This window comes from Macaca nemestrina, chromosome 11, assembly GCF_043159975.1.
Source record: "Macaca nemestrina isolate mMacNem1 chromosome 11, mMacNem.hap1, whole genome shotgun sequence".
Lineage (NCBI taxonomy): Eukaryota > Metazoa > Chordata > Mammalia > Primates > Cercopithecidae > Macaca > Macaca nemestrina.
The window spans coordinates 117,433,006-117,704,901 of NC_092135.1; the positions used below are offsets into that span (position 1 = coordinate 117,433,006).

A 271,896-nucleotide genomic window follows, 5' to 3' on the forward strand; every position below is an offset into this window, starting at 1 on the left:
TCTCCATCTCAAAACAAAACAAACAACCACAATGAGACACCACTTCACACACACTAAAGTGGCTACAATCAACAGGACAGTTAATAACAAGCATTGGTGAGGATGTGCAGAAATTGGAATGTTTCCTTCCTTCCTTCCTTCCTTCCTTCCTTCCTTCCTTCCTTCCTTCCTTCCTTCCTTCTTTCTTTCCCTCCCTCCCTCCCTCTCCCTCCCTCCCTCCCTCCCCCTCCCTCCCTCCCTCCCTCCCTCCCTCCCTCCCTCCCTTCCTTCCTTCCTTCCTTCCTTCCTTCCTTCCTTCCTTCCTTCCTTCCTTCCTTCCTTCCTTCCTTCCTTCCTTCCTTTCTTTCTTTCTGACGGAGTTTCACTCTTGTTGCCCAGACTGGAGAGTCATGGCGCGATCTCAGCTCACTGCAACCTCTACCTCCTGGGTTCAAGCGATTCTCCTACTCTCCCAAGTAGCTGGGATTACAGGCATGCACCACCATACCCAGCTAATATATATATATATATTTTTTTTAAGCAGAGACGCGGTTTCTCCATCTTGGCCAGGCTGGTCTTGAACTCCTGACCTCAGGTGATCCCCCTGCCTTGGCCTCCCAAAGTGCTGGGATTACAGGCATGAGCTACCGTGCTGGGCCAGAAATTGGAATGTTTCTACACTGCTGCTGGGAATGTAAAGTGGTCCAGATGCTGTGGAAATAGTCTGGCAGTTTCTCAAAATGTTAAACAGGCTGGGCACAGTGGCTCATGCTTGTAGCCCCAGCCCCAACACTTTGGGAGGCTGAGGCGGGTGGATCATCTGAGGTCAGGAGTTCGAGACCAGCCTGGCCAACATGGTGAAGCTGTGTCTCTACTAAAAATACGAAAATTAGCTGGGCGTGGTGGTGCACACCTCTAGTCCTAGCTACTCAGGAGGCTGAGGCAGGAGAATCACTTGAATCTGAGAGGCGGTGGTTGCAGTGAGCTGAGATCGCATGATTGCACTCCAGCCTGAGCAACAGAGCCAGACTCCATCTCAAGAAAAAAAAAAAGTTAAATAATAGAGTGACCATATGACCCAGCAATTTCACTTCTAGATATATGCTTAAGAGAAATGAAAACAGATATCCACACAGAAACCTGTACATGAATTTCATAGCTATATTATTCATAATAGCTACAAAGTGGAAACAACTCATATGTTCATCAATTGATGAATGGAGAAATAAGATACAATGGGAATACTCTTCATCAATTACAGGAAAAGAAGTGCTGATACACGCTACAACATGAAAGAGCCCTGGAAATATTATGCTAAATGCAAGAAGCTAGTCACAAAAGGCCACATGTTGTATGACTCCATTTATAAGAAATGTGCAAAACAGGGAAACCCATAGAGGAAGTACATTGGTGGTTGCCTAGGGCTGAAGAGGGTGGTTGGAGGAGGGAATGGGAAGTGGCTGCTAATGGTCACAGTTTTCTTTTTGGGGTAATGAAAATGTTACAAAATCGATTGTGGTGATGGTCGTGCAACTCTGTGAATATACTAAAAGCCATTTTAAATGGGTGAATTATATGTCAATAACGTTGTTATTTAAAAATCACTAATAACTGGCCGGCCGCAGTGGCTCATGCCTGTAATCCCAGCACTTTGGGAGGCCGAGGGGGGCAGATCACCTAAGGTTGGGAGTTTGAGACAAGCCTGACCAACATGAAGAAACCCCGTCTTTTACTAAAAATACAAAATTAGCCGGGTGTGGTGGTGCATGCCTGTAATCCCAGCTAGTCGGGAAGCTGAGGCAGGAGAATCGCTTGAACCCAGGAAGTGGAGGTTGCAGTGAGCCGAGATGGCGCCATTGTGCTCCAGCCTGGGTAACAAGACCGAAACTCTGTCTCAAACAAACAGACAGACAAACAACAACAACAACAACAAAAAAACACTAATAACTTTAATGAAATGGAAGCACAGCTTTCCCCAAACTTTAGTTATTTGAGAACCACCAATGTGATTTTTGACTTATCTTTGTACCATTGTGCTATTACTGGCTTACTCTTCAAGTTGATGATTCATGCTTTTTATTTAAGTGAAATTATTTTAAATTTATTTATTTATTTAGAGACAGGGTCTTACTCTGTCACCCAGGCTGGAGTGTAGTGGTGCAATCTCGGCTCACTGCAACCTCCGCTTCCCGGGTTCAAGCAACTCTCGTTCCTCAGCCACTCGAGCAACTGGGATTACAGGTGCGCACCACCAAGCCCAACTAATTTTTGTATTTTTAGTAGAGATGGGATTTCACTGTGTTTTGGCCAGGCTGGTCTCGAACTCCTGACCTCAAGTGATCCACCCGCCTTGGCCTCCCAAACTGCTGGGATTACAGCTGTGAGCCACTGTGCCCAACCAAGTGAAATTGTTTTAAAGGGCAACTTTGCTACTGTAAATGGAAAAACCGGTGTTTCTTGGCATAAGTAGAAGGTAATTATAAAAAATAAACTCCAGAGAAAGAGAGAGAAGATAAAAACATATAGAGAGAGGCCCCAGCTCCCTACACGTGGGGAGGGACTTCAGGACTGAGGCAGCAGTCCCAGGACTGACAAGTAAAGGGCGACCTTGGGCGCCGCCCCTACTGTCATCAGCGCTGACACCCTGGGCCGAGGCAGCAGCGGGGTTTGGTTTGGAGGTGGCTCCCAAAGGCGAGGGCGGAGCGGGGGAAGTGAGAGCACCCAGGCATCCTCACAGGCGTGACCCTCTGCCCACCAGGCACCCTGCCCACACACGGCGCCGCAGGAAGCCCTCCGCGTTGGTGGCCAAGCTCAAGCACCAGGTGGAGGAACCCGTGGCCATCGGGTGTGGGGTGTCGGGGGTAGGGGGTGAGGAGAAGCCTAGGATTCCTCCCAATCCTCTGCTGCGTCCTCCCCCAGACGCCTCCCTAGGTAGAGGGGAGGCCCCGGCCCGGGAGTGGGCTCTTCCGTCGGTGGAGACTGGATGTCCGCGGTCCGGGCTCCTTCTGCCGGAGATGCCAATCCCTCCAGCGCTGGGTACCTTGCCCTGACCCCTCGGCGCGTCTCGCATGACCCGGATCTCTGTCCCTTGGGCACTCCCTCCTGCCCAACTCCTAATTGGAGTCCTCCTAGTTCTTCTAGTTTCCACTCCATCTTCCGACGTTTAAGACCCTGCCTCCAAGACGCCCTCTGGCTTTCTCTTCCCATCCCTCACACTTTCCCGGCTTCTGAGCTGTGTGCGCGGCCAATCGCGGGCCGGCTGCGGCAAGGTCCCCAACCCCGGCTCTCCCCTGTCTTGACGTCGGAGTCCTGCTTTTAAGAGTAGGGTGTTGCTTGAATATGGTCGACCTGTATCTAGAATCCCAACCCTCTACCCCGCTACACACACACGCACACCATATTGCCTGCCCCTCACTCCCACTTCTTATCACCAGGGATTAACGATGGGGGTGGGGGTTTGATAAAATCCAGAATTGAATATTGGCCAATGACACTGGGTATCCTTCTTGAGAAGCAGTGTCCCTTACTTGCTAAAATAGTGTGCTGGGACCGGGTGCGGTGGCTCACGCCAGTAATTCCAGTACTTCGGGAGGCTGAGGTGGGAGGATCGATTGAGCCCAGGAGTTTGAGATCAGCCTGGGCAGCATAGCGAGACTCCGTCTCTAAAAAAAAATTTTAAAATTAGCCGGGTATGGTGGCATGCACCTGTGGTCCCAGCTACTTGGGAGGCTCATGTGAGTCCAGGAGGTCAAGGCGTCAGTGAGCTGTGATCCTGTACTTCAGCCTGGGCGACAGAGCAAGACCCTGTCTCACTCTTCCTACCCCTCTCTCCGCAAAAAAGACAGTGTGCTGGAGCCAAATCCAAGTACCTGCAGGCAGTTTTTTGCTTCCTCTGTGCCCCAGTTCCCTCATCTGTAAAATGAGTTTGACAGTAACATCTAGCTTACAGTATTCTTAGAAGGATTAATAAATTTAGCACCTTTGAAGGATTTAGAAATATGATGGGACCGGCACATCATAAACATACATCATAAGCATTCAATTAGTGTTGGCTGTTACTGTTCTTTTTGATGCTCCTTCTCTGTCAGTGGCACCTCCTACGCATTGTTCAGGTTTCTCCCTGCAAAAATTTTCTCCTACAGTTTACATCTTTTCCCAGACCCAATGCCTTTGCCCTTGTTCAAACCACCATCATCTTTCTTTTTTTATTTTTTAAATGTTTATTAGAGACAAGATCGCGCTATGTTGCCTAGGCTGGTTTCAAACTCCTGGGTTCAAGTGAACCTCCTGTCTCAGCCTTACAAAGTGCTGGCATGCGCCACCATGCCCAGTCGGCCATCATCTTTCGCCTGTTACTGAAATTGCATCTCATCAAGTTGCATGGAGTAACTAATGACTTGGGGTATGTTCTAGGAGCCTGGGATTGTGTCTGGTGTTCTGTAGGTGCTCAGTCATTCTTGTTGAATATTTGTTGTTCTACTCTTGCCTCCCTATAATCTCTTAAGCACCGGGAGAAGCTTTCTAAAATATAAATTAAAGCATGTTACTCCCTTGCTTAATACTGTCCAATGGATCACCCCCTTTACACTTTTGAATAAACGCTAAATTCCCAACCACGGCCTATGAGCCCCAGCATGATCTAGCCTTGCCTTCCTCTCCTGTCTCATTTCCTTCTCTCATCTTGCTCTCTCTGTTCCCAGCCTCCTTTCCATTCTTTGAACACCTGAGTCCTTCTCAGAGGCCATTTCTGCTTCTCCCCACCCTCCATTGCTAATCTCTTTGTTTTAGTTTCTGGTCCCTAGGCATGATCGTCACTTCATTACCTTCATGACACTTACCACTGTGCATGACTTCGTGTTTTTTGTTTGTTTGTTTGTTTGTTTTGTTTGTTTTGAGATGGAGTTTTTGCTCTGGTGTCCGTTGGAGCACAGTGGCGATCTCAGCTTACTGCAACCTCTGACTCTTGGGTTCAAGCAATTCTCCTGCCTCAGCCTCCCAAGTAGCTGGGATTATAGGCGCCTGCCACCACATCTGGCTAATTTTTGTATTTTTAGTAGAGAAGAGGTTTCACCATGTTGGCCAGGCTGGTCTTGAACTCTTGACCTCAGGTGATCCGCCTGCCTTGGCCTCCCAAAGTTGTAGGATTACAGGTATGAGCCACCGCGCCCAATGGACTTCTTCCTTTGTTTGCTTGTTTATTTGCATCTCCCCACTGGAATGTAAATTTCAAGAGGACAGAAGACACGTCTGTTTCATTTGCTGTCACACCCTCCGTGTCTGGCTCAGGACCTAGCTCAGCCTGGATGCTCAAAAATGAAACAGACTTTGGGTCCTGAGGCACAGATGAAACACCTCTGCCTCAGTGCTCTTATCAGATGGGCAGCTCATGAGGATGACTGTGAAAATGAAATGAGTTGACGGATATGAAGCAGCCTCGTGTTGCACAAATGCATTGTGAGTCGAATTCTAGTTCCTTTCAGCTTCAGCCTCCCTGGGATTTGTAGATCTTGGCCCATGCCCCAAGGTTTCAAGGTGAAAGACTTTGAAACCTAGAAGGGCAGAGAGGCCTGGTCTGGTAGAGAATCAGGAGCAGAATCCAGGAGACCTGCCTTACAGCTCACCAGGGGGAAGGCGTGAGACAGCCCAGCTGACCCCAGGGAACAAAGGCTGCCCATCTTGATAGGGAGAGGGTGAGGCCTGAGTCAACCTCATCACAACTGGGCTTGGTACTGGAGGCCGCTGAGGAGTTGCCTGTCTGTAGGTCATCTTGGCTGGGAGACAGTGAGGCACAGGCCGCCCGTGCCTGTGCCTCTTCTTGGATAGCCAGTGGGGATGGTGCTATCATCGCGTTGAGGTCTGCAAGAGCCAGGCCACCACCCTTTGTCGGGAAACAAGGTCTTCCCTCAAGGACAGGATCACCTCTGGTGGGAATCTCCTAGAGAAGGGGCAACTCCTCAGGGCGGGCACGGTGGCTCACACCTGTAATCCCAGCACTTTGGGAGGTCGAGGCGGGTAGATCACGAGGTCAGGAGTTTAAGACCAGCCTGGCCAACATGGTGAAACTCTGTCTCTAGTAAAAGTACAAAAATTAGCCAGGCATGGTGGCGTGTGCCTGTAGTCCCAGCTACTGCGGAGGCTGAGGCAGAAGAATTGCTCGAACCCAGGAGGCAGAGGTTGCAGTGAGCTGAGATTGCACTGCTGCATTCCAGTCTGGGTGACAGAGCAAAACTCCATCTCAAAAAAAAAAAAAAAAAAAAGAGAGAGAAGAGGCAGCTCCTCAGAGATGGGTCAGGGGTCAGAGCTCTGTGGGAGCCTCAGGTGGGCATGTAGATGGTGATGAGCCTGAAGACTCTAGAAGTGGGTTCTCAGGACTTGCTCATGTGTACATGTGTTTGTATGTGTGTACATGTAGAAGAAGCCACTCTTTTCCTCTTTCCATTTAGAATATGTGCGTGCATGTGTTTGTATGAATCAATGTGTGCTGTATGCATGTGTGTTTGTGTGTGCGTATGTAGGTTTGTATGTGGTGGAGATGTATTTGTGTATGTAGATGGGATGTGTGTGTCAATGTGTATATGTGTACGTGTAGTGTACTTGTATTCATTATCTATTACTTTTTTTAAAACTCCAGTTTTAGCAAAGAATATCTATGGCTTATTGCTACATGACAAATTACCCCAAAGCTTAGTGGCTTAAACTACAAACATCTCTCTCACAGTTTCTGTGGACTGGGAATGTGAGAGAGGCTTCGCTGGGTACTTTTGGTTTAGGGTCTGTCTTGAAGCTGCAGTGAAGATGTTACGCGGGGTTGGCTGTAGCTTCTGAAGGCTTGCATGGGGCTAGAGGATGTACTTTCAAGATGACTCACTCACCCTCCTGGCAAGACGATGCTGGCTGTTGGCAGGAGGTCTCAGTTCCCTACCACATCAGCCTGTCCATATGGCTGCTTGAGTGCCTCATGACACAGCAGCTGCCTTCCTCTGGAGTGAGTGACCTGAGAGAGAAAGAGTGAACCGGGCAAGAGCCACAGTGTTTTTAAAACCTAGCTTTGGAAGTTTTAAAAACTTCATTTCTGCCATATTATACCGGCCGCAGAGACCAACCCTGATACACTGTGGGAGGGACTACACAAAAGCATGAATTCTAGGAGGTAAGGATCACTGGAGATCATCTTGTAGCATGGCTGTCACGAGCAGTACGTGCCTGTGGGTATGTGGGGTGTGTGCTTGTGGGCGTGTACGTAAAGCTGTGTGTGTTTGTGTGTATATGTGTTTGTATGTTTTTGCATATGTATATATGGGTAAATAAATAGCAATATGTTTGTGTGACATGTATCTATGTATTGTTTGCATATATGTATGCTTGCATTTATGTATATGTGTCTGTGTATTGCACATGTGTGTGTTTTTTGTGCACACGAGTATGCATGCATGTATATATTATGCCTACATGCATGGGTCTGTGTTTGTATGTGTTGTGCATGTGTGCATATGTGTTTGTGTATGCCTTTTTGTACGTATTTGTAGTATGTGAATGAGCATATGTATGTGTGTGTGTGATGGGTTTGTATATGTATCCAGGTGTATATGTGTGTCTATGCCTGTGGCTGTATATGTATGCACATTGTATGTGCCTGTGCACCTGTGTTGTGTGTGTGTATGTATGCTTATGTGTATGTGTTTCCATATAATGTCTATGTGTAAGTCTGCATGTGTGTGTTTATGTGTGTGTAGGTATATATATGTTTATGTTTGTGTGTGAGGTGTATGTGTGTAGGTTTGAGAATATATGTATGCATTACCATGTACATATTGCACTTGTATATATAAATGTGTGCTGGCACATGCATACAAGCTTAGTAGTGTCACCTGCTGTGGGAGGCAAGCCTGGAGTCAGGAGTGGGGAGACCCAGGGAGGAGTCCCTCTTATTCCTGGGGTAGCCCATGCGTGGAAGGCTCTGGAGCCCAGAGAGCAGGCTCTCCCTTGCATTTAGGGTATGTGGATCCATGATCCTCTGCATCTGGCTTTCCTTTGTTGAGGCTTTCTGTTGTTGTTCATTTTTATTTGAACATTTCAGTCTTTCCTAACCTGTCAAATAAAGCAGCAGAGAAAGGGCTGTCTCTATTGCCTGGAAGTTGAGAGTTCAGTGTAGACTAGCGCCCCTTTGGGGCTGGCCTGGGGAAAACAAGTGGATTTCCCTGGAGAGCCCAGCTGGTGGTCTCTCTCATCTCTTCTCTGCTCAAGGCCACTCTGGGAGCTTCTGTGGTTTATTGGGCAAGAAGCGGGGCATTTCTTTACTTCTGATAATCCAGTCGTCTTAGAAGCCACTCTTTTCCTCTTTCCATTTAGAATATTTCTGACACCAACTTTTGTGTTTAGAAGCTTTTATGCTTTTTTCTTTTATAAAAAAGTATTTTTACCTTTTGATTATGAAAGGTAATACACATGAACAGGAGTAGACAGAATGTAAAGATACAGCTCAACAGATTATTAGAGTGAATAGCCATTTATACTATCCAATGACAGGGTTCAGGACACGCCACCTGAAAACATGGCACACTGGCATGTTGAATATTTCAAGCTGGAGGGATCTGAGAAACAGCATGTGCAGGACAATCTCTCTGACCTCCCTGATCCTTCTCCCCTGACGGGGGCCATGTGAAAAGTATCCTTCCTCCAAAGATGGGGACACAGAGAGGAATCTGAACACAAGGGCCTTACTAAGTCTCTTAGGTAAATAAAATTAGTTTTAAGATTGTTGGCAGGCTGGGTGCAGTGGCTCACACCCCTAATCCCGGTGTTTTGGGAGGCTGAGGCAGGAGCATTGCTTGAGCCCAGGAGTTTGAAACCAGCTTGGACAATATACTGAGACTTGGTCTTTACAGAAAGTTAAAAAATTAGGCTGGGCTTAGGGGCTCACGCCTGTAATCCCAGTACTTTGGGAGGCCGAGGTGGGTGGATCACTTGAGGTCAGGAGTTCAAGAGGAGCCTGGCCAACATGGTGAAACTCTGTTTCTATTAAAAATACAAAAAATTAAACCAGCATGGTGGCGGGCGCCTGTAATCCCAGCTACTAGGGAGGCTGAGGTGGGAGAATCACTTGAGCTCAGAAGTTCAAGGCTGCAGTGAGCTGTGTTCACACCACTGCAATCCAGTCTGGACAGCAGAGTGAGACCTTGTTTATATATATATTTTTTAAAAAAATCCAGGCACAGTGGCTCACGCCTGTAATCTTAGCACTTTGGGAGGCTGAGGCAGGTTGATCACAAGGTCAGGAGTTCAAGACCAGCCTGACCAACATGGTGAAACTCCAGCTCTATTAAAAATACAAAAATTAGGTGGGCGTGGTGGTATACGCCTGTAATCCCAGCTACTCAGGAGGCTGAGGCAGGAGAATCGCTTGCACTCAGGAGGCGGAGGTTGCAGTAAGCCGAGATGACTCCATTCCATTGCATTCCAGCCTGGGAGACAGAGCCAGGCTCTGTTAAAAAAAAAAAAAAGATTGTTGATAAAATAAAAACAGAAATGTCTTCGGAGTTGTCAGCATTAGATAGAATGCAGACATACAGTTTTACTCTACCTGGGTTTACAGGTCAAACAGTGTTATATCAGCTAGATGTTTAAGGCTATAAAACTATAAATCCAAACGAAGAATAAAATATACAATAAAAATAAATTGCTTGATGCATATCAAGCACAGCAGTTTATTTTTAAAAAGACAGAGAAGAACCATATATTTAACTTTTTAGGTTTTTTGCTTCTGTGATTTTTTTTTTAAACAGGGTTTAGCTTTGTTATCCAGGCTGGAGTACAATGGTGTGATTATGGCTCATTGCAGCCTCAGCCTCCCAGGCTCGAGCTATCCTTACCACCTCAGTCTCCCAAGTAGCTCAAACTTCAGGAGCATGCCACCATGGCCAGAGAATTTTTGTATAGACAGGGTTTGGCCATGTTGCCTAAGCTGGTCTCGAACTCCTGGACTCAAGGGATGGATCTGTCCACTTCGGCATGTCAAAGTGCTGGGATTACAGGCGTGAGCCACCGTGCCCGGCCATTTTGTACACTTACCTGATTTGTCAACAAATGTGTGTGTGTGTGTGTGTGTGTGTTGTATGTTTTGAGACACAGTCTTGCTCTGTCACTCAGGCTGGCGTGCAGTGGTGCGATCTCAGCTCACTGCAACCTCCACCTCCTGGGTTCAAGCGATTCTCCTGCCTCAGCCTCCCTAGTAGCTGGAATCACAGGCACGTGCCACCACACCCAGCTAATTTTTGTATTTTTAGTAGAGATGGGGTTTCACCATGTTGGCCAGGCTGGTCTCCAACTCCTGACCTCAGGTGATCTGCCCGCCTCGGCCTCCCAAAGTGCTGGGATTACAGGCGGGAGCCACTGTGCCCAGCCAGCTGTGGGTTTTTCATAGATGCCTTTATCAGGTTGAGCAAGCTCTTTTCTACTTCTGAGTGTCGAGTATTTTTATTATGAAAGGGTTTGGGATTGTACTAAATGCTTTTTCTGCATCAATAGAGATAATGTGGGTTTTGTTCTTTATAATATAATGTATTACATTAATTAATTTTCATATGTTGAAGTAAACCTGCATTCTTGGGATGTCCACTTTATCATGGTACACGACCAGCCTGGCCAACATGGCGAAACCCCATCTCTACCAAAAATGCAAAAATTAGCTGGGCGTGGTGGCACGTGCCTGTAGTCCCAGCTACTCAGGAGGCTGAGGCAGGAGAATCACTTGCACCCAGGAGGCGGAGCTTGCAGTGAGCCGAGATTGTGCCACTGCACTCCAGCCCGGGCAATGAGCGAAACTCCATCTCAAAAACAAAAACAAAACAAAACAAAACAAAATTGCCACTTTTGTCATAAATCAAGTATCAAATATTCATTTGTCTCTACTCTGTTCTATTGGTCAGTTTTATTCTTGAACCAAGAATATACTTTCTTAATTACTATAGCTTTCATAATAAGCTTGGACAACTAATAAGGCAGTTGTCTTCTTCGAATCTTAAAAAAATTTTTTTTTAAGATATTGGGTCTCACTATGTTGCTCAGACTGATCTCTAACTCCTGGGATCAAGCAATCATTCCAGCTCAGCCTCCCAAGTAGACAGGACTACAGGCACGCACCACTACACCCAGCTTAAATCTTGGCTATAAAAAAGTATCAGCTTGTCAACTCCCACACAAAAAGAAGAAAAGCAAGGAGGAGGAGAGAAACTGTTGACGTTTTTATTAGAATTGCACTGAATCTATATATCAGTTTGGAGGATAACATATTTTTATAATATTGAGTTTCACATCATGTATAAGAGATATCTTCCAAATCGTTTGGACCTTCTTTCATTAAATTGTCTCTATAGAGGTTGGGTGTGGTGGCTCACACCTGTGATCCCAGCACTTTTGGAGGCTGAGGCGGGCAGATCACCTGAGGTCAGGAGTTCAAGACTAGCCTGACCAACATGGTGAAATCCCATGTGTACTAAAAATACAAAATTAGCCGGGCATGGTGGCACATGCCTGTAATCCCAGCTATTTGGGAGGCTGAGGCGGGAGAATCGCTTGAACCCGGGAGGCGAGGGTTGCAGTGAGCCAAGATCATACCATTGCACTCCAGCCTGGGTGACAGAGCAAGACTCTGTCTCAAAACACACAGCGCGCGCGCGCACACACACACACACACACACACACACACACACACACAGAGATTTTCTCTGTAGAGATCTTGCATAACTTTATATTTATTGACAGGTACTTGATTTTTATGCTTTGTAGAAGTAAACCTTTTAAAAATTTCATTTTCTACCCATTTTTTGTTGGTATGTAGAAATAAAATTGATATTTGTATGTTGATTTTTCAGTCAGCTGTATTGATAAACTCTCTTATTACAACCGGGTACAGTGGCTCACGCCTTTAATCCCAGCACTTTGGGAGGCCGAGGTGGGCCGATCACGAGGTCAGGAGATCAAGACCATCATGGCCAGCATGGTGAAACCCTGTCTCTACTAAAAATACAAAAATTAGCCGGGCATGGTGGCGCATGCCTGTATTCCCAGCTACTTGAGAGACTGAGGCAGGAGAATTGCTTGAACCCTGGCGGCAGAGATTGAAGTGAGCCAAGATCACACCACTGTACTCCAGCCTGGGAGACAGAGTGAGTCTCGGTCTCAATAAATAAATAAATAAATAAATAACTTTCTTATTAATTCAAATAGTGTAACTTCTGGATTTTCTACATAACAAATAATATAAAAAGAAAGGTTTTTTTCTCCCTTTCCACCTTTCTTTTATTCCTTTTCTTGTTTTAGTACATAGTTAAAGACCTGGAGTACAATGCTGAATCGTAATAGAATAGCAGACATCCTTATCCAAAAATCTCAGAAGATTTCTAACTTAGTTTCAGTTATCCCAGAAGCAGACCCTGAAACAAGGATCTGTGTACAAGGAATTTATTGGGAGGTGAAGGAACATGTTGGTTAGGGAGTGGGGAAGTGAGACAAGGAAGGGGAGGTGGCCAATCGAGACATGTGTTATCAGGCTTAACTCTGGAGCGAAATTCTGCTAGGGGGCCTCTGGGAGCCAGTGTAAACTACACGCCTCAGAGTTCTCTCACCCCAGGTGGGAGGGAGCTGCGGTATTCAGACACAAAGTCTTGCCAGTTATTGGTTAGAGCTGCTCTGGGATGGAGCTTGAATTCCCCAGCACTTCCAACTGCCATGGGAGTGGAAAACTGTAGTCAAGCAGCAAAAGAAAGCCCTTGGGAAAGCCCTCGGGCAAGAAGCGCAGATGCTGGCAGCTGAAAACGGTACTGTGTACACTGAAAAGGTAAAAGTGATGGATACAGGTAAGTTGTCAACAATGTCTTCTACAAAACCCTTCAACATTTTACTGCATTAACAAGTAACATTTGCAGTCCCAATAGGATAACGGCAGCTGCATAAGTCCAACCTTTCTAGATACTCTCCTAAAATCATTTTGTCAATAAAGAGAGAAAGAAGGGGAAGAATACACATAATTGCTGGGCATGGTGGCTCACACCTGTAATACCAGGCCAAGGTGGGGGCATTGGTTGAGTCCAGGAGTTCAAGACCAGCCTGGGCAACATAGTGAGGCTGTGTCTCTACTAAAAACTAAAAAAATTAGCTGGGTGTGGGGGTGCATGCCTGTAGTCCCAGCTATTCAGGGGCACTGAGGCGGGAGGATCACTTGAGCCTGGGAAGTTGAGGCTGCGGTGAGCCAAGACTGCACCACTGCACTCCAGCCTGGGCAACAGACCAAGACACTGTCTCAAAACAAACAAACAAACAAACAAACAAACAAAACACACACACAATCCATGCTTACAGCACAATTAGGAGACAGAAAACACCACAAACTATGATGGTAAAGTGCTGCCACCTGGCCACTGTTACTCTGAAGTCCTACTATCACCATTAACACCAGGGAGCTCAGTTCTCTGGTAGCATTCCCTACTGTGAACCCTACTGTGAACTGGCCTACAAAGGACAGCCACCTCTCAGTGAAAGTCTAGTAACTGTCATACTACAGCATGCAGGGTTTACCACCACCACACTTAGCATTAACAAACAAATAAGAATCCTGGTACTTAGAATAGAATAAGAATACACAGAATAGACTAAGTTAAGGAAAAGAGGAGAATGGACAAATACAAGAGAAAGAAGGCGGAGGAGAAAAAAAAAAAGGAGAAAGAGGAAGAGAAGAAAAAAGGGGCTGGGCGTGGTGGCTCATGCCTATAATCCCAGCACTTTGAGAGGCTGAGGCGGGCACATCACCTGAGGTCAGGAGTTTGAGACCAGCCTGGCAAACATGATGAAATCCTGCCTCTACTAAAAAAAAAAATATTAGCCGGGTGCGGTGGCGGGCACCTGTAATCCCCACTACTCAGGAGGCTGAGGCAGGAGAATGGCTTGAACCCGGGAGGCAGAGGTTGCAGTGAGCCGAGATGGTGTCACTGCACTCCAGCCTGGGTGACAGAATGAGACTCCATCTCCAAAAGAAAAAAAAAAAAGAAGAAAATAAAAGAAAATTCTAGAAAAGGTAAACTAATCTATAGCGACAGAAAGGAGATCAATGGTTACTTGGATGTCAGGAGTGGAGAGAGAGATTGATTGATTGCAAAGGGGTACAAGAGGATGATGGAAAGGTTTTATATCTTGATTGTGGTGGTGGTGTCCCAGGTGTATATGGTATATCTGTCAAAATGCATAGAATTTTACACTTTAACTGTATAATTTATTATATTGAAATTATACCCCAATAATTTTTTTTTTTTTTTTGAGATGGAGTTTCGCTCTTGTTGCCCAGGCAGCAGTGCAATGGCGTGATCTCGGCTTACCACAACCTCTGCCTCCCCGGTTCAAGTGATTCTCCTGCCTCAGCCTCCCGAGTAGCTGGGATTACAGGCATGTGCCACCATGCCCGGCTAATTTTGTATTTTTAGTAGAGACAGGGTTCCTCTGTGTTGGTATGGCTGGTCTTGAACTCCAGACCTCAAGTGATCCGCCCACCTTGGCCTCCCAAAGTGCTGGGATTACAGGCGTAAGCCACTGCACCCAGCCTTCATGTATAACTTTTAACTCTCCGTAAACGTAATTACTGTTGACTGGAAGCTTTACTGATAACATAAACAGTAGATTATCACATATGATGTATGTTCTATGTATTATACACTGTATTCTTACAATAAAATAAGCTAGAGAAAAGAAAATGTTATGCCTGTAATCCCAGCACTTTGGGATGCTGAGGCAGGAGGAATGCTTAGGACAGGAGTTCAAGACCATCCTGGGAAATGTAGTGAGAATCCGTTTCTACAAAACATTAAAAAAATAGCTGGGTTCAGGAGGCTGAAGTGGGAGGATCGCTTGAGCCTGGGAGGTGAAGGTTGCACTGAGCCAAGATCTTGCTACTGCACTCCAGCCTGGGCAACAGAGCAAGACACTGTCTTTAAAAAAAAAAAAAAGCGGGGGCGAGAGAATATATTTACTATTCATTAAGTGGAAGTGGAAATGGCTTATCATAAAGTCTTCATCTTCATCATCTTCATGTTGAGTAGGCCAAGGAGGAGGAAAAGAGGGGTTGGTTGGAGTATTAGTGGGAGAAGAGGCGGAAGAGGTAGAATAGGGGGTTGCGGGGGCGGGGGTTCAGAAGAGCCAGGCATATCGGTATAACATTTTTTTTTTTTTTTCGAGATGGAGTCTTGCTCTGTTGCCCAGGCTGGAGTGCGGTGGTGTGATCTCGGCTCACTGCAACTTTCGCCTCCCAGGTTCAAGTGATTCTCCTGCCTCAGCCTCCTGAGTAGCTGGGATTACAGATGCCCACCACCACAACTGGCTAATTTTTGTATTTTTAGTAGCAATGGGGTTTTACCATGTTAGCCAGACTGGTCTGGAACTCCTTTCCTCATGATCCGCCCACCTCAGCTTCCCAAAGTGCTGGGATTACAGGTGTGAGCCACTGCGCCTGACCAGTATAACTTTTATTGGAAAAAATCCACATGTAAGTGGATGGATTTGAATTGCACAGGTCCATTTATATGTTGATTTTCTTCCATCTCTGGGGTAACATTTCTATCACCCTCTTAAAGTTTTCTTGCACCCTTTTGCAACCAAACTCTCTCTTAATCCTTGACATTCAAGCAACCACTGGTCTGCTGTCACTATAGTTCAGTTGGCATTTTCTAGAATTTATCCCATGAGAAAAACTTAGGCAAATGTACAATAATATATGTATATTTATCTCAGTGTTGTTTAGACTTGTCAACTGAAGAAAAAAATTAAATGACCATTATTAAAAGACTGAATAATGACCATCTATACAATAAAATACTGTACACCAATTGTAAGAGTAAATATAGTGCTAAGGTAAAATTTTTTATGTAAGTAATACATGGTACATTCTGTTATACAAAAGGAAACCATTACAAAAAGGGTAAGGCTCTTTTGTCACTCCCAACCCAGAAAATCACTGTAAAAGTTTGATGTGCATTTTTCCAGGCTTTTTCTATGCATGTATACATCTACATGCATATTTATACACACATAAATATATTAATTTTTTTTGAGACAGTCTTGCTCTATTGCCCAGACTGGAGTACAGTGGCACGATCTTGGCTCACTGCAACCTCCGCCTCCCTGGCTCAAGCTATTCTCCTGCCTCAGCCTCTCAAGTAGCTGGGATTACAGGCACCTGCCACCACGCATGGCTAATTTTTTGTATTTTTAGTAGAGACAGGTTTTCACCATGTTGGCCAGGCTGGTTTTGAACTCCTGATCTCAAGTGATCTGCCCACCTCAGCCTCCCAAAGTGCTAGCATTACAGGCATAAGCCACCATGCCCGGCCACATAATAGTATTTTGAAGGTACATGGGTTTTGCACAAATTCCTTATCCTATGTCCAGTTCTGCAACCTGCCTTTTCTACTCAACAATGTCTTTGTAATCTCTTCATGTTAGTACATACAATATACAATTTACCTTTTTCTCAATAGCTACCTATAACAGACATTTCATAGTGTATTTGGCCTTGCCTTTACTGAGAAATCTTTAGATGAATTCTAACTTTTTGCCATTGCTAAATTAAATTTATATGTATTGATATAAAAATATCTCTATATTATATTAAGTTTTTTAGAAAGCTGAAGTGGAATATTTATATAGACATAAACTTTTATATAGATATCAAAAAGATTGGAAGGACACCAGTTTGTACATTATTTTAGTGGAAGGAAGGAGATTGGTTTATAAACAGACTTTGACTTTTTCTTTTCTTTTTTTTTTTTTTGAGACGGAGTCATGCTCTGTCGCCCAGGCTGGAGTGCAGTGGCCGGATCTCAGCTCACTGCAAGCTCCGCCTCCCAGGTTCACGCCATTCTCCTGCCTCAGCCTCCCAAGTAGCTGGGACTACAGGCGCCCGCCACTTCGCCCGGCTAGTTTTTTGTATTTTTTAGTAGAGACGGGGTTTCACCGTGTTAGCCAGGATGGTCTCGATCTCCTGACCTCGTGATCCGCCCGTCTCGGCCTCCCAAAGTGCTGGGATTACAGGCTTGAGCCACCGCGCCCGGCCGACTTTGACTTTTTCTTCTTTTTCTTTTTTTTTTTTTTGAGACAGTTTCACTCTTGTTGCCCAGGTTACAGTGCAATGGCACAATCTTGGCTCACTGCAACCTCCGCCTCCTGGGTTCAAGTGATTCTCCTGCCTCAGCCTCCCAAGTAGCTGATATTACAGCATGTGCGACCACGCCCGGCTAATTTTGTATTTTTAGTAGAGATAGGGTTTCTCCATGTTGGTCAGGCTGGTCTTGAACTCCTGACCTCAGGTGATCCACCCGCCTCAGCCTCCTAAAGTGCTGGGATTACAGGCATGAGCCATCAGTGCCCGGCCTTTTTTCTTTGAGACAGAGTCTTGCTCTGTTGCCCAGGCTGGAGTACAGTGGCACCATCTCAGCTCACTGCAACTTATGCCTCTTGGGTTCAAGCTATCCTCCTGCCTCAGCCTCCCGAGAAGCTGAGATTACAAGTATGCGCCACCATGCCTGGCTAATTTTTTTGTATTTTTTCACCATGTTGGCAAGGCTGGTCTTGAACTCTGACCTCAAGCGATCCACCTGCCTTGGCCTCCCAAAGTGCTGGGAATACAGGTGTGAGTCATGGCACCCAGCCAGACTGACTTTTCCAATTTTTTCAGTGATAATCTTTTTTCCTGATAATATGTTCACAACCAAGTAATACCAGGGACTGCTGAGAAGTGGATGATGAAGGGTGATAAGGTATAGACTGTGCCCTTCTCTTTGCAGCTCCTGAGAGGGGTTGGGGAGGGACTGGGGGAGGTGGGAAACAGCTTTGGCTGCCCAGAGCAGCTCTGAACAGGGCCCGATGCTGAACAGGATATCTGAGGGCAGAGCGGGACACCTATTCTGGGGATGGAAGGAGGAAAGACCGTTGAGGCCACTTCCTAGGAGGAGGACTAGGGGTGGGAGAAGTGATCTTCCGCTTAAGGACCCAGCCCACCCTTCACCCACTTCAGGTATGGACTTGAGACAGAGAAGAGATTTAAAATCAGATTTAAAACCATCATCTCCCAGGAGTGTGGCCTCCTCCACCTGCTCCCCAACTGTTCTGGTTCCAAAGGTTCAAGCCAGGTTCAACTCCCACTCCTCTAGTCTCCAAATAAGCATAGCACGGAGAGTCTGAGTGAAAATCCACTTTAATAATCCAGCTTCAGCTCAGCTAAGAACTTCCCCTCTCAGGTGCAAAGGGATGGCAGGGAAGTCTTTCCAAGAGGGCTCAATCCACTAAGAGATTATGGCTCAGAGAAGGGAACAGCTCAAAGAAGCCCTATAATGGGAGGCAACATGGAATTTGAAATTAGTGAGTGACCAGATGGAGATGTCCTACCACCCACCTCATACCAACATTATGTTCCAGCAGGAGAAGCACCGAGGTTTCATCTGTTCTTGACAGCCACCCCAGTCTTCTCAGCCCTGATACCCTCTTCCCATCCCTTCATTTTCCATTTCTTTGGGTCAGGGCCCCTGAGCCTTTAGAAGAATATGTACCGTTGTTTTATCTCTTTTTTCTCTTTTGTAGAGACATGGTCTTGCCATGTTGCTCAGGCTGATCTCAAACTCCTGGCCTAAGCAATCATCCTACCTTCCAAAGTGTTGACATTACAGCATGAGCCATTGTGGTTGGCCAGGACCCTTGTTTTCCTACATGGCCCCAGTAAGACAACCAGCCCCCACTACTCAGGCCAGTCACTTTGTGATGGCAATGCTGTCCCAGCAACCAATCCAGGCACTAGAGGGGAAGGAGCCCAGCTGCCATTGAGAGGGTCTGGGGTGGGTTACCTTGAAGAGGGTGAGGGTCTGGAGGACTCCTGTAGTACAGGCCATCTCCCGGATAGAGTGCATGGCCAGTTGGGGGCTGCCTAAATCTAGCACCCGCAGCCCCAGCCGAGAAGCCAAGATAGGTCCAATGGTGGTTCCACAAGGGGAGTCATTCCGGACCATGAGATCCTAGGGGGAGAAGGAGACTCATGAGCAATATGCAGTGTGTGCTTATCAGAGCCAAGGAGGACGCCATCTTAGAACTGCAGGGCGGGAAGGGGCTTGGGAGACAGTCCATTCGGAGCAAAAATCAAAGCCAATGCTAAATGGCAGACCCCAAAGGACAATATATTCTGAATTGGTCCCATTCACTCTCCATCACCACCACCCTAGTTCCAATCCATTCTCCACACAGCAGGAAGGGGGATTTTAAAAAGTATCCATCCTTGTCACCCTCTTGCTTAATATCCACACCCAGAGAAAAAGAACACTCAGTGATATTAATGTCTTTAAAAATATTGCTACTGACATTTTGAAATGATTTTCTTTATATTATGGTAAAAGAGTCAATAAGAAAATGAAAATACGATGCTAGATATCAAGGTTTTCAGTGTAAGAGGAAACAGAATTACAAAATCAAATTGGTAATAACTATTTAACTAACCAAGAATAATTTTATGAATAAGAATTACGGTATTAACTCATGATTTTTATTTAAACATTTTTATTTTATTTTATTTATTTTGAGATGTAGTCTCCCTGCGATGCCCAGGCTGGAGTGCAGTGGCACGACCTCAGCTCACTGCAACCTCTGCCTCCTGGGTTCAAGTGATTCTCCTGCCTCAGCCTCCCGAGCAGCTGGGATTACAGGCACCCACCACCACGCCCAGCTAATTATTGTGTTTTTAGTAGAGATGGGGTTTCACCATATCGGCCAGGCTGTTCTCGAACTCCTGACCTCAACTGATCCATCCATCTCGGCCTCTCCAAGTGCTGGGATTACAGGCCTGAGCTACTGCACCTGGCTTCATGATTTTTAAAATATGTACTTTTTTCTTGCTGTGTCCATGGAAATGTTCCCAAAGTACCATCCCCTCCCCAAAGAACAATGAACACTTGCAGTGCCAGACCATGGTCTCTAATACCATTGCTCATCAAAAGCTATTGAGTCTGGGGGGTGAAATGAACAAGACACGCCTGCAATTTTTGTTGTTCCAAAGAGCAAGGAGACTTCCAAGAGTCAAAGGCCACAGGGGTTATGCTGAAGGGGCTCCCATTGGTCAAAGCCATGACAATTCACACATCAAATATAATAATTATAGTGGACACTGAATAAATGAAATTCCATGATCTATGATAGTCAGAAAGGGAAAAGCAGGCCAGGTGTGCTGGCTCACACCTGTAATCCCAGCACTTTGGGAGGCCAAGGCGGGCAGATCACATAATGCCAGGAGTTCGAGACCAGCCTGGCCAACATGGTGAAACCCTGTCTCTATTAAAAATACAAGAAACAGGCCGGGTGCGGTGGCTCACGCCTATAATCCCAGCATTTTGGGAGGCCGAGGTGGGCGGATCACGAGGTCAGGAGATCAACACCATCCTGGCTAACAGGGTGAAACCCCGTCTCTACTAAAAATACAAAAAAATTAGCGGGGCCTGGTGGTGGGCGCCTGTAGTCCCAGCTACTCGGGAGGCTGAGGGCAGGAGAATGGCGTGAACCCAGCAGGTGGAGCTTGAAGTGAGCCGAGATCATGCCACTGCACTTTAGCCTGGGCGACAGAGCAAGATTCCAACTCAAAGAAAAAAGGAAAAAAAAAAAAAATACAAGAAACAGCCAGGCATGGTGGTGCACGCCTGTAATCCCAGCTACTCAGGTGGCTGAGGCATGAGAATCTCTTGAACCTGAGGGGAGGAGGTTGCAGTGAGCAGAGCCTGGGCGACAGAGCGAGACCCTGTCTTAAAAAAAAAAAAGGAAAAAGGAAAAGGAAAAACCCTTCTTTGTCACTATTTGAGATGACATTTCACCTTGAAAAGTGGATAACAGAAAGAATTAGCATTTATCCTGCTTTCCAATAGGAATGATATTCCATGATAACCAAAGAACCCTAGTTGATTGGAGGGAAGAAGTTCCACTTCACAGAAGAATGGAAGACTGAAAGAATTCAGGGGAAGCAGGCATTTTTCGGTAAATTCTAATGAAATTACTGATTTAGGCAAGGATTACTGTGTTAAAACCATTAGGTGTCTGGTTAATAGGGAACTCATCACTTATATGGGTCACTGTCAGGTCAATAGTGGGAAAACCACCATATAATGAAGGGGTAAGAGGCCATCACTGGTCCAGTGGTCAATCTTTGCAAGGCTAAGGGTGGCCCACCCAGATATCATGTGTGTGATGCCATATGAATACACCAGCCATGTCTTCTAGCCAAAAATGTTTAACTTGAGGCTGGGCACAGTGGCTTACGCCTGTAATCCTAGCACTTTCGGAGGCTGAGGTGGATGGATCACTTGAGGTCAGGAGTTCAAGTCCAGTCTGGCCAACATGGTGAAACCCTGTCTCTACTAAAAATACAAAAATTAGCTGGGCATCATGGTGCACACGTGTAATCCCAGCTACTTTGGAGGCTGAGACAGAAGGATCGCTTGAACTGGGGAGGTGGAGGTTGCAATGAGCCGAGATCACGCCATTAGACTCCAGCCTGGGCAACAGAGTAAGACTCTCACTCTGTCAAAAAAAAAAAAAAACTTTAACTTGAATGCATCAAGTCTTTAGAAATTCCAGTTGATAGGAAATACAGGGCTTACAGACAAGCGAAAGACACCATGGGGCAGCAAGGAGACATATCCAGAAGTTTCTTGAATAAGCCAATGTAAAAAGGGGTGGAAGGAACTGTGCTACGTTAGAAGACATTTAAGCAACATATTAGCCAAATATAACGCATGGTCCTGAGTTGGATACTAGGGTGGGTCAAATAACTGTAAAAAAATATTTTGAGGATAACTGGGGAAAATGGAAAGTTATCTGTGCATTAGATGAGGTACAAGTTTACTGAAACAACAATTTCCTGAAATGGGATTGAGACTGGTAGATCATGCCTGTAATCCCAGCAGTTTGGGAGGCCAAGATGGGAGGATTGCTTGAAGCCAGGAGTTCAAGACCAGCCTGGGCAACATAGCAAGAACCCCATTTTAACTAAAAATAGAAAATTAGCCAGCATGGTGGCATGCATCTGTAGTACCAGCTACTTGGGAGGTTGAGGCAGGAAGATCTCCTGAGCTCAGGAGTTTGAGGGTGCAGTGAGCTATGATCATGCCACTGCACTCCATCCTGGGAGACAAAGCAAGACCGTTTCTAATTTTAAAAAAACAATTAAAAAAAAAACTGAAATAGAAAGGTGAAGATGACTGAGTGAAAAGAGGCAACAAAAATATATCCAATATAATATCATTTTTAAAAACTGTATATGAAGTTCATGCATAGAAAAAAATCTGGAAGACTACACCAAATTTCTGCAGATTAGTGTTTTACTTTCTCATCTCTATCTGTATTTTCTAATTTTCTAAAATACATGTGTCCTACTTCTGCCGTAAGTTATTAAAGAAAAATCTCCCAATGTCTTCTCACTGCCTTAGAATAAAATTGAAATGCCCTTCCATGGCCTAGGTATTCCTGCATGATCACTGAGCTGGGCCTCTTCCCTGACCCCCTCCTGCTCTCATCCTGGCTCTACCATCCTGCCTTTCTCTCCTCCTAATAGAGAGCTCATTCCTGGTCCCCTTGGGGCCTTTCTACTTGTGCCCTCTGGCTGGGACCCTCCCATAGCTGCTTGTTTCTCAGTGGTTAGGTCTCAGCTCCAATATCCAATATCAGAGAAGGCTTTCTGGGGGCAGAACAATTCAGCTTTCTGAAAGGAAGAGCTAGCACTGTACAGCAGAAAGAGCCCTGGGCTGGGAGTCAGGATGCTGCGGTTCTACGCCTGACTATGCCAGAACTTGCCTGCTATGATTGTCACTGGACCACCCATGCCCGAGTCCCTGATATAGACAGGTAGATAGATATAGAAATAGACAGTCATGCACTACATAGTGACATTTCAGTCAAGGATAGACTACATGGCAGTGGTCTCATAAGATTATAATGGAGCTGAAAAATTCCTGTCGCCTAGTGACATCACAGCTGTCGCAATGTTGTGGCACAATGCATGACTCACTTGTCTGTGATGACGCCAGTGTAAATAAATCTACTGTGCTGCCAGTCATATAAAAGCATAACACATGCAATTATGTACAGCATGCAATACCTAAGAATGATAATAAATGACTATGTTATGGTTTATGTGTTTACTATATTATGCTTTTTATTGTTATTTATTTATTTTGAGACGGCGTTTCACTCATTGCCCAGGCTGGAGTGCAATGGCACCATCTTGGCTCCCTGCAACCTCTGCCTCCCAGGTTCAAGCGATTCTCCTGTCCCAGACTCCTGAGAAGCTGGGATTACAGGTGTGCACCACCGCACCCAGTTAATTTTTGTATTTTCAGTAGAGACGAGGTTTCACCATGTTGGCCAACTGGTTTTGAACTCCTGACTTCAAGTGATCCGCCCGCCTCGGCCTCCCAAAGTGCTGGGATAACAGGCGTAAGCCACAATGCCCGGTCTATTGTTATTTTAGAATGTACTCCTACTTATTGGGGGGAAAAAAAAGTTAACTGTAAAACAGCCTCAGGCAGGTTCTTTAGGAGCTGTGCCAGAAGGAGCTTTGCCAGAAGAAGGCATTGTTATCATAGCAGATAGCAGCTCCCTGAATGTCAGTATCCCTGAAGACCTTCCAGTGGGACAAGATGTTGAGGTGGAAGACAGGGACATTGATAATCCTGATCCTGTATAGGCCTAGGCTAATGTGTATGTTTCTGTCTTGGTTTTTAACCAAAAAGTTTAAAAATTTTTAAAATAACTAAAAATTTTAAAAATAGAAAAAAGCTTATAGAATAAGGATACAAAAACGAAATTATTTTGAATAGCTGTACTATGTGCTTGCGTTTTAAGCCAAGTGTTATTACAAAGGAGTCAAAAATTTAAAAAATGGAAGTTTATAAAGTAAAAAAGTTGGCCAGGCGCAGTAGCTCACGCCTGTACTCCCAACACTTTGGGAGGCCAAGGCAGGCAGATCACAAGGTCAGGAGTTCGAGACCAGCCCAACCAACAGGGTAAAACCCCATCTCTACTAAAAATACAAAAATTAGCTGGGTATGTGGTGGGTGCCTGTAATCTCAGCTACTCAGGAGGCTGAGGCAGGAGAATCGCTTGAACTAGGGAGATGGAGGTTGCAGTGAGCTGAGATCGCGCCACTGCACTCCAGCCTGGGTGACAAAGCGAGACTCCGTTTCAAAAATAAATAAATAAATAAATAAATAAATAAATAACAGTCAGCTAATTTATTGTTGAAGAAATACAATTTTCAAAATAAAGCCTAAGTGTCCAGCATTGATAAAATCTGCACTAGTGTGCAGTACTGTCCTAGGCCTTCACATTCACTCACCATTCAGGGCAACTTCGAGTGCTGTAAGCTCCATTCATAAGTGCCCTATACAGGTGGACCATTTTTAATCTTTTATAACATATGCTTGCTGTACCTTTTCTCTTTCTTTTTTTTTTTTTTTTTTTTGTTTTGTTTTTTGGAGACAGGGTCTCACTCTGTCACCCAGGCTGGAGTGCAATGGCAAGATCTCAGCTCACTGCAACCTCCACCTCCCGGGCTCAAGAGATCCTTCCCAAGTAGGGAAGGCCTCCCAAGTAGCTGGGACTACAGGCATGCACCACCACGCCTGGCTAATTTTTGTATTTTTTGGTAGGATGGGGTTTCACCATGTTGGTCAGGCTGGTTTTGAACTCCTGACCTCAAGTGATCTGCCTGTCTTGGCCTCCCAAAGTGCTGGGATTACAGGTGTGAGCCAACGTGCCTGGCCTCCTGTACCTTTTCTGTTTAGGTATACTTACCATTTTGTTACAATTACCTACAGTTTTCAGCACAGTAAGAAGCCGTACAGGTTTGCAGCCTAGGAGCAATGGGCTACACCACACAGCCTGGGTGCACAGCAGGCTGTCCGTCTCGGTTTGTGTACATACACTCCATGATGCTCACACAACAACAAAATTGCCTAATGATGCCATTTCCCAGAACGTATCCCTATTGTTAAGCAATGCATGACAGTATATGTGTGTATATATGCGTACGTACAATACTGTGTTACATACATATATGTATACAACATATATATGTACACAAACACACACAAACACACTGAGGAGAAAGGACTAGATGGCTGATTTCTCAGGCAAGAGAGAAAATGAGTAGCTGGGGTTCCATACTCCCCAGCCCTGAACTTTCCCTGTGGAAGCTCCTAGGGTGTGTACAAGACACAGGAAAGTGGGGGTGCTGCAGGGAAAGACAGGCCTACCGTGTGCCAGGAGCACACTGTACCTTCAGTCTTCATAGAAATCCAGCAAAGTAGGCATCACTATCACTATTCTACAGATGTGGAAACTGAGACTTAGAAAGGCTAGGAGACTAGTCCAAGGTCACACAGCTAGCACCGCAGCAGAGCCAGCATGGAATCCAGCTATATTCAAAATCCCTACTTTTCTCACTCTACTGGGACCCCCTCCACTGAAGGCCATCTACCAGGTTCCCTGTTCATGGGGGGCCCATCTGTTTGTGTCCCCACCAAGCTCCCTCCATCACACCTTGCCAGGCAGGGCCCGCCCTCACCTGCAGGGGGACCTTGACTTTGTTGGCCACCTCTCGGATCAGGGCCTCTGACACTGCGTTTGAGGCATAGCGTTGCTTGCTGTTCACCTTGATCACGGGGCCCTGGGGAGAGTCAAGGGTGAGGCAGAGGTAATGACAGGCCCAAAGGGAATGAGAGGGGGCCCAGAACAGCCAGGCCTCCAAGTCCCCAGGGAGAAATGGCACATCTCACCTTGTGGAATAAGGGCCGGTGGTTCTCCTCATGCTTGTCCCTGTAAGAGACAGGTAAGGGCCAGGCATAGCAAACAGGAGGAGGCCTGTCAACACTCACCACCCTCCCATGGCAGACATCACTAATAGATCACCACTCTTTCCCGCCCAGCCCAGTGGGACTTTAGAGTCATTCCATACACAGGGTTCCGGGCAGCCTCTAGTAATAGATGGAAACAAGTTTGTAGACAAAGGCTATTCCACACACCTGGGTTAGGCATTGCATGACTTTGATCGAGTTGGTCTCGGAGTAGTGAAAAGGAAGTGCCCCTGAACCTCCCAGCAGAATGAAGAAGGGAGAAAGGAAGAGGCTGGGGCCAGGGCAGAGCCTTGAGGCAGGCTACGCTTGGGTCCCCAGTTATGTGAAGACTGTGACTGGCACTAGAGACTCACAGGTAGTTGGGATGCACAGCATGGGCCATGTCTGCGCTGATCATGAAGGACTTGGGTATGGCTTCCTCAAAGGCCGTCGGGTGCTGGCACGAGGCTGAGATCCGCCGCAGCACCAGCTCTGTCAGCAGTGACTGTGCTCCCTGTGCACTCTCAGACCCCACCTGGCGACAGCAGAGTCCTGACTCTGGGAATCTGGGCTCAGGGGCCTGATCTTGGAAGCCAGTGAGAGGGGTCCACTGCCCAACTAGCCCAAAACCCCACTGAGTCACTGGGTGTTCTTAGCAACACCCCTAACCTGGGGTCATCACTGAACACTGGACAGTGGGCTGAGGCCAAACTAACTCGCAGTCTTAACAGTACTGATGGGTTTCCTGCACTACTCCCCTTCCTCCTCCTGTGACCCTCACATCACAGGATGACAGGGTCATCCTGTGACCCTCAGCAGAGGTGCCCCACCACACTGGTTAATTTTCTTTTATGCATATGACAGAGACTGCTAACTGTCCATGATATCTTTTATAACAGAACACCCAAGTTGTAGTTGAGCACTTAACTACCTAGCTAGAGATGACATTCCCAGGCTCCCCTGCAGCTAAGTTCTGTGGAATGTAAGCAGTGATGAATGTCATTTCTGGATTACACCCTTAAAGCCAGGGGGTGTCTACTGCCCCTTTTGTATTTTTAGTAGAGACAGGGTTTCACCGTGTTAGCCAGGATGGTCTCGATCTCCTGACCTCGTGATTCGCCTGTCTCAGTCTCCCAAAGTGCTAGGATTACAAGCGTGAGCCGCGCCCAGCCTTCTTTTCTTTTCTTTTCTTTTTTTGCCAAATTCAAATTGCCCTTCCTACTAACTCAGTGCAGACATGATGGCCAGAGCTGGAACGGCCACCCTGAATCCTGAAATGGAAGTCATGTGTTCAGGATGGCAGGGACCCCTACTAAACTGTTAACTCTGACCTGGGTTGTTACATGAGAGAGCACTATCTGTTCCAGCTCTCTTATGCAGCTGAGACTGCAGCCTCACACACACAGGCATCATGAGGACCTACTCTGTGCTGAGCCCTGGGGCTACGAGGAGGGACTGGGTAGAGTCCCTGTCCTAAAGGAAGAAGCTCACCATGTGGCACAAAGAGAGATACAGGAAAGACGGTCACCCTCGAATAAGCAGATGTATGTTGAGTCAGAGGAGACACCAAGTGCTAAGAAGGCCCAGGTGGTATCTCCTCTGTCTTTGGGGCCCCCAGAAGAGCCCTGGCTCATGGTGGATGCCTGGCACAAGTTGGCTGTGGAAGACTCTGCAGAGGGGACCCTCCCCAGAACCCTCCACGTACCTCTTCGTTGTCATACAGTGTGATCATGCGCACATGAGGCTCCGTGGCCAGGGAGCCAGGGCCTGCACAGGAATCTATCAAGGCCTGGTTCAGGGAAGGAAATGAGAGCATCATCTCCAACTTCCTTCTGCTGGAACTCAGCCCACCAGCACTTTGGGTGTGCACACTTCCCCGTCCACCAGCACCTTGGGTGTACACGTTCCCCTGTCTGCCTTCCGTGGCCATGGCTTTTATCAATTAGGGCACTGCCTGGCAGAGGGTGTGGTGGGGACCTTTCTTTTCTTTTTTTTTGTCGAGACAGAGTCTTGCTCTGTCGCCCAGGCTGGAGTGCGATGGTGCGATCTCGGCTCACTGCAAGCCCCGCCTCCAGGGTTCACGCCATTCTCCTGCCTCAGCCTCCCGAGTAGCTGGGACTATATGCGCCCGCCACCACACCAGGCTAATTTTTTTTTTGTATTTTTAGTAGAGATGGGGTTTCACCGTGTTAGCCAGGATGGTCTCGATCTCCTGACCTCATGATCTGCCCGTCTCAGCCTCCCAAAGTGCTGGGATTACAGGCGTGAGCCACCGTGCCCAGCCTTCTTTTCTTTCCTTTTCCTTTTTTTTTTTGCCAAATCAATAGCTACATAGGTAGAAACCTTTAGGGTGTGGTAGGGACCGACTTCCTGCCTTCCTTCTTTCCTTCCTTCCTTCTTCCTTCCTTCCTTCTTTCCTTCCTTCTTCCTTCCTTCCTTCCTTCTTCCTTCCTTCCTTCCTTCCCTCCCTTCCCCCTCACTCCTTCCTTTTCTTCCTTTTGTTGCCAAATCAATAGCTAGGTAGAAACCTTTTCAACTGGGACAGGAGGCACCATCCTTTGGGTGTTCTCTACCTTCCCATGCAAAAGCCAGTAGGAAGATGTGGAGGAAGAAGAGAGGAAGAGCTGAGAGTCCTGGAAAGTCAAAAGGCTACACAGATCACATAAACTGATTGGCCTCAGGGAAAAGACTAACGTTCAAAGAGGTGACAGACTCCATCAAGGTGACATGACTGTCTGGCTGCCTGCAGAAGTGGATGCAGGTCCCAGGTCCGGCTCTGGTCTCAGTTACAGCTCAAAGCCTATCTCCAGCCACAGGATTACAGGGAAGGAAAGGCAGAAAAAGGCAGAGGGAGATCAAGGGCAAGAGCAGAGAAAGAAAGGGAATTGACTAGGGTGGAGAGAAGGTGGGGAATAGCAAGGTGACTAGGAAGACAGGTTACCTGACTGAGATCCCAAGAAACAGGGAGAAGGCTGGGGCTTAAGCCTGAGGGGTGGAGTAGGAAGCAGAAGGAGGTGGATGATACTGCCTTGTGGGATGATAAGGCCTTTCCCTGAGGCAGAGGTTAACTTCAGGAGAAGCAGCAGGAGCAAGGCTAGGATAAGACACCATGGTGCTCTAATCAACTTGTCAGCCTTCCTCTTGCCTCAACCCCCTGACAGTGCAAGGACAGAGTCCAAAGGTAGTGATGCTGAGGCTGCAGCATTTAGGGCCCCCTCCTGGTCCATCCAGCACCAGCAGACTGAGCAGGTAGACAACGGCCCTCTCTCACAACCTGCTGGGGCTTTAGGCAGCTCTTCCGACCCCAAACATGCCATCTCTGCTGGTGGTATGTACTGCCTAGGGTGCCCCAGCTCCTCACCTGCAGGGCACAGAAGCAACTGTGCAGATTGTCCAGCCGAGGAGCAAAGATGAACTCATCATAGGCACCACCCAAGACCTAGAGAGATAAGACAGTCAGCCCGACCTTCAACCCTCCACCCTTACTCACCTTTCTTTTGCTCCCAAGGGCCTCCTTGGTTTCTTGCGCAACCTCTCCCTGACCGCGGGCTTAGTGCACTATTTTCTTTTTTCTTTTTTTTTGAGATGAAGGTTCGCTCTTGTTGCCCAGTCTGAAGTGCAATGGCTTGATCTCAGCTCACTGCAACTTCTGCCTCCTGGGTTCCAAGGATTCTCGTGCCTCAGCCTCCTGAGTAGCTGGGATTACAGGCACGCACCACCAGGCCCAGCTAATTTTTGTATTTTTATTAGAGACGGGGTTTCAACATGTCGATCAGGCTAGTCTTGAACTCCTGACTTTATGTGATTCCTCCCGCCTCGGCCTCCCAAAGTGTTGGGATTCCTTGCTGGGCAGGACTGAGCAGAGACTGGAGAAGGGGGCTGGGCTGGCACTGAGGAACAGAAGGGTGGAGGCCAATAGCTCTTGACCTCTTCCTGTGGGTCAAGAAGAGGAAGGGCTGAATTGTTACCAAAAAGCCCAAAGAAGTGAACAGAGGAAACCAGTCAAAAAACAGAAACTGAAACTCAGTACATGTTCAAGCAGTACAGAGCATCCAAAGATTTAGCAATCTCTGACCATCAGCAACAGCGAGACAGAGAACAGATGGCCACATCCAGACCTCTTTCCCTAAGCAGTTCAGTGTCAGTGTGGGTCAAAGCAGACAGGGCCCACCTATAGAAGAAACTCCTGTGGAATCTGTAAAAAGGGCCAATTCCAAGACAGTCCTAGCAGGCAGGTCTGGGGTGGGGAACTTGTCTTTTTGAGAATCACCACCTAGAAACAGTGAGGGATGTGTCTACTGCGAAGAATGGGGATGAGAGTCACTGAGGGCTTGGTGGAGGTGAAGGGTGCTTCAGCAGGACTGGCTACGGGTGGCTGGGATCCTGGAGGCCCTCCACCCACGGGTTCCTACAGCCAGTCCTCACCGCAGGCTGGGTGTCTGCAAGGCAGAGCTCCATCTCCACTATGTCCTTGGGGCTCAGCCCCAGATGGGCACAGAGCAGAGACATGAGGACCGAATGGTGCCGCTCCTCCTGCAGAGCAGAAAGACGCTGGGAAGAGTCCATTCCTCCTCTCCTCCCCTCTTCTCAGGGGACTCCCCATGATCAGGGGACTCTTACCGCAGCACTGAGAGGCCCTGGCTCAGGAGTCCCCTTCTCCAGCTCCTCCTGGATGGCTGTGGCAAGAATGGGGACTCTGTGGGGAGACGTGGGTTGGGGGGGGATTGTGAGGAGGGCACAGCAGAGTGGGGCATCTGGTAAGTTCAGGTGCCTCCTGATGGGCAACTGCCCCTGCCCTTCAATTCCCAGCCCACTCCCCAAATGGCAAGGCTGTGAGGACCCTTAGAAACTAACTGGGTCCCAAGAGTAAAATGTGACTGTGGCTACCATTAGGTAATAATCACCTGATATCATTCACCACCCCTCCCAGCCACCGCAGCCCCACCCCAGTCTCACAGGTGCATCTCTGTGTTAGGCCCAAAGTTCTCGTTGATGTTTTGCTGCAGATGGATGGCCAGGTGTGGGATGCGAAGAATGGGCCGTTCCACATGCACCAGCCGCTGCTCCAGCCGACCTGAGGTAGGGCACTGTGGCCAGCCAGACCAAGTCAGCCCAGGGTGCCTCCTATCCCAGTGGTCAGTCTTCACTCAGACTAAGCAGGACGGTCCTCTGACCAGACTGCCTCCACCCCTCTTCCCCACGGGTACCCTGAGGAGTGTGGCAGTCAGTCTTCCGAGGAGGCTCTGCCATTCCCAACCTCGGTTCCCACCTTGACAATGACGCGTCCAGCCAGAGTCAGGTCACGGTCAAACCAGGTGCTCCAGATCCCGCCACCATAGGTCTCCACACCGACTTGCTGGAAGCCCACCTGGCTGCGGCGAGACCGACGTTTCACCTGAGTGTAAAGATGGGGAAGAAATCAGAGAAGGCTTCATGACGAGATGTGGAGATGAGACTTCAGCTACACAGACAGCGGATATTAGTGTCACATGAAAGACTCAAAGTGTGGAGGAAGAGGCCAAAAAGTTTACGTTCTCCCTTACTCCAGGGGATAGAGGCTCCAGTTTGTACCTCCTGGTTCTCTTTTGCCCTGTACTCCCCCTGACATCTCCTCCCACCCCAACACCGTCCCATTTCCTTACCCGGAGGCAGGGGCTGTCCGTGTGGGCCCCGATGAGGCTGAAGCCATTGCCAGGAACATAATGGCCCCCTACAGCAAAAGCTATGATGGTAGAGGAGTTCCTAGTCATGAAGTACTGAGGAGAAGGGGAGGAAAGACAGGGGTGTGAGTTGCATTAGCCATCTGGCACACAGGGCTTTGAGACCCAGCCTAGGGACCCGCCTTTCCATCCCCACCCCACCCCCAGTACCTTGCTCTCCGGCTTAATATTCCATTTCTCAGTCTCCTTGAGTTCACTGAAGCCAGCCTGGAGAAGGCGGTTGCGGCATTCAGCCACAGCTGTGGGAAAAGCACCCTCTCACAGAGATGGAAGCTGGTGAGGGACACATCAGCCTCCACTCTTCTCCCTTGCCCTGGCCACCACTTACCGTGGAAAGGAGAGGGACTCCGGTTCACGAACTTGAGGAGTTCCTTGGCCGCAGTCTGCACCGCCTCTTGGCGGGCCTTACCGTTCATGGCCACCTAGGGGAGGGTGCGCTCAGACTTTTACGAGGTCTGGGACCCCTGACCTTTCACCCAGGTTCCGAGGATTCTCCCATCCCCACCCCCAGAAGTGACCACTCCAAGGCACAAACCTCTGCTTATGCCCGTCCCCACCGACAGACCCAAACCCAGGGCTGAAACTCTCCGTTGAAAGCTTCAGCCCGCCGGCCCAGGATCACGACCCGGGCCCGCCCCTTAATCCGAACTTTAGCCCGACTCCCTAAGTCCCACCCCCATGTTCCTGCCCAGCTAGGAAATACTGTTCTGCTCCCAAACTCCGGGATCCCAAGCGGGCCCTATACTCTGAGGCGGCCTGCATCACGTGCGCGTCCCCAGCCCGGAGCCAAAGCCCTGTACTCCAAGGAACACCCTGACTCCTCCTCATCCACCTAGTCTCTCGCAGGACTCCCCCTTCCAGTCCCAGGAACGTCGTCAGGTCACCCTCCGCGAGGCTTTCGGTTTCGCTTTGGGTCGGGCGGCCCCACTGCAGCACCGCGCTAAGCTTGGGCCCGGGAGGGCGCCGGACCCGGTTTGGGATCGAAATTCAAGCGGGGCCGTCGGGAGCCACCTACTTGCATGGCTCCGCGCGTCGGGTCGTGTCCGCTCATCCGGCCTCCGGGCTCGGCCCGCCCCCACCGCGCCGCCTGCCCCGCCCCTCACCAGCCCTGCAAGTCCTCCGCTTGCCCCTTCAGGCCGAGCCGCACGCGCAGGCCGTCATCAGGCTTCCCCGGCCGCCCAGCCCCGCCCCGCCCCAGGCCGGGCCGCCCCGCCCCTCGGCGGGCTTACCCTATGCGCTCCGCCCCTAACTGGGCCCCCACCACCTGCCTTACACCCGCCCTTGCTCCGCCCTTGCTCCGCCCCTAGCTTGGCCGCCCCGTCCGCCCCGCCCCTCGCCAGGCAGCACGGCCCGCCGGGCCCTTAGTCAAGCTTCCTCGTCCGCCCCGCCTCTCGCCAGGCTGCACCGCCCTCCCCGCTTTGCCCCGCCCCTCACCGGGTTTCCCCCCTCCGCTTCGGCCCTCGCTGTACCCCCACCACTCGCCCTGTCCCCGCCCTTGCTCCGCCCCTAGTCTGGCCGCACAGCCCGCCCCGCTCTTCGTCAGGCCTCCCTGCGCTTCCCGCCCCTAGTCAGGCAGTGGCGCCCACTCTGCCCCGCTCCTCCCCAGGCTGCGCCACACGCCCCGCCCCTAGTCACGCTTCTTCGTCCGCCCCGCCCCCTCGCCGTACCATCCGCCCCGCTTCCGCCCCATCCCTCTCCAGGCCGCGCCTCCGCCTTCGCCCCGCCCCCGTCTCCGCCCCTGCGGGGGCTGCCCGCCCCGCACCCCCCTAGCCCCCGCCGAGCGACCCGCAGCTGCCGCCAGGGCCCTCTGCCGCCGCGGAGGTGCTAGGACAGCCGCGGACGGCCCCCTTCCCCGTGCCCTGTGCAGCGAGGGCAATAAAAAACTCGCCCCTTCCAGCTCACCGGGTCCAACGGGTACGGTACAAAGTGCTGTCTCTCGCCACAGCCGCCCTTGTGACAAAGCAATAAGGCTAATGTCCATGGGGAGCTCACGGTGAGCTTTAGCTTTATGATAAAGCTTGGCTTGTTACCTCGTTTCATCTTTACATCTGGCCCATCAACTATGTACTCTTACTGTCCCCAGTTTATGCATGGATAAGGAAAGCTGAGATACGGAGACGAGTGATCCATCGAGTAATAAACGGCACAGGTGGGGTTTGAGCTCCATCAATTTGATTGCAGAGGCTTTGAACAACCCTACAGGCTTCTCTCAGATCTTTTCTGGACCTTTTTCTATACACTTTGGTAAAGTATTATGTTACATGGGAGGTCCACAGACACAGAAGTTGACTTGCCCAAGATCACATAGCTGTTTGGGTGAATCTGTTTGGGTGAATTTGACTCTGATGTCTGTGCCCTTTCCATTTGTTAAAACAACAGAAAAAAAAAATCCATATTATTGGCATTTCCAGTATTCCCATGTCAGGAGTAGTGAGTAGCAGTTTTAAACCCTATGCACCTTCCTAGATGCAGGAACTGATCAGGACTCTTGGTGGCCTCTAGATCCCAAACAGGGCCCAGCTACTAGGGGTCCAATCAAAATTCCAGACATCACAGGTTTATGGAGCAATCTGCCGTCTATATACGTGGGGTCGGGAGTGACAGGGTGGGATAGGGAGAGGCTGGAAAGGTCCTGCAGCCCTCACTTCAAACTAGTAGATATGGCAGGGGAGTTTTCAAGAATTCACGCACTAGATGCTGGCTGAAATTCATGGCATTCCCTAACCGTTTGTTGAAATACCGTTATGGGTCTGGTGCAGTGGCTCACGCCTGTAATCCCAGCACTTTGGGAGGCCGAGGTGGGTAGATCACTTGAGGTCAGGAGTTCGTGACCAGTCTGGCCAGCATGGTGAAACCCTGTCTCTACTAAAAATACAAAAATTAGACGGGCGTGGTGGCGCGTGCCTGTAATCCCAGCGGCTACCCAGGAGGCAGAGGCAAGAGAATCGCTTGAACCCGGGAGGCGGAGGTTGCAGTGAGCCGAGATCGTGCCACTGCACTCCAGCCTGGGCGACAGCGTGAGACTCTGTCTCCACATACATACATACATACATACATACATACATACATACATACATACCATAATGTATAAAGCTCAATGCTGAGCAGGACATGGAGAGAACGTTCTTGTCCTCCACCTCCTGGGGAGGGGACACATTCAAGGAGGACAGTGAAAGGGCTGAAATAAGGCTACAATATATAAGGGAAGGAGACAACCTGAATAAGGAACCACTTTTAATGTTCTTTCTGATCACAGGAAAGAGTACATGCTTGTGTAATAGATTCAAACATCACCAAAATGCATAACTTAGAAAGTGAGCCAGGCGCGGTGGTTCACGCCGATAATCCCAGCACTTTGGGAGGCCACGGCGGGCGGATCACGAGGTCAGGAGATCGAGACCATCCTGGCTAACATGGTGAAACCCCGTTTCTACTAAAGATACAAAAAAAAAAAAAAATTAGCCGGGTGTGGTGGTGGGCACCTACAATCCCAGCTACTCGGGAGGCTGAGGCAGGAGAATGGTGTGAACCCGGAAGGCAGAGCTTGCAGTGAGCAGAGATTGCGCAGTTGCACTGTAGCCTGGGCGACAGAGCAAGACTGTCTCAAAAAAAAAAAGAAAGTGAAAGTAAACATTTGATAAATTGAACCTCCATTCTTGATTAAAAAAAAGAATCCCCTAAGAAACCAGGAAGAGGATAAAGGACATCTACAAGAAATCTAGAGCAAACATTACTGGGGAAATACAGAAGTGTTCCTATTCAAATCAGAAGTGAGACACTGATGAGCTATTACTGCTGCTAGACAATGTGGAGCTGTAGTCAGAGCCAGTACCACAAAACAAAATTAACAATTGTATACGCAGAAAAGTAAAATTGGTCATTATTTATAGATTATATGATTACCTAGAATCCCCAAGAAAATAAACGATCAAGCTATTATTAGAACTGGTAGGAAGGGTAGCCTAATTTAAAAAACACTGACTTTCTTGTACAATAATCACCTAGAAAATATAAAAATAAAAAAGGTTCTTATTGACCATTTTTGGTTTGGGTAAAAAAGAAAAAAAAAGTAAAAAGGATGTATTTACAAGAGCAAGAAATATTGTTAAATTTCTGGTTATGAACATATGAGACACCTAATCTTACTTTAAACAGGAAAATGCAAGTTAAAAATGAGATACTGGCTGGCCGTGGTGGCTTATGCCTGTAATCCCAGCACTTTGGGAGGCAAAGGTGGGGGGATCACGAGGTCAGGAGTTCGAGACTAGCCTGGCCAACATAGTGAAACCCCATTTCTACTAAAAATACAAAAAAATAGCTGGACATGGTAGTGGGCACCTGTAATCCCAGCTACTCAGGAGACTGAAGCAGGAGAATTGCTTGAACCCGGTAGGCGGAGGTTGCAGTGAGCCAACATCATGCCATTGCACTCCAGCCCAGGCGACAAGTGCAAGACTCCATCTCAAAAAATAAATAAATAAAAATGAGATACCTTTCTTTTTATTTAGCAGATTAACAAAAATGGAAAAGATGGGTAATATCAAGTGTTGGAGAAGGCTTGGGGTAATGCAAGCGTTTTCTGGAGGCTAAAGCAACTCCATCTGGGAAGCTAATCTGCCATGTTGACTTTTCAACAACCTCTGTTCCAGGAATGACTCTAAGTTTTCTACTTTACCTACTATTACCATAAATCCTGCCCTTAGGCAGATTCACATAGCATTCATGACTTTGCCTGAGGGGTCAATTTCAATTATTCAACACACTCTTTCCCTATGGAGCCCTGGATTTGCAGGGTAATCTACCATTTCATCTCTGAAAGTATGGCCTCTATTCATAAGTCCCTATGAAATGTTTCTTTCTGAGAGACTGGATATGTCAGCCTCTTTCTTCGACTTTTCAGCTTCCCTGAACTTTGGGGGTAGGTTTGCATAGACCTGCTCACCCCAGAAGACCTTTATACCCAAATTTCTATGGTGTAAATGTTCCCCATGGCCGATTTCAAGCTGTCGAGATGATGTCACTGAATGGAGTTGGGAAGAGCTGTGCAGAAGCATGCCATTATGTAGATTTCCACCATGCAGACACAATAGATAGACGTAACATCAACAGCACAGATTTAAGAAGGCAGTAAAATGTTTGGAAAAGTGATGGATTTTTGGTTTTTGTTATCTGTAATATAACGTATTTAATTGTAAGTGTATATAATTTAGTTTTTTTTTTTTTAATGATTGCTGTGTTTAACAACAAACTCACCAAATTCCTGGAAATTTGACAATCAGTTTTCATGAGCTTGTCCAAGTTGGCCCCAGCACACTACTCCACTCATACCGTACATCTTTGCTACTAAATGTGTGATCTGTTGACCAGCAACATCGATAACATCTGGGAGCTTTTTAGAAATGCAGAACCTCAGGGCTTACCCCAGAGTTATTGAAGCAGCATCTGCATGTTAACAAGATTCCTAGATGATTTGAATGCTTGAGACACAGTATTTTAAAGTGCTGTGTAGCAGTTAATAAAAATTTCAAAAAAGGAGGTCAATCTTTAGGAACTGTTACAGAAAAGAATTCCAAATATACTGTTGAGTGAAAAAAAAAAACAATTTCTAGAATCTAAGGTGAGGACATTTAGATAAAACTCACACAATGAGCTAAATTTATATTTCTAGATGTTATGTAAATACATATGTAAATGGATAGAAACAGGTTTGGAAGGATAATGGTCACCTCTGGGTAAGGAAATGGTAATGGATTTGGAGTTCAGATGGGAAAGTCATGGGATGACTAGAGATCAAGAAAGAAAAAGTTTCTGAGAATCATTCCTGCCCTTGGCCTTCTGAGAAAATCTTCCCCGGCAGATCTTAGCTGATGTTAAGAATGCTACCATTATTCATTCATCTTTTTGGTTTAACACATATTAAAGTGCAAATACTTTTGTGTGAACATAGCAGTCATTACATACACTTCATTGTGAGTTGATAGGATACATATATCTTTTCTTTTCTTTTCTTTTTTTGAGATGGAGACTCACTCTCTCACCCAAGCTAGAGTGCAGTGGCGCCATCTCAGCTCACTGCAATCTCTGCCTCCTGGGTTCAAGTGATTCTCCTGCCTCAGCCTCCCAAGTAGCTGGGATTATAGGCACCTGCCACCACACCCAGTTAATTTTTTTTTTTTTTTTTTTAGATAGGTCTCACTCTGTTGCCCAGGTTGGAGTGCAGTGGCGCCACTTTGGCTTACTGCAACCTCCATCTCCTGGGTTCCAGTGATTCTCTTGCTTCAGCCTCCTGAATAGCTGGGATTACAAGCACGCATCACCATGCCTGGCTAATTTTTTGTATTTTTAGTAGAGACAGGGTTTCACTATGTTGGCCAGGCTGGTCTTGAACTGGCCACGAACAATAGCTAATTGGTCTAATAATAACACTAACAATAACTGATGAGCTGAAAACATTTCAAAAATATCTCATAATGTTTTAAGAAAGTTTATAAATATGCGTTGGGCTGTATTCAAATCTGTCCTGGGCTGCATGCGGTCCATGGGCGGTGGGTTGGACAAGTTTGCCCTTTTTTTAAAAAAATTTTTTTAATTTTTATTTTTTATTTTTTGAGAAAGAGTATCACTCTGTTGCCCAGGCTGGAGTGCAGTGGCATGATCTCAGCTCACTGCAACCTCTGCCTCCTGGGTTCAAGGGATTCTCCTGCCTCAGCATCTCAAGCAGCTCACAAGCATGAGCCACCATGCCAGGCTGATTTCTGTATTTTTAGTAGAGATGGGGTTTCACCATGTTGGCCAGGCTGGTCTTGAACTCCTGACCTCAAGTGATCTATCTGCCTTGGCCTCCCAAAGTGCCGGGATTACAGGAGTGAGCCACTGTACCCAGCCAGACAAGCTTGCTTTAAACTCAACCACTAACCTAAGTGTGTTCTTTGTACTGCCCAGAGGTCCTATTGCATCTCCTGGACCATTTGCTGCTTTGCTCTCCTGGAGGACAGTTTCATCCAGTGTCCTCCTCCATCCCCACTCTCAGCTGAGGACCATTGTTCCCATTTTACTGTGAAAATAGAAGCCTTCAAAAGAGAATTTCCGCAAGTTTTAAGCTGCCACGCCTAGGCTCCTACCAGGATCTGAGCTCCATATTCTGCTGTCCTCATTTCTGTGGGTGAACCATCTGTGCTCCTATCCAAGGCCACCCTCTCCACTTGTGCACAAGATTCCACCCGTCTTGCTTACGTAAGGGCACCATGTCAACAGTTCTTCCCTTTCTCCTGCATTATCAATCTCCACAGTTCTGGTGGGTCAAGCTGATTAACATATACATGTGCTATAATTTCTCCCATGAAAAAATAATCCTCTTTTAACCCCCAGTCTCCCTCCAGCAGTGGCCTCATTTTCCTTCTCCTCTTTATGTAAATCTCTTTTAAAAAGAGCTATCTAGACTGACTTTTTCCCGATTCCTCTTCTCTCTTTCTCTTGTAAACCCTCTAGAATGAGGTTTTACCACCATCCTTCCACCACAACTTTTCTTGTCAAGGTCAAAAACAACCTCCACAATGCTGAACCCAATGGTCAATTTTCAGTCCTCATTGTCCTTGACCCATGGGTCCTATTTGACATAGCTGCTTGCTCTCCTGGGAGCACTCTCTTCACTTCGCCTCCTAGACACTTACTACCCTCACCACCACTCCTTTGGGTCTCTTCTGGCTCCTCCTCATCTCCCATCGTTAATGTTGTTATTATTTTATTATTTTCATGTTTTTAAAATAGAGATGAGGTCTCACTATGTTGGCCAGGCTGGTCTCCAACTCCGACCTCAAGTGATACTCTTATCTGGGGCTCCCAAATTGCTGGGATTACAGGCATGAGCCACCGTGCCTGGCCTCATCTCCCATCTTTAAATGGAAGGCCTCAGGGCTCAGTGCTTAGAATTCTCTCTACCCTCACTCCCTTGCTAATCTCCAATCTCATGACTTTAAATAGCATCTATACCCTGACAATTGTCAAATTTACATATCCCTAGCCCATATATCTCTTCTGAACTATATATATTCTCATATATCCAATTGTTTTTGCACAGTTTCCATGTGTGTGCCCAATAGGAATCTCCAGTGTAATATGTCTTAATCTGAACTCTTTGTACCCCAAACCTATTCCATCCACATTCTTCCCATCTCAGTGTTGTGCTGAAGCCCTGTCCACTCCAATAGGGAAGGCTCCAGGTTCAAGAGGCCAAAGAAGAGACCCAGAGCCAGCAAACAAGACAAGATTTTTTTTTGAGAGGGAGTCTCACTCTGTCGCCCAGGCTGGAGTGCAGTGGTGCGATCTTAGCTCACTGCAACTTCCACCTCCTGGGTTCAAGCGATTCTCCTGCCTCAGCCTCCTCGGGATTACAGACATGCACAACCACGCCCAGCTAATTTTTATATTTTTAGTAGAGACGGGGTTTCACTATGTTGGCCAGGCTGGTCTCGAACTCCTGACCTCAAGCAATCTGCCCACCTTGGCCTCTCAAAGTGCTGGGATCACAGGGGTGAGCCACTGGGCCTGGCTGACGTGGGCTCTATTGAGGAGAACTTACATACGAGATGGTCCAGTGGTGGTGAGCTGGACAGTAGAACCGCTGTCACCTGCAGAAAGCATGCATTTTCACTCAACACCCGCTCCATAACAACCTCCACCTGGCAACCTTCATTTAACCCAAAATAAAGGGCTTCGGTCCCCTGTATGGCCCTTGTTCCACAGGATGGGAAGGGGGCTCAGAGGTTCCTCATAGATGAGGATCTCTAGGCTGCCCACTCCAGGATTTCTCAGCTCAGAACTCCAAACACATATCAAGTATATCTGCCATTCAGGGTCATTTTCAGGATGTGCTTCGGTTATTGCTGTCAGATGTGTCTGCCATACATTCAGTAAATGGCAACTCTGTCCTTCCAATTTCAGGTCATAACTCTTGGTGTTAGCCTTGGTGCATCTCTTTCTCTTGCACCCCACGTCAGATCCATCAGCAAACCCTGCCTCCCGAGCTCCTTCACAAAGCCTTCCCTAGCGTCTCCAGAGGGAAGTGCTCAGGGAGGCCAGTCCTCCCCTCCTAGCACCAGTGTCATCTCCTATCTTAGGATCCACAGGAAGAAGTCTCTGTCAACTGGAAGTAACCTGCTGGCCTGTGACGTGTAACCAATTTTACTTTGCTGCTGCAATCCTCGGTGCCTGGCAGGTAGTGGATATACAATAAACACTTACTGAATTAAAGAAATTTTGAAAAATAATTGTTCTTTGTGAAAAAGGACCCTCATGGGATAATACTCAGCAATAGAAAGGAACAAGTGGTTGCTAAATGCAATACCATGGCTGGATCTCAGGTGCCTTACGCTGAGTGAAAAAAATGACAAAATTATAGAGATGGAGAACAGATTAGTGGTTGCTCAGGGCTGGGGAGGATTCGGGGAGGGATGTGTGTGACTATGAAGGGGTGGCTCAGGAACATCTTAATGGTGATGGATAGTTATATGTCTTGATTATAGTGGTGGTTATGACTCTACCTGTGATAAAATTAGGGTTGCCAAATGAAATACAGAATGCCCAATGTATTTGAACTTAAGAAAAATAAGGGTCAGGCGTGGTGGCTTATGCCTGTAATCCCAGCACTTTGGGAGTCCAAGGCAGGTTGATCACTTGAGGTCAGGAGTTCGAGACCAGCCTGACCAACATATTAAAACCCCATCTCTACTAAAAACACAAAAATTAGCCGGGTATGGTAGTGGGCACCTATGATCCCAGCTACTTGGGAGGCTGAGGCAGGAGAATCACATGAACCTAGGAGGTGGAGGTTGAAATGAGCTGAGATCACGCCACTACACTCTAGCTTGGGCAACAGAGCGAGACTCCATCTCAAAAAAAAAAAAAAAAAAAAAAGGAATAATCTTTTCAGTATAAGTATGTCCCAAATATTGCGTAGGATATGCTTATACTAAAAACAAAATTTAACTGAGTTTCCTGTATTTTCATTTGCTAAATCTGGCAAACCTGGAAAAAAATGGCATCAAACCCTATGCACACGCATTTTACCTATGTCACTTTCCTGAGTGTAATACTGTGCTGTGCTTATCTAAGATGTAACCATCTGGGCAAACTGAGTGGTGGGCACACAGACCTCTGTGTACAATTTCTGCAACCTCTTGGGAAGGTAAAATTATTTCCAAATAAAAAGGTTTTTAGAATGGCCCTCAAAGGAAAACCAACTGCTCCTGTTAGTGATGAAAACAAAGAGGTATAGGAAAGTGCTGGTTACTAACTCTGCGTGCTTTATGGAATACTGTAAAACTGGCACTTCACAAAGGTCTTAAGATGTATCCCCCTTGAATGTCAATGCTCTTGTGTAGTTAGTGACAGTATAACAAAGCGGTTATGAGTGTGGGCTCGGGATCCACACACCTGGCTCACATCCTGGCTCCTACATTTATTAGCTGTGGGTCGTGTTTGCCGTGTTGTGCCAGAGCCAGCCCCCCTCCCCTCCCACCCCCATCTCTTTCCTGTTGCACATTCAGAGACATCAGGCAGGAAGCTTGAGACAGGCCTGCAAGTATTTACACTATTGAGATTGGCAAACACTACAAATCAGGCCATTTTTTTTCTTCCAGAGAGCTAGTTGGTTTTTTCTTTTCTTTTCCTTTTTTTTTTTTTTTTTTTTTTTTGAGACAGAGTTTCGCTCTGTTGCTCAGGCTGGAGTACAGTGGCGTGATCTTGGCTCACTGCAACTTCTGCCTTCTGGGTTCAAGTGATTCTCGTGCCTCAGCCTTCCAAGTAGTCTCCACATGATTAAGAATGTGGGTGGGGCCGGGCGCGGTGGCTCAAGCCTGTAATCCCAGCACTTTGGGAGGCCGAGACGGGTGGATCACAAGGTCAGGAGATCGAGACCATCCTGGCTAACACGGTGAAACCCCATCTCTACTAAAAAATACAAAAAACTAGCCGGGCGAGGTGGCGGGCGCCTGTAGTCCCAGCTACTCGGGAGGCTGAGGCAGGAGAATGGCGTGAACCCGGGAGGCGGAGCTTGCAGTGAGCTGAGATCCGGCCACTGCACTCCAGCCTGGGTGACAGAGCGAGACCCCGTCTCAAAAAAAAAAAAAAAAAAAAAAAGAATGTGGGTGGAATAGGTTTGGGGAACAATGAGTTCAGATTAAGGCATTACACTGGAGATTCTTATTAGGGCCACAGCAAAAACAATTGGATACGTGAGACTATATATAGTTTAGAAGAGATATCTGGGCTGGGGATATGTAAATTTGACAATTGTCAGGGTACAGATGCTATTTAAAGTCATGAGATTGGAGATTAGCAAGGGTTACAGGCATGTGCCACCATGCCTGGCTAATTTTTGTATTTTTAGTAGAGACAAGGTTTTGCCATGTTGGCCAGGCTGGTCTTAAACTCCTGACCTCAAGTGATTCCCCCGCCTTGGCCTCCCAAAGTACTGGGATTACAGGCGTGAGCCACTGTGCCTGGATACTTTTCTTTTTTTTAATTTTTAATTTTAGATGGAGTTTCACCATGTTGCCCACACTGGTGGCAAACACCTGAACTCAAGCAGTCCTCCCATCTTGGCCGCCCAAAGTGTTAGGATTACAGTTGTGAGCCATCACACCTGGCCCAGAGAGCTAGCTGTTAAACATCTACCATCACACCACAGACTTAGAGCCTTAGCGTCCTCATCTGTAAATGAGAGGAAGATAGTCATAACCTCGTAATGTTATGAGGAGTAAATGGGATAATGCATGTAGGGTGCTCATCACTGAGTTCTTCAAATAGTTAAGTGGACAGTACTTGTGAGCCAGTATTATCTCTCATTTTAAACTGTGAGCAACTTAAGCACAGGTCTATGCACCACTTCTTGATATCTTTAGTGCCTGGCCTGACATGTAGTAGGATCTCAATGAATGTTTACTAAATTAGTGAATAAATGGCAAATAATAGTAACTTGGGGCCGGGTGCGGTGGCTCATGCCTGTAATCCCAGCACTCTGGGAGGCCGAGGTGGGAGGATCACCTGAGGTCAGGGGTTCGAGGCCAGTCTGGCCAACATGGTGAAACCCTGTCTCTACTAAAAATACGAAAATGAGCTGGGTGTGGTGGTGCATGGCTGTAATCCTAGCTACTTGGGAGGATGAGGCAGGAGAATCGTTTGAACCCGGGAGGTGGAGGTTGCAGTGAGCCGAGATCGCACCACTGCACTCCAGCCTGGGCGACAGAGCAAGACTCCATCTCAAAAAAAAAAAAAAGTAACTTGGGGTAATATGCCTCTAGAAAACGTGGTCTTTTTCAGAAGACTTTTAGGACACACTTCTTAATCTTTAAACATGAGGGTTTTCAGGCCCTGTAGCAGGATGCCAGGGGGCCTGGGGTGCACTCCTACCACCCGAGGGTAATGTCTGCCCTTGCAGGCCCGGCTCTGAGCCCCCAAGGAATACAGCTTCTGACGCACCCCCTCCAGGTGGCGGGCACAGGCCCTTGCCTTCCTCTGGGAGCCAAGATGGGGCATTTCTGGCTCTCAACCCGACTAGAGGTCATTTAATCCTCGCTGGATTTGTCCTGTTTATTTTAGTGAACAGGGCTGTTTACTTTCAGTTCGTGTTTCTAGGGATGCTTACTCATTTTGCTTCCCGTTTATTTACTCTTTGCAAGCACTTGAGTTTGAGTAAATATGTCTATAAAGTTCCAGGGACTGGGTGATTCTGTGTCTGCTATTTTAATGGCTTTTAAACAGTGTCTGCTCAGGTAGGCATTTTATAGATGGGTTGAAAAGATAGAAAATTCTGTTCTCAGTGGCCTCTGACTCCTTTCCAAACTGACAGCTGGCCACCAGCAGCTTATGAATCATGGCTTTTCATCAGTAATAAAAATATCAAAGGCCAACAACCATCTCAAACAGAAACCGACCCACCCTGGTCCAGCAGACATGGGGCTTGGAAACTGACAGGTGTTTAAACTCTAAGGCAGTGTTTAGGGTGCGAATCCCCTGAGTGCTTTTTAAAATGCAGATTCATGAGCCCCATACCTGAAGATCCTGATTTGGAAGATTTGGGCTGAGGCCCAGGGATCTCCACTTTTAACAGGTGCTGCAAGTAATTCTGCCATCTTTAGATCACCCTGAGAAACACTCATCTAAATTCTCAAAAAACACTTGTGCCGATGGCTGGGTTGCCCTTGAACTCAGTTGTTGGGCAATGTGGAGCCAATAGGGCACGAGACAGGGTTGTTTGGAAAGATTAAATCCTCCCAAGTTAGCCAAGATGATGATGAGTATTATTCTGTTAACCCACTTGCTGGAGGTCTAGTTTGTTAGCAGATTGAGAGCAGGGGACCCTATCTCATTCATCTCTTTATCCCCATAATGCCTAAGCCAGTGCATGGCTCACGGAAGGCCGGTGCCCAGGAACATGTGTCTGCACTGGCTGGGACACTCCTGCTGACCACAGAACTAGACAGGCCCCGGTTACCTTGTGGTAGCCACTGAGCCAGCTGTTGGGGACGAACATGGTAGAGAGGCTCCGAGCCATGGTGACCTATTCGCCTCCTCCCAAGGCCGGAGACTGGGTCTGAGTGGACAGGCCTGAACCAGGTGCCTTTGTTGCCAGATCATCCCCCTGCCTTGGGCCCCAACTTCCAGGGCTCTCCATCATCCCTAGAGCCCATTATGACATCATCAGTGCAATCTGAAGCAGTAACATCCTCAGGGAACCCCAAGCCTCAGGCTGATGTATATGGTGGCCAATGTCTAAATGTTGGCACCTGACCTGGGGGCGGGGTGTCTTATATTCTGGGAGGCTAAGGATAGAGACTTTCTTCTTTCCTTGAAGAACTCTTCCCTCATTCTCCATTTTGGCCCCTTTGTTTGCTTCCTGCCAGCCAATGCTCTAATTATTTCACTAATACGTGTTTACTTTTTTATTGTCTGTCTCTCCCATCAGAATGTGAGCTCCAGGAGGACACGGCCCTCCCTGTTTCCTTGTTCCCTGCTGTGTCCCAGTATCAAGCACAGTGTCTGATGTAGTAAGTGCTCAATAAAGACTTTCTGGGGCATGAAGACATGAATGAGAGGCTTCACTGGCTCCGGTCATCCATTCATTTATTCATTCGAAATGCATGCCTTGTGCATCTGTTGTGGCCCAGGCTCTTGTCGACCTGAATAACTTCTATTTCTGCCCTGAGGAGCAGTCAACCTGGTGGCGGGCTGCTGGAGACACATCCTTTGTGTAATGCACTCTGACAGGGGCTATCTCTGAGCTCTAACAGAGATGAGGTTGCTTGGAGGAGCACGCTGTGGCAATGACAGGCTCTTAAACCAGAGAAATTGTATCTCGTCTAGCAGGATTTCCCGCGCCTGATTCAGGGAGCCCCATCTGCCCTGAGGCCTCTGCCTATGCTGACAACCACTGCTGCTTGTTTCTGCTAATATTGCAGCAGGGTGCTTCTATAGAAGCAATCTATAAAACACCATTTACAGCCATAACTGAACCACAAAAATCAATCCCCAACGCTCACTCCCATCAACAAACATGCTTTGAGGGCCTCCTGGGTGTGGCGCACAGTTTGATGGTGCCCTGGGAGACAGAGGGATGAGTAAAATGAGGACTCTGCCCCTGGGGGAGGATGGATTTCGAATCTCCCAAGAGAGACAGGCCACATGGGAATGGGATAATTACTGGACTCAGCCAAAGTGTGGATGCCAAGTAGAGAATGAAGGCTCTAGAACTGCACTGGCTAGTACAGCAGCCACCAGCTACACAGGGCTATTGAGCCCTTGACATGTGGCTACACCTTCAAGTACCTCTCACACTGAGAAGTGCTATACCTGTAAAACAATGTACACATTGGATTATGTACAAAATGTATGAAATATCTCCATTTTAAGATATTGCTTACAGGTTAAAATGATAGTATTTTGGATACATTGTTAAATATACTATGATTGCTATATTAGTAACGTTAATTTCACCTGTTTTTATTACTTTTTTTTTTGGATACAAAGTCTCGCTCTGTCACCCAGGCTGGAGTGCAGTGGCACCATCTTGGCTCACTGCAATCTTCCCCTCCTGGGTTCAAGCAATTCTCCTGCCTCAGCCTCCCAAGTAGCTGGGATTATAGGCGCCTGCCACCACTCCTGGCTAATTTTTGCATTTCTAGTAGAGATAAGGTTTCTTCATGTTGGCCAGGCTCGTCTCGAACTCCTGACCTCAAATGATCCACCCGCCTCGGCCTCCCAAAGTGCTGGGGTTATAGGCGTGAGCCACCATGCCCAGCCTGTTTGTGTTACATTTTAAAATTGCAGCCACTAGAACATTCAAAATGACATACGTGGCTTCCACTGTATTTCTGTGAGACAGCACTGGTCTAGGAGTAGAGGATCCAGCAGGGGACCAATAGCCTGTGTGACTGCAGCTGCAAGAATTCTGAGGAAATGGGACAATGAGGAGCCTGCAAGGGGAAACCGAAGATGGGTGTGGGGAGGACATTTGAAAAGTCTGATCATGAAGGGAAGAAGGGAGGTGGCAGTTCCGGGAGGCCACCAGGGTCCCAGGGACAATCAGTAATAGACACTCACCAGGTCTTCCTCTCCCTCCTGCCATCTTCCAGAAAGACAGACCCTGGGCACTTGCAGACATCCCCCCTGCCCCCCCGCACACCCCTGGCAATGCTCTAGAGTGAGGGTCCTTCATTTCAGTCCTTGGCAAGGGGGAGTGAGCCAGAGATGGCAATACGCTGCATGTGGCTGCTAAGTCACGGTAAGTAACAGCCTTGGCCAGGCCATCCATTGCAAGGTGGGTTAAAAACACACCTCTCCTCCCTGACTCCCGGCTCTGGGCCCTGGGTAAAGGGCAATGGTGGGGAAGGAGAGACCAGGGATACTGATATAGATGCAGCTGGGAGTTTGGTCAGTGTTTGAGATCAGGGAGGATTTCTCAGAGCAGCAGTGTGGCCCAGGAGGAGGAAGTCAGTTCCCTGACCTAGCCAGACAAAGCTCCCATTATGGATACGTTTCATCGGGGGAAATCAGGCAGCCTGGATCTGATGTTCACTTCTCTGCCCGTGCCACCCGCCCCCCCCGCCCGCCCCCTCAGCCACACAGAGAAGCTGTAAACACTCGAATACAAGGATTAACTCTGCATGTGGTGTCTGGGACATTATGAACAACTCTTGGTGGCCGTGTTTGTGTCTGTGTTAAATTGATCTTTTTAACCCCCAGCACCTAGGACGTGAGGCTGCCAAGCTTGGTATTCAATAAATATTGATGGATGAAGGAACAATTGAAGAAAGGAGTGCATGAGTAAACAAATGACAAATATGTCAAAGCATGGATGCAGATTCTTAGAATGGGCTAATGCTGTTTTCTGCTAGATTTTTGGATGTAGGCAAGTGAGTTCTCTCATAATACAGATCCACAGTGTCTGGGTCAGAGGAGAAGTGATGCTTGGCATGGCATTTCACCATCCTGCCTGCCTGCCTGGGGCCCTGGGCCTACAGGCTTTGAGGACAGGGTATGGCCAAGCTGCAGCCTTCCTGGGCTAAAGCTCTGCCTTTTAGTCTCTTATCCTACTTTTTAGAAGCCCTTTAAGGTCTTTGTAAAATGAAATATAACGTGAAGAATTCCAGGAAAACTGGATAAGCCTGACTATGGGTGGGCGTGGCTGAATTATTTCCGGGGCTGGCCAAGGAAGGGCTCCCCTAAGTTCATCGGAAGCCTGCAGCTTCCCCTTATGGCCACTGGAGGGCACTTGGACCATGAAATACCAGATCGTCTCCGCGTCCCCGGTCTTTGGAGATGTGTGATTCAATTCAACAAACGTTTCAAAATCAACACCATAATGATAGCGCTTTTGTGTTGAATATCCAATATGGCGCTAAACACTTTATATATATATGTGCGTGTATATATGAACTTGCTTAATATTCACTACAACTGTTGTGAGTTACTTAGGCTATTTAGGAAAAAAAATCAAGGCTTAAAGAAGTCAAAGTACTTACCCAAGATTGCTTACCTAAATAAAATTTGGGAGTAAGGACTTGAACTCAAGCCCTTGGGCACTAACCATAAGTAATAAGTGCACACAAGGCTGAAATGAGGACTCTCTTATAAGCAGGAAGACGCACACACCACACAAATATTACTGTTCCTGAACAACTTACACATTCTGAAATTGGAAGATGACTTATAATTTGTACATTACATGGTAATGTTTCTTTTCTCCCTTGAAATGATGTTATTAAATAAATGAAGTGTCTCACAATTCATGGTGTCTTAACTTGGATGAAATAAAGTCATAGTAATACAAGGCAGGGAAAGATAATTTTCATTTAACATTTAAATAGCACTTACTATGTCCCCAGAACTATTCAAAGCACTTTACATCAAGGAACTCAATGAATCCTCATAGGCACCCTCTGAGAAATGCGTTATCACCCTCATTTACAGAGGAGGAAATGGAGACACAAGGAGGAAGGCAACTTGCCCAAGGTCACACAGCGAGGAAGAGCTGGGATCAGGGTCTCTGGTAGTTTGGTTCCAGTCTGGGCTCCAAGCCACTCTGGGCTCTGAGAAGAACTTGGGAAATGAGACTGGAGCTGGCCATGAGAGGGAGATGGTAAGCATTGCACCAGAAGAAATGCCCTGTGGAGGTGAGGGTGTTCCAGGCAGAGGAAAAGCATGAGCAGGCTGGGCGCAGTGACTCACGCCTGTGATCCTAGCACTTTGGGGGGCAGAGGCAGGCGGATCATCCGAGGTCAGGAGTTTGAGACCAGCCTGGCCATCATGGCAAAACTCTGTTTCTACAAAAATATAAAAATTAGCTGGGTGTGGGTGGCAGGTGCCTGTAATCCCTACTACCAGGGAGCCTGAGGCAGGAGAATCACTTGAACCTGGGAGACAGAGGTTGCAGTGAGCTGAGATTGCGCCCCTGCACTCCAACCTGGGCAGCAGGACAAGACTCCATCTCGGGGGAAAAAAAAAAGAAAGGAAAAAAAAGAAATGCCCTGTGAAGGTGAGGGTGTTGCAAGCAGAGGAAAAGCGCGAGCAACCAAAGCCGGGAAGCAGGAAAGCACCAGGTGAGGACTTGGGCTGGGCTTGGAGATGGGGGCTCGGGCCTCGGGCCTGGGCTACTTAGAGGCTGGGACAGCAGAACAGAGGCTTGCAGAGCCAGAGGCCCTGGGGCCTCCTAGGGGTGGGGAAAAAGAGAGGAGTAGAATGTTGGGGCAGGAAGGTAGGGGGTGCTTCAGTCCAGGGAAGAGCTGAGGCCACCCTGCCCCGGCCACTCTCCAGGGAAGGGCCATTTGGGAAGTGCAGTGTGTGCTCAGGAAATGGCCGGATTGGGTTACCGGGAAGATTAAAGGAGCTAAATCGGGCCTGGGCCTGGGAGAGGTGTCCAAGAAGGGAACTGCAGAGGACCAGCAGCTGGAAGGCCAGGAGAAGCAGCCTGGGACCTAGGGGTGGGGGCAGGGATCCTAGTCCAGGCTTGAAGCCCTCTCAACACCAAAAAGCTAGAATGTGGGGTCACCAAATAAAGGCCTCCTCACTTAGACGGGGCTGGGGCTGGCGTGGAGTCCCAGAGGAGAAGAGGAGAGGTTGGGAGAAGTTGGAGCATAGATTCAGCCCCATTCTGAGCTGGTGCCTGGAGCTGCAAGCCCTGTTCTGGCTGGGGAGTAGGGGGGCACTATTGCTTGTAGGGTGTTGGTGGGAACTCACTGTACAGCACAGAGGATCTGCTGGAAACAGCCTGGAGCCCTCCAGCACCCTCTCAGTCCCAGCACCATCCTGCCCACTCCTCTCTGCCCGATCCCTCCCCCAGCCTGAGTGGCAGCACCGGCTGTGGCCCCTCCCAGCTCCAAGGGCAGGCGGTCAGTGGTCTATTCTGGTACCCAGGGTGGCTGGGGCACCTGGGAGAGGGCAGAGGGAGCACCTGCCCCATCTCTTTGAGGCTAGATGAGGTGGGGGCATTAGGAGGGCCCTTTGGGGCGGTTGGGGCATACCGTTCTGACTGCTGTGGGTAGGGAGAAAGAAGGCCAGCACTCTGTTTTCAGCAAATTGTAACTCTGGGGATCTTTAATTGGGAAGGGAAGTGGATCTGGGACATTCCTGATGCACTCTGGGAGCATCTGGCACTCACGAGCTGGGGCAGTGGGAATCCCCAGGGGCTGGCAGTGGACCCCGGAATCTTTTCGGAAACTTGAGGCGGCAGATCAAGCCTGGACTTTGGTCTCAGTCCTCCTGGCAGCCTCTCCGGGACAGAGGTGTGGATGCTGCTACCCGAGGCTGCTCACAGGCCAGTTGGGGGCAGTCTGGGGCCAAGGTGGACTGAGGGGAGCCTCTGTAGCCTGTGGGGAGCCCCGTGCCTGACTAGCCTGTGAGTGGCATAGGGCAGAGGGGCCCCCACTGGACTCTTTATCCCTCAGATGGGAAATTTCCAGTGTCCTCCCCACCCGCCTTTCCTGTGGGCTAAAGTTCAGATTCCTCTGTCAATGGGGCCTGACTCCCTGCCAACCTCCCCCTCCATGCCCAGACCCTCTCTGGAGGGCAAGGGTTTTGGAGAGAGGAGCAGAGCAGAATATTAGGAGGGACTTGTCCAATACTGGACAAGGGACTTTTTCCTGGAGAGTCCCTGATGGGGCCTAGTTAAAAGGGGATGAACCTAGGGCTGTGTCTGCCAAATCAGTATGTGGTAAGGCCTTGGAGACCACACAGAGACATAAGCAGGACTTCTAGGAGACTGACTAGGGTTAATCCAGGCTTTGTTTTTTACTTGCTGTGCAACCTTAGGAAACTTACCTAACCTCTCTGAGGCTAGTATCCACAGCTCTAAAATGGGGATAAGAGTTACTTCAGCATTGTGAGGATTAGAGAGACAGTGATTCTATATGGCAGCTATCCATAATACTGTGCCTGGTATACAGTAGATGCTCAGTGAGTGGTAGCCGTGTTATTGTCAGAGGCACCACAGCCCATAGGAAGAGCTAGGGCTTTGGAGTCAGGCAGTCCTGGGTCTGAATCTTGGCCTTGACCTGCTGACCTGAAGCAAGGACTTGAGCAAGTCCTTGGCCCCCACTGAACCAGTTTCCTTATTGGTCAAAAGGGGATACAAAAAACACTCGTGATGGCGGGCACTTACTGAGCACTCAAAGTGTGCTGGGCACTGTGCTGAGTGCTTTGTAGACAAGTTTCTCATTGAATCTTCCCAACAACCCTATGCTGTAATTACCATTCACAGATGAGGAAACAGGCTCAGAGACGTGAGGAAACTAACCCAGGAGTGGGAGATCCAGGATCTGAACTCTGGCCATGGCCTATGAGATGCTTCTCAAATTCCTCCCCTTGCCCACACCTCTGTAGAGTCCAGTGGAACTGAGGTCATGGGCTGCCTATCTGGCAGGTGTGAGAAGACAGAAGGATGAAGGGCTGGGCTATAAGAACATACAACACTGAGGGCCCAAAAAAGGGCATTGTGTAGAACCCAACACTCATCTTCATTGTGTACTCAGATGGTTCGGAGAATAAAGCATCCCGCACAGCGGCAGGAACAGTTCAGGGTGCCGTGGTGGACTGGGGTTTGGAGTGGCAGAGAAGGCCCTGGGGTCTGAGTGGACCCCAAGCTGATCGTGACTCAGCTGGTTGGAGGAAGAGGAGGATGATCCTATAAGGCTATAAATAGCAGCTGTGCATAGTGGCCCTGTGAGGTCATTGCCAGCTTGCTCAGGCCCTGTTTAAAGCCTCACAGCCTCAGAGGGATGTAGGAAACCTGGAAGGGGCCCAGGAGGGCAGGGATCTGACCAAACTGGAGGGGCTGAACCAAAAAAGCCTATGAGGCAAGATGAAAGGAATGGGGATGAATCAGGAAGAAGAGAGAATGGAGTGATGGCACCGAGATCCCAACAGAGAATTCCAAGGAAGGGGTGCAACTCCTTTTCTTCATCTAGGTTGAAATATAAGAAAGAAAGAAGGGGCCCAGGTGCAGTGGCTCATGCCTGTAATCCCAGCACTTTGGGAGGTCGAGGCAGGTGGATCACTTGAGGTCAGGAGTTCCAGACCAGCCTGGCCAACATGGTGAAACCTGGTCTCTACTAAAATATAAAAATTAGTCAGGCGTGATGGGGGGCACCTATAATCCCAGCTACTCGGGAGGCTGAGGCAAGAGAATTGCTTGAACCTGGGAGGCCGAGGTTGCAGTGAGCGGAGATTGTATCATTGAATTCTAGCCTGGGCAACAAGAGTGAAACTTTGTCTCAGGAAAAAAAGAAAAAAAAAAGAAAAAAGAAACAGATCTCTCACCCTCTCTTTGGGGCCAGAGTAGGGAGGTATGTCCAAGGATATTTCACTTTAAGCAAGGATAAACCGAGACCCAGAAAGGGGAGGTGACCAGTCCAATGTCACACAGCTTGTCTCAGAGCTGGTCCAGGACAGGCCCCCAGTTCAGCCACGTGCTCCCAATGCATCAGGAAGCCTTCCCTGGGGCGTTTTCTTTTTTTTTTCTTTTAGAGACAGGATCTTTCTCTGTCACTCAGGCTGGAGAGCAGTGGCTCAGTCATAGCTTGCTGCAGCCTCGACCTTCTGGGTTCAGGCAATCCTCCTGCCTCAGCCTCCCTTGTGCAGTAGACTGCAGGTATGCACCACCATACCTGGTTAATTGTTTTAAAAAAAATTTGTAGAGACAAGGAGGTCTCACTTTGTTGCCCAGGCTGATCTTGAACTCTTGGGCTCAAGCAATGTTCCTGCCTCAACCTCCCGAAGTGCTGGGATTACAGGCATGAGCCACTGTGCTGTCCTGGGACCTTTCTTAATGCTACCAAAGCCCCCCTTCCCTTCCGTCCACCCTTCTGTCCCATCCTCTCCTCCCCGTCATCTCTTACTGGGCGAATAACACCTGAAATTTACAGGGTACTGAGAGTCCACAAAGCCCTTTCATCTCTATCATCTCATGAGCTCTTCCCCCTTGAGGCCCAGCCTCCTTCTTCTCCTATCCTCCTTCCTGGGCTAAGCTGTTCTATTTGGTGGGAGAAGTTAGGGGCTGGGGAGGAGGTGAGATTAGCCCCAGACTTGTCCTACTTTGGCAGAAAGTCCACAGCACTCTGTGTCTGTAAAAGGAGCGTGGGGCAGGAGGGGGCAGGAGTCGGGGCTGTGGGGCCCGCCTTGGAGAAGGAGCAAGGTCGGGCTGTGGGGGTGATGAGGATGATGAAGGAGGGGTTGATGAGAATTGGGGTGGGGGTGCCAGTGAAGGAAGGGGCCCAGGAAAGGGTCTGGGGGCTGGAGGTGGAAAAAGTTAGGAGAGGGAGGATATGTCCTGAATGTCTTAAGCCAATGAGATGTGGAGCATGGCCGATAGGAGGGGGGTGGATTGCTGGCTGAGCCTGGGGAGGAGGCAGCGCACCAGGAGAGGGATGAGTTTCAGGGAGAATCCTGACGCCATCCCGGCTGGGCCCCCAACTCTCCAGCCTCCCCCCGGATGATATCAGGCAGAAACAGCCGCCTCTGGACATTCCTTCCCTTTTACAGTCACTTCGGCTCCTCAGCAGCCTGTGGAGGTCAAGCAGCTGCTCCAGCTGGGGGAAGGTGAATGGAGGGGATGGGGATGCATGGGAGAGGGCTGCTGGAGGGAGGGGCTCTGGGCAGGGAGGCCAGGGGACATCAGACAGTGAGTCCCAAGAGAAAAACTCAGCTGAGACCACTCATTGTTCTCACCCCCTGCTGGGACCCAGAGTCTCAGGTTGTCAGAAGTTGAGGGGACCCCAGAGGTGACCTGGCCTGGTCACCTCTCTCACATTGGGATCACAACAGGGCCGAGGCCAGGGACTTGGTAAACCCAGTCAGCTGGTAAACCCCCAGGATGTCCACCTATATCTTCGCCTCCAATTGACCACTCTACCCCCGACCCCTATGCTTGTGCCTCCTGCCACCACAGCCCCCTCACCCCCCTGCCAATGACCTAGTGCTACAGTTGATGAGAGCCTAGGCCCCCAGAGTTCATCCTTGCCATGCTCTCCCCAAGGCTCTCTCATGCAATGGCTGCCTCCTGGCCCAACCCAGCTCAGGGTGGAAGCACAAGGTCCCCAGCTGGGAAAAAAAGAGAGGAGGAGAGGGGCCCTGGAAGAAGGAGCAGAGGGCGCCCCTGTGGGTGGGTATTAGTCCATGGAGAGAGGGCGCACTGCAGGAGGCATTAACACTGCCTCACACCTGGAATCCCAGAGCAAATGACGCTCTCCCAGACAGGGTAAAGGGCCAGTTCTCTCCTTTTTGAGTTATTTCAGTTTTTTCTAATCCAAATGCCCTATGCCAGCCAAGCCACCTCAGCTATCCACCCATACTAGCCACCTGCCCTCCATCCATGCCATGCATGGAATCTGGGGGCTCCTAGGTAGAGCCAGGGCCCTCATCTTCCAGAGAACCCTCTGTGAGGTTCAGAGATCTGCTGGGGCATCCTGATGCCCTCCAGACATTGTGCTTGGGGGACAGCAGGGAACAGCAAAGGCCAAGGTCTGGAGGCTGGAGAGAGCTGGGCAGCCTCACCCAACAGAAAGGAGGCTGAAGCAAGGGGAGTCTGAAGGAGAGGTGAGTGAGCTGCAGTTGACAAGGTGGGCAGGGCGAGTCCTGTGGGGCACTCAGAGGCCATGACAAGTTTAGGTCTTGCTGGTTCAGTTGGTCAGGGAAAGGAGAGAAGCTGGGAGTGATGAAACAGGCAGTGTTCCAAAAGGCATGAGCACTGCCCCCAAATATTTGCAGGGCAGATCTGTGAAAGGGGGGTTCTTGCTCTGCTTGGCTCCCAGGTTAGAATATGTGGCATAGCAGAGACATATCATCTGGCTTTGAGTATAAGGAAATGTTTTCTTTCTTTCTTTTCTTTTCCTTCTTCTTCTTTTTTTTTTTTAAATTTTGAGACGGAGTTTCGCTATTTCACCCAGGATGAAGTGAAGTGGTATGATCTCGGCTCAATGCAACCTCCTTGCCCCCAGGATCAAGCGATTCTCCTGCCTCAGTCTCTTGAGTAGCTGGGATTACAGGCCCATGCCACTACATCTGGCTGATTTTTGTATTTTTAGTAGAGACGGGGTTTTGCCATGTTGGCCAGGCTGGTCTCAAACTCCTGACCTCAGGTGATCTGCCCTCCTCGGCCTCCCAAAGTGTCAGGTTTACAGGTATGAGCCACTGCACCCGGCAAAGGAAAGGTTTCTAACAGCAGAGCTGCGGTGGAGACATGTTACGTACTCAGGGACTCTTCGGGAATGGAATGTGTGGCCCAGAGACAGTAAGTTCCCAGGGACTGGAAGGATTCAAGCTGATCAAGTGCTTGCTGGAGCCACAGTAAAGAAGACTTCTGACTTCAGCGAGAAGTGGGAGCATGAGACTAGTCAGCCTCATGACCTGCTGAGGTCCGACTGTAAGCTTCTAAAACTCTGAGGTTTGAATAATCTGGAAATATTTCAAACAGAGAGCAGGACTAACTTCTTTCCTTAATTCATTTAACAAAAGTTATTGTCAGTACCCACTGTGCAAGGCACCATCCCACATACACAAATTTATAAATTGTCCCCTTTTCTGGTAAATGCTGAATGAAATCGTTTGTCCTGGTGGACCTTTCCATTTCCAATGTCAATTAAGGAAGAGGCCTGACCACTAAATAATGTGACATTATGCTTTTTTAAAAAAAGTGGCCAGGTGTGGTGGCTCACGCCTATAATCCCAGCACTTTGGGAGCCTGAGGCGGGTGGATCACCTGAGGTTGGAAGTTCGAGACCAGCCTGACCAACACGGAGAAACCCCATCTCTATCAAAAATACAAAATTAGCTAGGCCTGATGGTGCATGCCTGTATTCCCAGCTACTCAGGAGGCTGAGGCAGGAGAATCGCTCGAACCTGGGAAGTGGAGGTTGCGGTAAGCCGAGATCACGCATTGCACTCCAGCTTCGGCAACAAGAGCAAAACCCTGTCTCAAAAAAAAGTACCAAAATTTATGTTCAAAGGCGTCCTGAAGATGTTCACAGCAGCATTGCTTATAATAGCAAAAGACTGGAAACAACATAAATGTCTATCAATAAGGAACTGGCCAAATAAATTATACCAAGTCTATGCAGTGAAATACAAATAAAGATGTTAAGAAAAATGACTCAAAACCCCACAACAAAGAAAAGTACAGGACTAGATGGCTTAACTGGTGAGTTCTAACGAACATTTAAAGAACTAACACCTGGCTGGGCATGGTGGCTCACACCTGTAATCCCAACAGTTTGAAAAGCCAAGGTGGGAGGATCACTTGAGCCCAAGAGTTTGAGATCAGCCTGGGGAAACATAGGGAGACTCCCTGTCTACAAAAAAATTAAAAAGTTTGCCAGGCATGGTGGCACACGCCTGTGGTCCCAGCTACTAGGGAGGCTGAGGTGGGAGGGTAAGAGGATTGCTTGAACCCTGGAGGTTGAGACTACAGTAAGCCATGATCACACCACTGCACTTCAGCCTGGGCGACAGAGTGAGACACTGTCTCAAAACAAACAAACAAACAAACAAACCTAACACCAGTCCTCAAACTCTTCCAAAAATTAGAAGAGAAAGGAATACTTTCTAGCTCACTCTATTAGGCCAGCATCATCCTCATACCAAAGCCAGCCAGCCAAAGACACTACAAGAAAACTACAGAACAATATCCCTTGTACATATTGATGTAAAAATCACAACAAAATACTAGCAAACCAAATTCAGCAGCAAAATTTAAAGGACTACACACTATAATCAGGTGGGATTTATTCCTGGAATGCAAGGATAGTTCAACATATAAAAGTCAATCAGTATCATACTTCATGTTGACAGAATGAAGAAAAACCCTACATGATCATCTCAATGATAAATTAAAACAACTGCACTTACAATAGCATCAAAAATAATAAAATACCTAGCAATAAACATAACTAATGAGGCACAAGACTTGTACACTGAAAATTATAAAATATTGCTGAAATAAATCAAAGAAGGCAAAAATCAAAGGAAAGACATCCCATGTTCGTGAACTGGAACACTTAATATTGTTAAGAATACCATTACTACCCAAAGTGATCTATAGATTCAGTATAATCCCTATCAAAATCCCACCAACATTTTTGCAGAAATAGAAAAATTCATCCTAAAATTCATAAGGAATTTCAAGAGACCTCAAATAGCCACAAATGTTTGAAAAAGAACAAAGATGGAGAACTCACATTTTCTGAGCTCAAAATTTACTACAAAGGTACAGTTATCAAAACAGTGTGTGGTACCAGCATAAAGACAGACATATGGACCGATAGAATATAATAGAGAGCCCAGAAATAAACCCTCACACATGTGGTTAAATTATTTTCATCGCAGGTGCCCAGACCATTCACTGGGGGAAAGGAGAGTCTTTTCAACAAATGGTGCTGAGAAACTGGATATCCACATGCAAAACAACAAAGCTGGACTCCTACCTTATACCATACATAGAAATTAACTCAAAATGGATAAAACAGCCAGGCGTGCATTGGCTCATGCCTGTAATCTCGGCACTTTGGGAGACCAGGGTGGAAGGATCGCTTGATCCCAGGAGTTTGAGGTTGTAGTGAGCTATGATGGCACCACTGTACTCCAGCCTGGGTAACAGAGCAAGACCCTTTTTCAACAACAACAACAACAACAACAACAAACAGACAAGATACCTAAACATAAGAGCTAAAATATAAAATTATTAGAAGAAAACAAAGAGGAAAATCTTCATGACATTGAATTTGGCAATGATTTCTTGGATATGACACCAAAGGCACAGGCAATAAAAGAAAAAATAGATAAATAGGACTTGATCAAAATTACAAACTTTTGTGCATCAAAGGACATTAGCAGCAGAATGAAAAGGCAAACCACAGAATGGGAGAAAATATTTGCGAATCATATATCTGATAAGGGATTAATATCCAGAGTATATAAAGAACTCCTGCAACTCAACAACAAAAAATCCCCAAACAACCCAATTCAAAAATGGGCAAAGGATTTGAATAGACATTTTGCCAAAGAAGATATACGGATTACCAATAACTACATGAAAACATGGTCAGCATCACTGATCATTAGGGAAATGCAAATCAAAACCACAATGAGCAGCCAGGTATGGTGGCTTGCTTCCATAATCCCAGCACTTTGGGAGACTGACGCAGGAAGATCGCTTGAGACCAGGAGTTTAAGTCCTCAGTGAGGTATGATCGTGCCATTGCCCTCCAGCCTGGGCAACAGAGTGAGACCCTATCTTTAAAACACGAAATAAGGCTGGGTGTGGAGGCTTACACCTGTAATCCCAGCACTTTGAGAGGCCGAGGTGGAAGGATCACTTGACCCCAGGAATTTGAGACCAGCCTGGGCAACATAGGTTTGGAGACCCCATCTCTATGGAAAAGTAAAATAATTAGCCAGGTATGGTGGCTTGCACCTGTAGTCCCAGGTACTCGGGAGACTGAGGCAGGAGGATCGCTTGAGTCCAGGAATTTGAGGCTGCGGTGAGTGATGATCATGTCATTACACTCCAGCCTGGGTGACAGAGTGAGACCCTGTCTCTAAAAAACAAAACAAAACAAACAAACCATAATGAGGTTTACACCCATCAGGATGACTACTATTAATATTATAAAACAAACAAACAAATAGGAAATAGCAAGTGTTAGCCAGGATGTGGAGAAATTGGAACCCACGTGCATTGCTGGTAGCAATGTAAAACGGTGCAGCTGCTGTGGAAAACAGTATGGCAGTTCCTCAAAAATTTAGACATAGCATTACCATATAATATAGCAGTTCCACATCTGAGTATCTACAGAAAAGAATTGAACGTAAGTATTTGAACAGATATTTGTACACCAAAGTCCATAGCAACATTATTTGCAATAATCAAAAGTTGGAAACAACCCAAATATTCATCAACGGATAAACAAAATGTGGTATATACATACAATGGAATATTATTTAGCCTTAAAAAGGAAGGGAATTCTGACCCATGTCACAACATGGATGAACCTTGAAGATGTTATGCTAAGGGAAGGAAGCCAGTCACCAAAGGACAAATATGGTATGATTCCACTTGCATGAAGTACCTAGAGTCAAATTCGTAGAAATGGAAAGTAGAATGATGTTTACCAGGGGCTGGGAGGAGGGGAAGGTGGAGGGTTATTTTTAATACATATGGAGTTTCAGCTTGGGACAATGAAAAAGTTCTGCAGATGGACGGTGGGGATAGTTGTGCAACAGTGTGAATGTACTTCATGCTACTGAACTATATACTTAAAAAAATGGCTCAAATGGCGAATTTTATTTTATGTATATTTTATCACAATGTAAAAATGACTTAGCTGTCAATGTACTAAAATGGAACCATCTCTAAGCTCTATGTCATTGAAAAAAGGTTGATTCGGAAGTGGGGGCTCCACATAAGCAAATGTGGTTGTGTGTACATGAAGTATCTCTGAAAGGAACTGACAACAACCAAAACCTGGTTGTCTCTGAAGCAGTGTTTGGGGTGGCTGGGCGTCAAAGTGGGAAGAAGACTTACTTTTCATTTTATGCCTTTTTGTACATCTTGAATTTTGTACCATGTACACTACCCATCCAAATAAATTGTCAGTGTTTTTAGTGTGTCCCATCCTGAGTGGTCCTCTCAGGAGGCTGAACTCTCCCTCCATTGGTGCTGCCCAGCTCACAGAATGTTTTGGAGTGCTCCTCTTTCACCTGCCTTCCAAGCCTCGGGGTGTTGATTTGCAACCCTCCATGGTAGCAAATCCTCAGGGGTGGAACTGAATTTTGAAAACAGTCCCAAGTGGTTTGGGGCCAAGCCTGGTGGTTGTTGGTTTTTACTAGACAATAGATGGCATGATTTTTTTGTTTTCTGCCTCATTTCACCAAGGAACTGAGGCCTTGGGCTGGTCCAAAGGCCAATTTCCTTATGTGGTCTGGAGATCATTTACAGAGAAGAGCTCCAGAAATGTTGTCCCAGTAGCATCACAGAAATGGGTGTAGAGTCCCCTTCAGAAGATTAATCTGGTTCTTGGGGCTATAAGTGATCAAAGCAATACCAAGTGCCTTAAATGAAAAAAAAAAAAAAAAAATGGAAAGTTTGTTGGCCCAAGGCCAGGAAGGACAGTGGGGGAACTCAACTCACAAAGTTGAGGGAAGCACTGCAGGAACCAGGGGGCTGGCCCACTCCTCCTCTCCAACATTCTCTGCTTCTTGCATATTGACCTCTTTCTTCCTACTCCCCCAGGGGGCAGGAAACATGGCTTCCACAGGTTCCAGTTAAAGAATCCCAGTTCCATCTATAAATTCCAGGGAAGGTCTCTGATTGGTCCTGCTCATTCCCAGGCCCATTCCTTGACCCAGTCACTGAAGTCAGGGGAATGCAGTAATAAGACTGGCTGGAATCAGGGTCTTTAGGGGTGGAGGGATGGGGAGGAGGCACAGCATGTCATCAAAATAAGGAAATGGAAAAAGAAAGCTTGCAGGCTACTTTGAATGACAATGAGAAAGATGGTGTTGCCTGAGTGTGTTAAGGATCCACATGGTCTCCAAAATCCTCCAGGAGCATACAGTCTGGGAGATGAGACACAAAAATAACGAGAACACAACAGCTTGCACTGACTCGAGGGCTGGATAAGAATATCTGGAACTCCCCCATCTATTTCAGAAGCTTGTAGCTTGGATGAAAATTAGACACTTAATGGGAAAGGGCTTTGAAAAGAGTTCAGTAACAAAGCCTCCTTTACAATTTACCTGGCACATTCACGCCCATCCTGGGGCCAAAGCACAGGCTGTGGGGTCAGACCGCCTTAGCCTCCTGAGCTATAAAATGGTAATGATGCTAGTCCCTACCTCCTAGGGTTGGAGAATTGGGGGTCATGGGTGTGAAGTGCTCAGCAGCTTGGCCCACTCTAGGTGATCAGTACCTGTAATGTATTATTGTTGCTACATACATTAGTAGGGCCTGAGCCTCTTTAAACCCTTATAGGGTAGCACCGCAAGGCTAACCATTCTCACTTTATATCTGACAAGCTGGGGCTCAGAGAGGACGTGCCTGAGCTGTGGCTCAGACAAGGACATGCCTACTAGTAACCCCTCCAGCTGGTGATGGCAGGGCTGGGGTAGGACCAGTGACTGGCTCCTAATAGAGCGCTCTATTTCCAGGGTTTGCATTCCAAAAGGGTCAGGTCCAAGAGGGGCCTGGAGTGCCAGGTGGAGGTGTAGAGACACAGCCAGTGCCCATGGAGAATGGTGGATGTCCTTAGGGGTCAGCAAGTGCCCTGTACTAAGGAGGGGGCTTTGGAGGTTGGGCAGGCCCTCTGTGGGGCTCCATTTTTGTGGGCGGGGGGGGGCCCTGGAGCATTATAGGGGGTGGGAAGTGATTGGGGCTGTCACCCTAGTCTTCCTTGATTATCTGACGCCCATCCATGCCTCCTCAGGTACCCCCTGCCCCCCACAGCTTCTCTCCTCTGCCTTGTTTCCCAGCCGATGCGTTCTCCTCTATAAATACTCACTCTGGTATTTGGGGTTGGCAGCTGTTGCTGCCAGGGAGATGGTTGGGTTGACATGCAGCTCCTGACAAAACACAAACCCCTGGTGTGTGTGGGCGTGGGGGGTGTGAGTAGGGGGATGAATCAGGGAGGGGGTGGGGGACCCTGGGGGCAGGAGCCAGACAAAGTCTATGCGGGGGTGGGAGTGGACATAGCAATTGGAAACTGAAAGCTCATCAGACCCTTTCTGGAAATCACCCTACTGTTTATAAACTTGAGGCCTCGCCATCCACAGTAGGGGGGAGGAAGAGGGCCTGTACCAGTCCAGAGGGAAACTGAGGCTCAGGGCCAGCTCGCCTGCAGACATACATGGCAGGCTTTGGCCAGGATCCCTCTGCCTGCCAGGCATCTCCCGGCCCTCCCTGCCTGCCTAGAGACCCCCACCCTCCAGCCTGGCTGGTCTTTGCCTGAGACCTCCCAAACCTCTTCAACTTCAAGACAATGTTTAGGAACAAGGTGGTTTGGGGCCTTTCCTGGAAGCAGGCCTTGACCCTTTAAGAAATGACCCAAAGTCTCTCCTTGACCAAAAAGGAGGCCCTCAAACTAAAGGGAAGCCTCTCTTCTGCTGTCTCCCCTGACCCCCTCCCCGGCCAGGACGAGGAGATAACCAGGGCTGAAAGAGGCCCGCCTGTGGACTGCAGGCATGCTTGCTGCCCTGGCGAAGGATTGGCAGGCCTGCCTGTCACAGGACCCCCACTGGCTGACTCAGGGGCGCAGGCCTCTTGCGGGGTAGCTGGCCTCCCCGCCCCCACGGCCAGGGGCCGCCCTTTCCTGGCAGGACAGCGGGATCCTGCAGCTGTCAGGGGAGGGGCAGTGGGGGCTGATGTCAGGAGGGATACAAATAGTGCAGACGGCTGGGGGCCCTGTCTCCCCTCGCCGCATCCACTCTCCGGCCGGCCGCCTGCCCGCCGCCTCCTCCGTGTGCCCGCCAGCCTCGCCCGCGCCGCCACCATGAGCCAGGCCTACTCGTCCAGCCAGCGCGTGTCCTCCTACCGCCGCACCTTCGGCGGGGCTCCGAGCTTCCCGCTCGGCTCCCCGCTGAGCTCGCCCGTGTTCCCGCGGGCGGGCTTCGGCTCTAAGGGCTCCTCCAGCTCGGTGACGTCCCGCGTGTACCAGGTGTCGCGCACGTCGGGCGGGGCCGGGGGCCTGGGGTCGCTGCGGGCCAGCCGGCTGGGGACCACTCGCGCGCCCTCCTCCTATGGCGCGGGCGAGCTGCTGGACTTCTCTCTGGCCGACGCGGTGAACCAGGAGTTTCTGACCACGCGCACCAACGAGAAGGTGGAGCTGCAGGAACTCAACGACCGCTTCGCCAACTACATCGAGAAGGTGCGCTTCCTGGAGCAGCAGAACGCGGCGCTCGCAGCCGAGGTGAACCGGCTCAAGGGCCGCGAGCCAACGCGAGTGGCCGAGCTCTACGAGGAGGAGCTGCGCGAGCTGCGGCGCCAGGTGGAGGTGCTCACTAACCAGCGCGCCCGCGTCGACGTCGAGCGCGACAACCTGCTCGACGACCTGCAGCGGCTCAAGGCCAAGTGAGGGCCCGGCGCCCCAGACTCCTCTTTCCGCGGGCGGGGCACAGGAGGCTAGGCCTGGGGGCTGGGGTCCCGCTGTCAGCACATGCCTTCTCCCGGGGTCCGGGACCCTCTCCTGCCCCACGCGGGGAAAGGGTCCTCCACCCGTGTGTTTCAAGGGGCCGTGACCTCCAGGTCTCTCCCCCTGCGATCCCATCTTGCATAGGAGTTTTCTTGGGGACATAGATCAGGGGGTGGATATGGGAGAATTTAGGGGACCCGGTGCCATTTGGGCAGCCCCCTTAAAAAGCATTTTAAGATGCTGGGGCGATGTTTATGGGGTCAGGTAGTTGATGGGCAGAGGAAGGGCTGCAGGAAGCCCAGAGGGCAGTGTAGCCAGAGGGAGAAGGGAGGCTGATAGGAGACAGGGAAAGCAGGGCAAGGGCCCAGAGTCCAAGCAACAGCTCTCAGCTCAGCTGTGATGAGGCCCTGGGGAGGCAGGGTGGAGTGGGGAGCTTGACCCTGGGGACTTGCTGAGACTGTGTGTTTTTACAAGGTGAATAGACAGGCTGGAGAAAAAGGGAGTAGGTGGGGGCCACAGCTCTCAGAGAGCTTGGGAGGACCTGACTGTAGGCCTCACCAGGCTCCTGAAATGAAAAGGGCAGCAAGTATAGCGTATCTGTTGGTCCCACTTCTGACAGGCCAAGTGAGCAGAGTCACCCTCCTGCCACCAAAGTCATAAATATTAATTGAGCAGTTATATTGGCCAGGCTGGAGCTGGGAACCAGCAACACAGAGGCGGATAAAATAGACACAGTTTCTAACCCCAGGGAGGTCACACAATCTGGTGGGGACATAGACTTCAAGGGTGTGGCTCCTGGGCAGAGATTGGGCCACTTCCTGTGCCCTCCCTGGATGGGTGGGGCCTCTCCACTCCCTTTCTCTCCTGTCTCTACCCAGCAGCCAGGCCCTCCCGCTCTGTCCCATACCTACTCCCTGGTCAGCACCCGGCCAGTCGTTTCCACTGCCAGCTTTATCGCCCACAACTGTCTGTCTGTCTGTCTGTCCCACCCAGGCTGCAGGAGGAGATTCAGTTGAAAGAAGAAGCAGAGAACAATTTGGCTGCCTTCCGAGCGGTGAGTGCCCTTCTTTTCCCCTCGCATGGCCTCTGGCTTTGCTCTACCCCACCTGGGTGGTGGTGACTATGTCCTTCTTGCTTGGCCTCTCCCAGGACGTGGATGCAGCTACTCTAGCTCGCATTGACCTGGAGCGCAGAATTGAATCTCTCAACGAGGAGATCGCGTTCCTTAAGAAAGTGCACGAAGAGGTATGCCTTGGCCCCTCTTCCTGGGGTCACTGGGCCATGGGGAAAGCAGCCGGAAAGTGGGGCTGGGGTGAGGCTCTGGCTGGGAATAGGGGTGTGAGGGTGCTGTGTGGGCCCTGAGAGGGGACTGAAGCCCAGCCATGCCCTACAGGAGATCCGTGAGTTGCAGGCTCAGCTTCAGGAACAGCAGGTCCAGGTGGAGATGGACATGTCTAAGCCAGACCTCACTGCCGCCCTCAGGGACATCCGGGCTCAGTATGAGACTATCGCGGCTAAGAACATTTCTGAAGCTGAGGAGTGGTACAAGTCGAAGGTGGGTGGCCTCACCCAGGGACTGGCATCTATGTCACCCTGAGCCCCAGCTTGGATGTGCTGCCTGTGGCATCATCCATGGGAGGAGAGCCCAGAGGCTCCATGCTCCCTTGCTCATCCCTACCTGTGCCCTGCATCCTCCTCATTTTTGGGCTCCTTTCTCCGCCCTTAGGTGTCAGACCTGACCCAGGCAGCCAACAAGAACAACGATGCCCTGCGCCAGGCCAAGCAGGAGATGATGGAATACCGACACCAGATCCAGTCCTACACCTGCGAGATTGATGCCCTCAAGGGCACTGTGAGTCCCTACCCACCTGGCCAGGCCCTGCCCCTTCCTGTCTGCAGTTCACACCCTCACTTTGTGACCTTGGGCCCATCATAGACCCCCTCTGGGCCTTCATCTACTTAAATCTACAATAGGGATAAAACCAGACAAGTGGATTCCAGTTGGATGCTAAAGAATCAGGGGTTCCTGGGGCATCTGCCTGTGTGCGGACTCTGAGGCTGAATACAGATGTTCCTTTTTATCTATTTTATTCTGAGTGTCCACATATAGATTTCATTTGAGTTCAGGGTTCAACATGTCCTGGGCCTGACCATCTGGAGTTGCCTGCCAGCCCCAAAGCTGTGTCCTTCCTCATTTTGGGCTCCCAGTGTCCTCTTCCCTTCCTTGACCTGGGTTCCCCCTCTCCTGCAGAACGATTCCCTGATGAGGCAGATGCGGGAACTGGAGGACCGATTTGCCAGTGAGGCCAGTGGCTACCAGGACAACATCGCGCGCCTGGAGGAGGAAATCCGGCACCTCAAGGATGAGATGGCCCGCCACCTGCGCGAGTACCAGGACCTGCTCAATGTGAAGATGGCCCTGGATGTGGAGATCGCCACCTACCGGAAGCTGCTGGAGGGAGAGGAGAGCCGGTGAGGGGCCAGGCAGGAGCCGGAGTGGGGAAGTGGGTGGTGCTGGGTGGCCCATTCCTGTCCCCAGGAGGCTACCTCAACAAGACATGGAAACAATTTTTTTTTTTTTTTTTGAGACGGAGTTTCGCTCTTGTTGCCCAGCCTGGAGTACAATGGCACCATCTTGGCTCACTGCAACCTCCACCTCCCGGGTTCGAGCAATTCTCCTGCCTCAGCCTCCTGAGTAGCTGGGATTATAGGCACCTATCACCATGCCTGGCTAATTTTTGAATTTTTAGTAGAGATGGGGTTTCACCATGTTGGCCAGGCTGATCTTGAACTACTGACCTCAGGTGATCCACCTGCCTCAGCCTCCCAAAGTGCTGGGATTACAGGCGTGAGCCACCGTACCCAGCCTGGAAACAATTTTATACAAGAGGCCACTGCTGTATTAATTGCAGAGAATTAACCAAGGCCACCTGGGTAAAAAGCAATTTAATTAACAGCATTTATAAAAAGAGAAATATAAGTATTCCCTTATCCACCTTCAGAATTAAGAACCAGAAGCAAAAAACCATATTCAGCAACCAATAATAAAATATTACTGCCAGTCAAGGGAGAGATGAAAGCAGAATGGGGAGAGATGAGGAGGGAAATGGAGGGAGCAGTTAGAGGCAAATAGAGAGAGGGAGGGAGAGAAGCCTTGCACAGGGATAGGCTAAGAGAAGGTAAAGAGATGCATACAGAAGGCATGAGTGTACACACACATGCACACACGTAAGCACACGCACATGCTCGGAGGAAAAGACATAAACTTCATGCTCAGAGCAACCCACCTCTAGACAGAAAACAATATACAACTGGAAAGGGACACCAGGGAACCTTGTGGGATAACAGAAATGTTCTATATCTTTTTTTTTTTTTCTTTTTGAGACAGAGTCTTGCTCTGTTGCACAGGCTGGAGTGCAAGTGGCGTGATCTTGGCTCACTGCAACCTCTGCCTCCCAGGCTCAAGTGATTCTCCTGTCTCAGCCCCCCTAGTAGCTGGGATTACAGGCGTGTGCCACCACGCTCAACTGACATTTTGTATTTTTAGTAGAGATGAGGTTTCACCATGTTGGTCAGGCTGGTCTCTAACTCCTGACCTCAAGTAATTCGCCTGCCTTGACCTCCCAAAGTGCTGGGATTACAGGCATGAGCCACTTCACCTGGCCTAGAAATGTTCTATATCTTGATTTGGACTGGTAGTTACACAGACGTGGACATTGATCAAAACTCATTGAATTGTACATTAAAGATCTGTGCATTTCACTGTATGTAAATTTAACCTCAATTTAAAACAGATCAATTACTCCAAAAACTGGTACCCCCTGATACTCATAAAAATAATATCTGAAATTTTTAAAAAACAGAAGACATGTTTAGATATAGGTATACACATAAAGAGAAACTTCAGATTTAGTAAAATGACGTCTTCATGTGATGGCCTTTGAAGGTAGCTAAAGGCATGTTACGTTTTCCCAGCATTAGGCCTAAATAGTAAGCTCTCAGAACTGGCCTGGCTGGAGGGTGGGCATGAGCAATGGATATCACCCACAGCTGCTACTGATATGACCTTCAGTGCCAGAAGCAAGAAGGAAATCCTGGTGCTCTGGAGGGTGCAGTGGGGTTGCGCATCCTGGTGTCATGCCAGCAGGTCACAGTTGAAATGAATGATCCTTCCAGAAGAGACTATTCCTGGGACAGCTCTAGCTGACCTTTGACCCCATTCCTTGAGCAGTATGGGTGGCGGGAGTGCTGGGGTCCGTGGGACTGGGACAGCTGAGGATGGGGTTTAGAAAGGACCAGGGTGAGCCTTGATGGGCGGTCTCAGGGAATGATGGGAGGTTTCTTAACTCTTAGGAGGCTTGGTCTCTTCCCTTTTAGGATCAATCTCCCCATCCAAACCTTCTCTGCCCTCAACTTCCGAGGTGAGTGTCTGCTGGCAGGCGGAGGCTGGAGTTGCAGGGGCCAGGAGTCCAGCATGGGCACTGCCCGAGGCCAGCCAGGAGGGAGGATGGGACCCTGGGGCCAGGGAGGACAGACCTGGAGTCTGGGGAAGAAAAAGGGGGCCCCTGCGGGTAGGTGGGGGAGTTTAGGTAGAGGTGGATGAGGCACCTTATGACAGAGAGAGCTTTTTATGTGATTATATTGTATAGTATTTACCATGTCCCCTGCACCTTCTTGGAGTATTGGGCATCAGGAAGCAGACTCTGTTCTGAATCCCAGACTCTGAAAGTAGCAGGAGTGTCCTTGGGGACCTGGCTTCAGGAAGATCTCATACCACCTGCCTTCTAAGGCACCCACAGCCCATTGTCTGTTTGGCACATTGCCAAGCACCACCTTGGTTGCTTATTGAACACCTCCAGTTTGCTGGAGCAAGATGTTGGATGCACGTTGGAAAAGAAAAGCCAAATCTTAGCAAAGCCAAACAATGAAAAGAATGAGCTCTTAGGGCATTCTGCCATTCTGACATTAGTAATATACAGATCGGGTGGCTTTCCAACCCCAGAGAGCAGAGAAACACACGATAATGATGCATTAGGAAAGCAAGTCGGAGTCCTTGGCAGCTTCTCCTTTCCTAGATCAAGCCTTTTCTATCTTCGATGTACATTTCCATCAGGAAAAAATACACGCTGTGCTCCACCGAGTCACAACGTTCATCACAGGCTAGTTGCTAGCTAAGGAAATTCATGAACACCAAACTCATAATACCAAGGACCTCCATTTGACCTTTCCTATACAACTCAGAGCCTCTCTTTTCAGTTAGTTGTTTATACGGACACCAAATATGAGTCTTGCATTTAAAACTTCATAGTACAAAAAAAACCCCAACCACATTGCACAGTGCTTTCCAAATCAATAGCTTTGTGGCCATCATAGGGCAAGTATGGTCGGCACCACTTCACTCTGCGTCCTCAGTGAGGAAACTGAGGCACAGAATGGCAAGTGACTGACCATCAGCACAATGAGTCAGAGACTGATTCCTGCTCCATCTCACTTTGATTAAGACATCAGGTTGCTCATCTGAAACTTTTTTTTTTTTTTTTTTGAGACAGAGTTTTTTTGAGACAGAGTCTCACTCTGTCGCCCAGGCTGGAGTGCAGTGGCACAATCTCGGCTCACTGCAACCTCCGCCTCCCTGGTTCAAGCAATTCTCCTGCCTCAGCCTCCTGAGTAGCTGGGATTACAGGCACATGCCATCATGCCTGGCTAATTTTTGTCTTTTTAGTAGAGATGGGGTTTCACCGTGTTGGTCAGGGTGGTCTCAAACTCCTGACCTCATGATCCACCCGCCTCGGCCTCCCAAACTGCTGGGATTACAGATATGAGCCACCCCACCCGGCCCTGAAATCTTAAAGGGAGATGGGTACTGTAAGGTCCTCTAAAGAGTGTCTTGAGACTGGGCTTTGGGGTTCAATCTTGAAGAAGGGGAGTCCCAGGATACAAATGTGTACAGGGCTCTCCTGGGGCCCGGGGGTGGAGAGGAACTAGGAGGTGTGGGGAATGTCAATGCTGTGCAGCCTGGGCCTCAGGGATCCCCTACCTTCCTGTACCGTCCTGCACATGGAGCAAATCTGTTGGCTCCTGAGACCCTCTAAACTATGGGACTGGCCTTGGGGACTGAAGAACAACCTGCTGGGTGCTAGGCTGAAGGACAGGTATTAAAGTCTTGAAGAAGTAACAAGCCTGTCTTGAGGGGGGTTGGGGTCTGCTAGGGCTCTGCCCAGTGTGGCCCCAGATGGACTCCCAGCCCCTGGTACAGCCCAGCCTGGACTTGGTCAGGCTGAGTGTGCGATGGACCCTGTTACAGAAACCAGCCCTGAGCAAAGGGGTTCTGAGGTTCATACCAAGAAGACGGTGATGATCAAGACCATCGAGACACGGGATGGGGAGGTGAGTGGTCTATCTGGGCTCCTTACCCTTGGTGGGGGCTATGGATGTGTCTGGGGAGACTGTCTTCCACCCAGCTGTGCTGGTCTAGGTCCCTGGCTAGTGGAGCAAGAGAGATCCTGCGGCCCTGGGGTGGGGATGGCTCAGGGCTGAGGCTCTGTTCTCTGGCTAGCACATGGTTGGACTGGGCTTCTCTTCTTCCCCAGGTCGTCAGTGAGGCCACACAGCAGCAGCATGAAGTGCTCTAAAGACAGAGACCCTCTGCCACCAGAGACCGTCCTCACCCCTGTACTCACTGCTCCCTGAAGCCAGCCTTCTTCCATCCCAGGACACCACACCCAGCCTCAGTCCTCCCATCACAGCCTCTGACCCCTCCTCACTGGCCATCCCTCGTGGTCCCCAACAGGGACATAGCCCATCCCTGCCTGGTCACAGGGCATGCCCCGGCCACCTCTGCGGGCCCCAACCGTGAGCCTTGGCTGTTGGCAGTGAGTGAGCCTGGCTCTTGTGCTGGATGGAGCCCAGGCTGGAGCAATGGCCCTGTCCCTCCCACCTCTGTGACCTCAGGCACTAGCCTCTGGCTCTGGAGATAGCCCCAGAGCAGGGTGTTGGGATACTGCAGGGCCAGGACTGAGCCCCGCAGACCTCCCCAGCCCCCAGCCCAGGAGAGAGAAAGCCAGGCAGGTAGCCAGGGGGACTAGCCCCTGTGGAGACTGGGGGACTTGAAATTGTCCCTGCGGTCTCTTATTTTCCTTTCCCCAGCCCAGGGTGGACTTAGAAAGCAGGGGCTATAAGAGGGAATCCCCGAAGGTGCTGGAGGTGGGAGCAGGAGATTGAGAAGGAGAGAAAGTGGGTGAGATGCTGGAGAAGAGAGGAGAGGAGAGAGGCAGAGAGCGGTCTCAGGCTGGTGGGAGGGGCACCCACCTCCCCACACCCTCCCCTCCCCCGCTACAGGGGCTCTGAAGAGAAACAATAAAGAGATTCGCACACAAGCCGAGCTGGCCCCTGCTGTCTTGACTGCCAGGTCTCCTGTGGGGCCCCTGGGGCCCTGTGATGCCACCTGTCACCCTGAGATGGACTGTACTGACCTCCTGCCCAGCCAGACTTTCCCCAGGGCCTCGCACCCACTTCTGTTCCCAGAGCCTCCTGGCCTTGCTGTCTGCATGCAGCGTATGGCGCAGGGAGGGCTGGATAGGGGCTTTTGTTGGGGAACCACAAATACCTCTCATTAGGCCCTAATTCCAGGACTGGCCCACCTTGTGCTCCCTACTGCACCTTCAGGTCGGCCAGGCTGGGGGGACACCACCTGCTATTCTTTTTGAAGGATGTAGCTGCTCCCCACTGACTGGCTGTGAAGTAGGGCTCCCCCAGTCCCTTCTCCAAAGATGTCAACAGCCCCTTTTTTTTCTCTGTCTCTCTTTTTCTTTTTGAGACAGGGTCTTCCTGTGTCACCCAGGCTGGAGTGCAGCAGTATGATCACAGCTCACTGCAGCCTGGACTTCCTGAGCTCAAGTGATCCTCCCACCTCAGCCTCCCAAGTAGCTGGGACCACAGGTTCACGCCACCATGACTGGCTAACTTTTTATTTTTTGTAGAAACAAGGTCTTTCTATGTTGCCGAGGCTGGTCTTGAATTTCTGGGTTCAATTGCTCCTCCTGCCATCTCAGCCTCCCAAAGTGTTGGGATTAAGATGTGAACCAATGGCCTCTTTCTATTAACTCTTTCCAATACCATTTTTATACACAGGAGCCAATTCAGGAAAAATAATGTTTGGAAAAATGGAAAGATCTATTCTGTGCTTCGATAAGAAGGTTCAAATTGACTCTGAAGAAGTCAATTTGTTCTCCATTCATCTATAATTTCAATGCCATGCAATCTCAATTAAAATACCAAATAAAAATTTTAAGAGAATTAGAGAAGATGGGAGGGGAGTGTAGGACATATGAAAAAAATTAGAAATTAGAAGTGTAGGACATATGAAAAAAATTAGGCTGGGCACAGTGGCTCCACCTATAATCCTAGCACTTTGGGAGGCCGAGGCGGGAGGATCTCTTGAGCCCAGGAGTTTGAGACCAGCTTGGGCAATGTAAGAAGACCCTGACTCTACAAAAAATAAAAAATTAGCCTGGCATGGTGGTATAAGCCTATACTTCCAGCTACTTGGGAGGCTGTGGTGGGAAGATAGCTTGAGCCCAGGAGGTCGAGGCTTTAGTGAGCTGTGATTGTGCCACTGCACTCCAGCCTGGGTGACAGAGTGAGACTCTGTCTCAAAAAAAGAAAAAGGAAAAAAATTAGGAAATCATAGAATAAAACATCAAAATATATTATAAGGATATGATAATTAACAGATTAGTTAATGAAGAGGAAATATACACATATTAATGAACAAAATAGAGTGTTTAGAACAAGACTCACATGCATGAGACATACATGAGTTAAAGGAGGCATTTTGAATGTGTGGGGAAACCTTAGTGACTCAGTATAGGGTTTGGAGCACTTGGATAGCTAAGAGGTGGGGTAGGGGGCAGAGTGAAGTCTGTCTCTCTTTTACTTCTCCTAAAAAATACATTCTAGGGGATCAAAGATGTAGGAAATGATGGATCCATGTAGGCCTCAGCCTTCAAGTTTCTCCTCTGAGATTTCAGGGATTATCCTTTAAAGGAGTCAGGAGGAGGGTAGAGATCACAAAGATAATAAGCTCAGACAGTTTGTATGTGAAATAAACCTCAGGAGGTTTTAGTCTTAAGGTCCTTAATCTGACCTTCCAAACTGACTTTTCCAGAAACTTCCAAAAGCCTTTCTGGTGTCTCTTTCTTCCCCTCCTTTAATGTGGCCCTGGCTCACAAGTCACCCCTCGCTCTAAGAAGGCCCCTTCTCTGTTGTATTCTTCAGCTTTGCCCTGGGAGTAGCTGGGGTGTAGCCCTGGGTCCCCTCCCTCTGCCACTGGTGACTCATGGTCATTTCCTTCCCCCTAGTCCTCAAATAGGGTGAACCCTACAGGCCCCAGAACTACCCCAGTCAACCTGTAGAGAAACTCCACAATGACCCTCACAGGAAATAAAATTGAAAGTCTCATTTCCAATGTCTTTGTACTGGGATGGAGGAGGAGGGATGGGTAAGGGGCTTCTTATCCTTGAGCCTCTTGGGGCCCCTGAAGTCTGAGCCAGCTTCTCTGTGATGGAAACACCTGGACAGGGCTAGGCCCAGGTGGATTAGAGGGGGTGTGTATATCTGTGAGTAGTTTCTGGAATCCTTCTTTTCCCTGAATGAGTTATGTGCACTTATCTGTCCCACAAAAGATAAAGGGACACACGGGTTAGGGGAGGTTTTGGAGGCAGTTCCCCTCCTGCCCCCCACCTCACCAAATGCTTAGGTACAGACTAGTCACTAAGGTGGAAGGAATGTAGAATTCTCAGGCTCTCAGAGTCAGACCTCAGAAGTCTCCCAGGCAATTATCCTTGCGGTGCAGAAACCCCCTTTTCGACCCTGCCCCACATCCTTCATGAGCATTCCTTAAACTCTGCCTGAATGGCTCCAGAGCCAGAGAACTCACCGCTTCTTTCGTGGCCCCTTCCAACTGGGGACAGTTCTGAAATAAAGCTCTTCCTCCTCAGCACACCTGTCTCCTGTGACTGCTACCCACTCGTCCCCAGAGAAGAAAGAAGGCCCAGAGCCACCCTCTATCCCCCAGTGCGGGGGAAGGATTCTTTGAGCACAGCCTATCTGGAACTAGAAATTCTGGTTCTAATCTTTGCCTCTCTTCTTAAGAGCTGAGCAGTGACCAAAAGTATCCAGGGAATGGGCAAATACAAACCAAAAAAGATTTGGGTTTCAGCCGGCTGCAGTGGCTTCTATAATCCCAGCATTTTGGGAGGCCAAGGTGGGAGGATCACTTGAGCTCAGGAGTTTGAGACCAGTCTGGGAAATGGCAAGACCTGGTCTTTACAAAACAAAACAAAACAAAAACCCAACAACAGGGGCGGGGCACGGTGGCTCACGCCTGTAATCCCAGCACTCTGGGAGGCCAGGGCGGGTGAATCACAAGGTCAGGAGTTCAAGACCCGCCTGGCTAACACAGTGAAACCTGGTCTCTACTAAAAATACAAAAAAAAAAAAAAAAAAAAAAAAAAAAAAAAAAAAAAATTAGCCGGGCATGGTGGGAGGCGCCTGTAGTCCCAGCTACTTGGGAGGCTAAGGCAGGAGAATGGCATGAACCGAGGAGGTGGAGTTTGCACTCCAGCTTGGGTAACAGAGCGAGACTCTGTCTCAAACAACAACAACAACAACAAACCCCCAAAACAACAACAAAGCAAGCAGGGCTTGCTACAGGTGTGCACCTGTAGTCCCAGCTACTTGAGAGGCTAAGGCAGCTGGATCATTAGAGCCCAGGAGTTTGAGTTTGTGGTGAGGTATGATTGCGCCACTGCACTCCAGCCTGCACAACAGAGTGAGGCCTTGTCTCTTAAAAATAAAATAAAATAAAGGTTTGCGTCCTGTGTGGCCGTATACAGACAACCAGCTCTTCAGTGTGCCCCTCCCTAAAACATACCCACACATACCCCATCACCTCCACAGCAAAGCCTCTTCCTGCTCCTTGGCCTCTGCTGTTTTACCCTTCAAGACTCTGAACATGAAGAAGTAACAGGCTCATAGAATGCTGACTGGCTTCCCACTGGACGCCAAGGACCAGGCCCAGACCAGTTCTGATCCCAGTGGACAGGATGGCACAGAAGGGATCGTGGAGGCAGATACTGTATGCCAGGACTGATGGCTCAGCAGATACTTTCCTGTCTGTCCGTCCACTCCAGGTACCTTTTCCCCCCCGTCCCTTGAGGCCCCTGTCCTATTCTACTCATTCACCCCTCTCTCCTTCCTCTCACCACAAGCTCCCCCAAGGCACATCTGCAAATGCATCAATAACGTTCAATTTAACACCTAAAATGTCAGGTACCTAAGGGTAGAGTTTTTATCCATTTTATTCACTACTGTATCCCAAGTGCCCAGAAGAATGCCCAGAAAAATAGTAGGTACTCATTAAATATTTAAATACTTAATGAATGAATACCTACTGCGCACTTTTACTTACTTTTCTCTAAATTAAATATTCACCAGGAAGGGCTGATGACCCCCACTTTATTCACTGATTCAATGAACATTTACTGAGATTTTTCCCATGTGCCAGGTGTGTGGTACATCATTATGGCTTAAGAAGTGCCCGGTGGTACCTCCAGAGAGGTAGGGTGACCTGCCAAGGTCACACAGCAGTCTGTAGCAAAGGAGGATTGGGCCCCAGGCTCCTTGGTCTCTGGAGCTCAGGTCTCTTTCCATGACACCAGAGGCTTGTGATCGCAAGGCAGGGCAGACTGGCAGCACACACACCCAGCCAGGCGCCAGGCTGCAGGGCACTGTGGGGCCCACATTGAGAGACAGACCAGTGACTTGCAGCCAGCTGTCCCAAGTGCCTGACCTGGCCAGAGCCTGCCGGCTTCCAGCTGTCACAGCTAGTGTGGGCTCCTCCCAGAAGAGGGCACCAGTGACTCGCATGGACCTGTGCCCTCCCCACCCAGGCCCACAGACTCCTGCACACAAATCAACCAATGCCCCAATTACAGATCTAGGAAGGCAGAAGACAAGTCATGTTCCAGGCTGTGTGCCAGGCCCTTTTAAATAGTTAATATTCATTTGAATATTTAATATAATAATTTAATGCCATCACTACAGCGTAAGTCAGATCATGTAATTCTTCTGCTCAAAACCCTAAGATGACTTCTCATTTCACCAGGAACAAAAGTGCCATGGCCTGCAAAATTCTAGGCCATCTGGCACCTGCCGCCTGTCTGACCCATTTCCCTCCACCCCTTGCTCCCTCCAGCCTCTCTGGCCTTCTTCTTGGAGCCCACCAGGCATTTTCCCACCTCTGCCAGAAGCAGCCCTCCCCAGACATTTGCATCATCTGCTTTCTTACTCAAGATTGGCTCAAATGTTCCCAGCGGGGCCAACTCCAGCCACACCCTATTTGAAAGTGCAATCTCCCACCACACTTGACATTTGCCTTAAGCTTTGTCCACAGTATTTACCTCCTTGTAACAGTCTTTATAGGTCCTTTCCTTTCCTTTCCCCTCCCCTCCCCTCCCCTCCCCTCCCCTTCCCTTCCCTTCTCTCTTTGTCTCTCTCTCTCTCTTTCTTTCTATCTTTCTGTCTTTCTTATTGAGATGGAGTCTCACTCTGTTGCCCAGCTTGGAGTGCAGTGGTGCCATCTCGGCTCACTGCAACCTCCGCCACCCAGGTTCAGGCAATTCTCCTGCTTCAGCCTCCCGAGTAGCTGGGATTACAGGTGCGTGCCACCAGGCCTGGCTAATTTTTGTATTTTTAGTAGAGATGAGGTTTCACCAAGTTGCCCAGGCTGGTCTCGAACTCCGACCTCATGTGATCTGCCTGCCTCGGCCTCCCAAAGTGCTGGGATTACAGGCGTGAGCCACCATACCCAGTCTATTTCTTTGTATTTGTTGTTCGTCTCTCTTCTCAAGTAAAAGCACGGGAGCAGAAATCTTTGTCTGTTCACTGCTATATTCCTAGTCCCTAGCACAGTGCCAGTACATATTAGGAACTTAAAAATATTTGTGGATGAATCAATAAAAAAATTATGGACAAATAAATAATTAAAACCCTGAGTTGTGCTACCTCCGTTCTATAGATGAGAAAACCGAGGCTTAGAGATGCTAGGTAACTTGCTTGAGATCCCAGGGTTCATTTATTGTTTTTGTTTGTTTGTCTGTTTGTTTGTTTTGAGAGAGAGTCTCGCTCTGTGACCCAGGCTGAAGTGCAGTGGTGTGATCTCGGTTCACTGCAATCTCCGCCTCCCGGTTTCAAGCAATTCTCTGCCTCAGCCTCCTGAGTAGCTGGGACTACAGGCATAAGCCACTACACCAGGCTAATTTTTTGTATTTTTCGTAGAGGCGGGGTTTTACCGTGTTAGCCAGGATGATCTTGATCTCCTGACCTCGTGATCCACCTGCCTCAGCCTCCCAAAGAGCTGGGGTTACAAGCGTGAGCCACCACGCCCAGCCCACGTGGTTCATTTATTCAACCAACTAACCAGCCAACATTTACAGTCTAGCCACTGCATTCCACACACATTTAGAGGCAGAGTGTTGGGTGGCTTTGGTTATTTGTTTTTCAAAATAGTCTCTATTTCTTTTCTCTTGATGTACCATCACTTTGCAATGACTTCCCCCATATTTTCACCTTCTAGAATTCAATTTACACTTTAGAATTCGATTCATCACCAGTGGTTGCCAGGGGTTGGTGGAGGGGATCTATGGTAGAGTCTATGATTCCAAAGGGGATACATGAGCTAATATTTGGGGTGATGGAATTGCTCTGTATGGTCCTAGAGTGGCAGATACATGATTCTATGCATTTATCAAAGCCCAGAGAACTGCACCTCACAAAAAAATAAGCTTTAGGCCAGGTGTGGTGGCTCACACCTAAAATCTCAGTACTTTGGGAGGCTGAGGCAGGTGGATCACCTGAGGTTGGGAATTTGAGACCAGCCTGACCAAAATGGAGAAACCTCGTCTCTACTAAAAATACAAAATTAGCCAGGTGTGATGGTGCATGCCTGTAATCCCAGCTACTCGGGAGACTGAGGCAGCAGAATTGCTTGAACCCAGGAGGCAGAGGTTGCAGTGAGCTGAGATCGCACTATTGTATGCTAGCCTGGGAAACAAGAGTGAAACTCCGTCTCAAAAAAAAAAAAAAAAAAGCTTTAATGTATGCAAACTATAAAAAAAATTATTCCTCAAGGTTCTTAATCTCTATGGATGTAATTCAGTGTTTAAATGGTTCCTCCTATACCTTTTACATACTCTCTCACGCGCTCTCTCTCTTTCTCTTTGACTTCAGTATCCCAGAATGAGGATGGGAAAGAGGAGGCAAGGGTAAGAGTAACATTCTCTGCCTCTGAATACTCATGGCTCCTCTCAACCCTTCCTGGGCTTCATCCCTCGGGGCTAAAGGTCAGGCCTGGGTCTCCTACTTGGACTTCTTAATTTTTACCTTGTGATAACTGTAGATTCACATGCAATTATAAGAAATAATGCAGAGAGATCCTGCATTACCTTCACTTGGTTTCCTTCTAGGGTAACATCTTGTATGACTATAGTACAGTATCACAACCAGGAAAGGGGGGTTGGTATAATCCACCTACCTTCTGCAAGTTTTACCAGTGTTACATGCACTTTTAGTGTTGCGTACAAATGCAAATGCACATTTAGCTCTATGCAATTTTATCACTTGTGTAGATCCACATGACCACCACCAACTACCACTGTCAAGATATAGAACTATTCTGTTTTTGCTTGTTTTTTTTTTTTATTGTTGTTTGTTTGTTTGTTTTTTTGAGACAGAATCTCACTCTGTTGCCCAGGCTGCAGTGCAGTGGTGCCATCTAGGCTCACCGCAACCTCCACCTCCCAGGTTCAAGCGATTCTGCTGCCTCAGCCTCCTGAGCAGCTGGGACTACAGGTATGAGCCACTACATCCGGCTAATTTTTTGTATTTTTAGTAGAGACAGGTTTCACCATGTTGGCCAGGCTGGTCTAGAACTCCTTAGTTCAAGTGATCCACCCACCTCGGCCTCCCAAAGTGCTGGGATTACAGGCGTGAGCCACCATGCCCGGCCAAGATACAGAACTATTCTATCATAAAGGTCTCATCTGGACTCTTGATGTTTCTCAACGTGCAACACTTAGACACAACAGAATCAGTTGAGTCATTTGTTAAATGTGCAGATTCTTCCCAGTTCAGCTACTGAACCAGTGTGGGGCAAAGAGGCTGGGAATCTCGCCTTTACTTGAACTGGCCCCCATTTCTATGCATCCTCCACTTTGTGGCCGCCAAGAGGATCCCCCTAAGACACAGCTCCCACCTTTTTTTTTTTTTTTTTTTCCTGCCGCTTAAAGCTGTGTAGTGGCGCCCCCTGCTTTCAGGGTAGAGAAACCAAAGCCTTAGCAACCAAAGCCTTCTCCAGGCCCCACCTCCCTTCTTCCACTCACCCCACCCACTGCGGTTCAATCCTCCAAACCTCTCTAATTCCCAGAACGCCTTTGTTTTCATCAGGCTCATTTTGTTCATGCCGTTCCCTCTGCCTGGAATGTCCTGCCCACTCTTTTCTGCCTATTGCAACCCTATTCCACCACCCATTCTTACAGATGAGGACTTGGAGGTTGAGAGAGGTTTGGTGTCACCCAGCAAGTAAGGGCAGGGCGCGCTAGGGGCCCCAATCCACCTGATTCCCAGGCTCCTGGTCTTGCTGTTCGCCAGCTGTAATGGAGGCGCCGGGGGAGGCCATGGTCACTTTTCGGAGCTGTCTGCTCACTTCTAGTTGGGCCTGCCTCCCAAACCACCTCTCAGGCATCTCACCACGACCGTTCCTCTTCCTCCCCTCCCAGCCGAGTCCGGCAGCGATGAGGGGTCTGAGGGGAGGAAGGGAAATGGGATTAAGCCCAGGAAAAACCCGACTCCCTGCAGTGGGTCATGGGGGGCCAGGCACACTACGGAGGAGAGAGCCTGGAACAAATACCCAGGGACTCCCTTAAGCCGGGCCGGCAATGGGGGCTCCTGGAGGGAGAGAAGGAGCCGAGTGAAGTCAAGTCCCTCCTCTGCTGCCCCCTCCCTCCACGGCTCCCTCGCAACCCGAGCCGGGGGGCCTAAAAATAGCCCCCAGGCGCAATCGCCGGCCGCCCCGGTGACCTTCTGGGTAGCACAGGCCGAAGGCGGGCGGGCAGCAGGAAGACAGGCCGCCGGCCCCCCAGAATCGTCTCCTAGGGCACCGTCCCGCGGGTGCCCCCGTGGCCGCCCAGTTCCGGCGTCCCCCCAGCCCAGCTCTCGGTGGTCATGCAGAAAACCCGGGGCACGCGAGGGGAGGACGCGGGCACGAGGGCACCCCCCAGCCCCGGGGTGCCCCCGAAGAGGGCCAAGGTGGGGGCCGGCGGCGGGGCTCCCGCGGCCGTGGCCGAGGCGCCGGTCTTCCTGCGGCCCCTGAAGAACGCGGCGGTGTGCGCGGGCAGCGACGTGCGGCTGCGGGTGGTGGTGAGCGGGACGCCCCAACCCAGCCTCCACTGGTTCCGGGATGGGCAACTCCTGCCCGCACCGGCCCCCGAGCCCAGCTGCCTGTGGCTGCGGCGCTGCGGGGCGCAGGACGCCGGCGTGTACAGCTGCACTGCCCAGAACGAGCGGGGTCGGGCCTCCTGTGAGGCGGTGCTCACAGTGCTGGAGGTCGGAGGTAATGGGCAGGTGGGGGCCGCGCCCGGCAGGGGCGGGGTGCTCAGAGGTAGAGAAGGGCTGCCCAGGCCACGTGGGTAAGGTACTAGATACTGGTTCCTCCGCCTTCTTCCCAGGTGCCCTGGCTTCTTGGCTGCCTGGGCCCAGAAGTGAGATGAAGAGCCAAGTGCAGGGAATGGGGTGTCAAGGTAGAGAGGCTCCCCACAGGAAGGTCAGAGGTCAAGGGGCAGCAAGCAGTTGGTAAGCCAAGCCTGAGACCCACTCCTGCCTCTCAGGTAATTCTGGGGTGGAAGTTCTCAACCTCCTGCAGAGAAAAGCCTCCTGGGAGAAAGGGTGCCCTTCAGCTCCATAATTTAAACATGAGATTAACACTCGGATCAGCCCCTTAACAAGGGAGTGCGTGTCCGAAGGAGGGGGACAGCTCCTCTGGTCCAGGCTGCATGGTTGAAGGGATAGCTCAGAGCTTCCTGCAGGCCATTGCTGTGGCAGGGTTGATGTGGTCAGCTCTAGGCAGGGTGGAAGAGGCCTATGGGTGGCCACGTGTGAACAGGGTCCAGGGTCGGAAGAGGTGGAGCCAGGGCCAGGGCCAGGGCCCCATGGGCATGAATGGAGGTGAGTGCTTGAGAGTCTACATGCAGGCGTGTGCCTGCTTAGGTGCTGTGGAGGGCTCTGGATTCTGTGTGGTGGTGCAAACAGGTGAGGGATGGGCACGTGGAGCTGGTATGGGAAGCTCGTGGACCATGTCTACCTGAGCTTCCAGGGTGGATGTTTCCAGAACATGGAAGGGGCATGCTCTGGACCAGTACTTGACCCCCGCCCATAGATTTCCAGGTGCAATGTGAAGAAAAAGCTGAGGGCCTAAGGCAGAAGGGGAGGGCAGGAGGCTGGGCCCAGTTCTTATGGTCCAGCTGGGGCTACCATGGAGGCCAGGCCAAGGCTGTTAGCCTTGGGTCCGTTTTGGGGCTTCCTTTTTGATTTCCTCAGCCCTTGAGTAAGCCAAGTAGTTCTTCTCTAGCCAAAGGCAGAGCCTTGGGCAGGCTGAGCCCTGAGAAACAGAATTCTGAGGAAGTAGGCTACAGCTGGGAGAGATGGCAAGGAGCTGGGAGTTCACTCCCCTGGGCGTTTTTAAGAGGGACATGTCACTCCCCTGGGTGCTGTTGTGCAGGGGTAAATCCTTAGAGGCTGGGGAGGAGACACAGGGAGGAAAGCCCTCAGCAGCAGGAGGGCAAGAAGTCTCTAGGGCACAACCGAGTCAGGAGAGGGAGCCAGGGTGGCCTCTCTCCATCAGCATCTCCTCTCCCCCAGCCCTGCTCTGCCCACCTTCCTTGAGTCTCTGTGGCCAGGCCTGGGCCAGAGAGAACCATGGCTGGCTTCTCCTGGTTGGCCTAGCACCTGGACAGGTACAGGCTTCCCGAGCCTGGGATCAGGGGATGGGGTGCATTCTAGCAGACCTTGGGGCTGGGGAAGGCGTGGACTCCTTGGGGATCTCAGCTCTGGTCCCCCCAGGGGCAAAGAGGGCTGAAAATAGAACATAGATCAAAGGGTAAGATAGATGAGTTGATGACAATATGACTGGGGGAGAGATTAGCGAAGGGAAAGAAAGAGCTGAGGAGAGTAACGGTTATAATGTTATTTAAGATTGGAAAGGACCACACAGAACTGCAGCTCCAAACACATCCTTTCACAGGCAAGGACACTGTGGGCCAAAAGTCAGGGAGCTCTGCCTAAGACGTACTAGTCTAGTTAGAGACATAGCTAGTTATGGCCATCCCAGAGCTAAGAACCCAGTCCTCCTGGTTTTGGCTGTGGGGGCTTTGTACTCCTCAAGAAGTTCTGGAGAGAGAGGAGAGAGCAAGAGAGGGAGGGAGAGTGCTGGGAAAGTAGCTGCCATATGATTGGCCCAGGCCTGGCATTTCTCAAGATGGGTGCCTCCTGGCCTGACTTGGGTCCCTCAAAGTGGGAAGCGGTGATGAGGTGTGAGAGCCCCCAGCAGGGCTGTTTGCTTAGCCCCTCTGCAGCCTTGGTGGTGTGGTCAGCAGAGCTGAGCCTGGCTGGGCATACCTAGACAGAGGCCAGGTGGACAGTGGGCTGGGCTGCTCTGGTGGAACAGCAGGCTTGAGAGGCTTGGGGTGAGAAAAGGGCCCTGGGTGCTGTGGGGCCGAATCAGGGCCCTTTGACATTCATATGAGAATAGGAAGAGGATTGGACTGCAGCAAATAACCTTTGAGAACATGTCCTGATTGTGCAGATAGAAGGTAGCAGAACAGTTGGAGGCCTCAGTCTGTCCCATTGCAAAGAACCATGTGTATAATTATTACACCTATCCCACATGCTTTGGAGGAGGGAGGGGCTTTGCTCTGGTGATGCTGGGGACTGACTGGGTGAATCTGGCTTCCTATCCCTTCTGTTGCCCACCTCTACCAGCCCCTGCCCAGTGGTAGCTCCTGCTCCAGGGCAGCCGGGCAAGCAGCTCGGCATTGCTCAGACTTACTCATGGAAAACTTTCTTGGTTGGAAACAACAGCAGGAGGACTTCAGGGTACTCGAGGAAGCCAAGCAAGGACCTGGCTGCAGAGGGAAGGACACGCTTTCCTGGCTGGGATTGCTGGCTCAATAAGACAGAGTGATGCTAGGTTCCTGGCACTCCTGAAGCCGGATATGTTAGCTCAAGGATGGAAGGATTTGGGCATGGCTCTGGGAGGTTGGGGTCATGAGAAGGCGAGTGGGCTACAGCCTGGAGAGTTTGGAGGATGGGGTGGTGGTGCTGATATTTGGGGGATGTAGAAATGAGGAAAGAATAGGAAACAAAGGGGGTGAAGATGGCAGAAATGCAGGATACTTGTAGAATCCTTAACATGCATAAGTACCCTGTCTCATTTAATTATTTAATCTTCCAAACCCTAGGTTACTGTTATGACCATTATTCATATAGAGAAACTGGTGTTCAAAGAGGAAATTTACCCAAGTTCCCATGACTAGTGAGGTGTCAGAGCCAGGTCTGAAAGTCAGGTATCTGAGTCTGGGTCCATACTGCCTGTCCATAGAAAGAGAAGTGTGGGAATACTGTCGAGGATTTGTCATCGTCACCATCTTTCTCCGTCAGTATCCCCAAATCCATCTCTGGCCTAGTCTCCAAGATAGGCAGGCATTCTTCTTTTTCAAAATATCAGGCTCCCACATGCACAAGTGCTACCCTCAAAGCTGTGGGTGTGCATGTGTGGCTAAAGGGCAGACCTACAGTAAAGGGCAGAGGGGAAGCAGGAGAAAGCACATTTGAGAGAAGAGGTGAACTGATGATGCTCACATGGTGTGTTAATTGGAGCTTCATAGCCAGGGTCTGGAAGATTCTGGTGTTAATCAGAAGGGCCAGAGATCAATACATGGCAATGAACCATCCTGGGGACTTGAAGGCTTGGAGGGGAGAGCTTAGAGATAGGGAGAGAGGGCCAATTTAAGCAAGGAAAGGGTGGAGGAATGTACCAGAACCTGTGTTGAGGAACATTCTGCAGTTATTCTTTTTCACCTGGAATTTAGAATGTCTGGCTAGAGAAGCCAGGTGGAAAGTAGTATGGAGCTGGGAATGGGTATGGGGAGTGTCAACATCCATGTAGGCCAAGTGCCGACCAGCGAGTGGAGGAGAGGCCAGAGGGGGAGTAGAGAGGAGCTCTGGGGCCCCCTCCAGGAGAATCCTGAGTGGAATGAGAGATGGTCACTCCTCTGGCTGAAGACCTCTTGGGAAAGAGTCTGGGTTAGGACAGAGAAGAGGGAAGGCTGGATGAATGGAAGCGGTTGCAGGAAGATTTACTGTCCCCATTCCCATCACTGCTTACGCTCTCCACCTGCAGCTCTGCCACCCCCTCCCATATTTATTGAGTGCCTACTATGTGCTTTCAATACACGAGTCAGGGGGTTGAGGGATACCAAAATGTATGTCCTCCAGGGGATAACTTTCTTTTTTTTTTTTTTTTTTTTTGAGACGGAGTCTCGCTCTGTCGCCCAGGCTGGAGTGTAGTGGCCGGATCTCAGCTCACTGCAAGCTCCGCCTCCCGGGTTCGGGCCATTCTCCTGTCTCAGCCTCCTGAGTAGCTGGGACTACAGGCGCCCGCCACCTCGCCCGGCTAGTTTTTTGTATTTTTTAGTAGAGACGGGGTTTCACCGTGTTAGCCAGGATGGTCTCGATCTCCTGACCTAGTGATCCACCCGTCTCGGCCTCCCAAAGTGCTGGGATTACAGGCTTGAGCCACCGCGCCCAGCCCAGGGGATAACTTTCTAGTGAGGGGAGACAGACAATATGCAATAAACATAGTAAATAGGTAAATTACATAGTATGTCAGAAATACAGAGCAGGGTGGTAAATGAGGGGAGAAGGGAGAAACTGAACTGAGTCAGGAAAGAGGAGACAAAAGGGAGATGGGGGGCAGCTTGTGGCATAGGATGAAGATTTGAATTTTCTCTGGTTAGAGGGAAATGCTGGCAGTGCAGAAATTGGAAGTCTGGGTTTGGGTGAGTGGCAGGGAGACACAGCTGCCCAGCTATGGGAGAAAAATGGGGCAACCTGGGACCAGCTGGGGAGGCCCACACGTAGAGTACGTTCCAGGCCAGCCCTAAAGAGTGAGCAGTGCCGACCCAGAGCAGGAACACAGAATCCTGCCGGCCCCTCCTGGGCCCAGCTGTCCCGTCACTCACGCCCGCTGCCCATTGGTTATTTTTGCCATGGAATGTGCCAGCCCCTCGGATTCTCCTGGGGAACAGGGGCTCAAGTTACCCCCTCTCCTCACTCAGCTCCCCGTTTATGAGTGGGTGTGTTTAGGGGTGTACAGGGAAAGTGCCCATGGGTGTTCAGGGTCCTTTGGCTGCAATGAGTGTGGACACACATATGTGCCCTCTCAGCGCATGTCCCTGTGCATGTGTCTGTACTTGTAATTTGCTTTGATGCTCTAGGAAACAAGAACACCTGTATGCACTCAGAATGCACAAAACATGACCTAAACTTTAGAATAAAAAAGCAGCCAGGTACAGTGGCTCATGCCTATCATATCAGCATTTTGGGAAGCCGAGGCTGGAGAATAGCTTGAGCCCAGACGTTCAAAACCAGCTTGTGTAACATAATGAGACTTCATCTCTATTTAATATTTTTTAAAAACTAGCTGCGCATGATGGCATGCAGCTGTAGTCTCAGGTACTCAGGAGGCTGAGGTGGAGGGAATCTCTTGGGCCCAGGAGATCGAGGTTGCAGTGAGCCATGATGACACCGCTGCACTCTAGCTTGGACAACAGAGTGAGACCTAATCTCTAAAACAGTAAAGAAATCTAAAATAAAATAAAGGGGCCACAAACTCAAATAACTGCAGGGGTCAAGGAGAAACTGATAATGAGGGAGGTGTGCTGAGCTCAGACATGATTGCTCCAGCCCAAACATTGTGCAGGCTGAATAAAACTCATCAGTCTATCCCTATATTTTATTTATTTATTTATTTTGAAGCAGAGTCTTGCTCTGTCACCCAGGTTGGAGTGCAGTGGTGCAATCTCTGCTCACTACAACCTCCACCTCCTGGGCATAAGTGATTCTCATGCATCTGCCTACGTTGGAATCCTGGCTCCCTCAATTTATTGACTGTGTGACCTTGGGCAAGCAACCGCTCGGTGTCTCAGTCTTCCTCTTTTCATGAGGATTAACTGAGCTCATTCACATAGAGTGCTTAGCACAATGCCTGGTACATACCAAACATGCAATAACTGTTAATAGTTACTCAGTAGTCACAACTCAGAAACCAGGATTAGCACTCCCTGTGCTCACTGGGATGATAATTCCCATCTCCAGGACACATGGAATCCCAGCACCTGTATGGCTTTTTCTAAGTGATAGGACTTCTCTGAGACTCAGTCACTTGTCCATTAAATGGGTATAGGATTATTGATTAGGGTTTCAAGCTCATGGGGTTTTTGTAAATGAAGTAACATTTGTAAAGTGCCTGGCACTTAGTAACCGCTGAAGAAACATAGCTATAATGGTCACAGGGAGGATAGAATTTTGTGTATGCCAAGTGTGCATAGTGCTGAACAGGGCAGGGGTCGGGTGGAACACACAAAAAATTTGGTGAGTGTGCTTCCCTGTGAGTGAGAATACTGGCCAACTTTGTGAATAAGGGGGTACCTCTGTGCACCTTTGCTTGTGTGTATGAATGTATGGGGGTAGGGGGCGCGCATGGGACAGTCGAGAGGTAAGGTAAGATAAAGCCCTCTCTGGCTTCCTTGAGAAGCCTGGGGGTTTTCACAGTCTGAGTCCATGTTAACACGCAGTCCACACCCGCCAGGACCCTTGCCCTGCGTTTGACCTAGGCGCCCCCACCCGGCGCTGTGCCCTTCGGCGAGTTCGGTTCTGCCTGGCACAGTGTGTGTGCGCGCATGTTTGTGGAATGAGCAAGTAGAGATGCTGCTGACCTTCCAGAGAGGCCCCGTGGGAGGAGGTGAGGGTGGGAGGAGGCTGCGCTGGGCTGCCAGAAAGTGGCCTGAGCTAGAGGCCATTGCACCCCTTTCTGTGCCTCAGTTTCCTCATGTGCCTAGGGCTCAGGAGGCAGATACAGGGTGGGGGTCCGCGGCTGTCGGCGTCAGGAGGTGACTGGTGGTCGTGTAGGGAGGCAGGTGAGGGCCGCCCCGGGGTAAGCAGGGGGACAGGACAAGGAAGGGGCCCCAGGTGGGGTGCAGGCTGGCGAGGGAGGGGCGGACTCCAGCGCCGCCGCCGCCGCTGCCGCTGCCGTCGCCGCCTTACCCCCACCCGGCTCCCGAGGCCCCGGGCTCCTTCCGCCACCCGCGCCGGCTCCCGCCCGCTCCCCAGCTCGCCCCCGGCCCCGCCTCCGACTCCGCCCCGCCCCCGCCCGTCCCCTCCTCGCCCGGCCGCCGGCCCGGCCCCCTCCCCCGCCATGAAGAAGCTGTGGGTGAAGAAGCGTTTCCAGGTGAGGGCTCCGGGGGCGGGAGGCGCCGGGAGGGGGCAGGGAGGCCTGGGCGCCCCGGAGGGAGGACGGGTCACCGCAGCTGGGCCCGGTGGAGGGGGCGCTGGAGCCGCGCCTGCCCCACCCGAGCCCCGCTGAAGGCGGCGGGCCGGGCGCGATCTAGGGGCTCCCGGGTTTGCGTCCTGGGCGCGCAGGCCCCTCCCCGCGCTGAAGGGCAGATCCCCCCGCTCCTCGATCGCCCGCAATCCCCGCGACCACCGGGGAAGACCCCCGCTGCAGCGTTCGGCGTGGGGCGCCCACTTGCTTCTTTGCCACCCCTTCTTCTCTCTCCTCTGTCCAACCTCAACCCCGGGCCCCGGCCCCCCGCCCGGCTTGCCCCAGCCCCCCACTCTGGAGCCTTCCATCTTCGGAGCTCCTGAATGCAACGCACACGGATCCGCGCTGAGCTCAACACATTCCCCAAGCCCTGCCCTGTCCTCCGCGCACCTGGGCCTCCTGCATTCGTGAGGCTCTGGCCCTCTGCCCCCAACATCCCTCCCCCACACCTACCCAGGTATCTGTCCTCCCCCAGCAGGAATCTGCGCCCTCGTTCCTTCATCTCCCAGTCACTCAAGCACCCTGCCCCCCGCATCTCCATCTTCTCCTTCTCCTCACTGAGCCTGACTACCTCGTCTTCTATCCTCTTTCTCTGGGGCTGTTGCCCCGGTCCCAGGCTGTGAGCCTCTGTCCAGTGGGACGTTCCAGCTTCCACCTGCAGCCTGCCGTTCTCTCCTTCCTCCCCCGCTCCTCGCAAGAGCCCAGCTGGGTACCCTGGAAGAAGGCAGGGGAGCCATTCCCTACCGGGGAAGCTGGTCACTCTGGGTCTCTGCCCACCTCCCCTCTCACACACACACTGGCCAGGGAATGAGTTTCTGCTTGATGTTGCAGTACTGGATGGGAGGCACAGGGACCTTAAGAACAAGCCTCCCCCTCAACTACTCATTCTGGCTTTTCTCTTTCAGAAAACCGGCCATTCCCGCCGGGCCTTTGGCCGACTCACCCATGGTGCGTGGACCGTGGGCGTCCTTGCTCTAGCCCATGCCTACTCCTCCTCTTGGTCCCTGTCCCTCTGTGAGGCATCAAGGCCCTTGAAGACAGCCCATGAGACGTGGGACCCTCCCACACACCCCACACTTATCTACCACCCACCCGACCAGGCCCCCTGTGCCCTACAGCTGAGAGAGGACCCGGCAGCAGGGAGGGCGGCTCGCTAGCACACTGGGTGCCGTGTTCTCCATGTGAGGCCTAGTGGGAAGGAGTTCATTGCCATGCTTTGGCAACCAGTATGTGGCTCCTGCTTGTCATGGCAGCCAGAGGGAAACTGAGGCATAGAACCTGATAGAATCTGGGAAAGTTGAAAATACTCCCAGGAACCTTTGCTCCTAACCTAACCACTGGGCATTTTTGAGGACAATTCAACAGTAGAAGAGAGGGACCTTGAGGAAGGTGCCTGTCACATCATGATGCAGACAGATAAGGGGTTGCTTTGCAAGGAAGGGTCAAAGCACAATGCAAATATTGTAATAGAGGGTGGGCCTGACTCCTAATGGGAGGCCCAGGTCTGCGGCTGGACTGAACACAAGCAGGTGTGTGTGTGTGTGTGTGTGTGTGTGTGTGGCCAGTGGCGGCACCAGTAAGTGCCAAGGATACCAGAACCACTGGGGCAGCTGGAATAACCAGCCCAAGTATGGGGGTCCCCAGTGCTGGGCACATCCCAGGTATCTCCCTCCTCACCCATTGCCACAGGGCACCTCTGGGGACTGGGTACCTCATGCCCCTTCTGTCCTGACTGCCCTCCATGCCCTGCCCCACAAACGCTCTGATAACAGTCTGTCCCTGTCTCTCTCCTGCTGCTCCTATGGAAGCGAAGTTTTCCGCTCCTGCAGAAAGCAAAGTTACGGTAGGAAACTGGCTCCTGCTCTAGCCCCCCGCGTCCCCCGCTTTCCAACCCGGCCCCGGCCTCTCCTCACCCTGCCTCAGCTGCACCCGATGCCTTCCAGCTGGTTTGGGGTAGAGGACAGGCTGGCCCTGCGGTTGGTCGAGTGCCCTGGCGGTACGACTCTGAGGTGACTCCTCTTTGTTCCTGGGGTGCTTGAACCCAGACTTTAGAACCTTGGAACCTAGGACCTGATGATTTTGGGGGTGCACAGGAGCTTAAGCTTTCACTGACAATGGGAGGAGGGAGAATGGAGGAGGCCCTGATAATCCATTAAGATATTGGCAGATGGGGAGGGGGTGGCAGTTTGGAGGGCCCTACGGAGGTAAACGTGAGTAACCAGGGGCCCAGAGATGGAGCCACGGCACTGTCATGGGAGGGGTTATCCTGAGCAGCCCAGGCTGGGCAGGAGATGTGGGGAGCAAAAGAGAGGAGGTGCTGGCAGCCCTGCCAGTGATAAGATGGAGCCTGCTGTTGGCAGAGAGGCAGAAGGCAACAGGGAAGAGTTGGAGGCAGAGGGAGGAGGGCCCTGCCCACACAGACCCCTTCTTCTCCAGACTCAGAGACGGCTGAGGATGACATCAGCGATGTGCAGGGGACCCAGCGCCTGGAGCTTCGGGATGACGGGGCCTTCAGCACCCCCACGGGTGAGCTCCTGGGGTGTACAAAGAGCAGGCAGGCGGGTTTCCCACAAGGGGTGCCTCAGTCTCATGGTGCTCCTTTCTCTAGGGGGCTCTGACACCCTGGTGGGCACCTCCCTGGACACACCCCCGACCTCCGTGACAGGCACCTCGGAAGAGCAAGTGAGCTGGTGGGGCAGCGGGCAGACGGTCCTGGAGCAGGAAGCGGGCAGTGGGGGTGGCACCCGCCGCCTCCCGGGCAGCCCAAGGCAAGCACAGGCAACCGGGGCCGGGCCACGGCACCTGGGGGTGGAGCCGCTGGTGCGGGCATCTCGAGCTAATCTGGTGGGCGCAAGCTGGGGGTCAGAGGATAGCCTTTCCGTGGCCAGTGACCTGTACGGCAGCGCATTCAGCCTGTACAGAGGACGGGCGCTCTCTATCCACGTGTAAGTAACGGCCTTACCTGGGCCCGAACTGCCCCATCTCACCATGCTGTCCTGCGCTGCCCTCACTGCTCCGTTAGCCTCCACCCATCACCCTGCCCCATCCATCTCTCTGTGCACTTCTTCACCCCCTGCTGCCACTCCATCTTCCCACACTGCTCCCTCCTCCTCCTGAGCCATCACCGCCCACATCCCCCTGCTCCCACCTGTCCTGGCTCACCATGCCATCTCCATGGTCTCCTGGACCCTTCTGTCCCTTCCTTGTCTCCTCCAAGATCTCCAGTTTCTCAGGGGTCCTCTTCTGCCTCACCCATTCAGGCTCCAGTTGTCCCCAGGATCCCTCCCCCCACCCAGGGGCCCCCTCCGTGCCTGCTGTCTCAGCAGCTGCTGCCTTTTCATCTCTCTGCACATTCCTGTTCCCATGTGGGCCTTTTTCTGGGAGGAACAGAACCTTTCCACACGGCAGCTCCCGGGAGAGCAGGAGAGAGCAGGGGAACAAGCCAGCAAGCAGGAGAGAGAAGAGAGTGAGGTGGCCAGGGGCAGATGGGGCAAGGGGCCTGTGAAAGCAGGAGGCCGTGGGCTGGGGGTGGCAGGGGGCTGCGAAAGGGAGGGGCTGGAAATGGGGCCAGGCTGGAGGGAGAGGGTGGGAGTGATGGTGACAGGGGGCTTACAATTATTTCTCTCATGGGAAACCCCTAAGTCCCTGAGGGTGGGATTCAAGGTTGTCCTGGGAGGGAGTGTGAGGAGCGGAGGTGTTGGAGTGAGGCACTGGAGCCATTTTTGGAGATCTGGGGCTTGCAGATACATGAGAGAGCGCTATAGTGGAAGAGGGGAGTGGCTGATGATAGAGGTACTGGGGGCATTTGGGGAGCTGAGAGGGGCCTGGTTTGTGATGGGTATGGGTGTGGGGGCAGGCACCCTCGTGCAGGAGAAAGAAGGGGCCTGGTGGGGGAGGCTGCTTTGAGGGTGATAGAGTGGCTAGTAGTGGGCAGGGGAGAGGGCCAGGGCTGGGCCATGGCCAGGGGGAGGCTCCCTTGGCTTATCTTCTTGGCCTTACCCGGTGCTCCTGTGCCCTGGGCTTGCCTTTCCCTCTTGCCTTTCTTTACCAGGCCCCAGCCAGAGCCTGGAGTTGCTATGGCAACTTCGGAGGAACCCATTTCCTTAGTGATGTCTATGGTACAGAGACTGGCCTGGAGCTCAGAGCTGCCAGCAACAGGCCTCCTCTGCTGTCCTCAATTTCTCCCCAGGCCTCACCCACTTCCCAGAGGCCCTTCCCTGGGGACTCTGCGGCCCTTCCCCCAGAGAAGACACTTCCTCCCTGCAGGTGGCTGGCTGGGGTTTCTGTCTCTCAGGGCACTCTGCATTGCCACCGCCCCCTTTAGCCCCAGTCAGAGGTGGGTCTGTCATGTGGGTGGCTGACTCAGGTAGGCTAAAATATCCTTAACTCGGGACCCCTAGAACTGCTTGTGACTGGCACCCTACTACTTGTCCTCCCTTCTGTGCCCCTGGAAACCCAGACACTTTGGAAGGAATAAGGGCTCAGGATTCTGACTGCCTGGGTTTCAATCCTAGCACCAATCATTTCCCAGCTGTGTTACGTTGGTAAGGCACTTAACCTTTTTTATGCCTCAGTTTCTTCATCTGTAAATGGGGGTGATCACAGTCCTTACCTCACAGGGCTGTTGTGAGTATTAAATGACTCAATGCATTTTAAGCACTTGGTACAAGCCTGGCACTCAGGAAATATTCAATGAGCCATTTTACAGATTTTTGTTAAGCTCTCTCTGATGTGTCAGGTATGATAATACATCTAATTCCTTTTTTTTTTTCTAATCTTTATAATTTTTATGTGTGATGTGCCCCCTCACCCGCCCCAGCCCCGGCAAGGGTCCAGATGGGGAAAACTGAGACCTAGCTCTCTTGGGCACCAAAGCTCTGTTAAGTGAAAGAGATACTCTGGGGTAACCGGCTCCTTCCCTCCTCCTTTTCGCCCACACTCCCTATTCAGGCCCACTTAGTAGCTATTTCCGAGCTGAGTTATTTCAGAGCATACCCCTGTGGGGGGCCTTCTATGCTTCTCAGGGGGGATTTCCAAGGACTCAAGATAGCTTTCCCAGGGGAAGCGCAAGTCAAAGGCCTATCCTGGGGGCAGACTGAGCAAGGGGAGTAGGAGCCTGGGCATTCCGTCGCCACCTGCTGTGTCCCATCAGTGCTGGTGGTGGCGGCAGGTATGGGCTCAGGTCTACACAGCAGCCAGGGAATCCTAGGGATGGGGCACTGCTCCCCAAAGGCTTGTGCCTGGTCCAGGAGGCTGTTGCTTGGCTTCCAGGGACCACTAGGAAGGGGTGTGCCCTGCTGATGATGGGCAGGGGTGTGGGGGCCAGCTGGGGGCTGGAATGAGTGGGCGGCTGCATTCCTGAGAGCGCCCCTCCCCACCCCACCTTCTTGTCTTCCCTCCCCACTTCATCCTTTGGGTCCTAAGTCTCATTCTTTTCTCTCCCTCATGCTCAGTTCTGTTTCCGCTGTTTCTCGGCTTCCAGGGCTGGGGGGAGGAGGCTGGCCCGAGTCCTAGGGCTGAGTCTGTACCAAGACCCAGCCATTAGCCCAATCTTGTGGTTCCAGAGCCGCCGGCCTCTCCCCAGCACCTGCTCTGGCTGTGCGCTCCTCGTGGGGGTGGGGGGTGGGGGGCAGGAGGATCTGGCCCATGTCACCCCCAAGCCTGCCCAGCATGCCCACCACCCAATTCCTATCACAAGCTAAGGGTCTAGGAGAGGAGGCCCTCTGAATCCTCTACCCCTCTCCATCTTGGTTCTGCAGCAGCGTCCCTCAGAGCGGGTTGCGCAGGGAGGAGCCCGACCTTCAGCCTCAGCTGGCCAGCGAAGCCCCACGCCGCCCTGCTCAGCCGCCTCCCTCCAAATCCGCTCTGCTACCCCCACCGTCCCCTCGGGTCGGGAAGCGGTCCCCGCCGGGACCCCAGGCCCAGCCCACAGCCACCCCCACGTCGCCCCACCGCCGCACTCAGGAGCTTGTGCTGCCCGAGGACACCACCACCGAAGAGAAGCGAGGGAAGAAGTCCAAGTCTTCCGGGCCCTCCCTGGCGGGCACTGCGGAATCCCGACCCCAGACGCCACTGAGCGAGGCCTCGGGTCGCCTGTCGGCGTTGGGCCGCTCGCCTAGGCTGGTGCGCGCCGGCTCCCGAATCCTGGACAAGCTGCAGTTCTTCGAGGAGCGACGGCGCAGCCTGGAGCGCAGCGACTCGCCACCGGCGCCCCTGCGGCCCTGGGTGCCCCTGCGCAAGGCCCGCTCTCTGGAGCAGCCCAAGTCGGAGCGCGGAGCGCCGTGGGGCACCCCCGGGGCCTCGCAGGAAGAACTGCGGGCGCCGGGCAGCGTGGCCGAGCGGCGCCGCCTGTTCCAGCAGAAAGCGGCCTCGCTGGACGAGCGCACGCGGCAGCGCAGCCCGGCCTCCGACCTCGAGCTGCGCTTCGCCCAGGAGCTGGGCCGCATCCGCCGCTCCACGTCGCGGGAGGAGCTGGTGCGCTCGCACGAGTCCCTACGCGCCACGCTGCAGCGCGCCCCATCCCCTCGAGAGCCCGGCGAGCCCCCGCTCTTCTCTCGACCCTCCACCCCCAAGACATCGCGGGCCGTGAGCCCCGCCGCTGCCCAGCCGCCCCCTCCGAGCAGCGCGGGAAAGCCGGGGGACGAGCCTGGGAGGCCCAGGAGCCGCGGGCCAGCAGGCAGGACAGAGCCGGGGGAAGGCCCGCAGCAGGAGGTTAGGCGTCGGGACCAATTCCCGCTGACCCGGAGCAGAGCCATCCAGGAGTGCAGGAGCCCTGTGCCTCCCCCCGCCGCCGATCCTCCCGAGGCCAGGACGAAAGCACCCCCCGGTCGGAAGCGGGAGCCCCCGGCGCAGACCGTGCGCTTCCTGCCCTGGGCCACGCCGGGCCTGGAGGGCGCTGCTGTACCCCAGACCTTGGAGAAGAACAGGGCGGGGCCCGAGGCAGAGAAGAGGCTGCGCAGAGGGCCGGAGGAGGACGGTCCCTGGGGGCCCTGGGACCGTCGAGGGGCCCGCAGCCAGGGCAAAGGTCGCCGGGCCCGGCCTACCTCCCCTGAGCTCGGTAAGGCCTCAGGGAGGGCTGACAAGGTGCCTGGACCAGGTCGGTGGGGGGCGTTTGTGGAGAGCAAGACGGCTCAGCAGGAGCGGGGGTGGGGGGGAAGTAGGGGGGGTGGGGGTGGGGGGTTCGGTCGGGGGTTTCGCCTGGGGCTGCTAGTCTGCTGCAAGGGTGGATTTGCCAGAGAAGGCGCAGACACAGGCTCCACTTTGAGTGAAGGATTGTGAAAGTCCTTGTGCTAGGACTGCCACTGGTGAGGTGGAGCGTGAGTGTTGTGATGGAGGCTGGGTGAGGCTGTGAGCTAAGATTGGTGCCCAGATGCCCGCCATAGCTCCCCTGGGTCCAGTGGCCCGCTAGGCTGTTGGATCAATAACCACTACTGGGGGGGATGCACTGGTGGGAGCCTAAGGCTCCCCTTCATGCCCCCAATCCCTCTGTTGGGGAGAGATGGTAGATGGTCTGAAATAATTTGCAAATTCCTGTTACAGACACGCTTTATGCCACAAAACTCTACTCTGCCTCTCCCACTCGGGCACCATCCCCTGATCCATGTGTGGCCATTCAGCCTCCCCTTCTAGCCTCCTCACCCAGGCTTACACCCTGCATGGCTGAGCTGACTGTGGTCCCTACACAATGACTGCCTGTGTGTTGTCTCCCAACCTTCCCATGGGTGGTGACCAACATCACCAACAGGAGAATGACTCTGCACCCCACCCCTCATCCTGCGCATCAACTGGAGGCCCACTCCTGGAGAGAGGCGGCGGAAGGTGTCCTTGACCCACTTCCACTGCTCCTCCAGAATAGATGCCTCTACCTGCTGCTCCTGGGAGACCCTGCCAGGATCTCTTTTATTGCATTTACTAGTCTGTATTTTTCTTTTTTCTTTTTTTTTTTTTTTTTTTTGAGACGGAGTCTCGCCCTGTAGTCCAGGCTGGAGTGCAGTGGCCAGATCTCAGCTCACTGCAAGCTCCGCCTCCCGGGTTTACGTCATTCTCCTGCCTCAGCCTCCCGAGTAGCTGGGACTACAGGCGCCGGCCACCTCGCCCGGCTAGTTTTTTTGTATTTTTTTTTAGTAGAGATGGGGTTTCACCGTGTTAACCAGGATGGTCTCGATCTCCTGACCTCGTGATCCGCCCGTCTCAGCCTCCCAAAGTGCTGGGATTACAGGCTTGAGCCACCGCGCCCGGCCTAGTCTGTATTTTTCTTCATCAAAATTATTTTGCATTTAAATATTACCACCTCAGAATGTTTAGAGATAATTAGGCCCCTGTCCATCATCCTCCTGGCCACCATTATTGCAAACACACAGCCATGTGCCAGCATTGTGTTAACTAGGCCCTTACAGATGTTATTTCATTTCAGCCTATATGTCAGTTTCAGAGAGTCTTATCCGCTCCATCTTACAGATAACAAAACTGAGGCTCAGAGAGGCGATCTAATTTGCCTAAGGTTTTGTAGCCGGAAAACAGCAGAATTGGGATTTTCACTGCTTTTTTGGCTACATACATCATCCTTTATCTAGCTTACGGAATGTCAGAGTTGGAGAATGCCCAGAGAGACCCATGACAGTGGAGTTTGTCATCTCTCTGTGTGTATGAGCTTCCTGTAAGCAGGGACCACATGGTCCTTCCTCTCGTGTTCTTGGTACCCGTACAGTACTCAGTATGCCGGGAGTACAGGGTCACTATTTGGTGAATGGATGAAATCAAATCTGATCTTTGTAGGCCTCTCAGACCGCCTACCATTCACTCTTGTGAATCTGATGGTTTCACACATTTGACAATTCACCTCGTGTTGCCCTGTGCCACCACTGTTATTACTTAAGTCTTGGGTTGCTGTTAGTTTGTGCTGTCTGTTTGAAAGCTTGTGCCCCTCCAAGTGCCTTGCACAGGGCGTGGTACGCCATACACGATGGCTGATGTATTAAAGACATATGCAGTGCGGTCCTGTCTTCCTCCAGAAGCCAACGCTCTAACTGTGGATGAAGTTGAGGAACAGTCAGACTACCATGGAGTCAAGGCTGCCCTGACCTGTTTGAAAATGCTCCTTCTGACTTCCTTTGTTACCTACGGACATTCAGGAGGCAGACCCTGTTCTCCCCCAGTCCCTGCTTTCTAGAAGCCCCTCTGTCTGGGTTTGACTTTCTAGGATGCAGGCCACCAGGACTCCCTCTCCTGCTGTCATCCCTGCAGGGATCATGGCCCCTTACCCCGTTACTCCTGTGTCCCACAGAGTCTTCGGATGACTCCTATGTGTCCGCTGGAGAAGAGCCCCTAGAGGCCCCCATGTTTGAGATCCCCCTGCAGAATGTGGTGGTGGCACCAGGGGCAGATGTGCTGCTCAAGTGTATCGTCACTGCCAACCCCCCGCCCCAAGGTGAGCTCCAGTACTGGGCCAAGGTGAGGTCAAGGTTGGGAGGGGGCGTGTGAGAAGGGAAGGGGAGGTTCCCCCCGACTCCTCCATGGGAGGGGTGGGAAGGAGGGGAATTATCCCCTCCATGGGGCTGCCCTGACTTCTGTGTGTGTTCAGGGACATTTCCCAGGACCCCTGAGAGAGGGGAGGGCAACCTGGGCTTCCTGAAATGAGGGTGGACTTTTCTGGATTCCCTGGGGTGCTGAGAGGAGAGGTTTGGGCTCCTGTGTGGTGTGTGGGGTAGGAGTGAGAGATTCTCGGTGGGCTCCCGTGGGCCATGGCGAGCCGGGTCCCCGTGCCTCCCCACAGTGTCCTGGTACAAGGATGGGTCAGCGCTGCGCAGCGAGGGCCGCCTCCTCCTCCGGGCTGAGGGTGAGCGGCACACCCTGCTGCTCAGGGAGGCCAGGGCAGCGGACGCCGGGAGCTATATGGCCACGGCCATCAACGAGCTGGGCCAGGCCACCTGTGCCGCCTCACTGACCGTGAGACCCGGTAGGGAGCCCATCAACCCTGGGACTGGGTGGGGGCAAACTGTGACTCTTCCCTGGCCCAGGCCCAATCCCCCTCCCTTCCCACTCTCAGCCTTGAGCTCGGGTTCCCCGCCAGCGTGCACAGTCCGTGCAGTCCCTTCTGGATGTCAGCAGCTCTGGTGAAAGCATTTTAAATGGCCCTGGCCTCAGGGCAGGGGCCAAATCCCCAAGGCACACACAAGGCTGGCCAATTCATGAAGTCAGTGAAATTTGTCTTTAGCTATCCTCTAAATGCCATCCTCCCATGGCATTTCCCTGAACAGGGTCCTGTGGGGAAAGCAAATTGTCCTTGAGTTTCCCAGAAAAAGAATCTCTCTGCTCACAGGGCTTAAGAGCCACCACGAGCCTTCTGAAGTCATTTCCCCTGTAAGACAGTCCCCCCTCCCAGTAAAAAGAGATGCTTTCGAGTGCCACAAGCCACTTCCCCCCTCCTTTTCTTGAATCCAAAGTCGTAAAAAGGGTACAGCGAAGAGCACTTCTCAGGGGCTGGCAGTGCCGAGACCGCCTTGTTTTCTATTTTTGTGAAAGCCCTTACTTGGTGTCAGACTACTTTCTTTGGGATTCAGCCCAGTTTCTTTCTGGTTCAGCTGGATCAGTGTCGGTGTACATGGCCAGTTCAGCTCATTCAGCTTGCTAGGCCTGACAATGCACTGACCCCGGGCCTGGGGTTCGGGGAGGTGAGGATGGTCAGGGGGCGTTACAGGAGGAAAACACACTCAACCCTCAAGGGGGTTCCCACTGGGTGACCAGACCTGGATCAGAGGACCTAGGTTGGGGGACAGTGTGGGGCAGATGAATCTAGTGCTGAGGACATCCGAGCAGTTGCTTAGTGTTCTGGGATGCCTGCGCTGAGAAACTTTGGCGCCCTGAAGGAGGCTGGGATTTAGACCGGCACGGGGAAGGCGGGACATGCCAAGATGGGGAACAGCACACGATGTTCTGTCCCTTTCTTCCACGAAGGGCTGCAGGAGACAAGATGGCAGAGCCTGTGTGCCCGTCCCAGGGCCTCAGCACCTGAGCAGTGAGGGAGTTCTTGATGCGTCTGAACACAGTCTCGTGCTCCAACAGAGCCTTTGGTTGCATGGTCTGGCTTGTGCCACTACAGGTCTTCATCCTCCTTAGCTGCATATCCCTCCCAGGAGCCCATTTTCCAGGCTTTCTCCTCCTCCTACCCCTCCTACCCCGCTGAATCATGCCCGTCCCTCCACCACATGCTTCTGTCCTTCCATCACCTCCAAGATCTGGCTTCTGACTCAGCTCCCAGCTCCCCTGAGGGGGCCCAGGCCTGGCTCCAGGACTCCAGTCAATACCTGGCTTGGGCTGAAATTTGGCGAGGGGTGGGATGCGGGGTGCCCTGATGTTGGCTCAGGGCCATTTGGGAGCCTTTTAAGGTTGGAAAGGCAACTTGGGGCGAGGCAGCTGTCAGCCCTTGACTGGGAGTTCTGTATTTGCGGCATAGAACCTCCGGAGCTTCAGTTTCCTCATTTGTAAACCAGAGATGATGACACCATCCTCACGGATGAAAGCGAATGTGTGAACGAGCTTTATGAACTGTAAAGCTGTAGACAAATGTTAGTTGTTAGTGTTATTAATGAGTGATGTTGTGTACAAGAGCTCAGGTTTCTACGAGGATCTGGGAAGTGCCTTATCTTTCTCTGTCCCTTTCTTCAGCCCTGTGAAACCCTGTGCCTTGGGGACTCCACCTCTCCCCTTGGAAGGCCATATCCTGCAGACCCTCCGTATTTCCCAGCCCCTGTATCCTCAGCTCATCACAGCATCTCTGCACCTCTGCCCTGGGGAGCCAGAAAGCCTTCATCACATTAGTCTGTTGCATCAGGCATTGCAGCAAGACAGCACCTCCTTAAGTCAGGCTGGCTCGGGGGCCCCAGGGCCTGGGGGGCAGGCATGTGGGTCCAGACTTGGCTCTGGCTGTGTAGAGCAAGCTGACTTTCTTACCCTACAAGGCACTGTTTAGTCCAGAGTGACTGGATGGGGGCCAGTGGACTTGAGAGCAGCAAAAGTGGGTGGAACCTGAGGATGGCACAGACATCTGGCAAGGGGTGGTCCCAGGCCTGGAGTCTGCAGGGAGTGAGGAGTGGAATCAGGGGAGGGTGTCCAGCAGTTTGCCCGTGGGCCCACTGGGGAGTAGGTAGAGGGAGGCAGTGGGCAGTGTCTTGTGGGAAGAGGCCTGCGTGCAGCCACCGCCCTCTCTTGCTCTTGCCCCTCCCCTTCTTGCTCCTCCCCCTCCCCCTGCCCAGTGCTATGGTAACCAGGGCTGGCTGCCCAGTCCCCTATTGGGGTCCACCCCAATAGGGCCTGCTTTTGAGGGTCTACAGATCTCAATTCCTGGTTGGGAGCCATGGGAACCAGGGAATGGATAACTAGAGAATGCGGCCCCATGGACTGTGGTTTAGGGGGCAGGGTCTGTGCGGGCAGGACCTGGTCCTTACCAGCTCCTCAGTTCCCTCCCATCCTTTCCACCCCACTGAATAATTCTGTTGAGACCACAGTCATTCTCCCAAAGCGGATGTGTGGATGGGGGCGGGTGGCTAGGGAGTGTGAAAAGTGTGCTTAACCAAAGCAAAGCATTCCGCACCGCTGCCCACATCCATCACACAAGTATTTATTGAGTGCCAACTAGGTGCCAAGTGCTACATCTCTCTAAACAGTTTCTTCTGTTTGGAGAGTATCATCGACTTTCTCAAGCCCTTTCACATCTCTTCCTGGCGATAACATTGTGCCATACATATCCCTTGGAGGGACGTGTGACAGGTGGTGACATTCCCATTTTATGGATGAGAAGACAAAAATGTGGATAGGAAAGTGAGGTAGAGCTAGCACCAGGCCAGCAGCCTTTATTTAGCACTTGCAATCTGCCTAGGGATGTTATCAGCAACAGTGATTTAGGGTGATGGAAGTAACTGCCCATGAAGCAAATAAACTTAGTGTGGGGTGCAAATAAAAGTACATGGCCAGGCCGGGTGCGTTGGCTCACACCTGTAATCCCAGCATTTTGGGAGGCTGAGGCGGGTGGATACCTGAGGTCAGGAGTTCGAGACCAGCCTGGCCAACACGGCAAAACCTCATCCCTGCTAAAAATACAAAAATTAGCCAGGCGTGGTGGCATACACCTATAATCCCAGCTACTCTGGGGGCTGAAACAGGAAAATCACTTGAACCCGGGAGGCGGAGGTTGCAATAAGCCACTCCAGCCTGGGTGATAAAGTGAGACTCTGTCTCAAAAAAATAATAAATAAGTAAGTAAGTAAATAAATAAATAATACATGACCAGTTAGCACTTACTGAGTGCTTCGTATATACCAGGCCCTGTGTTGATTGGATTATTTTGTTTAATCCAGCCTTATGAGGTAGGTTCTATTATTATGCCCACATTACGGATGAGGAAACTGAGACTTGGAAAACTTTAGCAAATTGCTATCTGGACACAGTGGCTGACACCTGTAATCCCAGCAGTTTTGTCTGGAGCAGCATTGATCAATAGACATTTCTGTGGTGATGAAGATGCTCTATATGTGCATGGTCCAGTATGGTAACCCTAGCCACACATGGTTAGTGAGCACTTGAAATGCAGCTGCGGTGACTGAGGAACTGCATTTTAAATTTAATTTCATTTTAATAACTGCGTTTAAATAGTCTCAGGTGGCTAGTGGCTGCCTGCTTGGGATGGTCAGCTCTAGGAGCTTAGGGCCAGCTAGAGGCTGGAGCTATGATTTGAAGCACTGTCTCGGTCTCTCAAGCCTGCATTCCTAACCATGACGCTATCCCACCCCCTTTCCTGTTGCTCTGAAGAAGTTTGAGGTTGAGGTGGAAGTGAGCTCATGAGCTCACTGGGAGGGCACTGGTGATGCCCTCTGTGGGTGGGTCAGACTGGGGGTTTTCTCTCCTTCCTCTGTTGACTCCCCACCTCTGGCACAGCTGTGGTCCTTCTGTTTCCTTGCATGCCTGATGTGAGCACACCCAGCTTCCCCACTATGCGCCCTGAGAGGAGGTCCTCTGGGTGCTGGGCAGGAGGAAGCGGGAATATGGGAGGCCCCATGGGCCTGGGCCTCATCCTGCCACCTCCAGTCCTGCCCTCAACTACAGGTCTCCTATATTTGAGCCCAAGATTCTAGCATTTTCCAGCCAAGACCTTGGCCTCTTCATTGTACCTTAGCTTGTCATGGTTTGCTTGGCGGCAAAGTGAGGATCTTCGTACCAGTCAGGCTACCTACTCGGTGAGATTCCTGAGGGTCTGTGAGGAGGGCGAGTTGACTCAGGACATTTGGGACAGGGGATATAGCTCATCAAAGCACATTCCGGTCCCACTCATAGAATCAACATGACCACAGCAGAAAATAGGTTGTTTATTGGGGGCCATGAAAACAAAAACAAGGAAGAAAACCTTGGCATCCATGTCAGTCCCTGTCTTCTCTTGCCCCTGGTCTCTGGCCACCTGTGGCATAGTTACAGATTCTCCCTTGTGATGGCGGTGGCTGCCGATGGGGAGGATGCCACATGGCCCCCATCGTCAGTCCTTGATGGGGGTTTGGACAACACCTGACAAAGCACTGTGGTGTGATCCCCTTGCCCAGACTCAGCCCTTCCTCCACCCTCCTGTCTGCCAGAAACAGGTCTGCCTGACAGGTGGCTGCCCCGACGCTGGTACCTAGAACGGAGGCCATCACTCACAGCCTGTCAGAAGTATGGAGAGCTCATTTACTGTTGTTGCAGCCACTTTTTCTCACCTGGAGCAAACTAACATAATCATATGTAAGAAATTAATCATGACCGGGCGCAGCGGCTCACGCCTGTAATCCCAGCACTTTGGGAGGCCAAGCCGGGTGGATCTCGAGGTCAGGAGTACAAGACCAGCCTGACCAACATAGTGAAACCCTATCTCTACAAAAAATACAAAAAATTAGCTGGATGTGGTGGCAGGCGCCTGTAATTCCAGGTACTCGGGAGGCTGAGACAAGAGAATCCCTTGAACCCAGGAGGTGGAGGTCGCAGTGAGCCAAGATCGCACCATTGCACTCCAGCCTGGGCAACAGTGCGAAACTCTGTCTCAAAAAAAAAAAAAAAAAAAAAAAAAGAAAAGAAAAAGAAAAATTAATCACTTCACTTCTAGGGCTAGGTCAGGCTGACCATGTGAAATGATCTGACAGCTTGTACATTTTGAACTAAGACTGAACCATTCTCAGTCCAAGAGGAAATATTTATGTCAGCACCCTGTGGAAATGCCCACCTCCTGGCCAGCCATGTCCTGCCTTTCCCTGACTTTTCCACAGTGGGGTTACCACAGCAGACGTTTCAAGAACTGCCTGTGGAGGACCTACTGAAACAGCGCATGTGGAGGGCCAGCTGGGAAGGGCTAAGCCACAGGCAAATGCTGGCTATCCTGCAGCCTATCACTCCGTTCCTCAAGAATCATAAGGAGAAAAACTGTTTATGGACTGGGTCCGTGGCTACACCTGTAATCCCAGCACTTTGGGATGCCAAGGCAGGTGGATCACTTGAGGCCAGGAGTTTGAGACAAGTCTGGCCAACATAACGAAACCCTGTCTCTACTAAGAATACAAAAATTAGCCAGGTGTGGTGGTGGGAGCCTGTAATCCCAGCTACTGAGGGAGGCTGAGGCAGGAGAATCACTTGAACTTCAGAGGTGGAGTTTGCAGTGAGCTGAGATTATGCCAGTGCACTCTAGCCTGGACGACAGAGTGAGACTGTCTCAAAACAAAAAACAGAAACAAAAACAAACCAAAAAAGAATTGTAAGGAGTCCACCTTGCCTGCAGAGTAAAGGCTGCACACCTTCAGGTGGCCTCTACCATCTGCACCCATAGGGCAAAAGGAGCCAGAGGCCTGAGGCTGGCCCTCGGGTGGCAGTAGGAGGCACGTGCTTGAACAGTGGATGCCCCACTCCTTACTTCTTTACCCAGTTTATAGACAGACAGTTGAGCTATAGTCCTCTGCACACATGCCTTTTGCTTCAAACTTTTCTGCATGCACTTTCCTCTGCCTGTAATATTTTTCCCTTTTTCCTGCAAACTGCAATTTCAATACTGCCTCTTCCTTCAGTTCTCTCTTCCCTGAGCCAAAAGTCATCTCCTGCCTTCTGTACTCCCACGCCCCTTACCTGCTGCTCTCTTGCTACCTGATACTTCCTGCTTGCTCTTATAGTTGCATGTGTATCTGGCTTGTCTTCCCCACCACCCGGAAGGCTCCTGAGGACATGACTGTGTCTTTGCCACTCCTTAGCACTGGCAGCTGGGCCTGGGGGCCCTTCTGAACAGTTAGGGGCTGGGCTGTGTGGACTGCAGAGCTGCATGTGAGGTGGCAGTGAGTAGGCAGAGACCCCCATGACTTTTCAACGCCTTGAACAACGTGGGTGACTCACAGAGGTGAGGCTGGACATGACACCCAGCCACAAAGGTCATGAGGCTCTGCCGATGAGGCGAGCTTGGGAAAAAGACCATGGAGCAGTGGTCCTCAGAGTGAGGCCCCCAGACCAGCAACATCAGCCTCACCTGAGTTTGTGTTAGAAATGCAGATTCTTTTTTTTTTTTTTTTCCAATAAGCGTTTTGCACTCCTAAGAAATGCAGGTTATTGGCCTCAGCCCCCACCTACTGAATCAGTAATTCCGTGGGTGGAGCCCAGCACTCTGTGGTCTAAGGAGCCCTCCAGGTGATTCTGATAAACAGAAAACTTTGAAAACCACTGCCATAGAGTTAGAGATTGTGCCCAAGATGGAAGGCCAGGTCATGCCATGGGAAGCACACAGGCTGTGAAGCCAAACCTCCTAGGTTCAAAGCCCTGCTCTGAGGTTGAATGGTCCAGTGATGAGGGGCTCAGTGATGGCACCTCTTAGGGCTGTCCTCCTCCCATGTAGGTCAGCAGTGGTCCCTAAGGTTTCATGTACCTAAGAGTCACCTGGGGTGCTTTTTAAAATGCAGTTTCCTGACATCTCATTTCAGAAAATCTAATTCTGCAGGCTGGAGTAAGGTTGAAGAATCTATATTTTAAATGAGCCCGAGGTGGTCCTGATGTGAGTAGGTCAAGTGTCATTCTGAGAAGCCCTGAAGCAAAGGGCCGTGTGTGACACCTTTTATGTACTAGATAGTCGCAGTAGTGGCTGCAATTCTGTCTATTGTGAGAACACATCAGGGGACACTGAAACAGTTGGGGCCGGTGGATGTGCTGGTCTGAGGAGAGGGAGTTCCCTGTGTGCTTCCTAACGCCAGTATTTTCATCAAATGAGTTTGAGCTGAGAGTGATGTTGGAAGGGCAGACGTGAGCACTGGGTCAGCGTGGGGGACTGGGAGCCAGTGTGAAGGGGCGGTACTTCCGTGGCAGGTTGTTCAGGGCCATTGAGTGTATGTGCCTCTTAGGTTTAGGGGGGCACCTGCCCCCTCCTTCCTGGCTGATGTAACTGTATTTCCCACAGTGAGAGTTGGGTTTGTAGGTGGAGCAGGGCTGGGATGTCAGGGACTGGTTCCAAAGATGGTTTTGGCTATGGGGCCAGGGAAAAAACTAGGTGGCACCGGATTCTGGTATGGAGCCTCAGGAATCCTTGATCAGCCTCCTTGGTCACTCACTTTTGGAGGTGTGGAGGGGCAGGGGCTACTGCCTTGTCTGGAAGAGGCCTGGGCTGCTCTGACAGTCTCTCTCTCCAAGGGGCTTGAGGATAGGGGCTCGCTTGGTGACCGGATGCCCTCCAGCATGATGTTCCCCTGGCCACCACCAGGGGTCTCTGAGGCTCCCTGCAAACCTTGACCATCTGGTCTTCAGCTCTGCTTCCGCTCCTGGTCCCTGGGCCTGTGAGCCTCCTCAGTACTGTCCAGCCTGGAGGTGACCCTGGGGCAGGACTCCAGGCTCCACAGAGGGGTAGGACCGCCCACCTGCGGGGCCATGCCTGTGATCTCAGCCATCAGCTGCCTTAAGCACCAAATGCCATTCTGACTTCTCTCCCCAACCCTATCTCAAGACAGCCCCCCTGAACAATGGACCCCTCCTCTGCCCAGCCCCCAGCCCTCCTTCCTCACTGGCCATGCTGGGAAACACAGGTCATGGCTTGGGAATGTGTCCCTGCGGGGGGTGAGGTGATAGGAAGAGGGAGAAGGACATGTGACCCCTCCTGAACAGCCCCTTTCTCTCAGGCTCCGTGTCCAAGCCCCTTCCCCAACCCAGATACAAATGGGTGCTCATGACAAGGGGCCATTTGGGGGAGTCAGCCCCCGCTGTCCTCCCTAGCGGGGCTGATGGGTGGTGGGCAAGTTGCCAACAGGTGCCCGGGGGAATGGGTAGGAAGGCTGGATGTGGGCTTAGTGCCCTGGGGTGGCTGCTGGCCAGAGCTTCCATGGCAGGGATGAAGGGGCAGAGGTGGGATTCTGGGCCCCCTCAGATTCTTCTGCCACCTCTGGGAAGGAGGGCAAAGGTCTTGACAGTTCTCTGATTTTCGGGGCCAAAGAAAACAGGTATGCCCTGGCTCTGCAGTATTTGAGACTCGTTAGCACATTCCCACATCAGGAATCTTGGTGGTTCCATCAGAGCAAGGGGCAACACAGGGAACATTTCCCACAGGCACCTCCTTTGGTGGATGTGTCGGAACAAATGGATCAGGGCAAGCGTCTCGATTGACACAGTGCAGTGCCACCCCTCCCCTGTCTTGCTCGGGGACGGAGGCCCCACACCTTGAGTCAAGGCGCTGCAGAGCGGGCTTTGCTCTTGTCAGGGTCCGAAGCTGTAAGGAGAGGAAAGACAGATCCCAGGGCTTGGGAGTGAGCAGAGTGGCTAAATCCAGACGGCCACACTCCGCCCTCCCCTCTCCCCTCTCCTCCCCCTCCACACCAGGGCCCAGGCTGCTTGTGGTCTCGGCAGGCACCAGCTTCCCAGCCAGCTGCCTGCCGGCCTGCCATCCAACCTCCTCCTTCCCCTCCTCAGGCGCCTTCCCCTCCCCCAGGGCCTTCTCCGTGTAGGGCCTCAGCTGGGTCAGCCGAGTGAGTGGGGCTGGGCAGGCTGGACAGGCTGGGCTCCTGCTCCCTGGGGAGACAGGCTGCGGTGGGCAGTGGGCAGGCAGCAGAAGGGCCTGGTGCCAGGGCAGAGCCTTCAGGACAGGCACAGGCTGGGCGTCTGTGTGCAGAGCCTCGGGGTGAGTTGGGGTACAGCCCTGCTGAGGGCTTGGGGTGGGGGGACCTGGGGAAGAAGCCAGGGGGCTGTGGCAGTTTCATGTCTGTATTTGGCAGTCGGATAGGAGCCAGTTCAGCGAGACTGGGCCCCTGGCCAGTTGCAGGGGAGGGCGTCAGGGCCCTGGGGACACCCCTCCCACAAGGCTGACTCTGGTGCCCCCCTCCTCTTCCCCAGGCTGAGCTGCCCTTTTCTGTGGATGACTCCAGCTCTGTTTTTATATCCCTCAAGTGTTTGGGGGTGCAGGCTGTAGGGCTGTGGCCAATAGGTGCCCCTGGGGTTTGCACGGCAGGAAGCTGAGAAGGGAAAGGGGGAGGGGCAGGCTAGATGGTGCCACCTCATTGGCCCTGGACCGAGGTCAGGGTGTGTCTTGTCTGTGGTGTGTGTTCCTCTGCACCAGGCCCAGCTTGCCCAAGAAATGGGCATCCTAGCCATGCTGCTCCAGGGTTCCATAGACCTGCACCCCCTGCTTTCAGAGCCTGCAGTTGGTAGTTTAGGCCACTAGTCCATGTCAGGAATGTGGGTTCCCTGCTCCAGTGGAATTCTCCCGCCAGGCTCAGGAGTGGCCCCTCTGCTGCCCGAACCCTTTGTCCCAGGCCTTTCCCTATGGTGTCCCCTCCCGGGAGGATCAGCAGGGTCAGTGTTGGCAGAGCCAGTGGCAGACAAGGTTCCAGGGGCTCAGGGAAGGGAAGCAGCTGGGCGAGGTCACAGGAGCCTGGGAGTGAAGTCCGGGCAGGGCTGGCCTGTGGGGAGCTGCCGCAACTCCTGGTCTCTGGGCGACATTCCAGCCAGCTCTCCCAGGCTCTCTGCAAGCCTTCCTCCCTGGCAGCTATCTTTGTCTCTCTCCAGGTGGATCTGCATCCCCTTTCAGCAGCCCCATCACCTCCGACGAGGAGTACCTGAGCCCTCCAGAGGAGTTTCCAGAGCCTGGGGAGACCTGGCCTCGAACCCCCACCATGAAGACCAGTCCCAGCCAGAACCGCCGTTCTTCTGACACTGGCTCCAAGGCACCCCCCACCTTCAAGGTCAGACCCCTGAGGCTGGGGCCCAGCCTCCTGTGTGTCCTCGATCCTTTGGGTGACCCCTTGTTCTTGGGACCATGCTTAGGCACCAGCAAGACCTGGAACTTGACTCTCATTTAAATGCTCTTACCCAGAGCCAGTCTCAGTCTGGCTGTGGAAGAGGCCTCCGTCTCAGATTCCACAGCCCCCAGGACCCAAGGCTCTGCCCTGACTGTCTCTCCCTGACACTTTGGGGTACCCGCTTCAGGTCTCACTTATGGACCAGTCAGTAAGAGAAGGCCAAGATGTCATCATGAGCATCCGTGTGCAGGGGGAACCCAAGCCTGTGGTCTCCTGGTGAGTAGCCGCACTTCCCACCACCCACCAGCGACTCTATGCTAGGCTTGGCTCTGGGAGGTCTGGCTTTGGGTGGAAGAAGATGGAACCTTGGTGGGCTTCCCCATAATGTGCCTCGGGGGCCTCATCTTAGGGACAGCAGTGTACTCCCCCCGGCACCCTGTCCCTTGCCCCACGTTCCAGGCTTATTTAGGGCTTCCCCTTCTGGAGAGGGGTTTGGGTCTCATGTCTGTCCATTTGTCCATTTGGGATAAATGACTGGGCATGGTGGCTGAAGCCTATAATCCCAGCATTTTGAGAGGTAAGGCGAGTGGATCACTTGAGGCCAGGAGTTTGAGACCAGCCTGGCCAACATGGCGAAACCCTGTCTCTACTAAAAATACAAAAAAATTAGCCAAATGTGGTGGTGCATGGCTGTAATCCCAGCTACTTGGGAGGCTGAGGCGAGAGGATCACTTGACCCTGGGAGGTGGAAGCTGTAGTGAGCTGAGATCACATCACTGCACTCAAGCCTGGGTGACAGAGTGAGACCCTGTCTCAAAAACAAAAACACCCCCCTCCTCAAATTGGCAAGAAGCAAGACATTTCAGAGGCCAAGGAAGGAGGATTGCTTGAGCCAAGGAGTTCAAGACCAGCCTGGGCAACATAGTGAGACTGTCTCTACAAAAAATTGCTTAAAAATTAGCTGGATATGGTAGTACATGCCTGTAGACCCAGCTACTTGTGAGGGTGAGGAGGAGGATCACTGGAGCCCAGGAGTTTGAGGTTGCAGTGAGCTATGATCATGCCATTGCACTCTAGCCTGGACAATATAGCGAGATCCTGTTGCTGGAAAAAAAAAAAAAAAAGCACACAATAATTTGTTGCTGAGCTGCCAGCAGCCCAGAGTTCAATGTAGGTCTAAGCAGAGGGGCCTTGCTCATCCCAGGTGCCTGGAACATGGATTACTCAGTTTACTAATTTTTTATTGGTTTGAGTTCTGTTTTTCATTTTTAATTGATTGTCTGGTCCCCACTGTGAGTTTTTTTTTTTTTTTTTTAAGATGGAGTTTCACTCTTGTCGCCCAGGCTGGAGTGCAGTGGCGTGATCTGGGCTCAATGCAACCTCCACCTCCTGGGTTCAAGGGATTCTCCTGTTTCAGCCTCCTGAGTAGCTGGGTGCCACCACACCCAGCTAATTTTGTATTTTTTGTAGAGGCAGGGTTTCTGGTCCGGCTGGTCTCTAACTCCTGACCTCAGGTGATCCACCCACCTTGGCCTCCCAAAGTGCTGGGATTACAGGCATGAGCCACCGTGCCCAGACCCCACTGTTTTGTTTTGTTTTTAAACATTGTAAGTTTTTTCATATCCCCTTTGGGAAGTGGGAAAGCTATCTATCCATTATAAATAAATAAAAATAAGAAATGGGGAAGTTTAAGAATTATTAAGAGCTAAATAGGGCCAGGCATAAGGGCTCAATGCCTGTAATCCCAGCACTTTGGGAAGCCAAGAGAGGAGGATCATTTGAGCCCAGGAGTTCAAGACCAGTGTGGGCAACATGATGAAACCCTGTATCTACAAAAATTACAAAAATTAGGGGGCATGGTGGCGGTGCCTGTAGTCCCAGCTACTCAGGAGGCTGAGGTGGGGGAATCACTTGAACCTGGGGAGGTAGAAGTTGCAGTGAGCTGTGATCGTGCCACTGTACTCCAGCCTGGGTGACAGAGCAAAACCCTGTTTAAAAAAAGAAAGAAAGAAAAGAAAAAAGAGCTAAATAGCACGGCTCCACTCTTGAGTGCAGCAGGGTTCTGAGAAGGGAGAGCTCCAGGCAGTTAGAAGTGACCTGGAAGCTCCTAGAGGTGGGTGGGATGGCAGAGGGGGGGTAAAAACCTAGCCCTGGAAACCAGGGATGCCTGCGTTCGGTGGGACAGATCTGGGGACTGGGCAAACTGCACAGGGAAGGAGAGGCCTACACAGTGCTGCAGCCCCAGTTCCTGTGCACGCACATCAGGCCCCTGGGTCCCGGGACTGAGTTCTCGCCCCTCTGACAGGCTGAGAAACCGCCAGCCCGTGCGCCCAGACCAGCGGCGCTTTGCGGAGGAGGCTGAGGGTGGGCTGTGCCAGCTGCGGATCCTGGCTGCAGAACGTGGCGATGCTGGCTTCTACACTTGCAAAGCGGTCAATGAGTATGGCGCTCGGCAATGCGAGGCCCGCTTGGAGGTCCGAGGTGAGTACCTTATTTCTCCATGAAAGCCCACCTGGCCCTGGTCCCTCCCTGCCCCCATGGTCCGCTCTCACGCAGCCTCAGTTAGAGGATGCCACCAGTCCCCTAGTCCAGCTGCTTATATTATTGTTGAGTGAACCAAAGCCCAGAGACAGGAAGTGACCTGCCCAAAGCTGCACAGCACATTATTTTGTGCTCAGCTTACTACACAACACCACCTTCCCTGTTGCTCCATCACGGAGCCCTGGTGGCAGCCAGAGACCCTGCACCTGCCACTGGCCAAGTGCTCTCTACACTCTTCTGAGCCTTTGTCACCCTGCTCTGCCCAGGACCCTCCCTCATCCCCCTCCCCCTCTCCTCTCACCCCTTTGCCCACCTTCCCATCCCATTGCTGTGCAGAAGTTACTGTGAGGTAGCGGTGGGGAGAGTCTGGTGGCTGGACCCGTTCGGAGGGGCCCTTGGGGTGGCTTAGGCTTGGAGCATCACAGGGACCCTAGGGTGCCAGGGTGAGCACAGCTGTGACGTGTGAAGAGGCCTAGGCCCCCAGAGCCTGGGGCATTATGTGAAGGGGCTGTCTCAGGCAGCAGGAATGACAGGCCCTGGCTAGGGGGCCCTCGAGGGCCGTGGGTTTTCCTCCCCGAAGGCCACAGCCGTTTGTCTTGCCTTCCACCTCACCCTTTGCCTCAATGGCGTCTTGCTTCCTCTCCTCGATTCTCACTCAGCCCCCAGCCCCTGACCTTCCCCAAGACTCAGAGCTCGGACCCTGACAGTCATGGTCCCTCTGCTGGCCCCCTTGCCTCAGTTCCCCTCCTCTGTGCCCGCCGTTCCTGTAGTTGCCACTTCCTTGGTCTCCAGATTCTTCAGCCTTCCTCCTCGGCCTGCTTCCTCTCCAGGGCCTGGCTCTGCCTCGCTTCTCTGTATTAACCCGTGTCTCGGTGCTTCTTTCTCTTGGGGATTCCTTCCAACACCCCCAGGCTTCGGGATGCTCCTGATCCCATGAATGCCTGGTTGCCCGGGGTCTCTGCCTGCCCAGGAACCCTGAGGAACCAGTCTCTGACTAGCTGCCGGGCCCTCCCAGCCCAGAGCTGACCTTGGGGGAACCAAGAGTGGCAGTGCTGCCCTGGCAGTGTGAGAGGCAGCCCTCTATGCAGAAGGGCCCTAGCCAGGTCTGCGTGACTGTGCGTGCATGTGTGCGTGTGCGTGTGCATGTGCATATATGCGTGTGTGTGCATGTGTGCGTATGCATGTGTGTGTGCATAGGTGTGTGCGTGTGCGTGTGCGTGCATGTGTGAGTGCATGCGTGTGTGTGTGTGCGCGTGCGCGTATGCTGCACTAACCTGCCGCTTGCTGACTGAGGTTTTTGTCTGTACACAGGCGAGTGAGCTCAGGGGGCCACCTGCGCTCCCCCCGCTACCCTCCGAGCCGCGCCCCTGTCTCAGGCACCTCTCGGACCTCGCTGTGTTTCACTGCCTCCTGCCCACAGACCCAGGCCCGCCGGCCCGGACCCGTCCCAGCCTCCCCTCCCCACCCCATGCAGCCCCCAGGGGGATAGCCCATGGGCCCCTGTGGATCCTCCCTCCCCAAGTGGACACATGGCTGTGCAGGCCAGGAGGCCCACAGATGGACTGAGTGCTGGGAAGGGGCGGCTGTGAGGGGTATCATCCCCCTGAGTCTCTCCCTGAAGGGGAGCACCGGGCGAGTGCATGTGCTACTGCTGCTGCAGGCCTGTCTATCTGTTTGTCTGTCTGTGTGTCTGTGACAGTCAGGGAAGGATGCCTCTGAGCTGAGGTGGGGTGAGACAGAATGGGAGAGATTAGGGCATGGCGTGGAGGGGCCCAAGGAGCAGGGGCTGTTGACAAGGGCCTTACCAGGAGGGATTAGGACACTGACCATTCTAGAAATGGGTTTCAAATGGCACAACACTTTCTATTCCACAAAAGACCAAAAGCCAGAGGCCCCAGGCTCTGTGCTGATGAACAGCCTGGCTGAGCCCTGGCCCTGGCAGGTTGAGGGACCATTTGGGGCTCCCTCCTTCCCTGTCAGGGCTGGGGATGCTCTGTCTGGGAATGAGGGAGTTAACCAGGTTTGGTGCAGGAGCAGGGGCAAGGGGCCACTGTAGTGAGTGTGGAGAGATTTGGAAACACCTATTTCTTAACTCAAATAAAGTCCAGTTTGTACCCAGCTGGTGTGTTGTGTTTTTTTTTTTTCCCCGCCGCTGTCTCTGCCACCACATGGCCCTCTCGGTTTCCCCTCCCTCAGTTCCCTCTTGCCTCCATGAGTTACCCTCCCTGGCCTAGCTTGGATTGACATCTTGAAGCCAGGTCTGGGCATGCCTTGCTGTCCTGGCCAGGTGGGTGGGCTTTCCCCATCTCCAGAGAACAAAATGCATCTCTCTCTCTGTGTCTGTCTGTCTCTCTGTGCGTGCGTATGTGTGTCTCCCTCACCCTGTGTGTCTCTGCTCTGTGCGTGGCCCCCATGGCTGCTTTCCCCTCAGCACACCCTGAAAGCCGGTCCCTGGCCGTGCTGGCCCCCCTGCAGGACGTGGACGTGGGGGCCGGGGAGATGGCGCTGTTTGAGTGCCTGGTGGCGGGGCCCACTGATGTGGAGGTGGATTGGCTGTGCCGTGGCCGCCTGCTGCAGCCTGCACTGCTCAAATGCAAGATGCATTTCGATGGCCGCAAATGCAAGCTGCTGCTTACATCTGTACATGAGGACGACAGTGGCGTCTACACCTGCAAGCTCAGCACAGCCAAAGGTAACTCCCCACTCAGGCCTTAGGGCTGCCGTGGGTGCCCAAGAGATGGAGGGAGGGGACTGGAGGTGCAGAATAAGATGCCCGGGAAACAGAGCTCCAACCCCTAGGGGAAGTGTTGGGGGTGGGAGCTAGTACACTGCCCTGGCCTCAGTAAAATGAGCACTTAGAATAGTGCGTAGCACAAAGGAAAGGCTGCAACACGGTTAACTGTTCCTAGGAGGGAATGTGTCTGCTGAGGTGAATGTGGGTTCCAACGCCTGCCCTGCAAGTCACCAGCCACATAACTTTGAACAAGTCACTTCATCTCTCTGAGCTTTAGCCTGTTCATCTGTAGAACAGGGATGGTGATCATGCCTCCTTTGTAGAAGGATTGGTAGGATTAATGAGATAGTGTACGTGAAGAACGAAGCACAGGGCCTGTCAAAGGGCCTTTCCAGGAGAGGGTAGGGCACCGACCATTCCAGAAATGGGTTTCAAATGGCACACCTGCTTAATAAATGCCAGCCATTGTTACCACTGATGCTATCTCTGACCTGGGCCTGCCCTCATGGAAGGGCAGAGATGATGGTACCTGCCTCGCCACGTTGTGGATGATGAAGAGCTAAGCAGAAGCTGGAGGGGCTTTCGAAGCAGGAGGGTGCATCGGGTCAGCATAAGGGACCCTTATCTCTTCCAGAAGCTTCTTTGGAGTTTGGTAGAGTGGGGCCAAGGGGCATCTGCTCTGGGTCTGGGGCAGGTGGCTAGGAACATGGGCATGATCCCGGCACGGAGGAGAATTCTGAGATGGAGATGGAGGAGGGCTGGGCTGGGCTTCTAGGACCCTGTCAGAGCTGGGCTGTGCTTCATCCAGGGTGGGCAGGGTGAGGGGAAGAGGGGAGAGCTGGGGCCAGGCCCTAGGCTCCTATGGAGTCCCCAGCCCACATGGCAGCCTGAGCCCACCCTTGCTGACTTCCACCCTCTCGAGAAGGTCTGGTCTCTGGATCTGTGCCTACTGCCTCCCCTGGGTACCCAGAGCCTTTGCTGGGCTCTGCCCAGGCTCTAGCTTCAGCCTTAGATCAGGAGTGGCGGGTTGGGATGCCTGGGCCTCCTTGGCCTTCCCTGTCTTTGAGCTGCCCCCTGACCCCCAGATGAGCTGACCTGCAGTGCCCGGCTGACCGTGCGGCCCTCATTGGCACCCCTGTTCACACGGCTGCTGGAAGATGTGGAGGTGTTGGAGGGCCGAGCTGCCCGCTTCGACTGCAAGATCAGCGGCACCCCACCCCCTGTTGTTACCTGGACTCATTTTGGTACGGCCCCTAGGCTGCAGGTGTTGAGGGCCCCCCAAGGGCCCAGGCGGGGATGGGGTACACCCAGAGGGCAGGGCCTGTCACTGTGCCTGCTCCGCATTCCCACTCCTCCCTCCTGCAGGCCGCCCCATGGAGGAGAGTGAGAACTTGCGGCTACGGCAGGATGGGGGTCTGCACTCACTCCACATTGCCCATGTGGGCAGCGAGGACGAGGGGCTCTATGCGGTCAGTGCTGTTAACACCCATGGCCAGGCCCACTGCTCAGCCCAGCTGTATGTAGAAGAGCCCCGGACAGCCGCCTCAGGCCCCAGGTACCACCGGGGCCCCACATGATGCCGGGGCTGCCTGTGAGGGGCCAGCCTAGCCCTGGGGTGGGAGGCATGGCCCTGGGCCTCTGGGCAGCCGTATGGTCTTGCAGCTCGAAGCTGGAGAAGATGCCATCCATTCCCGAGGAGCCAGAGCAGGGTGAGCTGGAGCGGCTGTCCATTCCCGACTTCCTGCGGCCACTGCAGGACCTGGAGGTGGGACTGGCCAAGGAGGCCATGCTAGAGTGCCAGGTGACCGGCCTGCCCTACCCCACCATCAGCTGGTTCCACAATGGCCACCGCATCCAGAGCAGCGACGACCGGCGCATGACACAGTGTACGTGTCTGGGAAGGACCCCGGGAGTGTCCCCTGCAGCATCCTCTTGGTTTGCAATGCCCTGCCCCTCTCCCCAGCTTTCCCCAGGCCTTCCCTCTGTAGCCTGACCAGGGACAGGGCACCTGGGGGAAGGGAACCCAGAGGGACTGTGAGGTCATTGCCTCCCCTGCAAGCCTGCACAGCACAGCACTCATCTGTTGAGTCACCCCTCGGTGCCTGTTAGCACTGACTGGGCAGGTAGTACAGCCTGCTGCTAACCTGCATCGGGCCCATGAGCAAGTTACAGAAGCCCTCCGTGCCTCAGTTTCTCATCTGTAATTGGGTTGTTATGAGACTAAATCAGTTAATACATATAAGCCCTAGAGCAGGGCCTGACACCTGGCAAGCAGTCGGGAGGTGTGACGTCTCACTGTTCCTGTTTTAGTAGCCATTATCATCAGTGGTGGTACTTCCTGGAGACATTGCAATGAAAAAGCAGGTGTGGGCAGTGTCTGGCATGGAAAGGGTGCTCTGCCCAGTGTTGTTAACAAATAACAAATAAAGAAGAAGGGGCCAGGGGAGACACAGAGGAACATATTTGGGTTGGTGTCCTCTAAGCCTGGGACATTTTCTCATGGGAGCATCTCAGTTCCATCCTTGAAGGAATCTGAGTCTTGTGTGAGAAGGTCTGCCCACCTCCCATAAGACAGTGCCCACTCTTTGACCCATGACGGTTTCCTCTTACGGCTGCAACATGACAGAGATCACCTTCATTAAGTGCTTTCTAAGTGCCAGGCCCTGAGAGCTAAAGGTATGACAAGGACCATCTTACCTTGCCACAGGCCTATAAGGCAGGTACTATTAGCCCCATTTACAGATGAGGAAACTGAGGCTTAAAGAGATACAGGAAGCTGCCCAGAGGCAAGAAAGGACTGTCTGACCCTGGTGCCCAGCTCCTAACCAGGATGTCCCTGTCACCCATGCTACATTCTCCCTGCCCGCCCGCCCATCTCCAGTGATGCTACCCCTGCTCCCACCCCTGCCCACAGCCTCCCATGACTGTCATTCTCAGCAGCAGGCCTCCTTGTCTCTCAGTCTGCTCTGAGGTCCTGGGTGAGTGTCTGTCTCAGGATCTGAGCTGGCGTCTCTGCTTCTGCCTGTATCTAGGGTCACTGGCAGCCCTTGGCTTCTCTTCTCTTATAAATAGTGTCAGCAGAGATAAATGAATGGGTAACTGTTCTATGCGGAGATAACTGCAAAGAGAAGGGAGGGGTGTCTGGGGACAGCCCTGACACAAAGGAGGACAGTGCAGGCCTCCTCTCTGTGTCCTCGCCAGAGACAGCTTCCTTATCATCCAGGGAGCAGGGAGTAGGGAAAGAGCTTTGGAATCACATGGAACCAAGGTCAAGCCTTCATTTATTAGCCGTGTGACCTTGACCAAGTCAATATCTCCGACCTCATTGGTAAAATGGGGATAATTTTGTAGAGTTGTTGTGAGGATTCCAGGTGGGGAAAGCATGTCAGGTACCTGGTACAGGCTGGGCACAGAGCAGGCAACTCTTGTAATATATCATAGAATGTATTTGGCACTTACTGTGTGTGAGGTTCTGGGTCTGGTGGGACAAGCAGATCTGACAAAGTCAGCCCTGTCTTTAAGGAGCTTGCAGGCCAGGTCAGGAGCTACGACTTATGCAAGAGGAAGAGCCCCCACCCGTGAAAAGCAGTGTGGGCCAGTGCCCATCGATGTGCAAGCGAGAGGGTTGGGGTCCTGGGAGGAGTCCGAGGATGAGGGGTAGAGAGCGGGCCAGGGGCAGGAGGGCTTCATGGGCTGCACCACTTGAACTATGTCTTGAAGGACAAGGAAGCCTCAGGTAAGAGGAGAGCATTCCACAAGGGAGGAATGTTGTGAGCGATGACCTGGAGATGGAACTCAGCGGCTCGTTCAGGGGCCTGATGGTTTGCCAGTATCAAGATGCAGAGGAGCAGCAGAGAAGTGGCTGGCAGGGAGTTCGGGTTGAGGGCTTTGCTGCCCTCCTGGAGGGCTTCCCTGCAGCTGCGCTGGAGACAGAATGGCAGTGGCCTGGGGATGGAGAAGAAGGGCTTAGGGGAGGGGCCTTGGGAGCAAAACCTTGTTCGAGTTTTGACATAGAGGTTGTGACCCTGCAGAGGTGGGGAGACGAGGGGCCAGTCAACAGGGGCAGGGACCCTAGAGGGTGCCCAGTGTAGGAGGAAGCAAAGATGATAAGTTGCCTGGCCTGATACACTGGAGGAACAGACCAGAGGGGTCAGGGCAGATGTAGACTTGGAAGCCAGCTCGGGCCGGGACCCGGAGTTTGCTGTGGATGCACTTCCTGCTGTCTGCCCCATCCTTGCCCCATCCTTCCCCATTCGCCTCCTCCCTACAGTGGATGGGGATGAGGGACCAGGCCCGGGATGGCAGAGGCCTACCCCTCAAGGTATCCTCCAGGCTCAGGCCCAGTGTCACTGTCCCTCCCCCACCAGACAGGGATGTCCATCGCTTGGTGTTCCCTGCCGTGGGGCCTCAGCACGCCGGTGTCTACAAGAGCGTCATCGCCAACAAGCTGGGCAAAGCTGCCTGCTATGCCCACCTGTATGTCACAGGTGAGGCAGGCACCCTCGTGGTCAGCTGCATGCACAGCCTGGCCTCTGGCACTACCTGGGGTCTCAGGGAAAGGGGCCTCCACATCAGCTCCCTTCCCCTCCATCCCCTGGGGACCCCCCCCATCTTGCCCTTGCCCCTGCCCCTGCGGCTGAGACCCCAGGCCCTAGACTCCTGCCCTGAGGCTTGGTGATCCTGTGGGGCTGTTGGGCCCTTGGGCCCAGCAGACATTTGACCTGTGGCTTTCAGATGTGGTCCCAGGCCCTCCAGATGGTGCCCCGCAGGTGGTGGCTGTGACGGGGAGGATGGTCACACTCACATGGAACCCCCCCAGGAGTCTGGACATGGCCATTGGTGGGTCAGGGCTGCACAAGGCCGTGGGTGGGGAAGGGGTGTGGACAGTGCAGGCTCAGGCAGGGCACCATGGGGGCCAGACCCCAGAAGCAGATGGGCAGGGGCAGGAGCTGATGGAATGCTGGCAGGAACAGCTTTGCCCGTCTTCTCTCCACGGTGCATGGTGTTCTCGCTCTGGGTCAGGAGAGGAGGCACGGGGCACTGCCACATTCCCTTCCTATTCTCAGAGGGACTGGGTGCTTGGGTCAGGACTTGCAAATGCCCTCTCCTCCTCTTGTCCAGGATCTCCTTCCACTCTGCCTCAGTTTCCCTGCCTCAGGTATCAAGGAATTAGAGTTCAATTCCAGCCCCATCTGTACTTGTAACTGGTATCTTGTTGGCTCTAAACATCCCAGGGAAGTGGCTGGGCAAGAGCAGATTGGGGGACAGAGAGGAAGCAACAGCAGGGACTGAGGCATGTCCTCAGAGCAGACTAATGATGAGTTCCAGGGTCCCAGTCCAGCTGGATGGGGAGGGGGTGCTGCTCGTGTAACACCAGTCTCTAGTAGCTCCTCTCCCGCCAGACCCGGACTCCCTAACGTACACAGTGCAGCACCAGGTGCTGGGCTCGGACCAGTGGACGGCACTGGTCACAGGCCTGCGGGAACCAGGATGGGCAGCCACGGGGCTGCGTAAGGGGGTCCAGCACATCTTCCGGGTCCTCAGCACCACTGTCAAGAGCAGCAGCAAGCCCTCGCCCCCTTCTGAGCCTGTACAGCTGCTGGAGCACGGTGAGCCTGGGTGCTCCTGTTGGGTAGGGGTGGGAGATGCTGGGATGGGGAACGGGGCCCTGTGGTGGAGGCTGAAGGGCTGGCCTGCACATGGTATCTGGCAGGAGCAACCAGGCTGGGCAGGACCTTGGCCTATCTATACACTTCCTTCTCCCTCCTGAAAGCAGCAGGGCACAGTGGCCGAAGCTCAGGCTTTGGGATCGGGCCTGCTGGAGTCCAACCCCACAACCCCAGCTTTGCCACTCCCTGGCTGTATTCCCTGGACAAATCGCTAAAGCTCTCTGAGCTTCAGCTTCCCCATCTATAAAAACGGAGCTCAAGTGTTGATGAGGGGTGTTAAAGGAGTGGTGTGTGCTGAGGACCTGGCGTCAAGCCCAGCACAGAGCCTGCACTCTCCTTCTCCCAGGCCCACCCCTGGAGGAGGCCCCTGCCGTGCTGGACAAACCGGACATCGTGTATGTGGTGGAGGGACAGCCTGCCAGTGTCACCGTCACATTCAACCATGTGGAGGCCCAGGTCGTCTGGAGGAGGTGAGCCCCTTTCCCACATGTGGCTGCTCAGGTCTGGCCCAGCCTGGCCAGAATTTCCTGGGGCAAGATCTGGGTGACCTCCCTGTCATGTGTCCCTTAGCTGCCGAGGGGCCCTCCTAGAGGCACGGGCAGGTGTGTACGAGCTGAGCCAGCCAGATGATGACCAGTACTGTCTTCGGATCTGCCGGGTGAGCCGCCGGGACATGGGGGCCCTCACCTGCACTGCCCGAAACCGTCACGGCACGCAGACCTGCTCGGTCACATTGGAGCTGGCAGGTGGGTGACAGCGGGTCCTTCTTCCTAGTCTCCCTCAAAGGCCCAAAGCTCTCTCCTCACACCCCCAGGTACACAACCCGCCTGATACTGCTGCAGATCCAAACCCATGTCCTCAGGCCTGTCCATGTCATGGCTATACAAATACCATACTAGTAATAATGACAACAATCATACTAATAAGATTTATTGGCCAGGCGCGGTGGCTTACGCCTATAATCTCAGCACTTTGGGAGTCCGACATGGGTGGATTACCTGAGGTCAGGAATTTGTGACCAGCCTCACCAACATGGTGAAACCCCGTCTCTACTAAAAATACAAAAATTAGCTGGGCATGGTGGTGGGCCCCAGTAGTCCCAGCTACTTGGGAGGCTGAGGCAGGAGAATCACTTGAACCTGGGAAGCAGAGGTTGCAGTGAGCCGAGATCGTGCCATTGCACTCCAGCCTGGGCAACAAGAGCAAAACTCAGTCTCAAAAAAAAAAAAAAAGATGTATTGAGCCTAGTGTGTGCCAGTCTCAGTACTCAGCACTTTATGTGTATTGCCTCATTTAATGTTTACATCAGCCTTGTGAGATGGGGTAGTTATTATCCCCATTTTACAGATGAGGAAACTGAGGCTGAGGCTAAGAGTAACTGGCCCAAGTTCACAGAACCTAATAAGTACCGGACTGGGTTCAAGTGTGGCTGCCTGACTCCTAGCTCCTGTGTTAAACATAATAGGAAATAGTATCTCAGATATAACAAACATGAGAAGACCAAGTTGGTTTTTAAAGAAACCCGTGAGCACATCTTATCACCAGACTGCCAGCCCTGAGGATCCTGGCGGCCCTTTGGCACAAGCCTGTTTGACAGAGCCTCCCAATGTTTGCAGCAATAATTCTTTTTTCTTTTTTTGAGACAGTCGTCTCACTCTGTCACCCACACCATCTTGGCTCACTGCAACCTCCACCTCCCCGGTTCGAGTGATTCTTGTGCCTCAGGCTGCCAAGTAGCTGGAACTACAAGCATGCACAACCACACCCAGCTAATTTTTTGTATTTTTAGTAGAGATGGGGTTTTGCTATGTTGGCCAGGCGGGTTTTGAACTCCTGGCCTCGAACTCCTGGCCTCAAGTAATCCGTCCACCTCGGCTTCCCAAAGTGCTGAGATTATAGGTGTGAGCCACCGCACTGGGCCTTAGGATTCTTTTTATAATTTCTCCTTTAAAGATGTAGTCTCTCAAACTAGTTGCTATCTAATGCATTAGGTACTAACTGTTTGGTTTTCTAATTTGTTAATTAACTCTAGACATATGTAACTGCCACTCAGAACTCTTGATCAACATGGGCTAAGCAGGGTTACCTGCTGAGTAAATACAAATCCAACCAAAAGCAAAGAAAGAGACATTTTACTTAGAACAGGCAATCTTATCATGGGTAAATGGACATTTTCTGATGCTTTCAAAAGACCATTGAAGCTCACTTGAAACTTTCAGGTGCTTTGACCTTCACAGACTGCGCCCACCACCTCCCAGCCCATGGGGGACAGGATTCCTAGAGGGGAGGGGAGGCATCTGTGAAGTGGAAGAGAAGTGGCAATAGGGTGTGTAACGAGGAGACAGGGAACCCTTCCGGCCCTGCTGTGAAGATGGTGGGATGGCTGGGTGCTCTTTTAAGTGTCTCCCTCCTTGCCTGTCCTGTCCCTAGCACTCTCCACTCAGTCACCACTTTACTCCTTGGCAGTTCATCTTTAGGACTCACCTTTCTTCCCAGATATAGGAGGAACCCTGAAGTTTGGGGGGCCCCTGGCCCTCAGAGCCCTGCAGCACAGCCTAGCTGGAACAGTGACTGATGGAGCCCCATTTGAGCCCAGCCAGCCAGGGCTCAGATGGAGCTGGGGCTTGCACTGACACTCCTATTCCACTAGACCCCACCCTGCCACACCCAGACAGGGCAAGTGGAGCGGTGGCCCCCCTTCCTCCATGTCAACCTCACTGCAGTGTCTTCCCCATCCCCAGGATGGCCTCCCCTGTTGTCTGTGTGCCTGTGAAGGGTGGGGGTCCACACCTGGCCACCCTGCCTTCCCAAGTACCTGACTCATCCTGCTTCTCCTCAAGCTGAGATGCTCAAACATGCTGCGGTTGGGGGTAGGGGCTGGCGGAGGACACCTGGAAGTCACAGCCTCCTTTGCAAAGCACACTGCAATATGTATTTAATTTCATCATGAGAATTAGAAGCTGCTTTACCAGGAAATCATATGACCACATGATATGTATGGAGAATGAAATCACAATCATATGTGGAAGATAGAGTCCATTTCTAGACGGTTTGGTATTTAGGGGTTACTTGTTCATCTTGCCATCTCCCAGGTGCTATTAACAGAAGCCCCTCTAAACATTTTTCAAAGATTCAGAGAAAAAAACTCCAAGATAGAGGCAATGCCATCCATGAGCTTAATTCAGGGTCACAGGCTGAGCCACCTGCAGGGGGCCAAGTTCAGGTAGTCAGAAGCCAGCGGGTGGCCCTGTGAAGAAGGGCGGCCACCCACAGGGGGCAGCATTGAGCCGCTCCTCGCCCGCGGATTCATGCAGTGACGGGAGCGACACAGGATGGCCAGTCCTGATTTTTCAAGAAAGGCAGGAAATCCAGATTTCTTTTGTGTGTGAAAATCTCCTAATTTCAAAGCTGCTAAATTAATACTGAAGGTCGAACAAAGCAAGCCTGCACCTTGTGCCAGGTTTCCTGAGATTTGGAGAACATCATGTTTGGATTTACGGGGGCGGGGGCGCTTGGTCCAGGCGGGGAACTCTGTTGTCCCAGTTGGTGGGGGGTGGGGGACGGTGGCTTGCTGGGAGGCGGGGGTCTAGCGTTCTGCCTGAGCCAGTCGCTGATGGGGGCTCTAGGGAGGGGCTGAGGAGGCAGGGTAAAGCCGATCCTCTGCCCCCTCTCTTCCCACTCCTATCCCCATGTGTTTCAGAGGCCCCTCGGTTTGAGTCCATCATGGAGGACGTGGAGGTGGGGGCTGGGGAAACTGCTCGCTTTGCCGTGGTGGTTGAGGGAAAACCACTGCCGGACATCATGTGGTACAAGGTCAGAGTGTGCTGCTGGCTGATCCTGGGAGGGAGAGGAGGGGCTCCCTGGGGGCGTGGTAGGGTCCTGGGAGGCTTAGGAGGGCGGAGCCCGGGCGGAGGCGTGGTTAGGAGGAGGAAAGGGGATGCAGAGGACTGACTAGCTGAGGGGCGCAGGGCTTTCTGTGAAAGATAAGGGAGGAGCTGATTCTGGGTCCTGGGAAGAGATGCACTGACCAGAGTAGATGAGGACGGGGTCTGGAACAGCGGCTCTTGGCCCCAAGGCAGAGGTGAGGCCAGGCCCAGGCTGAAGGTGAGACCCAACTCTGCAGGACGAAGTGCTGCTGACCGAGAGCAGCCATGTGAGCTTCGTGTACGAGGAGAATGAGTGCTCCCTGGTGGTGCTCAGCACGGGGGCCCAGGATGGAGGCGTCTACACCTGCACCGCCCGGAACCTGGCGGGCGAGGTCTCCTGCAAAGCAGAGTTGGCTGTGCATTCAGGTGGGCAGGTGTTCCGGAGAAAGGTAAAGCGCCCACCTCCTGGAATCTGATGTGACACCCCCGCCATGCTCTGCCCAGGAAGCAGCCAGCCCTGGACTCCCAGCCACCACACCCCCAGCCCAGCCCTCCACCTTGAGCCCCCAACATTCTTGCACCTCTTCTGTCTCCTTCCTCTGTCCACCTGTCCCAGTCTCTGGCCTGCTTGCTTTCTTCCCCTCCCACCTAACACCATGACATCTCTGCCCCAGCTCAGACAGCTATGGAGGTCGAGGGGGTCGGGGAGGATGAGGACCATCGAGGAAGGAGACTCAGCGACTTTTATGACATCCACCAGGAGATCGGCAGGTGTGGGGCTAGGAGGGAAGCCAGTGGAGGCTGCTGGGTCTGAGGGCTGGGAGGTGTGGAGAGGGCCACAGTGATGGCTGATCCCTGACCCCGTCCCGGTGTCAACCAGGGGTGCCTTCTCCTACCTGCGGCGTGTGGTGGAGCGTAGCTCCGGCCTGGAGTTTGCGGCCAAGTTCATCCCCAGCCAGGCCAAGCCAAAGGCATCAGCGCGTCGGGAGGCCCGGCTGCTGGCCAGGCTCCAGCACGACTGTGTCCTCTACTTCCATGAGGCCTTCGAGAGGCGCCGAGGACTGGTCATTGTCACTGAGCTGTATCCTGGGACAGGCTGGTGGCTGGGGGGATCCATGCCTAAATGACTGGTCCTTATAACATCCAATAGGCAACATGTTTTACAGTTTACAAAGTAGTCCCATTGACAATTGGGAGGGATACATCTGGAGACTGCTATGAAAACCAACAGTTTTAAGCCCATTGTTAGCTTCAATTTACATAGCATTTCATGTATGCCTGGCAGTGTTCTAAGAGTCTTACAAATATTAACCTATTTAATCCTCATATATTCCTATCTCCTGGAATTTTATCGTTAACTTGTATTATCCCCATTTTACAGATGAAGAGACAGGCATGGAGAGGTTAAATAACTTGCCCAAGGTCACACAGCTAGCACGTGGCCTATGCTTTTCATCATGAAATGCAGTACAATGCATCTGCATATTTGAAGTGGCCCCATTTCAGATCAATACTTGGCTTTATTTGGAGGCTGTTTTCATAAGGAACAGATTTTACCCTTTCCTGAAGGCTGTGGTTAAGCAAAGGCACATTGAGGTAAGGATGCTGGGTGATCAGCTCATCACCCCAGTAGCAGGGTGACCGTAACCTGCTCATGAGCCTCCTGCCTGCACTGTTTGAATTCAAACCTCAGCAAAATGACAACTTATTCCATGTCATGGACCTTCTAGGTCATTCTCAAATAGAGTCAAGAAGTCCCATCCACAGTCAACAGAATTCTGCTGTAATTTGATCCCTATAAATGCTTTACAGGGTGGGCAGGAGAGGAAATTTCATTCTCGTCTTACTCCTGGGAGAACCTAGGCTCAGAGAGGTGAAGTGACTTGTCTGAGATCCCATAGAAAGTGGGAGTTCAAGCAGGGATGTCCCACCTGTGCCCTCAGAAGACAGGAGGTGGGGAGGGGGTACATGTGGAGGAGGGGAGAGATAGTCTCTGACTAGTATCAGGTCTTCTGTAAGGGAATGGAGAACCTCATGCTGAGCTGGGACCCGCCCTGAGCTCTGGGGTGGGCTGGGAAGTTGGCGCTGGGCACTGTTCTCCTTGATCTGAGATGTAGCTGCACAGAGGAGCTGCTGGAGCGAATGGCCAGGAAACCGACCGTGTGTGAGTCTGAGGTGAGGGCAGTGGGTGGCAGGGGCCAGGTTGGGCACCGGCCTTCACCCACCTGAGCTTTGAGAATCAACAAATGGGTCCTGAGCCTGCCATCTGTGTCCACAGGAAGCCAGGGGTGGAGGCAGAGAGCACTGTTAGGCAGGCAGCAGAGTCCCCATCCAATGATACCAGACCCCTGTCTATTTGGGACTTGCGCTATTCTCTCTAAATCTCAGCTAACCCAGCCCAGTTCCTAACTGTTGTTTCCCACTCCATCACCTAAGCATCCCCCAAACATTTCTCCTGGAAGGAGCCCCACCTAGATTTTATTGATCTCGCTGCAGTCCTGCCATGTCAGGCTGTACATATTGTGCACTGCACAATTCTACTTATTACCATGCGATGGCTCCTCCCTATAATTGTGTTGTACCCTCCCGTGCACATGGTAGCCTTGGATCTTTGCAACCCCAAACCTGTGTTTCAGCCCCTTCCATGAGCCATCTGAAGGCTACTCCACAGGCACAGCCTGACCGCTTGCCGCCCTGGAGGTAATCAGACACATACCACCCTGCCCCCACAGACTCTGGGCCCCCTGTTTCCACAGATCCGGGCCTATATGCGGCAGGTTCTAGAGGGAATACACTACCTGCACCAGAGCCACGTGCTGCACCTCGATGTCAAGGTGAGGTGGGGACTGGAGAGCAGACAGGCCCTGTGGGAGCCAGGAGTGGACTGTCCTTCCTTGTTCATTCGGCCCCCACACCTCGCCTTGTGTCTTCCAGCCTGAGAACCTGCTGGTGTGGGATGGTGCCGAGGGTGAAGAGCAGGTGCGGATCTGTGACTTTGGGAATGCCCAGGAGCTGACTCCAGGAGAGCCCCAGTACTGCCAGTATGGCACACCTGAGTTTGTAGCACCCGAGATTGTCAATCAGAGCCCCGTGTCTGGAGTCACTGACATCTGGTAAGGCTGGCATGCTGGGCTGGGTGGGCCAGGGCAGCTGCCCTTGGGGCTGTGCTGGGGATGCGCTGACTGACAGGGAGATTTACCGAGCCTGGATTCCTTCTGACAGTGGGCTGGAGGTGTTGCTTGCAGGGTTTCCTGCCCATGTTACTCCTTGCCCGTCATGAGTCAGGGCTGCCCCATTCTCTCAAGGCCTTAGCCCTGTTAGTCCTTGACTCCTCGTCTCCCCTGGAAGCTGCGCCTTGCCCTCAGCAGCCAGCATGCCTCCTCCAGTGAGGCAGGCAAGGTCCCATTGGTCCCCAGACTTCCCTGGGCTTCCTGGGCCAGCCCCGCCATGACCCTGGATTTCTCCAGGCATATCTGGACCTGTGGGTTCAGGGTCCTCCCTGAAGAAGCCACTCCTGTGCCCATTGTCCATGGCAGTGTTCCCAGGGAGGTAACCGCTCACTCAGGTCAGCAGTAGCGAAGAACTGCTCCCTTCCAGTCAGAGGGGTGCAGTCCTCTTACCCATCACTCTCCTTTCCTCACAGGCCTGTGGGCGTTGTTGCCTTCCTCTGGTAAGGACCCCTCTGCAGTGTCCCAGCAGTCTCCTGGCAGGTCCACCTCTGACCTTTGCAGGGCTACAGCCCACCCCCTTCTCTTCCACACCCCCCACTCCTTCTTGTACTGCAAGAAGCCTCATGTGCATGAAGTTGGACGCCCTGGTCTGCATGCCCACACTCTGCCTGTCCCCACACCCCTCCGTAAGAGGTGGGCACCCTGGATGGAGAGAGCCCAGCGCAGGCTCAGGGCCATGGAGGCAGGGAACTCTTTGGCTCTGAGTGTCTAAAACTTGGACTCGAAGGGAGTGGAGCTCAGGATGGGCACATCCCCTTGGCACAGACTCTTCACTCATGGGGAGGCCACACTGGAGGATGGATGGAACAGGTCCTCTAAAGCACAGGCCACTAGGCCCCAAGGCAGCACCACCTTTCTGCCCATCAGGGGGCTGGGGAGGGGACAGGGGAGAAGAGAGTCTGCAGCCTCGCCTCTTACCCAGATTTGCCCAGCCTCTGTCATCCTAACAACCCCAGAGCCTCCACCTGTCCCCAGCCCTGTGCCCCCACTGGCATCCCCCTTTGTCCCCACCTGCCCCGCACGACACCCCTCTTCACCTCTGCAGTCTGACAGGAATCTCCCCGTTTGTTGGGGAAAATGACCGGACAACATTGATGAACATCCGAAACTACAACGTGGCCTTCGAGGAGACCACGTTCCTGAGCCTGAGCAGGGAGGCCCGGGGCTTCCTCATCAAAGTGCTGGTGCAGGACCGCCTGTAAGTACAAGGCCCTGGGAGCCCCCACCTGCAGGGTCACCCTCATACCACCTGCCTGCTCCTCCCAGACTCCTGCCGCTCGACATGCAAGCCCCCAAGTCCTTAGGAGCCCTGTTTGCTCAAACAGTTATTGACTGACTGGATGACTGAATGATAAATCCCTTCTTAATCCTCATTCATTCACAGGAGACCTACCGCAGAGGAGACCCTAGAACATCCTTGGTTCAAAGTGAGTCTGGTCTGCAAAGTGGTGGCACAAAAGGTGGAGGGAGGGAGAATGTTACTAACAGTTCTATTTATTGAGTACCTACTATGTGCAGTAACCACGTTAGGCATTGAATATGCATATGACCTATTAACCTCACAATAGCTTTGCAAAGGAAGACATTATTAGTCCCATTTTGTTGACAAGGAAACAGGCTTAAATCAGGGATGGATTTGGGGTATCCTGGACTCCAGGGCTTACGTCTGGACCTTTCCATCCTGGGCATCCTCAGTGGAGTTCTCCCCCATGCTTGAGACCAGACCCTGGTCTTCCTGACTTCTGCCTTTCCATCTCTGTCCTGCACTGGTCCCACACACTAGCGTTGGGGGTGACCAGGCAGGCTCAGCTCCTCGGTTATGAGCTTCATGTGGGCAGGTTCTCGGTTCTCACTCATTCATCTTCAAACCCCAGTGCCTCAGGGCACAGTGCCAGGCATTGATGGAGTCTTGGGGATTTGGGAGCGGATTTGAAGGCTGAGGTCATTCTGGTGTCAGGAGTTGAATTAAGAGCCTCCTTTCTCAGACCTGAAATGAGCTCCGGAAGAGAGAGCCTGGGTGGGTAGCCGAGGGAAGCATCCATCTTGGTCTGGACCACCAAGGCTCCAGATGTCTGGGGTGTTGGCCCTACATGGAGACAGAGAGGAGCTGAGGAGCCAGGGCCTAGGTAAGGGGCCTAAGAGCACAGGCCTCCCAGGGCAGCTGGTTTACCAGGACAGGGCCATGAGCCCTGGTGGAAGCTCAGAAGCCTACCTCTGGGAGCTACCACTTTCCTGCCTCCCCCTTGGGGGCTTTAGGGGATTTGTCCCTAAGGACACCCTGGCTGTAGGCATTGTCCTGACAGACCCAAGGGAAAGGGGACCCCAGGAGCCCAGACTCAGTGCTGCTCAATCCACTCTCTCCTGCCACCCCGCCCCATGGAGTTTGCCTCTCTGTTGCCAAACCTGGAGGGTCTAGGTTGACAGCTTTCCCTCAAGCCCTCTTTCCTGGGTTTGCAGACTCAGGCAAAGGGCGCAGAGATGAGCACAGATCACCTGAAGCTATTCCTCTCCCGGAGGAGGTGGCAGGTGAGTGTGGCAGGCCAGCCTCTATGCTTTCCACCTTCTCCTTCTCTCTAACACCGCCTTCCCCCTCCCATGGGTCTTCATCTCCTGCTCCTGTCTTCTCGCTTTCACTGGCTCCATACCCAGTTTCCTGCCTGTTCCCTGACCCTCTGCATGCTCAGGCCTCTTCCCCAGGGCTGAGGTGGGCCTGGGGGGGACAATCCTGCCCCAGGGGTCCCTCAGGTCTGACTCCAGTAACCTGTCTCCAGCGCTCCCAGATCAGCTACAAATGCCACCTGGTGTTGCGCCCCATCCCGGAGCTGCTGCGGGCTCCCCCAGAGCGGGTGTGGGTGACCATGCCCAGAAGGCCACCCCCCAGTGGGGGGCTCTCATCCTCCTCGGATTCTGAAGAGGAAGAGCTGGAAGAGCTGCCCTCAGTGCCCCGCCCACTGCAGCCCGAGTTCTCAGGCTCCCGGGTGTCCCTCACCGATATTCCCACTGAGGATGAGGCTCTGGGGACCCCAGAGACTGGGGCTGCCACCCCCATGGACTGGCAGGAGCAGGGAAGGGCTCCCTCTCAGGACCAGGAGGCTCCCAGCCCGGAGGCCCTCCCCTCCCTAGGCCAGGAGCCCGCAGCTGGGGCTAGCCCCAAGCGGGGAGAACTCCGTAGGGGCAGCTCGGCTGAGAGCGCCCTGCCCCGGGCCGGGCCGCGGGAGCCGGGCCGGGGCCTGCAGAAGGCGGCGTCTGTGGAACTGCCGCAGCGCCGGAGCCCCAGCCCGGGAGCCACCCGCCTGGCCCGGGGAGGCCTGGGTGAGGGCGAGTATGCCCAGAGGCTGCAGGCCCTGCGCCAGCGGCTGCTGCGGGGAGGCCCCGAGGATGGCAAGGTCAGCGGCCTCAGGGGTCCCCTGCTGGAGAGCCTGGGGGGCCGTGCCCGGGATCCCCGGATGGCACGAGCTGCCTCCAGCGAGGCAGCGCCCCACCACCAGCCCCCACTCGAGAACAGGGGCCTGCAAAAGAGCAGCAGCTTCTCCCAGGGTGAGGCAGAGCCCCGGGGTCGGCACCGCCGAGCGGGGGCGCCCCTCGAGATCCCCGTGGCCAGGCTTGGAGCCCGTAGGCTACAGGAGTCTCCTTCCCTGTCTGCCCTCAGTGAGACCCAGCCATCCAGCCCTGCACGGCCCAGCGTCCCCAAACCCAGTGCCCTTAAGTCTGCAGAACCTTCTGCCACCACACCTAGTGATGCCCCGCAGCCCCCTGCACCCCAGCCTGCCCAAGACAAGGCCCCAGAGCCCAGGCCAGAACCAGTCCGAGCCTCCAAGCCTGCACCACGCCCTGAGGCCCTGCAAACCCTAGCGCTGCCCCTCACGCCCTATGCCCAGATCATTCAGTCCCTCCAGCTGTCAGGTCACGCCCAGGGACCCCCGCAGGGCCCTGCCGCGTCGCCTTCAGAGCTCAAGCCCCACGCAGCTGTCTTTGCCAGGGTGGCCTCCCCACCTCCGGGAGCCCCCGAGAAGCGAGTGCCCTCAGCCGGGGCTCCCCCGGTGCTAGCCGAGAAAGCCCGAGTTCCCACGGTGCCCCCCAGGCCAGGCAGCAGTCTCAGCAGCAGCATCGAAAACCTGGAGTCGGAGGCCGTGTTCGAGGCTAAGTTCAAGCGCAGCCGCGAATCGCCCCTGTCGCGGGGGTTGCGGCTGCTGAGCCGCTCCCGCTCCGAGGAGCGCGGCCCCTTCCGCGGGGCCGAGGAGGAGGATGGCATATACCGTCCCAGCCCGGCGGGGACCCCGCTGGAGTTGGTGCGACGGCCTGAGCGCTCGCGCTCGGTGCAGGACCTCAGGGCAGTCGGGGAGCCGGGCCTTGTCCGCCGCCTCTCGCTCTCACTGTCCCAGCGGCTGCGGCGGACCCCTCCCGCGCAGCGCCACCCGGCCTGGGAGGCCCGCGGCGGGGACGGAGAGAGCTCGGAGGGCGGGAGCTCGGCGCGGGGCTCCCCCGTGCTGGCGATGCGCAGGCGGCTGAGCTCCACCCTGGAGCGGCTGTCGAGCCGGTTGCAGCGCAGCGGCAGCAGCGAGGACTCGGGGGGCGCGTCGGGCCGCAGCACACCGCTATTCGGACGGCTTCGCAGGGCCACGTCCGAGGGCGAGAGTCTGCGGCGCCTCGGCCTTCCGCACAATCAGTTGGCCGCCCAGGCCGGCGCCACCACGCCTTCCGCCGAGTCCCTGGGCTCCGAGGCCAGCGCCACGTCGGGCTCCTCAGGTGAGGAGGGGCAGGGGTAGGGCAGCAGGTGCAGAGGAGGCTGGGGTGCGCTGGAGAGAGGCCGTGGGAGGAGCAGAGGGGCTGGGGACACCCACGAGGGGCAGGCTGAGGCCCCGAGGGTGGAATCGGCAGGGCTGGAGGGGAGGAAAGCAGGACTGGCAGCAGGGCAGGGTGGGGCTAGGTGTTCCTTCTGGTTCTCTGGGCTGAGGGCTGCAGAGAGGTGTGAACTTGCTGGTACCGACTGAGCAAATGCTAACGGGCCTGGGTCTTCACAGCCCCAGGGGAAAGCCGAAGCCGGCTCCGCTGGGGCTTCTCTCGGCAGCGGAAGGACAAGGGGTTATCGCAACCAAACCTCTCTGCCAGCATCCAAGAGGAGTTGGGTCACCAGTACGTGCGCAGTGAGTCAGGTAATAGAGGCCTGCTGGGTGAGGACCCTCCTCCCCTCCTGCTATCCCCTACCCATATCAGGGAGCTGTCATGGCTGGTGAGGGGTGGGCCACCTTGATGAGCCTAGTGGAAGGGGTCTGCTCAGACAACTATAACAATAGCAGTAGCTGTCATTCATTAGAGAAGCTAAGTGTTCTATTCAACACTTTACAAGCGCTGCCTTATTCAATCCTGCAGCATTGCTTGGGAAATATTAGTATCATTGTCTCTATTGTACAGGTGAGGAAACCGGCTTAGTGATGCTAAGGATCTGTCCAAGTCGCAGGGCTAGTAAGTGGAGCAGCTGAAGTTGAACTGTGTGACCTTCTGCAGCCAGGTCTGGGAAGGGGCTTCAGGACACCATACTTATGTCTGTCAGGGGCTGGCCTCCTCTCTCCTGGGAGACCCTAGAAGGTTTCTGTAACTGGCTGCACTTTTCAAGGAGCTCAAGATATAGGGCCCTCCTGCCCCCACAGTTCCCCTTTAGATGTGTGTGTGCTTGGGTGTGTACCCAAAGACACTCACTTTCTCTCCAGCCTAGAGGACCACGACCTGTATTGTGCCCCCTAAGTCTCCATTGCCCTGCAGCTCCGAACACCTGACTGGCCCTCCCTGACCCTTCTGTACAGAAAAGCAGCCTTCGGAGCTCTTTGCCAGCTCTTCGCCCTCTTCTGTTTCTCTGCCTGAGTGTCCTGGAGCTCCAGATAGGGAGGCATTCCCCACGTGGGGTCACCCCATCCCGCCTGAAAAAGGCGCATTACTCAAGGATGACCAGCAAAGGCTTCGGGAGGTTGGGTTTTCCAGAGCAGCATGCAGGAAAGGAGAGAGTCTGTGAAGCCAGGCTATGTGCAGGATCTTGACAAGCCACCAGTCCTGTTCTTCCCCCATTTCCTGGTAAAACTCAGAATGGAGTTGCTGTCGAGTCTTGCCTCAGCTGGGCTTGTAGGGATTGTGTCCAGCCTTGGCCAGGGCAAAGGGGGCTGCAGTGAGAGAAAAAGAGGGAGGGAAGGGCCGCTGGTGGGGAAGGGAGGGTGGAAAATGAGAGGGAAAGAAAGCGATCAGCCAGCAGAGAGGCCTGGGGACAGCTGATCCCTTCCCACCTGGGGCCTCCTCCCGGCCCAGTTTTGCTTATGCAGCTGATTTCCTGCCTAGGCAGTGTCCCCTTACCTTATCCCCTCCCTGTTCTCTGCAGAAACAAGGCTGTCCCAGTCCACTTTAACAACCAGGGCTGGCCCCTGGGAATGGGGGTGGGGCTGGCGGGGCTGGCAGGGCTGGGCCTGGGTCACTTTCACCTCTGAGAGAGGTGGCCTCTCTCTCTCTCTCCCTGCTACCCAGTACCCTCACTTGGCCTGGAGGCAGCCATTGAGAAACTGTGTTCACATTGCCTTGTTGGAGCCTCAGTGTGGGACCCCTCCTTGGGGAGCAGTGGGGTACAGCGGGAAGGGGGCACACTGCCATCCTGATCACCACTCCTGCTGAGTACTCCTCTCCTGCCTGGCTCATCCCCACTCCCAGTCCCCCACAATTCTTCAGACAGGCAGCAGCTGGGGCTCCCAAGGCTCCTCAGCTTTCTCTGCCCAGGTGAATAAAATCCACCCCCAAGTCCTCCCCTATCCCCACCCTTCACCCACCACCCCCATGGCCGAACTGGGATTCTTCTAAAGGGATATTCCCAGGGATCATGCACTCAAATCCTCAGGGCACTAAGGAGTCACAGGCTGGCTACATTGGAGGAAGGAAAACTGGTCTCATCCCTAGCCCTACCATGTGCACAGCCACCAGCTGGCTGTGAAGGCAATTTCTCTGCTTTGCTGAAACAGCCTTTCCCTGGGCGTCTGCTCCAGGCTTCTCTGCTGGCCATATTATTGAGATAATGCTAGCAACAAGAAAAGTTAGTATTTATAATCAGTTACTGTATGGCAGACACTTGACATGCCTTGTAATTGTTGCAGCAAGAATCCTGTGGGCGCGGTATTATTTTCCTTGATTTACAGATTAGAAATGGAGCTTCTGAGAGAGTAAATGACTTGCCCAAGGTCAGGCAGATACTGTCTCTTGCCCCTTCAAAAGCTCTCACCACTTAATTGACCTGAAGGAGTATATAGGAGACCTACGACCCTGTCCCCGGATGGCAGGTGGGAAGAGGGGCCTGGAGGCCGACACACTTCCAGGATCTGCCCACATTTTCCTAGACTGCAACTCTTTTGAGACTGCATGTTCTGAAAGAACATTCCTCATTCGGTCCCATCGCAGCTCAGGTCACTAACTCACCTCAATTCTTTTCTCACTTGCCCTGTTGTGCCCCAGAGAGGGTGGGTCTTGCAGGATCTTAACCATTATAATTTTTCAACATTTGTTTGCTTTTATTTTATTTAACAAATGCTTATAGACCGCTTAATTAGTGCCAGGCCCTGCTGTCAGTGATTTACAAACCCATGACATAAGTAGCATCGTCAATAGTCAGTGCAAGGAAAAGGCAGTCCAGCACAGTGAGGGCCTGGGGAAAGTGATGCTCGCCCCAAAGAAAATTCTTGAAGGCATGGCCTGGGGTTCCACTTTCCACATCTGCCTGGGAAGAGACAAGGTTTCACGCTGCTTCCTGATGGCTGTTTGCAGGCCTTCTCCACCCCTCCCTCAGCGGTAAGTGGGTCAGGGCCCCCACAGACAGATGGCTGTCTCTGCTTTTCCTCCAGACTTCCCCCCAGTCTTCCACATCAAACTCAAGGACCAGGTGCTGCTGGAGGGGGAGGCAGCCACCCTGCTCTGCCTGCCAGCAGCCTGCCCTGCACCGCACATCTCCTGGATGAAAGGTAAGGAAACTGCCTCCCACAGAGAGGGAGGCCAGCAAGTGGCCCTGAGCCCAGGGGATGGGAGGAGCTAGGCCAGGGTGGGGGCTGAGCATGGTTGTGGGGATGTTGGAGTAGGGAGTGAGTGAGGGGGCCTGGACATGTGCTAGCTCACTCAGCAGCTCCTCCTGCTTCTCCCTGTCCCCAGACAAGAAGTCATTGAGGTCAGAGCCCTCAGTGATCATCGTGTCCTGCAAAGATGGGCGGCAGCTGCTCAGCATCCCTCGGGTGGGCAAGCGGCACGCCGGGCTCTATGAGTGCTCCGCCACCAACGTCCTGGGCAGCATCACCAGCTCCTGTACCGTGGCTGTGGCCCGTGAGCCTGGGGCAGGGCCCCAGGGGGGTAGTGAGGGGGTGGCGGGGCAGCGCTTGAGGGGCTCTTAGCTAGGGTGTAGGGGCTCACTGGGACTCTTCTTTCTCTTGCCAGGAGTCCCAGGAAAGCTAGCTCCTCCAGAGGTGCCCCAGACCTACCAGGACACGGCGCTGGTGCTGTGGAAGCCGGGAGACAGCCGGGCACCTTGCACGTATACCCTGGAGCGGCGAGTGGATGGTGAGGATGGGGCAGCCGGAGGGTAGGGGGAGCGGCAGGGGGAGTCTGGGAAGGCCAGTGCCCTCCCGGGCTCCACAGATAGCACTGTGGGAGCTGGCGTCACCCCTTCTGTGACCTCAGCCCCTCCCCCATACTGCCTATAGGGGAGTCTGTGTGGCACCCTGTGAGCTCAGGCATCCCCGACTGTTACTACAATGTGAGCCACCTGCCAGTTGGCATGACTGTGAGGTTCCGTGTGGCCTGTGCCAACCGTGCTGGGCAGGGGCCCTTCAGCAACCCTTCTGAGAAGGTCTTTGTCAGGGGCACTCAAGGTCAGTGCAATGGTGTGGGGTGGGGGAGGAAGGGGGCCCTGAGCATAGGGTTCTTGGGGAGCACCATGGCCTTGCCCCAAGGCACCGTGGTGATGATTTTCTTTGTCTCTTAGATTCTTCAGCTGTGCCATCTGTTGCCCACCAAGAGGCCCCTGTCACCTCAGGGCCAGCCAGGGCCCCGCCTCCTGACTCTCCTACCTCACTGGCCCCACCCCCAGCTCCTGCTGCCCCCACCCCCCCGTCAGTCACTGTCAGCCCCTCATCTCCCCCTACAGCCCCCAGCCAGGCCTTGTCCTCGCTCAAGGCTGTGGGTCCGCCACCCCAGACCCCTCCACGAAGACACAGGGGCCTGCAGGCTGCCCGGCAAGCAGAGCCCACCCCACCCAGTACCCAGGTCACCCCAAGTGAGCCCAAGTCTTTCGTCCTTGACACTGGGACCCCGACCCCAGCCTCCACTCCTCAAGGGGTTAAACCAGCGTCTTCCTCTACTCCTGTGTATGTGGTGACTTCCTTCGTGTCTGCACCACCAGCCCCTGAGCCCCCAGCCCCTGAGCCCCCTCCTGAGCCTACCAAGGTGACTGTGCGGAGTCTCAGCCCGGCCAAGGAGGTGGTCAGCTCCCCTGGGAGCAGTCCCCGAAGCTCTCCCAGGCCTGAGGGTACCACTCTTCGACAGGGCCCCCCTCAGAAACCCTACACTTTCCTGGAGGAGAAAGCCAGGCAAGCAGGGCTGGGGAAGGGAAGAGGACATAGGGGAGTGGGTCAAATGTCTGGAGCGCATGGCTTCGGAGAGAAGACCAGACTGTACTGGCTGGGGTGAGGGGAGGTGCTGAGACCTGGGTTATTAGCATCATTGAGTTTAAATGTGCCAGACTACACTGCGGGCTTTAGCCATGTGATCTCATCGAATCTTCGCAACTCTGAGAGACACTGCGCTGTTAGCATCACCCATTTCACAGGTGGCAAAACTGAGGTTAGAGAAGTTCTGGGATTTACCTAAGGTACAGAGCCAGTGAGTGGCAAAGCTGGGACTCGAAGCCTGGTTTCTAGGATTGAACTCTGGAGCCCACACCGGAACTGCTGCATTCTTGCCCCTAGGGGTCCCTGCTCTCCTCCGTTAGCCTTCACTGTGAAGTGTTCTCCTCCTCTCCTCTGAGCCTGTGGTGACCCTCCCCCCGACACACAGGGGCCGCTTTGGTGTTGTGCGAGCGTGCCGGGAGAACGCCACGGGGCGAACGTTCGTGGCCAAGATCGTGCCCTATGCTGCCGAGGGCAAGCGGCGGGTCCTGCAGGAGTACGAGGTGCTGCGGACCCTGCACCACGAGCGGATCATGTCCCTGCACGAGGCCTACATCACCCCTCGGTACCTCGTGCTCATTGCTGAGAGCTGCGGCAACCGGGAGCTCCTCTGTGGGCTCAGTGACAGGTAGCTGGGCATTCTGGGGGAGTAGGGAGGAAGAGGTAGGGGAGGCTGGGCCGGGTGTCATCTGCTCCACCCCTGCTCTCCCAGGTTCCGGTATTCTGAGGATGACGTGGCCACTTACGTGGCGCAGCTGCTACAAGGCCTGGACTACCTCCACGGCCGCCATGTGCTCCACCTAGACATCAAGCCAGACAACCTGCTGTTGGCCCCTGACAACGCCCTCAAGATCGTGGACTTCGGCAGTGCCCAGCCCTACAACCCCCAGGCCCTTCGGCCCCTTGGCCACCGCACGGGCACGCTGGAGTTCATGGGTGAGGGGACCAGCTGCCAGCCAGGGTGGGGACAGGGCACTGCCGGAGAGGCAGCAGCCAGGGCTCACCCCACTTCACTTACATATGTGCCACTTATTGAGTGATTACTGTATGCAAGCAATGAATGAAGTATGTGGATTTTTCTTCCAATTGATCTTTACAATAACCCTGGAGTGTGGCACAATATTAGCCCCCTTTTACAGATGAGGAAACTGAGGTGTACATCTGATGTTAAGGATTTGTGCAATCAGACAATTATAAATGCTAGAGACAGGATTCGCTAAAGCCAAAAAGACAGGAGAATCAATTATTATTTTATTTAAATAAGGAGAACCAGCTACATTGAGTAACCTGCTAAGTGCTTGACGTTCATGATCGCTCTTCCTTAGTGTGGTTCTACAGGCCACACTTTACAGACGAGGCTATGGAGAGCCAGGCAGGTTTAGTAAATTGCCCAGGGTTCCATAGCTAGAAGTGGCAGGTCTAGGATTAGAACCAGCCAGGCTGATTTTGAAGGCTTTTAATCTTGGTGTCAGCCACACTCTTTGTGAATGGGAGCCATACCTTGGAGCTAATCCAAGGGAGCTTGTCACCCTGCTTCTCAGCCCCTCTGGAGTTCTAGGGACCCCCTCCATTTTGTGCCCAGGCTAATTCCTCAGGTGTCCCATATGTCTCTTGGGGTATGCCACCACCTCTGTCCTGCCTACTGGGCTTCAGGGCCTGCCACTTTGGTCATTCCTATGGTCTGGTGACCTGGGCATTGTCCTGCTGCTCAAGCACCCAGGGACCTCCCCCGCCCCCACTTCCCTGCCACCAGGAAGCTGGGTCAGCTTGGCCTCTGTCTCCTGTCAGCTCCGGAGATGGTGAAGGGAGAACCCATCGGCTCTGCCACGGACATCTGGGGAGCGGGTGTGCTCACTTACATTATGTGAGTGTCCCCTACCCGCCACAGCCCTCTCTGCCCACACAGTGAGCTCCCGGACTCACCTTCTGCCAACACCCTCTCCCCCATGCCCCACCTCCTCTGTACACACATCACACCGCACACTCACACTCAGGTACAGAGCAGCATGGCCCTGAGCACTGTGCACCCGACACTAATGTCCTTCCGGGCCTGGGTGTTGGCCTCCAGTCTGCCTATGTCAGTCAAGCTATCTTCCCCAACAGGCTCAGTGGACGCTCCCCATTCTATGAGCCAGACCCCCAGGAAACGGAGGCTCGGATTGTGGGGGGCCGCTTTGATGCCTTCCAGCTGTACCCCAACACATCCCAGAGCGCCACCCTCTTCTTGCGAAAGGTCCTCTCAGTACATCCCTGGTGAGTGAGCCCCACACCTGCCATCTCCCAGTGTCACCTGCCCCCGGCCCGGCCTGTGCCAGAGATTCCCCAGCTCCTCCCCTGCTCTTAGGAAGAAGTCTGCTGCTTCTACTAAATGGTCATACTACCTACCATTTAAAGCCTGAGACAACCCCATGCAAGGCAGAATCACTGCCCCCATTCCAGAGATTGGGGAACTGAGCTCTTGAGCTGCCCAAGATCACACATGTAGGGGTGGATCCAGGATTGGGACATGGGTCTGCAGGAGGACAGAGCCCTGGCAACTCCCAGAGCCATCCTTCCAGGCTCATTATCCCTGGCTCTGCCTGGCAGGAGCCGGCCCTCCCTGCAGGACTGCTTGGCCCACCCATGGTTGCAGGACGCCTACCTGATGAAACTGCGCCGCCAGACGCTCACCTTCACCACCAACCGGCTCAAGGAGTTCCTGGGTGAGCAGAGGCGGCGCCGGGCTGAGGCCGCCACCCGCCACAAGGTGCTGCTGCGTTCCTACCCTGGCGGCCCCTAGAGGCACGGACCACAGCCAGGCCTCGGGCTTCAACTGGGGTTCCCACCAATGCCACGGGACATTCCAGGGCCCACGCTGAGCCAGGCGGGCCTGGGGCTTCGGTTACCACCAGCAGCAGCATCTGGCCGGGCTCTTACCTCATAGACCTGCAAGGACAGAGACCCCAGGGCCTTGACCTGATGCCACCCCAGGCCAAAGCCAGAGTGGGAGACCCATTGGCCAGGCTGGGCAGGGTGGGAACAGGCAGAGGGACAAGAGGGGAATGGGGAAGTGGAGAGGAAAAGAAGTCGAGGGACAGGAAGGAGGAGGCTCTAGGAAGGTTCTGGGTTGGGGATCAGTGCATCTCAGGGAGAACCAAGGAAGATGGGCATGGCTGGAGAGGAGGAAGAGGAAGGAACCCAGGGTGTCAGGGCAGTAGGCTGGGAGTCAGTATGGCAAAGCAGGGGCAGGACACAGATACAGTGGCAAGGGCCCAGGGCTGGGTCATGAGAGAAGGCAGCGAGGCGGTGGAGAAGAGAGGACTCAGGTGGAGGTGGGGTGGGCCAGCTGTCAGCATCCCTTAGAGGAGAAACATGGAGAGCCGGAGGCCAGCAGTCACTCAGCTCGCTGTATCCTCCTGTCCAGTGGATACAGCCCCGGGCGCTCTCTGTTGGCCCAAGGATGTCCCCAGCACCCCTCCATGGCCTTTGGCCTTCTTCCCATTCATATTTATTTATTTATTGACTTTTATGAAGTTTCCCCTTCCATCCGATCCCTACTGCCCATGTTGTCCTGACCATCCCTCCCAGCCATCCAGCTGTCTGTCTGTCTGTCACAAGGAAATAAAAATGGCAAGCAGCATAACCTGTGTGTCTGTTGGGAGGGATGGCTGGAGGGGAAGATTGCTGGGAAGGGTTGAGTCCGGGACAGGGGCATTTAGCCCTCTCTGGGCATTCCCCAACACACATTCCAGGATATACCAGCTAGCACTTTGGGTCCTTCCAACCCCCTCCTCTGACCCTCCTGGCCCCTCACCTCTCCTTATTCCTGGAGGGACGGGAGACTGTGGTCTGCTTCTCCCCTTGCAGTTTCTGGAATGCTGGCAGATCCACTGAACCCCTGCAACCAGGCTCTGGTAGCCGCCACCTCTTGTCACATGTTCCTTCATCACAATGTGGGGGATGCTGGGCTCTGAAATAGGCCAGCCCTCACCCCAATCCTGGCTCAGCCTCATTCACTCTGCCCAGAAGACAGGCAGGAGTTCTGGTCCTGACCCCTGGAGCAGAGTGGGTTTCATCCTGATGGTTGGCAAGAGTAGGTAGTGTGAGGAGCTGCAGAAGAAACCAGGACAAGGAGGTTAAGGTGGCTGGATCACCTGAGGTCAGGAGTTCAAGACCAGCCTGGCCAACATGGTGAAATCCCATCTCTACTAAAAATACAAAAATTAGTCAGTTGTGGTGGTGCATGCCTGTAGTCCCAACTACTCAGGAGGCTGAGGCAGGAGAATTGCTTGAACCTGGGAGGTGGAGGTTGCAATGAGCCAAGACTACACGAGTGCACTCCAGCCTGGGTGATAGAGCAAGACTCCATCTCAAAAAGAAACACTAGGACAGGCCCACGCCCCTCACCCTCCATGTCACAGCACAAATCAGAGCACATGGAGAGCACCAGATGGGAGTGCTCTAGTCTGCTGTGTCCAGCATTTTCCTAGGACTAAGGGACACACTAGCCTGGACCTTCTTGTCCGCATGGCAAGTTAGGAGGTCTGCTGGGTGCTAAAGCACCTTGATTCTAGCCACAACCTTGCAATGCCATAGAATGGTCACTGGGACCTAGGACTGAGCTGCCCTGCCCTGAGGTTGGGGATGAGGGGTTGGGGGGTTGGCGGGGACCCAGATCTCCTTGCCTCCAGAGGAAATGCTCCCCTCATCCCCACCTTCAAAATTCTGTTCTTGGCAAAGTAAAAGGAACAAAGCCTCTGACCAGGGTAGAGAGAGTTGACACCACTGTGTTGCTGACGGAGGATGAGGGCCCCTTGACTCCAGCTCAGACAACCCTTTTGCCCAGCCCAGCCCAGCCTCTCTAGCTTCTCAGGACCCCAGGGAAGAGGCAGTCCTCATCATCATAAAATAACAGGATGTTAAAGCCAGCTGGAAGGGACCAGAACAACGCCTTGCCTACCTGTCATTTTAGCGATGAAGATATACAGTTTGCCTGTGAGAATCTCCAATCCCCTACACACTGCAAGTGTTTTGTATAAAAATGAGGTGCCTGAACTCGTATCTTGATAAATGGTAAAATTTCTCTCCCGTCCCCCCTCTGATCTTGAGCTCCCTTCCCATCTCCATTGGAAATGGCATGTGAACTGCTTGTTCCAAACCCAGAGGAGCAAAGGTAATTTATGTCAGCAGAGCTATGTCAAAATTGCTCTGATCAAAAGGTGACAGTGCCCCCACACTAGGGCGGGTAGTTCCAATGAATGGAAGCAATGCTTCTGCCAGGTGCCCAGCCTGGGCAGATTGGCCTCCAGGCAAGCCCCAGAGGGGTTAACTGAACCCCTTCACCCCAGGTGGTCTGATGCCCCGATGCACCAATTTATGCCCCCAAAAAGGACTTGGGCAGACCTAGGGTTGGAGCCACTAGTGGTGCTAATCTCCAAGGACAGTGCAGTCTAAACAGCCCCTACCATGTGACATCGAGGGGAGTGAGTGGGGATAGGGATGGCATGGAGGGGCTGCTATTCTCAAAAAATCTTTCCCGTCCCCTCCGGGTTTATCTCAGTTTACCACCAGGGGGCACAGTGTGGAAGTGACAACCCTGGACTCCTGGGGTTGGGGATAGGGTAAGAGCAAGGAGCTTCTGGATTGGTCTTGACAGCCACGTGGCCCTGTTGCCATTAGCTGTAGGGGCCCTGAGGCCCAAGCCCGTTGCTACTCTGGCTTTATTCAGGGACACCCCCGAAACACTCAAACGCCTTACCAACAGGGTGTGTTGTCTGACTATCCAGAGCCCAACCTGAGTGAAAAACTGCCCCAGTAGGAAGCTGGATCTCTTGTCAGCTAGGGGCTGAATCTGGTCCTCCTGGGAGTGGGATGGATACCCCCTGCCCTGGGAGGGGACAGGGCAGCATCCAGCTGTCCAGTTGTCCAGGTGCTGACACGAGGTGCACCCCAGAGCCGCTCGGGTTTCCCCCCACGGGCCTAGCCCAGCGGCTGAGCCAGCATCCCAGGCATCCTCAGGCTAAATAAAGAGCCTGCTTGGGTCAGAGGGAGGGGGATGGGGTCCCGGGGGGCTTGGGGCAACCACACCAAACAAGGCAAGGAGGGGAGCGATGTATAAAACCGAGCCCAGGGCTGAGCACCTGCCTGCACCCCTACTGTGCCATCCAGAAGGGCTCTGTGCTGCCTGCAATCCAGCCAGGCGACTCAAGTCCCTAGGTCAATCCCTCCACGGTAAGTCCTATCCTCAGAGAAGCCGCAGACACTCCCATTCTTCCACCCTCTTGAATGTTCTGACCATGGAGGAAAAGGGCTGAAGGTGGGACCCTCTGTCTCAACCTGGACCCCCGTATTTGTCGCCCACTCTCCAGATGTCTAAAGCAGCTCCTGCCAAAAAGTCAGTGGCTGCGGCCCCACCTCCTGGATGTACCCTGGACATCAATGACCCACAGGTCCAGAGTGCGGCCATTCGCATCCAGGCCTCTTACCGAGGCCACAGGTAAGAGGGAACCCCGGAGCTCTGTGGAGGAAGAGAGCTGCAGAGAGCGCATTCTTGAATGGGCTTTGGGGAAGGGCTGAGGGGCTTCAGCAGCCTCTAGAACGACTGGTTTTAGGGGAGGGTCTTTACTGAGATGTGGAGGAGTGGCCGGCAGGAATGCATCATCCTATCAGGGCAGCAGTTCAGGAGCAGTCCTCTTCCCTACCAAGCCACACGTTTAGGGGTCTGGCGGGCCCAGGGGGCAGGCAGGAGATGGTGCATTCTCGGAAAGGGCTGCGGCCGGGCCTGTCTTGGGAGCTCTGGACCCTGACTCGGCCCGGGGGTAGGTCCCGGAAGGAGCTGCGCGAGAAGGGGCCGCCGCGGGTACTGGAGGCGCTGAAGGACGTGGTGCTGATTGAGGGCAGCGCGGCCAAGCTCACTTGCCGCATTTCGGCTTTCCCGGACCCATTCATCCGCTGGAGTAAGGACGGCAAGGAGCTACGTGACGGGCCCAAGTACCGCTACATCTTCGAGGACCCTGACGTGGTGGCACTGGTGGTGCGCGACGGCGAGCTGGCAGACCTAGGCCAGTACAGCATCAACGTCACCAACCCCTTCGGCCAGTGCTCCGACTCGGCGCGCATCCTCGTGGAAGGTACGCGCGCCCCGGGCGCAGCGCCAGGGCGCAGACCAGCCAGAGCCCGCAGCCCGGTCCAGCTGCGCGTTTACCTCTGGGCCTAGCTATAGGGTCCCTGCCAGCCCAGCGCCGGGCACGGCCTGGGCACATCGCCGCCGCCAGCCAAGTGCGTCCTTCCCTACCTCGGGATCCAGCCCCACCCGGGCTAAGCAGTCCTCTGTGGGCTTCCATCACACGGCTCCAGGTCCCCAAGGTCACACAGCAAGTCAGAGGCAGAGCCAGGGTTGGACACGGGTCTTCTGACTCCCAACTCTGGGCAATTTCCACTACCCGGAGCGGTCTCTGAGGCACCGCGAGATGTGTGAACATTCAGGGGCTTTCGCCCGCCTTATCTCTTGATCCTCTATTCGACCCCGAGAAGTAGGAGAGGTAGGGATAAGTCCCTTTAACAGCCAAGGAGATGAAACCAGAGAGGCTAATGATTTGCTCAACGTCACGCTGTGAGTTTAAAAGCATCTGTATTTAGTGCCGGGTATTAGCTGGGGAAGTGATGCCCTGCCTCATCTCAAGGTCCTTCACGGGGTTTCGCTCCCCTTTCCTTCCGCTAGTCCCGGCGAAGATTCAAAAGGGACCCGATAACACTAAGGCGCGCAAAGGCGCCACCGTGACGCTGACTGCGGAGATCCTGGGAGAGCCTGCGCCCGACGTGGGCTGGACCAAGGACGGGGAGGACATCGAGGAGGATGACAGGCGAGGGCTGGGACCTGCGGCATGGGCAGGGCCTGGGGCTGGAACTTGGGTGGGACTGAGCCCAGAAATCTGACGAGAGTGACGGGGGCGGGGACTGGGCGGCGAGGAACAGAGTTGGCTAAGGAGCCCGGCCTAGTGCGCCCTTGTACTGACCGCGGCTCCGCCCTCCTCCCCGCCACCCCTCCGCAGGGTGTTCTTCGAGATCGGCAGCACCACCACGACGCTGACCATTCGCCGGGCCACACCCCAGGACAGCGGCAAGTACGAGGTGTACGTGGAGAACAGCCTGGGCATGGACCAGAGCTTCGCTCGCGTGGACGTAGCCTGAACGACACCCCCGGACCTTCCGCCCTGGCGCCGAGCCTGGGGGTGGTGGGACCCACAGCCTTCCTCTAGCTTGCTTAATAAAGCGGCTCTCTGACCCTCCGCGTCTGTTCTGCTCTTCCACGTCGCCATTCCCTCTCCCCTGCACCCGCGCCCACACGTATTCCACACCCCCACGCCAAGGTCACAGCCTGCTGGAGTCACAGGAAAGTCTGGAGAGCGCCCAGCGCCGTGCTGCATTTCAGACAGTCAACCTGATACAGTTGCCCTCACCGTCCAAAGCGCCCTCACTTCCCAGCGGGACCGGGGGCTGGGCCCGGGACCTCGCCTTCTCTTTTGTGCGCCTCCAGCCCCAGCCCCTCGTGGCTGTTTGCCCCCGGCCCCGCCCCTTCCAGGGCTGGCCACACCCCCCTGCTGTCCTTAGTCCCGTTTTCCTCTGGGACCCAGTTTCTCACTTCGGCTGCTGCCCCGGTGCGCATTCCCGGACAGCTCTGGTCCCAGTCTTTAAGTTCCAGGCTGTGCTTCTCAGGCCCCACCCTTCTTCTCATTTAACCCCGCCCCTCGATACCTTGGCCACGCCCCCGGACTTCAGCACCGCTCTCCTCTCCCATTAAGTTTGAAAGCGGTGAAAAGTTCAGACTACAATTCCCGGCAGAACCTGCGAATGAGTTCTCGCGACTTGCGAGAAGACACGTGCGCGGAAGAAGCTTGCAGTAGCGGGCGGCAGAGCTGGAGTAAAGGGAGCTAGTGGTAAAGGGAGCTGGTGGAGGGGTGGCGGAAGGGGTAAGGGGCGGGGGACAGCCTCTAGACAGAGGGTGGGCTCCGAGGTCCTGGCTGGCCGTGGGTGCGCCCGCGCCTGTGTTGGTCCCACAATCCCTGGCCATGAGAGGCCAGGGTTTATTGGACAGAGTCAGTTGTGGGGTTCAGAGGGTCAGCAATCAAGCAGTCCTCCGAATCCAGAGATTTAGACCCAGCCAGTCATCCGTATTAGGACTGGAGGGGGGTCAATAGGTTCAGTGTTTGAAATGCCAAGGAAACCTGTCTTTTGATTTGGGGTTCAATATATAGAGGTTAGTTTTAGGATTCATGTTCAACATATAGAGGATTTTTCCTGGGATTAGGGGTTCGCCAAATTCAGATCAGTGTTAGTTCAGTACTTGGGGGTTACGTTCAGGATTTAAATTAAATATCTGAGGCCCACTCGGGATTTGCTGTTCAATATTCAGGGTTCACTACTGGGATTCAGGGCTTAATATCTAGAATGAAGACACAACACTTTGGGAATCAGTGAGTTTGAGGCTTCAGTATTTTGAGGTTTGGGTCTGAGAAGGGGGTCTCTGCCAGGTTTCTGAATTTGCAGAATTTGTTCATGGCCAGAGGGAAGTCTTTTAGAGATCAAATTGTGGGGCGTGAATTTCAGAATTTGGGAGGAATCACTGTGAGGTTTGAAGGCCGACTGGAATCTGGGTTGGGATTTGAGATGTGTGGGATTTGTGAGGTTCTGTCCAGACAGGGACTATATTGAGCTTTGGGTTTACATCTTGGGGGAGGGCTAAGTGCTGCTATTTGGGGTTTGGGGTTTGGTTGGGGTGTGAGATCTGAGCCTGATTTCTCCGCTGGGATTTGAGATGTGTGGGATTTGTGAGGTGTTGGGTCCAGGCAGAGACTATATTGAGCTTTGGGTTTACATCTTGGGAGAGGGTTAAGTGTTGCTATTTGGGTTTTGGGGCTTGGTTGGGGTATGAGATCTGAGCTTGATTTCTCTGTTGGGATTTGAAGTTTAGGTAGCAGTCACCATCATGCTCAAAGCGGTGATCCTGATTGGAGGCCCTCAAAAGGGTGAGGTGCCAGGGGAATGGGGGGAGGAGGTTGGGCTGGTGTGGTAGGCAGAATGGGGGCAGAGGAAGGCAGGAAGCCAAAACGTTCTCTCTCCTCTCCCAGGAACTCGCTTCAGACCTTTGTCTTTTGAGGTGCCCAAACCACTGTTTCCTGTGGCAGGGGTCCCTATGATCCAACATCATATTGAAGCCTGTGCCCAGGTAACCTCAGGGGCTCCCCTCTCTCCCCTCACTTCCTGCTCATCTTCATGCTATGTTTCCCCCTTTCCCAACCATAATCTCTTCCCACCAGGCATAACTCCAAGGACCATCATTCACAGATGACAATGTGAATGGCGCCCCCTCAAGTTATGCTGTGCAGCTGCCCTGCTGTCTTCCCCTAATCTAGTTTCTCATCTGGCCTCTTCCTGCTCAGATTTCACTCCTATTTTTAAAGTATGGAATGTGAGATCAGGCAAGGATCTTGGAGACAATGTAAAGCCGTAGCATGGAGACTCTTAATGATAACCAGGCACAAATTCATATCCTTGATCACCGTGATGCTCATTTCTTTATTGCTTTTCGTATTGAGACAGGCAAGGTTTTGGTTTGAATTCAGTCTCTGCCTGCTGTGAGGCCTGCAACAAATAACACACCCTCTCTGACACTCAGTTTCCTTATGTGTAAAATGGGGGAGATTAGACCTACTTTGTTGGGTGGTGAAGCTTAGAAATGACATTTGTAAAATGCCTAGTACAACACAGACCCTTGATACATGGTACCCTTACCTCATGCTGATCTCAAGCTTAGGCTGACAGATAATAAAAATGAGGGCGGGGGGCGGGGAATGGATTAATGCAGCTTGGTAGGCAAAGTCTTTCTTAGAGTGAGTCCCAGTTCTGGTTGGTGGGGGTAATAATAATTGATTGAAAGATCAGGCCTGGCATGGTAGCTCATGTCTGTAATCCCAACACTTTTTGAGGCCAAGTTGGGAGGATCGCTTGAGGCCAGGAGTTCTAGCCTAGCCTTGGCAACATCAAGAGACCCCTTCTCTACAAAAAGTTTAAAAATTAGCTAGATGTGGTGGCCTGGCTGTAGTCATAGCTGCTCTAGAGGCTGAGGCAGGTGGTGACATGGCTGTAGTCCTCGAAACTCGAGAGGCTGAGGTGGGAGGATCGCTTGAGCCCAGGAGGTGGAGGCTGTAGTGAGCCAAAATCATGCCACTGCACTCCAGCCTGGGCAACAGAGCGAGACCTTTTTTCATAAAAACAAAACAAAAAAAGATCAGGCCTCCGACTTCCTCCAACTTCCTCATTGTCCAGAGGAGAAAATAGCCCAGAGTGGTGAGTGCCCTGGGACCCCACAGCTGAGAGTAAAACTGGTTTCTGGACTTTGGGCCAGCCCTAAGGATTTCCCCAACATCACCTCCTGTTAGACATTCTTCCTCCCAGCCTTTCCCTTTTCCTCAGGTCCCTGGGATGCAGGAGATTCTGCTCATTGGCTTCTACCAACCTGATGAGCCCCTCACCCAGTTCCTAGAAGCCGCCCAGCAGGAGTTTAACCTTCCAGTCAGGTGTTTGTGCACACACTCATATATGGGGGTGGGGAGGATGCCCTAGGCCTCTGAATTCTTGGGAGTGGGTTGAGTCAGCATTTGCCAGAGTTCATCCTCACCTAGTAGAAGGATTCTTATTTGGACATCACTGAATCCCTGAATATATAGAGTTTCTCTGTGGGCCTTGGGCAGGAGTACTCCTGGGAGCAGGCGGTGGGGGTCAGGTGCCCTGGCTCATGGTGTCTGTTTCCTAAGATCCACTGAGCTGGCTCTTGGGTCCCTGGGGACAGGTACCTGCAGGAATTTGCCCCCCTAGGCACAGGGGGTGGTCTCTACCATTTTCGAGACCAGATCCTGGCTGGGAGCCCCGAGGCATTCTTCGTGCTTAATGCTGATGTCTGCTCTGACTTCCCCTTGAGTGCTATGTTGGAAGCCCACCGACGCCAGTGTCACCCTTTCTTACTCCTTGGCACTACGGTGAGGGGGTCAGGAGGACTGGAGGGTGTAGAGGAGGTGACCCCAAGAGCTTCCTGGAATTCAGGGTGTTGGGGAGGCAGGGGCACCCTGGGCGTTGGTGTGGGAGCTGGTGTCAAGAGGGAGAGGCGCTGCTCTGGCAGGCATGGAGGTGTTAGTGGAGACCCCGAGCCCTCTGGCTGTTTAGAAGTAGGGAGTGGGAGGGCAGCTGTCAGTTTCCACCCTTGCTGAAGGCCTGTCAGTGGCAGAGCTGCATGCCAGGTGCTGTAGGGGAGGGAAAGAAAGGAAAAACAGAGGTGGCTGCCCTGGAGCAGGCAGGTCACTATCTCGGGTGTGTCTGTCTTTCAGGCTAACAGGACACAGTCCCTCAACTACGGCTGCATCGTTGAGAATCCACAGACACATGAGGTGAGAGCGGAGAGGGGGCTGGGTGGGCGCCTACTCTGTGTCATCATCCCCTCTACCTCAGGCCTCTAGAGAATGCTGGCACAGTATGGGGTGGGCCCTAGTCTTGTCAGACAGGTGAGACGCTCCCGATTAATCATCTTACATCCCTTTAAGAGAGATTGACCAGGGGGAGGGGGGAATGGTTAATTTTCCTGCAGGTGGTGCTGTAATAAATGTATGCACAGTGCATAATGGGAACACCAAGGCAGGGCCCAGCCCAGCCTTGCCAGGGTAGGAGTAGGGAGGGCTTCCTGCAGGAAGCAAGGTCTGAGCGGAGTCCCATTTGTCTACATGACAGAGGCAGGAAGGTATTACAGGCAGAGGGAATGGCAGGTGTAAAGGCCTGGAGGTAGGAAATAACATACCGGAGGCAGGAACATGATAGGCTAGGTAGCAGGGCTCTCTCCTGGTTTGTGAAACTCCCTTCTCCTACTCCTCTTGACTTTCACATAGCCCTCCCTCCTTTATTTATTTGTTTATTTTTTGAGACAGGGTCTCACTTTGTCTTCCAGGCTGGAGTGCATGATCTTGGTGCGATCTTGGCTCGATCTTGGCTCACTGCATCCTCGACCTCCCAAGTTTAAGCCATTCTCCCACTTCAGCCCCTCAAGTAGCTGGGACTATAGGTGTGAGCCACCACGCCCAGCTAAATTTTTTTAGCCTGTTGCCCAGGCTGGAGTGCAGTGGTGTGACCTCGGCTCACTGAAGTCTCTGCCTCCTGGGTTCAAGCCATTCTCCTGCCTCAGCCTCCTGAGTAGCTGGGATTCAGGCATGTGCCACCATGCCTGGCTAATTTTTGTATTTTTAGTAGAGTCAGGGTTTCGTCACATTGCCCAGACTGGTCTCGAACTCCTGCGCTCAAGTGATGCACCCACTTCAGCCTCCCAAAGTGCTAGGATTATAGGCATGAGCCACCACCATACCTGGTCTCACATACCCCTTTTATTTGTTCGTGCTTTAATATAAAACATACATATAAACACTCACACACACATGCATGTACACACATACACATAGATAGTTTTGTGCTAAGCACCAGGTAGGTGTGAGAGAAACAGAGCCAAATGGGTGCAGTCCCTGCCTCATGGGCACCATTGGTCTAATAGGAGTGACAGAATCAAAAGCCAACCTTTGCAAATGATACAATGCCAAGGGTGAGGCGTGGCCAGAGTTCAGGAGTGCCCAGGCATGAATAGCTAACTCTGGGGCCAGCAAGAGAGGACGCACAGAGAGAGTGACCATGTCAACTGGGTTTGGAAAGGTGGGCTTTCCAGATGAAGAGATGAGAAAGGCCATTCCAGGCACAGGCATGCAGTCGGGTGGAAACGCGTCTGAGAGGTAGGCGGTGGGGAGGATCAGGCAGGGAAAGCCATGGACTTTGGACTTATCTGAAGGTGAATCAGGTGAAGGGCAGTCATCTCAGGGTTTAAAGCCAGGCAGCAGTAGGATGCGGACACGCACTGCATTTTAGCCAGGCCACCCTGGCAGCCAGGGAGGAGAGGCAGGAAGGGCCTGGAAATCAGAGGGTCTTAGGGGACTGTGGCAGTAGTCCCTTCTTCTACTGAAGCCAGCCTGCTCTGTTCACAGGTATTGCACTATGTGGAGAAACCCAGCACATTTATCAGTGACATCATCAACTGCGGCATCTACCTCTTTTCTCCTGAAGCCCTGAAGCCTCTTCGGGATGTCTTCCAGCGTAATCAGCAGGATGGGCAATTGTGAGGCAGGCCCCATAGCCCTGTGACCCCAAGTACCCCCAGTCACGGACCCCAACACATACCAGTCTCTGCAGGCTCCATCTCAACTTGCTCACCTTCCTCCTCCCCTTTCCCTTCTCCACTTGCCATCTCCAGCAGAGCCTCCTGAGTCCCTCCCCTTCTAACCTCATTCTGTCCCTCTTCCTTATCCATCCCAGTTCCTCCTCTATCACTGCCTGCCCACTCCCCTTCTGGTCCATTTCTGCCAAGCCCTGAGTGTCCCAGAGATGTCTTTCAGAACAGACGGCAACACACAGTTGGGCGCACACACGCTCGGGTGCAGACGTGTGCACGTGCACACACAGACAGACATGCACACTCTCAGGCTGAGGCTCCTCTTGGAACAGAGCACCTAGAGCCCTGCTCGCCAGTCCCAGGGTCTTCCCTCCTAGGGCTAGAAGCTGTTCCCTTCTAGGGATCCTTGCCTTACCCCCACATCGCCCCATGTAAGGCTTCCTCCCCTCATAGCCATTTCTCACTCCCACCCGTGTCTCTGCTTCCCTCTCCATCTCTCCTGGCCTCTCTGTCTCTGTCTCTGCTGAGCTGGCATCTCTACCATCTCTCTCTCCCTCTCTTTCTGTGACTGTCTCTGCCCTCACCAGCTGCCTTGCTCTGGGGTGAGTCTGTCTGTGTTTCATTCCATCCAATGAGTGGGAGGGTAACTTGGAGGGGGTAAAGGGCTGAATGGGGACGAGAATGTGAAAATGGGGGGAACTCCTTCTGGAAATGGGGCAGGGATGGGAAGCAGGCCTCTGCCTGGGGCTCCCTTGTGATAGCACCCACCCGAGCTGGGGCTGGCTGGGAGAGTTTCCTGGGATGAGAGCAGCCCTTTGGAGAGGACCGGACCAGACCTGGAGAGAGGGGCTTAGAGAGGTGGTGGGAATCCCTCCCACTCCTGTCCCCGGGAGACTGTGTTAGCCCCACAGCCGGGGCTCAGCCGGGGGACTGATGTCAGCATTCTTCCTCTCTGCCAGGGAGGACTCACCAGGCTTGTGGCCAGGGGCAGGTACCATCCGCCTAGAGCAGGATGTGTTTTCAGCCCTGGCAGGGCAGGGCCAGATATACGTGCATCTCACTGATGGTATCTGGAGCCAGATCAAGTCCGCCGGGTATGGAAGGCTGGGTCCCCTGGAGATTGAAACTTTGGGGTGGTGGGCACAGGCCCTGCTGACCCCTGAGCCCCTGCCCCCCTTGTGGCCCCCAGTTCAGCCCTCTACGCCTCCCGCCTCTACCTGAGCCGATACCAGGATACTCACCCAGAACGGCTGGCCAAGCACACCCCAGGGGGCCCACGGATCCGAGGTACCCAACCTGCCCCAATTCCTAACCTTTGGCTTCCACCCCAGCCCCTCTGCCCTCTGAACCAGGTTTCTTGACCTCGAGTCCAGAGTTGAAGCCTCAATCCCTGCCCCTCCCTGATCCAAATTCGGTTTGGGATATTTGCCCCCAGGGCCTCTCTTCTGCTTCTAGGGAATGTCTACATCCACCCGACTGCCAAGGTGGCCCCCTCGGCTGTGGTGAGTGCTGGGCCCAGCCCCAGGGAGGGGAGGGTGGTGGTCGGATGGATGGAGGGTGCCCACACTGCCTGAGTTCTGGGTGCTGGTTTCTCCACTGTCACAGCCTGTTGTGTGGCCTCGAGCAGGTCGCTTCTGCCTTATCTGTTCTAGAAGGGAGTTGGATTTGGGGATCCTCCAAGTCCCTCCAGGGCTTATGGTGTGTGCTTCTCTCCACAGCTGGGCCCCAACGTCTCCATCGGGAAGGGGGTGACCGTGGGTGAGGGTGTGCGGCTCCGGGAGAGCATTGTCCTCCATGGAGCCACGTTACAGGTAGGCACCAGCAGACACAGCCGCATGTGACACCCCAAGAGCCTGCGGGGAGGGCCCAGGTATCCCCCCAAGAACAGAGAAGGGTGAACGCCATGGGGTCTGCATCTGGCCCCACCTCACACCTTCCGGTTCCTGCTGCCTCCTACCCCTTCCCCTTACTTTTCACCCTCCTCTTTGGCAGGAGCACACGTGTGTTCTGCATAGCATTGTGGGCTGGGGGAGCACCGTGGGACGCTGGGCCCGCGTGGAGGGTACCCCCAATGACCCCAACCCCAATGATCCCCGAGCCCGCATGGACAGTGAGAGCCTCTTCAAGGATGGGAAGTTGCTGCCTGCCATCACCATCCTGGGTATGGCTTCCTGGGGGCCAGGGCTGGGGGAACCCCACAGCTGATGGCCAGTGACTCTGGGGAGCATTCATTCCTCTTGTGTGCACGCGTGTTTCTTCTTTGAGCAAACAGTTACCAGGGGCCTGCTGTGTGCCAGGCCCTGTGTGAGTCACCAGGGGCATGAGGCCAGGGGCACAGATGGGCAGGAGGGGTCCCTCCCTGCTGGCAGTGGCCCCCAGCTCCCTGCTCCTGTCTCCCCTCCCATGACCTCCCCTGATGCCCTCATCCACGCCGCAGGCTGCCGAGTCCGGATCCCTGCCGAGGTGCTCATCCTGAACTCGATTGTTCTGCCACACAAGGAGCTGAGCCGAAGCTTCACCAACCAGATCATCCTCTGAGTGGGGCTGCCAGAAGGCCTCCAGCTCTTACCCGCTCCCCTTGAGGCTGCCTCCTGCTTGGCCAGCCTCTGTCTAGAAAGGACCAGAGAAAGCCAGGCAGGATCGTCACACGCCGGGGAGCAATGTGGGTGGCCTGGGGACTCCTGGGCTTTCTCCCTCCCGACTCCCTAATAAACCCCATGAACCTTGGAGCCAGCACGGACTCTACTTATGTCTGGGCTGGGGGTGGGGGCGGAAGCAGGGCAGCTGAGTCAGGCCCCCCCACATTAGCATTTAAATTGGAGTCGTTGCTGCGGGCTCATGAATAATGAATCTGGAGCCCTGGTAAATCTCCCCCTCCCACTGCCTCAGCCTCGTGCGCTGCTCGGGAGGAAGGCCCTCAAGGCTCCCCAGCCTGCCTGGCCCCCGCCTTTGCCCCTGCCTTCCTGCCTCCCTGTTCCTCCCCACGGAGCCTGGCTCAGGCCCCCATGTGCAAGGATTCCGAAGGGAAGGGTGAAGGATTTCGGTTGGGCAGTGGGCACAGGAACTGGGGCCACAGGCCCAGAGGCTGATCCCGACAACCCGCTCTGCTCAATTCCTGCCGAGCCCAGCCCTGGCCGGTTTTCCGCTTTGCCAGCTCCATCTGCTCCCAGCTTGGCTTTTGGCAGGGTGGGGGTTTCGCCTCTACGCGAGGCCTCATGTCTCTGTCTTCCACTCCCCTGGCAGGCTGGGTGGGCCTGAGCTGGTGCCATTCTCTTCGAAGCACAGTGGGAGGCACCCTGTTCTGGGAAGGCCCTCACCACCTCCTGTCCTCCTGGCCCTGCCCTTTGGGAGGCCTCAGCCCTCCTCTCCCAGCCATCTCTCATGTTTGCCCATGACCCCCATGTGCCCCTCTCGGTGCCCCCCTTCCCCAGCTGTGGGTGCAGAGCTGTGTTGCCAGATGAGCTGGTAATGATCGTAATCTGCTAATTGAGAGGAATCTAATTACCCGAAGAGAATGGGGGGTGCAGGGCGTGGGTGGGAGAAAGGAGGGGGTCCTGGCAGTAGGCAGGGGTGGCAGGCGGCAGGGTGCCGGGGCCTTGTTATCAGCACCAGGCTCCGGGACAGAGCCCAGGGTTTCATAGCTTCGTAGCCCAGCAGTTAGGAAGCTGCACTTTCTCAGGAGCTGGACTGAGGGTGACTTGGGGATTGGGCTAGATATGACCTCCCAGGTCCCTCAGGTCCCGTGGGCTCTGCGCCAGTGTGTGGGGAATAATCTACATGGTGTAGCAGTCCTGACCTATAAGCTGTCCCTAGTTCCTCAGTTCCTCCTGTCCCGGCCTCCAGCCCAGACCTTCATTATCTCTCCTCATGGGAGTGGGAGGGGCTGCAGGTCCCCACTCTGGGCTGGGGTCATCACCCCAAGGAAGGGGTTGGGAGAGGGCGGGCCCTAGGACCAGGAGCTAGGTCCCTTCCCTTTCCTCCCCCCAAGTCCTGACCCTTCTGTTCTGAGTGGTTGGCAGAGGCCATGGCAGCTCTATCATAAATATGATAATTTAATTATTTTCTCAGCAAAACACCGTGAAATCCAATAAGTCTGTGTCAGACCCTGGCCCCCGGGATCCTCCTCCTAGACCCAGTTGGGGGGGGACACGGTGGGGAGAGGCACTGGAAGGGGAAAGGGTCAGTGTTTGAAGGGGGGTGTCGCTAGTGAAGCTGAGGTCTTTGTAACATGCCCCCCAGGTTGAAGCAGTCACTGTGGTTGGGGGGCGTCTAAGAAGGACATGCGCCCCCACTCCTCCCCATCCCACTTCTGTGCTGGGAGGGGCCTACAGTCCCATCCATCTCTGAGAGACCCAAGATGGAGCACCTGCCCCTGGACGGGGTGCAGGGAGCCTCCTTGTCCACCGCTGCTGGGACCCTGTGCCCAGCCGTCACTGGCTGTGTAGCAGTAGGAGGGCACTGGCCCGGGGAGGGTCTGGGAAGGGAGAAGCAAGAGGGAACTGGGGTGGGAAGTGGGGGATGAGCGGGGGAGGGATGCGGGGGAGGGGTGCGCTCCTGCCATTAGTGCTTTTTTCAGTTTCCATAAAAAGATTATTCTGTAAAATCAGCGAGGGGGAGCAAACTGGGGGCCGGGGAGGGGGGTGGGTCCCTGGCACCAAGCTGGATGGGGCGACAGGAGAGGAGAGCCGGGGACAGGGACAGAGTGTGGAGAGAAATTTGGATGGGCTTCAGGAGCAAGCCAAGGGGGAAAGGCTGAGCCAAGAACACAGACTTGGGGGAGGCTGGCCAGGACAGGGTGGGGTGGGGGCAGAGCCCTCATCTCCCTCCCGTCCCCTCAGCCAAGCTGCTGGGGGACCCAGTCCCACCTCCATCTCAATCCCCTCCCCCTGGCACTTAGCAGCCATTATCGGGGGAGCAGATTGCAGCCCCCTCCCCCTCTCCGGGAAGCAGGCACAGCTGGGGCCCCGCCACATCTGCTGCATCCGCACGGAGCACAGCTGGGTGTTCCCAGAGCTGCACTCCCCAAAACACAAAGGGGGGAAAGGGGTGGGCGGGGGCCAAGGAGAACCCAAACCCCTGAGACAGACACACTGACACCTCTGCCAACAGACACATACTCCTTGAGGCGAAGCTACACCCACCGACACACGCTCCCTTGTGTGCAGAGACAGGAGAACTGGCAAACATGCAATTACCCGGCCCCACCCGCCACCCCCGCTCCCCTCCCCCAGCCCTTCCTGCTCCCCTTCCTTCCCCAAGGCTCCCCTCTGCCGCCATGGCCACCTCTGAACTGCCCTGGGCTCTGGTCTGGAGGGAGTGGGGGGCCTCACCCACCCCAAGTACATCCTGGGAGGCTCAGAGAGCAGGAGGGCGGGGGGTGGTGAGGGGTGTTAAGAGTTTGAGGCATGATCCCTAGGAAGCCATCTGCCCTCCTTCCAAGCCCACACCCCTCCCCATGAAGAAGCCCCCTCTGAAACTGATCTTTGCCACAGCCTGGGCACTACAAGGTTTCGGTGCCAGCACTGATCGCTGCAGCACCCTTGTGCTCCACTGGCCACCTCAAGGGGGTGCTGTGTGTTCTCAGTCTAGCCTTCAGCTCAGCTGCTAGGGTTGGCCCCTGCCACTGCCCTCACCCCAAAATCCCCCCCATTCTCAACCCTTGGTAGTGCGTCTCTCTGCTGCCCCCGACATGCATGGGGTGTAGTGGAGGAGGGGCTCCGTCAGTGGCAGAAAGGTCCCCCTCTCCCAAAACAGGAGAGAAGGATCAGGAATTCCTTCTCTCCTCTCCCCGTCGATGACTGCCTCTTGGCCCCTGATGAAACCCTGCCACCTTCACAGCCCTCACTTTTCCCACTTATCTCCTTGGCCCTAGTGTCTTGCCCTCAACCTTCTCCTCCCTGCCCCCCCATCCCACGCCGCTCCCCACATTCCCCTCTGAGCTCTAATCCCTCCTGCTGCTGTGCCGCCTTATCTGCTCCCAGCAGCTTTCACTGCTGCAAAGCCCTCTCTCCCTCCTTCCTGGATCTTCTCCCCTCCTTCCTTGGCTCTCTCCGCTCTCTGACCAGCACCCCCTCCCGGCCAGCCTGTCTCTGCCACTCAGGCCCCCGCTGTGGCTACTGGCTGACACCACCTCTCTACCCCATGCCCTTTGCCCTCCACAGCCTCAGCTCTGAGGCTGTCAGCTGCACACCCACTCCCACGATGGCTGTGTCCATACCAGCCCTCCCCTGCAGGCCCCACGGACTTTGTTAGTTTCTGGCCAGCCAGGATTTTTCATCTTCCTGCCCTCCCTTTCCTGGTGTCTTCCCCACTTCCTCCTGATGCCCCCATCTGGTCTTGGACCTGGTGTCCTTATAGTCCCAGGGACCCGTTGCCTCGGCTTGGGAGTACCTGAAAGGAGATGGGAAGTGTTGGTATGAGACTCGGGAGAAGGTGCTGGGCTGGGCTGGCCCTAGGAAGATGGGGTGGGGGTGCAGGGAGTACTGGCGGACAGTGGGGGCAGGGCCTGGTGGCGGGACGCTAACCCTCTTCAGTCGCCTCAGATCACGTTCGGGCCTCCCCACCCCCCTTCGCTGGGACTCTCATTAACCGCTTCTCCTGCCTCGTCCACGGCATAAATAACCCAGATAAATCAGCCACCGTCCGCCCCCCGCCCCTCGGCCCCCGCACAGCCCGTTTGTCACTGCTGTGTGCTCACCAGCCAGGCCTGGCCCAGCCCCGGCCCCAGCCCCCCATTCCTGGTCCCTTCCCGCCCACATCTGTCCCACACTGGCTCACCACTTGGTCCGCACCAGGGCCAGGTGTCTGGGCTGGGGAGGGTGTCCTCTGCGCACAGGGGGAGGCTGGGCACCTTTAGGAGAATGCTGTCTAGGAATTCGGGGGGTCATAGCATTTATGAATGGGGCCAGCCAGGCAAGGAATCTGGGTATCAGTTTGGGGGTTCCTGTGCTTTGAGAAAGCGCCCTTGGAACCCCCCAAGTTGGATCCTGGGAGGTTTCTGGGTCTGCCTTTGGGGCATTTTGCCCAAACAAAATCTCCATGCTTCCTCCCAGGAACCTTGAGCCAGAAACCCAGTGCTCTCCCTGTCTCTCTCCCGCTCTGCACGCGCCCCCCACCTGGCCCCGTTACCAAACCTCATCCCAGTCCAACTACCACTCATTCTCACTGTCAGGAAGCTCATCCCCTGGGGGGCAGAGGTGGGTGAACTGGACTGGGAATAAATCTGAGGAATGGGGACAACCGGAGAGCAGAGGAACCTGGGATGAGGCTTCACATTCTGACCCCGCAACACCCAGCTCCCCCGCACTCGCAGTCCAGGGTCCCTAACAGCCCCGCCCCCTTTGCTCACACCCAGCTAAGGGCCTGGCCAGCCACACTTGTCCCTGATGCCTCACTGCAAGGGGCAGCTGGTCCCCCGGGAGTGGGTGGGGGAAGCAGGGAGGGGTGGGGGAGCTTGGGCGCAGGGCTGGGGTGGGGGTGGGGAAGAAGCTGGGCCGGGCCCCAGGGACCAGCTGGGCAATGAGCCGGGGAAGCAGCCGGGAGGCTAAATGAGGGAGATTATCACCCAACTGCAGCCGGGCAGAGAGGGAGGCAGGCAGGGAAGCGGGGAGAGGGAGGAGAGAGGGGACGGGGCCAGAGGCGAAGGGGGTATAGAGAGACAGGGAGGGGGCCAGAGGGCCTGGTAAGAAGTAAAGGGAAAGGTCAAGAGATGAGCTGGAAGGATGGGGGCACTCCCCCAGAACATCACCAGATTCCTGGCGATCTGGGAGACTGGAGCTGGGGGCTTGGGGACAATTGGAGACAGCTGGCTGTGGGGCAGTGGTGGGGGTGTGCATGCAGCTAATTGCTGCTCCACTTCCTGGCAGCCTGGAGCTCCCCTCACAGCACCCCCCACATGCCCCTTATACCCAGTTACCACCCGATTTATTTCCTTATAGAGGTTGAAGGCGTCCTGCCATCCCTCAGGAGGAAGGAGGGTGTGATTTGTCTCATGGTGGAGGCCAGTATGTTGTCGGAGAAGTGTGACCCCAGGATCTCAATGGATGGTGGGGGAATTCAGAGACACGTATGCACTTCCGGGTAGTAACGAGTGCTGGGGAGAGTTTGGGGGGCAGTTCCCCGCTTTCTTGGCAGGGCCCCAGACTGAAGTAACCTTAAAAAGCAATTAAGTCACCTTTAAAAAAAAAACAGTAAAGAAAAATCAATATTAGGAGAAAGGGGAAGAGAGAGAAGGATGGGGAGGAACAGTGCGGGGGAGCTCTGGAAAGGTCTGGAAGTCTACCAGAAAGGGGAGAGCATAGGATGGGGCTACCTGGGCATGGGACAGAGAGAGGGGGCTGTCTGTGGTCACTTGTCCACTTTCAGTGCTAACTTAGCGGCTTCGTCCAATGCCAATCCCACTTTCCCTTCTGGGACACTATGTCCCAGCCAGATGCAGCACCCTGCCCCAGGGGTCTTATCTTCCCAGCTTGGGGAACCAGCTGACCCAGACTCATCGGAGGCTTGTGGGGAAGCCCAGCTGTGGGGTCCCTGGGGAAGCCACTTTGCCTAAAGGCTAGGGACAACCTAGGCAGGGCACCGTGCGTGGCCAGGGCTGGGTGTGTGGGCAGGCTCCATGCTGGTGATGGGGCCTGACCTGGCCTTGCAGCCAGGGTGGGCAAAGTGGCTCCTGGCCGCCAAGGGAGCCATCCCTGGACCCCTCCCCCTGGGGCCAGGCAGAGGCTGCAGGGCCAGGCCTGACGCAGGGGGCGGGGTGGCCGTTGGGCCGCGGGTGGACCTCGGGCTCTAATCCCCAGCAGCTGCCGTTTCCCTCAGATCGATTCCCTTCTCACTTTTTTTTCAGCTGCTGGTTCCGCGGCTTGGATCGATGGAGCCACCTCCCCCCGCCCGTCCATGCTTCCTCTCCCTGCTGCTCATTAGCGCCCGGATTAATCAGCCCCCCTTTCCTCCCCTGTGAGGGCACATGCTCTCACATGGGGACCCAGAGCACAAGCACTGATTCTTGCCACCCCCACCCTGGGGGCACGGATGCATCCCCTACTGGCCGGTCAACTGAGGCTCCCACCCCCGCCTATGATGATGGCCCACATGGCTGTTCCCCTCCACAAGAGCACAGCAGACCCGTTAGGGCTCTCCTGCCCCACTCTGCCAGGCACCCCTCAAACCCGTTTACTTAGGAGAGCATTTGCTCCCATTGACACCCAGCACATCTTCCTGCTCCCTTCCATGCCCCCCCCGGGGCTCTTCCTCTCCCTTCATTGCATGCCCTGTCCCCCTACATATAGAGCACCCCCAAAACATACCTCCCCTTTGCTCCCTGGCTTGCTTACCCAACACCCCTCCCCTGAAGCCTGATTGTGGCAAGCGATTTGGGGAACATTTGGGGAAGCAAAGTGGCCACAGATATGCAAGCTGGCCAGGGTTCTCTCTGTCCCAGACATATAAATGACTGAGATTGGGGTTGGGGGCAAAATGAGGGTGAGGGTAGCCAGCTTCCCAGAAGGGGCAGGGGCTGGTGGGTGTTGAAATCAGGAGCAAAGCTCCAGGGAAGCTGAGAATCTTGGAGTCACAGTTGTCCCCTGGTCTGTCTAGCCTGCCCTCCTCTGCCCCCCTCCCCTCCCTCATTCAAACAAGTGGCTCTCTCAAGGAGTTTGTGGAAGCTGCTGTGAGTCGGGTAGTGGGATCAGGTGGTGACTGGGTGCTGGAGTCAGGAGTCTCGGAGGCCAGGAGGTGGGGGGATAGAGTTGGCTGACCCTTCATGGGGTGTGGGCCAGGAAAGTGGCAAAGAATGAGCTGAGGACCCTGGGCACGGCACCCTTCCCCGGGTGGCCAGGGAGTGGGGAGATCTGGGGACCCAGTGAGCGGCTAGGGTGCAGCAGGAGTTTGGGGGATAGCCCCAGTCTCGGGATCTCTGTCCTGGGCTGGGGACTGCCCCCTTCCCTGGCCTGGCTCCTGACGCCCGTGCTGCCGGTGAAACGCTGTTGACATGTCCTGAATTATTAAGCACGGGGTGGGCTCCGGAGCACATGCTGAGTGGAGCGGCTGGGGCTGCGCGGCGTGGCGGAGCAGCGCTCGCTCCCTCGCTCACTCACTCACTCGCTCGCAGGGACACACGCAGGGGCTGACAGCTGTGCTGGTGCTGATAAGGGAAGCCACAAGGAGACGATCGAGGAGAGAGACAAGCGGCAGCAGAGGCAGCAGCGGCAGAGGCAGCACCAGGGCTGCGGAGCTGCTGGGAGTGGGAGTGACTCCCCCACCTCGGGCCCCCACCCTGTCCCTGTCCTCCTCCCGCTTGCCCTGAGTTTAGAAGAGCAGCCGCTGCTACTACCGCCACTCGGGAGGGCACCAGGGCTGCTGGCTAGGGAGGGACAGGGCAGGGAGGCTCTGGCCAGTCCCAGCAGCCGGGGACAGATGCCGATCGAGATTGTGTGCAAAATCAAATTTGCTGAGGAGGATGCGAAACCCAAGGAGAAGGAGGCAGGGGATGAGCAGAGCCTCCTCGGGGCTGCTCGGGGGGCAGCAGCCCCCCGGGACCTGGCCACCTTTGCCAGCACCAGCACCCTGCATGGACTGGGCCGGGCCTGTGGTCCAGGCCCCCACAGACTACGCAGAACCCTGTGGGCACTGGCCCTACTCACCTCGCTGGCTGCCTTCCTGTACCAGGCGGCTGGCCTGGCCCGGGGCTACCTGACCCGGCCTCACCTGGTGGCCATGGACCCCGCTGCCCCAGCCCCAGTGGCGGGCTTCCCGGCTGTCACCCTCTGCAATATCAACCGCTTCCGGCATTCGGCACTCAGCGATGCCGACATCTTCCACCTGGCCAATCTGACAGGGCTGCCCCCCAAAGACCGGGATGGGCACCGTGCCGCTGGCCTGCGCTACCCGGAGCCTGACATGGTAGACATCCTCAACCGCACTGGCCACCAGCTCGCCGACATGCTCAAGAGCTGCAACTTCAGTGGGCATCACTGCTCCGCCAGCAACTTCTCTGTGGTGAGTTCTGCCAGCTGGGCTGCCTGGCCTGGGGTGGCTGGAGGCTGGGGAGCAGGAAGGAGTGGTGGCAGTGGTGTGCAGGGGCATCCTCAACAGGGCTTCCCTTCCTTCTGCCACCAGAGGCTGGCCTCGTGTCTCTCCAAGCCTGGCATCTCCCTCTGGTTTCCCAGCCATGGAGCAGTGGCCGCTCATAGGGCTTACCCTGGGGCGCCTGCTGCTACTCTTCTTGTAGCACTCTTCTTGCTGCTGCTGCAGTGCCCAGGTCTGGGAGTTGGGGTGGGGGTTCCTGGGGTGGGCCCAGGTGTCCTGGAGCTGGCTGGCTTGCAGGGAAGGGACATACCATCCCAAGGCCAGACCAACTGACTCCCACTTTTCTCTTGCTCCCTTTTTCTTCCGAGGCTACTGGATTCTTCCCACCAAACGAAGGAGATGGGGAGGGGAGGTTTGGGGGGCTCCATCTAGGGAAGGACCCCAGGCGGCCTCCTGGGGAGCTGGCCTGGTGGGCAGGCTGCAGAGAGCCCGTCTTCAGGACACTAGGTGCCAGTGTCTCTTCTGGATCTCTGTGTCTCTCACATGCCCGCCTCACAGACTCCCTCACACATCCCTCTTTCATTCTGCCCTCCAGCCCTCCCGAGGGCCAGTCCCCCTCTGTCTCCTGTTATAGCGGCTCCCATGCCCAGATCTGGCTCTTACACTGGGAATCACTGGTTCACTCTTATGTGCATAACTCACCCTCACTGCTGCCCCAGCATGGGTGCATGCACACATGCCCGCACACACACACACACACACACACTGCTGGGGGACACAGTTTCCTGCACACTCCCTCGCTCACACACACTCACTGTCCCTGTCACTACACTCACATGCACACCTGCACACCCACACCCAGAGAGCTACTCATCTCCATTTCTAGCTCCCAGCTCTCGCTTAGCTGCCAAGCACAGGGTCCCACTGTGGATGCCATCCCTTCTCATGACACCCCCCCCCATCTATCCCAACTGCTGCTCCCCATTTGGAGACTGCTGGCGCCATCTCTCACCTATGTGTGAGCACAAACACACGCACCCTCTCCAGGAGAGGGGTGTGAGCTTGGGCTGCTCTCCCATGCACGCCTCCCACAGTCAGGTATGTGAGGGGGGTGGGCGTGTCTTGTACGCCGCCTGTCTGTCAGGGCTCCATTCACCCATAGTCACAGGGTATCTAGTATTCATGGTGCTCAAGATGCTTGTCCCCAGTCCACAGTTTGCTCCCAGCGTTGTGTGTCTGTGTGCGTGTATGTTTCATCCTTGTTACCGCTGCCCAGTGCATATGCAAATGTTTGGCGTCAACATGGTGCCCACTCCGGCCCAGCCTCCAGCAGCCAGCCCCAGTGATAGGGACCCCCACCAGGTTCTCACTCACCCGCTGCCTCAGGATCGCCAGGAAACATGCTCCAGCCAACAAGGTTCCTGGCCCCCACCATGTCTGCAGTGTCTGGGGCCTCCTGCCATTGGGCAGGGGAGTTAGGTAGAAACCGAGGGACAGGAGGGGGAGCATTGTGCAGGGAGAAGAGTCAGGGGTATTGGCCTGTTGTCCGGCTGTACACCCCCTCTCCTAGGGAAAATCACTGCTCCCCAAAGCCAGGGTTGGTAGGGTCCCCGAGGAGGAGGATATGGGGTATGGAGGGTGAGTGTGGCCTTTGGGATCCACAGGACTCTGCTGTCCTCAATCCTCACCAGTCCGTACTGGGGGCTGGGCAGAGCTCAGGCTCAGCAGGTGCTGTTGGGGCAGAAATCAATGGGGTCTTTGTGTCCCTGAGCGGGAGCTGGGGGTGGGCAGGAAAGGGGAAGGGTGATGAGACCTCGGTGGGAGGAAAGGAGAGGAAGAGCTGGAGGGGGTGAGGAAGTAAGGGGAGGAAGGCAAAGGGTTCTGCTTGGTCTCCAGGCTAGGAGGCGGTGCCTGGAGGATACAGGAACAGGGATCCCCTGATCAAGGCTGGTGAGTCCCCGGAATCCTGGGGATGGCCTGGAGGAGTGTGGGTGGATTTCCCACAGGCCCTCTGGTGCCCTGGGGCTGGAGAGAGGAGGATGGTAGAAGTCTGTGGGCTGAGGTTCTGGCCCTGGTGCAGGACAGTGAGGGGTAGAGGGCATAGCAACCACTGGGGGACAGGAATTCCCCTTTGGGATTTCCATTTCCCCTGTCTCCAGCCCAGCCTCCTACCCTTCTGCACACACTGCATCCCCTGTCTACTGAGCGTAACTCTCTCTTGGGTCTGGCATTCAAGGGCTGAGTCTGCTGCAGATTCACCAGGGTCTGGAATTACAGGTTGGGCTGGGGGCCCATGATCCATGGCAGTGGGGAAGATGGGGTGTATTACAGGGGAAAGGCTGGAGAAGGGGGAAGGAGATGAAGATATGGGGTCTCCAAAAAGGACATGAGGTCCATAATCAGCTCTGTGGTGAGGACCTGGAGTCAATGATGGGGATTTGGGGTCTATGGTGGGGAGATGGCTATGTGAGCTGGTTGGTGGGGAGCCTGCCAGGGTATGAGTGGTGAGATGGTCAGAGACAGGGACAGGCTTCACCAAGGGGCTGTTATGTGTTTTCTGTTGCTTTCCCTGTTTCTTCCTTCCCACTCCCCACTCTGCTGTGACCTTTCCTCCGGAATCCAAGTTAATAAATGTCACATTTTCCAGCCTATTTTTACTCCGGGTAATGTGCCCTCCCCCAGTCCCCTCTGCTGCTGCTCTTGCTTCTGTTACCACTGCAATCGCTCTCCCCCCACGCTCCCTAATATCCCTTGATGCATTCCCAATCAGTTAGTCAATCAACATGGAGTTCTGCATGCCTACTATGTGTTGGACTCCCTGCTCAGAGCTGTGGAGGACAGCAAAGATGGGAAGCTCTGTCCCCAGTCCCTGTCCTCAAGCAGCCTATAGTCTCATGGTAGAGTGGGGACAGGGATACTCAGAAGCTTAAGCAACCATGCAAGAGTTAATCAGCCACGCAAGTGGTGTCATAAGGTGCCAGGATCAATTGCCAGACGAGGTGCATGGGTAGTAAGAGGCTGAGTTCAGAGAGGGAGAGGCCATTCTGGGTGGAGGAGAGCTGGGAAGACCTAGGGGACGAGGCAGGCTGGGCACAGTTTGGAAAGGACAAGAGGGAAGAGGGGAGGGAGGAGAGGGCTCTGGGAGGCAGTGCTCTGCACCATGGCTAGCTCCAGCTAGTTACCTCTGCTCCTCTCTTCTTCTCCCTCCCCTCCTCACTCAGTCTCATACCATCTCACTCCTACCCATTCTACCACCTGTATGTCCCCCACCCCCAGCCTTGTAGACAGCTCTCCCTTCCTCCCTGATTCCTGCCGCCATCTGCTACCCACACCCCCTTCCTCCAAGCCCCAGTTCTACCTTCCCCACTGCGGCCTGCTCTCAGCCTGCCCTCTTGCTAAAAGGCAGAAATCACTCTTTCTCCCGAGGCTTCATTTCTTGAGCTGTAAAATGCAAGGGTGGCTCTAAAATTCCGCATCTCCTCTCACCTGGGGACCACCAGGATTCGAACCTCGGCTCCACCCATTTAGCTGTGTGGCCGTGGGGAAGCCAAAAAGCTTCGTGAGCATCAGTTTGTGTATTCTTTAAATAGGATATTAGAACCTAAAAATTGGGGGTTGCTGTGAGGATTAAAGAGATGCTCCTAAAGAGCTTATAGCACACTACCTGGCACACACATCGTATACACTGTGTAAGCGTCAGCTGTTATAAATGCCGCCACCCCAACTCCTGGCTATCTTTAACCTGACTGTTCTCAGCACCACCTACTGGTTTCCGACCCATGTACTGGCATCTTCATTACTCTCCATTACCTAGTCATCCCCCCGCTTTTGACCCTGTGGCCCACACCCTCCTCTGCCCTGTTCTAGCATTCCCATTCTATTCAGCCCTCCAAAATATGCATGCACGTGTGCATAGGTGCAGAAGTGTGCACACACTGTCTAGATCAGTGCTGGCCAATAGAACATTCTGTGGTAATGGACGCGCTGTGCACCTGTGCTTGTACAACATGGTAGTCACTAGCCACATGTGGCCGTTGAGCACTTGAAATGTGATTAGTGCAACAGAGAAAATGAATTTTTAATTCAAAGAGCCACACGTGGCTATAGGCTGCCGCGCTGGACAGCACAGCTCTGAATGACCCTAGGAATGAGACTGTCTGGGTAGGGCAGGGCTGGGATTACAACTGGGACCACAGAATATAGGGGGGTAGCTGCCGGCTGTGATTGGAAGTCATGCCGTCTACTCTGTGGGCTGCGATCTCAGATGGAGCTGAGGTTAGGGTCTGTGTCTGGGGGCTGGGGGCAGTGGGGTGTCTGGAAACACCATGTGAGCAAAGGTGCCTTTCTTCCCAGGTGCAGGACATGACCTTGGTCTTTTCCATGTTACTGTGTGGAAATTTGAGGCTGGGGGAGGTGGAGAAGCCCTGTGGAGGCATGGGTAGGAGCCAGCCCCTCTCCTCAGGGTCCTCAAGGGTCCAGGCAGCCCCTGGAGGGCTAGGAGCCCGGGGCCCTGTGGGTGCCTCACTATCTCCATCCCCTCTGGGCTCTCCGGTCTCCCTCCCCCTCCTGACCCTCCTTCCCCACACGCTGGTGACTGCCGTGACTATTAATCACTAGCCCTGTTCTCTTCCTCTCTACTAATCAGGCACAATTAGACAAGGCCTCTTCCAGCTGGGCAGTCCCCCTCCCTGCCCTCCTCTCTTCTCCCTGCCCCACCCAACCACCAGCCAGGACAGCTCTGAGGCACAGAACAGCATGAAAGCCCTCTCTCTCTCTCTCTGGCTGTCACAGGATCCAGTTTCGGGCTGCTCAGCATCCACTCCTTCTGTCCCAGCGACCTCCTTAGCCCCTTCTCCTCCCAGCGTGTGGTCAGGCCAATACTGACAGTCTCTGCCTTCCACCCCCTGCCCTTGGCCCTGGGAGGAGCTACTCCACACTCCATCCCAACTCCACACCTTTGCCACTGGGTTGGAGGTTCCAAGGGCTGCCCTTTGCCCCGTTGGCTGTGGAAGGGAGGGGGTGTCCACTGAGGTGGGTCCAAGCCTCTAATCTGCTGCACAGGCGTCCCTCTGACTCCCCCAGCCTGTCCAGCCCTCTATTCCCCGTGGTCCCAGCTTCTTCTGAAGCATGAGCCTTAAGCACATTTTGTTCAACATCTGGTTCAGGGCGGATGCTGCCCTCAGGAGCCAGGCAGGTCAGGTTGGGGTGGGGGGATACAGTAGGGAAGGGTGGGGCCTGAGGAGAACTGAAGACCACTTAGTCTTGAAGGACGCAGCTGCTCCTCAGCCCCAGCTAACTGTTGCCCTGTGTGAGGAGCCCAAGATGGCTGGGTCTTCCAGTGTGTCAAAAGCAGCTTCAAATCGTGATTATTTTAACAGAACAGTAACTGATTTAAAAAATACTGAGGGCTGCCAACCCCTCAGATTGCACCCACCCTCTCCACCTTCCACCCCACACCAGCTGCGGCTCAGACCCTCCTGGAGGGGTGCGGTCAGCCTGCCTGTTTGGGCAGTGGAGTGGTTGGAAGGGATGTAAGTGGTGTGGCCCGGCAGGGAAGGGCAGGGACTGTTACTGTCTCAGAGGGCTGGTCTTCAAGGGCAGTGGGAGGACCGTGAGGGACATGCCCCACCCAGCCCCACTCAGCAGCCCCGTGGCCTCTTCATTAATCAGGAATCAGCCCCGAGCTGGGCTCATTATCAGCTCAGCTTCTCAGACACTGCCGGAAGATGCTGATTAGCGTTTGAAGAAATGGCCCCACGTCCTGTCCCCCTCTGATCCTCTGTCTGTCTCCCCTGCCCCACTCCTTCCTGGACCCCCACCCCTGCCCTTCTGCTTCTTGGGAGGAATCTGCTCCCTCTTGTGGCTGGCGGCAGGGCTGCCTCTGCTAGGTCCAGGCAGGGGGCAGGAAGGATCAGGAATGGAGAGGCAGGGGCACCCAGGGAGCACTACAGGGAGCATTGGAATGTCAAGACCCAAGCTACTGAGTCCCTGAGTCAGTGGGTCCCATGGGGAGGTGGAAGGAAGTGAAGGTGGTGGAGCCTGAGGTGGTCCAGGAGACATGGACGGCCACTCTGGAGGAGGGAACAGAGGCCGGCCTCAGGCTGCTGAGTTATAAGTGTTCCCTGCCCTTCCAGGCTAGCCCTGCAGCCCACCTCCTTTGAGCACCTGGGAAGAGGAGGTGGGAACGGCCAGCACTGGGGGCAGGAGGGCCAAGGAGAGAAGATCTGCCACGTTTGTTTGTTTTTTGATTTTTTGCAAATCATGGTGGAGGCTTAGGGTCTTCAGAAGGATGAGTGAGGGTGGGAAGGCAGGAGGAGGACAGAGGGGCAGAGACCCTGAGAGTGGAGATGGGAAGGTTCAGTGGTGTGTTTTCCAGGAAGAGATGGGCAGGGGTCTGCACTTCTTCCCCTGGCTCCTAGTCTGGGGCTGGCAGCGCTGGAAATCCAACCCACCCCTCAGATGCTCACCATGCCCTTGGGACACCCGTGGGTGTTGGGTTGGAGGGGGAGCAGTTCCAGAGAGATAGACACGGGCTGCAGCAGCCGAGGCGGCAGCAAGAGTTCAGAGAGGAGCCACGGGATGATTAAGGGGAAATGGAGGATTGATTTAGGAGGAAAGATTAAAGGAGCTAAATCCGTGGCGCTTGGCTCAGCGGTGACTAAGCGTGGACAGGATAATAGCTTACAAATGTGTGGAAGGTGTAAATACCAAACGGGGGGAGGGGAGGCGGCTCGGCGGGCTCAGGGGGCGAGGTGGGGGCTGGGCAGGCCCCCGGGAGAGCTGGGAACCCCTGGGCGACGGCCCCTCCCCAGTGGGGGCTCACGGGGGAAGGAAACGGGACGTCGGGGAGCCCCGGGTTCCCAGCAGGGGTTCCGTTTCTGGCCGCAGCCTTCCGGGCCTCGTGCTGATCTCCATGTCTCACTCCCTCCTGGCTGGGGATCTGAGGTCGCAGGTTCAAATCCCACCCGAGCACCCGAGTCCCTCAGTGCCCCTCGGCCCCGGGCCTTTCAGCCGCTTCAGGTCAGCCAGCCAGGCCCGGATCCGCATCCATCTCCTTGGGACCCCGGCCCCTGTCGCCCCCTCTCCGGCCGCGGCGGGGGAGGGCGGCGGTGTCTCCCTCCGCGGTGGAAGCCTCTGGCGCTGCTGTGTGCGGAGGTCACTTTGCTGAGGAGCCGGGAGCCGGGGGAATGCAAATGAGGCAGACCCAGGGAGGAGAGCGGAGGAGCCCAGAGGAGATGGGAGGGAGGGCGCTCGGGCGCCGTGATGGATGCCTGCCCCGCGGGAGGGAGCGGGGGGCGGCGAGGCGCGCGAGCCGGTGGGTGCGGCCCTCTGGGTGCGGGTGGGCCAGGCCTGGGCGGCCAGACTGTGTGTGCGGGAGAGGGCGGGGGGCCAGGGCTCCTGGCGGGCGCACACCCACCCACCCACCGTCCCCGCCGCCTCCTTCTGTCTTGTCTCCTGAACTCCCGCCTGGTTGTGGGTGTGTGCTCCACTGTGTAAGCAAAACTCTCGACGAGGAACTTTGCATCGAGGGGCGGGAATGTCAGGGAAGGACTTAGTTACCAATTCACCAATTAAAAATTGACTTTCTAGGGTGTAAGGCCTAAGCGGTCGCTGCCCGGGCAACGGTTTTGACTGTTAACCTGGGTCCCGGAGGCCTTCATCCTCCCGTTCTCTCCCGTGGAAGCGCGGCGCCCGCCGGGGACCACAGCCTTCTTCCACAGCCCCAGCCCTCCCTGGCTCCTAGGGCTCCCCTGTCCCTTCCACCACAGCTCACACATTTACATTTGAACAAACACCGCGGCCATTGCCTCCTAGATCCACCGTAGGGAGGAAGCGGCCCTGAAAAGCTCATGGGTGGCAGTGGAGTGGAGGCGGGGAGGTGGGGGGCCCCTATATGCACGTGTAGAACCAGGCCTGCTGAGGGCGGCTGTGTATTCCTCTTTCTTGAGTGTGGCCTGGTCTGATGCCCCTCCTGGGTGAGCCAGGTGGCTTGTTTAGAGAAGTTTTTTCCTGACCCTGCCAGCCAAATTGAGCTCCTGTTCCACCTTGGTGGCCTTGGCTAGGTCACCCCATCACAACAAGGATCACAACTAGTAATAATTTATCCATTTGTGTGACTGGTGGATTTGTGAACATGCCTGGTGCAGTTCACGGTGTTTATGTTGTAAGTGCCCCATAAGCACTTTGTTTTTTTTTTGTTTTTTTGTTTTTCTTTTTTATTTTCGAGATAGGGTCACGCTCTGTTGCTCAGCTGGAGTGCAGTGGTGCCATCACGGGGGCTGCCTGCAGCCTCAATCTCCTGGGCTCAAGAGATCCTCCCACCTCAGCCTCCTGAGTAGCTGGGACTACATGTGTGAGCCACCATGCCTGGCTAATTTATTATTATTTGTAGAGATGAGGTCTTGCTATGCTGCCTAGGTTGGTCTCAAATTCTTCGGCTCAATCGATCTCCCACCTTGGCCTCCTAAAGTGCCGGGATTACAAGTGTGAGCCACCGCGCCTGGCCCGTAAGTACTCTGAATGAATGAATGTCTCTGCAGCCAGACAGCAAACTCCTTGAGGGCAGAGGCTGTCTGTTTTGTTCTCTGTTGTATGTCCAGTGCAAAGCACAGTGCCTGACACAGTTGAGCACAGGCTCAATGAATAGTGTTGGACAAGTTTGGACAATGAGTGTTGTTTGAACACTCACCAGTTCTTGAGTGCCTACTATTTGTAGGTACTGTGTGCCAGGTGTATGTCACACGGTGGCTATGGGTGGACTCCAGGCCCAGACTGCCTGCCCTGTCAGTTTCCTTATCCTGTCTGTACCTCCGTTACCCTGTCTGTAAAATGAAAACCATAGGACTACCACCAGTATAGGAGTTTTGTGAGGATTAAGGGGTTAATCTACATAAAGTACTTAGACCTGTGCCTGGTGCAGAGGTAAGTACTAAGTAAATGTTAGTGGTTGCTATGATTTACGTGCATTCTGTCTTTCCTCATAACACCTCTGAAGGGCGCCTGTGGTTATTCCCATTTTACAGATGAAAAATGGAGGATCGGAGAGGTTAATCGATTGAATCTGAATCCCACAGACTTAACTAAAGCTAAGGCCTGGATGTAAACTAGGTTGGGCTTTCCATCCGGTAGGAGGGGCGTATCTCAGAGCCTGGGGATTTCGCTGTGACAGAGCTCCATCCTCTAAGCCACTCCCAAATTGCAGAGAGAGCCTGCAAGGTGCTTGATGCCCTGTGAGGATGCACCCAGTGGGGATCCAAGATGAAAATGACTGCAGCATCCTGGCGGGAAGCTCCATTACCCAAAGGGCCTCACCCCTCCCTTGAGCATCTGCCAGGAATCACTGAATTGATCTCTAATCCTCTCATCTAACTTTAGGAGGAGGAATTACCATTCCCCTTCTACAGATGAGCAAACCGAGGCTCAGCAAGATTCAATCACACATCCGAGGTTGTTTGTCCAAAGTTGGTGGGAGAGGCTGGATTTGAACCCTGTTCTGTCAGGCTACAAAATATATGCCCCTTTCCCCATGTTATGAGCCTTCTGTGTATCCATTTCCAGCACCACATAGTGATCAGTCTCTGCCCTAGCTTGGTTCATGCTGGTCTCTACAAAACCCTTATTACTGGTATATGTATATGACTGCACTTTGCAAATGCCTTTCACATACTTCCACTATTTTGAGATGTACAACTAATCTGTGAAATAAGCAGGGATTTCTGTCTCTGCTTGACACATGAAGAAACTGAGGCCCAGAGAAGTTGATAAATCACTTTACTAACCTAAGTCACACAGGCTGTCAGTGGTGGAACTAGGGCTGAAACTAGGACCTGCCGACTCCCAGGGAGGTGATGTTGGCCTGTGAACCTGGGGTCTACTTCTGAATCTGCCCCTGTTTTCTGCATGCATGCCCTTGGATCTGAACCTTGCCATCTCCAGGCTTGTTTCTGCCTCTGTACAATGAGTGATTGGACTGAGTGACCTCGAAGTACTGAGTGATCTCGAAGTTCTGAGCAGTGCAGACACCCTAGGCATTTTGGTTGGTGCTATCTTCCTTCCTCTGCCCCTGGAAAGGATAGGGAAGGAAAAGGCTTTGAACCTGGATACTGTGCCACCCCTGAATAAAGCCAGGCCCTGGGAGCTGTTCCACCCCAGGGTGCTGGTCACAGTCCAGAGCAGATGAAGATGCACCCCCTTCCACTAGCCCACTCTGGACCTAGGGGCAGAGGAGTTCATTCTGGGAGTGCCTAAGTGAGAGGCATGGGGTGGACCCCATCAAGGGGAGAGCTGATAGAATTTGGGGGAAGGGACACCATGGAAGAATGTCAGGGCGGAGAGGTGCCGGGACCAGAGGCAGGATGCCCAGAAGGCAGTGGAGATAAAGCCCAGGCCGAAGATTAGCTCTGGGATTAGCCTGGCCTCGGCAGCTCCTGGCTGCTTCTTATCTCCTGGAGGCCCAGGGCCCTCTCCCTGCCATAGCTCTGAGCCCTGGCCCCGCTAATTGCCGGTTAACCCTGTGGGCTCTGCAAGGGAGGGAGGATGCGAGCAAGCCAGCCAGGGAGAGTTTTCTGGAGAAATGGAAGCTGTGAATGGATGGAGCTCCGAGGGCTGAGAGAAGCCACCGCTCTCAGGAGGAGCAAGCTCTGGACAGCTCTCTCCCAACCCCTCATCACTGTCTCAGGCAGATCCTGAGAGAGAGGGGCTGGAGAAGGAGGTGGAGGGCACCTGGAGAGGGGTTCCTGATGTGTTGGGTCAGGGTAGGGAGCCTCAGGCCCAGGGAAAAGTCTAGTAGGAAGACAAGAGGCTAAGACTGTATAGCCAGACTAAGGGATGGATAGAGAAGAGGCAAATAGGATAGAGAATGCAGTGGGCAAGGGACAAAAAGGCCAGGGGGCATCCAGGACAATGGGAGAGAAAGAGGCCAAGGGGAGGGGACAGGTCAACAGAGGGCAGGAGCAGAGAAACAAGAGTCCAGGTGGATAACAAATCAGGGGCAGGGACAGACAGGCCAGGCGGATAGGGAAGGACTTGAGAGACAGACTGAGATCAGGAAACAGAGGCTAGCGAGGCAGACAGACCCGGGCCGGGGTTCAGGCCAACACTAAAGGGGAGGTGATCAGAGAAGGACAGGCAGGGGCTGGCCAGAAGGAAGGTGGGGGAGGGGACCCGAGGGACTGTGTGCAGCACAGACATAGTCCTGTCTAGGAGCTGTCAGCCAAGGCCGGGAGGGGCTTTGGGAAGCCACATGCACCCGCTAGGGCTAGCAGTGTGGGCCTGGAGCTAAGGCAGAGAGACAAGGAGGGCCAGACCGAAGGAGGAGGTGGGGGTCTGAGATGAGGACAGCGCCCAGAGACTGAGAGCTGGTGATCTGGAGATAGCCCCTCTGCCATCAGGACACTCCCTGGCCCACAACCTTCCCCTTTCTGTGACTGGACCCTGGACTCTCAACTCCTTTGCATACTGTGCCCCCCCTTCCTGGGCCAGTCCATGGGGAGGGAGCAGTGGACAACCTGTGGGACCTTGTGGCAGAGCTGCCGTGCCGTCTCCATGGAAGAAGCTGTGGGCTGTGCTGCCACCAGAGGTCTGCCACTTAGAAGCTGATGGCTCCACCCGCCCCTGCCTGCCTGGCCCAGGGACTGTCTCCTGGGCAACACTGCGCTCTGACCAGCAGTCAGGACTGACCCAGGCTGTGCTAGTGTCCTCCTCCTGCCAGTCTGGCCGGTCTGTTCCCTGCAGAGTATCCCTGAGACCCAGACAACTTCCACCCATGTCCCTTTGTCACCCTGACTCTGCACAGCCACCTTGAGGGTTTGTGTGCCAAGGAACCACCACCCTCGCCAGCTAGGCATTCATTCTGCCCTGTGTGGAGTGGGCTCGGTGCCATGTAGCATATGTCTGTGTGTGTCTGTTGTAGGTACCAGGTAGGGACGCTGCCCCAGCCCCTCCGAGAGTCAGAAACCTCCAAGAGTCATTCATTCACTGAACACCCACCAGGTGTTCTATAAGCACCTACTGTGCTTTGACACAGGGTTCAGTTCTGTATGAATCTCGGCTGTCATTTACTTGCTGTGTGCCCTTAGCCAAGTCACTTTCCTTCTCTGAGCTTCCGGTACCTAATCATTAAATGGGGACAACAATACTTAGCTCATATGGGTTTCTTGGAGACTCAAAAGAGAAAATAGATCAGAAGCACCTATCACAGGACTTGGTACAAAGTGGGGATGTTTGACAGTGTTTGCTTTCCTTCCTCCCATCTCACACCTCCTTCTGCAAATCTTGCTGGGCTCTGGGGATGCCAAGAGGGAAACAGGACTCCTGGTCACAAGGAGTTCATGGTCCCATGGGTGAGGCTGAGCTTTAGAGAGACCATAATGGTGCCTGACAGACAGGGCTCCGCCAAGGTGGTGCTGAATGCTGAGCGACACGAGTGAGGAGCTCATAATATGGGTACCCCACGTCGACCATGCCTTCTTTAGCCTTTCAACTGAAGCGTATACGCAAAACTGGCTGTGTCAGCAAGAGCTGATTCCAGCATCTTCTTGGTTTGAATTAGGAAGAGGTTGAGTACTTTCAGATTTCTACAAATACTAATATATGCCTCCCATCTGCCTTTTCCACACCACTAGGAACCAGGAAGTTTTTCTTTTCCTTTTTTTTTTTTTTTTTTTTTGAGACAGAGTCTCGCTTTGTCACCCAGGTTGGAGTGCAGCGGTGCAATCTCAGCCATTTGCGATTCTCCTACCTCAGCCTCCTGAGTAGCTGGGACTACAGGCGCCCGCCACCACACCCGGCTGATTTTTGTATTTTTAGTAGAGATGGGAGTTTCACCATGTGGCCAGGCTAGTCTCAAACTCCTGACCTTGTGATCCACCTGCTTCAGCCTCCCAAAGTGTTGGGATTACAGGCATGACCCCCAGGGCCTGGACTTTTTTTTTTTTTTTTTTTGAGATGGAGTCTCGCTCTGTTGTCCAGGCTAGAGTACAGTGTGATCTCAGCTCACTGCAACCTCCGCCTCCTGGGTTCAAGCAATTCTCCTACCTCAGCCTCCCGAGTAGCTGGGATTACAGGTGCCCACCACGATGCCCAGCTAATTTTTGTGTTTTTAGGAGAGATGTGGTTTCACCATGTTGGTCAGGCTGGTCTCGAACCCCTGACCTCAAGTGATCTGCCCTCCTCGGTCTCCCAAAGTGATGGGATTACAGGTGTGAGCCACTGCACCCGGATGGGACAGAGGAATCTGGCACCCAGCCCACTTCAGGGTTCCTCCACCTCCAGTGACTTGTGATAAGAGCACAGGTCTAGAGTCGGGCTGTCTTGCTGGGTTCTCCCCCTTCATCTAGTGCCTTTCTATTCACAGTGTGGTCCATGGACTTTCAGCCTTGTCCAACCCCCTCCCCACATCTGTTCTATCAGAATCTGCACTTTAAAAAGATCCCCCTGATTCATGTGCATAATAGCATTTGAGAAGCCCTGAGCTTGAACATCTTGGGAAACCAGCTGAATTCTCTGAGCCTCCATTTCTTTCTCTGCAGAATGGGGAGATAATAATACCCACCTCACAGGGTAGTTGTGAGGATTCATCCAGATAGACCATGTGAAGCGTTTAGCACACTGCATGGGGCATACTGAGCGCTCCTGAGCTGTCCGTGACACCCACTCCTGCCCCACAGATGGATACATAATAGGGAGGAGGGCAGGGGTGATACCAATGGGGTCAAGAACTTGAACCTGGAAGCTGGTAAAGGTGTGTGTGGGGTGTTAGGAAAGGAGAAGACTCGGGGGACAGGTGAGGAATTGAAGGGAAGCCGATATGGAGAAGAAAGGGTGAGGAAGGTCAAGAGGAACGGTGCAGAAGCGAAAGGGGAATGGGAGAAGAGAAGGGGACGGGCCTGGGGCCCATTCCTGTTTCATCTACCTGGATGGGGCTGGGGCAGGAGCTGGGTCCTGAGGTAGGGTAGGCTTGGGGTGGGGGTACAAGCAATGGTTTGCAGGAGCAGCTGGAGCCTTGCCCCTGACCCCTGGATGAGGTGCACCTCTCCTTCTTCCCAGCTGTGTGACTTTGAATGTCACTTCACTTCTCTGAGCTGTGATGTCCTCATCTGCAGTAGTCGGGACAACTACACCTAGCTGGTACTGAGGGGATGTGGGCAGCGGTAGACGGCACCATGTTCTGTAAACTCAGGGTGCTTTGTTTGTGGTGCACACGTTTTTGTTTCGGGAACGGGAGGCAGGGTGGTTGAGTGGTAGAAGAACTGTGGGAGAGAGAAGGATCCGGGCTGCAGCTCCCAGAGCACCGCAGCAGGGTGGTCTAGTTCTCAGGGATGGGGACCCCTAGGAGGTCTCGGGAGGACTCTCAGTTGGTTCGCTGCTCTCCACCCGGCCCCTCTTCCTTCTGCACTCCCCCTGTGAAACCAGGCATTCAGGATCTCTTTTTCCTTCCACACTGCTTCCTGCTATTTCTCCCAGCTTTTACCAGTGGAAAATGTTCCCAAGGAGAGGGGAGGGGGAGCGGGAGAGCGTGATTGAGTGCGCCGACCCCTTGCCCCCAGGGAAGGTGCTGCCTGTGATGGGTTTGACCCAGGGGCTCGGCTCTGTTGGGGAAGCCTGGCACGGGGGAACTAGAACCCGCCTCTCCCTCAGCCTCTTCTCCACCCCTGCCGCTGCGCAGCTGCTGGCGGCAGCTAAATCCCCAGCAGGAGCCTGGGCTTCCATCTCCTGGGCGCCAGCGCCATCTGCTGTCCATGCAGGAGAACTGTCCGCAGAGGAAAAGGGAGCCTGGCTTCTGTGCTGCAGAGACAGCTTATTAAGTGTCCCTTGTGCCCCGCACTGGGCCGGAGGCTGGGGACACCAGACAGGCTCACTGCTTCTGTGCAGCATACACGCTCATTGAGGGAGATGGACAATGGACGGGAGACAAGTAGATGAACAAGATCATCTCAGGTCTTGATAAGTACTTGGGGCAAACCAACAGACATGTGGATGCAAGGACGGTGACACTGAACGTGTCTGTGTGATGTATGAGTGTGACATGCTGAGGCTTCAGCGATGGGCAGCTAGCCATACCAATAATGTGTGTGCAGTGGCATTCCAGGAGAGGGAATGACAACAACAACAAAAGCCTGAGGAGGAAAGGAGTCCGAGTGTCTGAACTTGTCAGATATGGGGGAGGTGGTGGAAAGGCAGGCAAGGGCCACATCACATGGGCACTTTTGGGTTAAGGAAGGAGCGTGACTTTGTTATGTGGGAAATGGGAAGCTATTGTTGGGTAAGTCAGTGAGTGGTTTCATTGGATCTGAGCACCGTGGACTGGGCACCATAGCTTCCAGTAGGGAGGGGCAAGGGTGGACCAAGGTGGGAGACCAGTTAGAAGGAGATGGCAAAATGGGGGTTGCTGGAGAAGGAAGGAAAGTGGATGGATTCTAAATATATTTCAGAAGTGGCCTGGAGGCTGGATGTGGTGGCTTATGCTTGTAATCCCAGCACTTTGGGAAGCCAAAAGCAGAAGGATTGCTTGGGCCTAAGAGTTCAAGACCAGCCTGGGCAACATGGCAAGACCCTGTCTCTACAAATATAAAATAAAAAATAAAAAAACTTAGCTAGGCTTGGTGGCATATGCTTGCAATCCCAGCTGCTTGTCAGGCTGAAGCAGGAGGATGGCTTGAGCCTGGAAAGTTGAGGCTGCTGTGAGCCGAGATCGTGCCACTGCATACCAGCCTGGGCAACAGAGCAAGACCATATCTAAAAAAAAAAAAAAGAAAGAAAAAGAAGCAGGGATGATGGATGGGGAGATTTTAGAAATTCCGACTTGAGAAACTGGATGGATATAGTGGGGTGGTTTACTAGAGAGGAGGAGGATGGTGTGGGGCAGACAGCGTTTGGGAAGGTGTTGATGTGCTGATATGTTAAGTTGGAGATGCCTTTTAATCATCTAAGGGAGGCCATCAGTGGAAAAGTTGGCGCTCATTGGAGAGACTGGGCTATACATTGCTTGCTAGGATATGGGACTGGAGTGTCCAAGCAGATCTAGTGGCCCTCGGCGGGGAGCAGGGAACTTCGGAGTTGCCTTGGCCACTCCTTTCATCTCCCCTCCTGCTCTCTCACCCCACCTCCCAGGTCTATACTCGCTATGGGAAGTGTTACACCTTCAACGCGGACCCGCGGAGCTCGCTGCCCAGCCGGGCAGGGGGCATGGGCAGTGGCCTGGAGATCATGCTGGACATCCAGCAGGAGGAGTACCTACCCATCTGGAGGGAGACAAGTACGCAGGCCGGAAAGGGACAAGGGCCATCTTGGGGACTGGGGCCTGGGCCCTCTGCCTGGGATGGGTTTCCAAAGGTCCCCATCTCTGCTGTGCAGATGAGACGTCGTTTGAGGCAGGTATTCGGGTGCAGATCCACAGCCAGGAGGAGCCGCCCTACATCCACCAGCTGGGGTTCGGGGTGTCCCCAGGCTTCCAGACCTTTGTGTCCTGCCAGGAACAGCGGGTGAGCACCTCCTGCCAGGCCCTGGATTGGGCACAGGGCTCACCTTTGGGCTCAGAGGGGATGCAGAGCAAACCTGCCCTTTAGAAGCTCACAGCCTGCCAGCTGTATTGACTTTGCTGGGGCTGTGGGCACTGGAGGACCGGGTGGGATTCCTGAGCATGACCTCATCATGACCCACCTCTGCAGCTGACCTACCTGCCCCAGCCCTGGGGCAACTGCCGCGCGGAGAGTGAGCTCAGGGAGCCTGAGCTTCAGGGCTACTCGGCCTACAGTGTGTCTGCCTGCCGGCTGCGCTGTGAAAAGGAGGCTGTGCTTCAGCGCTGCCACTGCCGGATGGTGCACATGCCAGGTGGGCACCCCACCCCTAGCTAGACCTCCATGCCACCCTGCTGGGCTCCAGAGCCTCCTGGGGCAAGGCACTGCTCATGTGCACAGGCAGGCGCATGTATACAACATATGTGTGTGTCTGTACCCGTGTGAGTGTGCATGTGTGTGTTTGGGACTTTTAAACATGGTTTCACATATGCCTGTGGGAATGCTGGCATGCAGATGCCTGTGTGCATGTTGATATGTATTTGTGTACATGTATGCTCATTTATATCCATGGTTGCATATTTGTGGGGGTTGTGTGTGTGGTGTTCAAGCACATTTATGCAAATGTGTGCATATGTGTGTGCATGCATGTATGTGCTTACATTTGGGCGTGTGGGGGACAGGGGAAGTGATCGTAGATTCTAGGAATAATCTTCTCTCCTTTCAGGCAATGAGACCATCTGCCCACCAAATATCTACATCGAGTGTGCCGACCACACACTGGGTCCGTGCTGCCTACCCTTCCCTACCTCTCCATCAGCCTCTTCATGTCTCTGTCCACTCTTCTCCTCACTGTCTTGGCTCCTCCCCTCCCAGTCTCTTCCTGGAGGGTTCTTCCTGGGGGTTGAGCCTTAGCCCATACTTCAGTGGGGTCGGGGAGAGGTCTGCAGACCTCTGCAGGTACAGACACTTGGGTAAGTGGAGGCAGCAGGGTGGGGGGGTTACAGAGAAGCCAGGACTGGGAGTGAAGGGCTGGGCTTCTCATCTTGGTTCAACCAATGAGCTCACCCACTTTGAGAAAGTGAAATGACTTCTCTCTTGGTCTCAGGAAAAATGCATTGCTGGCTATCAGTGTGGGTAAGGCAAACCCCATCTGTCCACAGATCTTGCCTGATCTGCAGTTCATCCATCTATCCATCCATTCATCGATTCGTGCATTTTCCAGACCTTTACAGCCTGTGCTGGGTACTGGAGGTGAGAGTGGGAGCAACAGCCCTTCCCTTGGAGAGCTTATAGCCCGGCAGGGCTGTGGGCAGCCATTCCCACACAGCCCATTAACTCCTGGAGAGGGGAGCCTCGGGTGTGTGGCAAGGCCCCAAGGAGGGGTGTGCAGCCCTAGCCAGGGAAGGTAGGGAGGATTCCTAGAGGAAGGGACACATTAGCTGAGGCTTGATGGCTGTATAAGAGCCAGGTGCAAAGGGGGACATACACTAAAGACCTGTGGCCAGAAACAGCATGCTGTGTCCAGGGCACTGAAAGATCTGTGTGGCCACAGGGCAGAGAACAGGGGAGGGAGTGGAAAGAGTGGAGGAGGGAGGCCAGGCACAGTGGCTCACACCTGTAGACCCAACACTTTGGGAGGCCAGGCTGTGTGGATCACTTGAGCCCAGTAGTTCGAGACCAGCCTGGGTAACATGGTGAGACCCTGTCTCTGCAAAAAATAAAAAAGTGAACTGGGTGTGGTGGTGCACACCTATAGTCCCACCTATTTGGGAGGCTAAGGCAAGAGGATAGGCTTGAGCCTGGGAGGTCCAGGCTGCAATGAGCTGGGATCACACCATTGCACTCTAATCTGAGCTATGGAGTTACCCTGTCTCAAAAAAAAAAAAAAAAAAAAAAAAAAAAAAAAAGGAGGAGGGAGGCTCTAGGAAGCCCACAAAGGCCTCTGGCAAGGCAGGAATGCCAGGTGAGTCCAATGAGGTGTGGACAATGGGTAGGTGGGGAGGAGACTCAAAGTCAGGGACTGGCCAAGCTGGCTGCGGTAATCCAGACACCTGGGGCCTTGGGGCTGGGTCTGAGACACTGGGCAGCCAGACACACATCCAGCCCCTCTCTGTCCCCCACACCACCTGCATCTGTCACAGGGGTGATTGGAGGTGTTTAGTGAAGGAACAGATGTGTGATCAGGAGTAAAGAAGCTGCAAGGCACAGCGGGAGATCACAGAGCTGGCAACATGGGGAGCCTTCATCCCCACCAGGCCTGCAGGAGGAGAGACCTGTGGCTGTCCGAGAGGACTGACTGACAGCAGCATGGCTGGAGGAGCAGCACAGCCTCTGCCACCTACGGCCTGGCAGTGAGGAAGCCAGGCAGGAGAAATACCCTGGCATCTCTTCCCTCTCACCTTCTGTTTCTGCCAGGGCCTCCTGTTGGCCAAACTCAACCCAAAGCCAGAGGACAAGGGAGTTGAGGTGATGCATTTGGCAGAGATCAGCCTCGTAGGGTGCAGAGCAAGGTGGAAGAGTGGAGAGTGGAACTGAAGGGGCAGGCAGAGAAAGCCCAGCGCATTGAGCCTGGGAAGCTTGTTGGTCCATTTGTTCTTCTGTTCACCCATCCATCGATCTGGCCATCTGCCATCCATCCATCTATCCATCCACCCACCCACCCATCCATGCATCCCAGCATCCTCTCCACACCTCCTTGTGTGTCTGAGGCCTCACATAGTTGATTAGCTCTGGTGGATGGGCTCTGTTCTCCCTCTGGGCCATGAGGACCCCCCCAGTCCCCGGGGTTGGGAGGGCGCTGGGGGTTTCTGCTTACACCTGCTCTCCGGAGCAGTCTGAAGCTGGTTCATGTGGGGACCTGCAGCCAGTCCCCTCTAGGAAGCACCGGGGCTGGCCAGTAAAGGCCCTTGGTGTGGGTGTGCCTGCTTCAGGACAGCCCCCGGGCCTCCTCTTTGCAGCTGGTGGGCCACTGGACCACCCTTCTCCAACTCCCACTGTAGCTGCTGCCTCTGTGTTGCAGATTCCCTGGGTGGGGGCCCCGAGGGCCCGTGCTTCTGCCCCACCCCCTGCAACCTGACGCGCTATGGGAAAGAGATCTCCATGGTCAGGATCCCCAACAGGGGCTCAGCCCGGTACCTGGCGAGGAAGTACAACCGCAATGAGACCTACATACGGTATGTGTGTCTGTGGGCGGTGGCTGTGTGACTCTGTGTATGTGTACGTGTGTGTGAGCATATGTGTGTATGTGTGTGTCTGTGGGTGTGGGTGTGTATGTGTGTGGGGTGTATGTGGGTGTGTACGTGTGTGTGCACGCATGTTTGCGTGTATCTGTGTGGGGCATGTGTATGTGTGTGTTTCCTGTGGGTGTGTATGTGAGTGTATGTGTATGTGAGTGTGTGGTATGTGTGTGTGCATGCACACTTTGTGTGTATCTGTGAATGGGTATGTGTGTGAGAGAATGTGTGTCTGTGTGTGTGTGTGTGTGTGGTGGAGGCTGCCCTCAATAGGCGCTGGTCATGGTGGAGGTGGGGAGTGGGCCGCATCTCTATGATAAGTCTTCTACCAGGAATGCCTTTCATAGCCCTTTACTACTACTACTGCTACTACTACTACTTCTTCTTCTTCTTTCTTCTTCTTCTTCTTTTTTTTTTTTTTGAGACAGAGTCTTGCTCTGTCACTCAGGCTAGAGTGCAGTGGCACAATCTTGGCTCACTGCATCCTCCACCTCCCAGGTTCAAGCAATTCTCCTCCCTCAGCCTCGCAAGTAGCCTGGATTATAAGCACCCACTACCACACCCAGCTATTTTTTTGTCTTTTTAGTAGAGATGAGGTTTCACCATGTTGGCCAGGCTGGTCTTGAACTCCTGACGTCAAGTGATCCACCATCCTTGGCCTCCCAAAGTGCTGAGATCATAGGTGTGAGCCACCGTGCCTGGCCACAGCCCTTTTCTTCTAAGCAGCCCCACTCATTGTTCAAGTCATGTTCAGTGTTTCCACCTCCCGGTCCAAACACCTTTCATCTGAGCTCCCAGCACCCGTACAGATCTCCATCATTACACATATGCCACGTTTCCGAGTGCTTTGCTTATGTGTCTTTCTCCCCTTCTCTAAGGGAGAGGGACAGGATGAGACCGGAGAGAAACACAGTACCCTGCAGGGGGAGGCAGGAGGGACCGCCCTGAGCCTTTGGTCTGGTCCCCTCCAGCCAGTCTACAGTTTCGGAGCATGGTCTGGGTGCCAAGCCCAGTGCTGAGTTCTGTGGGGACAGATGATTACGACATAAAATCCATGCCACAATTTGTCAATGAGCCTACGTTTGATAACGTAGGACTGATTCTCAGGCCTCAGTCAGGGAGGGAAGCCTGGGAGGCGTGAGCTCGCCTCTTAGGGCCCTGGGTTTGGGTCTGCGAGAGGAGGTGATGGAGAGGTGTCCAGTGAGAGGACGTTGGGCAGAGGGGTGGTGTGGCACGGGGCAGTGGTGTGGTGTGGAGCCTGAGCCATAGGCAGCTGTGTGGAGGAAGGAGAAAAGACAGCGGCTGCGGAAGAAGGTGCCGGGGACAGGCCACCGGCTGCCCAGGACACTGAGAAGTGGCATTGTGGAGTGGACTGACAGGCAACAGGGGTCACTGAAGGGTCCGCAGAGGCATAAGGAGGAGGCAAAGGCAACACCACTGGCTGTTTTAGAGGAGGGAGCAGGGTTTCCTTCAGGTCCAGGAGTTGTGTTTTGCTCTCCCAGGCCCTTTGCTACCCCTCAAAAGATGAAGCTGAAACACATCCGGGACTGCCTCCCCTCACAGCCTTGGGGAGTCCAGGGGGTGGTCACTGACTTCCCTATGCAGAGGTCTCTGATCAAGATCTGCTGGATCCAGGATGCCCCTACCAGCCTTCTCAGGAAGCGAGGCCCACATGGATACCCTGCTTCCTGTCTCCACAGGGAGAACTTCCTGGTCCTAGACGTCTTCTTTGAGGCCCTGACCTCTGAAGCCATAGAGCAGCGAGCAGCCTATGGCCTGTCAGCCCTGCTGGGTGAGACTGGTGTCCCCCTCAGCTTGTGTGTGGGTGGATCAATCCGGCCGCTCCCTCTGACACTGCTCTCCTGCTTCCCAGGAGACCTCGGGGGACAGATGGGCTTGTTCATTGGGGCCAGCATCCTCACGTTGCTGGAGATCCTTGACTACATCTATGAGGCAAGGGCCCCGGGAAGGCAGGGTGGGAGTGGCGGCCATGGGCAAAGCAGAAGGGGGCAGTGCGGGGTGCCTGGTGGAGCTGGCCTGGCTGGGAAGTCAGGTTCAGGGTTCTCTGCCAGGGTCCCCTGACTGGCTGGCAGGCCTGAGGGCTCAGAGTCAGGAGAAGGGGATAGGTGAGGAGGACAGGGTGTCCTACTGGGAGTTTGCTGTGGCAGTGAGTCCTGTGGGCAGCTGGGCATGGTAAGGCTCACGTTTCTCCTCAACCAATTTCCTGAGCCCACTGCTGTCCCCCACCCTGAACCTCAAGGTGTCCTGGGATCGACTGAAGCGGGCATGGAGGCGTCCCAAGACCCCCCTGCGGACCTCCACTGGGGGCATCTCCACTTTGGGGCTTCAGGAGCTGAAGGAACAGGTGAGGATGAGCTCTACAGAGCGTGCAGCCACCCCTCCCCAGGACTGAGACCCCATGGTTTCTGAACCAGCCTGTGGAGTGGGCCCTGGAGCCTCTGCCCAAGGTGACAAGGAAAGGCTGGCGGTGTGAGCCCTGGGGACAGCACTTGACCTCTCCCTGTCCCACTCTTTCTCAGCAGAGTCCCTGCCCCCATGAGTTCTCCCTAGCCACTCCCTCTTTTCTTTCTCCTGCAGAGTCCCTGCCCAAGCCGGGGCCATGCCGAGGGTGGGGGGGCCAGCAGCCTGCTCCCCAACCATCACCACCCCCACGGTCCCCCAGGAGGTCTCTTTGAAGATTTCGCTTGCTAGGATGGTGCTGTGACTGAAAGGATCCAGGAGTCTGAGACCTCTCCTGGGATCCCCAGCACATTCTCCTCCTGCTCCTGGGAAAGGCCTGGGGGCGGTGCTCACTGGGAGGGCCAGGACTCAGTTCCTGCTCTTATCCTCCCCTGCCCTGATGTCAGCTGCTTTGCACAAAGGTCCTTCTTGTCCACACCCCTTACCCCCAGGCTGGTGCCCCGGGAGGGCTGGAAACCAGGCCATGGGCCCTCATGGAGAGGAAGGGAAGGAAGGAGAGAGGGAGGGGAGGATAGAGCTCATCCCAGCCGGGGAGGGGGAGCCCTCTGTACATTTGTATATATTTAGGGAAAGCCGGGTGGGGGGATACAGATGTAGAAGGTGGGTAGGGCTACACGGGTGGGTGATTTAAGGACAGCCAGGGTCCCAGCCCTAATGTCAGCAGGAAAGGGAGAGCCCCAGGACTCGGGAGTGCTGGGCTGGTCCTGCTTCCTGCCCCTCTCCAGGCCCAGCTCCCCTCTTGGCAGGGGGAGAGGATGGCCCAGCAGGCCTGGCCCAGCTCCCAGTTCCCCCTGCACCAGCCCCACCCCTAGAGTCCCTTCTATAGGGAGGGGGCAGGAGACCTTCCAGACTTCGGCTGAGCTTGGAGGGTGGGAAGGGAGCCTTCTCAGGCCTCTCTCCCTCCAGTCTGATTTTGTAAAGTGCTGATGAGATTGGGAATAAAGAGGCATAAAGAATTCTCTGTGTGTATGTGTGACCAAGCACGCACTGGGGGCTGGGGTGAGGCTGGGCACATGCATGACTTGGTCCCGGGTGAAAGGAAAGGCAGGCCCCAGCAGGGGCAGGGGAGCCTGTGTGCTTAGCCAGTTCTCCCTCCCCCACGCCCGTCTACCCTTTCAAAACCTCTGAATCACGAGTCCACACTTGGCCAGTTTATTAAAGGCAGGGAGCTTCAGCAGGGTCCAAAAGGGAGAAGTTGGGAGATGCCCCTCCTCAGCTCCCTGCTTCCCTAACAACTCTTCTACAGCCCAGCCCCCAGGGCCCAGAGGCAGGGCTGGCGTCAGGCAGACTGTACTGCATAAATATGTGGAGGCCACAGCCCGAATCAGCAGCGTCAGGGGGCAAGGAAACTGGGTTTGGGGCAAGAAGTGGGTGGCTCTGGGGGCACCTCCCCCAGTGCTTGTCCAGAGCCCAGGGACCCACAAAGCCAGAGAGGGGACCAGCGGGCCAGCTTGGGGTCTGGCTATGGCCAGCCCTGCCCAGCGAGGCTGGCAGGTGGCTCTGGTTTTGGGGGAGGAGTGGGGTGGGGTGTGGCCATGCCACGGCCCACGGGGACAGGTGGGGTCAGGTGCTGTTGCCCTGCTCCTGCTCAAAGAGTAGCATGGCCAGCTGGGTTCGGGATCCGAGGCCCTCAAGCACACTCTGGCGGCAGCGGTGGTATAGGTCCTCACTGAGCCTCGCGCTGCATGTCTGGGCCCGGTAGCGCTGCAGCAGCGCCGGCTCCACTGCCCGCAGCACATGCAGACTGGAGAAGTGGAGGAACAGCTCGTACACGTCCAGGCTCTCCAGCAGCTCCTCTTCTTGTTCTGAGGCTGCCGCCAGGCGACCACGGGCTGCCACGTAGTCGGAGTTGTAGAAGCAGGCCTCGCTGGCTGCCTGGCGATCAAAGCGGCCAGTGTCACGGCCCAGCTCTGGGGGCCCAGGCCCTTGTGGTGGGGCCACAGCTGGGTGGAAGGCTTGGAAGTGCATGGGAAAGAAGGCCTGCCAGCCGGAGATGGCATGCATGCGGCAGCGGTTCAGGAAGTCAGGCGTGAGCACCGTGTCGGGCCCGGCCAGCAGGAACAGTGTGTCCAGTGGGTGCTTCTTGGAGAGTAGATCCATGAGGCGCAGTGGTGAGGGTGCGGCTGTCTGAACACTGAGCCATGGCACCCGGGCGCCGGGGAAACGCCGCTCCAGCTCTGCCACGTGGGCCTTGACAGGTGCGAAGACATCTGCGTGGGCTGCGCGCTGGGCCTGGCGCGGCTCATACAGTAGCAGCAGGGTCAGGGCTGCCGCAGCATCACCAGGCTCCAGTGCTGCAGTGGCAAAGGCCTCCAGGAAGCCAGGGGCCAGGTCACGCTCAGCCGCAGCTAGAGGCAGGAGCACAGTGAGACGTGAGGCCTCAGTGACATAGGGCACAGGCAAGATCTCCACGCGGCTCAGCGGCCGGAGCAGCTGTACTCGGTGAGTGAGGGGCCGGCGGCCTCCCTGGGGGGTCAGTGCCTCCAGTTGCAAGTCCAGTGTGTATTCCATACCCCGGGCTGGATCAAAGCGTCGGTAGCCATTCACCAGTTGCTGCTTCTGGAGCCGCAAGGCCGGGTGGTAGCGGCGGTTGAGCTCCTCTAGAGCTGTCCCCAGAACATCAGCCACATCAGCCCGATCAGCCCCACGCAGTGGGCAGCGGGGTGAGCCATCGGCGCAGGAGAAAGCGTGCTGCTCCGTGAAATAGTCCCAGCGCAGCACCTCAAAGCGGGAGGCCGGGCGGGATGGTGCTGGAATGCCCACAGGCCAGGCAGCTGCCCGGTCACCATCAACAGCCAGACGGCTGGTATTCTGGATCTCCCACTGGATCAGAGAAACAGGCCATGAGTAAGGGGCAGACCAGAGGAGCAGCACACAGCTGGGGGACTGAGTAGGCAGCAGGTGCCACTCAGGATGGGTCACTAGTCCCCTGCCCACCCAGGGTCCTTACCTATCATTTCCCCAGCATAGACAGCCTAAGAGCCTGGAGGCTCATCAGAGAACGTAGAAACAGGCAGGGGCTGGGAAGTAGTTTTGTTCTGTGATTCTAGTGCTAACTTTTCATTTCTCTGGGATCTCTGTGACCTCTCAGATCCTGTGCCCCTCACTCCGCCATCCCCAGACCTAGACCATACCTGTAACTCCTGGATCTCCTGGTATGTGCGTTCCAGTTCAGCTCGGGCGAAAGCCTTGTGCAGCTGGTACATGTGCACAGGGTCACGCACAGGGTGGGCTGTCAGGGCACTTCGGAAACGAAGGTCCCCCTCCTGCACCGGCTCCCCAGGGCTCAGCTCCAGATGGCTATAGTGCACCCCCTGGGGAGAGGAAGGGAGGGGATCTGTTATGAGCTGGCATTGTCTTCCATTGTCTCATAGTGAGTATCTCATCTCCTCAGTCTATGACCTGTTGTGGACTTACAGTCTGAGGGTTTAAGTCTACCTTGACCAGTTGTGAGTCTGTGTGACCTTCAGCATGCCTCTGCTAGCTCATCTGCGAAATGGGCATGCGTCCTGTCTCAGGGCTGTCCAAGGGCTAAAACAATAACTAACATCAAATGCCTATTATGTACAAGGCTCCCTTATTTTCCCTAATCCTTGTAACAACTCCGAGCAATAATTATTTCTATTGGCACAGAGGAAGCTACTGAAGCCCAGGATATTGAGTAATCTACCCGGGGTCACAGGGATAGAAAATAAATGTCCGAATTGGCATGGAAAACCAGGCCTGTAGCTCCACCACCCCTTTGCCTCTCAGAGGGATTTGAACATGACAGGAGGTATCGCCGGGATAGCTTATCATCCCACCTCATGGTCACCAGTGCAGCCCACCCCGGTGGCATCGAGAATGCAGCGACCCAGCCACTCGTCAGGGCGCGCACTGACGATGTCGTTGCGGCAGCCTTCCAGGTGGGGGCGCAGCTGCTGCAGCAGCATGCGCGAGAGCAGCACCCCAAAGCCTCCATGGCAGTAGCGGCCGGGGGTGGGCTCTCCGCCGATGAAGTCCTGGGGCCGGCCCAGGTACAGGTGGGCGGCGGAGGCCAGGCTGAGGTGGCCAGTTAGGCGGGCCAGGCCGTGCGCCTCGGTGTAGGTGGTGTCAGGCACCAGGAAGAACCAGTCAAAGTCGTCGCCGTGCTGCTCCAGCAGGTGGCGCAGCGCCAGGTGCAGGTGCCCGATGGGTCGCTCCTCGCCCAGCGTCACCACCGCCATGCCAGGTGGGGCCCGGCGGCCCCGTGCGCCCGTCAGGAATACCACACGCTCCAGCCGGTGCCCCAGCGTGCGGTTCACGGCCACGCCCAGGGTGGGCAGCGTGGCCTGAGAGGTCAGCACCGCCACCAGCAGCCTCTGCCTGATGCCCAGCTCCGTGCTGATGTAGCGGGTCCTAGGGGAGGAGATGGCACAAGGTTATCAAAAAGACAACGGGGTGGGGGGTGGAGGGGGGTGGAGGGGGTGGTCAGCACAAACTCCGGCAGGTCGCGTCTTCTCTGCATCTGTGTTCTCACCTATGAATAGGATAAGAATAAACCCTCTCTCCCAGGGGTCATGAGGATTTAAACGAAATGGTCTTACACAGGTAGTTCTTTGCATTTGTGAGATGGCAACACCCACCCAGATAGGAGAGAGATATTGTGGGTCTGACTCCAGGGTTCGCTACTTAGTAGCTATGTCCTTAAGCGTGTTATTTAACCTGAGCCATCTGTAAAATGAGACTGATTATATCTGTTTAATTATATCTGATTATATCTGTCTGTCCAGCCAAATGCTGGACATACCATGTATCTACTCATTTCTATATAAATATGTCATTTTGCCACAAATGCCTCACATAAATGACATAAAGGAACGTTTGGCATAGGGGTGTACTGAGTGTTTCTGCGGGGAGGGGCAAACTGGACTCAGGGGCTCCAGGAACTTACCTTTGTTAAAGCAGAAGGTAAATTGCAGAACCAGCATTTGAACCCAATGTTACTTAGAAATTATTTCAACTCATCAGCAGATACATTAATGGGATGGGCGCTCCCTCCCCCAGCTCACCCTGAGGTGGCCCTTGTAACCCACTCAGGAACAAGAGATCCAGGTAAATCCTAGTTCTCGCCTTTCTCTTTCCCTGTTTCTGTACACTCAACCCTATATACAAGTCATTTCTCTAACCCCAGTAGCCCAGCCAGGGAGCTAGTAGGATCTTTGGGGAGCCATCGGGTCGAGTCGGTTTAGGACACAGGCCAGCAAGTTCAGCCCAGGCCGGGATAGGGCCCAGAGAAAGCCTCGGACTGGCCCCACGGCTCTTGGGGAAGGCAGGGCCATCGGAAGTTATCGGGGCCCAAAGACTTCCTGGCTCGCCAGCCCCTTCCTTCCGGAGCCCGACCCGGGCCCGGGCTGCTTCCCCGCGCGCGTCCCAGCCGCTGCCCAGTGGGTGGAGCAGGCGCAGCCGATCACTACCTGACGGCCTTTTTGGCGGCCTGGCCGGGCTGTGCGGGATGGTAGGGCAAGACGCGCGGCTCCCAATTCTCCCCGGCGCCTGCGCCGGTCCCGGGCTTCTCGCGCTCCGCTCCGGGCTGCACTGAGTTGGGCCGTCGCGCCGCGTTGGTGTTGCTGCGCGGCGGCAGCTCAGAGTCTCCAGGTTGGGGCGGGCCTGGGCCGCACGGCTCCTCCACCCAGGTGACGCTGAGCAGGCTCAGGGTGAAGCCCAGGGAGATGCCCACGGCCACGGGCCCTGCGGGCCGCAGCACCGACAGCAGCAGCGATGCCCGCATGGCGCCCGGACCGCGGGTCCCCGGCCCTGGCGAAGCCCCAGAGCAGCCAGAGGAGGCTCCGAGGGGGCGGGACCGGGGAGGGGGCGGATCCAGAGGGCTCGGGTCCCGCGGGCGGGCCCGCTCCCTCCCCGCAGAGCAGAGCCAGCGACCCGAGTCGAATCCCCGGGGCCGCGCCTCGATTCCCCTCCAGCAGCTGCTCTAGGGTGCGCAGGGTTCTTGCGCTCGGCCCCAGAGCCTCAGCCGCGGCCGCAGCTGTCCGACGTGTCACTGCAAGGGCCCCGCCCCCGGGGTGGGGTCTCGAGCTCCCGCTACCGGAGAGGGAGGAGAAGGGGGAGGTTAAAGGGGAAGGGCCCCCGGAAGTGCCCCCACCTCGGTGCGGGAGAGGGAGACGCCGGGGGCGGAGTCCCCTGCCTCCCGCGGCGTGGTTGGTGCGTCCCGGGTGACGTCAGAAGCAGCCCGCCCCTGCCTGGATGGTGCGCCCTGAGTGACGTCAGGAGCAGAGGCCGGAGCTGTCCATCAGCACCAAAGGCCGCGGGCGGGCTCAGGGCATGGGGCCGCGGTTCTGGGGCGGCCCGAGCCCCGGCTCCTGCTCCTTCCCCTTCCCCAGGCCCAAATCGAGTTCCCGGACGCCGCGGGACTGGAGTGCCAGCCGGTGTTGGAGGTGGAGCGGCGCCGCCACCGCGCGGAGACCAGTCTCTGCGGCCCAGCAGCCCCCTTCCTCGCACGACGGACTTTCCCTGGACCCCAGTCAATTGGAGCCTGTGGCGCCCCGCAACCCCGGCCCCTCGGGCGTCTACACAGTCTCTTTCACTCAGAAGCTCAGGTCGCCTCCAGCCCAGGTAAATCTTGGACAATCCCATATTGAGCCGCCCACAGACGAATCTCTTGGCTGCCTTCTTCTCACTGGCAGCACACTCCCCTCATCCCCCCTGACTCCCGTCCCTCTTTTAACTTCATCCCAGTCTCCTCTAGCCAGGCACTTTTGTTTCCCTTTGTCTTTGCTCTCCACTCCAGAAATGCTTCCAGAGCTGCACAAATGTGGATACCACTCCTTTGTCCACTGTCCTTGCTGAGTTCTCCCAATCCCTCTCCTACCCCCATCCTGGTGGGGACCCAGGACTCCTCTGTGACCCCAACTTTCCCTCTGTCAGGTTAACTTGGGAGGGTGACTCCCTTCTATTCCCAGCATTATGCCGGGGACTGTGGCAACACTGCGGTTCCAGCTACTGCCTCCTGAGCCAGATGATGCCTTCTGGGGTGCCCCTTGTGAACAGCCCCTGGAGCGCAGGTACCAGGCACTGCCGGCCCTCGTCTGCATCATGTGCTGTTTGTTTGGAGTCGTCTACTGCTTCTTCGGTGAGATCCCCATCTCATCCCTCACCTGGGCTACCCAGTGTTTTCCCGAGTTCTTTTTCTGAGCCCCTCAAGTCTTCTCTGAATCCCTCTACCATTGTGAATAATTCTTCCTTTTCTTTCATCCCACACATTTATAGATTGTCTAGACTCTATATTATAGGAAACACAGGTTTTTGGATTAGGCACACCTGAGTTTGAATTTACTTAGCTTTGCAGTTACTAATTGTGATGTCTTGGGCACATTAATCTGTCTGCGCCTCAGTTTTCTCATCTGAACAATGATCACATTTGTCTCATGTAGTGTTATAAGAATCAATAAGCATTCAATAGATAGTAGCTATTGTGGTGAGGATGTGTTTGGGTCACTGTGCTAGGTAGGCACTGAAAACACTTAGCAGGGTCATTACACATGGTCCCTTACCATAGGGCATATCATCTGACAGGGAGGAGACTCCCTGGAGCATTTACACCTGGGATACATATTAGAGTGGGCTGGATGGTGGTCACACACATCCATCCAGCCTATAAGGCAGGCTCTGGTAATCAGAGCTGCTGTGAATACTTGTACAGGATGGGTACTAAATAAGGGAACTCAGCTGAGTGGGCAAGTGGGGGCTAAAGTCCAGCTCATGCTCTGCCTGACAAAATCTGGGCCTTGGTACAAAGCTGCTTTGCCTAGAGAAAGGCACACCTTTTTCGAATATGCATAAAGGTGCCATATGGGCTAGTGGCCCACTGTAATGGGAGTAAGTGACCAGTGGCTCTGCAGCAAGAGTTACAGAACTTCCGAGGGGAGAGTGAGCTCTGAAGCTGGGGGCCCAAAGAAAGCCTCTGGGAGAAGAATTATAGGTGAGTGGGACCTGTGGGGGGCAAATGAGGCTTGGGGGCTGGGGTTCCAGGTTGGGCAGAGGTAATGCAAGACTTGTGTTCTGCAGCCTCCTCCTACAATGGGTGGGTAGACAGGGTTGGGAGCCAGATGGTCCCTCCCATTCCTCCCCCAAACTCTGGGCTGAACAACTGAAGAGTAGGCAGGAGGAAGTGCCCCCCGCAAGGGTTCAGGACACGTTCTGGGCCTCTGAGGATTCTGTATCACCTCACCCCCTCCATATCTGTACCCACTCCCTCTGCATGTTGCTCAATGTGGCCTCATATTCCCTCTCCTGGGCTTCCTGACATCCTACCCCTCTTGGATACCACTACTCCCAGGCTCACGGACTCTGAGCCCTTGTCCACACCCTACTCCTCTCTCTGCTCACAGAGCCTCCTGGACTCTCATACTTCCCCCTACTCCTGGAAGTGACTCTCCTCTGTTATCTTTCTCTTTGGCTCTCCCTGACTCCTTGACCCCCACCTCTGATTTCCATCTTTCCAACTATTCAGAATCTCCACTTCCCTCACCCTTTCAGGTATCTCTAATGGGCCTAATGGCCCTATAACCTCCTTATTTCTGAAACTCCACAAACACTATTTCCTTCTCTTTGATTCTGTGTGACCTCAGGTAAGCCTTAGTGACCTCCACCTCCCCTCACCTCCAGTTATGTCATTACCTTCCATCCCTCTGACCCCCTCTATTACTCCTAGCTTTGATCACTGGTTACTCCTCTCTAATCCCTATAACCTCATCATTTGATCACCCCTCCCCATACTGTGATCCCAGTAATTCCTTGTTTTGGTCTCAGTGTTCCTCTCTCTTGGAAATCATTTTATACTCTCAATGATTCTATTTCTGTCAATCTCCCTAACCTACAAATACCTCATTTTCCAGGACAACTCCCCAATAACTCTGCTTCTCTGTCCTCTTTGTAACCTTTCAGTGGTGCCATATCTCTGAAGCCCTGTGACCCTCAAAAACTCATCTTTCTGAACCTGTGTGACCCTCACCTCTCAACTTTTTTTTTTTTTTTTTGAGACAGAGTCTTGCTCTGTCACCCAGGCTGGAGTGCAATGGTGCGATCTTGGCTCACTGCAACCTCTGCCTCCTGGGTTCAAGTGATTCCCCTGCCTCAGCCTCCTGAGTAGCTGGGATTACAGGTGCGCGCCACCATGCCCGGCTAATTTTTTGTATTTTTAATAGAGACAGGGTTTCACCATGTTGATCAGGCTGGTCTCGAACTCCTGACCTTGTGATCCACCCACCTCGGCCTCCCAAAGTGCTGCCACCACGCCCAGCCCTCGAGTTTATTATGATTTCCAAATACCTCATCTCTGTGAGCAATCCCTTCTCAAAGACCCCACTGACTCTTTTGCTGATCCTCTTGGGATCCCAATGACTTATCTCTCTGACTCCTATGATCCCAATGACAGCAATGCACGGAGTCACCCTTGACTCGAAAGATTTATCCTAACTCTTGTGATCCTCATATATATCAACCCTCATGATCTCAATGGTTATGTCTTCTTTCCCATTGACTGCCAACAGCCCTATCTCTCTAACCTCCCTTGACCTCAATGGCCCCATCACTGATGCCCTCATGACCCCAGTGACCCTCAATTCTCTGATCTTAGTGTGTTTGTCTCTGGTTCCCCTGGGATCCCATGTCCTTGACCCCTTGGACCTGCTCCCTCCAGCCTGGTGCCCTCATCTTGGCCCCTCACTAGCCCCTGTTCCCCTCCAGGTTACCGCTGCTTCAAGGCAGTGCTCTTCCTCACTGGGTTGCTGTTTGGCTCGGTGGTCATCTTCCTCCTGTGCTACCGAGAGCGGGTGCTAGAGACGCAGCTGAGTGCTGGGGCGAGCGCGGGCATCGCGCTGGGCATCGGGCTGCTCTGCGGGCTGGTGGCCATGCTCGTGCGCAGCGTGGGCCTCTTCCTGGTGGGGCTGCTGCTTGGCCTGCTGCTCGCAGCTGCTGCCCTGCTGGGCTCCGCACCCTACTACCAGCCAGGCTCCGTGTGGGGTCCACTGGGGCTGCTGCTGGGGGGCGGCCTGCTCTGTGCCCTGCTCACTCTGCGCTGGCCCCGCCCACTCACCACCCTGGCCACCGCCGTGACTGGTGCTGCGCTCATCGCCACTGCCGCTGACTACTTCGCCGAGCTGCTACTGCTGGGGCGCTACGTGGTGGAGCGACTCCGGGCCGCTCCTGTGCCCCCCCTCTGCTGGCGAAGCTGGGCCTTGCTGGCACTCTGGCCCCTGCTCAGCCTCATGGGCATTCTGGTGCAGTGGCGGGTGACAGCTGAGGGGGACTCCCACACGGAAGGTAAGGGGGCACAGGCCAAGGTGGACATGAGAGGAGTGGGTGGCCAGGGATGGGTGGGGGGCCGAGTGACTGAGGAGTAGGGGACAGCAGCAGAAGGCCTCGATGGCTGTAGAGAGCTGACTTGCTCAGGGTCTGTGAGGATAGGACCCAGGTGCCATCATTCATTCCACAACAACATATGGAGTGTTGGCTCGGCACCGACACCATTCCAGGCACCAGGGATACAGCAGAGATAACACAGACAAGGTTCCTGTCCTTATGGGTGTACATTCAGGGCAGGCAGGAGACAGATAACAGAGATGCAAACAAACCAGATGATTCCAGTTGTGTAGAGTGATATGACAGAGACATGCAGGGTAATGTGAAAGAGTGACCTATGGAAGCTATTAGAGTTAGGGTGGTCAGGGAAGGCTACTTGAAGGAGGTGATATGTAAGCAGGCACTTGAAGGCTAAGGGGCCAGCCATGCAAAGAGCTAGAGAAGAGGAAACAGCAAGGGCGAGGGCCCTGAGAAGGAATGAGCTCAGCTTGTTTGAGGAAGTGGGGCAGGAGTATGGAAGGTGAGGTGTGGGAGCCAGGGTGATTGCGTGGACCCTCTGGGTCATAAGAAGCACTCCACATTTTGTTGGAAGGGCAATAAGACACCACTGGAGGGTTTAAAGTAGGGGAAGATAGAATCTAATTTAGTTTTTGGGATGCTCATTCTGCTGCTGAGTGTAGAAAGCATTAGAGGGAGCAAGTGTAGGGAAAACCAGTGAAGCAGCAGCTGTGATTGTCCAGTGGAAAGATGATGGTGGCTGGCCTAGGTGATTGGGAGAGGGATGACAGCCTGGAAGGGGGTACCTGGAAGCCTAGGAATCTTCCATAAAGACCTATGGAAGAAAACAACAACAGCGGGAAGTCCCCTCTGAGAGGCAGGAGACCAGGAAAGGAAGTGACAGGGTGGGAGTAAGGGGTTATGGACAAGAGGAATCTGGAAGCCTAGAGCCTCAGGTGGGAAGAGAGAGGGAGGGCTCAGGGGAAATAAGGCGCACAGTCCTCTGAGCTCCTTCTCTACCCATCCCACCACAGTGGTCATCAGCCGGCAGCGCCGACGTGTGCAACTGATGCGGATTCGGCAGCAGGAAGATCGCAAGGAGAAAAGGCGGAAAAAGAGACCTCCTCGGGCTCCCCCCAGAGGTCCCCGGGCTCCTCCCAGGCCTGGGCCCCCAGACCCTGCTTATCGGCGCAGGCCAGTGCCCATCAAACGCTTCAATGGAGACGTCCTCTCCCCGGTGAGCTCCCTGAGCCCATCCAGCCAGAATGAGAAGGAAGTGTGGAAACTCTGTCCAAACAGGACTGGGCTTTCCCCATGGACTGGTTGCTATCTAGAAGGCCTATTTGTCCATGCATCGGAGGCCACGCACCAGGGGCTTGGTGGGTCCAGCTGATGGGGGGATTGGGGGAAAGGTGCCCTCAGTATGGGTTTTAAGTGGGATATGGTTATGTGGTGGGGTCTCAGGGCTGTGGACTCTGGATCTATGGCAGTCTATAGGGGTGTCAGGCATGTAGGAATTCAGGAAGAGGTGGCTTTTAGGGCAGGATTCTGCGGTGGGACTCTCACACCTATGTTTGCTCCCCCACAGAGCTATATCCAGAGCTTCCGAGACCGGCAGACCGGGAGCTCCCTGAGCTCCTTCATGGCCTCACCCACAGATGCGGACTATGAGTATGGGTCCCGGGGGCCTCTGACAGCCTGCTCAGGCCCCCCGGTGCGGGTATAGCCATATCTGCCTGTCTAGACTCTGCAGTCACCAGCTCTGCCAGCTCGGGGAGGCCTGCTAGGCTGCCACTTAGCCCCCTGGCTTTGGCTGTCCCTCTCCCCAGCCTGGAGAGGGCTGGCCTGGTCACTAGAAGGGAGGATTGTCTCAGGCGAGTCTTGGCCTGAGAGGAAAGCCCCCTCCCAAGCTCCCAAGAGGCTCCTGAGGAACTCGGGGTGTGAACCCCATTGGGGTGTGCTCAGGGTTGTGAGTGTGTTGCCCGTGTGTCTGTGTGTATGTGTGCAGGGGTGGGCGGGCTTGGAGGGGACGCTGGGACCCTTGCCTTAGATTTCTGACTGGTAGGGTCTCTCCAGGCTCAACCCCACCTCCTCACCCCCTGCCGGGGTCCCATGGGCCACCTCCTGCATGTCTCCGCGGAGGGGCTACCTTCCTTCCCATCGCCCTGCCTCCCAGCCAGACTCATCTAAGGGTTCTTGTCCTTGTCTATGGGGCAAACTGTAGCACCCCTCACCGTGGTCCCCTGGCCTCTGCAAAGCCACCAGCCTGAGGGCAGTGGCAGGAGATGGGGGTGGGGGGTGCTGCTCTGGGCTGGGTTGGGAAGGGAGTTGGGGAGGGGCTGAAATGCACGGTGCATGTCTGGTGTCTGTCATGCCAACCTGGACACCTCATGCTTCTGTCTCCCCCACCCCACTCTGTTTTACATCTTTTATAAATGTGCCAAACTGCGTGGCCTCTGCCAGGAATGGTGGTCTTTGGTGGCTGGCACTTTCATGGGCCAGGTACAAGCACTACAGCCCTCGGTCCCCAGTGTCGCTCACTGCACAGAGGCTCCAGGCAAGGTCTGCCCTCCCACATCACTCAGAGAGGCAAGGAAATGAGCTGTAGCACTTTTATTGTCTCCTGACACCTCTGGTTTCCCTGTCTCTCTACCCCTGCCCAGGGTAAGGGCGCACGCCTTCCAAGTTGTCCAAGGGCACCCGCCTGGCCTGGTTCGGTCCTCCTAGTTACCTGCAGAGGAATGACTCCACATGTGGCTGGGGAGAGAGTGGGTACCACCTTTCTCTCCCCTGGCAGAGCCTGGACACCAGTACAGGAAGAGCTGGGGCCCCAGGCTATGCCCTACCCTTTCTCCGTCTTGGTCAGGGCTGTCTTGGCAGCAGGAAGGTGGGGGTCAGCTAGGGATGGGGCACAGGGCAGCACCTGAAGGGAATGCTGGGATTCGGGATAGAAGGTGGGATGTCTCCTACGTGGAAGAGGAAAGAAAGAGGCTTCTGCCGAGGCTGACATGGAACTTGCTGAGATGGGTAGAGGCAAGCTGGGCAGAGGGCAGGAGATAGGAGGGACAGGCTGGAGGCAGGCAGTGTTGGGGAAGTGGGGAGGAAAGGAACTGGTAGAAACAGGGCTGTTCAAGAGAGACAAACATGGTCCAGTGGCAGGAGAGAGGAGAAGCCTGGCAGGAAGGGGCGTAGAAAGGTGGGAACAGCTGACCAGGAGCAGCTGATCTGAGCCAAGCGGTTCCAGGGCTTTCCAGCCCTAGGTGTGCTCTACCCTCCCCCTCCCCCATCCCCACCTCCGACGTATCCCAGGACCCGTTGCCACCCCAAGTCCTGGAAAGCCAAGTGTGGCTTAACCCATCAGCTCCCAGGCGCCCTCGCTCTCCTGCCTCTGCCCAGTTGACTTTACTCACCCTCTACCAGCAGCCGTGTGTGGGCGCTGTCCTGGCCGGCCTGGCAGCAGTAGGTGCCCTGGTCCTCAGGTCGAACGTCATGGATGACCAGGCTGTGGGTGGGGCCGTGGCTGCGCATCTCATACTTATCTCCCGGGCACAGCTCGGCCCCCTCCCGCAACCAGCACACGTGGCTCCCCGAGCGGGACACAGTCACCTCCAGCACCGCCCGGCGGCCCATCAGAACGGTCTTCTCGCGAGGGGGGTGGCGGCACATCTGGAGAGGCAATGCTGGGGATAGGGGGCAGGAGCTTAAGTTAATAGGGACACGCATGGCCCCCAGGAGAAGAGATGCATCTTCCCTCCCTGCAGCCTCCACTCCTGGCCTTAGCCCTCTATGCCACCAGTCCGTTCCCTTGCACCTCAGACCCAAAGTCTCCTCTTCCCGGGGAAACGCGCTGCCCTCTGTGACCCGACCCAGGACAGCCTCTCGGGGGGAGGGGAAGAGAGAGAGGCAGCGCTGCGTTCTTGGGGCCAGCCCCAAGTCCGTCAGTCCCATGGCAGGAGACAGAGGATGTACTCTCTGTGGCTCCCGCCCCAGGTGCTTACCCTCCACTTCCAGTAGAGCCAAGGACTGGGCGGGCCCCGCCTGGAAGCGTACTTCACCGGCGTCTTCGGCCCGCAGCTGGCTAAGCACCAGAATGTGTTTCTTCCCTGGGGGTGAGGGGGTCGCTAGCGAGGCCGGAGCCACCTCTGAGGAGCGCTAGGGACGAAGGTGGGGGCGCAGCAGGCCCCTGGGTCGGTTCGGACACCGTTAGTGTACGCTAGGGTGGGCGGAACCGGGATACCGAGCGGGAAGACTAGCGGTCCGAGACTCGGGGCTGGGGGCGGGGGAAAGACTGGGGACGAGGCTCACAGGGCCGCGGGGCGGGGCCCGTCCGAGTCAGGGGCGGGGCTTGTCCCGGTGGGGCGGGATCTGTCCGAGTCTGGGCGGGGCAGCGAGGGGCCCGAGAGGGTAACCAGGAGGCCAGACCTTCCTGTCTGATGCGGACGCGGGCTCCGGGTCTCAGCGGGCGGCCTCCGAGCTCCCAGCGCCCTGTGGTCTCGACCTCCGATACGGTGCACTCGAACGTGGCGCCGTCGCCTTCACGGGCGCTCACCGACCGCAGCTCGGAGAGCACCGCCACCGTACGTTCTGGGGCGGAGCCCGGGGCGTGAGCGGGGCGGGGTGGAGGGCAGGTACCGGCCACGCCCCCTCCACGCCCCCTTTCTAGAAGCACGCGCGGTCAGCAGGGTCGGGGGAAGACCGCTTCGCAAGTCTCATGCCCAAAGCAGTGCCCAGCCTCCGCATCACCCCATACCCACCGCGCACGGTCAGGCGGACCGGCCCGGCGCGGGTCGTCCCCACCGCGCAGCTGTAGGTCCCGGCGTCCGAGGGGCTGCAGCGCCGCAGCTGGAGAAGGCGGCGCGTGCCGAGGGCCTGGAGCCGGAGCCGCGGACTGGGAGTGAGCGCATTCCCGTCCTAGGGGCGTGAGTTGCAGAGGGTCGGGGCGGGCCCGGCTGGGCACAGGCGACCCCGGCCCTGGCAGGCGGCAGCACCCTCTGTTAATGCCAAGCAGTCTCGAGGCGCGTTTATGCGTGTCTCGTGTTCCCAGGCTGGGGTCGGGCTGTCTCCACGCCTTTGGGGTCGTGCCAGGAGCCTCTTTGAAAAAGTGTCACTTTTTGGGGACCTTAGGGCCGCCAAGGTGCTCGGGGAGCCCAGAGCCAGGTATGGATCACAGGGGACATGGGCACGGATTCTGGAGTTAGGCAAACCTGCATTCAAATATGGGCTCTACCTTTTGTCTGCCCTTGGGTAGGTAATTTGTTCCACTGAGCATCAGTTTCCTCATAGGTATCACAGTGACAAGACCTACCTCCTAGAGTTGTCCTTGGAGTAAGGGATAAAATACAATGCAAATCTTAGCACAGTGCCAGGCACATCCGCTTAAGTATTAGTTGTTTCTGTCTGGGGCATTATTATTGTTGGTGTTATGTTGAAGTGGGCTGGGCTGGGGCTGGGATCTGACCTTCTCCCAGGTAACATCAGCCAAAGCTTGGGAAAGCTCGCACTCCAACGTCGCTGTGTCGCCCTCGGTCACCTCTAGGTCCTGTGGCCCCTGCACGATGGTCACTGGGACCTCTGGGAGTGGGAGAGGGAGGACAGTGCAGAGGGAGCAGGATGGGGACCAATCTTGTAGGGACAAGGAGGACATACACTTGGGCACAAGGTGTCAGTAGAGGACACTAGCGAGTGGGGGATGAGCTGGGACAAGTGGTCCAAGAAGGATCCGTCAGTGGTGGGGACGGGGGGTGGGGGGCGGTGGTAGGCAGGGCCACAGGGCCAATGGGTTAGGAGTGGCCAACCGGGAGTCACACTTTAAGGTGGTCAGTGGGGGAGAAGCTGGGGGCCAGAGGGCAATGGGGAAACAAGCAGAGATGCCAGTGGAGTGGTCAGTGGGAACATCCTGGGGCTGGAAGCAAACATGGGGGACACTCAAGCAGAGTTGCTAGTGATGTCACCCTCAGGCAGTCAGTGGATTTGAGGGACTGGACAGGCAGAGGGAGCCATGGCAGGCAGTGTAGCCAGTAGGGTCAAGTTAAGAGTGGTCAGTGGGGTGGTGTGCAGGCAGGCAGACAGCAGTGACCACAATGGCATAGGCATGCTCACAGTAGCAGAGTCAGTGGTTGGCTGAGCCTGGGGCAGTCAGGGGCCACACTCAGGCAGAGGAGTCTCTGGGGCCACACACGGCCTAAGAGTCGGAGGGGGGGGGTCACACTCTGGCAGGGATGTCAATGAGGGCCACACTGAGACAGGCATGGTCAATGGGGGTCACACGAGTCGAGGGTCAGTATTCATGCCTGGGGTGAGTAGGGCCACACAGGTCAGCAGGCAGGCTGTGGTCCTGGAGCCACACCTCTCACAACGAGTCTGGCTGCGCAGCGCAGGGAATCCGCCGTGAAGGAGACGCAGCCTGAGTCAGCCAGGCCCAGGCCTTTGAGTACCAGTCGGTGACTGTGGCCCTCTGAGTGGATGTGACACTTGGGCCCTGGATGCAGCCGGACTCCACCCCGGGCCCACTCCCCGGTTACACCTTCCTGGGACAGCTCCAGCTGGAACGTGGCGCTGCCTCCCTCACTGACGGTCACGTCCTCCAGAGGCCGCAGCACCCTCAGCTGCCTTGCTGGCCGGGGGAGATGGAGAAAGGGAGGATGAGGCCTCCAGCTCTGGGCAGGGACTGCAGTCGATCCTCATCCTTTGGCCCTGCCTACACCCCCCAACATCCAACCTAAGGTCCTGACCAAAAAAGTTCAGAACCAGTGTGCAGGAAGAAAGGGGCACAGCGGACAGACTTGGCAGGGGGAGGGCTATATTAGGGTTAGGAGATGAGGGCACAGGAAGGGGGAGAAGTGTAGTTAGGGGGTCATGGAGTCTGGGTGAGGGGTACTGTGACACTTGAAGGAGCATGGAATTTGGCGTCGGACACACTAGAATGGAACCTCGCTCTACCACATAGTTAGTGTGCTGTGTGATCTTTGGCAAATGGCCTGACCTCTCTGGGCCCCAGTTGCCCCAGCTGTACAAGGTGAATAACACTGGGACACAGGTTTATTGTGATGATTTCTTGAATGAAATAAGTTAGAACAGATGTGTCACCAATGACAACCATTCACCAATCTCTGTGTAAGAATTTTCATCTCAGTTAATGTTCCCAGAGACACTTGAGACGGGGATCAACCCCATTTTAAAAATTTGAGACAGGGTCTTGCTGTCATCCAGGCTGGAATGCCATGGCATGATCATAGCTCACTACAGCCTCAAACTCCTGAGTTCAAGCAATCATTCCACCTCAGCCTCCCTAGTAACTACCATGCCTGGCTAATTTTTATTTTTTTTGTAGAGACGGGTTCTTGCTATGTTGCCCAGGATGGCCTCAAACTACTGGCGTCAAGGGATCCTCCTGCCTTGGTCTCCCAAAGTGTTAGGATTACAGGCATCAGCCACTGCACCTGGTCTCAGCCCCATTTTTAAGGAGACTTGGCTCAGAGAGGTTAACTTGCATGAGGTCACACAGGAAACAGAGGGCTCCAGCTTTGGGTAGGACGTGTGGGGTGCTGTTTGCCAGTCATCCCTGCTACTTAAGTGGGTATGTGTATCCCTAGAATACATGACTGAAGGATGCCCACGGCAGGTCTTTCTGGAGAATATTTGTGTTTATAGCAAAGCCAACTTGAAATATGCAATGGAATGCAAAATCCACATGGACTTCTAAGGTAAATAAAAAATATTAGAAAAAGAAAAGTTTTGCTTTGGGCAGGCTGCTGCTGGGACGGCCACGGTTGACTTTTCTCAGCGGTGAGGGGCACTTTGGTGGGGGCCTGAGGGACTCCAGGACAGCCAGAAAAGGCTGTGCTGTGGGGTGGGTAGTGCATTAAGAGAGGACAGGGCACTCACGCCTCACGCTGAGCCTGGCCAGTGTGCGATCGTGGTGACTCTCACAGCCGTAGGTGCCCTGGTCAGCTAGTATGACACCATGGATGTAGAGGCGGTGGATGTGCCCATCCTGGGCCATGGACAGGCGAGAGTCGTGGGGCAGGGGCTGCCCACCTCGTACCCAGCGCACGGCCCCTGCTGCACCCACTCGGCCTGTCTCCACTTCGAGACACACGTCCTGGCCTTCCTCTGCCCGCACGTCCTGCAACCGCCGTAGGAACAGCAGCTCTGTCTCTGGTGGGGAAGAAGGAGGAGGCCATGGAGCCTGGTGGGGTTGGAAGCTGGCCCCTTGCTCCATCCCACTGGTCTGTCCCTAGGTAGACGGGCAAGGCTGCTGGGGTCTGAGTTGGGAGTACAGGCACAGGACACAGAGCACCTCATCCTCACCAGGACCTAACCTCGAACATGGAGCCGGGCACTTGTGGTCGTGCTCCCTGCCCGCACAGTCACGGTCCCTGCATCACCCAGTTGGCAGCCTCGCAAGGTTAAGATGCGGCTTGAACCATTCTGGGCCATCTCCACCTGGGGCCCTGGAGTGACGACGGCCCCATTGCGCAGCCAGGTGACATCGGCATCTGGTGGGGAGACTTTACACCGGAACGTGGCATCATCGCCCTCGTGGACAGTGAGTGGTGTCAGCTCTGAGACCAGCTTCACCGGCAGTGGCTCTGAGGGGCACGGTCAGGCAGTGAGCTGGGCTGGGTCTTTTCTCCTCTCTCCTTTTCATCCCCTCCTCAGGGTACAGGCCCTCATCCCCAGTCATTTAACAAACCTTCCGTGAGGACCTACTATGTATCGACCACACGGGTGGCCCAAAGGACAAGATGCCAGCTCCCTGCCAATTCTTTTAGTCAGTTCCTCGCAATCCTAGCCTAGCACCCCACCTCGGTGATGCACTAATAATATCATTTACCAGGGACCCTATTTACAGCATTTACTTGTCACAACAGGTCTATAAGACAAGCACTATCCCCTCTTTTCAGAACTGGGGCTCACACAGGTTGAACAAATTTGCCAATGTCACACAGCTACTGGGGCACAAAATCCAGGCTGGAACCTGGGTGGGTGGACGCCAGAGCCTCTGCTTTTAACCACCAGTCTATGCTTTTTTTTTTTTTTTTTTTTTTTTTTTTTTGAGAGGGAGTCTCGCTCTGTCGCCCAGGCTGGAGTGCAGTGGCCGGATCTCAGCTCACTGTAAGCTCTGCCTCCCGGGTTCACTCCATTCTCCTGCCTCAGCCTCCCGAGTAGCTGGGACTATAGGCGCCCACCACCTCGCCCGGCTAGTTTTTTGTATTTTTTAGTAGAGACGGGGTTTCACCCTGTTAGCCAGGATGGTCTCGATCTCCTGACCTCGTGATCCGCCCGTCTCGGCCTCCCAAAGTGCTGGGATTACAGGCTTGAGCCACCGCGCCCAGCCCAGTCTATGCTTTTAACCCTCTCACATGAGGGTTTCTGGAAAGGGGAGCCCTGAGCCCCATCCAAGTGATGGTCATGCACACCCTGGTTGGAGCCAGAGGCAGCAAAGCGGGGATGGAGGGGTAAGGGGGCCCTAAAGTGTACCAGGTGGTCCTTGGGGTGCCAGAGCCCACAGGGTTTGAGGGGTACGCTGTTACCTTCCACGCTGACAAGAAAGATGCGGCTGTCCTGGGGCGCGTCACACAGGTACTCCCCAGCGTCCCCACTTCGTGCCCCCTGCACCCGCAGCACCTGCCTGGCCCCGGCCTGCTCCAGCTGCACCCGCCCCTGGCTTGCCAGTCGCTCCCCGTCCTTGTACCAGCGCACAGGGCCCCCTGGCCCGGAGAGGTGCACCACCAGCTCTAGGTCCCCGCCTGGGGTGCTCCGAACCCTCGTCTGGGCTGCCTCGGGAGCTACCACCCGCACAGGGGGCTCTGTGGAGTCAGAGCTGGAGGTCACTGGGGGGGGAGAGGCTCAGGGCTTTGAGGAGGGCAGGGGGAGGCATGATGGGGAGGGTACTAAGAGAAGCGGGGCCAGGGATGGGCAGGACATGCTGGAAAAGCAGGAATCCTACAGGGTTTGGGGTGCCACTCTCAGGCTTAGTGCCGAGGCTGTACTCACCAGCCACCTGGACAGTGAAGCTGAGGCTCGGGGCTCCTGGGGCTGCTCCCGACTGGCAGGTGTAGAGCCCTGCATGGGCTAGGCTTGCAGCCTGGATGCAGAGGACTCGGCGGGGGCCCTCGGCATGGAGCTCTAAGCCCTCGCCCTCCTGCACAGGCCTCCCATTGTGGCTCCAGACCACGGGGGCGCCAGCCCGGGACAGTTCACAGCTCAGCACCACTGGCTCCCCCGGGGCCACACACAGCGGACTTGGGGTTGTCTCTGGAGCAAGGAACTGCACTGGGGCCTCTGGACAAGAGAGGAGGGTGTCAGCGCATGCTTGCCCTTGCCTCCCTGCCCTGGGTTGGCCAGGAGCACTCACCAGCCAGGATGACGTTGAAGGTGATGGCCTCATCCCGGGTCTCACACACATACTCCCCGGCGTCCTCAGGCTGGGCATGGGGCAGGGTCAGGGTGCGGGTGGGCCCCTCAGCACCCAGCTGCAGGGCATCTGATGCCTCCACTTCCAGCCCATCCTTGTACCAGCGCACCTGAGACCCAGCTGGGGCCACCTCACAGCGCAGCTCCACGCGCCCTGGAGCCCCAAAATGCAGATCCAGGGAGCGGGCTGCTGGGTGCACAATCCTCTCTGGTGGGGCTGGTGGGTGGTCAGAGAGAGGCGTACATGGGCTTGGCCAGCGGGCCTCTCCTCCCTCACCCACCAGATCCTCAGCCCTCCCCACTGGCAGCCCAGCTCTTGAGAACGGTGCCAGCTGCAGTCCATGGAGCAGCTGCTGTGTGCCAGGCACTGTCCTAAGAACCCTGTGTTTTTCAGTCAGTTACTCTGACCACCCCCAAGAGGTGCACAGCTGCTGGCTGCACTTCACAGCTGAGGACCTGAGGCCTTTTTAGAAGAAACTGACTTGCCTAAGGTCACACAGACAGAAAGAGGCGGATCTAGACTCACACCCAGATCTACACAGCTCACTCCATACCCACCCCCACTTCCTATCCCCTTTCCCTGCCTTGCCTCTGATGCACTCGTTACCACCTGACAAACCATCCCTTATTTTTTGTCTGTTCATCCTCGCTAGAGTGTAAGCTCTGTGAAGACAGGAGGTTTAGTCTTATTGGTTCACTACTATATCCCCAGCATCTAAAACAGTGCCAAGCACATAGTAGTTGCTCAATAAGTATTAAATGAATGGATGAATGAACAAATGGTTCTAATTGCTGGGCACCCTCCCACCAGGCCTCTGGTCCTGACCTGATGTGGCTAAGCAGGATTCTGATGGCCAAACACGAGGAAGGTGGATAAGGGGAAGGCTGGGGATGGGATGGGACAGGTGGGGCTAGGTGGGTGTCTGTCCCTTAGCCCCCTACCTCTCTACCTCCTCTGTGTGCTGCAGAGACTGCCCACCTGTGACAGTGACAGTGAAGAAGGCCGAATCATCTCCAGCGTCGCATACAAACTCCCCCCCGTCCTCGGGCTGGGCAGCAGGTAGCACCAGGCGGCAGCGTGGCCCATCCCTCTCCAGCACCAGGGCCTCGCTCTCCTCCACTTCCAGTCCATCCTTGTACCAGCGCACAGGGGCATCCTCCCGAGACAGCTCACACATCAGCACCACACACTCCAAGGTCACGGCGATCAAGGTCACCTCATCGCGGGGATATATGATCCGTACTGGAGGTTCTGCAGGGTGGGGACAACCACAGCCTGTCACAAGCTCACCGTCAGCCTCTCTGGAGCCATTTGGCAGCATGAAGTCCCCATCACCCACATGATAATGAGAATAATAAGTAAAATAATAATAATAAGCAATAATGGGTCCACAGTTTGTTCTCTGAAATCCCTGGGGCCAGAGGTGTTACAGAATCCAGAATGCTTTGGATTCCAGAAATAATGCATTTCTCATCTATCACATACCTTCCTCAGCCCCCATGGGGCCTCCCCCTTCATCAGTCACATTAACATGTCTATGGTGTAACACATATTACATTCACCCTAAGCAGGATATATTGAAAGATACAGAATCTTACAGATACAAGAATATATCTATAAGACACTCATATCTTATAAATATATAGCTAGAGCGAGATTCACCCTTGGCACGATAATTAAAGCATAGAAATAGCTTCAGAGCAATGAAGCTCAGGTTTTACTGAAATGACTTGGAATACAAAACTTACAAAAAGACTTTCGATTTTGAGAGTTTTGGAATTTTGGAACTATGGACAAGGGATGGTGGATCTGCAATAGCAAACATTGATATGATGCTTCCTAAGGTCCAGGAACAGTCCCAAGCACTTGAAACATTTAACTGTCATGGCAATCCTAAGAGGAAGGTAGTGTTTTATCCCCATTTTCCATATAAGGGACTGGGCACAGAGTGATTATACAACTTCCTTAAGGTCACACTGGCTACACCCACTCTGGGGCAGGAGGAAGAAATACCCTCTGTTAAAGGGAGGCTCAGACTCCACAGGTAGTGGCAGGAATTCCAAGCCAAGGCTTGCAGGAACTCAATAATGCTTTTTGCATTCAACGTCTGTCTGAGAGTTCCCCAGGGGTGCTAAATGCTGATTCTGAGAGCTCATCTCCAAGTTCTGGTCACTCCTCTGCAGAAAGGGAACCATGTCAATATTAGAGGTGACCAGTGCATGAAGCCCAGACCTGCCCACACCCCCGCTGCCCCAGGTTCCCCCAGAATCTTCAAGTTTCAGGGAGACTAGTGCTCCATTAGCCTCTGGCCCCCTGGTGGCTGGGCTGAGGAACTGCCAGCTTCCCAGTCAGGGGGGCCAGGGTTGGGGGGTGTTTTATAGGGGCACGCATGGGCGGAGGTAACCACAAGCTCCCCACTCAGCACTCCCGCCTCCATGGAGATTCCTGCCTTGAGCCACATAACCCGCCTCCCCCATGGGCTTCCTTGCTCTAAGGGTCGTAGGCTGGTCCTCTGGGGCCGAGCCAGGAGAGACCAGAATGCAGCTGCCTGAGGGGTGGGGAAGGTGATGAGGGCAGTGGAGTGAGGACAGGGATCAGTGAGGGGACCAGGGTGGCTACCCAGCCCCGGGACCTCAGCTTGGTGTCAGACTTGATTTGCTCTGGCCTAGAGCAGAGGTGGTGTTTGTGTGAACTTCTCTGTGAAGAGACTGGTTTTTGTGGGGAGTCTGGTGTTTTGTGGGGAGCCTGGTGTTTTGTGGGGAGCCTGAGCATGGGCTGGAGTTTGTGTGTATGCAGCCATTATGTCTGGCCACGGCTGAGTGGGAGAGGGTGAAGGTGATTACTACAGGGCAGAGTGTGTGCAGAAGGCCTCTTAGGCATTGTGGGCTTGTGTGTGCAGGGTGCACTAGCTGGGGTGCAGGGAGTGGGGGGCCCTAAACAGCTCAGTATGGAGCATGACTTTCAGGGCAGGGCTGAGGGAGGACAGGACTATAGCCACAGTAGGATGGGGGCTCCCATGCAGCCACTGGGGTTCTGTGCCACGCAGAGCTGCCTAGCCCTATGGACCCCCAACCCCAGACACACACACTGGGCTGGATGCTGTGAGCCGTCGCCCGGAAGTCTCCAGCACTGAACCTCCGTCACTTCCACAGTTGTCCTGTGCTTCTCCTGCTTTGAATATTCTCCCCCAACCTCCTGCCCACACCCCACCCCACTTAGCTCCAGTATCAGCTTTGAAAGCACTTGCTGTCGCCAGGCCAGGGTGGTGGCTCCCAGCCCAGGGACCCTCGACAACCCATGCTGTAAGATCCTGGAAGGCGTCTGGCTTTCCTGCCAGGCTGTGCACTCCTGGAGGGCAGCAGCTGTGTCTGCGCGCTGTTGGCTCCTGTGTGTGGAAGGGCAACTTTCTCCGAGGCCCTCCCTGACCCTTCTGCTCTGCGCTCTTGAGCCCTCTGCCCTTGGCCCTCACAGTACTTATCACCAGGTGTCACTGTACATTTATTTGCATGTTTATTGGTTTAACACAGGGGTCGCAAACTCAAATGCCCACAGGGGCCAGGTTAGGTTAGTGGCTGAAGCAGTCTGGGGAAAGGCAAAAAGCAATGGCAGGGCGGTGGGACAGAGGAATGTGGGCCCCAAACTACAGGGGCAGCTGCTACTCAGTGCCAGCTGTTCGTCGCCATGGGGGGAAGTGGGACCAGAGCCGCCGGGTCTTCGGCTTTTTCAAGAGGACGCATAACTCCGGATTGTTATTTGAACTGTCCTGACTTTGGTAAGACTCTGCAGACCAAACAAAGCACACGTGTGGAATGCACGGGGCCCCAGGACTGCCCGTTTGCGACCCCTGGTAAACAGCTGTCACCTCACCTAGCCTGGCAGCTCTCTCAGAAAAGGGACAGTGTTTGCATTACTCACCTGCTACTCCCAGTGCCTGATCCAGGGAAAGTGCTCAGTAAATGAGCTGTGGAGCAGAGCTAGGCCTGGCCTTGGGCACCGGGGAGGGGCTCATTTCCTTGAATAGGGGCCCGGGCTCATCTCAGCAAGAACCTTGGCACATGCACCCGCAGCCCACACCTCCCTCCTCCCCAGGGTGCTAGCTGGGGCTATGTGGCCAGCTCCTCCAGGGCTCAGGGCTGTCTCTGTGACCCCAGAGCTGGGCTGGGCCCACACCTGTGACGGTGAGAGTGAAGGAGGCCGACTCATCGTCGATTTCACACAAGTACTCGCCGGAGTCCTCGAGCTGGACAGAAGGCAGCACCAGGCGGCGGACAGTGTCTTCTTTCTGCAGGAGCAGCGCGGGGCTCTCCACCACCTCCTCTCCATTCTTGGTCCAGCGCACCTCCGCCCAGGGCCGGCATAGCTCACAGGTCAGCACGACACGCTCCAGGCGCACTGCTGCCACATACACCTTGCCGCTGGGATACACGATCCACGAAGACACGTCTGGAGGACAGGGACAGCCACTGCCAGGCATGAGGGGTGGGCCAGGTGTGCCCTGCCACCCTCCTTGATGCAGCTGTGTCCCCTACCCCTGGAAAGGAGGCCATGTGTTGAAGAGGGACCTCCCAGAGACTGCATCTCACAGCCGCTAACGGTTACTCACAGCTAGAGACACATGAATACAGCTGTCACAAAAGCACAGCAGACTTTGTGCTGCACAGGAGCCACACAGCGGGGACCACGGGGTCAGCCTCGGCTGTAGAAACACTCCACATTCTCTGGGTTGGGACAGGGATGGTATGAAGGGTGGAACTGAGGAAAGGAGGGTTGGGTCCCCAGATGGAGCTGGGCGTCTCCTCCTCCAAGAATTTTTGGCCCCTCTAGTGCCTAAGACCACCCGCCCTAGACTCTGCCCTACCCTGCAATAAACTCACTGTCCCCAAAGATTTCCCTTGGTACAGGTTTTTAGGAGAACAGAGAAAGCAGGGCTTCCTTAGCCAAGACCAATGTGCTTATGATAACACGTTTCCTGAGTGTGACTAGACCATAGCTTGAGGAGAAAGGGAGGAGGTTTGATCTGCTAGTGGGAGGGCAGCAGGGGCGGGGAACAGGGGCCCAGGAGTGAAGGTGTGGCAGCTGCCCCAGCAGGAGCAGGGGCACCTTCCCCCGTGCCTCTGAGGCCCACCTGGCCCCCCACCTGTGATGGTGACGGTGAAGTAGGCACGCTCATCTCCAGCAACACACTGAAACTCGCCCCCGTCTGAGGGCTGGGTGGCGGGCAGCACCAGGCGGCGATGGGGCCCCTCGTTCTCCAGCACCACGAAGTCACTCTCCTCCACCTCCTGCCCGTCCTTGTACCAACACACAGGGGCGTCCTCTCGGTCCACCTCACAGGCCAGCATGACACACTCGGAGGTTATGGCATGCACGAACACATGCTCTCGGGGTTCCACGATGTGCACGGGGGGATCTGGGTGGGGAGCAGAGATGGCATCGCACAGACACCCCCGCACAAGGAGTCCAAACTAGCTGTGTGGCCAGGAGACACTGTTTCTGCACAGGAGGACACTGGGGGAGGGCTAAGGCCCTGCTGTGTAGGAACTCAGGGACAATGACAAGGAATGCTGAGGGCATGGCAGGTGAGGCATGGCAGGAGATCATGTGGCATCAGAGTGCTCTGTGGGTCCCCAAAGGATCAGAGGTGGCGGAGTGAGTACATGGAGAGAAGGAGGCACAGAGAGTTCACAGAGTGGCAGCCACCATTTGTCTAGGCTGAAGGGAGGTCACTGTCACAAGTCACATCAGGGCCATGCTTACTGCCTCTATTACAAGACCCCAGGGCAGGCAGGAGGTGAAGGATGATCCAACAAGTAGCAACAGTGAGACAGCCACTCTCCAGGTAGTGGGTGCCCTGTCACTGGGTACATTCGGGCAGGGCCCCAGTGTGGCCCCTGGCAATAGCGTGGAAAACAGGACTTCCACTCAGTGAGATGAGTGGGATCTGTGCTTCCCAAGCTGCTCTCTCAGAGAGTCTGCACTTGTTAAGAGAGGATCTTCAGGCTCCACCCTGGATTCTGTGGCTCTGGACAGTCCAGGGATTTATAACCAGCTTCCAGGAGCTTCCTAAAGCAGCCAGCCTATGGGCTGCCTTGTGAGAACCACGGGGCGACTGCACTCAATACTCTGTTTGACTCTGAGGCAGCAGGAATAGAATAATCCTGCGTGTGTCTCCAAGCTATGGTGTGACAGAGGTCACAAAACCTCTTACAGCCTCTGTTTCTTTGCCTGTGAACTGGAGATATATTGCCCCTCATCTAGTTGTGAGGATTAAATGAAAGAGTGTATACTGAAAATACTTAGCATAATGCTTGGCTCAGAGTAAGCGCCTAAAAAGTGTTCGCTCCCATCTCTCCTCCCCTTAATTGCATTTTGTTCTGCCACCCAACCCAGCAGAGGCTATGTGGACAGTGAGGCAGTGTTAGTGTATCAGGGGTTTAGGAGGCAAAGGCACGCTGTGCATGGTGCACGCCTATAATCCCAGCTGCTCAGGAGGCTAGGAAGGAGGATCGTTTGAGCATAGGAGTTCAAGGCCAGCCTGGGCAACAGTGAGACCCTCATCTTAAAAAAAGCAAGCAAGCAAGCAAGCCAGGCATGGTGGCTCACACCTATAATCCCAGCATTTTGGGAGGCTGAGGCGAGCAGATCACTTGAGGTCAGGGGTTCAAGACCAGCCTAACCAACATAGTGAAACCCTGTGTCTACTGAATAATAAAAAAAATTAGCTGGGTCTGATGGCACGCACCTGTAGTCCCAGCTACTTGGAAGGCTGAGGGGAGAATCGCTTTAACCCAGTAGGCGGAGGTTGCAATGAGCTGAGATCGTACCACTGCCCTCCAGCCAGGGCAACAGAGGGAGACCCTATCTCAAAAAAAAAAAAAAAAAAAAAGCAGCAAGTGCAGAGTTATCTGAAACATGTCCCCTGGGCCACTGGGCTTTCCCTGTAAAGGACTCCCCCAAGTAGGCAGCAGACCAGAGGGCATGGCTTATGCGGCCCCACAGTTGGCTGTAGGAGCCCAGGCTGGCGTGGTTCCTGACCTTGGACAGTGACACCAAAGAAGGCGGAGACCCCTTCTGTCCTGCACTCAAACTCGCCACTGTCCTGGACTTTGGCCTCAGGCAGGATCAGACGGTGTTTGCGCCCATCCATCTTCACCACCAGCAACTCGCTCTCCTCCACCTTCTGCCCATCCTTGTACCAGGTCGCCGGGAAGTCTACCCTTGAGAGCTCACAGGTCAGCACCACCCGGTCTGAGGTTGTGAAGGTCAATGATACCTTGTCCTGGGGGCTCAGGATATGCACCGGGCTCTCTGTGTGGGGAGAAGCACAGATCAGCACCCCTCCCTCCGGTGCATGGGCTCAGTGTTGGATGCATCAGAGGGAATCACTGCTGTTGTTGGAGTTTTTAAAAATAGGCTTAGGCTTACACACCAACCTTTAAGAGCAGGGCTTTGGCTGTGGGTAAGAATTCCTAGGGAGTCTGCTAAAAATGCAGAATTCTTGGACTCCCAAGCATGCAGGGGCCAGGAAATCTGCATTATAAACCAACCCTCCACGTGGTTCTGATGTCAGTGAGCCGGGTGCCCATTTTGGAAATGCTGCTCTGGTTGCTGGTCAGGTCTCGCCTGGCCCTCCGCCTGCGACGCTGACAGCGAATCACCCCAAGACCCGGCACATGGGTGCCAACAGATTCCTTGACTGGTCTTATAAACTCCAGCAATGGTGACATGGCACATGCTAGCGTGATCCTTGAACTTTCAGCACCCCACCTCCAGCTGTCCTCCTCAGGGATGCCTTGTTCCCCTCCTTCCCCCTTTCAACAGGTGGCACAGTGTGATCAGGAGCCAGACTGCCTGGGTTCATAATTCAGCACCTGTGCTCATTAGCTCCATACTTCGAGCAAGTCGCTTAACCTCTCTGTGCTTGTTTCCCCAGCTATAAAACGGGAATGTCAAAAGAACCTATCTTAAGTTTGAGACGAGCCTGGCCAGCATGGTGAAACCCTGTCTCTACTAAAATACAAAAATAAGCCAGGCATGGTGGTGCACGTCTGTAGTCCCAGCTACTCAGGAGGCTGAGGCAGGAGAATCACTTGAACCCACAAGGTGGAAGGTGCAGTGAGCTGAGATCGCGCCATTGCACTCCAGCCTGGGCGACGGAGAGAGACTCCATCTCAAAACGAACAAACATGAAACAAAACAAAACGAAAAACCCTATCTTACAGGACCATTGAGAAGATTGTGTTAATGTATGTAAGGTGATTAGGACTGTGCCTGGCAGGTAGAAAGTTGCAGTGACAGTGTCAGCAATTAGACAACTTGGCAGGAGGCAGTCAGGGACTAGCAGCCAGGGTCTGTGTCTTTCAAATGAGATTACAAATGTGACAGAATTCTGTAAACCACAAAGCACTCCAGAGAATTGGGATATGATGCTGACATATATCAAGATAACAATGCCCTGGATGTTGCATGTAAGTTGAAATTGGCCTTCCGGACCTCTGAGCCCTCAACCTGAGCCCATCACGGATGCTCCTTGCTCTCTGGGCCCCGATACAAGAAATGGGACCAACATCTGCCTCGTTTTGCCAACAGGACTTCTGTGTCTTGACTCTCTCTGCCCACTCAGGTCCCCACCGGCACCAACCTTGGATTGTGAGGGCAGCTGAGTCCTGCACGCCAGGGCAGCTGAAGCCAACCAGGGCACCACTGTCCTGGTGCTTGACGGCATGCAGGATGAGTCTGTGCTGCAGGCCCTTCTGCTCCATACGGTACCGCAGGGCCCCAGGTTCCACCTGGCCCTCTGGCTCATTACTCTTGAGCTCTTCCCCATTAAGGAACCAGGTACCCTGGATGATGGTGGAGAGATCGAGGGAGAAGACGGCATCTTCCCCGTTGTATACCTGCACATCCTCCAGACCTGCCACCAGGCGAGCTGTGGGCACTGCGACAGGGACAGAGTGCAGCTGTCAGAACTAGAAGGGGTGGCAGAGGGCAGAGGCTGGCAGATGGCAGGCCTGTGAGAGGACCAGCACTGAGGGCTGGGGAAGGGAGGAGAAGTGATGGGTGGGTCTGGCAGGACCAACTCACCAAGGTGAGCAGAACCATGGAACACCACGTGGGGACTACGGCCATGTCCACTGACTGTGCAGATGCGGAAGCGGTAGTCACCCTCGGAGGGCACACAGTCGCCCGGCACCTCCACGGCCCCGGCTTTCTCGATGCTGAAGCACTGAATCCAGTCTTCAGAGCCCACCTCCTGCCGCTCCAGCCGGTAGATGAATGGGGTCTCGGGAGCTGGATCGGGAGGCTTCCAGGTCAGCAGGACCGTGTTCTTGTGGCCCTTGAACATCTCTGCTGATACAGGGGGTCCTGGAGGACTGTGCTTGACACCTGAGACCAAGGCAGGGATGTGTTCCGGCCTTGCTCGGGGCCTCCACAGCCCTTCCACCTTAAATCTACTTCACCAACCCAACTGTGGCATCTGGCCAACCTTTTGCCCTGCCCTGCCTGTCCAGAGGCCTTCCTGCCCTCACATTTGACTCTGAGCAGCGTAGTGGTACGGGAGTTGCCCAGGCTAAAGGTAACCTCGCCAGCATCTTCTCGGGTGACCCCTGGAAGGACCAGGGCATGCATGTGGCCCGAGCTGCTCTGGCAGATGACCGGCAGCTCCTCCCCATCACGGCTCCAGCGTCCCTCAACTCCAGCCTCTAGAGTTTCCACCAGCAGCACCGCGTTCTCTCCTTCCAGGACGTCGAGTTTCCGGGGCAGGCGCTTCAGGATGGGCCCTGAGATGCGGACGGGAATCCATCAGCCTGGAATCTGAGCACCTGCCTGCCTCCGCCTCAGCCTCTTCCCCATGGCCAGCTGACCTTTGACTGTGACGTTGGCCACGGTGCGCACCCGGCCCCGCATCTCGCACAGGTAGACACCGTCATCATCTGCCTTCAGCCTGTGGATGATGAGACGCCGGACAGTGCCCTCTTCGATCTGCTCATACTTGCGGCAGGGCAGCAGCCGCTGGTCCTCACGGAACCAGGCCGTGGGGATGCGGGAGTTGGGTACTTTACACTCCAGCACGGCAATCCCGTGCTCACGGCCCTCCACATCCTGCAGGGGCCGTGTGAACCGGAGGCGGGGCTCTGTGGAGAGGGGAGAGACAAGAGAGGGCTCTGGAGAAGGGCCAGACTAGGTGTAGGACGCCTCAAATCGCATTAGCTCATGCCATGTGCTCTTTATGCAGAGCCAGCGGGCACTGTGGAATCACAGAAAACTACCAGAAGGGAAGTGGTGGTTCCTAAGATGACCTAAGTTCTCATCCAGCCCTGACACTAGCCACATCACCTTGAGCAAGTCCATTTCAACGCTTCTGGGCCTCAGTCTCCTTACTTGTAAAATGGGGAAAGGGACAAAAGGGGTTGGATCAGATTGATGATTTCCAAACTGTTCTCTGGGGTCCTCTAGGCCCTAGATTGGTGATTTTCAAATTGTTCCCTAGGCCCCCCGCCCCAGGCATTTCACATATTCCACAAGGGTCTGAGTAGAATTTAAAATATTTTAACGCTTTTCTTTTTTTCTTCTTTTCTTTTTTTTTTTTTTTTTTTTTTTTTTTTTTTTTTTGAGACGGAGTCTCGCTGTGTCTCCCAGGCTGGAGTGCAGTGGCGTGATCTCGGCTCACTGCAAGCTCCGCCTCCCGGGTTCACGCCATTCTCCCGCCTCAGCCTCCCAAGTAGCTGAGACTACAGGCGCCCGCCACCACGCCCGGCTAGTTTTTTGTATTTTTTTTTTTAGTAGAGACGGGGTTTCACCATGTTAGCCAGGATAGTCTCGATCTCCTGACCTCGTGATCCACCCACCTCGGCCTCCCAAAGTGCTGGGATTACAGGCTTGAGCCACCGCGCCCGGCCTTTTTTTTTTTTTTGAGATGGAGTCTCGCTCTGTTGCCCTGGCTGGAGTGTAGTGGTGCAATCTTGGCTCACTGCAACCTCTACCTCCCTGGTTCAAGCAATTCTGGTGCCTCAGCCTCTCAAGTAGCTGGGATTACAGGCACGTGCCACCACGTCCAGCTAATTATTTTGTATTTTTAGTAGAAAAAGGGTTTCACCATGTTGGCCAGGTTGTTCTCGAACTCCTGACCTCAGGTGATCCTCCTGCCTCAGCCTCCCAAAGTGGTGAGATTACAGGAGTGAGCCACCTCGCCTGGCTATTTTAACCCCTTTCAAAAGTGTATTTCAAAAAAAAAAAAGAAAGAAAGAAAGAAAAGAAAACAGGATGTTAGAAACTAGAGAATTAACTCGGGCTGCTGGAGAAGCAAGTTTCAGTGTGTGTGTATCCAACTCTGGGAAGCTCCTCCAGCCTTCCCTCAGGGCTTTTCTTTCCTGATGGAGGTCCAGATCGGCACCAGCCTGACAAATCTGTGCGCATTGAACTGTACCAGCGAGGCCACCACCGCAGCCCAGGGGCCACATGCTTGACTGCGTGCCAGGCAGGACTCAGGAGAATTTACCAACTTTTTTTTCCTCCAAGAGAAAAATCTAGACAATAACTAGTGAAGGTATAATCCTTTGCATTGTGATGAAATCCTATTATGGGGAGCGTTACCTAATGGTGAGTTTGGGGTGTGCTTTTTTTTTTTCCCTTTGAATTTTCTGTTTATGAGAATGTAAGCGTTTATTGGATATTGTTGGTGATTCAACATTGAAATATAAACCTTCTCTCCTTCACCTTCCTCTTCTTGCAAACGTGGGGAGTAGTTTAATCAAAGAACAGTAAAAACACACAGGACATTTGTCCTCCCTTGTCTAGCTTTCTACTGAATCACTTGTTTCTCAAGGTGACAGACGCACCCAGGCTGTTCCCACAGGGTTCAGAGCCTGGACTCATGAATGCAGTCTTCACTTCAAATGCCTGTATTCAATAAAATAGCCTCCTTATTCTCACTGATGCTTTAGAAGTACCTGTTGTACAAGCAGACTTAGCAATTTAGGCCCACAAAATACTCCTTTATCTGTCTCATATATTGGGACTCTGGTTGTGAATTCAGTTGGGGAAGGAGAAGTAAAATAACAAAGACGTTGAAAACCACTAGGGGAGAAGAGTTCTACCCCTCCGGGTTTGTACATCAATCACTCCTTAGTGGTGTTCCACCATCTGCCTCGGAATCTTTTGGGGAGTTTGCTAAGAAGTTCCTGAGTACCCGGGAGACCTAGTAAATCCGAATCCCTGGAGAGCGGGAGGCGGCGGGTTTGATATTTTAATATTGCCGCGGACCTCCTCTCCTCCAGTCTTCGGGGCAGTGCTGCGCACCGAGGAGGGCTGGTGTTCGGAGGGCCTCGGAGGACACGAGAGGCCCCTCCCCAGGCCCCGGGCGCCGCCGTACCTTTCACGTGCAGCTGCACCGCGCTGAGCGTCTGGCCTGCCGAGTTGCGCGCGGCGCAGACGTAGAGCCCACGGTCCTTGGCCTGGCAGTAGAGCACCTTGAGCACGAAGCCGCCGTCGCGGTCGCGGTACATGAGGCGGCGGCGGTCCGGGAGCAGCGGGCGGCCCTCCCAGTGCCATTCGATCTCGGGCTCGGGCTTGCCCATCACGTAGCAGCGGAACTTGGCGTGCTTGCCCTCATTTACCCAGAAAGTCTTAGGAGCGCACTTGAGCGGCTCCACCACGGGCGCGGGGGCCTCGTCGGGGTCCGAGGGCGGGCTCTCAGGGGGCTGGTGCACCTGGAGCAGCGCCCCCGCCTGCGCGTGGCCGTGCGCGTTGCGGGCGTGGCACACGTAGACGCCGGAGTCCGGCAGCCGAGCTGCCAGGATGCGCAGCGCCAGGCTCGCGCCGGGGCCCTCCTCGGCGCGGCCGGGCTCGAGCGCGAAGTGGCTGCTGTCCCACACTTCGTCCAGGGCCATCCCGTCCTTCTCCCAGTACAGCGTGGGCTCAGGGAGGCCCCCCGCCCGGCACGTCAGCACCACCTCCACCCCCCTTAGCACCCACTGGGATCGGGGCCCCGTGAGGAAGACCGGGGCGCCCTCCCCGGACCCCGGCGGTGGCAGCGGGCGCTCGGCGGGCTGCGGCTCGGGCTCGGAGGCCGGTGGCTCCAGCACGGTGACAGCGGCCGCCGCGTAGGCCTCGCCCGCCGCGTTGCGGGCGCGGCACACGTAGACCCCGGCGTCGGTAGGCAGTGCGGTGCTCAGCAGCAGGCCGTGCTCCGCGCCGTCCGCCAGGAAACTCAGGCGTTCCGAGGCCGCCAGCTGCTGCCCGCCCTTCTCCCACACCACTACCGGTGGCGGCTCCCCCAGGACTACGCACTTGAGTTCCGCCTCGGCGCCACTTACCACCCGCACCGGCCGCGGGAAGCGCAGGAAGCACGGGGGGCTCCCCTGGTCCCCTGAGCTCGCCTTCATCGCAGCTGTCTCAGACCGCCTGCAGCGGCCAACGGGGAGGGTGGGCGGAGGGCGAGCCGAGGCCAGGGGCGGCGGGGCCGGGGCGCGGCTGGGGACCAGGCGCGGGTACCCGCGAAGCTCTCCCGGGCCTCCTGCTCCCGGCTCGCCTCCTTACCCTCGGCCCCAAGCTGCAGCTCTGCGGCGGCGGCGGCGGCGGCGATTCCCGGGCCGAAGCCTGGCGCTCAGGGGGCAGTCCTTCCTGTTTGCCTCTCCAGCGAGGGGCCCCGCAGCCTCTCCTGCCCGCTGCCTGGCTTCCTGCTCTTGGGAGCCTCTCTTCCCAGCCCCCTCCCACAGCTTGGGCCTCTTCCCCCTCCTCCCTCCCACCTCCAGCCGCCAGGTCCCTAGCCTCCCGCCAGGCCTGGGCCTGAGTGGCAGAGGCGCCTGCAGCTGCCAATCCCAAAAATATTCTCTGATGACACAGCTGGAGGACAAGAGCCCAGACTGGCTCCACTGGGCTAAGTATAGAGCAGGCAGGACCACCTGCCCCCGGCCCTAGCCCCGGTTCTAGCCCCGGCTCCAGCCCTTCCCCCAAGGGCTGGCCGGCCCAGCAGCTGCTTATTGAAAGGGGCCCCAGAAGGTCTGAGGGGTGGTGCACTGTGTCTCCCTGACAAATGACACTTTCCGGGGCTGGCCGGCTGCAGCTCCCAGGCTCCTGTCCCACCTGATGTAAACCTCTGGATGTGTGTGTGTGTGAGAGAGTGCGTGTGTGTGTGTTTGTGTGTGTGTGTGAGAGAGAGAGTGTGTGTGTATGTGTGTGTGTGTGTGTGTGTGTGTAGGAGAAGGGGTTGTAATGTTTGCTTGTATGAGTCAGGTCGCTTGGGGCAAAATCCTCCCCAGCCCCTCCCCAACATCCCTGGCGGGAGTGGGAGATAAGGCTCATGGCCACAGACATCTGCGTCAGAGATAGGAGGTCTCAATGCCACGGGCAGGGGCAACTCGGACTGTGGGGCGTGGAAAGGACTGGAGAAGACTGGGTGAGAAGGGTAGAAGAGGGTGGGTGTGGGATGGGGAGGGGAGAGTGGAGCTGCCCTGGGCAGACCCTGGCAGAAAGGGCACGGGGGAGGGTGTGGGTTCCCCGCTAGCAGGGCCAGGTGAGCTATGGTGCTGCCCCTACTGCTCTTCTTGCTGCTGGCCCCACAGGGTGGTCACAGCTGCCAAGGGCCGGAGCTGGCCCGGGAGCTTGTTCTGGCCAAGGTGAGGGCCCTGTTCCTGGATGCCTTGGGGTCCCCCGTGGTGACCAGGGAAGGTGGGGACCCTGGAGTCAGGCGGCTGCTCCGAAGACATGCCCTGGGGGGCTTCACACGCAGGGCCTCTGAGCCCACGGAGGAGGAGGATGTCTCCCAGGCCATCCTTTTCCCAGCCACAGGTAACGAGGTGGGGGAACTGGCAGGGTGACTTTGAGAAGCAGCAAGGCACAGCATGGGTTTGCGGGCCAGGTGGACCTGGGTTTGAATCCCAGCCCTACCACTCAGTGGCTTTGCAACAATAGGCCAGTTATTAAACCTCCTTATGCCTCTTGTCTCCCAATCTGTAAAATGCGTGATAACACCAACCTCTCAGGATTAAGTGAGAGGCTGTACCTAGAGTGCATGGCAGGTGGGAGGCATTTGGGAGGTATGCGCTGGGAGATCAGGGGTCTCTAGAGATGGAGATGTCTGGGCTTGGGCCCCTTCCTGCCACCTTTCCTCCTATCTCTGCCTCTGCTCGCTGCTCCAGACCCTGTTTCTTTACTCCCAGGTAGCTGAGACTGAGAAGCTATCAGAGATACAGGCAAAAGATTAGTTGGGAAACTTTTCTGGAAAACTAGTCTATCTTCTCTTGAGTTCCTGTCTCGACATATGTGCGTCCCCTTGTTCCACTGACTGGATGGATAAGCCCTCCTCCGGGTGGGCTTTCTTGTCATCTGGTCCACCTTTCTCTTAGAGAGGACCCCTGCCTCCCTCACTTTGGTCCGTTAGCAGCACAGTGGGGAGAAGGATGGCTTTGGGATCAGGCAAAATTCCAGTCTGGCCACTTAGTCGTTGAACGTCATTTCACCTCTCTAAGCCTCAATTTCTGTACCTGCAAAATGGACCAATTGTGACTAGATAACGAAAGAAGCCATGTAACAGTATAGTTCCACTTGCCAGTCCATCAGCGGGTGCTGCTCCAGGATGATTAGTATAGTCTATGAGTGTGTCAGTGTGAGGATGCCAACTACACATTCTTGAAAGGACTCCCCTCTGTTCTGAGTTACAGCCCTCCTCCTCTTCCCCCTCCTCCTTGTTCTCCATTTTCTTCCTTCCCACTCGCCTTTCCCTCCTCCTTCTTTTTTTTTTTTTTTTTTTTGGTGTAAACTTGTCTTTTAAAAATGGAATTATTTTAAAGAATTTATTATATAATATTCCTGACATGCCAAAGATATAAAGAGTAATATGGGCCGGGCGCGGTGGCTCACACCTGTAATCCCAGCACTTTGGGAGGCCAAGGCAGGAGGATCACAAGGTCAGGAGATCGAGACTATCCTGGCTAACATGGTGAAACCCCGTCTCTACTAAAAATACAGAAAATGAGCCAGGCATGGTGGCACCAGCTACTCGGGAGGCTGAGGCAGGGGAATTGCTTGAATCCGGGAGGCAGAGCGGGAGGCGGAGGTTGCAGTGAGCCGAGATGGCGCCACTGCACTCCAGCCTGGGCCACAGAGCTAGACTCCATCTCAAAAAAAATAAAAAAATAAAAAAAGTAATACGGCTGGGTGTGATAGCTCACACCTATAATCCCAGCACTTTGGAAGGCGAAGGCAGGCAGATTGCTTGAGCTCAGGAGTTTGAGATCAGCCTGGGCAACATAGTGAGATCCTGTCTCTACAAAAAACACAAAAGTTAGCTGGGTGTGGTGGCACACGCCTGTGGTCTCTTAGGAGGCTGAGGTGGGAGGATTGCTTGAGCCCAGGAGGTAGAGGCTGCAGTGAGCCGTGATCATGCCACTGCACTCCAGCCTGGGTGACAGAGTAAGACTCTCTCTCAAAAAAAAAAGAAAAAAAAAAAAAAACAGTAACATAACAACCATCCATGTAGACACCACTCAGGATACTGTTTAACACCGTCTGGTGCGTAAGCATTGAAGTCTAATACCAATTCTTAGTGCTGGTGAAGTGGAGAGAGACAGGGCCTCTTACACACTGCTGATGGGCATGTTAATTGGTAAAACCACTTCAGAGAGAAGTTGGCAATGTCTTCTGTTTTTTAAAGTCCTTTCATGATGAAATTTAAAAATGGGGAGCCTACAGAAGCTCTCCCCAAACTCAGGAGAGTCCCCACATCCTGGAGGGCATGGAGCAGAGTGCAGCCTATCATTGGCTCATGACTGGCGGCCACATCCCTTCTGCTGAAGAGGAGGGGTACCAGGCCCTGCCAGTCAGGGCTGCCCTCTCCCTTTTCTTCTGTCTCCTGCAGGTGCCAGCTGTGAGGACAAGCCAACTGCCGGAGGGCTGGCCCAGGAGGCTGAGGAGGGCCTCTTTACATACATGTTCCGGCCATCCCAGCACACACGCAGCCGCCAAGTGACTTCAGCCCACCTGTGGTTCCACACTGGGCTGGACAGGCAGGGCACAGCAGCCTCCAATAGCTCTGAGCCCCTGCTAGGCCTGCTGGCACTGTCACCGGCAGGACCTGTGGCTGTGCCCATGTCTTTGGGCCATGCCCCCCCTCGCTGGGCCGTGCTGCACCTGGCCACCTCCGCTCTCTCACTGCTGACCCACCCCGTCCTGGTGCTGCTGCTGCGCTGTCCCCTCTGTACCTGCTCAGCCCAGCCTGAGGCCACGCCCTTCCTGGTGGCCCACACTCGGACCAGACCACCCAGTGGAGGGGAGAGAGCCCGACGCTCAACTCCCCCGATGTCCTGGCCTTGGTCTCCCTCTGCTCTGCGCCTGCTGCAGAGGCCTCCGGAGGAACCAGCTGCCCACGCCAACTGCCACAGAGTAGCACTGAACATCTCCTTCCAGGAGCTGGGCTGGGAACGGTGGATCGTGTACCCTCCCAGTTTTATCTTCCACTACTGCCATGGTGGTTGTGGGCTGCACATCCCACCAAACCTGCCCCTTCCAGTCCCTGGGGCTCCCCCTACCCCAGCCCAGCCCCCTTCCTTGCTGCCAGGGGCCCAGCCCTGCTGTGCTGCTCTCCCAGGGACCATGAGGCCCCTACATGTCCGCACCACCTCGGATGGAGGATACTCTTTCAAGTATGAGACAGTGCCCAACCTTCTCACGCAACACTGTGCTTGTATCTAAGGGGTCTAAGGGGGGTGGGTCTTCCTTCTTAATCCCATGGCTGGTGGCTAAGCCCCCACCATCATCAGCTGGGAGGAAAGGCAGAGTTGGGAAATAGATGGCTTCCACTCCTCCCTCCTTTCACTTCTCTGCCTATGGGTTACCCTCCCCATCCCACTTCTGTCTCAATAAAGAACACAGTGCATACAACTTGGCATACGTTCTCCAGCTTCTCCGACATGGAGTTGGGCCCCCAGGAGCATGGGACTGTGAGATCCCAGGTCACTCAGCCACACTTGACCCTGGAGACATGAAGTTCAAGAGCTATAACTGGATGTGTATCGGTCGGGAATCTACCATGCTTGGGGATGGCACAATAGTGCTCCAAGCTCCTTGGAGAGCCACCCTGGAGACAGAGCTGGACTCGTGCAAGCTGAACCAGACATGTCAATCAGGGTGCCTTCCCTGCACACCTAAGGGAGACTGCTGCACTCACGTGCCTACATCCAAGGCAGCCATAAGTCCCATAAGTCCCCTCCCCTGCCATTCTTTGCCCCAGCTGATGGGCACTTAGCCCAAGGTCAGGTGATTTGTAGCCTGGTCAGAGATTGTGACCTTTGGAGCCACACTGAGACAATTGTCCAGAGTTGGCCAGATCTTGGAGTCACTTGGGAAGCTCGGGTGGGATGTAAGGGAGAGATATATGTGTTGGCAGCATCAGAAAGAAATTAACAAGGGCAAAGAGGTGGTGTTGTGTTAAGGTCAGATCACCTGACCAAAAGACCTGAGGATTTCGGTTTGCCAAGGGCCCTTCTTTGAATCCGCCACTGACTCTTGCTGCAGACTTCGTGAGGCCTCCTGCACTAGGATTCCAGTTCATGAACTCTTTGGCTCCCTTGACGTCCTCTGTACAACTTTATATAATCCCTTAACTCAGCCCTTAGCATCAGAAGAGTGGAAAGACTGAGACTATTGCCAGAAAATAGAAAAGCTTTTTTTGTGAATTTGCGCGTGCAGGGCACGGTGCAAAACAGTACTTTTCTTTTTTCATTGCGTTTCCTATCAGTCCATTCTGTCTCCGGATTTGGGCATTGGGAAACCTCTCTCCTCTGGCCTTCCTCCCTGCTTTTTTCACTGTCCTCGTTATCCCCTGGGTCTTGTTATCCTTGTGCTCCACCCCAGGGTCCCTGCTCTGTCACTGGTTCCATCCAGTCTCCAACGTGTGTGTGTGTGTGTGTGCGCACGTGCTTAGGGGGAGGGCTGGGATGTTCGGGTCCATCAGACTGGAACTTGAGAACACTTTCTGATATTGACTGCACAACTACAGTGTGTATTTATCCAACCAGAGTCTTTTACTGGTCAAAGACTCCCTTCTACCAGGCTGGCTTGATGGGGTGGAAGGGTAAGCGCCTGCTCCAGTGAGCGGTATGGTGGGAAAGAATCCCACCCCGTCACAGTTACACCAACACCCCTCCCCCACTGGAGCTAACCTGAATAAGCCACTGTTCCCTGTAGCACAGAAGCCTTCAGAGCCATGTACATGATCCTGTACACGATCCAGTCTCTGTTGACACTGAGTCCCCCAGGAGGCTGTTCTGGAGGGGGAAACCTGCCTGTTCGCAGTCCCCAGTCTCTCCCAGGACCTTCATGTTGACCCAGCATTGGAAGCTCTGTGCTCAGGGCTCTGTGCATCCCTATTTAGGCAGTGGGCTGGGGAGACAGCGGCTTGGGCTCTGCCAGTGGTGGGAAGGGGAGGTTTTTTCCAAGCCTGTCTATGTTCTACGTGCTGCCTGCCTGGCTTCTCTGGCTAGATCCTACCTGTGCAAACAGTAAGGTCTTTCACTGGGATCTTCAATTTTCCTGCTAGGTTTCAGCTCTTCATTCTTCCTGCTGGGGCCCCCTAGAACCCTGTGTTATTCAGATGCTCCCTGTCCTGGGGATGAGGATGGGTGCTGAGGGCTGGGGGCAGATTACTGAGGGGCACAGGATTCTCCACGAGGCCAGTTAGCAGACTGGTATTGCAAGTGAAAAGCGTGCACATGTCTGAGACAAAATGAGAAAAGTGAGTATGAGTGAGTCTTTCACAAAGCCAAATACATCCATTTTATAAGGGCTATCTTTCATTGCTACCTATTACCTTTTCTGCTTGTGGGTGTGTGACAGTGTTGGCTCTTCCACGATGTTATGAAGAGGGTAGAAGGCAGTGGTTTTGTTTGTTTGCGTTTTTACCCAACAAAATTTAAACTTGGCAATTCTAGTTTGGAATTTAAGATTTTTCTTTGGAATTCTGTTGCTCTGTGAAATCTGTGAGATCCCAACGTCTGACAGGCAGTGTTTGGAGCCACCACTTCTAAGGTCTCTAAGACCTAGATTCTGCCAATGTAGTGAATTAGGAAGGATGTTCACAGTTCCCTAAGAGGGGCTCAACAGTGGCTACAGACATCGTTTTGTCTTCTATCCTCATCATGACACCAACCCAAGAGCAGTGAATTTCAAAAATGCTCCCTGTTCCCAATGCTAATCATTAGGGACGTACTGTGAATACCTTTTGTTTGGAGTCAGTTTAAACAGAAAATCCAGCTCAGACTGGATTAGATAAAAAAGTGTGTTTAAGCCAGGCACGCTGGCTCACACCTGTAATCCCAGCACTTTGGGAGGCTGAGGTGGGTGGATTACCTGAGGTCAGGGGTTCGAGACCAGCCTGGTCAACATGGTGAAACTCCATCTCTACAGAAAATGTGAAAATTAGCCAGGCATGGTGGCACTTGCCTATAATCCCAGCACTTGGGAGGATGAGGTAGGAGAATCACTGGAACTCAGGAGGCAGAGTTTGCAGTGAGCTGAGATCGTGCCATTGCACTCCAGCCTGGGTAACAGAGTGAGACTTCATCTCAAAAAAAAAAAAAAAAAAAAAAAAAAGTTTTAAAAACTCACCAGCATTGGCTCATTGGCTCATGATAAATCCACAGGCACAGCTGGGTAAGGTATGGCTCAATTCTGGGCTCAGAAGATGCTACTACGATCCATCTATAGACTACTTTCCCTGGATCAGCTCCGTCCCAGGTCCATGGCAACTCCAGGCAGCACAGGCTCCCATCATTATGCAACTTGGTCCAGGAGGAGGGAGTTCACTTACAAAAGTCCTGGGACAAAGCCAGGCACAGTGGCTCATGCTTGTAATCCCAGCACTTTGGGGGGCCAAGGCAGAAGAATTGTATGAGGCCAGGAATTTAAGACCAGCCTAGGCAACAAAGCAAGACCCTGTCTGTATTTAAAACAATGCAAAACAAAACAAAAGTCCCAGGACAGGTCTTGATGGCCTGATTAGACTTATTAACATCATGTGCTACTCCAGGAAAGTTGGCCTGCGTTAATGCCTTAGCCTAGGTCACTTGTCCTGCCTATAGAGCCTCCAGCCTAAAGCACAAGGGCTAAAAGTGAAAAAAGGTGATGTCCCCAAAGCAGGAGACAGTTACCACAGAAAGGTGGGGTAGAAGCTGAGGGGCAAGTACTATTAGTTGTTCCTCCTAATTATCTTTCAAATCAACCCCTTTGTCTCTCCTATTTTGCAATTCTTGATTGGGCAATTTAGCAGCCTCCTAAACCAGTCACTCCCTGCCCTCCATCCACCCTCGACATGGCTGACACAGGATTTTTCTGATGTGATCATGTTACTTAGGGTGGCTTAAAAAATTGTCTACACAAAGTTCAACCTCCTTCATGTGGTCGGAAAGCCCTTGACAACCAATCCTAACCCTTTCCTTTCAGCCGGATCTACCCAGTCCTCCTTTCCTCTCCCCACCCAACCACAACACCCAAACTCTGGTAACACAAATTCCACATACATAATGTTCTTCTCAAGTGCTCATGTCTTTAGCAACACCTCATTTTGTGTTGTTTTGTTTTGTTTCAAGACAGGGTCTGGCTCTGTTACCCAGGCTGGAATGCAATGGCATGATCTTGGCTCACTGCAGCCCTGACCTCCTGGGACTCAAGCAATCTTCACACCTCGACTCTCGAAGCGCTGGGATTACAGGCGTGAGCAGCTGTGCCCTTACCTCAGTGCTTCCTTTAAGATCCAATTCTGATATCTTTTCTGTGACCCTCCCCTTCACTCCCAGGTGGCAAAGCTCTTCACCCATTCTTCACTACTTCCTGGTCACTTTGTTTTTTAATTTTTTTTTTTTTTTTTTTTTTTTTGAGACAAGAGTCTTGCTCTGTCACCCAGGCTGGAGTGCAGTGGCACAATCCCGGCTCACTGCAACCTCCGCCTCCCAGGTTCAAGCGATTTTCCTGCCTCAGCCTCTTGAGTAGCTGGGATTACAGGTGTGCACCATCACACCTGGCTAATTTTTATATTTTTAGTAGAGACGAGGTTTCACCATGTTGGTCCAGCTGTTCTCGAACTCCTGACCTTGTGATCCGCCCACCTCGACCTCCCAAAGTGCTGGGATTACAGACGTGAACCACTGCACCTGGCCTGTTTTTACATTTTTATTTAAAAAATTACTTGATTTCATAAGCCACAAAGAGATACGTTATCACAGTAGATATTCAAATATTAAAGATAAAACTGAAGTTCCCCTTGATCATTATTCCCAATTCCAGTCCCCTCCACAGAGGCAGGTATCCTTCTAGACACATTTCCATGAGTTGATACACATGTGCGTATCTGGTGTGTATCTTTTTTCCCCCCACAAATGGTGTCATGCCATGCCCGGCAATTATTTATATACGGAACACTTAGATAGCACTAATTATGTGCCTTATGCATGTTAGAACTAAAAGCTCATGCAATCCTTGTAACAACCATTTGAGGTAGGCACTCATATTATACCTATTGCACAGTAGAGGAAACTGAGGCACAGAGAGATAAAATAACTTAGCCGGGTGCAGTGGCTCACTCCTATAATCCCAGCACTTCGGGAGGCAGTGGGCAGATCATGAGGTCAGGAGATTGAGCCCATCCTGGCCAACATGGTGAAACCTTGTCTCTACTAAAAATACAAAAATTAGCTGGGCATGGTGGCACGTGCCTGTAATCCCAGCTACTCAGGAGGCTGAGGAAGGAGAATCGCTTGAACCAGGGAGTCAGAGGTTGCAGTGAGCCAAGATCACGCAATTGCACTCCAGCCTGGGCAACAGGGCGAGACTCCATCTCAAAACAAACAAACAAACAAAAAACAAACAAACAAAAACCCAAACCTATCCAGAGTCACATCCCTAGTAAGTGATGGAGCCAGGATTTGGACTCCAGAAGTCTGGTATAAGAATCCATGTATCCACCACTATAATCATATTACCTCTCCTCCGCTCCTCAAGCATACTTCCTGAGGAGACAAAATTATTCCTGTTGGCCAGGTGCAGTGGCTCACACCTATAATCCCAGCATTTGGGGGAGGCTAAGGAGAGAGGTTTGCTTGAGCCCAGGAGCTCAAAACCAGTCTGGGCAACGTGGCAAGATCCTGTTTCTACAAAAAAAATTTAAAAAATTAGCCAGGCATGGTGGTGCATGCCTGTAGTCCCAGCTACTTGGGAGGCTGAGGTGGGATGATTGCTTAAGCCAAGGAGGTCAAGACTACAGTAAGCCTGATGGCACCACTGTACTCCAGCTTGATTACATTGTTGAGGTGGCAGCCATCCCGTATCATGGGTTCTAGTCTGGTGGTGACTATTATTGCACCTTTCAAAACATAGAGGTGTGGCTGGGCGCAGTGGCTCACGCCTGTAATCCCAACACTTTGGGAGGCCAAGGCAGGTGGATCATGAGGTCGGGAGATCGAGACCATCCTGGCTAACACGGTGAAAGTGTTATTCTACTAAAAATACAAAAAATTAGCCAGGCATGGTGGCACGCACCTGTAGTCTCAGCTACTTGGGAGGCTGAGGCAGGAGAATGGCTTGGACCCAGGAGGTGGCGACTGCAGTGAGCTGAGATCGTGCCATTGCACTCCAGCCTGGCCGACAGAGTGAGACTCTGTCTCAAAAACAAACAAACAAACAAACAAAAAACACAGAGGCACTTTGCCCAATACCTGCACTTGAACAGCTGTCATTTAGCCAAGTTCATCATGTATAGTGTAACCTAAAGTTGGGATGGAGTTTAGCTGTTTCCTAATTAGGTTTAAAAGATGCCTTCTTGTCTCTCCACAGGAGGGGAACGCGCTATGGCCTGTGTAGCTATGATACATGGGAAAAGAGGGACTATGTTTATAATATTCAGTTTCTCAATCATAATAAAATCTCCATAAATTTTGGTTGGCCGGTTGAATATGCCAGGGCAATCTGGAAGCGGAGGGAAGTGGCAATTCTCCATGTACCCAACAGTTGGTCTGATTATGTAGAGGCTAAAGCCTGTGCCCACTCAATAAATAAGTTACTCTGCGTGATTCCAACTTGTACTCAAAAGCAGAATGCCAATCCATATCCTTACATTACCCAGCCCTTTCTTTTCTTCTGAATGGGAGCCAGAGGTCACTGGTTGGCTCACAGGAATAAGTGGGATCAGTCTCTTGTGTTCTGTCAGCCTGTGGGACTTTATAAGAGACAGGTTTAATTCGAGATAAATGGTCCCAGCTGTTTATTCCCAGAAATTTCACTGCAGTTGGGGTACTGAGGAGAACTTGATAGGTCCCTTCCATTTTGGGAAAAGTTGATCTGCTGGGGATCCTTCCTTCCAAGTGTTTGTAGAACCCAGTCTCCCTGCTGGGTTGTAACCACATTCTCTTCCTTAGTGGGGGAAGGGAGTCTTTGATTTCCATATTCAAGGAGTGTGTTTTGCACTTGTCCTAAGTTGATTACATAATTTTGTAGCTTGAAAGTATCTATGTCTATTAGGAGGTCTCTAGTTAAGAAAGGCCTTCTATACATTATTTCAACATGGCTGAGCTGCACCTTTCCCTTGGGGGCCGCTGGAACCCGTAACAAGGCTACGGGCAATAAAGATAGCCAGGTTTATGATGTTTTTTGGCATAGTTTAGGCAGAGTCCTTTTTAGAGTTTGAATGGCTCTTTCTGCTTTCTCTGGAGATTGTGGCCTCCATGCCAAGTGAAGGCAGTACTGAACTCCTAGGGCTGAAGATATGTTTTGGGTAGTCGTTGCTGTGAAACACAGGTCATTATCCCTCTGCAAGCTCTTAGGCAGCCCAAATATAGGAATTATTTCCTTTAATAGGAATTTAGAAACCTCAATTGCCTTTTCGGACCCCATAGGAAAAGCCTCGATCCAACCAGTAAAGGTGTCAACGAATACTAATAAATATTTAAACCTTTTACATGGGGGCATCTGAGTATAATCTATTTGCCAGTCTTCACCAGGGTACATTCTCTTATGCTGAACAGGCCTTACTGAAGAAGGAGGTAAAGATTGGTTATTTGGGTTATTCCAGGCACATAGTTCACAGGCCTGAGTTATCTGCTTTATTGTTTTAAGTAAGCCTTTTCCAGGGTTATGGGACACCAGGCCTAAGTTGGATGTAAACTGGGGGAACATTTAATGTTTTGCCTGGAATCTTAGTGTCTCATAGTATAGGATTTACTTGGGAGGTTACTTCAATAGGTAAAGTAGATAAGTCCCCTATTGCTTTTCCTCCTTTATCACAGGAAAGGAGAAAGAGCAATCCCTCGTCTGCCTGGTGGCTTCCAAAAGATACCACTGTGGCCGGGCATGGTGGCTCATGCCTGTAATACCAGCACTTTGGGAAGCCGAGGCGGGCGGATCACCTGAGGTCAGGAGTTCAAGACCAGCTTGGCCAACGTGGTGAAACCCTGTCTCTACTAAAAGTATAAAAATTAGCCAGGCATGGTGGTGCGAGCAGCCTGTAGTCCCCGCTACTTGGGAGGCTGAGGCAGGAGAATCGCTTGAACTTGGGAGGTGGAGGTTGCAGTAAGCTGAGATCACACCACTGTACTCCAGCCTGGGTGACAGAGTGAGACTCTGTCTCAAACAAACAAACAAACCAACAAACAAAAACCAAAAGATACCACTGTTTGCAGCTGAGTCAACAAATCCCTTCCCAACAAGGGGGTAGGGCATGAAAAGAAAAGTATATGAGAAAACCAAAGTCCCTGAAGAGCAGCTTAAAGGATAGGTAAAATGGTGTCTATGAGCTTGTCCATCTATCCCCCTGACCATACAGTTTTGGGGTGACAGAGGCCCATTATAACGGGTCAAAACAGAGTAAGCAGTCCCCATATCCAAAAGGAAGTTAATATTCTTACCTGCCACGTCAAGCATTACCCAAGGCTCCTCTGGAGAGATATGTAGTTGTCCGACAGGGGCTCTGGCAGAAAGTCTCCGGCCCCGTCACTCTTGAGCTGGTCTGGCTGTTTCAGCCATCATTGTTTCAGGTGCCGATGGCTCCTGTCAAAGCGCTGGGCAGTCCTTCCGATGGCCAGTTTTCTTACAGTGTGCACACTGATGTACACCCAAGGCACGGTGACTCGGACACCAGCTTTGGGATTCCCACCTTTTAGCTTCCCTTGTTCAGGCCAAGAGCCAGGAGGGCAACCCCATGTGGAAGGTGAGCTTAAGGCTACAGCCAAGAGCTGCACCTTGTGGGAGGTACTTCCTACTCTTTCTGCTTCCTCTGCTTTGTCCCTGTTATTAAAAACCAAAAAATGCCACATCCAAAAACTGTTCCATAGGAGTCTGGGGACCCATAGCTGCTTTTTGTAGTTTCCTACACATATCAGGGGCAGACTGGTTTATAAAATGTACTCCCAAAAGGGTTTATCCTTCCTTTGAGGCAGGATCAGTGTTAGTATATTTTCTAATTCTCTCAACTAAACGCCCTTGAAACAAAGCTGGATTCTCATCTTTACCCTGAGAAACTTCCTTAACCTTTTCTTATTTATTTTATTTTATTCATTATTTATTTATTTTTAATTTTACTTTCAGTTCTGGGATACATGTGCAGAATGTGCAGGTTTGTTACATATGTATACATGTGCCATGGTGGTTTGCGGCACCCATCAACCCGTCATCCAGGTTTTAAGCCCCACATGCATTAGGTATTTGTCCTCTCCCTCCCCACACCACCCCCAACAGGCCCTGGTGTCCTTTTCATAGTTAACAAGCCTTTTTATACATTTCTTCATCCCTTCCAACAAACAAGTGACCATATGATCTCTCCTCCCCTGCTCCTTTGATAGTTCCATTCTGGATCTGTTTTTTTTTTTTTTTTTTTTTTTTTGAGACAGAATCTCACTGTCACCCAGGCTGGAGTACAATGGCATGATCTCAGCCCACTACAACCTCCACCTCCTGGGTTCAAGCAATTCTCCTGCCTCAGCCTCCTAAGTAGCTGGGATTACGGGTGGCCACCACCACACCTGGCTAATTTTTTTGTATTTTTAGTAGAGGCAGGGTTTTGCCATGTTGGCCATGCTGGTCTTGAACTCCTGACCTCAGGTGATCCGCCTGCCTCAGCCTCCCCAAGTGCTGGGATTACAGGCGTGAGCCACTGTGCCCAGCTCCATTGTGGATCTTGATGTGGAACTGTTACACTTCCTGCCTGATATACATTATGGTTTGGGTTTGGAGCCAATACCTCATCTGCATGGGTCCTGGCTGTCCCGCAAATAGATTCTCTTCCACTGTGCAACACAGAGACAATGAAACATGCAGCTCTTGCTACATTAAACCATAGGTCAGACAGAGTTAGTTTCTCAAACTCATCTAGGAATTTTCCTGGATCTTCAGAGAAATGACCAAACTTCTCTTTACATAGAGCCAACTCAGTCATAGAAAAGGAGACATGTCCTCTCACACAGTGCCTTCTTCCCCATTTGCCACCTCTCTAAGGGGACAAAGATTTCCCTTCAGAGGTTGATAAGAGGCTCCACTATGAGCAGTACTCGAGGGGCCAAATTCCTTAGGGAGTGGTGGGTATAGAGTGGGACTAGGCAGGTCAGGAGGAGATGACCAAGGGTTCTCAACAGAACTTTCAGGTGGACTAGAGGGAGAAAGGACGGACAAAATCTGAACCTTCAAAGCTGATAGAAGGAGGTTCTGCTCCACCCAAAAATGCCTGCTGAACTGGGGGTGGAGCTTGTGTCACAGGATCATCTAAGATGTCTAGTTCTTTTTCTTCCTTTCCTCTCATCAAACACGCATGCACCTCCTGCACGGTGTCATCCGGACTGAGCAGCAAAAATGCTTGAACATATGGTATTTCATTTCATTTCCCCTCCCGCTTGTAGAACAAATTGAGTTGAAGTACAGTTTTAAAGGCCATAGTTCCAGTAGGAGGCCATTTCTCTTGTTTTTCCAAATAATACCGAGGCCAAACAGTATTATATAGAAACAACAGTTTTCTCTTCTTAAGCCCATTTAGTTTAAACTGGTCCCAATGTTCAAGAATATATCCTAGTGGGGAGTCCTTTGGGATGGATGCCATGGTTCCCATGAAAGACGCAGGTGATGTTGAAAGAAAAGTTCCAAACCTGCAAGATTGTTATTGCCACTGACCGAGTTCCACTGAAAAGGGTAAGAGAGGTTTTTAAGGCCAGCTGCATTAATGAGGGGATCCCTGCCAAAAATTGAATTCTCTTATTTACACTGTCTAAATAATATAAGTGAGCTGAGCCATGACTCTTAGATAAACCACAACGTGGACTCTGACAAAAGAAATGTTGAATAAGGCAAAGGAAAAAGAGAGGATTTCGATGGGAATAACCAGAGCAAACAGGCTCTGGGCAATAGTGGCAGTGTGGATTGGCCAAGCAAAGCTGGTTTGGCCAAATCCAAGAAAGGAAGGAAGTGTTTGTTTAGTGTGCAAAATGAAACAAACAGCAAGGAGAAAAGTCCCCTGATTTCCATCCTAGTGCTTCTAGATCACACCTAGTAGGCATAGCGGCATTAAAACATAACCGCATCTATCTAATCTTACTGCTCACAGCTGTTAAATACCCAATCTCAATCAGCAATTTTAGAGATGGGGCCTTCAATGCTTTCTTGTTCCCAGTGTTTCACAATTAAACGAATGGATATTGGGAGGCACGGAGGGGAAGAGTATGTTAAAATCCCTAAGACCAGTTAAATAAAGTCTCCTGAAAATGACAGTGAAACAGAAACAGCACCAATAAATTGATTCATGCAGTGAAGAACACAAGGCAGATTAATACAAAGAGCATGGCAGTTAACACCCTGTGGTGCCAAACCCATTCTTCACCAAGAGGGACATTACTGAGAGGGACCTCTCACCCCTTACATTTTAGAAGGGACTTTAACCTTCCTAAGTTGGGCCTCTAACCCAAAGTTGGTCAAGTGTTCTTCCTTTTTATTAAGAGGGCCTTCTAACCCATTCTGTCTTAGGAAAGATTCTAAGTCCCCTAAGTTGGGCCTCTAACTCAATCCCATCCTTTACCCAGGTATATGAACTCCACTTACCTAAAGTCAGTCAATTGGTGTGCACAGATGATTTTCCTTTGGACCAGGTGTCTCTTCAGTATTGTCACTTCCATGGTTTGCCAGAAAGATGTTACAGGAAAGGGGTCCTGATCCATACCTTTAAGAGAGCGTTCTTGGATCTCATGCAAGAAAGAATTCAGGGTAGGCCGGGCGCGGTGGCTCAAGCCTGTAATCCCAGCACTTTGGGAGGCCGAGGTGGGCGGATCACGAGGTCAGGAGATCGAGACCATCCTGGCTAACACGGTGAAACCCCGTCTCTACTAAAAATACAAAAAACTAGCCGGGTGCGGTGGCGGGCGCCTGTAGTCCCAGCTACTTGGGAGGCTGAGGCAGGAGAATGGCGTAAACCCGGGAGGCGGAGCTTGCAGTGAGCTGAGATCCGGCCACTGCACTCCAGCCTGGGTGACAGAGCAAGACTCCGTCTCAAAAAAATAAAAAAAAATAAAAAAAAAATAAAAAAAAAAGAAAGAATTCAGGGTGAGTCCATAGTGCAAACCAAAACAAGTTTATTAAGAAAATAAAGTGGTGGCTGAGCACAGTGGCTCACGCCTGTAATCCTAACACTTTGGGATGTTGAAGGGGGTGGATCACTTGAGGCTGGGAGTTCGAGACCAGACTGGACAACATGGTGAAACCCCATCTCTAATAAAAATACAAAAATTAGCTGGGTGTGTGCCTGCAATTTTAGCTACTTGGGAGGCTGAGGCAGGAGAATCACTTGAACCCAGGAGGTGGAGGTTGCAGTGAGTCGAGATCGTGCCACTGCACTCCAGCCTGGGCGACACTGTCTCAAAAAAAAGAACAAGACAGTACAGATCCTCCATAGACAGAGTAGGGCATTCCCGAAAGTAAGAGAAGGAACGTGTCCACCCTAGGTACACCACTTGTTTATATACAGGATAAAAAAGATCATGGGGAGATGTGCTCTGCTACAAGGGTTTGTGATAAAGGATTAATTTTCTTAATACATTTTGCAAGAATCGATATTATTGTTTTTAAAGCAAAATTAGAAGTGCTTCTGTTCTCAAAATATCAGGATAAGGCCAGGTGCAATGGCTCACGCCTGTAATCCCAGCACTTTGGGAGGCCAAGGCGGGCAGATCACGAGGTCAGGAGATCAGGACCATCCTGGTTAACGTGCTGAAACCTCGTCTCTACTAAAAATACAAAAATTAGCCAGGCGTGGTGGTAGGTGCCTGTAGTCCCAGCTACTTGGGAGGCTGAGACAGGAGAATGGCGTGAACCTGGGAGGCAGAGCTTGCAGTGAACCAAGATTGTGCCACTGCACTCCAGCCTGGGCGACAGAGCAAGACTCTGTCTCAAAAAAAAAAAAAAAAAAAAATCAGGATATTGGGACACTCCCACATCTGGGTCTGTTTAGTAAAGATCTAGAGGCTAGGAGTACCTACCTTTCTGGGAATGCAACCCAGCAAGTCCCAGCCTCATTTTCTTTGCCCTCACCAAAGATGGGAGTCCCTCAGGTTCGAACACCATGACAGTTTCAGTTACTCGTGGTCAACTGTGGTCTGAAAATAGGTGAGCATAGCACAATTAGATATTTTGAGAGAGAGACCACATCCATATAACTTTTATTACAGCATATGGTTATAATTGTTCTATTTTACTATTAGTTATTGTTGTTAATCTTTTACTGTGTCTATTTTTATTTATTTATTTATTTACTTTTGAGACAATGTCTCACTCTGTCACCAGGCTGGAGTGTAGTGGCACAATCTTGGCTCACTGCAACCTCTGCCGCCTGGGTTCAAGCACTTCTCTTGCCTCAGCCTCCTGAGTAGCTGGGATTACCGGCACATGCCACCACAGCCAGCTAATTTTGTATTTTTAGTAGAGACAGTTTTCTCCACGTTGGTCAGGCTGGTCTTCAATTCCCGACCTCAGGTGATCCGCCCGCCTAGGACTCCCAAAGTGCTGGGATTACAGGTATGAGCCACTGCACCAGGCCTACTGTGCCTAGTTTATAAAGTAAACTTTATCATAGTCTCTATGTGTGGGGCAAGCTTGTCCAATCCACGGCCTGTGGGCCACACGTGGCCCAGGGTGACTTTGAATGCAACCTCACACAAATTCATAAGATTTCTTAATACATTAGGAGGGCCAAGACAATTTTTCTTCTTCCAATGTGGCCCAGGGAAGCCAAAAGATTGGACACCCTGGTGTAGGGAAAACATGGTATATAGAAAGTTTGGTATTCTATCTGGTATATAACGCAGTATACTATACGCAGTTTCAGGCACCAACTGGCGGTGGAAGGGGTCTTAGAAAGTAACCCCCTGAGGGTAAGGTGGGACTACTATTTCTAGGCATTTGGGATGGGAGGGAGAGGCTCTGACATGTATTCAGCTTGCAGTCTTGGACTGGAACCATCTCCTACAGTGCTATCACTACCATTACTTGCCCCATGTTTGTAATAGGCAGGAAAATGGCTCCCCTCCCGAAGATGCCTCTATCTGAATCTCCAGAGCCTGTGAATATGTTATGTTATGTGGCAATGGAGAATTACAGATGGAATTAGGGCTGCTAATCAGCTGACCTTAAAATTGTTTTCTTTTTTCTTTTTTTTTTCAGACAAGGTCTTACTCTGTCACCCAGGTTGGATGTAGTGGTGCAGTCATGGCCCACTTTAGCCTTGACCTCCCAGGCTCAAGCGATCCTTCCACCTCAGCCTCCCAAGTAGCTAGGACTGTAGGTGCATACCACCATGCCTGGCTAATTTTTGTAGTTTTTGTAGAGATGGGGTTTCCCCATGTTGCCCAGGCTGGTCTCGAACTCCTGGGCTCAAGTGATCCACCTGCCTTGGCCTCCGAAAGCGCTGAGACTACAGGTCTGAGCCACTGCACCTGGCCTGACCATAAAGTAGGGACATTATCCTGGATTATACAGGTGGGCCCAGTGTAATCACAAGGGTCTTTAAATGTTGAGCGGGGCAAGAGAGTTAGTGTCAGAGTGATGTGATGTGAGAAAGAGTCAGGCAGCCATTGCTGGCTTTGAAGATGGAGGGGGGTCACAGGCAAGGGAAGATGGCAGCCTCTTGAAGCTGGAAAAGACAAGAATGCAGGTTATCTGGCCAGGCATGGTGGCTCACACCTCTAATCTCAGCACTTTGAAAGCCTGAGGCGGGAAGATCACTTGAGGCCAGGAGTTCAACACCAGCATAGGCAGCACAGCAAGAAGCCATCTCTACAAAAGATCAAAAGATAAAAAATTAGCTGAGTGTGGTGGTGCAAACCTGTAGTTCTAGCTACTTGGGAGCTTGTTTGGAAGTTCTAGCAGGGGAGCACAGTACTTGTATACCCTTGACCAAAGACCAGTCCTCCTCTATCGGGGATGGCCATCCTCTTCAACTGAGCACACAGCTTCAGAAGGGACGCACATGGAGAGGTGAGGGAGGAAGAAGACACCCGCCTAGCCAGCCAGATTAGCCCAATCAACCCTGGTAATCAATGGGGTGACAGAAGTCACAGTCATATCACCCTTACATCCAGTCCTAGCTGCCTGGGAGGCTGAGGCAGGAAGATCTCTTGAGACTGGGAGATTGGGGCTGCAGTAGGCCGTGATCACACTACTGCACTTCAGCCTAGCCAACAAAGCGAGACCCTGTCTTTAAAAAAAAAAAAAAAGGCCGGGCGCGGTGGCTCAAGCCTGTAATCCCAGCACTTTGGGAGGCCGAGAAGGGCGGATCACGAGGTCAGGAGATCGAGACCATCCTGGCTAACCCGGTGAAACCCCGTCTCTAGTAAAAAAATACAAAAAAATAGCCGGGCGAGGTGGCGAGCGTCTGTAGTCCCAGCTACTCGGGAGGCTGAGGCAGGAGAATGGCGTCAACCCGGGAGGCGGAGCTTGCAGTGAGCCGAGATCCGGCCACTGCACTCCAGGCTGGGCGACAGAGCGAGACTCCGTCTCAAAAAAAAAAAAAAAAAAAAATACAGGTTCTCCCCTGGTGAGAAAGGAACACAGCCCTGCTGACACCTTAATTTTAACCCAGTGTGACCCATTTTGGACTTTTGACCTTCAGAACTGTAAAGATAATAAATTTTGTTGTCGCTCTTGTTACCCAGGCTGCAGTGTAATGGCGTGATCTCAGCTCACTGCAACTTCTGCCTCCGGGGTTCAAGTGATTCATTCTCCTGCTCAGCCTCCTGAGTAGCTGGGATTATAGGCGTGCACTAGCATGCTCGGTTAATTTTGTATTTTTAGTAGAGACGGGCTTTCATCATGTTGGCCAAGCTGGTCTTGAACTCCTGACCTCAGGTGATCTGCCCTCCTCGGCCTCCCAAAGTGCTGGGATTACAGACATAAGCCACCACACCTGGCGTATTCACCCAGAATCTAACATAGGATCTGGCACACAGTCAGGGCTCAGTAAATATCTGTTGAATGAACAAAAGAACGAAAGACAGCTCCAGCTTTGTGGTTCTCCAGAGGTTTTAAGAGTAAAAAGCAGCCTCTATGCTCACCTCAGTCCTGGAGACCCTAAGCCATGTGATCTCAGTTTTCTTGTTTCCTTTTCCCCATCAGCCCATGCTTAACACTGCAAGGCTGACTGCTATTCTTTTGTTTGTTTGTTTGTTTATTGTTTGTTTGTTTTCAGACGGAGTCTCGCTCTGTCGCCAGGCTGGAGTGCACCATCTCAGCTCACTGCAACCTCTGCCTCCCAGGTTCAAGCGATTCTCCTGCCTCAGCCTTCCAAGTAGCTGGGACTACAGGTGTGCACCATATACTTTTAGTAGAGACAGGGTTTCACCATGTTGGCCAGGCTAGTCTCAATCTCTTGACCTCGTGATCCACCTGCCTCGGCCTCCCAAAGTGCTGGGATTACAGGTGTGAGCCACCGTGCCTGGCTGACTGCTATTCTATGTGCAGTTTCCTCCTTGCTGTGGATCATTTCCTTCCTCTCTCTGGTCATGTGTGTAGGGAGCACTGAGATGGAAGACACTTGTCACATACTATATGTGATTTTACCAACCAGCCTTCTGTGGGTTATGCCTGAAACAGCAGGTTGCATTTTCCTTCCTGTCTTGGATTCTGTCTGCTTTCCTCTCTTCTCCATAACCAACTCTATCCATATTTTGTATCAAGTTTCTGTCCTTTGAAGACCATTTTTTCTTTTTTTACTTATTTACAATATTCTTGGGGTCTTCATCTCTCCTTTTCTTGTGTCCTGAATGAAGCACATAGTTCTGGTCTTTCTTATAGCCCTTCTTAACCCTCTTCTCAAATGGTTCCATGGCTTTCCAGGATAGACAGTGAAAAGAATCAAAGGTACTCTCAGATAACGTCGGGTTTACTGCAGAGCTCCTCATGGAAGCCCTCAGTTTATTTTGTGCAGAATGGTCAAGTCCTCTCAGGAGGGGAGAGCAGAGCAGATGCTGGGTCACTGGAATATTGTTATTCTGTTGCTTTCTTTTCAGTCAGTCATTCTCAGGCCCCAGCTTCTCTGATTTCTCAGTGAGCTTAGTTTCTGCCTCTCAAGCTTTCCCTCTGTGTGCCTCAAATTAAATCTCTTCCAGAACCAGGCTCTGATGAGCTTGCCTGGTCACGGTCTAACTCAGAGTTCTCATGCTAGACCTCCTCCAGTGTGGCTGATGTGTCCTATATGTTTTTGACTTCGGTAACTGAGTTAATTCCTGGGCCAGTCTTTTGTGGCCAAGTCTAGTAGCAGAGCCAACGTTACTTATAGAAAGAACTACCTCCAGCCACTCAATCCTGGGGCTGTGGCTACTACGCATACGGATTCCTCTCTGGTACAAACTCTTTTTACCAAAACTATATTTGGAGGTAATATTCATACCTTTTCATTCTCTTCCATCCTTCCCCCTTTCCTACTCCACAAAGATAGCAAGTTTTTTCACCCTGTTGCCCAGGCTGGGGTGCAGTGATGTGATCACAACTCACTGCAACCTTGAACTCCTGGGTTCAAGCAATCCTCTCACCTCAGCCTCCTGAGTAGCTGGGACTACAGACACATACCACCATGCCCAGCTAAAGATACCAAGATGATGAAACAAATGAAACAAATAGATCATTCAGTTTCACCCCCATTACCCCCAATCCAAGTGTAACATTTTCATTTTGGTGGAATCTGTAGGTGTCAGTTATCTGATCTGTTGGAGGTTGCAGCATCAGAGCGGGGAAGTCTAGACCCAGGAAAATGGCTCATATCCTAAAGGTGAACTATGACATCTGTTCTCCTGTAGGCAAGGCTCCTGGGTCTTGCACGGTTCAAGATATCAGAAATAAGCAGGATCTGAGATGTGTATTATGTGGTTGGCTGTCATTCTTCATTCTTGTATGAAGATACTCTCTTCTCCCTTCTTTTTTTTTCTTTTTCTTTCTTTTATTTTTCTGAGATGGAGTCTCACTCTGTCTCCCAGGCTGGAGTGCAATGGTGCAATCTCAGCTCACTACAACCTCCGCCTCCTGGGTTCAAGCAATTCTCCTGCCTCAGCCTCCCAAACAGCTGGGACTACAGGTGCACGCTACCACACCTGGCTAATTTTTGTGAGGCAGGGTTTTGCTATGTTGGCCAGGCTGGTCTTGAGCTCCTGACCTCAAGTGATCCACCCATCTTGGCCTCCCAAAGTGCTGGGACTAAAGTCATGATGAGAGATGAAGCCAGCTTCTGGGTCAAGTTGGGACTTGGAGAACTTTTCTGTCTAGCTAAAGGATTGTAAACACACCAATCAGCACTCTGTGTCTAGCTAAAGGTTTGTAAATGCACCAATTGGCACTCTGTAAAAACGGACCAATCAGCACTCTGTAAAATGGACCAATCAGCAGGACGTGGGCGGACTGAACAAGGGAATAAAAGCTGGCCACCCCAGTGGCAACCTGCTCATGTCCCCTTCCACTTTGTGGAAGTTTTGTTCTTTTTGCTCTTCACAATAAATATTGCTGCTGCTCACTCTTTGGGTCTGCACTACTTTTATGAGCTGTAACACTCACTGTGAAGGTCTGTGGCTTTACTCCTGAAGTCGGCGAGACCACAAACCCACTGCGAGGAACAACCAACTCCAGACGCAGAGCTGTAACACTCACTGCGAAGGTCTGTGGCTTTGCTTCTGAAGTCAGCAAGACCATGAACCCATCGGGAGGAACAAACAACTCTGGACATGCCACCTTTAACACTATAACACTCACTGAGAAGGTCTGCGGCTTCACTCCTGAAGTCAGCAAGACCACGAACCCACCGGAAGGAAGAAACTCCGGACACATCTGAACATCTGAAGGAATAAACGCTGGACACACCATCTTTAAGAACTGTAACACCCACTGCGAGGGTCTGCGGCTCCATTCTTGAAGTCAGCGAGACCAAGAACCCACCAGAAGGAACCAATTCCGGACACAAGGAGCCATCACACCCGGCCTTCTACCTTCTTTTCATCCCTGAAACCTAAGCTAGTAACAAGCACACCTTTCCTTACCCTCTTTTATCGTCAGCACTTTGTAGAGCCTACTCCAGGAAACTCAGGGGTGGCAGGGAAGCTACCAGCAGCAGCTCTCTCTCCACACAATAACATGGGGGTGGAGGCCCAGGCAGATAAGTAGTGCCTCTCTAGTACCAGAGTGCTAGGAGTTCTTCGTCATGTGCAGCTGGTGTTGGTGCTTGGAAGAACCAACTGGACGTTTCTGATTTTAGGTGGAGTACTAGTCCTGGGGACTAAAACTTAGAAGAGTGTTTGCAAGTTAACAGAGTGATATCATAGCATGCCTTTGAGAAATGCAAACTCATTGATGATAGTATGAAATTATACAATAGCAGCCGTATATGTTATGCTACTTTCCAGCAACATGAATTTTTGAAATGGCATTGCATACCCTTTTTTTTTTTTTTTGAGATGGAGTCTTGCTTTGTCACCGAGGCTGGGGTGCGTGGTGTGATCTCGACTCACTGCAAGCTCTGCCTCCTGGGATCACACCATTCTCCTGCCTCAGCGTCCCGAATAGCTGGGACTACAGGCGCACACCACCATGGCCGGCTAATTTTTTGTATTTTTAGTAGAGAGGGTGTTTCATCGTGTTAGCCAGGATGGTCTCGATCTCCTGACCTCGTGATCCACCCGCCTCAGCCTCCCAAAGTGCTGGGATTACAGGCGGGAGCCACCATGCCCGGCTGCATACCTTTTTAATAAAGATAATTTTTTTTTTTTTTGAGAAGGAGTTTTGCTTTTGTTGCCCAGGCTGGAGTGCAATGGCACCATCTCAGCTCACTGCAACCTCTGCCTCCCGGGTTCAAGTGATTCTCCTGCTTCAGCCTCCAGAGTAGCTGGGATTACAGGAGCCTGCCACCACGCCCAGCTAATTTTTGTACTTTTAGTAAAGACAGGGTTTTACCATGTTGGCCAGGCTGATCTCGAACTCCTAACCTCAAGTCACTCACTTCCTTGTCCTCCCAAAGTGCTGGGATTTCGGGCGTGAGCCACTGTGCCTGGCTGGGTCATTTTTGATGTCCTAAAGTTCTCTTGTTCTCTTCACATAGATCTGGCTTATTTCTCAAAATATTATAAGCATGTATGTGTATTTATATCTAGAATTTATTTTTTGACTGCTATGATGAATGGGAATTTTTTTCCCTTTTAGACTTTGTTTTGTAAACGTTTTGTCTTAGTTGAGGTTCTTATAGTAGCAATTTACAGAAATACATTCAGATTCTTAGGCCTAAAAAAAAAACAAAACAGAAAAAGCGGGGAAGAATTCTCTGGAAGGCAGCCAAGGCCTCCCCTACAGGCCAAGGGTAGAAAGGAGAGTGGGCCTCACAAGGGGGAGGGAAACAAGAACTATTAAGTCTCCTGTTGCTTTCCCTTAGCAGATCTATTTTTCTCTTCCTCTGTAGTTCAGCTTTCTCTGCTTCTGCCTTTGTCCCACTTCCAAGTTTCTGAGAAGCAAAGGGATACAGAGCAAATCTGGCTACAGGGGCTACCCATATAGGTGGAGCAATTCTCAGAAAATAACTATGGGTTGAAAAGGCACGGCTGAAACGGATTTCAAGACACTGCAATGTCAGGGACTTCAAAAGTCAAAAGTATCTGTTTCTTGCCCAAGAGGGGCAGAGTTGGCAGTTACCGTTTGGGAGAATCTGCCCTCCTAAGTTCCAGATGATTAATAAACAGGGACTGACAATCGTCAGGTTATAGGATTAACACGTCAACAAAATATACTGAGCTCTTACTCTGACTTTGTATTTGCATACTAGTTAGCTGTTGCAGGGGCTGAAAAGGTGTGATACCTTTCTTCCTCACCATAAGGGTCAGAGCAGACACTCGTATAACAAAAGATAGGTTAAGAGAAAAACTTAAAATAAACTAAGAAGTTTATTTAATCAAAGTTTTACATGACATAGCCTTCAGAAATGGCTACCCAAACAGCCAGGGAAAACTGTTTCTAATGCTTAGATTCTATGAAGAATGGACAGTCTGGAGTAATGTGGTTGGGCAAAAAGTGTGCCACTTAATAGTAACAGACAGCAGGGGGAAACCCAACATGGCCTTTCTGTGTAGTATTCCTTCCTCCCAGGTATAAGGCAGGATCTCTTCCAAAATGAGGGTCTTAGGGGCCTACTATCAGATAAGGTAGGCCAGATAAGTTCTTTATGGCCAGATTTTTTTTTTTTTTTTTTTAAATGGAGTTTCCCTCTTATTGTCCGGGCTGGAGTGCGATGGCATGATCTTGGCTCACGACAACCTCTTGTCTGCCGGGTTCAAGTGATTCTCCTGCCTCAGACTCCTGAGTAGCTGGGATTACAGGCATGCACCACCACGCCAGGCTAATTTTGTACTTTTAGAAGAGACAGGGTTTTTCCCTGTTGGTCGGGCTGGTCTCCAACTCCCGACCTCAGGTGATCCACCAGCCTCGGCCTCCCAAAGTGCTGGGACTACAGCCACCACGCCTGGCCACAGCCAGCTCTTACATAGAAAGGTGGGGGAAGTTTAGGTTTTATGGCTGGCTTTGCAGGAGAAGGCTTCTAGTTTCTATGACTCATCTTGGGGAAGAGGAATTCTGGTTTCTATGGCTTGCCTTGGGGGAGAAAGGCGGCTGGGAGACAGGAGGGCAGAAGGTCAGGGAGACTGTGCCTGAGGCTTCCAGTATCTTTTCGTTCAAAATAGTCAGCATGCCAAAGCGCCATATTTTGGTGTATTGTTTTTCTGAGCTCCAACACTGCTTCGGATGTATCTCCACTTACTTTATTTAACCTAAAAGGCTTTCCGCTCAGAGCACAAGTAGTATGCCATGAATGCAATTATTTTATTTAACCTAAAAGGCTTTCAGCTCAGAGAACAAGTAGTATGCCATGAATGCAAAATTGTGTGGTTCAAATATTCAAAATATTTGCCATTTCAAGTATTTTGTCTTTAGAAAATAAAATCTTTCAAATTTGGCAACTTGGGATCAAGATGACTATGACCCTATTCCTCCTTTCAACTGGCTTATGATTCATTTTGATTTTCCTCTGTAGAAACGGGGCACTTCATGAAAGAAACTTTCCCTGAAAACCAGGAATTCTGTAAAAGACCTTTTTGCTAATCTAGTTCAGTAGTTGACAATAGCATCTGACGGGGAGCCTGGTGAAAGCTACCATGAGAATTCGGAAGCAGGAAACTTTCGCAGTCCTGGCGCTACTGGTTACTAATTGAACGACCTTCGCAAGTAACCTAGCTTCTGTGAACCTGTTTTCTCATTTTCAAACGCGGTTGAATAACTACTTTTCAACTAGGATGTTATGAAAGGTAATAGGGTAAAGACAAAGGACTAGGTTCGCGTGGAGCCCAGTACTGCTGAAGGAAAGATACACGAGTTTCGAGGGAGACTAAGGAAAAGAAGCAAAGGACCCCAGAGGTGATATCCTTGGTAGCCTCAGCTTTTACACGATCTAAGTCCATCCTACGGCGGACACGCTCTCCTTTCACTGGAAAATGACTGTTTGCTTCGAAATAATTTTTCTCTAACAGAAAGCTCCATTTCTCTAAACTTGGCTTCCCCGCGCAGTTTGCAAACGAGTCAGGGTTTCCTCAATGGCGCGATAGGCTCGCCGAAAGCCAAGCGAGAGTCCCACGCTGCGCAGGGCGGGGGAATAACGGGGGCCCAGATACGGGACACGCAGCCCAGGACGCCACCGCACCCACAACCGCGGAGAGACCGCCCCTCCCGAGCCAGCCCCCGCACCGCCCCTTTTCGATTCGTTTGCATGACCTAGGGCGCGGTTTCCGGCGGCAGAGGCGTGTTTTCCGGTCGTCCCTTGGCTCGATTTTCTTCCGGGGAGGGACTTCCTTTCCATCATTGATAGGCGCCGCGCAGCTGAGCTGGTAGGAGGACCAAACGGGGAGGGTCGGTATGTCTGACCAGGGCTTATGTTCCTCCAAAGGGCGGCCAGGAAGATGCTCTTCCTCGCTCTTCTTTCTCGCCTTTTTCTCTGCACGACGCCTCGGTTTGCGTGGACGCCCTGGGCTTTTGGCACTACCGCCCACCTGAGGCTCTTCCGCTTCCTCTTTCCCCCAGGCTCCGCCCCCTAGCGTCCCGTGGCCATGACGACCGCTCAGCGGGACTCCCTGGTGTGGAAGCTCGCGGGGCTGCTGCGGGAGTCCGGTGAGTGGACTTCCGGTTGAGCTGGGCCTCGGACGGGGTGGGGGTGGTGCCTTCTGGAGACATGCCCTGAGAGTCACGGAGTTACGACTGGTAGGGTCACCAGGTGTCAGAGTTCGATTTCTTTACTATTTCCAGATTTGTTCGCCCTTACAGGGGGCCTTTGCCTGTGATAGCCCAAACCCTAGCCGTCCTTTGAGGCCAAACTCCGGTATCCCTCCCTCCGTGCCTTCTCTGACACTGTCAGAAGGAAGTGATCGTTACCTGACTGAAAGCTCCTCAGGACCAGGGACTGATCTCGATCATAATCATTGTCGTGTAGCAAGGTACTAAGTACAGTAGATGGAAGCACGAGATTTGGAGTCGGACCCACCTGGGTTGGAATATCAACCCTCTTTCAAACTTGCCAAACTGTTTCCTGAGGCTCAGTTTTCCTCACACATTGCCATAATGATTGTACTTAACAGTTGTGGGGATTCGTTGTAATTCATGTATTTAGTACAATGCCTGCAAGTATAGTAACTGCTTACAGTTGGGAGCTATTGTTATTGTAATGACTTCCCTGGTGGTTGGCACTGTGCCTGGGCACAGTGGAGCCACAGTAGTTGTTGAGTACTTGGTTGGCATTAATTGTGGTAGAAAAAGCCTTAGCTTTGAGATCAAATAGGAGAAGTAACTTCCTGCCAATTATATGATCTCAATCAAGATTTTTCACTTTTTTGAACCTCAATTTTCATATCTGTAAGATGGGGTTAACAGTGCTCTTTGGGAGATTCTGAGAAAGTTTGAATGAGATATCAAAGTCATCTGGTACATACTACAGTTAATGTTAGCTGTCCTCCATCACTCCATGCTCCCATTGATGATATCTGTGGAAACTCTCTTTCTAGCAGCTTTCTTTTCTTTGTTTTCTTCTTTTCGAGACAGAGTCTTGCTGTGTCACCTAGGCTGGAGTGCAGTGGCGCAATCTCAGCTCACTGCAACCTCCACCTCCCGGGATCAAGTGATTCTCCTGCCTCAGCCGCCTGAGTAGCTGGGACTACAGGTGTGCACCACCATGACCGGCTAATTTTTGTATTTTTAGTAGACATGGGGTTTCACCATGTTGGCCAGGTTGGTCTTGAACTCCTGACCTCAAGTGATTAACCTGCCTTGGCCTCCCAAAGTGCTAGGATTAAAGTCGTGAGGCACGGCACCTGGCCAGTAGCAGTTTTATTTCCTGGCTTGTATTGATAACTTTGCAAATGTCTTATATCCTTCTCTGGGAGGAGACAACTAGGAGGCCCTTTGAGCGTGGGAAGAGTCCTTGAACCATGTCTGTATCCATCCTCAGTGTCTAGTACATACAGAATCCTTCATGTCAGGTTGTAGGACTTGTTAATTTATTCAGCGATGAATGGTGGGTGTGTGAATGTGTGACTACAAGGAGGTAGCAGGAGAAGAGCTTTGTGGCAGCAGAATAGTTTCGTATCTTGATTGCGTGGCTGCCGGAATTTATATAAACAGCATATAGCTATATATACATATTGTACCAACATCAGTGTTCTGATTTTTTTTTTTTTCTTTTGAGACCGAGTCTCGCTCTGTCACCCAGGCTGGAGTGCAGTGATGTGATCTTGGCTCACTGCAACCCCCGCCTCTCAGGTTCAAGTGATTCTTCTGCCTCAGCCTCACGAGTAGCTGGGACTACAGGCGTGTGCCACCATGCCCTGCTAATGTTTGTATTTTTAGGAGAAACAGGGTTTCAGCATATTGGCCAGGCTGGTCTTGAACTCCGGACCTCATGATCCACCTGCTTTGGCCTCCCAAAGTGCTGGGATTACAGGCGTGAGCCACTGTGCCTGCCCTTTTTTTTTTTTTTTTTTTTTGAGATGGAGTTTAGCTCTGTCACCCAGGCTGGAGTGCAATGGCTCAATCTCAGCTCAGTGCAACCTCTGCCTCCTGGCTTCCAGCTGTTCTCCTGCCTCAGCCCCTCGAGTAGCTGGGATTACAGGTGCGTGTCACCATGCCCAGCTTAGAATATTTGTATTTTTAGTAGAGACGAGGTTAGAGTCCTAGAATAATTTTTTGTATTTTTAGTGGAGATGGGTTTCACCATGTTGGCCAGGTTGGTCCTGAGCTCCTGACCTCAAGTGATTAACCTGCCTTGGCCTCCCAAAGTCCTGGGATTATAGGCCTGGGCCACGGCGCCCAGCTCAGTGTCCTGACTCTGATATTGTACTATAGCTATATAAAATGTAACCGTTAGGGAAAACTGGGTAAAGGATATAGGGGACCTTTCTGTACTGTTTCTGCAACATCTTTTGACTCTATCTATACTTATTATATTTTTTAAGCCAAAAAAAATTCCTTCATGCCTAGCTTGTAGCTGCACTTTTTTAGGTGCAGTGATGAATACCAGGGTGATCAAAAGATGTCCTCAAGGATGAAAGTCTCATTAGAGAGAGCATTTTTAACAGACAGCAGTAACAATGCCTTAGTGCTGTAACGAATAGTTATTCTTTCTATGGCATACTTTTTAGTATTGCTTGAAAGTTTCTACAGATGTGCTTTGCAATCAGAAAATGAAATAAAGATAAGACATCCAATTAACTTTTATGTAATAATGAGTGACTGCAATGTGAAAATTCAGCAGTATTACTTCTTGAGGCAGCTTCCTGGAGGAGGCTGGTCTCAAGCTGGGTGGTGGAAGGGGGTGTTTCAGAACATGAGAGAACTGTGAACCAAGTTGGCTGTATTTCCAGCACTATCAGTAGATGAAGCTCTTTTGAGCAGAAGGTGAAAGAAAATTTGGAAGAGTTGGTTGGAGTTGTGTAGCCAGGCAGTCTCATTAGGCTGAATGAAATCGTAGGACTTTTTTTTTTTTTTTTTTTTTGAAGATGAGGGGAGCCATTGAATGCTTTTGAGCTGTGAAGGAGATAGAAAATTTGATCCTGCAATAGAACATCTACAATATGGATTGGAGTGGGTATATTTTGGCATAGCAGAGTCTTAGAATAAAGGGAAAAATCTTTTCACTGTGTCTTCCCTCCTGTCTGCCCCTCTTTCTGCAGGGGATGTGGTCCTGTCTGGCTGTAGCACCCTGAGCCTGCTCACTCCCACACTGCAACAGCTGAACCATGTATTTGAGCTGCACCTGGGGCCGTGGGGCCCTGGCCAGACAGGCTTTGTGGCTCTGCCCTCCCATCCTGCTGACTCTCCTGTCATCCTTCAGCTTCAGTTTCTCTTCGATGTGCTGCAGAAAACGCTTTCACTCAAGGTTCTGGGTGTGGGGAAGGGGCAGGATGTGCAAGGAGCCCAAGAGAATGATGGAAGTTGGGGGTAGGGTAGGGGTGCGAAAGTCTGCACTGCCAGGATCCAGAGGGTGTCAGAGGTACCAGTGGTTGTGCTAAGAAAGGAATGTTGAGGACAGGGAGATCTGCTGTGCCTCAGTAAATGGAGTTATTTATTTATTTTTTTTCTTCAGCTGGTCCATGTTCCTGGTCCTGGCCCCCCAGGGCCCATCAAGATTTTCCCCTTCAAATCCCTTCGGCACCTGGAGGTATGGGGACACGGGGGGATGTTGGTGCACAGCACCCAACTTGAGGCCGCCCCTGGGGATAGGAAAGAGAAGGGCCTCTTTGGTGAGGAGGCCAGGCCTGAGTATACCCATTGCTCTTCAGTAATGTGATATCCACTGTCTTTCCATTTACTGCTTCCCTAAACCATAGCTGGGCTTTGTGGTCTTCTCCCTCCTCCCAACTAGGAGATATGGGGATGAGGTCTTTGTCTTCTGTGGGGTTCTGCCTTCCTCCCTCCCCTTTCCTTGTCCCAGCTCCGAGGTGTTCCCCTTCACTCTCTGCATGGCCTCCGAGGCATCTACTCCCAGCTGGAGACCCTGATTTGCAGCAGGAGCCTCCAGACATTAGAGGTAAGGAGGGTGAGGGGTGAGCTCAGACGCCTCATCCTGAGAGACGTAGAGGACCGAGCTCTGATATTCTTCCCTCTCTGCAGCTCTCCCTGCCTCCTGCTTCCTGCTAGACAGTGTCCTCCCTCCCTCTCTGTGTTCCCGCAGCACTCAGTACCTGCCCATATATTTACAGTCGTACCTACCGTATTACATTACATATTCTAGTGTCTACCTTCCCACTCTCCCCACAGTGAGTTCTTGGGTCAGGGACCTGGGCTTTAAGCCTGTATCTTCAGATGGAGTTCAGTGTATAAAAAATGAATGAGTGACTGGGTGGTAGAGCTTGGCCTTGGCATGGGGAGGAGGGGGAGAGTGGGGTAATGAAGCACCCATCCGCCCACTCAGGAGCTCCTCTCAGCCTGCGGCGGTGACTTCTGCTCTGCCCTCCCTTGGCTGGCTCTGCTTTCTGCCAACTTCAGCTACAATGCACTGACCGCCTTAGACAGCTCCCTGGTGAGTGCCTTGAGAGGGTTTCGAGGAAGGGCAAGGCCAGGCCTTTGGGGAGGAGGACCAGCTGGTTGACCAGATAGTATTGTAGTGAACATCGATTCTCTGCCTCTTTCCCATCTCTCTCAGCGCCTCTTGTCAGCTCTGCGTTTCTTGAACCTAAGCCACAATCAAGTCCAGGACTGCCAGGGATTCCTGATGGTGAGTATGGGCAGTCTGGCAGCTGGTACACCATGGGTCTTTGATTGCTCTGTTCTCACTCTCTCTCCTTGACTGGCTTTTACTCCCACCTTGCTCTTGCCATGAGGGTGGAGCTGCATTCTGGGAGATAGCACTGCTTAGGCACTAGCATCAGACAAACCAGAGTTCAAATCTCAACTTCTAATACCTGTACAACTTGGAGCAAGTTAGTTACCTCTTGGTTTCTGTACCTGTAAAATAGAAATCACAAGAGTACCTGCTTTTTTTTTTTTTTTTGAGATGGAGTCTTGCTCTGTCACCCAGGTTGGAGTGCAATGGTGCAATATCAGCTCACTGCAACCTCTGCCCCTGGGTTCAAGCAATTCTCTTGCCTCAGCCTCCCAAGTAGCTGGGACTACAGGCACGTGCCGCCACACCTGGCTAATTTTTATATTTTTAGTAGAGACAGGGTTTCATCATGTTGGTCAGGCTGGTCTTGAACTGCTGACCTCAGGTGATTCACCCACCTCGGCCTCCCAAAGTGCTGGGATTACAGGTGTGAGCCACCACGCCTGGCCAAATACCTGCTTGTATAGTATTAAAATGATTGTGAAGAAGTACCCGATGTTACTTAGTCTAGTGCCTAACTCAGAAACTGGCAGCTTTTGTGATCATGACGAAGGACCTTTCTTCTGGGTCCTCCCATCCACCTGTCAGAGATAAAGCCGAACTAGTTAAAGTGGTAAGGACAGATTTTTATCAGTGATAAACTATTGCAGCAGGGAGGAGGGTGCAACGTAAACTGAACGCCACTTTAATTTGTGCAGAGGTGACTGGGCATTTTAAAAGGAGAGCGAGGGAATAGGAAGGGGAACTGTGAGGGTTTGAGCAGAGTAAGGGAAGTGGAAATGTACAAAAAGCAGAAGTGGAGGTTGGACCACATGAAGCCCTTCCGGGTTTGCTAAAAGTTAGGCTTCTACCTTCCCACAAAGACTGGGAGACGGGAGCCCTGTCATCAGGTGTTGGCTGGAACAAATGGGAAATTCTTTTGGCAGCCTTGACTTTTCCCAGGCAGGAACTTAAGGGGGCTAGAGTCGCCATTCTAGGGATGTATCCTTATGTTAGAACTTTGCTGTTTTTGTTAAAGTTTTTTTTTTTTTTTTTTTTTTTTTTTTGAGACGGAGTCTCGCTCTGTCACCCAGGCTGGAGTGCAGTGGCCGGATCTCAGCTCACTGCAAGCTCCGCCTCCCGGGTTCACGCCATTCTCCTGCCTCAGCCTCCCGAGTAGCTGGGACTACAGGCGTCCGCCACCTCGCCCGGCTAGTTTTTTGTATTTTTTAGTAGAGACGGGGTTTCACCGTGTTAACCAGGATGGTCTTGATCTCCCGACCTTGTGATCCGCCTGTCTCGGCCTCCCAAAGTGCTGGGATTACAGGCTTGAGCCACCGCGCCCGGCCTGTTAAAGTTTTTTACTGTGGGGGTTGGAGGAGTCAAAAAAATCCTTTGTGTTGAATTTTGTTGAACTTGTGCTAAACAAGTCTGCAGTTCTTAACAGGCCGAAGTTGAGGCCTAGTCAAAAAGAAGGCCCAGAGGAGCCCAAGTAGGGTTTGATCAAGGTGAGAATCTTTGTCAGTCCCTCCTCTAATTCGAGGAAAGAAGAGACACTCCGCCTTCCCCCGAACAATATAAATCCTTTTCTTCCTTGATCACTTCCTTTTGTTCACTAAAAACCAACTGAGCCATTCGTTGGTACTTGGTAGGAGATGAGTTTTGCTGGATGGTGCGAGTGACCGGGCATTTAATGGTAGACATTTCTATGGAAACAAAAAGGAAAACAAAGATGAATGGTTGAAAGAGACTGTAAATCCATTTTCTGAGTCCAGAGGGCAGCCAGTTGAGATTTCTAGGTGTTGAGCTCTATGTTTCTTTAGCTGGTGGAATGAGGATAGCGGTGGCAACCGATGGCTTTCTTCGTTTGTAGTTTGAATGTTTGTGGTGACGGCATAGACAGTGTTGCAGTCATGCTTATTTCCCTGAACAGAGTCTGGAAGATACAGGAGTGTCAGTGGACTTTCTTTTTTTCTTTTTTTTTTTTATGAGATGGAGTTTTGCTCTTGTTGCCCAGGCTGGAGTGCAATGGCGTGATCTCGGTTCACCGTCACCTCCGCCTCCTGGGTTCAAGCAATTCTCCTGCCTTAGCCTCCCGAGTAGCGCCCACCACCACACCCAGCTAATTTTGTATTTTTACAAATAAAAGTGAAAGATGGGGTTACAAGTAAAGATGGGGTTTCTCCATGTTGGTCAGGCTGGTCTCGAATTCCTGACCTCAGGTAATCTGCCTGCCTTGGCCTTCCAAAGTGTTGGGATTATAGGCGTGAGCCACCGCACCCGGCCTCAGTGGACTTTCTAAGGGGCTCATATCACAGTAGCTCCAGGCATGTAGGTTATCCACACGTGATCTGTAGATGATGTATCTTTTGAAGTTCATATCACCTAGTCCAACTTTAGCTCATAGGGCTTTTGTTAAGATCCTGGGGGAGGCCTGGCGCAGTGGCTTATGCCTGTAATCCCAGCTCTTTGGGAGGCCAAGGTGGGTGGATCGTCTGAGGTTGGGAGTTCGAGACCAGCCTGACGCCAACATGGAGAAACCGCATTTCTACAAAAATGCAAAATTGGCCAGGTATGGTGGTGCATGCCTGTAATCCCAGCTACTTGGGAAGGCTGAGGCAGGAGAATTGCTTGAGCCCGGGGAGCAGAGGTTGCAGTGAGCAGAGGTCACGCCGTTGCACTCCAGCCTGGGCAACGGGAGTGAAACTACGTCTCAAGAAAAAAAAAAAAAGATCCTTGGGGGAAAGGGCAGCTATAAGTCACCTAAAATTCCACTAAGGATCTGGGCACTCAGGTTTTAGTTCTCAGTGATGCCAAGTTGGGAGGAAGAAAATTGGAAATGTTAGTTTATTTCAGCCAAATAATGAAGAAAACGAGAAGAATTGAGACTTTGGTAAGGGCTGATGTGTAGGATAGCAGGACCCATTCCAGTTGACAGGTAGATAATACAACTTCAAAGAAAATGAACAGGACTAGAATCTGGTAACCCATAAGGATGTATTAATAGTTTTTTCATTAAAGCAGATTTCTCTAAGGTCACTCCCCTTTTGATTAAAAACAGTGAAAGTAGGATTATTCTTTTTTACAGAATAAGTCTGATCCTGTTAGATTTGGTCTGCTTATTTACATAAGTGTAGTAAGAAAGGTAATTGACCACAGAGGCCCTTTTTAAGTTTGCTTTCCTGAAACTTTTTATAAGGACTCTCAGACTGGACTTTTAAACCCTCTCGAGGTTAGGAAGCCAAGAACGTGCCATCAGACTTCACGTAGAGTACCTATAGATTTGTGAATTCTTCTCTTCTTAACGTCTCCAAAATATCCTAAGATTCCTGGGCCTGCCAGGATCTAGCCTTTGCCACTAATTTGTAAGTCTGGGAACCCTGTAAGCCAAGTGGCAGGCTGGTTTTTCCAAGAGGGCTTTGTAAGCATTGGCTCCGTGGAGTCAGCTTTCATTCCTTAAAACTGTCTGGCCGTATCTGATTTTATGCATTATTTTAAAACATGACATTCCAGTTATATTTTAAAAGTCCAGTCAAAGCCTCGTTATATAACCAATTTTCCCCATTATGTCCTGTTACAAGGAGGGCTGACCCTACTGAACCTGTGAAAATAACCATATTGCCACGTAAATAAGAATGCCCAATGGGAGTTCCTGAATTCTGGAGGGATCAGGCATGGAGAAAAGATAAATGCTTCATATATATTTTTTATAAAAGTATAATTTACTAAACTGTTTCATGTGTTAGATCACATAAAAGAAAAGGGAAAGAGGTTCCTTATATCCGGAAAATAGGACATTCAAGAACCAACAGTATTTTAAACAAAAGCCATTAAAACTATACTCATTCTTTACCAGTTCATTCAGTTTTATGTAGTCAATTCTTACTGTGCTTGATCTTGGGTTAGCAGTGTTATAAATCCATCAGCTCTTTCATTAGAGTTTTGGAAATTCTGACTTGGTCCAGTGGTATGATATCAAAGTTGTTTAAGCAATACCACCAAAAGCCTTTGCCCTGGAGGACCTAGCATAGTCCTTTTCTATGGGTCTCTGCAGCAGTCTCTTTTTGTTGAAGGTGAGTACTCTGGGCTGTAGCCGATTGTAAGAACTTTTAGGAAGCAGGGTAAAACAGTAACTCTGTGGATGATAAGAGTTAAATGGTCTGTTTCCATGAGTTTTTTTTTTTTTTTTTTAAACCCTCAGTTGATTGCTTTTGAAGGTCTCTGAGTCCCTTGAGACCCCCAGTAGGGGCAGAGGACCTAAATTTTGAGTGACTGTAGGGAGTTGAGGGTCTGGAATATGAAGGGAATGGTCTAGCAGGGTGAGTAGGGGTGAAGAAGGAGGGGACTTGAAGGGGAACCTGTCGGGTTCCTTCAGGAGCTGAAGGAAAGAGGAAAGGTGGGAGAAGGAGGAAAGGGGAGCAGAGGTGATGCGAATAGGGGCTCTTAGAGGAGCCAGACTGGGGAGATCTTAAGTTTCCCAAATAAGCCGTTGAAGTTCCAGATTATCCTTAGTAGAGTGTTGGCGAACAGGAAAGGAAATGGACAGAGTTAGTGCCGTAGTGGTGACATATACTGTGTAGTCAGCAGTGGTTTGAGAAGAGGGTTTCAGTTGACTGTGAAGTCCATGGGAGGAGCAGGATCAAGGAGGGAAAACAGAGAGGACTCAAAACACAGCCATGAAGTACTTTTAGCCCAGGAGTCAGGGAGTGAATTCTTGCTTGAAACAGAGTGAGGAAGAACTTCCAGCCTAGGAGGTGCCTTTCACACAAAGCTTGGGACTCTAACCAAGCTTCGTGAGTGTACTTGGAATCATGAGAGTCAAAAGCTTCCTCACTGTGCTTCAGTGGATGTTTGTCACAGGCACTGGGCTGGGAGTCAGACTCACTGATGAATCCCCATTGATCAGTCAGGAGCGAAGGCAAAGGCATCAAAAGTGTGCAGCTTGGGGTCCCAAGTGAGAGGGCTGGGGGTGTCTGACGATGAATCTGACCCAATTCAAGTCATGACACTAGGTGGCTGTCATGGATAATGCTGGACACTAGATTTTAATCAGTAATAAACAATTGCAGTAGTGAAGAGGGTCGAGTGTAGTCTATTTTTGTGCAGGGGTCACTGGGTATTTTATTTTATTTTATGTATTTTTTCGAGATGGAGTCTTGCTCTGTCACCCAGGCTGGAGTGCAGTGGTGCCTGCGGGTTCAAGTGATTCTCGTGCCTCAGCCCCCCAAGTAGCTGGGATTACAGGCGCGCGCCACCACGCCCAGCTAATTTTTGTATTTTTAGTAGAGATGGGGTTTCACCATGTTGGCCAGGCTAGTCTCGAACTTCTGGCCTCAAGTGATCCGCCCTCTTTGGCCTCCCAGAGTGCTGGGATTACCGGCGTGAGCCACTGCGCCTGGCCGATTGGGCATTTTAAAAGGTGGGGGAGTGGGCAGGGGAATGGTAGGGCCTTGAGCAGAGCTGGGAAAGTGGAAATAAGGTTGGTCCACGTGAAACCCATCTGGGTTTGCTAACTAACTGGCACTTATCAAAATAAGGCCCTTACCCTTTTACAGAGACTGGGAGATGGGGCCCTATCTTTAGGAGCTGGCTGAAACAAATGGGAAATTCTTTTGGCAGCTTTGACTTTTCCCAGGCAGGAACTTAAGGGGGTTGGAGTCACCATGCTCAAGATGTGACCTTGAACTATTAGGAACAGTGCTGGTGTTGTTCAAGTCTTTTAACGTGGGAGTAGGGGTGGATGAAATCCTTTGTGCCGAGCGTGTGCAGTTTTATATAGGCCGAGGTTGAGGCCTAGTCTAGAAGAGATCTCAGAGGACCCTGACTAGAGTTTGGTCAACAAGAGAATCTTTTTCACCCCTGTACCCCTGCCAGGATTTGTGTGAACTCCACCATCTGGACATCTCCTATAATCGCCTGCATTTGGTGCCAAGAATGGGACCCTCAGGGGCTGCTCTGGGGATCCTGATACTGCGAGGCAACGAGCTTCGGAGCCTGCATGGTGAGTGGGGGTGTGTGATGGGGCAAGCACGGAGGGGAAGGGGGAGAGTGAGGTTCGGGCTGGCCTGGGTACCATGTGCCTCTAGAGCCTTGAGAGGGCTTGTGGGGAGTGCAGGGGTGCTCCGGCTGGTCTTTCTGTGCACCCTCCCCGAGTGCATGTACCACACTCACCTGCGTGTACTCATCTGCGTGCCCTTCCTTCCTTCTTGCCCCCATCCCAGGCCTGGAGCAGCTGAGGAATCTGCGGCACCTGGATTTGGCATACAACCTACTAGAAGGACATAGGGAGCTGTCGCCACTGTGGCTGCTGACTGAGCTCCGCAAGGTGAGATGGCAGTGCATCAGGGGCCTGAGAGCCACCCTTGCAGCCACCCCCCTATGCTGGTTTGGTCAGTGCCTTCTTCACACAGGGAGGGCCAGGCCCCAGGCCCTCCTCATTCTCCGCTTCCTGCCCTTCAGCTCTACCTGGAGGGGAACCCTCTTTGGTTCCACCCTGCGCACCGAGTGGCCACTGCCCAGTACTTGTCACCTCGGGCCAGGGAGGCTGCTACTGGCGTGAGTGATCGTCCTATGTCCACTCTGCTTCCTCTTTCCTGCCCAGTCCTCCCCTACCTTGCACCGTCTTGCCATCCCTGGGTGAGGGGCCGAGGACCTGGACCCTGCTTACTGTGTTGTCAATACCTGGAACTCAGCAGGATGGACCCCACCACATACTCCCTTCCCCACCCTTTTTGTCTTTGCTCAGTTCCTTCTCGATGGCAAGGTCTTGTTGCTGACAGATTCTCAGGTCGGTGTGGTCAGGGGGCGAGGACTGTTGGGGAAGACATGAAGGGAGGGCCCTGGGGAGAGAACACAGGGCTGGCTGGTGACAGGGTCTTCCTGGTCAGTGGAAAGTAGGGTCCTGCCTTTTGGCTGGCTTGGGCAAGGCAGAGGTGCTCCCAGTCTCCATCCTTTCTCTCCTTCCTGTTGTCAAATACCAGACTCACACATCCTTGGGGCTCAGCCCCACGGGCCCACCTTTGCCCTGGCCAGTGGGGAGTACTCCTGAAACCTCAGGTGGCCCTGACCTGAGTGACAGCCTCTCCTCGGGGGGTGTTTTGGCCCAGGCCCCACTTCATAAGGTTAAGGTAAGCAGCGTCCTCCGCTGCCTCATGCCTGGGGTGGGGTGTCTCTCTGGGGACTCTGGGCTGCAGTGGGCAGGGAATGGTAGGAACTGTGCTTGCACGTGGTCGGGGTTTCTTTGATAGGTTGGATGGCCAGCCGTGGATGGCAGGGCTGGAGGCTTGGCTTTCACAGAACTTCTTCCCTCCACTAACCTCAGAGCCGAGTCCGTGTAAGGCGGGCAAGCATCTCTGAACCCAGTGATACGGACCCGGAGCCCCGAACTCTGAAACCCTCTCCAGCTGGTAAGTCAGCTTCACCCCACTAACTCTCTCGTCCACGTCCAGCTCACTCTGATTTTTAAGTTACGGTGAAGGTGTGCTGGAAGAAATGTTATTTTTTGTTGGTAGAGTATTATAGAGGGCTTCTTAGTCTTTCTTCTTTTCTTTTAGTTTAGAGAAAGGAGAAGACTGCTTCTGGGAGCATTTTGAAAACTTTTTGAGGAACATTAATTTTGTGGGGTGTCAAGAGATCATGTAGGCCAGGTGCAGTGGCTTACATCGGTAATCCCAGCACTTTGGGAGGCCGAGGTGGGAGGATTGCCTGAGCCCAGGAGTTTGAGACCAGCTTGGGCAACACAGAGAGACGCCCATTTCTCCAAAAAAATTTTTAAATTAGCCTGACATGGTGGTGTGCACCTGTAGTCCTATCTGCTTGGGAAGCTGAGGCAGGAGGATCGCTAGAGCCTGATAGTTCAAGGTTTCAGTGAGATGTGATTGTGCCACTGCACTGTAACCTGGTGACCGAATAAGACCCCATCTCTTAAAAAAACTAAAACCCAAAACCAAAAGAAAATATATATGTGTATATATATATATATAAAATAATAGGATTGTGGCCAGAGAAGTTTGGGAAATGTGAGGTTGAAGAGAAATAGATGTGTTCGCTGCAGGCCGTCTCAGGACCTTTAGGATGCTGTCATGCATGCTGAGTCTCCAGAAGCAGCATAGGATGCGTAGCTTGGATTGCACTTGACCACAGTGTTCCATAGGACACACTTCAGTACATGCCGCGGAGGGGACACCTGTAGCCTCCCCTGCCCCTGTCCCCATACACAGTCCATTGCCCCCTCATTGCTGAGGAGCACTATTGAAGGATTTGGGGCCATCTGTGTGGGGTGGGCTTGCTCAGCTCTGGGTTCCCCTCCTGCCCAGGATGGTTTGTGCAGCAGCACCGGGAGCTGGAGCTCATGAGCAGCTTCCGGGAACGGTTTGGCCGCAACTGGCTGCAGTACAGGAGTCACCTGGAGGCCTCTGGAAACCCTCTGCCGGCCACCCCCACCTCTCCTGCCCCCAGCACACCTCTAGCCAGCTCCCAGGGCCCTGACACTACACCCAGACCTCCACCCCTGCAGGAGGAAGCCAGAGGCCCCCGGGAGTCACCACAAAAAATGTCAGAGGAGGTCAGGGCAGAGCCACAGGAGGAGGAGGAGGAGAAGGAAAGGGAGGAGGAGGAGAAGGAGGGGGAGATGGTGGAACAGGGAGAAGAGGAGGCAGGAGAGGAGGAAGAAGAGGAGCAGGACCAGAAGGAAGTGGAAGGTGAGCCCTCTGTGGGCTGGGGCGAGCTGGGGCCAGCGGCCGTTGGGATGTTTGTGCGTGGTGGGGCCTGGTGGGTGGAGGGCCAGTGCGGGGGAGGGCGGCGTGTGGGTACTTTCCCTCCCTGCAGGGCTTCTCTCGGTCTCTCCACAGCGGAGCTCTGTCGCCCCATGTTGGTGTGTCCCCTGGAGGGGCCTGAGGGCATGCGGGGCAGGGAATGCTTTCTCAGGGTCACTTCTGCCCACCTGTTTGAGGTGGAACTCTAAGCAGCTCGCACCCTGGAGCGACTGGAGCTCCAGAGTCTGGAGGCTGCTGAGATAGAGCCGGAGGCCCCGGCCCAGAGATCACCTGGGCCCACGGTGAGTTGGGGGCGGCAGGGCACTGAAGGAGCCAGCTATGGGCACATGGCTGTTGTGTGCCCTGCACTGGGCTGGGCATTTCCCACAGTCTCTCCTTGGCACTAGGAGTCGAGGAGGGGAGCCTCAGAGGTTGCAAGCGCTTGGGAGGCTGGGCTGAGGAGCAGGGATTCCATGCTCGAGCTTGGACGTCAGCACAGGCCTTTAACAGGCTCCAGAGCTCCTGCCGTCCTCCACGCTCTCAGCATCCCTCATCCCTCTGATCACCGCTCCTGCTGATTTTCACCCAGTCCCCCTCTTCTGCGCAGGGCTCAGATCTGCTCCCTGGAGCCCCCGTCCTCAGTCTGCGCTTCTCCTACATCTGCCCTGACCGGCAGTTGCGTCGCTATTTGGTGCTGGAGCCTGATGCCCACGCAGCTGTCCAGGTGATGGGGCCTAGAGTAGGGGCCCAGGAGGCTGTGGGGATTAAGAGAGCCAGAGGGGAGCGGCAGCAGGCCTGAGGGCCAGGGGCCTGTGAGAGGTGTCCCTCTGGGGTCCGCCTGCTCACAGCTGCCTGTGATCCACCCTCTGTCAGGAGCTGCTTGCTGTGTTGACCCCAGTCACCAATGTGGCTCGGGAACAGCTTGGGGAGGCCAGGGACCTCCTGCTGGGTAGATTCCAGTGTCTACGCTGTGGCCATGAGTTCAAGCCAGAGGAGCCCAGGCTGGGATTGGACAGTGAGGAAGGCTGGAGGCCTCTGTTCCAAAAGACAGGTATAAGGCCTGCCCTTGGCCTCTCTGCCCACACGCCTCCCCTGTTGCAGGGAAAGTGGCTCTGTGTAGGGGAGTGTGAAGGGGGAGCCCCAGGGAGAAGGGGCTAGAGTGGAGACCAGTTGTTCTGCCTGGAGGAAAAAGAAAACCGCCTGCCTGCTGCATTTACAAAAAGGAAAACAGAAAAAAAGAAGAAACTATATCCTGCTTTTTTTTTTTTTTTTTTTTCTTTTAACTCTAAAAGTCAGGAAATGCAATCTCTGTAACTGTGCTTGAACTCATTATTTTTTCATAACTTGAAACCTTGTTTGTGTTGGGTTTTTTTTTGGCTGATATTTCAGACACTACATAAAACCTGACGAGCCCTCACGCAGTATTGGATGGTGGTGCTGCACCTGCCAGCAAGTGTAGCTGTTGAGTGACATGCTCGGGGAGTTGGCTTGGTTTGTCCTTCCCGGCTGACCTTGGAAGCTACATAATGTCCTGTGGCATTTCTTCATGCGCTAATCCTTAAAACAAGAATTGTTTCCATTGTAGACCAGTCAGAAAGTACTATCTTTGAAGAAGACATTGAAGAAGAAATAAATATTCTTGATAACAGCTATGTGGAAATGCCAGAATTTTATTAGCCAGTTTTCTCTTCTTGGCGGCAGCTGGAGCAGGGGTTTACATTTTATTCAGAAAATGGAGCCCTGCTCTGTTCCCCACTGTGAACTAGCCTGGGCATGCAGCCTTAGCGACACAGTGCAAACAAACACAGCCGCCAGCCCCTCCCGGACCCTGGCTCTACACCATGAGTCGCTGTGGACTCGGGAGCCTCTTCCATGATGGTGTTATTAATGAACGCTACTGTGGGCTCTGTTCTCCTTTCATTTTTTTTTTTTTTTTGAGACGGAGTCTCGCTCTGTCACCCAGGCTGGAGTGCAGTGGCGCGACTGCGGTTCACTGCAAGCTCCGCCTCCTGGGTTCACGCCATTCTCCTGCCTCAGCCTCCCGAGTAGCTGGGACTACAGGCGCCCGCCACCACGCCCAGCTAATTTTTTGCATTTTTAGTAGAGACGGAGTTTCACGGTGTTAGCCAGGATGGTCTCAATCTCCTGACCTCGTGATCCGCCCGCCTCCCAAAGTGCTGGGATTACAGGCATGTGCCACCGTGCCTGGCCAACTGTTCTTTCATTTGCACCTCAGTTACCTCCTCTGAACAAAGAAGGGAATGAACTCACCTCATGGTGCTGTTACGCTATTTAAATGTGACAGTAAGGCACCAAGCAGAGGGCCTGGCACAACACAAAGGTCCCCTGTAAATGGTAGCTGCTGCCGTTGCCCCAAGCTATATGGTCCTGGGCAGCGTGTGTAAAGGATTTAATCTTTTCTTTACTCGTTGCAAAATGGGATAGGGAGAGTTTCTCTGGTAATGAAATGTGATCATACTGGCATGGGAGCTAGCACACGCCCAGCACAGTGCAGCTGCTCAGAGTGCTGCGTCTCTCATTGCTGATCCGTGTCCTGATTCCTTCCCGGCTTCCTGACACTAAGGATGAGTATAAGATAGACTCTATGGTCATCCCTAATTTATAGATGAGGAACCAGGTTCATAGAGCTTAGATGACTTGCCCATGATTACAGAGCCATTAATTGATGGAGCCTAGAATTGGACCCAAATATGGCAAGAGAGTTCTCTCTGTCTTTCGAGACCTGTTGATTTTGGTCTTTCAGACGTTGCTAGGAGAGCCCTGAAGTAACTTGATCAGCCCAAGTCTGTAGGAGGGCGTAAGAGCAGGGCCTGGTTGTGTTTGACCCAGTCAGAGAGGGCCTAGAGTTAGAAGGTAGAGTGCACTTTGAGGAGGTTGTGGGCCAGGGTTAGCTCATCCCTCCCTGGGTTGGGGAGTGATCAGTCGGCAGCTGTACTGGGAGAGAGGGAGCTGGTGGGCTGGGGCGCGGTGGTTGTGTTTGAAGCTGGAGACTTGGGCTCAGGGAAGACCTGAGAGTGGGAAAGGAACATCAAGAGCATGGTGGGAGTTGTGGCACTTTGTGGGGGAGGCTCACGGGGACCGTGTCCATCTTCCCTCCAGAATCTCCTGCTGTGTGTCCTAATTGTGGTAGTGACCACGTGGTTCTCCTGACTGTGTCCGGGGGAACCCCCAACAGGGAGCAGAAACAGGGAGAGCAGTCTCTGGCTCCCTCTCCGTCTGCCAGCCCTGTCTGCCCTCCTGGCCATGGTGACCACCATGACAGGGCCAAGAACAGCCCACCTCAGGCACTGAGCACCCGTGACCACAGTAGTTGGAGCCTCAGTCCCCGTGAGTATAGGCAAAACAAGACATAGATGGGTTTGGGGAAGGGAAGGGACACTGATGGGGAGGTGGAGATGGAGCCCAGGGGCTGCCACGGGCAGGCTGATGTCCCCTCATGGCCCTCAGCCCCTGAGCGCTGCGGCCTCCGCTCTGTGGACCACCGACTCCGGCTCTTCCTGGATGTTGAGGTGCTCAGCGAGGCCCAGGAGGAGTTCCAGTGCTGCCTCAAGGTCTGTGCTCCCTGACACTGCCCATGCCCCCAGCTGGCCAGGGTGCCCACTCGTTTCCATCATAGCCAACTGAGTCAGATCACTCTGGAGTCACCTGATGCTGGCTTCTGGTTTCAACCCCAGCAGCTGCTTGCTGTGTGGCCGTGGACCCATTCCTTGGCATTTGAGTCCCAGTTGTTGCCCATCTGCAATGGAGATAGCCATGCCTCCCTGACACACTGGAGTGCATCAGAGGTCGTGTTGAAGCTGCCCAGCCCCTGGCACTCATCAGTGGGGCCTTCTAGTAGTATTATAAACCCATGATGTTATTAGGCCTTTGTTGTGCACCTTTTGTGCTAGACACTGAGGATCTACAGATCCATCTTGCCCTTGATCTTACAGTCTGGTGTGAGAAGTTCACAATGATTGTGCAATATGCAAGTGCTGTAATCGGGCTAAGGCCCTAGAAGGGGTATCTAGTCCAGCTTGAGTGGGTCAAGGAGTCTTCCTGGGAGGTGATGTCTAAGCTAAGTCTTGAAGGATAAGGAGTAGGGAGGAAAAGAATGTATTAGGTAAAGGAAGCAGCAAATGCATGGAGGCCCGAGACTGTCACCGGTAGGGGGAGCTGCCCAGGATGAAGGCATCTGGATGTGCAGGGTGAGGGGCAGGGGTCCCGAGAGGACTCTGGGGGGCTGGCAGGGGCCAGGTCAGGAGCTGCCTCCTGTGTCCGCCAAGGAGTTTGGACTTGGTCTTGAGGGCCACCGGGAGCCACTGAAGGATTTGAAATGGGGCAGTGATGGTCAGTTTTGTGCCTTAGAACAGTTAGTCTGGTGGAGCGTGGAGCGGGTGAGGTGACAGGCAGGGAAGCCAGCTGCCGACACTCTGAGCGAGCAGGGGCTGCAAGGCAGAGAGCGATGGTGGATGAAGAGGCTGTTGAGTGTCAGGGAAGCTCCATAGACTGCTGGGTGGGCAGTGGGAAGGTCAGGCCGAGGGTGCTGTCACCAGGAACTCGGCTTTCAGTCTGGCCCCACCTCCCCAGACCTCCCATCAGGTGTCTCACCAACTTCCTCTTCCCCCAGGTGCCAGTGGCATTGGCAGGCCACACCGGGGAGTTCATGTGCCTTGTGGTTGTGTCTGACCACAGGCTGTACCTGTTGAAGGTGACTGGGGAGATGCGGTGAGTGAGGGGGGAGATGCGGTGAGCGAGGGGGGAGATGGGGCAAGTGAAGGGGGAGATGGGGCGAGCGAGGGGGGGAGATGGGGCGAGCGAGGGGGGGAGATGGGGCGAGCGAGGCGGGGAGATGGGGCGAGTGAGGCAGGGAGATGGGGCGAGCGAGGGGGTAGATGGGGCCAGCGGGGGGAGATGGGGTGAGTGAGGGGGGGAGATGGGGTGAGGGGGAAGATGGGGTGAGTGGAGGGGGAGATGGGATAAGCGAGGTGGGCGATGGTGTGAATGAGGGGGAGATGGGGTGTGCAAGGCAGGGAGATGGGGTGTGCAAGGCGGGGAGATGGGGTGATGAGCAAGGTGGGGAGATGGGGTGATGAGTGAGGGGGGAGATGGGGTGAGCAAGGCGGGGAGATGGGGTGAGTGAGGGGGGAGATGGGGTGAGTGAGGGGGGAGATGGGGTGATGAGCGAGGTGGGGAGATGGGGTGATGAGTGAGGGGGGAGATGGGGTGAGTGTAGGGGGAAATGGGGTGATGAGCGAGGTGGGGAGATGGGGTGATGAGTGAGGGGGGAGATGGGGTGTGCAAGGCGGGGAGATGGGGTGATGAGCGAGGCGGGGAGATGGGGTGATGAGCGAGGCGGGGAGATGGGGTGAATGAGGGGGAGATGGGGTGAGTGAGGGGGAGATGGGGTGAGTGGGGGGGAGATGGGGTGATGAGTGAGGGGGAGATGGGGTGAGTGACGGGGGAGATGGAAATGCGGTAAGTGCATGGGGGTGATGCAGTGAGTGAGGCGGGTGCAGCCAGGGCAGGGCTTTCCTGGGACTCTCACTCCACCCTCACTTTTCTCCATCGCTCTGTCCTCTCTCCACAGTGAGCCTCCAGCTAGCTGGCTGCAGCTGACCCTGGCCGTTCCCCTGCAAGATCTGAGTGGCATAGAGCTGGGCCTGGCAGGCCAGAGCCTGCAGCTGGAGTGGGCAGCTGGGGCGGGCCGCTGTGTGCTGCTGCCCCGAGATGCCAGGCGTTGCCGGGCCTTCCTAGAGGAGCTTCTTGGTGAGGGGGGAAGGGAAGGCAGGAGGGTGGGCAGGGTCCTGGGGCCGAGCTCCCCACCTGGTGCTCAGTAGCGGAGACAGAGAGGGAACAGGACTTGTCCCTTGTAGAAGTTTCTCAAATCCAGAAATGTGGAGAACAGAAAGGGATTGAGAGGTGGTGAGTTTAGGCTGGAGGAGAGCAGAGCCTTCTAAAGTTCCCTGGCCTGGCTCTGTCTAGATGTCTTGCAGTCTCTGCCCCCTGCCTGGAGGAACTGTGTCAGTGCCACAGAGGAGGAGGTCACCCCCCAGCACCGGCTCTGGTGAGTCGATAGGAGGCAGAGGCTGGGGTTGCTGCTCAATCCTCTTTTTCACAGAGCACCAGACATGGCCCTGTGCTGAGTAGGTCCTGGGCAGCCACCTGTCCTCATGCCATGCCCCCCATGGGCCCCTAACGCCTCCTCCCAATGCCCTGCAAGTCTTTCTTCCCACTCCCCTCCCTCCAAGTCCTTCCCACCCCCTAGCGGATCTTCCTGTGCCTGCCATGTTCCCCCTAGGCCATTGCTGGAAAAAGACTCATCCTTGGAGGCTCCCCAGTTCTTCTACCTTCGGGCGTTCCTGGTGGAAGGTGAGGCCTCTGTGCTGCTGATGCTTCCCTGGTCTCTGTACCCCACCTTGTCACAGGCACTGGCCCACGCCCAGCACCCGTACAGTGCCTTCGTAGCCACTGACAGTTCCTGGAACCTGGGCTTCCTCTCACTGGAGAGCATAGCCAAGTAACAGCCTCAGTGTGCCCTGACTCTCTAGGCGGAGTCAGGAGGCCCCCAGGATCCTCAGTTACCCAGAGCCTTTGCTCTCAGGCCCGGGCTTTCTATGAAGTGGAGCAGCGTGGCTGAGTCGGCCCTGCCTCATCAGTCAGAGAGGGCGAGGGCGGAGCCTTGTTTCTGTGTAGGGTGGGTGTGGGACAGTGGAGGGTGGTAGGCCTCAGAGGTGTTCCAGACTAGAGATGCCTGGAGCTTGGGAAAGGGAGGGTCTTGGCCCCAGGGGCACAGGCTGCTTTGTGACCCACCTGAGTGTGGTTCACGCCTCTTCTCCCCAGCAGCACTGGGACGCTGGCCCCAGGAATCTGGGCCCCTCCATGACCTTCCACTCTGGGTGCCTCTTTCCCTACAGGCCCTTCCACCTGCCTTGTATCCCTGTTGCTGACTCCGTCCACCCTGTTCCTGTTAGAGGAGGACGCTGCAGGGCCCCTGGCAGAGCCCCCACCTCCAGTAGCATCTGGCGAAGCCTCTGAGAAGGTGCCTCCCTCCGGGCCGGGCCCTGTTGTGCGTGTCAGGGAGCAGCAGCCACTCAGCAGCCTGAGCTCCGTTTTGCTCTACCGCTCAGCCCCTGAGGACTTGCGGCTGCTCTTCTACGATGAGGTGTGTGTGTGTATGTCCAGTGAGAGAGGGAGGGAGGGGAGATGGCGAGCACAGGTTGGGGCCATGAGGGCAGGGTGGGGAATGGGTCTCGGAACCCTGGGCATTGGCGGCAAGATGGCACTTACAGATGAGAGAACACCATCCTGGCTAACACGGTGAAACCCGGTCTCTACTAAAAATACAAAAAATGATTCAGGCGTGGTGGTGCGTGCCTGTAGTCCCAGCTACTTGGAGGCTGAGGCAGGAGAATGGCGTGAACCCAGGAGGCGGAGCTTGCAGTGAGCCGAGATGGTGCCACTGCACTCCAGTCTGGGCGACAAAGCGAGACTCTGTCTCAAAAAAAAAAAAACCCAAAAAAACCCCAAAAAACCAAAAAACAGATGAGAGAACTGGTGTTGGAGGAACTGGGGGACTCTGGGCTTGGATGAGCACCAAGTCAGAGAGGGAGGCAGCTGTAGGTAGGGGAGACACCTGGACTGGGAGCCCAGCCATTTATTAGCCGTGAGGCTTTCTTTCTTTTTCTTTTTTTGAGGCAGAGTCTCACTCTGTCACCCAGGCTGGAGTGCAGTGGGGCGATCTCAGCTCACTGCAAGCTCCGCCTCCTGGGTTTATGCCATTCTCCTGCCTCAGCCTCCCGAGTAGCTGGGACTACAGGCGCCCGCCACCTCGCCCGGCTAATTTTTTTTGTATTTTTTAGTGGAGACGGGGTTTCACCGTGTTAGCCAGGATGGTCTCGATCTCCTGACCTCGTGATCCACCCGCCTCGGCCTCCCAAAGTGCTGGGATTACAGGCATGAATCACCGCGCCCAGCCAGCTGTGAGGCTTTCAGTGAGGTTTCCGGCAGCTTTGAGTTGGCAGGATTGGGCCGGTTGTATGCCAGCCGTTTGGCCTTTGTGACCACCACCTGGGGAGATACTGTTACTGGTCCTATTTACAGATGAGGAAGCTGAGGCTTGGGGCTGTTAACCAGTTTGCCCAGGCCAAAGTGGTGGAGCCAGGAATTGAATCCACAGTTCCCTGAAATTGTGTCCGCATCTTCTGTACAACAGGGAAGATGAAGGAGACAGGTCCTCTGGAGGCTTTCAGTAAATGTTGACTGGATTCTGTTTACAAAGCTCAGTCAGGATCTTTTATGTGGAGTGACACGGGCCTGGGGGAGGGGTGAGGCACTGAGCCAAGGTGGAGACAGTGAGGCCTTCCCGGAGACCTCCCCTGGGCTCACCCTGATGTGGTCCCCATGAGCCTCGCCTTGCTAACTGCTCGCTCTGCCAGGTGTCCCGGCTGGAGAGCTTCTGGGCACTCCGTGTAGTGTGTCAGGAGCAGCTGACAGCCCTGCTTGCCTGGATCCGGGAACCGTGGGAGGAGCTGTTTTCCATCGGACTCCGGACTGTGATCCAAGAGGCGCTGGCCCTTGACCGATGAGGGTCCCACGCCGACCTTGGCCCTGACCTCAGGAGCCACACTGTAGACATTCCCTCTGCTGGTCTCTGGGTCTGGCTTCCAGGCTCTGGCTGTGGACTTCTTCAGCCTCTGGGTACTAGCCAGTGAGGCACCAAATGACCCAGGGCTTAAGGGAGAGGCGAGAGAATGATCTGGCCTCAGGGGACAGGCCACGTGGTCAGGAGGAATATTTTTCCTGCACTTTTTCTCAGGTATCAATAAAGTTGTTTCCAACTCATAGGTCATGTGTGGTACTTAGATGTCACTCATAAGGCCTGCCGTTCCCCTAACCTCCTGACAGAAGCTATCCCGCCCATCACCTTTCCTGAATGGGCAGCTCCAGTCAGCCTTGTTTGTACCATGAGACCCCATCTCCAACCCAACTGTGGTCCCAGCGTGGGGGATCCAGTAGAACTCATGACCCACGGGCACACAGCCCCAAGCTGGCAGTGACCTGTCATGTGGCCTGGCATGGAATTGCTGCTGGGCCACACAGAGTCCCGCTCTCTTGAATTTTATGTGGGAAGTAGTGAGGACTTCAGGCTCTCGCAGAGAGTGTCTGGGGAGAGGGTGTGTGGAGTTGAGTGGTGACCTTTGCTTCCTGCCATTGCCTTCTCAGCACCGCCTCACTCAGCCCGGAGGCCTGGATGGTCAGCCCCACTCCCTCACCTCTTGTCTCCAAGTCTGGCCCCAGTGATTGGTTCAGGAATCCTCATGTGACTTGGTTTGGCTTATGAAGGCCCAGCGCAGGCATTTGACTAGAGTAACCAAGAAAGAGGCAAGTTTCCTTTCAGGGTTGCTGAGAGGATAAGCCTGGAGCTGCTGGCTTTGGGGAGGCGCTTTCCTAAAGTGGAGCCATGAGAGAGAGGAAGACGACCCGGGTGGAGAGATCAGGGCCAGATCCTGGGGATATCTTTGAAGCCCCTGGGTCTAGTTGTGCGCAAAGACAGAAACCCCTGTGATTCCAGGTAACATAAGCTAAAAAGGAAGCCCTCCCCTCCCCGTTTCTATGGCTTAAGATAATTTGAAGCAAGTATGAGCCACCAAGAGTTCCAACTAAACAAACCCTGATTCCAACTTGAGCTGGGCTGAGATCTGTCTCTTGTATCGAAGAATGAACACAATGGAAATCATTGCAGCCACACAGTTGTGCAGAGGCCGTGGTTCTTGGTTCCTGTTCTGAAGTGAGGCAGAATGATTAATCCAGCTCACTTTTTTGTGTCAGGCCTATGGCCTTGACCACTTTGTAACCCGACTGCTTGGTGGGACAGCAGGACTGGGGCTGTGTCACCGGGGACTTCCACCTGGAAAGGTTGTGGGAAGGGTTGCCTGGCCTAACCAGGCCACTACATCTCTAAATCCATGGGGTGAAGTATTTAAAAATGAAAAGGGGTCATTGAAAATCCTGTACTTTTACATTTATTTAAAATTATTTAAAATTTATTTGAAAGATAATGTATACAGGAAAAAAAAATGTACACTGCACTTAAGAATGTAGTGCGTTGCTCTCATATGCCTGACCCCCTAACTCTAGATTCAAGCATTCTTACCCATTTTTTGTGTATCTGCTCAGAAATCTCAGTGCATGTACACAAGTTTCCCCAGAAAAGGGTAATGAAGCCACTCAATTCCATTTAAAAAAAAGATCGGCCTGGGCAAACATTGGCCCGGGCACGGTGGCTCACGCCTAATCCCAGCACTTTGGGAGGCCAAGGTGGGCGGATCATGAGGACAGGAGATTGAGACCATCCTGGCTAACACGGTGAAACCTCATCTCTACTAAAAATACAAAAAATTAGCGGTGGTGGTGGGCATCTGTAGTCCCAGCTACTTGGGAGGCTGAGGCAGGAGAATGGCGTGAACCCGGGAGGCATAGCTTGCAGTGAGCCGAGATTGCGCCACTGTACTCCAGCCTGGGTGACAGAGCGAGACTCCATCTCACACACACAAAAAAGATTGATTTCTAAGATTAGTTTCTCCCTGGCAGGTCTGGCCTGCTTGGTGGGAGACTGGGGAGGAAACGGTAGGAGTTATGGAACCGGCTAGTTGGGAAATGCTGGCTGGGGTAGAGGCCCCTTGGAAATGCCTGCAGAAGCTGAGGGCCCAGAAAGATCTGTGCAGAGGCCCAGAAAATAAATTCACCTACTTCTGTTTTGCTTAGAACTGTCCTCAATTTTTAATTGAAGCAAATTAAAACTTCCCAAAAATATTAGTCCACTTTCTCGGCAACGTGCACACCCCCTTCTCGGTCAGTGAGTTGGACCATCTGCAAACAGGAGCTGGTGCTGGTCCTGAGGAAGGCCTTTCCCTGGCCAGAGCCTGCCCTTCACACCAGGCCTGTTTGTAGGCACTTCCCCAGAAGTCAGGTCAAATGAGGCCATGCTGCAGATGGGGCAGAATAATCTCCAGTCATTCAGGGTGACTGGTAGAGAAGTGTGAGGCAGGGAGTTGGAAGAGGAGTTCCTTCCATTTCTTTGTGCTTATCATCTCTGTGAACACCTTGTTTTCTAGAACAATGCAGTGGGGTCTTCTACAGTCTTTACGCAGAAGTGCCCTTTCTTCAGTGACGCAGAAGACAGAGGTCAAGGGTGAGGTCATCACCACTCCTGGAGGTGTCTGTCCCTTTAGTTCTGCACCTAACTAGGAGCAGGTGCCCCAGGTGCACCTGCCCCTCTGACCCTTCCACCCTCTGAGCAAAGGCGACTGATTTCCCACTGGCGCTCAGCACAGGTGTCAGTAGGAGGCCCTCGACCCTGGACAACTCCCAGAGATCGATTCCTCCATTCAGTCTGGCCTTTCCCCTCCAGCAAGTGCTTATTGATCCCCTGGCCTCTGTTTGGCCTTGGGGTTGCTGGCATGAAGGACGCAGACCTCTGGCTCCCGGAAAGCAGTGGAAAGAAGGGATCCTCTCACCTGAAACTAAATCCAAGGGAGAAGCAGGAAATTGGTGGTGGGGAAATGAAGATGAGGATGAGGAGGAAGGGGCACAGAGGTGGTATTGAGGGTTTTTTTTTTTTATACTTAGAAAAATTTAAAACTCTCTGTATTATAGATTCAAGAATTATATTTACAAATTTATATAAGGCCCTATGGGGGTTAGTGACTTAACTAAGTGATAGAAAACTCCATTACTAAGACTTCGGAAGCAGGGAGAAGGCCAGCTCGACAGACCTGTCTCTTTTTCTCTGTAGGAGAGGGTCCGTCTTTGCCACGTGGAGGACAGGGTGACATCCTCCACCCTTGTCAAGATGCTGTGGTAGCTTCTGAAGAGACCCTACCCAGATTGCTTGGCTGCGGTTGAAAATTCAGCCATGGTTCTGTGCGTTATGTTTTGCCCATCACTGAGTACATGCACTATTTCACATCTATCTATTCATCTACTCAAGGGGTGGTGTGGTGTGGTCGTGGTATAGGAAAAGACACGGTGGATTTAGCTCTAAAAGATCCAGGGTTATGCCTTAGTTTTGTGGCTCCCTATTTAATCACAAAAGTGCTCACCCTTGTTCCCTCATCTACTGCATGGGGATGAGACTGATCAGTAACTTACCTAATTCACAAAATTGTTGTGTGTAATCACGTATATGGAAGTACTATGTGGTCCATAAAACAGGAAATAAGTGCTGGTTAAAAACCTGCCTAGGCTGGGCACAGTGGCTCATGCCTGTAATCCCAGCACTTTGGGAGGCTGAGGCAGGTGGATCACCTGAGGTCAGGAGTTTGAGACCAGCCTGACCAAGATGATGAAACCCCATCTCTAAAAATACAAAAATTAGCCAGGCATGGTGGCGGGCATCTGTAATCCCAGCTACTCAGGAGGCTGAGGCAGGAGAATTGTTTGAACCCGGGAAGTGGGTTGCAGTGAGCTGAGGTAGTGCCATTGCACTCTAGCCTGGGTGACAGAGCAAGACTCCATCTCAAAAAAAAAAAAAAAAAAGCCTGCATTTTAATGTGTTTCTATGTGGATATGTCCTCAGACGCTTCTGGGGACAGGAGTGAACCATAGCACAGGTGTTGTTCTTTTGACCCATCTTTGTCATTTGATTGTTTTGGACTCAGTGACTTCTCCATTCTCCACAAAAATATTCTTCAGTTTACCAGTTACTATAATTACTTGTGCACTTGCTTTCAATTCCACAGACGTTTATTGAGCTCTTAGAATGTGCCAGGCTGTATGTGAGAAGATGGGGGCAGGGATCCAAGGATGAATCAGACGCGCTCCTGCCTTCAAGGAGCTTCTGGTCCAGGGAGGGAATGGGGAAAGGTGCCCTGGAGGTGGTCGTGAAGGCTGGGTAAGGTTACAGTAGGAGAATATTGCTATAGTGACTGTTTCTGAGCACCTGCTCTAATAATTTCATTCACATTATTTCACTCAGTGTGACCACCCTGAATGAAAAGTGTGATCTCCATTTCACAGGTGAGGAAGCTGAGGCTCAGATTCAATACAGGGAATCTCACCAAGGGGATACTAGATGTCAAACTTGGGCCATCTGCCTGGAATCTGTGCCCTTTCCTCTCAACTGGGTTGCCTCTCAGGCCTTCCAGAGTGCCCACCCTGCTTCACCCTTCAGTCTCTTTCCCTTTTTTTTTTTTTTTTTTTTTTTTGGCTGGAGTCTCATTCTGTTGCCCAGGCTGGAGTGCAGTGGCACAGCCTTAGCTCGCTGCAAGCTCTGCCTCCTGGGTTCAAGCGATTCTCCTGCCTCAGCCTTCCGAGTAGCCGGGATTACAGGCATGTGCCATCAGGCCCAGTTAAATTTTTATATTTTTAGCAGAGATGGGGTTTCACCATGTTGGTCAGGCTGGTCTTGAACTCCTGACCTCAGGTGATCCACCTACCTTGGCCTCCCAAAGTGGTGGGATTATAGCGTGAGCCACCGTTCCTGACCTTCAGTCCTTTTCTATTCATCTCCGTGTGGCACCAACTTCCAGGGAAACCACATTCTTCCGGAAAAACACAAACCAGATCACCTAAATATCCAGGCAGACTATTCTTTCCTGCCATAGGGCCTTTCTGGGCCCTTCCTTTTGCCTAGAATGTTCTCCTCTCCCCACTTCTCCAACTCACCCTTCATGGCATGGCCAGTTCTTTCGTTCCCTTCAGGTTTTTCCTCTTTGTCACCTCCTTACCGAGATGTCCCTAATTCTGCTTCCTGAATGTTCACTGTAGCAGGCCTTTCCCCTCATGGCTTTTGCCATGTTTCTTAATTATAAGTTGTGTTTGCTTGTTTGTTGTCTTCAAGACAGGGTCCAGGACTTTTTCACCAACATATACGCAACCTGGCATGGAGTTCTGAGTGAGTGTGTGAGCTTCAGTTTACACACTGGGTGCGTGAAGTGTTACTTTACAACATTCGCAAAACAGCCTCATTTTATTTCAAGCCCCCATCCCACAGGGTTAGCAGGACTCACCGACTTCACTTTCTCCCCTCTCTGCATCTTGGAGACCCTCCTGCTTTGCTGATTGGGGAGGTCAAAGGGTCTGCTCCTCCACTCCTTC

The 271,896-nt window shown here is 53.3% G+C and overlaps 11 protein-coding genes and 1 long non-coding RNA gene across 42 annotated transcripts; 9 read left to right on the top strand and 3 right to left on the bottom strand.

The window, feature by feature from the left end:
- Nucleotides 1–18,193: 18,193 nt before the first annotated feature.
- On the bottom strand, nt 18,194–45,247 carry DNPE (aspartyl aminopeptidase). 5 transcript variants are annotated; one of them, XM_071073423.1, is made up of 16 exons: nt 45,087–45,247; nt 33,497–33,544; nt 31,923–32,016; nt 31,745–31,833; nt 31,517–31,630; nt 31,144–31,269; nt 30,831–30,961; nt 30,495–30,570; nt 30,300–30,407; nt 29,236–29,313; nt 27,580–27,663; nt 26,249–26,409; nt 25,818–25,857; nt 25,607–25,708; nt 18,855–19,022; nt 18,194–18,342 (listed from the first exon to the last, which is right to left on the bottom strand). In XM_071073423.1, exons 1-16 carry the CDS (start codon nt 45,144–45,146, stop codon nt 18,292–18,294), a joined length of 1,530 nt encoding a protein of 509 aa, XP_070929524.1. In that variant the 5' UTR covers nt 45,147–45,247; the 3' UTR covers nt 18,194–18,291. The 5 variants fall into 5 exon arrangements, with proteins under 5 accessions (XP_070929524.1, XP_011739053.2, XP_011739054.2 ...); XM_011740751.3 differs by lacking the exon at nt 33,497–33,544 and having other exon boundaries at nt 45,087–45,245; XM_011740752.3 differs by lacking the exons at nt 33,497–33,544; nt 45,087–45,247 and adding an exon at nt 32,610–32,757.
- Nucleotides 33,551–45,658, top strand: LOC139357224 (uncharacterized). Of its 2 annotated transcripts, XR_011610070.1 has the most exons (4): nt 33,551–33,743; nt 38,537–38,827; nt 40,535–40,808; nt 45,558–45,658. It is a non-coding gene; the product is annotated as an uncharacterized lncRNA (long non-coding RNA). The 2 variants fall into 2 exon arrangements; XR_011610069.1 differs by lacking the exon at nt 45,558–45,658 and having other exon boundaries at nt 40,535–41,436.
- A 17,375-nt stretch (nt 45,659–63,033) lies between these two features.
- On the top strand, nt 63,034–71,135 carry LOC105481267 (desmin). Its single transcript, XM_011740758.3, has 9 exons — nt 63,034–63,698; nt 64,753–64,813; nt 64,909–65,004; nt 65,153–65,314; nt 65,486–65,611; nt 66,011–66,231; nt 68,137–68,180; nt 70,064–70,146; nt 70,350–71,135. The coding sequence occupies exons 1-9, from the start codon at nt 63,121–63,123 to the stop codon at nt 70,389–70,391; spliced, it is 1,413 nt and encodes a 470-aa protein (XP_011739060.1). The 5' UTR covers nt 63,034–63,120; the 3' UTR covers nt 70,392–71,135.
- An 8,769-nt stretch (nt 71,136–79,904) lies between these two features.
- On the top strand, nt 79,905–139,066 carry LOC105481268 (striated muscle enriched protein kinase). 13 transcript variants are annotated; one of them, XM_024792682.2, is made up of 43 exons: nt 87,291–87,379; nt 88,378–88,420; nt 89,286–89,315; nt 89,909–89,998; nt 90,081–90,417; nt 93,232–94,529; nt 96,756–96,899; nt 97,245–97,427; nt 107,498–107,673; nt 107,918–108,006; nt 110,036–110,211; nt 112,703–112,963; nt 114,091–114,249; nt 114,371–114,560; nt 114,668–114,891; nt 117,373–117,492; nt 117,740–117,844; nt 118,408–118,614; nt 119,021–119,144; nt 119,245–119,420; nt 122,375–122,487; nt 122,798–122,966; nt 123,215–123,311; nt 123,421–123,621; nt 124,658–124,715; nt 125,297–125,374; nt 125,475–125,653; nt 126,184–126,210; nt 126,816–126,968; nt 127,155–127,197; nt 128,228–128,296; nt 128,542–130,516; nt 130,792–130,923; nt 133,636–133,752; nt 133,937–134,104; nt 134,216–134,338; nt 134,482–134,649; nt 134,763–135,366; nt 135,833–136,072; nt 136,157–136,380; nt 137,233–137,308; nt 137,548–137,697; nt 138,031–139,066. In XM_024792682.2, the coding sequence occupies exons 1-43, from the start codon at nt 87,347–87,349 to the stop codon at nt 138,221–138,223; spliced, it is 9,522 nt and encodes a 3,173-aa protein (XP_024648450.2). In that variant the 5' UTR covers nt 87,291–87,346; the 3' UTR covers nt 138,224–139,066. The 13 variants fall into 13 exon arrangements, 12 of the variants coding, with proteins under 12 accessions (XP_011739061.2, XP_011739063.2, XP_024648449.2 ...); XM_011740759.3 differs by lacking the exons at nt 87,291–87,379; nt 88,378–88,420; nt 89,286–89,315 and adding an exon at nt 79,905–80,428; XM_011740761.3 differs by lacking the exons at nt 87,291–87,379; nt 88,378–88,420; nt 89,286–89,315 and adding an exon at nt 79,929–80,428 and having other exon boundaries at nt 90,081–90,240.
- Nucleotides 139,067–141,409: 2,343 nt separating this feature from the next.
- Nucleotides 141,410–143,903, top strand: SPEGNB (SPEG neighbor). 2 transcript variants are annotated; one of them, XM_011740772.3, is made up of 4 exons: nt 141,410–141,919; nt 142,246–142,553; nt 143,144–143,285; nt 143,475–143,903. In XM_011740772.3, the coding sequence occupies exons 1-4, from the start codon at nt 141,792–141,794 to the stop codon at nt 143,611–143,613; spliced, it is 717 nt and encodes a 238-aa protein (XP_011739074.1). In that variant the 5' UTR covers nt 141,410–141,791; the 3' UTR covers nt 143,614–143,903. The 2 variants fall into 2 exon arrangements, with proteins under 2 accessions (XP_011739074.1, XP_070929529.1); XM_071073428.1 differs by lacking the exon at nt 141,410–141,919 and having other exon boundaries at nt 141,940–142,553; nt 143,475–143,898.
- A 358-nt stretch (nt 143,904–144,261) lies between these two features.
- On the top strand, nt 144,262–152,401 carry LOC105481271 (GDP-mannose pyrophosphorylase A). 4 transcript variants are annotated; one of them, XM_011740776.3, is made up of 13 exons: nt 144,262–144,359; nt 145,389–145,448; nt 145,551–145,648; nt 146,896–146,999; nt 147,272–147,458; nt 147,804–147,863; nt 149,490–149,620; nt 150,634–150,768; nt 150,864–150,961; nt 151,130–151,176; nt 151,393–151,485; nt 151,667–151,835; nt 152,112–152,401. In XM_011740776.3, exons 2-13 carry the CDS (start codon nt 145,409–145,411, stop codon nt 152,210–152,212), a joined length of 1,263 nt encoding a protein of 420 aa, XP_011739078.1. In that variant the 5' UTR covers nt 144,262–144,359; nt 145,389–145,408; the 3' UTR covers nt 152,213–152,401. The 4 variants fall into 4 exon arrangements, with proteins under 4 accessions (XP_011739078.1, XP_011739079.1, XP_070929530.1 ...); XM_011740777.3 differs by having other exon boundaries at nt 144,295–144,359; nt 145,394–145,448; XM_071073429.1 differs by having other exon boundaries at nt 144,311–144,679.
- Nucleotides 152,402–159,717: 7,316 nt separating this feature from the next.
- On the top strand, nt 159,718–183,883 carry LOC105481274 (acid sensing ion channel subunit family member 4). Of its 3 annotated transcripts, none has more exons than XM_071073436.1 (10): nt 159,718–160,666; nt 176,807–176,951; nt 177,050–177,177; nt 177,364–177,526; nt 177,938–177,994; nt 180,233–180,386; nt 182,147–182,238; nt 182,320–182,399; nt 182,707–182,811; nt 182,990–183,883. In XM_071073436.1, exons 1-10 carry the CDS (start codon nt 160,085–160,087, stop codon nt 183,140–183,142), a joined length of 1,659 nt encoding a protein of 552 aa, XP_070929537.1. In that variant the 5' UTR covers nt 159,718–160,084; the 3' UTR covers nt 183,143–183,883. The 3 variants fall into 3 exon arrangements, with proteins under 3 accessions (XP_070929537.1, XP_011739081.2, XP_070929538.1); XM_011740779.3 differs by having other exon boundaries at nt 159,746–160,666; nt 183,045–183,883; XM_071073437.1 differs by lacking the exon at nt 177,938–177,994 and having other exon boundaries at nt 159,746–160,666; nt 183,045–183,883.
- A 180-nt stretch (nt 183,884–184,063) lies between these two features.
- On the bottom strand, nt 184,064–188,963 carry LOC105481275 (chondroitin polymerizing factor). The gene is made up of 4 exons (XM_011740780.3): nt 188,363–188,963; nt 186,731–187,304; nt 186,062–186,241; nt 184,064–185,750 (listed from the first exon to the last, which is right to left on the bottom strand). Exons 1-4 carry the CDS (start codon nt 188,674–188,676, stop codon nt 184,491–184,493), a joined length of 2,328 nt encoding a protein of 775 aa, XP_011739082.2. The 5' UTR covers nt 188,677–188,963; the 3' UTR covers nt 184,064–184,490.
- A 186-nt stretch (nt 188,964–189,149) lies between these two features.
- On the top strand, nt 189,150–195,709 carry LOC105476924 (transmembrane protein 198). Of its 3 annotated transcripts, none has more exons than XM_071073438.1 (5): nt 189,150–189,515; nt 189,863–190,032; nt 192,648–193,223; nt 194,294–194,496; nt 194,848–195,709. In XM_071073438.1, the coding sequence occupies exons 2-5, from the start codon at nt 189,867–189,869 to the stop codon at nt 194,983–194,985; spliced, it is 1,083 nt and encodes a 360-aa protein (XP_070929539.1). In that variant the 5' UTR covers nt 189,150–189,515; nt 189,863–189,866; the 3' UTR covers nt 194,986–195,709. The 3 variants fall into 3 exon arrangements, with proteins under 3 accessions (XP_070929539.1, XP_070929540.1, XP_070929541.1); XM_071073439.1 differs by having other exon boundaries at nt 189,166–189,515; nt 189,828–190,032; XM_071073440.1 differs by having other exon boundaries at nt 189,384–189,515; nt 189,863–189,964.
- Nucleotides 195,710–195,857: 148 nt separating this feature from the next.
- On the bottom strand, nt 195,858–217,807 carry LOC105481277 (obscurin like cytoskeletal adaptor 1). Of its 6 annotated transcripts, XM_071073431.1 has the most exons (21): nt 216,053–217,418; nt 213,546–213,815; nt 213,210–213,461; nt 212,764–213,066; nt 212,321–212,617; nt 210,715–210,987; nt 208,817–209,089; nt 207,850–208,122; nt 204,658–204,930; nt 203,620–203,895; nt 203,259–203,546; nt 202,796–203,071; nt 201,581–201,850; nt 201,144–201,416; nt 199,606–199,872; nt 198,718–198,830; nt 198,014–198,170; nt 197,682–197,843; nt 197,258–197,362; nt 196,670–196,939; nt 195,858–195,990 (listed from the first exon to the last, which is right to left on the bottom strand). In XM_071073431.1, exons 1-21 carry the CDS (start codon nt 217,062–217,064, stop codon nt 195,983–195,985), a joined length of 5,691 nt encoding a protein of 1,896 aa, XP_070929532.1. In that variant the 5' UTR covers nt 217,065–217,418; the 3' UTR covers nt 195,858–195,982. The 6 variants fall into 6 exon arrangements, with proteins under 6 accessions (XP_070929532.1, XP_070929533.1, XP_070929535.1 ...); XM_071073432.1 differs by lacking the exon at nt 197,258–197,362 and having other exon boundaries at nt 216,053–217,807; XM_071073434.1 differs by lacking the exon at nt 202,796–203,071.
- Nucleotides 217,808–218,109: 302 nt separating this feature from the next.
- On the top strand, nt 218,110–221,559 carry LOC105481276 (inhibin subunit alpha). Its single transcript, XM_011740782.2, has 2 exons — nt 218,110–218,469; nt 220,538–221,559. Exons 1-2 carry the CDS (start codon nt 218,202–218,204, stop codon nt 221,368–221,370), a joined length of 1,101 nt encoding a protein of 366 aa, XP_011739084.2. The 5' UTR covers nt 218,110–218,201; the 3' UTR covers nt 221,371–221,559.
- Nucleotides 221,560–244,001: 22,442 nt separating this feature from the next.
- On the top strand, nt 244,002–266,640 carry STK11I (serine/threonine kinase 11 interacting protein). The gene is given in 25 exon segments (XM_011740787.3): nt 244,002–244,082; nt 244,276–244,362; nt 247,413–247,618; nt 247,826–247,900; nt 248,174–248,269; nt 248,654–248,761; nt 248,885–248,956; nt 254,918–255,044; nt 255,265–255,368; nt 255,503–255,598; nt 255,789–255,830; nt 256,024–256,170; nt 256,365–256,449; nt 257,359–257,742; nt 257,893–258,098; nt 258,404–258,520; nt 258,670–258,847; nt 260,917–261,144; nt 261,265–261,368; nt 262,427–262,524; nt 263,387–263,565; nt 263,782–263,863; nt 264,098–264,168; nt 264,714–264,961; nt 266,235–266,640. Coding segments are annotated over 24 exon segments (3,264 nt in total). The 5' UTR covers nt 244,002–244,082; nt 244,276–244,301; the 3' UTR covers nt 266,385–266,640.
- The last annotated feature ends 5,256 nt before the right edge of the window (nt 266,641–271,896 follow it).

Excerpts from the sequence above, each read along its gene's own strand:
- LOC105481271 (XM_011740776.3), top strand. The coding sequence starts at position 145,409 with ATGCTCAAAGCGGTGATCCTGATTGGAGGCCCTCAAAAGG. Across the intron at positions 145,649-146,895 it reads ATATTGAAGCCTGTGCCCAG|GTCCCTGGGATGCAGGAGAT; the intron begins GTAACCTCAGGG and ends CCTTTTCCTCAG. Across the intron at positions 150,962-151,129 it reads AGGGGGCCCACGGATCCGAG|GGAATGTCTACATCCACCCG; the intron begins GTACCCAACCTG and ends TTCTGCTTCTAG.
- DNPE (XM_071073423.1), bottom strand. The coding sequence starts at position 45,146 with ATGGCTCGGAGCCTCTCTACCATGTTCGTCCCCAACAGCTGGCTCAGT. Across the intron at positions 31,631-31,744 it reads ATATTAAGCCGGAGAGCAAG|TACTTCATGACTAGGAACTC; the intron begins GTACTGGGGGTG and ends CCTTCTCCTCAG. Across the intron at positions 27,664-29,235 it reads GTTGCTTCTGTGCCCTGCAG|GCCTTGATAGATTCCTGTGC; the intron begins GTGAGGAGCTGG and ends TCCCTGAACCAG.
- LOC105476924 (XM_071073438.1), top strand. The coding sequence starts at position 189,867 with ATGCCGGGGACTGTGGCAACACTGCGGTTCCAGCTACTGCCTCCTGAG. Across the intron at positions 190,033-192,647 it reads AGTCGTCTACTGCTTCTTCG|GTTACCGCTGCTTCAAGGCA; the intron begins GTGAGATCCCCA and ends GTTCCCCTCCAG. Across the intron at positions 194,497-194,847 it reads ATGGAGACGTCCTCTCCCCG|AGCTATATCCAGAGCTTCCG; the intron begins GTGAGCTCCCTG and ends GCTCCCCCACAG.
- LOC105481267 (XM_011740758.3), top strand. The coding sequence starts at position 63,121 with ATGAGCCAGGCCTACTCGTCCAGCCAGCGCGTGTCCTCCTACCGCCGC. Across the intron at positions 66,232-68,136 it reads CTGGAGGGAGAGGAGAGCCG|GATCAATCTCCCCATCCAAA; the intron begins GTGAGGGGCCAG and ends CTTCCCTTTTAG. Across the intron at positions 70,147-70,349 it reads TCGAGACACGGGATGGGGAG|GTCGTCAGTGAGGCCACACA; the intron begins GTGAGTGGTCTA and ends CTTCTTCCCCAG.
- LOC105481274 (XM_071073436.1), top strand. The coding sequence starts at position 160,085 with ATGCCGATCGAGATTGTGTGCAAAATCAAATTTGCTGAGGAGGATGCG. Across the intron at positions 177,527-177,937 it reads CCGGATGGTGCACATGCCAG|GCAATGAGACCATCTGCCCA; the intron begins GTGGGCACCCCA and ends CTCTCCTTTCAG. Across the intron at positions 182,812-182,989 it reads TTCAGGAGCTGAAGGAACAG|AGTCCCTGCCCCCATGAGTT; the intron begins GTGAGGATGAGC and ends CTTTCTCAGCAG.
- LOC105481268 (XM_011740759.3), top strand. The coding sequence starts at position 80,041 with ATGCAGAAAACCCGGGGCACGCGAGGGGAGGACGCGGGCACGAGGGCA. Across the intron at positions 117,845-118,407 it reads GAGTCTGGACATGGCCATTG|ACCCGGACTCCCTAACGTAC; the intron begins GTGGGTCAGGGC and ends CTCTCCCGCCAG. Across the intron at positions 136,073-136,156 it reads CTCTGTGGGCTCAGTGACAG|GTTCCGGTATTCTGAGGATG; the intron begins GTAGCTGGGCAT and ends CTGCTCTCCCAG.
- LOC105481276 (XM_011740782.2), top strand. The coding sequence starts at position 218,202 with ATGGTGCTGCCCCTACTGCTCTTCTTGCTGCTGGCCCCACAGGGTGGT. Across the intron at positions 218,470-220,537 it reads CATCCTTTTCCCAGCCACAG|GTGCCAGCTGTGAGGACAAG; the intron begins GTAACGAGGTGG and ends TGTCTCCTGCAG.
- LOC105481277 (XM_071073431.1), bottom strand. The coding sequence starts at position 217,064 with ATGAAGGCGAGCTCAGGGGACCAGGGGAGCCCCCCGTGCTTCCTGCGC. Across the intron at positions 210,988-212,320 it reads AGCTGCCCTCACAATCCAAG|AGAGCCCGGTGCATATCCTG; the intron begins GTTGGTGCCGGT and ends CTCCCCACACAG. Across the intron at positions 209,090-210,714 it reads CTTTGGTGTCACTGTCCAAG|ATCCCCCCGTGCACATCGTG; the intron begins GTCAGGAACCAC and ends CTCCCCACCCAG.
- LOC105481275 (XM_011740780.3), bottom strand. The coding sequence starts at position 188,676 with ATGCGGGCATCGCTGCTGCTGTCGGTGCTGCGGCCCGCAGGGCCCGTG. Across the intron at positions 187,305-188,362 it reads GCCGCCAAAAAGGCCGTCAG|GACCCGCTACATCAGCACGG; the intron begins GTAGTGATCGGC and ends CTCCTCCCCTAG. Across the intron at positions 186,242-186,730 it reads GCTGCACTGGTGACCATGAG|GGGGTGCACTATAGCCATCT; the intron begins GTGGGATGATAA and ends TCCTCTCCCCAG.
- SPEGNB (XM_071073428.1), top strand. The coding sequence starts at position 142,076 with ATGCATCATCCTATCAGGGCAGCAGTTCAGGAGCAGTCCTCTTCCCTA. Across the intron at positions 142,554-143,143 it reads GGCGCGCATCCTCGTGGAAG|TCCCGGCGAAGATTCAAAAG; the intron begins GTACGCGCGCCC and ends TCCTTCCGCTAG. Across the intron at positions 143,286-143,474 it reads GACATCGAGGAGGATGACAG|GGTGTTCTTCGAGATCGGCA; the intron begins GCGAGGGCTGGG and ends ACCCCTCCGCAG.